The sequence below is a fragment of the Amblyomma americanum genome, chromosome 4, assembly GCF_052857255.1.
Source record: "Amblyomma americanum isolate KBUSLIRL-KWMA chromosome 4, ASM5285725v1, whole genome shotgun sequence".
Lineage (NCBI taxonomy): Eukaryota > Metazoa > Arthropoda > Arachnida > Ixodida > Ixodidae > Amblyomma > Amblyomma americanum.
Window position 1 is genome coordinate 43,104,355 of NC_135500.1, and position 288,358 is coordinate 43,392,712.

At 46.8% G+C, this 288,358-nt stretch overlaps 5 protein-coding genes and 1 long non-coding RNA gene across 27 annotated transcripts; 3 read left to right on the forward strand and 3 right to left on the reverse strand.

Moving 5' to 3' along the window:
* Nucleotides 1-4,249: 4,249 nt before the first annotated feature.
* LOC144127912 (uncharacterized) lies at nt 4,250-94,168 on the reverse strand. Of its 7 annotated transcripts, XR_013313616.1 has the most exons (5): nt 53,032-53,224; nt 44,665-44,915; nt 30,830-31,103; nt 5,890-8,145; nt 4,250-5,743 (listed from the first exon to the last, which is right to left on the reverse strand). XR_013313616.1 is itself a non-coding variant. In XM_077660900.1 (4 exons), the coding sequence occupies exons 3-4, from the start codon at nt 31,093-31,095 to the stop codon at nt 7,158-7,160; spliced, it is 1,254 nt and encodes a 417-aa protein (XP_077517026.1). In that variant the 5' UTR covers nt 31,096-31,103; nt 44,665-44,915; nt 53,032-53,242; the 3' UTR covers nt 4,250-7,157. The 7 variants fall into 7 exon arrangements, 5 of the variants coding, with proteins under 5 accessions (XP_077517026.1, XP_077517027.1, XP_077517029.1 ...); XR_013313615.1 differs by lacking the exon at nt 44,665-44,915; XM_077660900.1 differs by having other exon boundaries at nt 4,250-8,145; nt 53,032-53,242.
* A 192-nt stretch (nt 94,169-94,360) lies between these two features.
* Nucleotides 94,361-139,250, forward strand: LOC144127915 (uncharacterized). The gene is made up of 5 exons (XM_077660906.1): nt 94,361-95,114; nt 111,955-112,161; nt 129,371-129,451; nt 133,902-133,979; nt 138,751-139,250. Exons 1-5 carry the CDS (start codon nt 95,064-95,066, stop codon nt 138,826-138,828), a joined length of 495 nt encoding a protein of 164 aa, XP_077517032.1. The 5' UTR covers nt 94,361-95,063; the 3' UTR covers nt 138,829-139,250.
* On the reverse strand, nt 103,176-182,454 carry LOC144127916 (THAP domain-containing protein 11-like). 15 transcript variants are annotated; one of them, XR_013313622.1, is made up of 7 exons: nt 182,079-182,454; nt 168,779-169,090; nt 168,634-168,682; nt 160,853-160,977; nt 160,176-160,315; nt 149,430-149,523; nt 148,038-149,252 (listed from the first exon to the last, which is right to left on the reverse strand). XR_013313622.1 is itself a non-coding variant. In XM_077660907.1 (3 exons), the coding sequence occupies exons 1-3, from the start codon at nt 149,986-149,988 to the stop codon at nt 149,050-149,052; spliced, it is 450 nt and encodes a 149-aa protein (XP_077517033.1). In that variant the 5' UTR covers nt 149,989-150,038; the 3' UTR covers nt 148,038-149,049. The 15 variants fall into 15 exon arrangements, 1 of the variants encoding a protein (XP_077517033.1); XR_013313625.1 differs by having other exon boundaries at nt 168,775-169,090; XR_013313620.1 differs by lacking the exon at nt 160,853-160,977 and adding an exon at nt 181,599-181,712.
* A 521-nt stretch (nt 182,455-182,975) lies between these two features.
* On the forward strand, nt 182,976-212,243 carry LOC144127914 (CD9 antigen-like). 2 transcript variants are annotated; one of them, XM_077660904.1, is made up of 7 exons: nt 182,982-183,202; nt 192,702-192,899; nt 195,130-195,210; nt 198,516-198,611; nt 199,569-199,670; nt 204,654-204,737; nt 211,652-212,243. In XM_077660904.1, exons 1-7 carry the CDS (start codon nt 183,143-183,145, stop codon nt 211,709-211,711), a joined length of 681 nt encoding a protein of 226 aa, XP_077517030.1. In that variant the 5' UTR covers nt 182,982-183,142; the 3' UTR covers nt 211,712-212,243. The 2 variants fall into 2 exon arrangements, with proteins under 2 accessions (XP_077517031.1, XP_077517030.1); XM_077660905.1 differs by lacking the exon at nt 199,569-199,670 and having other exon boundaries at nt 182,976-183,202.
* A 25,147-nt stretch (nt 212,244-237,390) lies between these two features.
* On the forward strand, nt 237,391-242,085 carry LOC144130096 (uncharacterized). Its single transcript, XR_013313961.1, has 2 exons — nt 237,391-237,547; nt 241,791-242,085. It is a non-coding gene; the product is annotated as an uncharacterized LOC144130096 (long non-coding RNA).
* Nucleotides 242,086-251,716: 9,631 nt separating this feature from the next.
* Nucleotides 251,717-252,386, reverse strand: LOC144130098 (uncharacterized). Its single transcript, XM_077664120.1, has one exon. The coding sequence runs from the start codon at nt 252,272-252,274 to the stop codon at nt 251,717-251,719; it is 558 nt and encodes a 185-aa protein (XP_077520246.1). The 5' UTR covers nt 252,275-252,386.
* Nucleotides 252,387-288,358: the final 35,972 nt, after the last annotated feature.

Consider the following 288,358-nt stretch of genomic DNA (forward strand, 5'->3'; position numbering starts at 1 on the left):
CTGTCAGCAATAACAGTGCATTTAATCAAGATCATGACAAATGTGTCATGTGGTAGGCCTACAAGCAAAGCATTTACTATGTTTTGCTCACCACAAATAACGCACTACTTTTTGGTCACGGATGCAGGCAGCGCAAACAACAGCGCTAGCTTTGACAGCACTGCACATGATGTTTGAAACAGAGTATAGTTCCGCTTTAACCCAACATAACATGAACACTCTAGAGAAAAACCAAAAAATGCGCACTCTGATCTTTTTGTACTCAATGCCCACGAGTACCAAAGGCTGAACTGTTGAACAAATACAAGGCAGACGATGACGGCTGCGACAACTCGGCAGTCGAATAGGAATAATGGCAACTAAACAGGTGCCAGGTGGCATTTACAGTAGCTTGTGAGTGAAGCTGTCTTTTGTTTTGATTTTTAGTGTAAAAGTACTGCTACAGTAGCCGTTCCTGGAATCTGCTGTCAGGGTGAAGTGAAGCTTCCTACACCTTGCGTAGGCGATGAAGAGTAAGGCACAAAGGTAGGAGCATGATCGCGATGGGCAACAGACTTCTGGTGGCACTTGCTTCAGCGATAACATAACTCAAGAGCCCAGTGCAGCGTCTATAGCAAGGAGAAATAAGGAAAAAAGGAGCTGCGCATGTGAACAATTCATGTCTGACAGCGCTCACGTCATCGATAACGTTAATATAGAGGCATGGCGGCAACATGGTTCCTCTGCCGCTTGTGCTGTAAAGGCCTTGCTTGCTTGCAGAAGTGTCTCTTCGCTCTCGATAACTGTGCGCACATGTGCTGATCATAACACTCTGGTCCTGGCAATGAAGCCCAATCCTCCGTATAAAAGACTAATTGATGGACAAGCAAGAGTTCGTTAAATTTCATAAAGTGAAAGTATTCACGGAATGATCGATGAGTGTAAACAATTACATCAGCTTACAGAGGCGGGCGCAGGCCCCCATGTTCTCGCAGAAACGACAGTAGCACACATTACAGTTAGTCATTCATTGTAAACAACATTGAGACAAGCCTAGGCGAGCCTGCCAATCAAAGGCAAATGCATTATTACGGCAAGTTCAGGTAAATCAGCAAAAGGAAATACGGAATGGTCTGATGCAAGTTCAGGCATTTCGTTTGGCAAAAGTGGAAAACCACAAAAAGCAAACACATAATTCCGAACAGCTTTCATCACGAAAACATTCAGACAAAATAAGCACTGCTTACACACGTTGTTCATGTCAGATTGTCTGATCGTCCATACAAATTCGTTCGTCCACCTCATTTTAAAGGTTGGTGGCAAATGCCCGATTCATAGAATTTCAAAGTTAGCCACAAGTCCTTGTCAGACACAGCTCAGAGCAGTGTGGAAGGTGCAATCCAGCTGCTATTGACTGAACTGCTGCGTTACATTTCACACTAATGCAGCATGTCATGACTACCTTTACCTAATACCACTCCTTATGATGGTACTTCCCCGCTTCCTCCGAAATGATTGAAAAGAATCTCCACTGTACAGTGAGGCCTAACAAGTGAGAATTCCATGCACTGTACCCTCGATTTCTTTCGTTATGACTTAAGTGCTGTTTATCTCCACAGAGTACTGCCAATGCAGGGGGGGCCTGCGGCCCTGTCTGTTAAGCTGGCTTGTGGCAGCTTTTTCTACAGGCCTCCTACATTATGTACAGTGATGTAAATAAAATTCTATTCTATTCTAAAAATTTCACAGAGCAATGACAGTGCACCATTTCTAGATGAGAAGACATGGGCAATCCAGCATCACTGCTCTTTGCTCTGGACAACTGTCGTCTCCTATTGGGTCTACCCACACATTCTACATTTTACGCAACTGCTGCTGCTTCCCCTGGGCACATCTATTCAACAAAAGCAATGATATCACCAAGCGTGACACCAGATAAGAACCAGCTTCCAGTCCACTGTCGAGTCAAGTATAAGCACATACAGGGCAGCAGCTTACACAGGGGAAGCATCCACACGTCTGCATGCAACACTCAACACAAAAAATTGCACTCTGCCCATTCCTCGCACATGAGCATCACCGAAATGAAAGATGTCATTGGAATGTGTATTTACACATGTAAAAAGAAAGAAAAGGCCAAATTACTATCAAACATACCCGCATGAGCACAGCCTTGCCAATAGAATCGTGGGAGGTGCACAGCAGCTTGGAAAACCCAAAACCCTTCCCTAGTTTCTCACTATGGGCTGTGTTTACCAAAGTTATTTTCATCAGTTAACAAGGAGGTACAGTGCACAAATCTTCAAACAGCTTTGCACTGTAACGACGACAAGCACCAGACATCAACTATGCAAAAGATGCCCTGCGATCGCCTTCTCAGACACGCAGACACCAGGCTGGGAGGCCTTTGGCACTTCTACCGGCCACAGGCATAGAGGCATGTAGACAAACATATGAGCCCCCACTCACTTTCTGAACTGCGTTTTCTTCCAGTGCCTAGTAAGGTGGTATTGACCTCTTGTGTTTAAGCGCTTAGAGACAGACGTGATCACTAAAAAGGGAAAAAAAAAGTCAACAGATTTTTCAAGCGGGTCGCTATTGAAATTCAAAGCAGTATCATACTTTTGCCCCTGGGTGAACATGCCCTCCATTCCCTGTAGTCCGTTAACACCACCACATAATCTGTTTTCGCATTTACTGTGGCATTCAATACACCACAACACAGGAAGTGACAGTTACGCAGTGCTCCCTCTGCAAGCCACTGCTTAAAGCCCAATATTCTTTTGGCAGTGCAGATACCGACAGGTAGCTCACGTGTTTTTGCTCTCATGTGGTAGGCCCCGTACATCGACTGAGTGTGTGTTTGCCCGTATTCTGAGGCTGCACAGCTGCTGTAAAAAACAGTCGAGAACTGAACAGAGGACATGAACTGCAGAGTAGCTTTAACACAAAATTTTAATACTGTTAGCATGCTTGCTTAGGCAATTTATGCACCTTCCAAAGTCAAACATATCAAAATGGTTGAAAAAAAAGCTGCTTTTACAAAATTTGAGAACAACACTCAGCAAACATTTTCCCATACTAATCACAGACCTCTGACTCTTCATCCACTTTCATGCATGGTTTTCCCAGTATTTTAGGGGGAGAAAACAGCAGCCTAGCTTAGCGAAAAAAAAATCTTCAGATCGTGCAATTCAATGAGATTTGAGAAGCAAGCAGAGCAGCCGCTTGGAGTATTTGTGAAAGTCCCTTCCTCTTCTAAAGTTGATGAGTAATAATTTCACAACGCTTGAAAGCAGTTTCAGCACAAAAAGTACATTTAGATTTCACTTGGGTATCCAAATTGATGTGCGCACACCACCACATCACCTTGAGAGTGTGCCTCGTATGCATGCTTTCATGATTCGATTCTGTGCTTCGACAGTCTTCAAAACAGCCACTTCAACAGGCAGCAGGCTTTTACAGGTTCACGGACTATATAACCAGCTCACGTGGTCTTTGCAAAGCACCAGATTCCTATCCAAAAAATTATTTCTGTTGCTAGCAGCAGCAAATCTTGTCATCCAGTGGACCTCATGCAAAATCCTGCAAGCAAGCTCTTCAACAAATCTGAATTCATCCAAACAAGATACAAGATACCCAGTTATGTTTTAAGTGATTACAAAGCGAGAGTACACGAAGTCCGGTCCTTGCAATACCCATCTCATACTTCCTGTCCACACCACCTTATAGGCTTGCCTCCACATACATAGTTCTGCCACATTGGCTCAGTCAACTACGTAATATATGAAAGTCCATAAGTGAAATTTTGCACAATTTTCAGTAATTTTAATGAGAACACAGTGAAATCTGAGCAGCCATTCAGTGGCAGTCACTAATGCAGTAATGAAGGCAGTCTTCAAGGAACTCTTTGTAACAGCGTAACTCTGCCAAGACAACCCCATGCAGTTCATGAGTGAACCCTACAGCACAAGAGTGGCAAAATATTCCTTGGTTGTAAGCCAGCATCCTGCTACCACCGGACAGTGTGTTCCTTTACCAGTCACAGCATTAAGATAGAGAGAAATGTGTCCCTATTTCCGTCATTAGGCCTGACCACAGCTCCAACCTGGCATTTTAAACACTGTTCGTTGCCACTATCACTGTATTTAACACCCAAGGCGATGCTTTGGCTCAGCTTTTAAAAAGCTGGTTCAGAATACACCAGTGACAGTGCAACATGGCATCACAGGAATGGATAAGCTGGTGCACCAACTTGAAAAAACTGAGATCAAACAACTTCGCTCGTCTTTATTACCAATGAATATATGAAGTTCCAGACATTACAAGCAGAAACGTCTGACTATGAATAATGCTTTTTCATAGGCTCATACAAAAGGTCACTACGAGACCATTGTCCATTAGTTCCTACCGTAGGCAGTGCTTTTCCATACGACCTCTGGACAGTGACACCATACGACCTCCCTTGATCATTAAGTAGATGTTTTTCTGGTGGGCATTAAAGTAGGCTTTAATGTATCCCAATTAAATATGTCACAAGTTGGCTGCACCTCCTTTCATACTTTTCCAAGGGTTTAGGGCTAATGATGGGTTTCTCCACTAATACGTTATGCTTCTGCATAAGTGCAAGGCCTAGGACCACTCGTGCCAGCTTGACATGGAAATGAAAGTCACTGTGTTTTTGCAATTTGACACACAACCCATGATGCTACACTGCTCTCATGAAAGGGAAGTTACTGCATGGCTTGCCACGCAATGCATGCAAAGAAAGCAAAGCTAATTTTGCACTTGATGCAGGCAAGAGTTTCAGCCAGTATTGACCTCTCCTTTTTTCTTCTTTGCAATAACCTAAATGTGGAGATGGATGTCTCAACTCTGTAAAATGCAGCTGTTTCTCCTACTACTAGGCTGAGAGCACCAATAGCATGCAAACATCAAAATTATCGCCTTTTACAAAGGTTCCCAGGCTGCACAGTGGAGCCTTGGTAACATCCCTGGCAATTAAAAATTTAGCTGAAGGGGAAAGTTCTCCTCCAGAACTACGTAGTGACACCACAGCAGCCCAGAGGTACAGTAGAACCTCATTAAAATGTAGTTCATATGCTCAAAGCTATGAGTAACAAAGATGTCCCACAGAGTTATGCAGTTTTTCTTGGTAGTGTTCATAATTCTGTCAGATTCTGCTCGCAGGGTAAGTTTATTGAACAATAAAAGGTGCGCTAGCATACAAGAGGGGCCAAGTCCTGGGACACAGAGAGAAGCACAGCTGAGTGAGTAGCTTGTCCACAGTGTAAGAGTGCAATCAGCATCCAAAAAGCAACAACGGTGACAACAAATAGGTCCCAGCTGCTTTTACCCTTACCACCGTCGGACTGGATATGTTGCAAGATTCTTCTGCTCTTTTTGTACTAAGGACAACACAAATGTGCACAGAACCCTACAACCAGTAAAAAGAGCTCCTCAGAGCTCGCACCAATAAGTGCTGACTGACCTTTTAGATCAGTGAAAGTGTCAGCACCTGTATACTTCATCCGTGAGTAACATTTCTGAGAATCTCAAGTGGTTTTCGAAGATACATCTTCCCACATCGTATGGTGAATCTTTTTCCTGTGTTAAAAAAAAATGTCAGTAGATTTGGGTAATTAGGCCAAATGTGCTTATGTGCGCTAGCATGATGCGTTCCAGTGCTGCACTGCTCTGCTAGGTTAAGGCAGTTGGTGCGTGTGTTCTTTCATGCAGAAGTGGAAGGACGACATGGCAACACCTGCTATGGCACCTGCCTTGTGCCACTGTGCCATTGATCACTTGCCCACCGGCAACACCTTGGCAAGTAAGCCACCCGGTGGGCAGGTGAGCAGCAGCGCAATGGCGTAAGGCAGGTGCAATGGCAGGTGTTGCCATCAGCAGCACTTGGGTTGGGTTGCGACCCAGGTTGCTTTTCCCGAGCAGCCTCATGATTAAATGAGCTGCTGCCTGACATGGTGGGCAGGTAGCCCACCACCCAGTGGGCAGGTGAGCAGCTTGCCACAAATCCAGCTTCATTCAAACAAACAACGCCCAAATGCGGGGAATGGCCACTATAAGTGCTAGTGCACTAAAAAACTTATCAATAAGGTTCTATTGCAATCCTGGTGGCCTAGAATCATTTATAAAAGAATAGCCAATATATTAGTGGACTGAGCATTCTGCTTTCAATACTGATTAATGCATGTCACTTGAAACCGTACTACAGGCAAACTTTATTTTCACCTTCTCTCTGCACTAAAAGGAATGACTCTGTGTTCAGAGTTGATGCACAAGACCAATGACAGTGCACCATCTGATGAGGTAGTTCACATTTGTACTGTATGATGACAGAAACCTTATATAAGCACATAAAATGTCTGCGAGCCAAGTGTAACATGGAATGCATTCATTACATCTGCATACAGTACACATTCTCTGCAAAACAAATTGTAAGTAAAAAGTATGGTGACATTATCAAAGGGCATGTATGTTCCTAACAGCTGCTAAACAGAGCAGTGCAAATTCGTTCTTGTGGAGGTTAAACCTAAACACAACAAAATTTGCGGGACCTCACACGTGCATCAAATAAAAAAAAAAATGGAACAGATTTTGTGGGCGTCGACTTTGCACATGGTGCTCTGGCTGTGTGGCTTAGGACAAAACAGTAGACACTGGCAAAAAAAAAAAGAAAGTGTGGGGCTGGAGCAGCATACGCTCCCCAAACAAGTACAACAATTTCAATGCACACACAACTTTGGTCAAATAGTGACTGAACCTCCCAGGTTCTTCAACAGCAACCAAACTGGGCGCAATGTCTTTTCACAAAAAAGGATCATATTTATCATCGCCTAATGCAAACATGCTGTTGGTGGTTGAAAGAAATGTGATCAGGAGCCAACCACCCAGGGTTCATAGTGACGGATGAGGCTGACTTCAGCCCCGGCACAAATTAAGATTTGTCTGGCAAGACATATCATTATGAAGGGTAGCATCAGAATACTGCATAAAGCTGTGAATCACTGCACCAAGCTTCGACACACACATGAACTTTCTTTGTTGAAATTTGGCCATTTGCATAGACACCCGCACAGTTGCTTTGCTTGGCAGCTCCGGCAAAGAGACACTAAGCATATCATTCACATCACTGAGGTTGGGAGAAGACATTAACAGAATTAACAATGCCTTGCCAAAGTGGAGACAAAACTAAGAGCTGCAGACAGCCGCCTCCCGTGTCGACTCAGGCTTTCAGGAACAATTTGGCACACAGACAATGACTGCATGAGGTCGAGCTCGGCGCTTAGTTCTGCTCTGTCCTCTACTCGCGGGTTTTGGCTTCGAACCAGTGGAAATGCGAAGCTGAGCAGAGCTTCCGGTTTGACCTCAGACAAGCTGCAGCTGCCTGCCAGAATTTTGTTGTCACCCTGCGGATTGGAGAACTTGTTGCACACAGCTTCTGGCTGTGCTCCGCACAAGTGGTCGTCAGGAGGCAGATTCTCACCTTCCGTCGACAAAGACTCAGTGCTGAGCCCACCTTTCACTTCCACTTCAGAAGCCAACGAGCTATATTTGGACGGTGAATTCTCAACGGCCACAAGGGGATGCATGTTAGAGGGATGCACAGGGTGATCTCTGGGCAGCAGTGATGCAGACACCATGCAGGCCTCATTTCTCTGGCTTGAAGATGCAGTGGTGGCTTTAGCAGCAGCCGCCACCCTCTGTCGCCGTTGCCGCTCCTGTTCAGCCTTCTTGCAATTTTTTTCAGCGCGGATGCCGCAAAAGGCGACGGGCTGTGGATGGTCCTTCAAGTGCGCCTCGAGCAAGTATGGCCGTGTGAACGTATTTGGGCAGAGGTGGCACTCAAAGGGCCGCTTGCCTGTGTGGCGCACCATATGGCGCTCCAAGGCACCGTTGCGAGCGAATCCACGATTGCACACATTGCAGTGGTATGGGCGGTCGCCGTCGTGGGCACGTTCATGGCGCAGGAGGTCGCTGCGGCCTGCAAAACTGGCCTGGCACGAGCGGCACTGGAAGGGCCGTTCACCCGTGTGGCGCCGTAGGTGATTCACAAGGTCGCTGTGGAAGTAGAAGGCCTGGGGGCATCGGTCGCACTGCATGGTGCGCATGCCCTCGTGGCGGCGTAGGTGGTCCACGAGTGTTTGCCTGCGAGAGCAGAGAAGACCCAGCCACAAGAGGAAATCAAGGCAATGCATTTCAACATTGAGAGTTTATTGAAGGAGATTTTGGTGATGAATATTAATTTCTTTGCATCTGGGAATGCATTGCTCGAGATCTAACAGTGCAATGTGGAATTCGCATATGCATAATTAAGTTGCCTATACATATTCCAGGGTGTGTGCAAAGGCAGTGATTACATCCACTTTTTTCATTAACATTACCTTATGTACACTTTTGGCAACAGTGGTACAAGATTTTTGACTGCATCGTGAAGTTGACCCTGCCGTTGCCGATGGCTGTGCTATTTTTGCTGCCACTGCCAATTTGCCCTCTTTGTCTACTTATAGCTTTCCAAGTCATTTTTGTTCCCTGCAGTGCATTTCTTATTGATTTGTTTCCTTCTTACACTGTATTAATATCCCCTGCTGTGGTCTAGCAATAAGAACAGCAGTATAGTAAATAAATAAATAAAATTTCTTTTCAAATCTTAGTTCTTAGGTTTCTTATGCACTGAACACTAATATGCTTTGCACAACAGAGCCTGCAGCATGAAGCACAGCCTCCAAAGTGCTTGCGGGCAGACAGCAACTGCTCGAATGCAGGATGTTGGGAACGAAACCCCAGATGCCAGAGCATGCCAGTCTCTCAGCTGAATAAATCAGCATCTAATATGTATGCCCGCAGTACTCTACAACCATTTCCAAATGTATTCAAAAGCTTCAGCATTTACTCGCTGTATTGCTAAGGCGCTTCTGGCTTAAAGTTCTACACTCACTCGTTCGCACATTTTGAGTGCGTACAACGGCACTACAATGTCTGTTGTCACCGTATTCACACCAGATGGACACTGACACCAGCACGACCAACAGCCGCATATCACTGTAGTGTGATGTGCTTTTCCAACCAACAACACAGACAAATCCGGTCAGTGAATAGGCACACTTCACGTCTTTCGCACATCGGCGTGATACATCTGCACTTGTCTCTACCTTCTCTGTACTAGGTATAAATGGCAGGAGCAGATACATTTTACCTACCTTCACTTCAGCACTCACCAGCGATACATGCTTTCCAAATTAAATTTTAATTGACGACAACCCCATTCCCCGACGAATAGGCCTAGCAAGTACACAGAATTTGTGTGGGCGATTTCGGTGATTGTGGAGAGCAAATTCACAAGTTTTAGCGAATGGAAACGAGCATGGAGTGTAGTTTTGGTAAGTGACCTGAAATTGACAATTACTCATATCACAGGATGTACATACAATGAATGGGAAACGCCGGTTTGACTTAGACTGCCAAGCAATGTTTTTAGCGGCCAGCAGCAGTTGTCAAGTTGCTTAAGGATAACAAAATTACAGTCGAACCCCGCTGCAACGAATGCCGCTTCAACGAAATATTTTCGATTCCCCTTCAGCTCGCCATAGAAAGTAATGGAACAAATTTCTCTTCACCATTTTTGGGGCACGTTTCTGCTTCAACGAAATGTTTGCTATGCGAAGCTGGGTTTAAAAATTTATCTTACAATAAAAAAAGCATATTGCCGCCCATCTGTGTACTTCCGTACGTCCACACTGCTTTATTTCACTAAACTTTCGCTGGAACCACTTTGTCCACTCATTCAAACGCACATGAAGACTGCCATTGCTTGGTGGTGATTACAATTGGGCTGGCTGCTTGCGACAAGCCACGGGTGCAAGCTCCCGTTTTCTTCCATGCCAGAGCCGCAACCAATCCATCGCCAAAGGACGCAGCAGCCTGGCAACAGCAGCATGCTTTTGCCCTATTTTTTTTTCACTCGTGCTTGTGCGCTGCATTCGATACAAGCATGGTGACTTTGTCTAGGGAGCGGAAGTTCCTTTCTCTTGAAGAGAAGAAAGGAATTATCAGCGCGGCATCCATCGGCAGGAAAAGGGAGATGTTGCAGCGGACTTGGGCATCTCACAGAGCACGCTGTCAACGATGCCCACCAAACGCTGTTCACTAAAAGGACGCATGGCAAGATGAACAAATTTTTTGAAAATAAATTATATTTTTGAACAGTGCCGTAAGATCTTAGCTTTTAGGGCTGATTTCGAAACAACAAAATTTCCGCTTCAACTAAATTTTTTGCGCATCTCGTGAGTTTCGCTGTAGCGAGGTTCGAGTGTATACTCTATTTCACACGTAGCAGTCAATGCTGCCATAGCTACCGTATTATGTCATGCACATGAGCACTAGCTGTTTGCACCTAGGAATGCAAACAAGAGTACTGGAGTGCAGTTGTCCTCATCAGTGCATTCCTAGAGAAATTTCGTGCCTATGCGGTAAATGCCCAATGGTGTACTATTACCTTCAAACATTCGATTGGCAAGTACATGAGCTATTTGCTACACAAACAGGCACCAGAAAAAAGTGAGCACCTGATATCAAAATCAACAATCATAGATCTGGAGCAGTCGCACGGCACAGCTGTGGGTGGGGCAAAATGGTGGCGACACGTATTGGTCGGTGCAGGCTGTGACATTTCGAAGGCATTAGATACTTTAGCTGGGCGTATGCAGTAAGTTTGTATACGCATTGCTCATTGCGTTGAGTGTGCTGTAAACAGTGCTTATATGACAATTTTAGTTGGCTGTGCCGTTAAGCACACATGCACACAGTGGCGCCATCTAGTGACAGAAATCAAAGTACATCAAACTGGGTTGAAAAAACTTTTATCAGAATTACTGATGACAAGTGTGGGTGCATTGAAAGCCTTCTCTTGTTCCAAGAAAACCACGCAAATAGAAGAAAATGTAAAAGCTGACAAAAAGCTGGGAGAACGACTTTGCCAGATGTCACTTTTTGAAGAAAACGTATAGACAAGCATCAGGCAGTTACGTCAACGAGATGCGGCGGCGCTGGCGTCACCAGTGACTTTCGTTGTGTAGGCAAAAAGCCGGACCGTCCGCAGTGGGTGTGCCACGCTTGCGTGTTTTTTGGGCATAATTTGCGCCGTGCCGATAAATTGTGGTGCGGTTGGCTGAGCCACAATGCAGAAGAGAGCGAGCGGCCCAAGTTTCCACAAGTTTATTGCAACCAGCTAGGTGCTAAAGCCACGGGCAGGGGCCGATCAAGGAACAGGACAAGTTCGGCGACACATCGGCTTCGCGGCTGCCATTGTGTTCCTGCACTGAAATCTAAACAGTAAGTTCGCGTCTCTTAATCTGAGTGACGAACAATGCAAGAATCAAGTAACGCCTGCAGCCCATTCACTTTGTCGTGCTCTCAGCATAGGCTTAGGCGCGATATTCCGTGTGTTTGTGATCGCAAGTTGAACGGAAGGGGCCATTTTCAGATGGTAATCAACCGGACAACGTCCTGACCTGCGCTTCGCGCAATAAGACAAAAAAGTGCTGCCGGTCGCCTTCAGCGTGCAGCATGCCGCTAAGTGCGTGACGTTTGAAGCAGCACCGAACTCTGGTAGTAGCAAGCGCTACGTGTAGTTTCTCTCTACAGTCGCCGACTGATTTTTCGGACTCGAAGGGACCCGAAAAATGGTCTGAATAATCGAACAGTCCGTAAAATCCGTGAAGTAATAAAAATCAGTTTATTGAGACGAAATCAGCTTAAAAATGTCACTGATTTTACCTTGCAGCAAATTTCTCTTTCTGGCGACGAATTGCACCTGTATTTGTGCCAAAGTTGTGCTTTTACTGTACACGCTAGTTAGTTGGTATACTTCCCACGCTTCTTTGACGAACCCGGCGGGTTATGTTGTCCACAACCCAAGTGCGCACCACACCGCTCGTCAAACACACGCAAAGATAAGGCACTTTTCGTTCAAAGCGACGGAACCGCCAGACACAATCACAAAACGGCGAACGGATGTAACTTCGTGAAGACTGAGCGCCACTCGGTCAACGCGGTCAGAGAAACCCAAGTGACAAAACAGCGAACGTATGAGACCACCAGCCGCGGTGGCTCAGTGGTTAGCGCACTCGGCTACTGATCCGGAGTACCCGGGTTGGAACCCGACCGCAGTGGCCGCATTTCAATGGAAGCGAAACGCAAAGGCACCCGTGTGCTGTGCGATGTCAGTGCATGTTAAAGAACACAAGGTGGTCGAAACTATTCCGGAGCCCTCCATTACGGCACCTCTTTCTTCTCTCAGTCCCTTTTTCATCCCTTCCAGCCGGGATGTGAGATAGCTCCTGCACAATTTCCTTCCCCCTACAACCAATCTTCAACGTAGGGGACAAGTGATAACTGCCCACGATAACGTCGGCGACAAAAGCAAGTTGACGGCGATGACAATCCGGCTGCCACCTCGAAGTGTCAGAGATCGCAGGGACCTCTACTGGCAACAATGAGGTACCGAAAGTATGTCAATCCAACTGCAACTGCAGCGTAAATCTACATCAATCCAAGATGGCGCCTTTTGCGCCGGCGAAAAGACGATAAGATGGCCGATTTTGGTCCACAGGTGACTGAAATAAGTCTGAAGAATCGAACTTTCGGACTTTTGGAGCCCGAAATATCCGCCGCGGATATGTATGCGCTTCTATGGGGTGACTGATGGTGCCTCATCGAGGTCCGAAATATCCTACAAGTCCGAATTACCCATCGGCTACTGTATTTACATTTTCGCAACCTTCAATAAGTGTGATGTTTCAAAATCGTTACGACGACGCTAGGATCTCGGCAGAGTCTCAGTGTTATTTCTGAGATTATTTGAATTTTTCCATTGTAGATCGATCAGAACCGGGCGAACACAGCAAATACCACATTAAAAAACCACTGTAATCAAGAAGAATGCGTGTACATTAATATAAATTCTAAAATAAGAAGCAAAATGATTTATTTACACCTTAGCAGAGTGTTTGTAAATCTCGTCTGGAGTTCAAGGAAAACGTCTATGCATGCACTTGTACAACTGTCGGATCACATTGCCTTATTCGAAGCAGCTATGGGACTTAAGTGTTCAGTAATTTCCATGGTCTACGGAATGAAGCGGCTCGGCGAAAATAGGAAGCACATCAAAGGTTTGTCATGTGAATAGGCTACTTCGCATCATGCATCACGTCGGCCTATCTTCCACTAGCAATCGGGTATGCTGTATCGGCAGAAAAGTTGAGAACTGTGGACAACAAGTTTCTCCCCATACCTCGCGCTTTCACCAACCGTAGCCGCGCTGCTACTTACCACCAACTAGGAAAGGAGAAGCACCTGATGCTAGCGCTCTGACTACTAATTCCATCTGGAAAACAGGTTGAAAAAGGGCAGAAGCCAGAAGCGACGTGCACGCCTTCAAAAATCCGCATGGCGAGCTGGCTTCAAAGGCAGCATCACTTGGCGCAATGTAGGCATGCTGCATTTTTGCCTACACCCCGCATCGCTGCTGACCGCAGCGCCACCCTTGTTTACAAACATTACACTTGTCTATACTGCATATATAGTCTGCAGTGAAGCTCCACCCACATTCAGGACCACCGCACAGAATTCTTCCACGACAAAAAAGTAGTCGGTAATTAAAAATTTTCTTGTTACCTGCACAAAGAAACTAATCACAAGAAAAAAATTACAAGCTCTAGGATTTTGATACCTGCCTCGTTTAATAAAGTCAAACATTAGGCCAATTTCGATTACTGCTGTGATTGGCTAGCAGAATAATACAGGACGCCGTGGACCATGGCCCAGTGTTAGCAACTGCTGTTTTTAATGTTGTATCCTACTATAGTTAGGCTTAAGGGGGATGCAGGTCTTAAACTGGTTTTTTAATTTATCATAGAATTTTCATTAAAATCATATTTGGACGTAGAGTCCAAATAAGCTATTAGAATTTGAATAGCACAATTAGAATTTAAGTTGGAGCCAGTTTTGTAACTTTAACCAGGCGCTTCATTACAGGCAATTAGCCAAAAAATGTTTACAAATTATATGAAATATTTGCAGATATGTACCACCCTAGATAAGCCTTGTGCGGTGGTGCTAGTTTTACACTTGCCTGAGTGAAAACACATTGGTAAAAAATCTATGAATAGAACATACAAAATAAATTGGCTGGTAATTTAGGAAAGCAACTAATTAAATTTAAACCACAGTGTAAAAGCCAGTAACAATAGCATCCCCGAACAGCTCTACTCTTCCTGAATAAATTGATAGCAAACTCATTTCAATACCCAAATCAAACCAGAGAAAAAGCCCGCAAAGCAGAGACTATTTGTAAAATCATAAACACATGAACAGAAATCAAGTAGCTGGAAAACGGCTGTGGCATCATCTGTGCTGCTCTGATGCCATAATTGAAAGGTGTCATACAAAAGTGCGCAAAACGAGCTTTGAATCAGTGGCAAAACGGCGGCAGCTGGGGAGCAGTTTCAGTACAGAGATAGCGTGAATTGAAATGTCATTACAAAGCTCGCACTTCGTTTTTCAGCCACGAGACGCTCAAAACATAATTCTTTTCTTGTTCTTTGGGATTTTTTGAAACTGAATATTTTGCTGAGATATAATTGGAAGTATATTTAGTACAAAAAAAACTGTTTTTCGCAATCAGTTTTTCCGCGACTTTTTTTTCTTTATCTCAAACTCGCGACACCCTTAAAGGTGCGCTAACAAATGTTCTGGAAAAGTTCGTTCTAACCTTTAGTTTCCGTTTTCAGTTTCTGTGGATAAATTGTCTCAGTCACAAAAAAACACAGCCATAGGTTATAAAAATACGCATCGCCTATTTGATTTCGTGAAACTCAACCTCACCGCCCTGCAATGGCCAATGAAAATCCTATAATCTCTGAAGACGAAGAAATTTTTATTACACTTTTTGGACACGCCATAAGTAACAGTTTAAAAAACTGTTACATATTTGTGGTTCGGAAAACATCATCATAATCATCAGCCTGACTAAGCCCACTGCAGGGCAAAGGCCTTTCCCATATCTCTCCAAATAACCCTGTCTTTTGCTAGCTGCGTCCACCCTATGACTGCAAACTTCTTAATTTCATTTGCCCACTGAACTTTGTGCCACACTATGCTACGCTTACCTTCTCTTGGAATCCACTCCGTTACCCTTAAGGACCAGCGGTTATCATGCCTTTGCATTACATGCCTGCCCAAGCTCATTTCATCCTCTTGATTTCAAATAGGATGTCATTAACCTGCATTTGTTCCCTCACCCACCCTGCCCACCTCCTGTCTCTTAACGTTACACCTATCATTTTTCTTTCCAAGGCTCGTTGCATGGTCCTTAACTTAAGCTGAACCCTTTTTGTTAGCCTTTACGTTTTTGCACCAGAGGTGAGTACCAGTAAGATACAGCTGTTGTACGCTTTTCTCTTCAGGGATATTGGTAAACTGCCATTCATGATGTGAGCGAACCTGCCATGTGCGCTCCACCTCATTCTTTTCTTTCTAGTTATTTCCCTCTCATAATCTGGATCAGCTGTCATTACCTGCCCTTTACCACTTCCAGCACATTGCTGACAATTGTGAACTGTTGTTCCCTAGCTAGACTGTTCAACATTACTTTGGTTTTCTGCATAATAATTTTTAGACCAACCGTTCTGCTCTACCTGTCTAACTCATTCATCATGATTTGCAGTTCCCCTCCTGACTGACTCAGCAAGGCAATGTCATCAGCAAATCTCAGATTATTTAGGTATTCTCCATTAACTTTTATCTCCAACTGTTCCCAATTCAGGCCTCAGAATACCTCCTGTAAACAGGCGGTGAATAGCATTGGCGAGATCGTGCTTCCTTGCCTGACTCCCTTTCTTATTGAAATTTTATTGCTGACTTTATGGAGGACTATCGTAGCTTTGCAGTTGCTATAGACATCTTCCAGTATTTTGACATAAAGCTCTTCTACAGCGATTTCGCAATGCCTGTATGACTGCCGAGGTTTCCATTGAGTCAAATGCTTTCTCATAATCAATGCAGGCTATATATAGAGGCTGGTTATATTTCGCGCATTTCTCTATAACCTGATTGATAGCGTGCATATGATCTACTAATATCCTTTACGAAAGCCTGCCTGATCACTTGGTCGATTAAAGTTTTAGGTGCCCTGACTCTATTACCGATTACCGTAGTAAATACCTTGTAGGCAAAGGACAGTAAGCTGACCAGTCTGTAATTTTTCAAGGCCTTGGCATCTCCTTTCTTATGAATCAAGACAATGTTTGCATTTTCCAAACTTCTGGTACGGTCGAGGTCAAAAGGCATTGCATATACAAGGTGGCTAGTTTTTCTAGCACAATGTCCCCTCCATCCTTCAACAGAACTGCTGTCACCTGATCCTCACCAGTTGGTTTTCCCCTTTGCATTGCTCCTAAGGCTTTCTTTAATTTCTCTTTCGTTACTCGCGGGATGACGCATTGCTGAGCGCTAGTGTCTCTATGCGAAGGAATGCGCTAAAAGCAGCACAAGAAGACAACACTTCTTGTGCCGCTTTTATCGCATTCCTTCGCATAATGATCAACCAACTGGCCCTGGTAATAGCTTTGCTATCTACAGTCTCTCTCATGAACGTTCTGATTACAATGGCTATTGTATAGATTTGTGTTGAACTCCTTGGCTACCTTAACTATCTTATCTATATTGCCATTGACATTGCCCTCTTTGTCTCTTAACGCATACATCTGGTTTTTACCTTTGCCTGGTTTCCTCTTCGCCGCTTTTAGGCTACCTCCGTTCTTTAGAGCATGCTCGGTTCTCTCCATATTAAACTTCCTTATGTCGGCTACCTTGCACTTATTTCTTAACTTCGATAGGTCTGCTAGTTCTATTTTGTCTGTAGGGTTAGACGCCCTCAAGCTTTGCCGTTTCTTAAACAGATCTTTCGTCTCCTGAGATAGCTTGCCAGTAACCTGTTGAACCGTCCTACCACCTACTTCTACTGCGCACTCCGTAATGATAGCTATAAGATTATCGTCATTGTGTGAACATTAAAATCGTCTTACTCAGTTGAAGCTGAACATCTGTTCTGTAGCGATATCCTGAATTCCTGCATTTTCCTTCTTACCGCTAACTCATTAATGAACTTCCTCTTTGTGATGTGCACACGCAATCATCGGGTTATTTTCTAACGCGCCGCGTCCACAGTGGTGAGTCGATAGCGGAGCGCTGTGCGTGCCAGCCCTGCGTTGCGTGTGAGCGCGTGCGAATGGTGTGTGCGAGGCGACGGCGACAAAGAGCGTGGCGAGCGTGATGAGTGAAGAGTGACTTGTCAGAAAACTGAGGCGTGAAGGGAGACACAGCACAGTGGAGGCCGTGTCATTCAAGCGTGGAGGTGGCAGCCGTCGGACGCTGGGTCTGTGCTGCTGTGGACCTCCCTTGGATCACCGATGCAAGCCTCCTGCGTTCTTTGCAAGCATGGAGGTGGCAGCCGATGGACTGAGGGTCCGTGTTGCCAAAAGGAACTCTTGGATAGCCTGCTTTGAGCCTCTGGCGTTTCGTGATGCCGTCGACGGGACCTGGCTACGGTTTTCGTGCAGCTACCAAGTTCTTCGATCTGTTGACGGGAGACCAGTGGCGTCTCCCTGTGTTCCTCTCCGCTCCTACTACCACCTGGCTCCCTTCCGCCGCTTCCTTCTACACAATGCCAGCAATGCGTGGCACTACATCGACCTGTGCTCACCCTGTCTGCAAGGCATACCCGCTTCACCTGGGATGCTGAGCACCTGGTGAACTCTTTCCTTTTATTCTTTTGTTTTCTTTGATCTCTTTTGATTTCTTGTCCTCTTCACCTGCACGCGATAGCATTTGGAAAGTCGGGGACGCGCTACCAATTCGCGACAGTCTTCGCTAGCTTCTTCCGTTCCCTCTTCAAGTCTAAGCTAATTCGAGACCTTGTAGCAGCAGCGGCCTTACACAGCATGAGCGGCACCAGCCGCTGAAGATGATGATGCCAAATTGAGGTCCCTCCTCGTGCCAGTGTCACGTGCCGTTCGGTTCTCTCCGTCTGGATCAAAGCATCATATACTTTAACATTTGAGCCAATAAATCAACCATTGCCTTCATCGCGCCAGCCCCATACTTATTGTTGTGACAAATTGGTGACTTCGGACTTCTGCTGTAACACCCGCTGCCAACATGGCCAACGCCGACGACGACGACTCCACTATGCCCGGTGACGGACCCTTCAGCGCCATCTCTGCGCTGTCCCTTCGCCTTCCTCAGTTCTCGGCGGCCAATCCTCAGCTCTGGCTTGCCCAAGTGAACAGCCAGTTCCCTATTTGCCGCATCACCTCACAAATGTATAAGTTTCATCACGTCGCTACTGTCTGAGATTGCCGTCAAAGTCCGCGACCTCCTTATAACTCCGTCCACCTCAGCCCTGTTTGGCACGTTGAATGCTGAGCTCATTAAGCGAACAGCCGCCTTGGAAAATTGTCGCCTGCAGAAGCTCATCTCCTCCAAAGAAATGGGGGACCGCAAACCTCCACAGTTGCTGGGGCGACTCCAGAAGCTCCCAGGCGAAAAGGCTGCTACCTTCGACTAAGCTTTCCTGCATGAGTTTTTCCTTCAGCACTTAACGTCTTCGCTCCACACGGTGCTCGTGCCCGCCCAGGAATTGTCTTTGGAGAAGCTCGCTAAGCTGGCAGACTCCACCATGGACGTTTCCTACTCCGCAATTTCTCTCTGAGCAGTCTCGCAGCCTAACACCTCGCCATCATCTCTTCCCTCGTGTATATTCAGGGCCTCCATGACGAATTATACACCCAGATTACACGTCTCTTAGGCCAGATCACCGTACTGTCGACTTCCTGTGCTCACTCGCCTTCCCGTCGCCAAACCTCACCTCGCCGACGTAACGTTACACCACTCCTTCAGGCCAGCGAGTGCTGGTATCACTGCACTTTCAGCGAAGCAACGTGTCAGTGTACCCCTCCCTGTCGCTTCCAGGTAACTTCCCATGACACCACTAGAAGCAGCAAGTGGTGTCACCCCAGAGACCAGCTGCTTAATCTTCATTTGCGACCACATCTCGGGCGTCCGTTTTCTCGTCGACACCGAAGCAGAGGCGAGCATCCTCCCCTGCAGCATTACATCCCCTTCTCACCGCACTGGCCCATCGCTACAAGCCGCAAACCTCACCTCCATCGCTACGCACGGCGAACATGCTCTCACATTAAATTCGGGTCTCCGACGTGCTTTCCGATTGGTTTTCCTCGTCGCGGATGTATGCTACCCAATCCTTGGAGCTGATTTCTTGTGCCACTACAGTCTGCTGGTCAACATGCACAGCAAGTGTCTCGTGGACACCGCGACGAACCTCACTGTTCAGAACCTGTCTTCAAGAACCACTTGATAGTATGACCAACCCACACCAGTCGGCCTGCGAGATCCTCCTGGATGAATACCCTTCTCTGCCTCGAACCCATCGCCTTGTTCCAGACCGTTTACAGAATGCCGACAACGAGTTCGAACACATCATGGAGCTCGGCATTTCCGACCTTCATCTAGCCCATGGGCGTCCAAACTACACATGGTACCGAAGAAATCCCCGGGGACTGGCGGCTCTGTGGTGATTACCACGCCCTCAACAATGCTACCGTTCCCGACCGTTATCGCCTACCTCACATCGCGGATGTTACCACAGCGCTGCATGGTGCCACAATTTTCTCTGAAATTGATCTCGCCAACGCCCATTACCAAATCCCCGCAGAACCATCCGATGCGCCCAAAACTGCAATCATTACACCATTCGGCCTCTTTGAATACATCCGCATGCCATTTGGCCTTCGTAACTCCGGCTTGGCCAGACATTTCAACGCTTCGTGCATGGCCTACATCGATGACGTCCTCGTATTCATCCGCGATATGGAGCCGCACTTGCAACACCTCCGGCAGCATCTCCAACGTCTCCCTGATCACGCCTTGATTATCAAAAGAGCAAAATGTGAATTTGACAATTCGGAGCTCGGCTTCCTTGGTCACGGTGTCAACCACTCTGGCACCTGGCCTCTCCCATCAAAAGTCAGAGCCATTCAAGACTTTCCGCACCCTGCCTCAATCCGCAAGGTCTGTGAATTTCTAGGCCTTAATAATTTTTATCGCCATTTCATTCCCCACTGTGCGGCACTTCTCAAACCATTGACAGACATGCTTCAAGGCAAGAAAAAAATTTGCGGTGGTTTAGCTCTGGTTAAACCTGGAGTGACGTGATAGCTACAGCTGGCCGAGTGGCACTTGCTCAATTGAATTGCAAAGTCAGTCTTTCGCCGCTCCGTTTCGCTGGGCGCTCCATCTTTGTTCCACTTGACATAGCGCATGCGCACAGCTGAGGCAGCTCGGTTTTGCCGGCGCGCCGTGCTGCCAGCAGCAGCAGCTGCTCCGCACCACGTGGCTGGTCACGTGTCCAACCAGGTGACGAACGTGATCAGCCACAGTGCCGCGCCACCTGCAGCTGCTCCGCACCACGTGACCAACCACGCGACAGCGTGGTGGCACCGCCACGGTGAAGGCTCGAAATGCTACCGTAATGTAGCTATCACTACAAAAAACTCCGCACCACTGACATGGTCTTCAGATGCTCTGGATTTTTTTCAGGTTGCCAAAGCAAAATTCTCTGGCCTCACTCTCCTTGCCTATCCGCGTCGTGATGCACCCCTACGACTCATGACCGACGCCGCCGACTCCGGTGTTGGAGCCGTGCTACCACCAGTGCGTGGATGGTGCTTGGAGCCCACTATCTTTTTTTCTCAAACAAGTTTTCCGCTGCCAAAAGCCGCTAAAACTGTGGACTTCTTGCCATGTACATGTCGGTGCGGCATTTCAAGCACTTCCTAGAAGGTCGGCAGTTCCACATTTTCCCCGACCACAAACTACTCACTTTTGCCATTAAATTGGAGAGCGGTAAATTCCTTGCGAAATTCGTCACCTTACGTACGTGACGGAATTCACGACCGACATCAGACATGTGCAAGGCCTTGACAATGCCCCGGCGGATGCTCTGTCATGAGTTACAGCTTCTCGCGCCTCTGCTGCTCCATCACGGAATCTCGACTTTGCCGCCCTCGCACAAGCGCAGCAACATGAAGCGGAAGTTATGGACCTTCGCAAGGACCCTGGCTCGCTGGTTCTCTGTGGAATTCTCCCTCTGTGCCCCGTCCCCATCCTCTGCGACACTTCAGCAGGCACTCTGCACCCTTTTGTCCCCTCTGCCTTTCGTGTTCTTGTCTTCGACGCCCTCCACGGCCTGTCCCATCCCGGAATTCGCGCCACGCAGCATCTCCTCACAAAACGTTACATCTGGGCCAGCATCAACAAAGACATGCGTGCCTGGGCCCGTGCCTGCCTGGCTTACCAGCAGTCTAAAACTCAGCGATACAAGACATCTCCCTTCGGCTCGTTCCCGCCACCATCAGCCGCTTCAACAACGCCCACATCGATATCTTCGGTCCCTGGCCACCTTCCACTGGACATCCCCATCTTCTTACTTGCATCGATCGGTTTACTAGCTGGCCTGAAGCGTTCTCTCTGCCTGATACTACCAGTGACACCATTGCCAGAACCTTTGTTGCCAGCTGGGTCTCCCAGTACAGGTTTCCCTCGATCATCACCACTGACCATGGCATCCAGTTTGAATCTTCACTTTTTAATAACTCTATGACTATGCTTGGAACTTGCCGAATTAGAACTACTGCTTACCATCCTATTGCCAACGGCATGATCGAATGCTTCCATCGTTCGCTTAAGGCATCCCTTAAAGCCCAATTTGACACTACCCACTGGACTGCCTCCCTACCACTGGTTCTGCTCAGCCTTCGTGCTACACTGAAACAAGATCTTCATTGCACTTCACCAGAACTCGTCTTCGGCTCGCCCCTGCATCTTCCAAGTGAATTTTTCGAATCCATCGATTCGTCTACAAGTCCCGACTCTACCGATTACGTGACGAAGCTCCACAACCTTTACAGTCATCGATGAGCGCCACATCTCAAACACCAGTCTCGGCCACCTTTACACGTTCCATACGAACTAGCGACTTGCACACACGTCTTTTATCACTTAGACTCTGTCCACAAGCCACTTCAGCGCCCTTACATTGGCCTGTTCCGTGTACTCGAAGGAACATCCAAGTTCTTCATCGTCGACATTCATGGGCACACTGACGCCATTTCAACTGACCGCTTGAAGCCAGCCTTCACAGATGACGCACCGCCCACTGCACCTAAATGTGTGGTTTCTCTGCACCAACCGGTCGGCTGCCCTCCTCCGCCATCTTTCTCTGCCACTCCTCAGAAGCGGCACGTATCGTTCCGGCTTCAAGCTTCACTGGACTCCTTCACTAGTGGGGCGGGAGGGAGGGCTACTGTAGCAGCAGCAGCGGCCTTACGCAGCACGAGCGGCACCAGCCGCCGAAGATGATGACGCCAAAGTGCAACCGAAATTGAGCTCCCTACTCGTGTCAGTGTCGTTCGGTTCTCTCTGGATCAAGGCATCATATGCTCTAACAAACGAGCCAATAAATCAACCATTGTCTTTATATCACCGGCCTCATACTGATTGGTGCGACAACCTTGCCATTCTATGGTCGCTATGACGCACCTTTCCAAGGACATCCACATCTTGAACAATGCCAGGTTGAGCGCATAGCATGAAGTCGATTTCGTTTTTAGTCTTACCATTGGAGCTCTTCCAGGTCCACTTCCTGTTCTCTCATTTGCGGAAGAAGGTATTCACGATCCACAAATTATTTCTATCTGTGAACTCTACTAACAACTCTCCCTTGCTATTCCTAGAACCTATACCATAGTAGCCTACCGCCTTGTCGCCAGCCTGCTTGTTGCCCACCTTCACAATGAAGGCATCTATTAGTGCAGTGTACTGTGATTTTACTTTGTTCATTGCCAATTCCACATCTTCATAGAAGCTTTCCACGGGCTGATCATCATAGCTAGTCTCAATAGATAAGGTTCCAGCATTAGACGTCGCCAGGTTCAAATTCCAATGGTTGGTGTCCGGAGTAAGAGGTTCTTAGCATCCTCTGCTGCATCACAGCTCTGACCGCCACCTTGGCCTTGGCGCCTCATTATTGGGCACTAGACTGTGCTCGTAGTACAGGAAAGAGGTGATGACTTAGCTCCCCTACGTTCTCCCCACGGCCCAGAAAACTGGTGTTCCTGAGGTTCACTAAGGTCTGGGCATGTTGGTGATTCATGATGGAAATGTACAGCGCAAATAAAGACTAGGACACAAGGAAGACACATGGAACACAAGTTGGTTGCAAGTCAGCGCTCGTGTGTTCCATGTGTCTTCCTTGTGTCCTCATCTTTATTTGCGCTGTAGATTTCCATCATTTTCCTGAGGGTCGTGAAAAAGTCTACTGGCTGGGGGACTTCATTGAGAGGTGTATTGCCCTTTTGTTCTTGAGTTGCATACGACTACAGAGATGCAGGAGACCTGCTGAAAAATTCAGGAGACCTGCTGATCTATGCAAAAGCTAATGCTAACTACAAAAGAGGACAAAATTAATGCGATCGTCATGTTGCACTGCCAGGGGATGATGCCATTTTGAATTTTGCTCTTGGTTTATTCTATGTGCCTGCATTTTTACAAGCAGGTTTATCTTTCTTAGGTATTCGGATTTTACCAGAATTAGTGAATTTTAAATACTCTTAAATTATCTCATTCTTGATAAATCTCCCTCTTTTTTTTTTTACATCCCTGCAATGAAGAGACCACTGGTGACAATATCCTGCAAGCACGTAATATTTATGCAACGTTCTCAGTGCTGTTACATCCGGGCACCCGCCCGTCTGTGTTGGCAACGTGGTCAGCAAGGCTCACCTGCTGGAAACCAGCACTAAGCTTCTTCGGTATGGTTCCGAGCCACGCGATAAGAATCACTCCCACGTTCGAGACCCGCGTACCGAGAGTGTCACCCAGGTGAATTCCGGGAACCAAGTAAGGGGGGTGAGGGCCCGCAGAACGCCGCCGCAGCGAGCGTCGAGCACCTCACAGCACCGAGTGCGGCTACACTGGATGGACTCTTGGCGAAGCGGAGAGGCCGCCGCAGGGATCGAGTGGCAGTTAATCCCCAAGTTTTCTTCCTCCCATCATCCAACTCCTTTAACTCATCGGCAGTCCTGTCCTGGCGGTGGTGGCGGTCGGAGCAAGCGTCGTTCCTGACCTGAGGTCCCGTCGGGAGCGACTCCGAACCCCCATCCAACAACTGGTGCCAGCAGTGGGATAGAAGCGCCACATCCAACAACTCGTTGGCAGCGGTGCGATGAACCGGGTGACATGGTGCTGCATCTGCGGGTGAGTGCTTGGTTTTTGCTTTAGATCCTCCAGGCTTCAAAATTTGAACTGCTGATTGGTCGGGTGTATGACTGTAGCACAGGGGTAGTAGCTCAGAATCACCATGAGCGAGCAAAACCAATATTTAAAGGCAGCGACCGTGGACCTGACGAGGTTGTCGAGGGCAAAAATGTGGTTCTTGTGCGATGAGTTAGGAGTAGATGTGGTGGAAAGCGTGACAGATTCGGATATTATCCAGGCAATCAAACTTTTTGAAACAGAATTAGAAGATGATTTCGAAATTGCTTGGGACAACATGCAAAGGTGGGCCAAAAAACAAGAGCGTAAAAGAGCTCAGGAAGCTGAAATGCAGAAAGAAGAGGCAGAGCTGCAGAAGCGTAAAAGAACAGAGGAAACGGAGATGCAGAAACAAGAGGCAGAGCTGCAGGAGTGGAAACGAGTTCTCAAAGAGGATATGCAGAAACTGGCAGTGGAGCTAGAGCAGGTCGAACCCGAGGCTGACAACAGGCAGCTCTGTAAAGGCATCAAATGGGAAACAGAGTGGAACCCTTTTGGCATTGTAAATTTGGGCAACTTCGAGTTGTGGAGTCACTGCGGCGTCAGTGAACAAGTTGGGGCTAACACTGCGAAGCTGGAGTGTCAAGTGTGTGGAGCTGCAGACGGGTTAAAATGCAGTACGGAGAGCCAGGCTGCGGCAGAGGACGATAGCCTGGTTGTAGATGAGCAGTGCATTTCCGAGGAAAGCACCGAGAGTGATAAGCAGGCAGTGGAGGACTACTTTCTAGGAAGTGAACTGCCGAACTCGGGGGCAGAGGAAGGTCTGTCAGCTGTGTGGAGCTGACACCGCGATGCGACGAAGCCAGTTTAAACTTGGACGGGCCCAACTTGGGGGCAATGGAAGGTTCGCCTGTCAACTGTGTGGAGCTGACACCGCGCCGCGAAGGCGAACAAGCCAGTTTAGACTTGGAGGGAGGTTTCCGAGGAGCGATAGAAAAACTAGAAGAAGCTAGCTTCGATGAGGAGACGCGCAAGACACAGCCGAGACGAAAAAAAATGAAAAGGGCTAGGACCAAGACGAAAGAACGGTTCAAATGTCAGGACCTAAATTCGGGGCCGCAGACAGGTGCTAACTTTAGCACAGGAAATGTGGCAAAAGGGAAGGAAAAAGGGAAAGCAAAGCCTTCCCGCATTGAACCTTGTAAATCCGCGGCTAATGTTAGTCAAAATGTGCGGATGCTTCTGAACCTGACCGCAGTAACGGAAAGGGAAGACCGCATATTGGAAGCAAGACAGGAGCGAGGTTTTGCAGAAAGCATTGGCCTGCGGGAAGACCGAGACCACATCGAGCTGACAGAAAGGCACTAAGAAAAAAATCCAAGAGGCCCGAAATATCACAAGACGCTAAGTTGTGTGACATTCTGGGGAGGCAAGCGTGGGCCTCGAGAAAGAGACGTATGCAGTGGGGTTCCCCGCGTGCGCTTGAGAAGGAGGGGTCCGTCCATTTCCACACGGGTTTTCGGGAAGCGCGCAGGGCGAAAGCGTAGCCTAGCTTACTTGGGACAAGAAAAAATGGTGGCTTCTCGAGCTGGACGTGGTTCGCCGCCAGAAGTCGGTTCCTGACTTTGCATGCTTTCCCAAGGCCTTCTGGGCGCGTCGAGGGGGCGCGGACAGGGGCGGTCAAGAATGGCGGTTTTTAGCTGCCTTTTGTCACGAGTTGACAGCATTTCAATCAGTCAGAGCGTGACCCCGGCGGGCGCGTCTGAAAAGCTAATCCGTTCAACGCGGGGGTGGTGAGTCAAGCTTTCACCCCGCGTAGCCAATCGAAGTAGCTGTTTTTTTATTCCTCTTTTTCGGGGGCTTGTGAAATCGGGGAAGAATAGACTACTTGGTTTCAGGTTTACAATTAGAGTTGATTGAATATGGTTGTACTTTCTCATCATTTTGACAGAGGCTATTTTTCCATTGAGTTAGAAAGGAGTGTCAAAATTGCCGTGCTACCAAATGATAAGGACACTCACAAGAATACAGCGAAGACAGTTCCCGTGTAGATGATGAGCTCTTAGGTGGAACCGCTGAGAGCTAGGAATTTTCTTTATGTTTTAAATTTTGGAACTTGTTTCTTTTTGTATCTTTGACAGATATCGGAGGAAAAGTTTGGTTGAGGGGGCCATAGTTTAGGTACCCTTCGCTTGTCTCATTCAGGACATTGTAGCTAGAGTCGCATAGAGGAGACGTTGATTCCGTAATGGGAACTGTTCTCGACAGACGGTTTTTGTCTCTTAATTTTGGCACATATTTGCTTTTGTGTACTCGGTAGATTCGGGCGTGTCGGACTTGGTTGAGTTACCAAGGGCTTGTTGCTACATTAACGGAAATGTGGCTAGTGCATTGCGAAGGCAGTGAAAATAGGTGTATTTGTGCGCATTTGCACAATTGTGTTTAGCGGTGCACGATTAGCTAGCCGTTGGTGTTATTCGGAGAGTAACCGAAGGAAAGGAAACTGCAGAATTTTGTGGAGAACAGCTGTAGCAGCTTTGTGTATAGCTGAAGGTGACGAGGTGTCACACTGAAACAATGAGTTTAAGGGAAGCGTCTCGCTAGTACGAGAGTGAGTAAGGTTTGTGCTGCGCAGTCACATCTTTGAGAGTTCGACCAAAACGTTGATTCTCAGTCTCGAGCGATCAAGCTTCTTTGAGAAAAACTCGTAGATTAATCTGAGTGTGAGCCAAGATTTTAAGCAGACTTTCGATATTTGGATGGTTTAGGGGCATCAGAGCTTTGACTAATAAGGGATGAAGTTTCTATTCAAAATTTGTAGGCTTTGACACACCACCGCTTATTGTACAACGTGGCAGTCTGTCCTTGGCGACCTCAGATGTGACGCGGACGCTCGCTTTCACTCTAAATTCGGGCAAAACTGAGGGATCATTATTCGCGAGCAGGATTTGTTTTGGCATTAGAAGGAAGCTTGGTGGGTCTGGAGTGAATTCCGGGCGCTTACGCGTGGGACAGTGCTTTGTTGTTCGGAACTTCCCATCTATGCTTTCCTTTGTTGGTGGTTTTGGTGCCTTCGGTTTGTCTTTGGAGTTGAATCTTCAAGCCAGGAAATCAACGTGGACGCAAGCCCATCTCTTCATGCCCAGCGGTTGGGAGCGCTGGCCAGTCGAGATTTTCCAGGCCACGGAGGTGTTGTTACATTCGGGCGCCCGCCCGTCTGTGTTGGCAGCGTGGTCAGCAAGGCTCACCTGCTGGAAACCAGCACTAAGCTTCTTCGGTATGGTTCCGAGCCATGCGATAAGAATCGCTACCCCGTTCGAGACCCGCGTACCGAGAGCGTCGCCCAGGTGGGTTCCGGGAACCAAGTAAGGGTGGCGAGGGCCCGTGGAACGCCACCGCAGTGAGCGTCGAGCACCTGACAGCACCGAGTGCGGCTACACTGGATGGACTCTTGGCGAAGCAGAGAGGCCGCCGCAGGGATCGAGTGGCAGTTAATCCTTGAGTTTTCTTCCTTCCATCATCCAACTCCTTTAACTTGTCGGCAGCCTTGTCCTGGTGGTGGTGGCGGTCGGAGCAAGCGTCGTTCCTGACCTCTGGTCCCGTCGGGAGCGACTCCGAAACCCCATCCAACAGTGCCTAGGTGCCACCAGGTTAAGCACCTGGCAAGCTTGTGGAAGTCATGGCACCAGATAGTGTCTTTAAAGTCCTGAATATCGCAAACACTGCGGCCAGACACAAAAACTAAGCTTATCTAGAAATTGTCGACAAGCGAATTTTTCAAAGGGAAGTTGGTTATGAACACAATTTTTTCATATGTCATGTAAGATTCTACTATAACAATCAAATTATCCGCAGACCTCTCCTCGGCAGACTTACATTTTTTTCCTATTGACGTTTTTGCCATTGTCAAAAATGTTCACCACTGGTTTTCTAAAGCAATCTCTACTACTCGATGCAAGCTTTAAGAAAAAAATTTTGCTACACATAGGGTGAATGGACCATTACCTTAAATATTTCCACAACAGTACCTTACAATATTCTACAGTTGCCTCATAATTAAGCCTTTAACCTCTGACCCCGAGCTGTACTCGTCAAGGAAGTTTGTACCAATGTCACCAACGACGAGTCACACTTGTCCAGCCTGAATTTCCACTGTTTCCACCGTCAAAGACGAGTTACAATCGTCTGTTGCTTTGGTTGCAATTTTCATCCCCAGAGGGCCATAGTTGTCCATTAAAAACCGCATTTCAAGGATTTTGCTCGTGTTTTGCCTGGCAACTGTCTTTTCAGAATGGCGCTTCACATGAAGCATGCCAGTGACGGCGATGCTCGGACAAAAAGAAGTGCTTCTTGGAGTAGTACAGAAAGCAGCATTGCTGATGACGTAGAATCTGTATCAGACAGTCACTCGGACTCTGTGTTTGAACTGCATACTGCTTCAGGTGACAACCACAGCAACTACGGCGACCACAACAATGGTGACGTGCTGAGTAGTGCACATGTGTGGCAGCGTGTGAACACCAATAACCCTCCACCTGCGCCTCTGCGCTTTCCCTTTTTTCATTGCTCAGAATCTTGCGGCAGCCCTCTGACAATATAATATTCTCGGCTAGTTCCATGTATTTTTTTGACCGGGGCATCACTGACCTAATCGTGACAGAGACGAACCGGTACGCAGTAACGAATTGTACTGCTCACGGTTCTACATGGAGACCAGTATACCGCGATAAAATGGTGGTCTTCTTTGCACTAATAATAATGCAGGGTATTGTTGGCAAACCTCAAGTTGAGGTGTACTGGTCAACAAAGGAAGTTTTGGTGACACCAGTGTTCAGGAAGACCATGCCAGGAACTGCTTAAGCGCATTTATGAGCTGCCTGCATTTCACCACTTTGAAAACCGTGGATGAAGCTACCCATCCACACCCCAGGCTATGGAAGCTGTGGTTCATTATCACAAGATTGAACGAGGCCTTCCTTGCTGCCTATGTGCCAGAACAGGACGTGTCCGTTGATGAGAGCCTCTTGCTTTTCAAAGGAAGATAAGCCTGAAAGCATATCTTCTGGTGATATGTGCGAGATATGGCCTCTAATTCTTTCTATTGTATTAATCTCCAAGCAGCTACATTTGCAATTTGGTAGTCGACACTGGCAAGGGGGCAGAAGACATGGCCGGCGAGGAAGCAATGGGTACCAAGGTGGTGATGGACCTTATGGAACCCTTTCTTGAAAGGGGTACACGTTGACAGTTGACGAGTACTACAATTCCCCAGAACTAGCTGATATTCTTCTCAAGCGGAAATTCGATGCCTATGGAACAGCTCGTCCTAAAAGAACGGACATGCCTCCGTTCAAAAACATCACTTTGAAACAGGTGAGATAGCTGCCATTAAACGTGGGAAATGCCTCACCCTCCAACTGAGAGACAAGAAGCTTGTCACATTCCTAAGCACAATTCATTCACCTACAATGCAAGATGGTGTCAACCGCACGAACAAGTTGCTCAGCCCAAGATTGCTCTCGACTACAATAACACAACAGGTGGTGTCGACCAGTCAGACAAAACATTTCGTACTATCTATCGTTGCACAAGGGGCAGAAGGTTTACCACAAGAAACTATTTTGCCATTTTCTTGACATAGCTATTTTCAATGCCTTTTGCCTGTACAAGCAGTCAGGAGGAAGACTGAGCCATCTAGATTTCCGCGTACGACTTGGAGAGTTATTACTTGAGAAGCACCTCCACAACCTGGCCAGAACAGGAGCAGGTCAGAGATCCAACTGCTCTGTAAAGGCTCAAACCAATGCCGAAAAAGCTGGAGCCAACGCGGAGATGTGTTGTATGCACACATGCCCATTCCAAGGACACAGCAAAGAAGCCACGCAAAGAAACGCAAATATGGTGCAAGGACTGCCAAGCTGGGCTTTGTGTAACACTATGCTTCGTGGTCTACCACACAAAGAGTGACTATTAATATGAAAACTTGCCTGCCTTAGGACGAAGCAACGTCTGTGCAGTTTTCAGTGTGCTACGGTGGTTTGCATCAAACAAATACTTCAAATTTCAGTACGTTGTGACCCATTACCACGGCATACATTGAGAGAAAGCCGCCCTTAACAACAGCTTTTGTTTTTTAGATTTTGTGCTAATTGTAACCAGAAATCAATGATGTAATATATTTTCAGAATCAGAATTGCATGAAAAAAATTATGGCCACTTAAAAAAATTGGCGATTTTGGTACGTTTTTATTGGCAGTTAAAGGATTAAAATTAATGTCCAAGAATCCTGCACTTGAAGGAACAGGATGTCAAGAGATCAAAGCACTGCTCCAGCTCACCGGGATTACAATGTCAATCATGCCCTCAATACAAAGCCCGATTTCAGTAGCAACTTGCCATGTTGCTGCCAGACAGCAAGAAGAGCATGAGAGTGCAAGCTCACTTGTGCGTAAACGCTTTGCCACAGATGTCGCAGCGATGGGGCTTGCCGCCCTGGTGCACCCTTTGGTGTTCACGGAGCTTGTCGATGCGAAGGAAGGTGCGACAGCAGTCCGGACACTTGAGTGAGCGCTCAGGTCTCCCTCGGTGAACCTTGGCATGCACTGCCAGCCGCTCGGCTGTGGGGAAGATGCGCTCGCATCGGTCACAGGCATGTTCCTCGCCAGTGCCAGGCTGGTCAGACCACCGCTCCTGCTGCTGCCGTTCCATGTGTGCCCCTGCAGACATTGCGCTTTTGCTCAGACCACTCTCGTAACAAAAATTTTGGGGGACACTTAGGATCTACATTTAATAGTATGACATGATAGCGTAAATTGGTCCTGTTAGCAACTCCACTTGATCTCATTAACATATTACCCAGATCACGTGCTCTACTGATGTTATTAGGTCATATGTCACAATAATATCATGTGACAAAGGCATACAGTCATTCGCATACAGTAACAGCTCACCAACATGCACTTTGCTACTCGCTTAATCACTACTCCCTTAATTAGTACCTGTATAATCATACACACTCGTTAGCATACAGCTGTAAGCTGCCACATTATGTGAAACACCACAGCACATGCATATTTTTATTTATTTACAGAAGACTGCTGGCTTTATTGCAAAGCCTTAAGCAGGAGTGGGTGTAAAATACACTTTGACAAAAAGAAAACCTCCCTGAGGTACACGCAACTCAGCACACAATACCGAAAAAAATGAACGACGAAAAGAAACAACATTATACAATATTAGACGACGCCTGGCGTCAAAATGAGCACTGGGGAAAAAAAAAAAAAGGAAAATGTTGAATGCTGCAAAATTGTTACGAATTACTAAGCGACTCCGTAAATGACTCCACAGTAGAAGCCTCTACAATATTCGCTTTGAGGACATTCCATTCCCGCACAGTACGGGGGAAGAAAGAATTCTTGTATGTTTCAGTGCGGCATGAGTATTCCTTCACTTTTAAAGAATGGTAGGATCGTGTCGAACGACCCGGGACGAGCTCAATGTACTTGCTGCTGTTAATTCCTAATTTGTTGTGAACAATCATGAACATGTATTTAAGCCTCTCACGGTATCTCCTGAGCTGCAAAGAATCCAAATTTACTTTCTCAAGTAGCATGGTAGGGGACGTCTGCCAGCTGTATGAATTATAAATAAATCGCACTGACTTTCTTTGAATATTTTCGAGTGTTTTAATGTTTTCTTTAGTATAAGGGTCCCACACAACAGAGGCGTATTCTAAAACAGGTCGGATAAAAGTTTTGTAAGCTAGTAACCTAATTTCCTGCGTAGAGTACCGGAGAGATCTTCTTAAAAAGCCAAGTTTTTTCATAGCTTTATTTTTAATATTAGAAATGTGTTTGTTCCACCGTAGGTCAGAGCTAATCGTTAATCCCAAGTACTTGTAGCTGTCCACGGTAGACAGGGGATGGTTATTAATAGTATAGGCAAAACTTAATGGCCGCTTCTTCCGCGTAATAGACATTGAAACTGTTTTTTTAGTATTAATACTCATCTGCCACGTTGAGCACCAATCATGAATTTTAGCCAAGGCGTCATTAAGAAGAAGCTGGTCAGCAGGAGTTCGTATTTCATGATATAATACACAATCGTCGGCAAACAGCTTGATTTTGACAGGAATTTCTTTAACAATGTCATTTATAAAAATTAAAAAGAACAATGGCCCAAGTACTGAGCCTTGTGGGATACCGGAGCTTACCAAAGCTGGGCTCGAACATGCATTGCCGATTGATATGGACTGATATCGAGACGATAGATATGCTTGTACCCACGTCAACAGTAGATCGTTTTTAAAGATAGTATTTAGCTTTAGCAAGAACTTTCTGTGTGAGACGCGGTCAAATGCTTTTTCGAAATCTAAAAAAATGACATCAATTTGACACTGGTTATCAATGGCTGCGGCAAAATCCTGCATCGTCTCTAGAAGTTGGGTCACTGTAGAGAAGCCTTTGCGAAAACCGTGTTGCCGGTCGTCAATTACATGATTGGTTTCCAGGAAGGCTGATATATGCCCAAAAAGTATATGTTCAAGTATTTTTGAAGAAGTACACAGTAAAGATATTGGCCTATATGAGCTAAGTAGAGATGAATTTTCAGTTTTGGGAATAGGAATAATTTTTCCGTGCTTCCAGTCCTCCGGGAGCTCGGCGTTTAACAGAGACTTCTTAAATATGAGCGTTAAGTACTTGGAACACCATTCAGCATATCTCACAAGAAACGTATTTGGTATGTCATCAATTCCCGGCGTCTTTTTTGCGTAACAACTGAGAAGCAGAGAGAAAACACCTTCTTCAGTTACAGAAACATCAGTAATAGGCGGACAAGCTGAGCTAAAATGAGGCTTTCTACCATCATCGTGCGTAAACACAGTACAAAAGAAACGGTTGAAAGACGAAGCAATCTGTGTCGCATCAGTAATCAGTTCGCCGTCAACGACAACGCTGTACACAGGTTTCTTTTTCTTTGATAACCGCCGCCAGAAAAAATAAAATGTTGTTTTAACAAAACCTTGCCAACACGCAAGCGTGGCCTAGGGGTATCGCATCCGACCCTCAATCCAAGGGTCAGGGGTTAAATTACCCACAACTTACGAAAATTTTCTTTTCAACACAATTTATTTACTTTATATACATACATGTCGTAATGACATTTGAGTCATGCTGCAACCTTGTAATCCAAATTTCTGCGATGTTTCAATCACTTTTCAAAACCGCTGCTCCATGTGCGACATTAAATCTTTTCAACCAGTCCAGAGTTTCGCAACACGACAGCAGATGCTGATTGGATGACGCCGAGTTTACAACTGAACGACAGCCTTAAAACTGCCACTTTAAAATAGTTCCTCAGGTAGCTTTTGGTTGCATATTCAATGAGGTTAAAGCTGGCTGTATGAAGATAGTGTACCGAGCCCCTGCAATGCAGCATGCTTGCCACCAGCTGCTTAGTAGAAATGCCTTCTGCACTCATGCCCCTGAAAGACTCTTCTAAGCACCCACTCGCTACCACAAACAGAAATTCCTCTGTATAGTAAACCACTGAAAGTACGTTTATCTCGCCATCAAAACCAAGATCCTCTGCAGCGAATTTCTGCGAAAGCTAATATGCTTGAACATAGTCTTCTTTTCCTTGTACCATTTCTGATTAGCATTCTCATCCAAGACAATTTTTGATGCCAGTGTATTTGAATATGCCTTCGAAATGTAAGCTGTTATCCAGGCATGTTTCTGTTTATAGTTGTGTGTGTGCATAATGCGATGCTGTTCTTGTGCTTGCTTGAAAAAGGATTCTGTATTTAGTTCTTTTCCTTTCCTGCTTGGGCCTACTAAAGCTTTCAATGCTCTGAAAAAAAAAAATTAAACAAACTAACATAGATGGCCTACTTCTCCACATGGACGCATGCAACTAAGGCATAAAATGTCTGTTTTATGGAATGGATTGGCGGGGGCAACTTCAGGGGTAGTGGTCCCATATGCGCCATCGATTGTTTTAAACTTTACTTCCTTGAAGAACATTGAAGAAACACGATAGGCTGATTGCCCCCTCGTAGTTTGGCTTCATAAAATTCTTCATGTGGGTAAAATGTGTCAGTGCAAAGTAGATTTGCAAGTTCACTTCCTCAGCCGTGAACAGGCCGCATCTCTGTTGACCGTGAGGTACAACTCTTACACTTCGTTTAGAACTGCTCCAAAATTGCGGCTGAAGTCGCTGTAGCGTCATTAAATTCGCAGTGAGGGACCCTCTGTGCTCACCTATGCAGCACCAACTGTAGAAGAAAAGCACAGTATTAGGGAGATTTTCCCTTGGGTTCATTTAAAAGTAGCGTTAAGGAAAGAGATTGACCGAGTGGCATTTTCAGAAGTAATTCCAACACCTAATGAATCCCACAGCATCGACCTTTTTGCTAACTCCAATTTACTTCTAAAATCACTTCGTTAGAGATAAAGTCTGACTTTAAGAAGCCGCCAGAACCGGCTTCTAGGAGGCTAAAGAAACATATTTTCCCCAGCATGCAAGCATGCAGCTACTGCTAAAAAAGCCTGAATAAGCTTTTAAGTTTACATAACGGAACACAACATTCCCTCACTATATCAGCTCCATGAAAGTTTGCCTAGCTAGGAAGTCACGATAAGCTGTTTTGCGGTGTTTCAAACTCAAAGGCCGCCTTGAAATCTCAGGTTGTTTGGCATGCACGTCTTGCAAAGAAGAAAACCATGATTGTTAAGAGCCTAATATTAAAAGGGCTTAAGGGAAAGGTTTCTCACAAAAAAGATAAAAAGACACCTCTGGACACTAAGGCGTTAGCTTTCAAACAAGCTTCTTACTCTATTGTAGTTCCCCCGCCCATGCTCTTGCTCATGCGTGGCTTGCATAAAGGAAGACCTAAAGAAAAGATCTAAAGAAAAAAATTTTTATCGGAACACTTTATGAGTCATAATGGTTCATAGAAGTGTGCTATTAGGCATTCCAAGCCAGCTAATCTCGACCTGTTCACCATAAATCAATTTTCTGGTCAAATGTTTTAGGGGAATCCCCCAAGGTGGAATAGATTTGTAATAAGGGAGTAATTACTCACTGATATCCACCCAAGCGCAGCCATATGGCTACAAAGGAAAGCTATACAGTTTTCTCAGAAACTTCGTAGTAAAGAAAAATTCGTCCTGATCCTGGGTTCGAACCCGAAACTACTACTTCACCAGAGCAGTCGCTCTGCTTTCCTTTGTAGCCGTGTGGCTGTGCTTGGGTGGATGCCAATGACTAATTACTCTCCTATTACAAATCAATTTTGTGCAAATGAAACTTAGGAAAACGATTTGTAATAATGAAGACCAACTTGTGTCGTGATATTTTTGTTATTTTGCGGCCAATGCTGCCTTCAGTTCAGTAGCCCAAGATAGAAATAATAAGGGAATGTTGGCTGCAACAACCTGTTTAGGTAAAGCAACAGCATTTGTAAGCAGTCTATTTTCCTGAATGTGCATTTCATGTACATGTCAGCAGCCATTTGTCAACGCGCTTTAACGTGCCCGGTTAAGATCGTGGTTATAAATGCTACTAAACAGTAAACAGGGTTTGTTTCAGTGAGCCAACCGTGGCCTCCCTGGTAGCACCGAGAGCGATGAATGCCGACAGCCGCCACGTGGAGCGCTGCAAGTCGGGAGGGTATGGACCACGCCGTCTCACTCTCGCGACATCAGCAAAATGAGTGCTGCATCTTCGCTTTAGTTAAGCCGTAAGCGACCATAGCTCTCATGGAGGCAAGGTACAGTGTTTCTTTTGAGTCTCTGACTAGACGCTTTATATTTAGGGCTTGTGGCATGCTCGAAAGCTTCGAAGAAGTTCAACACATGTTTGAGCTTCGAACACCCGGTGCTTACGAAGGGAAAAGGCAAGATGTGTTCTAAAGCCGAAACAACATAAGCTTTTTATATAGAGTACTTTTTCGGCAACATTTTCTCTAACAGAGCAGGTGAAACATGTCAGTTAATTTTACTGGCTTTTATTCAGATGTTCTGCGTGCTTTGTTTTCAGCCAGAATTCTTTGGTACTTACAGAAAGCATATAGGACACTCCATCGGACCACATATAGGTAATAAACACTTAGCAAAAAAACATGCTTTTTTTGAAAGTGTGCTTTCCTGAGGCCGGCTTTATGCCACATCCACCACAAAGATTTGTCAAGGAAACCTACTTGATCAAGGATTCCGCCTCTTTGCAAGCTCATTGAGGTGGTATGTTTTGACTTCTCTCTTCCCCTCAAATACACTGCGGCTCCTGCTGATTGCCCATAAAGCAAAGTTGTTTTCTTCAGCTTCACAATAGGCGTAAGCTAACTAATCCACTGGCACAAATGGCACTTCCATCCACGTGATCAGAATAGAGACGTAGAATAGCTCTCACTTGTGGACGGCAGATGTTCACAATCATTTTGCGATTTGCCAATTCACCAGCACCTGCTTCTTTATAGAACCACAGCGTGTGGTGCCCTTTTGAATTACTAAAGCTCCGCTGTCGGCACCAGATCGTTCCAGGCTCACCGATTCAGCACTCTCAATGGCTGAGCACAATTAACTCGGAGGCTTCCGACGCAGGTCGCCTGTGACGCTTTGCTGGAGGCTTCCGCTTGCATAGATGTCTAGTTTTTATCTTAGCTGATATTTTAAGTACGATGTGTTTTAGATAATGAGTGAATATCAGAGGCATGGTGTCTGGTTTCATACGCAGTTTATCTCGAAGAAGCTCGCTGGTTACTAGTGATACTAAACATGCACTTGATAAAACTGCTCTCAAAATGTTTCTCGTCTCCGAGATTAAGTTCTTATTGTACGCTGATGACATAACAGTGTGGAGCACTCACAACGACCTGATGATTCAAGCAGCAGCCCTACAATCAACCATAGATATTACGTCAACTTATGCTTCTTCAATTGGTCTTCAGCTTTCAGAGAGCAAAACCACGTTCGTGTCAGTCGCCAACTGCTGGGGGCACCGTAAACTCACTGCAACACCAATTTGTCTCAATATAGCCGGAACTCCAACTCAAGAAAGTTCGACCGTAAAAATCTTGGGCTTGACAATACACGAGTCAGGAACAGAAACTGCTTGGCTTTCTCGGGCTAAAAAGCAAGCAATTCAGGCGTTGGGTATGATTTGACGCATTGCTCCTAAATCAGGCGGTGCCCGCTCTCATGTTGCACGACAGTTGTTGCGGGCAGGTGTGCAACCGCGCCTCGTTTACCAAGCCCAATTTCAGCATTTGACGAGGGCTCAACGAGATAGCCTTGAAGCTGTTAATCAAGAAGCAATAAGGGTCATCACTTGTCTTCCCCGCATCACCCTGATCGTGCCGGTCCAAGAATATGTGCAGCTGAATACACTAGATGAGCTGGCACAGCAACGACGCGATGCTCGCCGGCTGAACTCTAAACCTTACACACACAACATGTGCACTCAGGACATACAGGGCATATGCTTCATTGCACTCCATTCTACTGCCGCCCCCACCACTTCTCCCTCCCTGGCGTTTTGCGCAGCCAAGCGACAACAAACCAACTGATCAACATTGGCCATCAGCTACCCGTGCAGCATCGTTTCTCAACCGAATTAAAAAACAAGACACCAATCTGCCACATGGCTCCATTGTTATATACGTTGACACAAGCATCCAGGCTTGCGAAAAAACAAAGGCAGTTTACTGTCCTTGCAAACCTGCGCTGAACAAAACTGGACATCCAGGTTTCGCCTCTCAGAACCTCCGTCCTCTTTCTGTGCAGAGGTGCTTGCGGTTCAAGAGGCACTTTGCTCTGTGGTCACCGTTCCCCAACTACCTACGGCACATTGTCATTCGCACTGACGCCCTTCACGTCATACGCCTACTACGACGCGTCAGTCGCACCCCAGAAATCTGCCAAGACATCCATCGTCCAGCGGTACGGCATGCATCCCGCAGCAAATCCGTATTGAGTGGGTCCCGCGTGACCTCCTGAGTGCACAAAGCTGCGCAGATTCTGCGACGCACCTTTCGACCCCAACCTCGTCTTTGCTTCAAGTCCTTACTCTGGATGACACCACCCTCCTTTTAACAAGAAAGGAACACCCCTGGTGCCGCACGTGCTCTAATCCCTCCGTGTCCGGTAACCCTCCCCCGTGGTATTACCCGCGCAGAGAAGGTTGCGCTTCGAAGATACAGCTCGGGGTCGCCCTAACCCCAGCCGTGACATGCAAGTGGCTGCAATTCCAAGATTTATATCCCCGCCCCGGGATGTCCAGTCTGCAAGAACAGAGACTGTGAGGCGGATATCCACCACCTGTTGTGGCTTTTCCCGGCGCTGAAGCCGACGAGAATTCGGCACCTGGTGGCAGTGGGTCTCTCACCGAACAATTTGGATTCACATATCGCTTGGACAAAGGGACCGCATCATCGTTACCTTCTTGATTTTATTAGATCAGCCCTTTTTTCATTTATTTAAGCATCCTCATCATCCCTCATTTCATACCCTTTATGCCCTGAGGCAATAAACATTGCAGAAAAAAGAAAAAAAAAAGTTTCTCCAAAACCACAGCAGGTGGTGTCAGCCTACCATCTTCTCTTTTGAAGTTTAGTTCCCATTCTGCAAATAGTATCAGATGGTGCAGTCAACATGGAAACGCGCTCCTTGTTCGAGCGGTATACCGCTTTTACACTGTGGCACAAAGCAAGTCTTCTCTTTGCACAGTCAATTTGGCTTTGACATCTCTTAGTGCAGTTAAATGTAGCTCGTTTAGCGATGGGCACGGGGAAAAAAAATTGATGATGGCCTAGTTCTGTCAGGCCAGGATATACGCAGCGAAAGTGCAGCGAAATCTGGTTTGGAAGAGTTAACATGTGAAAGGCGCGCATTAACTACATGCGCCTTTATTTATGATTAAACCTTGAGCCGTCGTGGTGGAGTGGCAGCGTCTCCACCTCAAACGCCATGGTTCGATTCCCAATCTCAACACAGGGCTTTTTTTTTATTCACAGAGTGTGCGAGGGTTTCAGTGGCTCCTGGCAACGACCACGTGGTTGGTCACGTGGTGCGGAGCAGCTGCCGGCAGTGCGGCGCCGTGGCTGGTCATGTGGTTTGTCTTACGGTTGATCACATGACCAGTCACGTGGCTGGTCATGTGACCAGTTACGTGGTTAATCACATGGTGCGGTGCAACCACGGTGGGACTGCGAGCACAGCGAAACTGCGAGTTCGTGGCCAATGTAGCTTTCGCTACAAACACAAATGAGAGCTCAGTCCATGATTTGACTACACGGTGAAAGCACGCGCACAAAACCAATGAAATCACCACAGAACTACTCGAAAGAGCGGACGCGATGACTTGCATGTGCAAGTAGCTGCACAGGACAGCAAACACTACACCTCGCTCAACAAAAAATACACGCACAAACAGGTTAATCACGCACGCACAACAGGCTGCTGTCTTCCAAACCGAGAAAACCGCGTTGTCTGCTGCAGCAGCACCCTCCTGACAAGCAGTGCCTTCTGTAACCATCAGTGGGCTTTCTTTGCAAACGGTGCCACCATCTCCCCTTGCACACCGCTGGCACTCGGCACACTAGCCAGTATATTCTAGGCACTATATAGCAGTGCCACTGCCTAGGCGGCGGCTGTATGGGTCTGCTTCGCTCCCCGGCGTGCCAACAGCTTGCAAACTGACCCTACCTAAAAACGTTGGGCCTGACCTATCGCTCTACCACATTAACATTATAACTAAGGGTTGGACTTTTCAGTTTTTATTTTTAGAAAATACGGCAGACTTTTTTCGGTGCTTACTTCAGAACGACACTTTCGCTTTTTTTCGGCGATTATTATTTTACGTGTATGAATTTTCAGTTTTTATTGGTGAAATATGGTGGTGTCACGGTACGTTCAAAAGTGATGTGCAGCTTGCATTAACCTCATTTGATTTTTAAACCAAGTGTACATGAAGCTGTATGTGCCACATAAATGGAGTCTTAAAAGCTGTCTTTCCAGAAGAAAGTCCTACAGTCACAACAAAAAGTAAAAATGCCGAATTTAAATGATTGGGCCGTGAGGCAAAAACAAGTGGAAGTTTTGTTCTAAATATTTGATTGTCACATTCTGGTTGCACTCTGCTCTAAGAGAGAGAACCGCACACCTTATATGCTCCGCTTATATGCTGAGGCAGCAATGGAACTGCCGCAGAAGCCAGAACACGACATCTTCATACCGTTTACGCATGGCTTGTTATTGATAGTTGCTTGTTACGGATACAAAAGTTTCCAATGTCCTTAAAGGTAGTGGAAAACCTATTTAATGAAGCGAGCGATGGCCTCAAGTCGGTGACCAATCTGAGTAGACAGCGCTATGCTAGCCAATAACGCTCGGCTAAGTGATCAAGCCTTCCTATCTGCAACAGCCTGTCTGAGTTCGTGGACCAATGCTTCATAACTCACAGTCACTGTACTAAATTCCTATGATACCTTTGTCTTATCGCATTCCTGGTCCCAGCACTCTCTTAACTTTCTGCTCTGACATTGTAACTGGTACTATAGCCAGTTAGTTGTGACATGCGTGCCAGAAATACTGGCCTTTTTAGCTTAAACGGACACTGAGGAGAAATTGAAGTTGGCTTGTATCAATAGAATACTAGCTCCTGATCACAAAAATAAAATAGCTAGAACCAAAATACAGGTATTGCCGCCACAGGCCAATCTCGCAAGTACAAGCGTGATGACGTCATAGGACAATAGACGCCACCTTAGAGGAATTTTCCTTCCTACATGAAGGCCGCAAATCTCTGAGGCTGACAAAAGGAGGTAGCACGGTTCGATATTGAAGTAAGTTTTGTTTTAAAACTGATCGTGCACTTAAATCACACAGGGAAGACAGACAAAAGACAATCTGAATATTGGAAGCAAAGAAAATTGATGCTTGGCGGCGCCTCAGGCGGCCAGGAGAGTTTCGATTTGTTATGGCGCTTTGTGTTAATGAGCTTCGCGTGCCCCATGGTTTTGTTTTCGACGCGCCTCGATTTACAAGTGCCGTACAGCGGAGGAACTACAAGTACCGCTTCAAGTGCTAGTTAACCTTTGAAGGAGCCTGTTAAGACTGGTCAGATAATCGCCAGTTGATGAAAAACTATGACGGCACAATGGTCGCCCAGCGAAACATTCCCGGCTGTGCCTGTCAACTTCAAACTACTTAACGGAAATCGTTTGTTAGGGACGGGAGAAAAGGTACAAGGCAGTTAAGAAAAATTGCTGATGGCCTAGCTGTGTTAGGCCAGGATATATGTAGCGAAAGCGCGGAGACTTCTGCGTAGGAAGAGTGCATTCACTAGATGCGCCTTTATTCATGGTTAAATCTTCAGCCATCGTGACGGAGTGGTAGCGTCTCCGTCTCAAACGCCAAAGGCCCTGGTCTGATTCCGAGCCTCAGCACAGGCTTTTTTTTTATTCAGTGAGTGGGCGGGGGGTTTCAATGGCTCCCATAGATGCTGCCACCGAATACATTGGTTAGCGGTTAAGCGCAGGCTCTGTTAAGGTGCGTTTATACTCCGGCGTAACGCGCGCGTGCCGCACGGCGACATCACGTCGGCCGTCCAACTGCGCTTGACCGCCGACGCGTTCGGTGGCTTCGGCGCACTCTGACCGCACTGGCAGAGACTTGGAGCATGTCTCTATTTCGTGCCGAGTGTGCCAGCCGCCACCGGCCCGGCCAGATTGATTCGGCTCCACGGCGAGGTGCGCGTTGTGACGTCATTCAATAGCTTCGGCAGTTGGGCGGAGCTGTTCTTTTCGAGCTCTCGGCTAATTTAATCCATTCACAATACACATCTGAAGGTACATGCAAGTAGGCAAGAGAGCCCAATCCAGTGGACCCCGTACCTCCGGAAACACGCAGAAGCCGTTGAAGCGTCGTGCGTCGACTTTACTTTTAAGCCGCCAACTTTAAACGGGACCACCCTTGAGCGCCCATCTGTTTTTTGTGGCAAAAAATAAATAAATAACCTGGCCCTTGCAACCGTGGGAGACCTCGACGCCGCCTGCTGCCCCATGCAACCACACCGTTCAAGGAATCACAATCTGTTGGCCCCAAAGCCCCGGCCAGCCTCCGATTGGCGCGACGCGCCAACCTTGTCCTGGCGCCTCGCGACTCCCCGCACTGGGGTTATGATATTTAATTAGCAACGGCTGCTCATGGCAGAAGGGGGAAATGACCCGACGGCGCCTAACCTAACCGTGCTCCCTCAAAGGCATCGCACGCTCTGTGGGCCTGAGGTCGCTGAAATGCAGGCCGGAGTTTTTGCGAGAACTTCGTCGTCGGGTTCGGGAAAGGGATCTATCGTAACGCTGGCAAGACGCCGGTGCAAACGTAAAAGAAGCGATGGTTGCGACCCCCGATAGATGCCTTCAACGTGCGGGGGCAGTAGCTTTCATTTATGCTTCTGCTAGACCGCACCGCTAGCCGCCAAAAATCACGGAGTGTGCGCTTATGTCACGCTGCACGTCACTCTGTCCTATGACGCCATAAAGAGTGCGCCGTGATGTCATAAGAGTTTCCGAGTTTGAATCGGAGCGGCGGGAAAAACTTTTTCAACTTCGAATCCAAATTTCTTTGAAATAAATGCATCTTTTGCTTCCGGACAAGTGGCAACAAAGGCATGAAATGCCGAACTATCAGATTTTGCTAACAAAAAAAATTTGATAGAGTTCTCCTCACTGTCCCTTTAAAATAAATTTCAAAACAAGAATTTGGTGTACTTTTATTGGAGTTTTCAGTTTAAACAGAAAAGTCCAACCCTTAATTATAACCTGGCTTCTAGGTGTTAATTTCTACTTGCGTTTGAATGCGACAGCATTTAAGGCTGGCTCACATGCAAGTAAGTGAGCGATTGAGCGGCGTGTCGAAGCGAAAATTTCCAACTTGTTGGAACCTTGCTGCTCATCGCCGTGAGCCAGCGTTGTAGCTGTGGGCATTGGTGCTGTGTTGAGATAATCCAGATCGGCTGAGAGGGCCATGACGTCACAACCACATGGCCTCGCGTGTGTAATTCAAACCCCCCACATGATCAAACAGTACAACTGTGCATCACTACACAATTCCTCACTGGTCTACAGGGTCATGACATCATTCCCTCACCATTACACTGTGTCTCTGAAAAAAGAAAAGCAACTGCACTAAAAAGAGAAATCATCGAGCTGGGACTCGAACTGCCGCCCCTTGGGTCGTGGACCAGGCTTATTTAGCCAAATGCTAAGTATGTGCACTAGCACATCGCATTTCATTTAACTTTACATTCGAGGCTACACTCTCAAGGTCAGACTTAGGCAAAGTCAGTGATTGAGAACCTTAGCGTAGTGTATTAAAAAAAAGAAGAAAATGATTCACGATTTACAAAGTTAAACCAAAGCAACGAAGGTGCGCTTGCCCAACTGCACCTTTTTTGGCACACTACACCACCTACCTCCCACACATAATGTGGTTTTCCACTCTGCTGCAATCTGAACATGTGCCTAGAACTGCCATGATGCAGGTTTCCTCCTTTCCACTGAGTTGTAGCTATAATGTAGCCTGTTTCACCTTGGAAGGAACTAGTGAGACATGATTTCCTTCTGTTCACTTGGTTGCAGCTGCCACAAAATCAGTTTTTCCCTTTCCACTTTCCCACCTGCCCACCGGATTTTGCAACCTGTCCACAGGGTTGTGGGCAGCCTGACATCCTCAGGCTTCAACCACAGAAAGGAAGGCTTTTTTTTCTAGCGAGGCATACAGTACTAGCTCACTAAAAGAAAGTGTCTATGTTTGCAAAGTGGTATCAAAGAGGATCCCAGGCTGCTGAAGGGACTCAAGAATGCTATCAACGTCATACCCTTAAGGTGTCCCCACCAACTCTCTGCTTTTCTTCCTGTTTTGTTTTCTTTTCTCCTTTTGTATTGTTTTCCCTAAACCTGGTATCAGTATCCACATGCTGCTAATCTAGACCTCTGCCTTGTTTGCAACATGCCTGTTCACATTCTGAAAAGTGGTTCACTTGGAGCTGGTTAAATCATGCTCACCGGTTAAACCGGCTCACCCGCTAATAAGGTTAGTGCCTGTCGTGCTCACTTCACTGTCTTCATCAACATTCTTTCACACTGCTTTCATAGCTCAAAGTGGAAGCTCCTGCGAAAAGCCAGGTACAGCCACCTCTCTCACTTCTTTGCCTTGGAAAAGAACAAAAATCTAGTTTCGCACTGCCATTCAACAAGCTAATGTAAACGTTGCCCACCTAGCACAGACGCTGTTATGAACGGGATGCACTCCAGCCTAAGTGGATTCAGGTGCAGATTCCCTCGACTGGGATGACCATGGTAGCAGTGACAGCAGCGGTGCCTTCGACGGCGTCAAGTGGCTGATGACCCGAAAGAAGAGTGCGGAATTTTCTTATGCTTTACTCGGCGGGAATGACCTTCCCTTTGACTGCTTCCCGGAGAAGGACGCCTGGGGACAGCAACCGATGACGGACCGAATCAAGGGCACCTATTCGGGGGAATAAAGGGAGAGCGCCATGAAATAATTATCCCTTTCCGTCAGGAACCAGCCCTACTGTAGAGAGCTCGCCGCAGTTGAGGCCTGCGGCGTCGCAAGGACTACACGTGTATTCGGGGACACGAAGCCGCTTGCAGCACTTTTGCTGCAGCACAAGAAACACCAGCGGACTTCTGATTTCTCCTCGCCCATTCCCACGGGTTGACTCTGCAACGAGAGACTCCGCCTGGTACAGTGCTGTGCAACTTTTATCCTGGAGAAATGTGCCTCGTGATGGATTCGTCACTGCCTGATAAAAGGGCGGAAACTTAGGTGATTTAAGGAGCATGCTGAGTGCGAAAGGACGCTCTGGGCCCTGGCGACAAGGCTCTCTACTCTCTCTATTCTCTAGACGCTATGAACTCTTAAATTTTGACTCTTTGCTCTTTCTTCAATATGTAAATAAGTTCCGTAAAAGTGCTATTAAACCCGTTTGTTTTTGTTTTCCCAAACTTCAAGCTTCCATCTTTCCTCAGCCAGAAGACTCAGACACGCTACCAAATGGAGCTACGAAATAGCCTATGCGCCACGACAACTGGCTGCCAGCAGTGAGATGGACAGAAGCTGAGTCCCAAAATCTCGATGGAAACTGAGATGGACAAGTCAAGTCATCGGCTCCTACGGACCCCGACAACTATGGGACTGACGGTGTCAGCTGTATCTCGGCAGGGTGAGTGCCCAATGTTTGCCACTCATCTCATTGGACCTGCACTAGCACAGGCAGATGTTAGGTGTGGGATTTTGGTTATCTGGGAAATGAAATTTTGGCAGTTTTGTTTTGTTCGTTACAAGTTGAGATGTTTTAGCGGGAATGAGCGGCACTAGGTGTGTTCCGCAATGAAGAAGTTCAAGGCAGAGGACCTCCTTGAAATTTTGGAAGAACTGGGCATTTCAGTCGACCCCACTAAAACATGAGAAGCGATTTTGGACGTTACGCGGGCGGAGGAGGTGACAGTCGCGGACGCAGACGAGACGTGGGAAACGATTCTGGACCGAAGGCTTCGTGAGGAGAAAGAACAGGAATGGCGAAAACATTGCAAGGAATGAGAAAGGGAACGGCAGGCGAAGTGTCGCGAGAGCAGGGCTGAGCTAGAGAAACTATGCGAACAAGAGCAGCAGGAGCTAACATGTAAAGTTCAGTTGCAGAAATGGGAAAGAGTGAGAGCTCATTTGAAAAGTTTTCAGTGAGAGCTCATTTGAAAAGTTTTCTAAGAGGAGAAAGTTTCAGAACTTTCCTAGCAAATTTTAAGCAGGTTTGCGCTGAGGAGGAGCTACACAAGGGCTACTGGTCAGTGATGTTGGTAGCCATCCTCCCAGGTAATGTCGGTGGCGTATTAGCATGCCTGTCTGACGAGGAGGTCGATAACTATGAGACCGCGAAAAGCGCTCTTACGGGTATTTTGCCATTCGTTTAAAGGTGGACTCTGATGTCTGAAGTGATGGAAGCGGGCAGCGCGTCCATCTAAGTGTCAGTGACCAGCCTAGAAACTCCGCTTGGTCAGCTAGCGACACAGCCGTTGCTTAGGAGAGCAACGACAGGGCAGGTTTAAGCCCAGAAAAGAACAGAAGCTGCAGGGGCAGCATTTGTCGCTTTAGAGCTAGAGAAAAAGAGTAGCAGCAACTCCGCTGAAAACAAAGCCGAGCGGCCTGCTTCGTTAGCGAGCATTGATAATGTGAACAAAGGCAATGTGGCCGTCTCCAGCCCTGAAGCAGAGGCTACTTTGACAGGTGGGGCTGATGCTTTCTCTCAAAAAGAGAGCAGTGAACTCACAGGCCAGCGCAGTGATGGAATCAAAGGAGACCCTCCTTCGATGCGGCTGGTGAACAATAGTAGCCAAGTATTGGAGATGCTTTGCTGTAAAGAGAGTGCCCGCGAGCACCCGAGTACGCCGCTGAAACCCCAGGCCAGAATGCAACGTTAGTCAAAGAGCGTGGTTCATATCAAGTTGAGGGCCAGGGAGTTAGGATCGTGGAGTCAGATAGCAAGCCTCAGGAGAGCAAGTTGCTTGGCTCAGCAGAAAGTAAAGTGCACTTGGGACAATAAAGGGGTTACGACGTGCAGTCGAAAGCGTGAGATGATAGTTCGAATTCAAGTGGGAAATTCGGCTCGGTGCTGTGTGAAAGGACAGATGTGAAGGGTGAGGGCATCGTGAGAAAAGAAGAAGCACAAAACAGAACAGCTAGGGCAGTTTCCGGAAGGCGGCCGTGCGCAAGGAGAGCCAAGCCAGCCAAGCCAAACGGTAGTCTGGATTTAGTCTCCAAAGTACGGGCCCAAAGCATTGGAAGGGTGAAGGCCGGTCAACAGCGCAATCGTTCGAGATGTCACCGCGGCTCTCGAGATGCGATAGGCACCACATGAAGGCCAAACTGACTAGAAGAGTTCAGACAAAGCGAAAGCCACCTGCCCCATTGTGGTGACACTGCGGAAGTTCTTGCACGGCGAGTGAGCCTCCACCGTTTCCACCTTGCCGACCAATTACAGACCAATTATAATTTTACATCTGTCTTGAAGTGTCACGCATGATGACAATGATTTGGAGAGGTTTAAATACCTCAAACTTGCATCTGGTTTACCCTTTGTGTTCTTCGTGGAAATTTGGTTTAATTGCAGAGGGATTTTAGAGGCATCTCTACAGCGTAATCAGTTTTGCTTTGGTGATGGTCTGGCGGGACGAGTGGGCTTCAGACAACACTTCCTTTTATTGTGCGTGCCTTGGCATTTGTTGTCCCATTTGCCTCACCTTGCAAAGAAATTCCCAGAGCTGGACATAGAAACCACAATGAGGAGAGGCCTGGAGGACTATGGAACGAGAGCTCATACTCACACATCCAGTCAGCTGAGCTGCGAGGTGCAGCTCATCTTCCGGACTCATTGTCTGGCAGCGGGGGTGCTGTCACGAACGGGATGCACTCCAGCCTAAGTGCATTAACGTGTAGACTCCCTCGACTGGGGTGACCACGGTGGTAGTGACAGCAGCAGCGACTCTGACGGCGTCAAGTGGCTGACGACCCCAAAGATGGGTGCCGCACTGAGAAAGAGCCTGCGAAATTTTCTCACGCTTCTCTCGGTGCTAATGACCTTCCCTTTGACTGCTTCCCGGAGAAAGACGCCTGGGGACCGCGACCAACAACGGACTGAACCAAAGGCGCCATTCGGGGCAATAAAGGGACGGTGCTATGAAATAATTATTCGTTTCCGTCAGGAGCCGGCCCTACTATAGAGTGCTCACCGCGGTTGAGGCCCGCGGCGTCGCAAGGACTGCATGTGCTTTCGGGGACACGGAGCCACTTGCACCACTGTTGCTGCACTACAAGAAATAGTAGCGGACTTCTTATTTCTCCTCGCCCGTTCCCACGGGTTGACTCTGCAAAGAGTGACCCTGCCTGCTACAGTGCTGTGCAACTTTGATATTGGAGAAATGTGCCTCGCGTTGAATTGGCCATCGCCTGATGAAGGGGCGGAACCTTAGGGGATTTAAGGAACGTGCCAAGTGCTAAGGGATAATCCGGGCCCTGGCGACAAGGCTCATCTAGTCTCTCGAAACTATGAACTCTTAAATTTCGACTCTTTTTTTCTTTCTTCAATGTGTAAATAAGCTTCCTAAAAGTGCCATTAAACCTGCTTGTTTTTGTTTTCCCAAACTTCAAGCTTCCACCTTTTTTCAGCCTGATGATTCGGACACGCTACCAAATGGAGACCGGGTTCGAGGTAGCCATGCTGTACTGCTTGCTTTGTCAAAGCGAGCTTAAAGAGCAGCTCCTTAGGCTTTGACACGTTCACATATGAATCAAAATTTTGCCGCAGTTTGTCTTTTTAGTTTTAATTATTTATGCCAAAAGCTCCATTCTGCAAAAAATTCATGACATGAGCTTAGACAACTGTAACAGACAACAGTACATCTGCTACAATACCTAGGAGTCAATTCCCACCTTGGACTTGCGAAACAAATATGCTAGGCTTGTTTTTCAGTCATTTGAGACGTTTCATGAATGGGACCAGCCGTTAAAACTGTGCCCAAAAGTTTTGGAAGTAATGCCTCCAACCATACAGTGCAGTTTTGCATTGCTTCTTAATAGGGGACCTGCGAAGTAGATAAGGCATGATGTCTTTATTATTTGTATGCAGAGTAAGGGACATTGTGACGCTTAAACGCCCAAAGAGGTCATCGAAATCGTAATTTTTATATTTTAATCTTCTCCAGAAATGCTCGTTTCGAGCTGATTTTGCAGCAACGTAGCAGCCATTTTAGGCAGCAGAAATGAGGTGGCATCCAGATTGGGTGCTGCCTTTCCGATTGGTTGGACATCCAATTTGAATCTTGTTCCATTATATTCGCGACATGGATCCAAAGTACTATGTCTCTGAGTACTGTAAGCTTTTTGCATGTTACAAAAACTGGAAAGAAACAGTGAAAGCGAACCAAAACAAACAAGATCAACACGAGGGGCGACACTTTCCATTCCGCTTCAGACTTTCATTAACAGTGCCGTTGTTCAAACCACACCAAGAAGGCAGCAAAAGAAAAAAAAAAAGGAACGGTCGGCACACCTTGCCCTAAAATGTCAATAGAAAGGCTGGAAAGGTGACGGGAGGCGAGGTTGGGGGGGAGGGGGGGGGGGGGGGGGGGGGGGCGACAGCCTTTCAATCCTACCAACATCAGAGAGCTTCGTTTGGTGAGTTAGTCACCCCTAGACAGGGGGGATGACGTAGTCAAAATGTGCGGTTATGGGCATCCCCGTCAAAGCAACAATTGCATGCAAGCTTCCACTGCGGGTGTGCCAGGCATGGTTGCGATTGGTGACGCCCAATCTCAGTACTGGGTGAGTGAACTGGGCAAGTGAAATGCGTTTTCGTTCAGATCTTTTTAATTTGAACTTTCAAAGTGGAATAACTTTCGTTTGCATGCTCCCATTTCAGTAATTCTTTTTGCACTGGTCTCTGGAACTCAGATGAATCCAGCTAATGATATTAATCGGCACTAAGGAAAACTAATTATTAGACAGTTTTAAAAAGTCTTAAATATTAATAGTGAACAGAGGGTACTGAGGAATACAATGTGGTCATCAGCTCAAAATGTTCACAACACGTTCAGAACTCCTCTTCAAGAAAGAAAGTTCACTACTCACTTTAGATTGTGAAGATTGTGACAGCTTAGAGGTAAAGAAAGGAATGCGCCACAGACAGCCTAACAAGGAACCCTGCCCTTTTTAGAATCAATGATGCAGCAGTCATGTTATCACAATCTCGATGCCCTGATGCGCAATCCTCTGCAAATTACCGGGGCCTCTTTGTTGCGAGGGTGTCAGGCAAGGAGACACGATCTTGCCAATGCTATTCACCGCCTGTTTACAGGAGCTATTCTGAGGCCTGAATTGGGAACAGGTAGGGATAAGAGTTACTGGAGAATACCTAAATAATCTGCGGTTTGCTGATGACATTGCCATGCTGAGCCACTCAGGAGATTAACTGCAAAGCATGATTAATGAGTTGGACAGGCAGAGCAGAATGGTGGGTCTAAAAATTGACATGCAGAAAACCAAAGTTAGTTTATGGGTTTTAAAGTCCCAAAGCAACTCAAGCTGTGAGGGACGCCGTAGTGAAAGGCTCCGGAAATTCCGACCACCTGGGGCTCTTTAATGTGCGCCGACATCGCACGGTACACGGGCCTCTACCATTTCGTCTCCATCGAAATTCGGCCGCCGCGACCGGGATCGAACCCACTTCTTTCGAGTCAGCAGCCGAGCTTCATAACCACCAAGCCACCACGGCGGCTGCAGAAAACCAAAGTAATGTTCAACAGGCCAGCAAATAAACAGCAGTTCACATTTGTCAGTGAGGTGCTGGAAGTGGTAAAGGAATACGTCTACTCAGGGCAAGTAGTGACTGCTGATCCGGTTCATGAAAGGGAAATGGTTTATAGGGTTTAACGTCCCAAAGCTACTCAGGCTATGAGGGACGCCGTAGTGATGGGCTCCGGAAATTTCGACCATCTGGGGTTCTTTAACGTGCACTGACATCGCACAGTACACAAGCCTCTAGAATTTCGCCTCCATTGAAATTCAACCGCCGTGGCCGGGATTGAACCCGCGTCTTTCGGGCCAGCAGCCGAGCGCCGTAACCACTCAGCCACCGCGGCGGCACCATGAAAGGGAAATAACTCGAAGATTAACAATGAGGTGGAGCGCATATGGCAGGTTCTCTCACATCATGAATGGCAGTTTACCAATATCCCCGAGGAGAAAAGCATACTACAGGTGTATCTTACCAGTACCTACCTATGGGGCAGAAACGTGCAGGCTAACACAAAGGGTTAAGCTCAAGTTAAGGACAGCACAGCAAGCTATGGAAAGAAAAATAATAGGTGCAACGTTAAGAGACCACAAGTGAGCAAATGCGGGTTAGTGACGTCCTAGACGAAATCAAGAGGAAGAAATGGGCTCAGGCAAGACATGTAACCGTACGGTGAACGGAATGAATTACAAGAGAAGGCAAACATAGCAGGTGATGACAGAAAGATAGGTGGGCGGATGAGATTAAGAAGTTTGCGGGCATATGGTTTGAGCAGCTGACAAAGAACAGGGTTAATTGGAGAGACACGGGAGAGGCCTTTGCCCTGCAGTGGGCGTAGTCGGGCTGATGATGTTGATGATGCCGTCCCAAGGGAATAGCAACTCGCACGTACAGCATCACGTTCCATGAAGCAGACGCATTTTACGTGCACTACCGGGCTGGACTCAAATGAGAAAATGCCTGTGTGTTGCTGTTTGTGTGTGTAGGGATACTGGTGTGTGCAGGGCTCTGTGTGCGTGTCGATGACTAACCATAATAAGGACTTCACCGCGCAGTCCTCTGCGCAAAATATTAACCAGATTTAAACACCGAAGCATCATGTTCTGAACATCGCGGATGCTCAGTGAGATTCCGGTGATACAGTACGCTGAATTACTGGCAACCAGCTCCCACAATATTAAGTGTCAGATTTTACTACATAAAAAAAAAAAATTGATGGAAAGCTGAGCGCACTGCGACTTCAGGAAAACATGGGAGTGGTTTACTGCATACTTCAAAGTCGTTTAGCAACAAAGGAAGCCGAAACCAAGGAAGGCCAAAGATCAACATCATAAGTTGACAAAAATTTTAAAAAACAAACATTCCCTTATGATTTTCTTGGTTTCGATGACTGTTGGCTAGCTTCATTTGCATACCATAACAAGCCCCACATTACCCCTGCCCTTCTATGCTGAAAGCGAATTGGGCCATGCACTACGAAGAGTAAGCTGGATATGGATTTTTATGGCGCAAGGGCATCTATGGCCAAAGAGCGCCATGGCACAAGGTATTTTCGACTTCTCAATGTGGGGTCAAAGACCCATTTCCCAAGCATTTCACATTAAATAAGCCGAGCACCAGACCAGACGAAAGCTTGTACCCATTGTATCACCGGTGGGTACCCGGCGGCACTGGGGATCGAACCCCGCGCCTCCCACATGCGAGTCGGATGCTGAACCACTTGGCCACTGCTGCGGTCTAAGAGTAAGCTCCATTCACGCATTTGTATCCCTCAACTTGTTCAATGCTTAAGTTGTGCGTGGCGTCCAGTGAACAGGGGTGCCTGCTGCTTGAAACAGCTAGCGCCCGTTCGCAGAACAACGTGTGCGATTAAATGGAACGCCAGCAGCATTTCTAAGAACTTCTACGAAGAGAAAAGCGGGCCGTGAGTACGCTCGACAATGCACCATTGATCCACAACCCTGCTTCGGTGATATTCACATTTGCAGCGGCCCTACTTGGTCCCGCTCGGCGACATCGAATAAACAAACATTATCACCGCTAGAACTTGGCGACAGCGATAGTGACCGTTTCCGCGGAAAAAGCGGAAGGAACACTAGTAATGCGGTGTCATATTTCGAGGCTACTCAATTGATCTAGTGACAAGCCCCTGCGTGTGATCACGTAAACATGACCGCGGTCTACTTTCCCGCTTACACGTGACAAGGTGTCGTTCTGCCTTTTTGTCAGGCCCGCTTCCGCACAAATGCCCGTTGAAGGATGGGACACAGGTCTTACCTCGCATACTAGCGGGCATGCGGGTTGCATCGCTGCTGTCTGACCTTCTTTCTCTAAAAAGCCGCTTTCCAAGAGAAAAACAGTTGCAGGTTCAAGGGCAAAAATCTTAAATTGAACTTAAAACCATACCACAGCAGACGCGCCGAACACGAACGAGATGAAGAGCACAACCGCACAACGGCCCCCTCTCTGCCGCGCCAAAAACCCGTATAAATAAAAAAGTCGACAAATGGACTTGGATTAACTACGGGATCGCTCTTATCTAGATTATTTTTTCACTTATATTTTGGCGTAGTCGAAAGATACTGTGTAGTACGCATTTTTTATTGCATTCGAGTTAATACCTTCGCTGAAAATTGTTGTGAAGCACATAATGCTACGATTAGGGGCAACGTCAACCACTAGGGCGGCGGTTTGCAAGGCGGGTTGTTTGATTCCATGTTTGATTCCATGCATATTCCATGTGATGTTTGATTCTATGTGCGTCATGGTGTGCATGCTGCTGCAAACCAAAATGAATGCGTTTGTAACTGCTAGGACCGAAGGCTGGACGCTCTGCCGTCGACGAAGTCGTGTTTAATCTTCTTTGTCTTAGCCGCCGCGGTGGCTCGAGCTGCTCGGCTGCTGACCCGAAAGACGCGTGTTCGATCCCGGCCGCGGTGGTCGCATTTCCATGGAGGCGAAATGCTTAATTGAGACCCGTGTACTGTGCGATGTCAGTGCACGTTAAAGACCCCCCCCCCCCCACCCCCCCCCCCTCCATGTGCTTGAAATTATCCGGAGCACTATAGTACGGCGTCCCTTATAGCGTCAGTCGCTTTGGGACATTAAACCCAATAAATTTTCTTTGTCTAGTCATGGGCCCTGTCTAGCAGCGCGTTTTTTAGCGTTTAGCATTGTTTATATTGCTAGCACTACTTTATTTCAAGTGTTTTTGTTGGGTCAGTGCGGTGATTCGTTATTCAATACCGTCGGAGTCGTTTTTTTTTTTAGGCCTGATACTGCTCGAATTCGTATTTGCGCTATCGTCGCGATTGGCTGCGTTTAATAATTAAGCATTTCAACATTATTGTTCCTGTGCAGAATGGCCCCGTGGATTGTTTTGTTCCGTTCCGGAGCCTCACACTTGCTGAAGATGACCTTTGTGGCGCGAGTTGGTGCACGTTGTTCAAAGCAACGAGACACAAGTGCATCTACCCGGCTACTCTACTTTGTGTGCTCGACCTGCGCAGAGGGACTGCAGCCTAAGATTCGCCACTGCCTTGGGTTTGCCTACCATATATGGCCTGCCACTCCATTACACTGGCGACCGCTTGTGGCTGCAAGTAGCCTGGACGCGTGGAGTCGTTGGAACGACGATGTTCTGGTCCGCGGCTACAGTGCACGACTCTCGTGGTCTTGGTGGTGGTGTTTGTGCAGGCGGTGTTAGCCTCACTGGGGTCTGTCGACCGTTGCACCGCTTTCCTTGGCAACGTGTTTGGTCTGAGAGCGAAGTTGGCCTCGCAGCTGCTTCTGCATGTAACCGGGAAGGCCGTTTTGGCTGAATTTGTACCCGGAAAATCATTCCTTTCCTTCCTACTTTCTCTGCTCGGTAGGTACTAGCTAGGTTTCAGTTACCGGTCACACGTAAAATCAGCGCACCAGCGGCCTATTTACCAACGCTCCGTTGCCTGTCAGGAAGGCTGTGCATGAAGGCCCAGGTTTAAAGTCTTGGTTTAACTCCGTGGAAGTGCGCTGTCTGCTTGCTTTTTTGTTATCGCGCATGTTGGCGGAAACACCCCCGTTGAAATTCTTGCCATGTCCTTTGGAGTGCATCACAAACTAATTGCTTTGGGCTATATATCACAAACTTGCTTGCGGCTAATAGTTGAAGAGAATTTTTTGCAGTGCACAGCTTTTGCCTGCCTGCCACGCTACCACCTGTGGAATTATGCTCCTGTGAACTGATGCATCAATGGGGGAAGTGAAAGTTGCCTTGCTGTTGCGCAGTTATGAGCGAGGTTTTACTATCCCAGCAGGGTCATCTTGTAGTGCATGGTACCCCTGCACGAGCAGAGGAGAGGCTCATCTGAGGTGACAAGGCATCCATGCAGGTGCTGCTGGGCTGCCACACCTCAGAGCTTGTAGCTGGACAGCTTTGAGGAAATGTATCCAACAGAAGCTCTACAAAAACCAAGCATTTTCAAGGATTTGCTAAGCTCTACATGACAGCGACCATCGAACTCCCGTCAACTATCTCGTTTTACGCCGCAAGTGGACCGGCTGCAGCGTCTGCTCGTGTTTGGAGATTTGGCAGTGCACTTCGATGCTCGTTATTTGAGGGTTATTTCTTTGATGACCGGTCAGCGTCACTTTGATGATTGGTGCAACTGGGATCAAGCATGAACGAATCAATCTGCATCGACTTCTAACAGAGTGGGTGTTGTTATACTATGCTACTCTTATGTTACCTAACGGCAGCATGATCAAGCTCAGTTATGCGTACCCGATGAACATGTCCTGGGTTATTACATCTTGTCTTTTCATAATTTCCAATGGCCCTGAGAGTATCTGCTGACCATTCACACCTCCAACTGCGTTGCCATTTTGTGAAACCTGTATTGAATGGGCGGCTGCAACAGTGTCTCTAATAAAAGTTTTAAATCACGAATGTCTGCATCTTTTCTGCGGTCTCTCATATTCGCTCCAGTGCAGTGCTTTAAGATGCTTCCTTTTATACATTCGATAGAGTCATCCTTAGGATTAATTGCAGCCAGCGCTATCACAGGCCCTTGAAATCCTTGAATGCCCTTGATTTTCGAAGAAAAAAAAAGATTTTTGCAGGCCCTTGCAATGAAACACCTTAAATTTGGATGCAGATTTTGACTTTCTGGAAAATTTTGGACCTGCCTGACCTAACACTTGAAAGCAAATTTCTACTCAGTGAAGATGAGTTCAAAAACGAATATAAAGAAAATACATTTTGTGCCAGGTCACTGACAAGTTCAATCTTTGACAACGTTGGTGCAGTCTGGACCAGTCACGCAGTTCAATGAAAAATGGCTTCTCATCTCCATTTTGCCTTGTGCTTCACTCCATGTAGTGCGTGTTATAATGGTATGCTTTGTGAAAAACACGAGATGCAGCCTGGCTGCTTGAATTATTCGCGTTGAGGGAAGTGCGCGAATTATTCCCAAACAATATCCACATTACTACAATGGCAGTGATGTGAATGGTGCGCCAATTGCACCAACCTGAGCCTTTCTATTACACCTGATACATGCTGCTACAAATCGATGATTTTTTGATGAAATTGCGTCATTACTACGTCCCTGAGTCGCTTTGGGACGTTAAACCCCCATAAACCAAACATTACTACGTCAGATTGGCATTGCAAGAGCCGCGACTATTTCAAGGGTGCGCAGGCTACCGCTTAACGCGCATATAGTCACGACTCTGGTTTCTTTTCTGGCTGCATGGCGGGAAAGATTACTTCCGGAATCCACTTGCTAGCTTCTTACTGCCCGGCTTGCGTACGTTTTGCACGCCTTCCTTGACGATGCTGCCAACGCCGTCCGAAATCAACCCCGCGAATGCACAAGGGAAAAAAAAAAAGATGTGCTTCGGAAGAGGCTTACATAGCGTTAAATTTTAGTCCTGCTTGATTTATCAGTCTTTAGAGCAGCACCATCATGTGTCCCCCTAGAGTAAATGTTCATGCATAATTACAGCTAAAAGCTCAATTTCTAGAACCTCGATTTAACACCGTCTTCGAATCCGAGCTTCTGGCTTGTTTGTACAGTAGAACGACGTTAATAAGAACTTTCTGTGTAGAAAGATGGTTCGTGTCAATGCGAGTTCTATCTAAATTGAACCACTTACAAAGATGGGGGTGCATACACTGACCACATCGTGCACTTGTGATCTCGAAATTGTGTCGTTGCCGGACGTCCTCTGCCACGCGATATTGAATTATAAACACACCGCGGTGTCTCATGTGAGTCACGTCAGCGTTGAGCCGGAAGACCCGGGTTCAATCCCGGCTGCTGCGGCCGCGTTTGATAGGCGCCTGTGTGACGTGCGATGTCGGTGCACGTTAAAGAGCCCCAGGTGGTTAAACTAGTCCGGAGTCCTCCAGTGAGGCTTCTCTCATGATTCACGAGTGGTTTCAGGACCTTAAACCGCAAAACTTATAACCTACAATTTGAATTAGTCGCTGCTCGAGAAAATCATCCGAACTGAGTTTCTCCATAGAAAACACTTTAAATGGACACCGACGACCAACGCGTTCATTCTTTGTTTTCCAGCAAAATTCGATTCTATGGGGGCTCTCTTTATGTATGTCGATGCTCGTCCGACAGCAGAACACGTGTTTATTGCTGAGCAAATTGCGTCTAAAGTTTTTTCCGCCACTCGATTGGAACTCGTCACACATACGGCGAAATAACTTCGTTATCACCGTTTTGAAGCGAACGGTGATGCAACCTAACCTCTCGAATCTACCCCCAAGAAACTGTCGATGCACCAGTTTATTCCCAAAGTCGGCCAGCGTTGGCTTCACTTGTATTTAATCTTTCCTGTTTTGGCCTTTTCTAGCTTATAAAACTCTGCTCTCGGTGAAAGTAGCCTCTTTGTCGTTTAAACAAGGCAACCATTTTCGTTGTCACAAAATTCGGCGCACAATTGGAAGACCGGCGCAGCGTGGAAGCAATTCGACCGTGCGCGCTATGAAAATTTCTGGAGAAGTGGAGAACGCCTAGCCTTGTGTCTGTTGCTGCCCTTTCCACTTTACTCGCCGGCGCGGCGCCAGAGCGTGCTATGTGATGCCCTCTCCACTTCGTTTTCGCGCCGCTGGCGGTGGATCGGAAGAAAGAACTAGAACTTTCTGGAAAAAGGTCTCCATGCTTGGTCAATCGGGAGCGCGCCAGGAGCGAGAATGAGAAGCAAATTGTGCAGTTAATACTGTGCGTATGTGCGTGCCTGCCTTGGCGCGAAGAACGAAGACGTGGAGCGCACCTATATATGGAAGGCGTTGACTGCTGTCAGTCAGACCGGGGCGCCGTTTAATCTTCGGAGGTGCGCGCCCGCACGCCCGCACCGCTCGCCCAGACACGGACCAGCGAGAGCGTGCGTCAGCTTGCGGGACAGCTCCGTCGTAATCCTCCGATCGTCGGATTGTCGCAGTGCCCGGTGAACAAACTGTGTTTTGTATGCTTGTCTCTCTCTTGTGTTAGTACACTTTAGGTCAAAAGCTTTTTGTTGTTTTGTAGTCTCTCTCGAGCGTTACTTTGCACGAGTTGCATTGTATTGTGAATCACTTTGCGTGTGTCCGTGCGAGTGATTAGAAAATCCTCTGTATCGTCTCTTTGCTGTATAAAGTTTGTTCTGTTTTGTGAACCTTTGTTCACGTCGTAAACGAGCAGAGCTATATTGTTTTTACCGAGGTATTCACCGAGGTATATTGTTCACCATAGGTTCACCGAGCAGTGGTTATGTGCTGCATTTGAAGAGTTCAGGCTCGGAATGAAGCTCAACTGGATTGCTGAATTAGACCTTCAAAAAGACCTGAAGGGAACAGAACCTGTGCAGTGGGTGGACCAGAAATGTAAGGGACTCCAAGAAGAGGAAGAGAGAGTAAGACAGCGTGCTCGAGGAGCCGCTGAGAAACAGAAACAAAGAAAACGTGAAGAAGAGAGAGAATGGGAAAGGATAGAGGAAGAGACCGAAAGGGCTTATGAAAGAGAGAAAGCAATCCTTCTAAGGGAGCTTGCTGAAGTTGGGCGTTTGAGGAACGCCAGGGATCGAGCCAGTGGAGCTTACTCCGGAGAGGCCGGGTGGAAGAATAACGAGTCTGATTCGTTGGCAACCACAGAAGTGGTTGTAGCCAGCTCCCCAGGCCTGTGTTTGGTTGCGGAACAGCCCGTTCCTGCAAATGAGATCGCAGAGAGAGAATACCGGACCGGAGTGTCGCTTCCTCTGGAAAGTGAGTGCAGCTACTACCTAGGTATAGTAGGCACCGGGGAGAAGGCCAACCTGACGCTTCAGTCAGAGAGATGCCGACCGAAGACGACAAAAGAAGTTGGAGCTGCAGCGCCAAATCACAGTGCTGCACGTCTGAATGTTGCAGTAGTGACCGTGAGAAGGAGCGCTCAAATCTTAAAAATTGCGAAAGCTCCGACGTGGCTGTAGCTTAGGAGAGCGCACTCAGTGAAAGACAGGAAACTGTTCCGCGGGAACCCTCGAGCAGCGAGGAGGTATTTCCCGATGAAGAAGGCGAGGAAATTTTTGCCTGTGGGGAGCCTTTTTACGACTGCACAAAGGTGACTAGCTGACAGAGGGAAATGGGGAAGGAGTACTGAGCAGAAGCGATGAGAATGAGTCTCCAATGGCCAATGAGCCGTGTTTTGAGAACGGTGCACAAGGCAAGGTCAGGAAGAGAAAGAAGAAAACATTGGACAGAAGAGAAAGTTCAGTCCGTGAAAAACAAAAATAGACTTAAACAGTGGTTTCATCACGAGGGCGTAGGTCGGATGATGCATCTGGAAATGAGCCGGGCTTGCCCAGAGGAAGAATTTGGAAGAAAGCCAACATAAAGAGAAGCGAATCGAACACCTCCGATGCAGGTGTAGTCGAGCAAGACAGGCCTCGGAGAAAAGTCAAGAAGAGGCTGGAAAGAAAGAGAACCAAGCTGAAGACAACTGAGTCAGCTAGGTACAAGCGAGGTGCACGAGCATTTCAGCAAAGTGAGAAAGAAGACAAGACGAAAGAGCCCAGCGTTCAGTAAAGACTCAGTCTGGAGTCGAAAGCGCGAAATGAATAGCGCACACCGATAAGGAAGACGCGAGAGGTGGAGCCGTCATGAGCGAACTGGCGTTACTTTTGTTCGCAAGAGACGTGCTAGCCACTGGAAAAGGAGTCGAAGTCTGGGCAGAGAACACGACAGGAGTACGAGTGGGGAGCGGAGCCAAAACCGCGTAAGGAAGAGAAGCTTCAGCAGAAGGCGGAAGAAGAGCAGAGCTCGCGACAGAAGGAAAGGCCAGAGTCACGTACGAAAGAGAATCAAAAGCGCGACCGAAAGCTTGACGGAAATAGTCATGTTCAATACTTATCTAGCCCGAATGTGAAAGTATGCCTTGCAACTGAGTACTCCTTGTTAACTGTGTTGCCGAGTTGCGACGTGCTCTGAAGTGCATTGTGACCACTGTCAAGTGTCATATATATGAAAACATATCACACTTGACAGTGTCACATATGTCATATATATGACAGCGGTTTATACGCAAATTGTTATTATGTGGAAACATCACTGTACTGATGTAATCATCTTGGCATTTTTCATCATATTTTTTGAGTGCTTATGCATTTGCGTGCGCATTTTTGTGTTTTGTGATTATTGTTGTGCAATAGTCTTAAAGTGAGGGGCAGTGTCACAATATTCGGCGCACATTCGGAAGACCGGCGCAGCGTGGAAGCAATCTAGCCAGCGCGCGCCATAGAGATTTCTGGAACAGTGGAGAAAGAACCTCGTAGAGCGCCTAGCCTTCTGTGTGCTGCTTCCCTCTGCAGTTTTACTCAACGGCGCAAGCAAGCGCCACCCGCGCCGTCATCTTCATCTTGTGGTGCCGCCTTGGCCACAAGTGTGCAAAAGATGACATTCATGGAGTGTCCTCTAAACCAACGCCTAGTGTTCCAGCCCATGCTTTATGTTCTCAGGCTTATCATGATCTTGTGTCACAGCTTGGTATGTTTGGGATGATATTGAATCTGAAAACAAAATCGAGCAATGGCTCTGAAGAAATACCCAATGCTTTTTTTTACACCGCCATGCTGAAATGCTTTCTCACTTCCGTGCCCACATTCTTTGTTCTTCTCTTTTGTCCGGGAAACTACCATCCCATTGGAGGGTGCCATGCGTTTTGCCTGCCCACAAGAAAGGTAATACCACAATTCTTGATAACTGTCGCCCCATATCGATAACCTCATCCTGCTGCAAGCTTCTTGAACACATTATAGCCAATAACATAAAAAAATATTCATGATAACGTCATATTCCGGCTTTCAAGCATGGATTTTGGGAGCGTTTTTCGACACTCACTCAACTCATATGTGTTATTCATAATTTTGCTCAGGTTCTTGACAATTCAGGCTAGGTCGAGGCTATTTTCCTTTAGCAAAGCTTCTTATTTAGTTCCGCACTGTAAACACATTCACAAATTTCAAGCAATCGGTATTCATTCTTTCTGTTTTTTTTTATCTAACCGTCGTCGATATATAAGCATCGATGATAACTGTTCTAACAAAGTTCAAGTCACTTATGGCGTCCCACAACGGAGTGTGCTTGGCCCATCATTATTCTTTATGTATATTAACGGCCTTACTGACATCATTACTATTCCTGTTCTGATCAAGTTGTTTGCGGACGATTGCGTTTTGTTTAATAAAATTACGGCTCCAGAAGATCAGCTTTTACTTAATTCTAACCTACAGAATATCAGTGATTGGTGCCATAATTGGGCAATGAAACTTAGTTCTCACAAGACAGCATTGATGCGAATCCCTAACCGTCAGTCTTTCTCTCATAGCCTCCGTACAAGACACCTTTCAGAAGTTCACGACTACAAGTACCTTGAAGTAACAGTAACGAACAATCTTAGCTGGAACCAACATATTGATCCTGTGTGCACTTCTTACTGTAATGTTTGTTGTATAAGACAAACTAAAACAAGCACCTGCTAACGTTAGATTGTTGGCATATGCCATCATGATTAGACCGAAACTAGAGTACGAGTGCGCTGTCTGGGATCCTCACAAGCAATTATCATTACGACATAGAAAGAGCCCCACGTAAAGCTGTTCGGTCTATATATCCTAAATGCCGCGCTACTGACTCACTCACAGGTCTGATGCTTCAACATCACATACCGCCCCTCCAAACCCGGCGAAAAATCCAACGGCTTAAATTTATCCTTTCACCTAAAAATAATAAGCGGTCTGTCGCTTCTGATTTGTACCTTACACCGCTAACGTTCAAGTGAACAAGGAACAGGAATAGCGAGGTGCTGGAAGCGGTAAGGGAATACGTCTACTTAGGGCAGGTAGTGACCGCAGACCCGAATCATGACAGCGAAAAAAACTAGAAGATTAAGAATCGGGTTAAGCGCACTTGGTAGGTGTGGTGTTCTCAGGTGTATCTTTTTCTATGTTGCGCGTTGGCAACCTCTTGGAACTCATTCTGTGCAAACAACATTGTGTGCCCCCCTGGCGGAGGCTATATAAGACGCTTACCTAAAATGAACGCTCTCTGGTTTTGTTCGCCGTTACCGGAGGTTGGGCTCCCTACCCGGTGTCTTCTCTTATTTTCGCGCCCTTTTTCTTCGGGCCGCGATACAACATAAAATGGCGACGAGGTAAAACTGTGTACGGCACACGCCTGCCAGCATCGCCCCGAAGCTTAGTCAACCTCAAGGATGCGAGCTCGAACTGCGTCGTCCGCTCCAGCATTCTCCGTCGCTCGCGACTTTGCGCCGGCAAGTTAGGCCTCGCAGCGCTGCCATTGTCGCCCTGTTTTGTTGACGCCTGCGATTCACTCTACGCCGGCAGTCCATGGCTGCCTTGTTCAATTGCAACCCGCCGCCGCCTCCGTTTCTTGCTACGCCGGGTCCTGCATCAGTGCCATGGAAACAGTGGAAGCTAGCGTTCCTCAACTACTTAGAGGCAATCGGTGGTGAGGACCTCACGCATCGACGCAGAAAAGCTATCCTACTGAATGCACTGGGCTTGGAGGGGCAGCGAATATATTAGTTTGGCGCCACTTACCGCGTTGGAGCTCATCAACGTGAATGTCAAGACCGAGCCCGACACCGATGTTTTCGACGAGGCACTTGCACTGCTTGACAAGCATTTCGCTACAAGCGTCAACGAACTGATGGAGCGACACCGCCTTCGGCAGCGTCGCCAACTGCCGGGTGAGCCCTTGGAAGCGTATGCCGCTGCACCACGTGAGCTCGCCGCAAGCTGCGACTTCGGTGACCAAATCGAGAAGGCCGTACGAGATCAGCTACTCGAAGGGGCAACATCGCAACAAATACCTGAGCGTCTACTTTTGGAAGGACCCAAAAAGTGCATACTGAGAAAAATGAGTTTAAAGATTTCAGTACACGCTATTTTATTTTGGGGTAGAAAAAAATTATTCAAAGTGCCCTGCTTTATAGGTCGGGCCCTCCTCTTCAACCCGACGCTGCTGTGTGGCAAATGCTTGAAGCTTTGTTTTTTTTTTTCAGCTTTAGAGATGACCATCGCCCTTGCGTTCGCTAGGGAAATACTTTTATGGGTTGCTTGCTGGACGTGCTTCATCGTCTGGACTCCGTGTTCTAGTTCCAACTTGTCACTCTCTTGATGTCACGTGTACCCTCATTAAATTCTAGTAAAGCCAAAGCTGCCGTAGTCTCCACTGTTCTTAGTGATGCAGATTAGCCCTTCGGGTGATGAACCATCATCGCAGCTCGAAGGGTCCGCGTCGGCTTTCCGCGGCAGGCTTGGGCGTTGCGAACGCCCAAGCAGGCGCTCAATTGCTGGCGATAACCCGTGCTGTGTAGGCCTCTCGCTCTCGTGGTGCGTGTTCGCTCCTTGAAGCCTCTCCTTGTCGAAGCCTTCATTGCCAGCATCTTCCGGTCCCACCACCGGCCACCCGCTGATCGGAATAAACTCACAGAAGGAAGAAAATGGAACTGATAGCAAGCGTCGAACACAACCAAAGCGGGAATAACTCCGAATCGCGCGAAAAGAACGTTGGGTGGTCACGTGATATATTTCCGCCAATCCGAGCTCCTATTTCGGTATGCGATTCACTCTGCAGTCGTTGTAGCCAGAAATAGGCTTTTATTTGCAGTTTTTCGTTAGTGTCCTTGAGTATTCTCAATAAAGGTCTTCCGTGACTAAAAAGCGCGTGAAACAAACTTTCTAACAAACTTCCTAACATGCGTGCTTCATCATGAACTAATCACGCGCGGAACATGTACACATTTCTTATTGTGTAAATGGTTTGTGTATATTACCTCTCTCTTATCTTCTCTTCCTGTCCACTCACTTCTTTCATTTCATTTCTCCATTCTGCCTGCTACCCTTAATTCAGCTGGCCCAGCTCAGATGCTTCAGCATCGATGGCAGATGCCGGGGCTGGCAAAAATCTTATCGTTCCTTTTTATTATTATTTTAATAAACCACCAGTACTACTAATAACTTGGACATTCACTGCGCGTTCAGTTTTTTGCTCGCACTGTGGCCGCGTCTTGAGAAGCCCGTTCATAGACGCTTTCGATGGTAAATGCGTGCCACCGCTTCGTGAAAAGAAATAATTTCTTCTTTTCTACTGCTCAGATAACAACTAAACTTTGTCAGAATATTCTTCATTAAACCAGCAGTTCAGAAAACAACTAAAACTTAAAAACAATTTTTTTTCTGAAAATCGGTATTTCAGCCCGGCATCCCCCCTAAATGAGTTTACGGGGATAGGGTGGCCGCAGATGGCACAGGACAGGGTAATCAGAGAGACATGGCAGAGGCCTTTGCCCTGCAGTGGGCGTAGTCAGTATGATGCCCGGCAGTGCGCGTAGTTACTGCTGTTCTTTCGAACTTTTGAAATCATTTTGAACATGCATACTTACACTTCATTTTGTACTTGTACATTTCACGCAAATTGTCTTTGAGCATTTTTACTTTAGTGATGTAAAATAACCAACGAACCTGTTTTTTTGCGTGTGTGTGTGTGTGTGTGTGTGTGTGTGTGTGTGTGTGTGTGTGTGTGTGTGTGTGTGTGTGTGTGTGTGTGTGTGTGTGTGTGTGTGTGTGTGTGCGTGTGTGTGTGTGTGTGTGTGTGTGTGTGCGCGCGTGCGTGCATGCTTATCTGTATATGTAGGTTTTATGATCTGCTGTGCCTATGTAAAAAGGGGGTGAGAGCTTGTCAAGCTGCTGCTCAGCAGCATTTTTTCTTTCACCTCCCCATGTTTTGAAAAAGAAACATTAATTAAACCGTACTCGTATGATGATGATAAAAATTTTGAACGCGAGAGCGTTAAAGCTCCCGTTATTCAGGAAATCCCCCGTTGTCGATATCGTCGGCGCCGATGGCGTAGTGAACGGAAAAGCAGGTGCCCCAGTGACACCTAGGTCACGTGACGTTGTCATGTCATCAGAACCTGCCCATCGTAAAAAGTGGGAACCTGCACAATGGGGTGTGAGTAACCTGCCCGCCGTGACAGGTGGCAATTAAATTAATGATTGGTCGCAAGAGGTTGCTCGGCAAAAGCAACCGGGGTCTCACAAGCTCCTCCGGCGGCTGAGTTTGAAACAACCACCTGCAGGGTCACTTAACCGCTGCTGCACTATATGAATGTTAAATCGAGAATCACCAATCCTCTTTAAATGTTCATGTAGGCAGAACCTAGGCGACAGAAAAGCAGTACCTGCCCGGGAAGGGTCTCTAATGCTATCGCATTGTACCGTGAAGGCTGGGGTAAGTATCATGTGAAGCTGAAAGAAAAAGCAGTGTCCGTCTCTGCGAAGTGGTCCACAAAGAGGGCCCCAGGTCGCTGAAGGGCCCATTAACGCTATTGCATCACGCTCTTAAGGTGGAGCTTGTGTCCCCTCAAGTTATTCCTTTTTGGTCTTATTCATACAGGGCTTATGAGTGCGCAGGCATGTCGAAGTCGATCCACCTGCTTATACAATTATATATATATATATATATATATATATATATATATATATATATATATATATATATATATATATATATATATATATATATATATATATATATATAAAGTCATAAGTTAATTGGAATCCCCCAAGGTGGAGCGACATTTGTAATAAGGAAATAATTGCTCACTGACATCCACCTACCTGAGCGTAGCCACTCGGCTACAAAAGAAAGCTGTACAGCTTTCTCAGAAACTTCGTAAAGAAAAATTCGTCCTGGTCCGGGGTTCGAACCCGAGACCACCGCTACACCGGAGCAGTCGCTCTACCAACTGAGCTAAACGGGACGGCAAGCTTATGGTAGGGCGAGAGCGAATTGATCAATAACTCGAAGTGAGAGCGCTGTTGGTCAAATATTTAGGGGAATCCCCCGAGGTGGAGTAGATTTGTAATAAGGATTTACTCATTCACATCCAGCCGAGCGCAGCCATACGGCTACAAAAGAAAGCTATACAGAACTTCATAGCTAAAAAATTCGGCCTGGGCCGGGGTTCGAGCCCGTGACCACCGCTACACCGGAGCAGTCGCTCTACCAACTGAGCTAACCGGGATGACAAGCGGGTTCGATCCCGGCCGCGGTGGTCGAATTTCGATGGAGGCGAAATTCTAGAGGCCCGTGTACTGTGCGATGACAGTGCACGTTAAAGAACCCCAAGTGATCGAAATTTTCAGAGCCCTTCACTACGGTGTCCCTCATAGCCTGAGTCGCTTTGGGACGTTAAGCCTTATTAACTAAACTAAACTATATTGTTACGTGGTACAAGACGGGACCGACGCAAGAACGCCCCGGGCACAGCAGACAGGTCAAGAGCACAGGGCCCGCACAGAGCACAACACAGAGCACCCAAGCACGGAGCACGCGCACCTCCGAGACACTTCGTTCACCTCGCCTTCACCAAGAATATCCGTTGCACGGGCCCCGGTCGCAAAAAAACCGTCTCTGTGTAGATTAGGACGTGGCAACGGATGGCGAGAGGTAGAGCTTGATGCGAGAGACGTGAACAACGTCACGCTGAGGTGCATGGGAGGTGGTCTCCGGGAAGGCAGGGGTGATCTCGTAGGTGACAGCGGTGACCTGGCGGAGCACACGGTATGGGCCAACATACCGTGTGCTCCGCCCCCGGGACCCTTGAGGATGGCGTGCTCTGTCTCGTCCGCCTGGTAGAAGGAGAAGTCGCATAGACCGTCTTCGGGTAGCTCGGACACCAGCTTCTGGCTCATTTTGGCGTTGAGGACGCAGATCAGGGAGTCGTACGGCATGGGCTTCACTGGTATGGGCCAACATACCGGGACAGAAGTTTTTCGCAAAGCCCGACGCGGCCTGATGGCGACCAAAGCAAGATGAGGGCTCCAGGGGATGTTAAAACTGATACTGGAGTTAAATAACTTCGAGTTTAATGGCCAGCACTACGTGCAAAGAAGTGGAACGTCAATGGGAACCAAAATTGGACCAAATTACGCTAATATATTCATGGCTGTGCTTGAGACGAAATTCCTCAACAACTCTCCTTTTAAACCAATATTTTACAGAAGATTCATCGATGACATATTTATGGTCTGGACACATGCTGAAGAAAAACTCACTAAGTTTATTTCGGACTTCAACAGCACTCATCATAACATCTCGTTTTCCTCGTCGCATTCAGCCTCGACAATGAATTTTCTTGACGTTCAGGTGACCATCACGAAGAACAAACTTGAGACAGCAGTCTACAGAAAACCCACAGACCGACACCAGTACCTACACTACCAGAGCAGTCACACTCGCCATTGTAAAACATCCATCGCTTACAGTCAGTCCCTACGTTTCCGTAGGATTTGCTCTAAAGAAGGCGACTTTGAATCAAACTGTGAGCAACTCCGTGTGGACCTAGTACGACAGAGGCACCCATTGTCAGTCATCGACGATTCAGTCAAGAAAGCTTCAAAGCATGACCGGCGCGAGCTCATAAATGGCAAAAAGCAGCCACGCCCGGACTATCAAAACAATCTGGTCCTTACCCATTCGGCTTCAATGCCCAATGCCACAACATCCTTCAACAGAGTGAAAAGATGAAAGAAGTTATCCCTGATCCTCCACGTGTTGTGTATAGGCGCGCAAGGAACATCCGGGATATGATAACATCGCGCCATGCAATAAACCTAGGTGCAAACTTTGTCCGATGATGACAACAACAGCTAGTGCTAAAAGCACAGTGTCATCCTCCTCATTTCAGGTAAAAGGTAACTTTTCATGCGACAGCGCTAATGTTGTCTACCTCCTGGAATGTGGCACCTGTAAAGCTCAGTACGTAGGGCAAACAGTTACACCGTTCAGAATTCGCATCAACAACCACAGATCACATGTGCGGACACAGCCAAATCTCCCACTTGCAAAACACATCAACAACCTTGGGCACCCATTCGATAACTTTACAGCTATTGTACTCCAATCAGGGTTCAAAACAAGTTATGACCGCGAGAGCTGTGAATCGTACCTGATTCACAAATTTAACACAGTCTCGAGCGGCATTAACGAAACACTAGGCCGGCTATCATGCTTACACGCTCAATAGATTTAACAAATAGTTATCCCAGAGTCCTAGAATAATAATTATCCCAAACTATTCCAAATAATTATCCCAGACTCAAAGAACGGGCGGCAGCATGCATAACAAGCATAGCTTCCGACGTGTTTTCCTTTTTTCACTTGCATTGTCCCCATTTTTTTTCACTTGCATTGTCCCACATTTACTGCTATTTTCTTTCCCCTTTTTATTATTATTATTCTAATCTTGTATTGTGGCGCATTGTATTATATTTTCACCCATTTGCTGTTATCCCCCCTCATTTTTTTGCTGTCATGTCGGTCTTCGCTTCATATATTGATGAACTGCCGTGGTGACCATTACATTGTTTACTCTGAATGGTCATTTGTCTTGCGGTAGATTGTACTTGCGACTGATTGCAGTTCGTTGCTGGTGTTGGATTTATTGTTAGCCTCGTCTTTTTTCTGTGTCTGTATGTGTGTGTACCGAGTGCCCGTCTAAGGATTGATTGGGAACTTGTATTTTTTTGTATTTCTCTCGTGTTGCCACAACCCTGATCTGAATGGATATTTCCAAGTCTTGTGCAATGGCTCTTTTCTTTCCTAATTTTCATTCTTTTTTCTTATTCTTTTTCTCTTTGTTTTTCTCTTCTTTTTTATTTTTTAAGAGGCCTCGTTGACATTCCTCTTTATCCCCCTTCCTTTCCCTCCTTCCCCCCTAGCAGTTCCTCGGGAATGTTGCCTTCTGCATATACAGGGATCAAGTCCTTCACGCTTGTCACCAATATGCGCCCTTCACGCCTTGCCAAGGCAGCCCTGAGGTGGTGGAAAAGAATCCACCCCCCCCCCCCCCCCCCCTTTTTTATGTCCTATTTTGTATTCTCTCGTGTTGCCACCACCATTCTCTGAATGCATATTACCAAGCCTTGTACAATGGCTCTTCTTTCCTTTTTTCGCTACTTTCTTTCTTTTTTTCTTCTTTCGTCTTTTTTTTTATTAGAGGCCTCGTTTGCATTCCTCTTTACTCCCCCTCCTCCTCCCCCCCCCCCCCCCCCCCTTACCAGTTCCTCTGGAATGTAGCTTCCTCCTTGTACAGGGGTCGAGCCCGTCACGCTTGTCACCAAAATGCTGCGAGGAGCGACACCTCGAGGGCCTTTCCAAGGCAGCCCTGAGGTGGTGGGAAAGAATCTCCCCCTTTGTTATATTTTTATTTTCTTAATCTTTTTAGTTTTTATCTCAATCTTTTTTTCTGAACTCGTGCTTTGCTGTAAACTTTGTACCACGCGGACGCTCTCTAAAAGCTGCGTGTTTCAGACGCTGTACTACACTCGAAAAAGGCTGGTCCTCCAGCCGAAACGTCGTGAAATAAATCCTGCTGTTTCTTCAATTTTTGGTGATTATATATATATATATATATATATATATATATATATATATATATATATATATATATATATATATATATATATATATATATATATATATATATATATATATATATTGTCACGGAGTTCTCACGGAGAGACGCTTCAACAGCTGGAGTCGGCAAGAGGAGACGGTAATGGCGGCCGATCCACGATAGCACGATCGCAACCTCATCGTCTTCGCGGACAGCTTGCGCCACCTGGCAACACTAGGTGGCATTATTCCCCCCTCCGGAAAAGAAGGGCATCGCAGTGGGGCCGCCAGCAGCGTAGGCGCGCTAAGGTTCGAGGAAAACGGAGCACACACAGAGTCACAACGGAGGGCCGCTAAGCCGTTATCGGGCATAGTACGGCTTAAGCCGCACAACGTGCACAATGTCAGAGCTGTTGGGCTGTCGACGTCTCGGTTGCGCGGCACCGTCGGGAACCACTTCATAGGTAACATCACTGATACGCCGTAGCACTTTATAGGGGCCAAAGTACCGGCAGAGTAGTTTCTCGGACAAGCCCTGGCGGCGGACAGGTGTCCACACCCAAACTTGTTCACCGGGATTGTAGTCGACCTGTCGGTGTCGAAGGTTGTAACGGCGCGCATCAGTGCCCTGCTGCTGGCCGATGTGTACGCGGGCAAGCTGACGGGCTTCTTCAGCGCGTTGGGCAATTTCATGAACATCGGGTGCGAGTTGGTCGTCATCGAGGCATGGTAGCATCGCGTCAAGCATGCTCTGGACTTCACGTCCATATACAAGACGAAAGGGAGTAAAGCGTGTAGTCTCCTGGAGGGCCGTGTTGTACGCAAATGTGACGTACGGTAGCACCTCATCCCAAGTTTTGTGCTGAACGTCTACGTACATTGACAGCATGTCCGCAATGGTCTTGTTTAAGCGTTCGGTTAGCCCATTGCTCTGCGGATGATAAGCTGTGGTCTTGCGATGGCTAGTGCAGCTCAACGTAAATATATGGTCGATTAGCTGCGCTGTAAACGCTGTGCCTCTGTCGGTAATAACGCACGAAGGGGCTCCGTGCCGCAAGACGATGTTTTGCATGAAAAAGTCGGCGACCTCTGAAGCTGTGGCACAGGGTATCGCCTTGGTCTCGGCGTAGCGAGTCAAATAGTCAGTAGCGACTATGATCCACTTGTTTCCTGAGAGCGACAACGGAAAAGGACCGAGAAGGTCCATGCCTATTTGATCGAACGGAGAGCGGGGTGTAGTAACGGGCTTGAGAAAACCCGCCGGTTTAAGCGGTGGCGTCTTCCGGCGCTGGCATTCACGGCAGCTTTTTACGTACCTTTGGACATCGTCCGAGAGTCCGGGCCAGTAGTACATGTTGCGTATCCTGGCGAGCGTCCGGGAAAAACCCAGATGGCCTGAAGTGGGCTCGTCGTGGCATGCCAATAAAATGTCGGCGCGAAGATCGGCCGGAAGTACCAGAAGGTAAGCTCTTTCTTGGCCTCTCGAGTTCTTCTTGTATAAGATACCTTCGCGCAAACAGAAAGAGCCGAGACGTCGAGCGAAGTGTCGTGGTAGAGGCATGGCGTGACCTTCAAGGTTGTCAATCAGCGGTCGGAGGTCCGTGTCAGCCCGCTGCCGGGCTATTATGTCCGATGCATTAAGTATACCGAGGAAACCGCTGTCGTCGTCGATTTCGGGACCGGAAGAGTCGAGTGGTGCACGCGACAGCGTGTCGGCGTCTTCGTGTTTACGGCCCGACTTATATACGATGGTAATGTCGAATTCTTGGAGCCGTAAACTCCAGCGGGCCAATCGTCCAGACGGGTCTCGCAAATTAGCCAGCCAGCATAGGCAGTGGTGGTCGGTTACGACTTTGAATGCGCGGCCGTAAAGGTAAGGGCGAAATTTCATGGTGGCCCATACGACAGCAAGGCATTCCTTCTCTGACGTAGAGTAATTGCGTTCGGCGCGGGAGAGAGTACGGCTAGCATAGGCTATAACTCTCTCAATGCCCTCTTGGTGTTGGACAAGGACAGCTCCAAGACCGATATTGCTGGCGTCGGTGTGGATCTCGGTGTCGGCCTCTTCGTCGAAGTGTGCAAGAACGGGAGATGTCTGAAGGCGTTGGCGGAGCGAAGAGAAAGCCGTCTCTTGGTCTATTGTCCAAACGAAGGAGGTGTTGCTCCTGGTGAGGCGCGTCAACGGCTCTGCAATCTTTGCGAAGTCCGCAATAAACCGTCGGTAATATGCACAGAGACCCAGAAAACGCTGGACAGCTTTCTTGTCAGTCGGAGTAGGAAAATTGGCGACGGCGGCTGTCTTGTCGGGGTCGGGTCGAACTCCGTCGGCGCTCACAACGTGACCGAGGAACCTGAGCTCTGTGTAACCGAAGTGGCACTTCTGGGGCTTCAGCGTAAGGTCAGCGGAATGGAGGGCTCTGAGGACAGTTCGCAGGCGCACGAGATGCTGTTCAAAAGTTTCTGAAAAAACGACAACGTCGTCCAGGTATACAAGACAACTTTGCCACTTGAGGCCGGTGAGGACAGTGTCCATCATCCGTTGAAACGTCGCTGGCGCAGAGCACAAGCCAAAAGGCAGCACTTTGAATTCATAGAGGCCATCTGGTGTAACGAAGGCAGTTTTTTCGCGGTCCCGTTCGTCCACTTCAATTTGCCAATAACCGCTCTTCAGGTCAATGGATGAAAAGTACTTAGCACGCCGTAATCTGTCCAGGGAGTCATCAATGCGGGGCAACGGGTAGACGTCCTTTTTAGTCACATTGTTTAATTTACGGTAGTCCACGCAGAATCGAAGTGTTCCATCCTTCTTTTTAACAAGGACAACAGGCGAAGACCACGGGCTTTGGGAAGGTTGAACTACACCGTCGTCAATCATCTCCTGAACTTGCTTTTGGATTACTTCCCGTTCTTTGGCGGAAACACGATAAGGCTGCTGGCGGATAGGGCGAGCGTCGTCATACGTAATGATCCGGTGTTGCGTTAGGGGCGTTTGACGAACTTTCGACGAAGAAGCGAAACACTGTTTATGCTCCAATAGCAAGCGCTCTAAGGCCAGGCGCTTTCCTTCGGGGAGGTTGCAGTTGATGTCGACATTCGGAACAGATTGGTCGTCAGTAGCGCGCGATGATTGGTCGTCAGGGGCCGCTGCCGCGAACGCAAAGCAGACCGGAACATCCACAACCGCTTCAGCGGTAGCGATCGCAGTTCCAGAGAAAAGGTGCCGGTGCTCTGGAGAAAAATTTGTAACAAGGATCGCAGACCGGCCAGCGCGAATTGTTAGTAAGCTTCGAGCGGCGCAGATGCCTTGAGTCAGGAGGAGCGAATGATTAGCCTCGGCGACTGCTTCAGCGTCGTGCAACTCAGCACAGGCGACTTCAATCAAAACACTGCTACGGGGCGGAAGTGTGACGCTGTCGGCGAAAACGCGAAGTGCGGCACTGCGTTGGCAGGAGTTGTCGAGTTCGGCGGCTTGCTCTGTGGAAAACATGACGATTCGGTTGCGCAGATCGATAATTGCTCCATACTCCCGCAGAAAGTCGATGCCGAGGATTAGGTCCCGAGAACACTCGCCCAGGACGATGCAGCTGACGACGAACGTGGACTTGCTGATCTGAACGCGAGCAGTGCACATACCCTTGGGCGTAACCAGATGACCGCCGGCAGTTCGAAGGTGCGCGCCAGGCCAAGGGGTAATCACTTTTTTCAGAATGGTCGCCAGTTGTCCACTTAAGATCGAATAATCGGCCCCGGTATCAACTAATGCGCTTACTCTGCGACCATCGATAAGAACGGGTATTTCTAAAGAAACGCGGTTTTTTAACTCTGGTGATGGCGTCGGCGGGTTTTTGTCGGATTGTAGCGGCGACGACGGGAGGTCTTCAGCACAGCGCCCCCCAGCGACCTCGCCCCCGAAGGTCGCGGGTTTCAGTTTTCCCGACGAGGACTTGGCGATCGGCCCGGTGCCGCTCGCGAGAAGCCGGGAGGTGTCGGGGAAGAGCGCCTCGGTGAGGGTGAGCGCGACTGCCGCTGCACTCGGGATGGATTTCGCTGGTCCGCAAGGAATTCTTCAATTTCAGGGGGTCGTTCACCTTGACGGGGTCTCGGTGAGTCGGTGCGGAAGCCTTGGATGCCGATGCGTCGGTAATAACAATTTCGATAAAGATGACCTGGCTCTCCGCAGTGAAAACAGAGCGGTCGTCGGTTAGGTGTACGCCAAACGTCGGCCTTTCGGAGGGGTGCTCGACGATCCTCGAAGTACTGCACCGGTTGCACAGAGGGCCGCGGGGCTTGAGGCGTGGCGTGAATTGGTGGCGGCGAAGCGGGAGCCGGACGCCTTGCAACTTCGGCGTACGTCGGACGGTGGTAGTCCCCAGGCAGAGGTGGTACGTCGACCACAGGAACAGGGCCCCGGAACGCCTGTTGCACCTCCTCTCGTACAAGAGCGGAGATGGAACCGAGCGCAGGCTGCGACGGGCTACAAAATTTGTGAAGCTCCTCACGCACGATTGTGCGAATAAGTTCCCGCAAATCATCAGGATGCTGTCCGGTGGTGGCAAACGATGATGTGACTGCAGCAGCATGCACGGGCCGGTCGTAACTGGCGCAACGCTGTTGCAGGACCTTCTCCATCGTTGTGGCTTCCGAAAGAAATGCAGCAACTGTAGATGGTGGGCTGCGCACGAGGCCTGCGAACAGCTGCTCTTTGACGCCTCTCATTAAGTGCCGAAGTTTCTTCTCTTCAGGCATGGCAGGATCAGCTCTCCTGAAGAGCCGCGTCATGTCCTCGACGTACATTTGTACGCTTTCGTTCGGTAGCTGGACGCGGGACTGGATTGCCCGCTCCGCTCTTTCGCGGCGATCCGCGCTGGTGTAGGCCTCCAGCAGGCGACGGCGAAACTCTCGCCAGGAAGTTAGAACTTCCTCACGGTTCTCAAACCACGTGCGGGCGCCATCCTCTAGGCTAAAGTAGACGTTTCTTAGTTTCGCGGCGTCGTCCCACTGGTTATAAGCAGCCACACGCTCGAAGTGAAGGAACCAGTCCTCCACGTCTTCGAAAAGGTCCCCGTGGAAGGCCTTGGGAACCCGCGGGGTCTGCAAGGTATAGTGGGCAGGTGTAGCACCGGCAGCTTGCGTGAGAATACCGGTGGCTGGCATCATGACTGTCGCGAGTGGTCCAAGCTCCGGTGAAAGTCCCTGCAGCCTCCGGCTGAAGCGGTGTACCGGGGTGTCAATCGGCGCAGGGCTGGCGGCACGGCTCCCTGGAGGGGTTTCTTGCATGGGATACTCGTACCCAGCACCTCCACCAAATTGTCACGGAGTTCTCACGGAGAGACGCTTCAACAGCTGGAGTCGGCAAGAGGAGACGGTAATGGCGGCCGATCCACGATAGCACGATCGCAACCTCATCGTCTTCGCGGACAGCTTGCGCCACCTGGCAACACTAGGTGGCAATATATATATATATATATATATATATATATATATATATATATATATATATATATATATATATATATATATAAATTTATGAAGAGAGCCAACAGTCAGCGAAACCAAGGTGCATAGGGGAATGTTTAATTTTTTTTAAATGTGTAGTGCTAATCACAGGGTTAATAATACTTAAATTAGTCTATCGCTTAAAAGAAAGTTCTTTATAAAGCAGCAGAAAAAAACAACCATGCCGCCGGTGGGATCCGAACCCACGACCTCCGAATATCGCGTCCGGTGCTCTTGCCAACTGAGCTACGGCGACGGCTGTCCAATCTGCTGCTCTCGTGGGTATTTATGTTTAATGGGTGTAAGCGAACCTTGAGAGTGTTCACCAGTGCCACCCTCGTCCATAGCGGCGGACGTAGCACGTCCTGTGTTACCGCGAGTGTGACGTGGAACGTCATCTAACTACGTCATCTAACCTATAGACCTCCTGAATGTTTGTAAACAAACGAGGTGGCGCGGGTTTTCAAGGCTTGTAGGCGCGTTTCCAGTTTCTGCAAATCATAGCAATGGTCGATGCGTCCAACTTAGTAATTTGTTGAAGTACACGTGCTCGCGTTGGCCACATGCGGCCTATAAAGAGAAATAGTTTGCCACTGTATTGTATATATGGTTAGTAGTAAACATGTAGAAAGCATTCCTGCCGTTTATTTATGCGCTAGGCATTGAATAAAACAAGTTTCGACACTCTGCACTAGCCGGAATGATTTTACTTCGGGACAATAGTGAGGGGAAGTGCTAGCCTATGTTTCGTCGGAGCAGACGTGCGCTCATCGTCTGCTGACATACGTACGTGTTGCGCTGTGCGAAAACTGGAGACAGCGTCGTGTCCCTGATCTCCGGTCTCGCTTAGCGCTGTTTTTAGCCGCATGACCACGCACCAGCCAGGCCGACTTGTCCTCTTGTTAAGCTGGTCGATTTGGTGAAATTTTTTTATTTCTAGAATTATTTTCTTTCCTAGCCCTGAAGTCTAGTTTCGTGACGAAAAATTATAGCAAAATATTCAGTACAAATTTATCAATTACGCTTTTTAGAAGTGTGGTCGTCAAAAATTGTGAGGTAGTTTCTTTGATTTCAATGCCGCATTTCTTTGACCAAAGCGAAAGCGAAGATGCCATAAACGAGGGAATAAACTTTAAGATTCGTTTTGTGACCTCTCACATTTTCTGCGACTGGATCACTCACCTTCGTAATTCGCATGAAAATCAAGTGATTCCATTTGTCGCAAACTATTCCTGAGACGTTGAGGAGCGTAATAAACCTCTCGATTTTTTTCCCTACACGTGCAGTACTGTGTTAGTTATTTCTTTTAAGAAACGTTTTCATGTAACTATGCATGCATAAGTACTGATCATATAGAAAAAGAACTAATCGCGTCATCGTACAGAACAGGGCTCTTTATGTACATGCTGGCATAAAAAAACTGCGCACTATCTACTCAATTATTTGAGACCTTCGGGGGACTTGACGACGGTGTTAATTATAATTACCCAGAACTGCACCAGGTATAGCTATAAATAAAAGGAATTGCTGAAACTAGCGTAGGAATTTCATATTTGCACCAAGTTTAGTTACATATCGCATGCATGAATAACGAAAACACTTTTCATTGCCGCGTCCCCTCTCAATCTCTCCACGTGTCTGTTAGTAGCACGCCTGCGGCTGCTTCTTTCCAAACAAGCTTCGCGATCATGTACTACCTCATGAAACATGACACATGCATGATGCAATGAAAAAGCATATGGCGTTTAGCACACTTAAGGTACTCTATTCTAAGCACACCAACGCGACCGCGCAAGATTGACGCAACTTACCAAACTTCTTTCTACTCGAATGAAATAATTACGTCGTCATATCAAGAAACAGTTTCAAGTAAATATTAAATGTCATAAAACGCGCCATTAAAACATGGTGTGCTATTAAGAAAAAAACGCATTCCTTGGGGGCGAGTGAACTATAGCTGTCGGCGCCCCGTGCACTCCGGCTCAAGGTGATAAGTACGTGTGCAGCTGCATACGTCTTTTTTTTCCTTGAGCAATTATCAGCCTACTATCCTGAAGTTCAGGTGAATGAACGCAGTAACTTGCATGCTATTAAGTGCATTGAGTGGCAGTGCCTATCGACTCCCAGACTTCGCGCTTTACTACCGTGACCCAATGCCTGTTAGCCAGTTTCCGAATGCGGCATTTATTTAATATTTTTTTATGCTACTACGTGGATCCAGCAGTGACGCAGCTGTTCAATACACGCTGCTTCTGCAGTGCACAGGCTTGAAGCAGCCACCGGTAGCTGCGGCAGCTGCGGTAGGCACGGGCAAGCGGAACCTATTTTGCCTACCATGCGAAAGTCGCTGCTAACATCAGCGCCACCGCATCTTCGTGACGTTGCGGGGTGAAGGAGGTCCATATATATATATATATATATATATATATATATATATATATATATATATATATATATATATATATATATATATATATATATATTTATGAAGGGAGCCAACAGTCACCGAAACCAAGGTGCATAGGGGAACGTTAATTTCTTTTTTTTTTCTAATGTGTTATGCTTATAAATGGGATAATAATACTTAGATTAATAAATCGCTTAAAGAAAATTTCTTATAAAGCAGCAGAAAAAACAACCATGCCGCCGGTGGGATCCGAACCCACGACCTCCGAATATCGCGTCCGGTGCTCTTACCAACTGAGATACGGCGACGGCTGTCCAATCTGCTGCTCTCGTGGGTATTTATGTTTACTGGGTGTAAGCGAGCCTTGAGAGTGTTCACCAGCGCCACCCTCGACCATAGCGGCGGACGTAGCACGTCCTGTAATACCGCGAGCGTGACGTAGAACGTCATCTAACGGCGAGGGCGAAAACTGTGCGAGAGCCCTCTTATGCTACCTATGGCATCAAGACTGCCAGAACCAAGACCCTCGTTAAGCTATTAGCAGACAAGTTAAAGGAAATGAGGGGCCCGTTTGACAAATTTTTATGAAGGGAGCCAACAGTCACCGAAACCAAGGTGCATAGGGGAACGTTAATTTTTTTTTCTAATGTGTTATGCTTATAAGTGGGATAATAATACTTAGATTAATAAATCGCTTAAAGAAAATTACTTATAAAGCAGCAGAAAAAACAACCATGCCGCCGGTGGGATCCGAACCCACGACCTCCGAATATCGCGTCCGGTGCTCTTACCAACTGAGCTACGGCGACGGCTGTCCAATCTGCTGCTCTCGTGGGTATTTATGTTTACTGGGTGTGCGCGAGCCTTGAGAGTGTTCACCAGCGCCACCCTCGACCATAGCGGCGGACGTAGCACGTCCTGTAATACCGCGAGCGTGACGTAGAACGTCATCTAACGGCGAGGGCGGAAACTGTGCGAGAGCCCTCTTATGCTACCTATGGCATCAAGACTGCCAGAACCGAGACCCTCGTTAAGCTATTAGCAGACAAGTTAAAGGAAATGAGGGGCCCGTTTGACAAATTTTTATGAAGGGAGCCAACAGTCACCGAAACCAAGGTGCATAGGGGAACGTTAATTTTTTTTTCTAATGTGTTATGCTTATAAGTGGGATAATAATACTTAGATTAATAAATCGCTTAAAGAAAATTACTTATAAAGCAGCAGAAAAAACAACCATGCCGCCGGTGGGATCCGAACCCACGACCTCCGAATATCGCGTCCGGTGCTCTTACCAACTGAGCTACGGCGACGGCTGTCCAATCTGCTGCTCTCGTGGGTATTTATGTTTACTGGGTGTAAGCGAGCCTTGAGAGTGTTCACCAGCGCCACCCTCGACCATAGCGGCGGACGTAGCACGTCCTGTAATACCGCGAGCGTGACGTAGAACGTCATCTAACGGCGAGGGCGGAAACTGTGCGAGAGCCCTCTTATGCTACCTATGGCATCAAGACTGCCAGAACCGAGACCCTCGTTAAGCTATTAGCAGACAAGTTAAAGGAAATGAGGGGCCCGTTTGACAAATTTTTATGAAGGGAGCCAACAGTCACCGAAACCAAGGTGCATAGGGGAACGTTAATTTTTTTTTTCTAATGTGTTATGCTTATAAGTGGGATAATAATACTTAGATTAATAAATCGCTTAAAGAAAATTACTTATAAAGCAGCAGAAAAAACAACCATGCCGCCGGTGGGATCCGAACCCACGACCTCCGAATATCGCGTCCGGTGCTCTTACCAACTGAGCTACGGCGACGGCTGTCCAATCTGCTGCTCTCGTGGGTATTTATGTTTACTGGGTGTAAGCGAGCCTTGAGAGTGTTCACCAGCGCCACCCTCGACCATAGCGGCGGACGTAGCACGTCCTGTAATACCGCGAGCGTGACGTAGAACGTCATCTAACGGCGAGGGCGGAAACTGTGCGAGAGCCCTCTTATGCTACCTATGGCATCAAGACTGCCAGAACCGAGACCCTCGTTAAGCTATTAGCAGACAAGTTAAAGGAAATGAGGGGCCCGTTTGACCAATTTTTATGAAGGGAGCCAACAGTCACCGAAACCAAGGTGCATAGGGGAACGTTAATTTTTTTTTCTAATGTGTTATGCTTATAAGTGGGATAATAATGCTTAGATTAATAAATCGCTTAAAGAAAATTACTTATAAAGCAGCAGAAAAAACAACCATGCCGCCGGTGGGATCCGAACCCACGACCTCCGAATATCGCGTCCGGTGCTCTTACCAACTGAGCTACGGCGACGGCTGTCCAATCTGCTGCTCTCGTGGGTATTTATGTTTACTGGGTGTAAGCGAGCCTTGAGAGTGTTCACCAGCGCCACCCTCGACCATAGCGGCGGACGTAGCACGTCCTGTAATACCGCGAGCGTGACGTAGAACGTCATCTAACGGCGAGGGCGGAAACTGTGCGAGAGCCCTCTTATGCTACCTATGGCATCAAGACTGCCAAAACCGAGACCCTCGTTAAGCTATTAGCAGACAAGTTAAAGGAAATGAGGGGCCCGTTTGACAAATTTTTATGAAGGGAGCCAACAGTCACCGAAACCAAGGTGCATAGGGGAACGTTAATTTTTTTTTTCTAATGTGTTATGCTTATAAGTGGGATAATAATACTTAGATTAATAAATCGCTTAAAGAAAATTACTTATAAAGCAGCAGAAAAAACAACCATGCCGCCGGTGGGATCCGAACCCACGACCTCCGAATATCGCGTCCGGTGCTCTTACCAACTGAGCTACGGCGACGGCTGTCCAATCTGCTGCTCTCGTGGGTATTTATGTTTACTGGGTGTAAGCGAGCCTTGAGAGTGTTCACCAGCGCCACCCTCGACCACAGCGGCGGACGTAGCACGTCCTGTAATACCGCGAGCGTGACGTAGAACGTCATCTAACGGCGAGGGCGGAAACTGTGCGAGAGCCCTCTTATGCTACCTATGGCATCAAGACTGCCAGAACCGAGACCCTCGTTAAGCTATTAGCAGACAAGTTAAAGGAAATGAGGGGCCCGTTTGACAAATTTTTATGAAGGGAGCCAACAGTCACCGAAACCAAGGTGCATAGGGGAACGTTAATTTTTTTTTTTCTAATGTGTTATGCTTATAAGTGGGATAATAATACTTAGATTAATAAATCGCTTAAAGAAAATTACTTATAAAGCAGCAGAAAAAACAACCATGCCGCCGGTGGGATCCGAACCCACGACCTCCGAATATCGCGTCTGGTGCTCTTACCAACTGAGCTACGGCGACGGCTGTCCAATCTGCTGCTCTCGTGGGTATTTATGTTTACTGGGTGTAAGCGAGCCTTGAGAGTGTTCACCAGCGCCACCCTCGACCATAGCGGCGGGCGTAGCACGTCCTGTAATACCGCGAGCGTGACGTAGAACGTCATCTAACGGCGAGGGCGGAAACTGTGCGAGAGCCCTCTTATGCTACCTATGGCATCAAGACTGCCAGAACCGAGACCCTCGTTAAGCTATTAGCAGACAAGTTAAAGGAAATGAGGGGCCCGTTTGACAAATTTTTATGAAGGGAGCCAACAGTCACCGAAACCAAGGTGCATAGGGGAACGTTAATTTTTTTTTTCTAATGTGGTATGCTTATAAGTGGGATAATAATACTTAGATTAATAAATCGCTTAAAGAAAATTACTTATAAAGCAGCAGAAAAAACAACCATGCCGCCGGTGGGATCTGAACCCACGACCTCCGAATATCGCGTCCGGTGCTCTTACCAACTGAGCTACGGCGACGGCTGTCCAATCTGCTGCTCTCGTGGGTATTTATGTTTACTGGGTGTAAGCGAGCCTTGAGAGTGTTCACCAGCGCCACCCTCGACCATAGCGGCGGACGTAGCACGTCCTCTAATACCGCGAGCGTGACGTAGAACGTCATCTAACGGCGAGGGCGGAAACTGTGCGAGAGCCCTCTTATGCTACCTATGGCATCAAGACTGCCAGAACCGAGACCCTCGTTAAGCTCGCCGTTAGATGACGTTCTACGTCAAGCTCGCGGTATTACAGGACGTGCTACGTCCGCCGCTATGGTCGAGGGTGGCGCTGGGGAACACTCTCAAGGCTCGCTTACACCCAGTAAACATAAATACCCACGAGAGCAGCAGATTGGACAGCCGTCGCCGTAGCTCAGTTGGTAAGAGCACCGGACGCGATATTCGGAGGTCGTGGGTTCGGATCCCACCGGCGGCATGGTTGTTTTTTCTGCTGCTTTATAAGTAATTTTCTTTAAGCGATTTATTAATCTAAGTATTATTATCCCACTTATAAGCATAACACATTAGAAAAAAAAATTAACGTTCCCCTATGCACCTTGGTTTCGGTGACTGTTGGCTCCCTTCATAAAAATTTGTCAAACGGGCCCCTCATTTCCTTTAACTTGTCTGCTAATAGCTTAACGAGGGTCTCGGTTCTGGCAGTCTTGATGCCATAGGTAGCATAAGAGGGCTCTCGCACAGTTTCCGCCCTCGCCGTTAGATGACGTTCTACGTCACGCTCGCGGTATTACAGGACGTGCTACGTCCGCCGCTATGGTCGAGGGTGGCGCTGGTGAACACTCTCAAGGCTCGCTTACACCCAGTAAACATAAATACCCACGAGAGCAGCAGATTGGACAGCCGTCACCGTAGCTCAGTTGGTAAGAGCACCGGACGCGATATTCGGAGGTCGTGGGTTCGGATCCCACCGGCGGCATGGTTGTTTTTTCTGCTGCTTTATAAGTAATTTTCTTTAAGCGATTTATTAATCTAAGTATTATTATCCCACTTATAAGCATAACACATTAGAAAAAAAAAATTAACGTTCCCCTATGCACCTTGGTTTCGGTGACTGTTGGCTCCCTTCATAAAAATTTGTCAAACGGGCCCCTGATTTCCTTTAACTTGTCTGCTAATAGCTTAACGAGGGTCTCGGTTCTGGCAGTCTTGATGCCATAGGTAGCATAAGAGGGCTCTCGCACAGTTTCCGCCCTCGCCGTTAGATGACGTTCTACGTCACGCTCGCGGTATTACATGACGTGCTACGTCCACCGCTATGGTCGAGGGTGGCGCTGGTGAACACTCTCAAGGCTCGCTTACACCCAGTAAACATAAATACCCACGAGAGCAGCAAATTGGACAGCCGTCGCCGTAGCTCAGTTGGTAAGAGCACCGGACGCGATATTCGGAGGTCGTGGGTTCGGATCCCACCGGCGGCATAGTTGTTTTTTCTGCTGCTTTATAAGTAATTTTCTTTAAGCGATTTATTAATCTAAGTATTATTATCCCACTTATAAGCATAACACATTAGAAAAAAAAATTAACGTTCCCCTATGCACCTTGGTTTCGGTGACTGTTGGCTCCCTTCATAAAAATTTGTCAAACGGGCCCCTCATTTCCTTTAACTTGTCTGCTAATAGCTTAACGAGGGTCTCGGTTCTGGCAGTCTTGATGCCATAGGTAGCATAAGAGGGCTCTCGCACAGTTTCCGCCCTCGCCGTTAGATGACGTTCTACGTCACGCTCGCGGTATTACAGGACGTGCTACGTCCGCCGCTATGGTCGAGGGTGGCGCTGGTGAACACTCTCAAGGCTCGCTTACACCCAGTAAACATAAATACCCACGAGAGCAGCAGATTGGACAGCCGTCGCCGTAGCTCAGTTGGTAAGAGCACCGGACGCGATATTCGGAGGTCGTGGGTTCGGATCCCACCGGCGGCATGGTTGTTTTTTCTGCTGCTTTATAAGTAATTTTCTTTAAGCGATTTATTAATCTAAGTATTATTATCCCACTTATAAGCATAACACATTAGAAAAAAAAAAATTAACGTTCCCCTATGCACCTTGGTTTCGGTGACTGTTGGCTCCCTTCATAAAAATTTGTCAAACGGGCCCCTCATTTCCTTTAACTTGTCTGCTAATAGCTTAACGAGGGTCTCGGTTCTGGCAGTCTTGATGCCATAGGTACCATAAGAGGGCTCTCGCACAGTTTCCGCCCTCACCGTTAGATGACGTTCTACGTCACGCTCGCGGTATTACAGGACGTGCTACGTCCGCCGCTATGATCGAGGGTGGCGCTGGTGAACACTCTCAAGGCTCGCTTACACCCAGTAAACATAAATACCCACGAGAGCAGCAGATTGGACAGCCGTCGCCGTAGCTCAGTTGGTAAGAGCACCGGACGCGATATTCGGAGGTCGTGGGTTCGGATCCCACCGGCGGCATGGTTGTTTTTCTGCTGCTTTATAAGTAATTTTCTTTAAGCGATTTATTAATCTAAGTATTATTATCCCACTTATAAGCATAACACATTAGAAAAAAAAAATTAACGTTCCCCTATGCACCTTGGTTTCGGTGACTGTTGGCTCCCTTCATAAAAATTTGTCAAACGGGCCCCTCATTTCCTTTAACTTGTCTGCTAATATATATATATATATATATATATATATATATATATATATATATATATATATATATATATATATATATATATATGTTAGGAGATGTGACCCTTCACTCTTTAGTGGCACCGACGACTGGCTGGCCTCCTACGAGCGCGTCAGCACTTACAATCGGTGGATGATTCCGTTAAACTGAGCAACGTCCTCTGCTACCTCACGGACGTCGGCAACCTATGGTTTCGCTACCATGAAGCCGATCTTCCCACCTGGTCCTCCTTTAAGACGAGCTTCGCTGACGTTTTCGGCCGCCCCACCGTCCGCAAACTTCGCGCCATCGAGCTCGAGCTCAGCTCCCTGCCGAGACATTCACTAGTTATATCGAGGATATCGTGACTTATGTAAGCGTGTAAACCAGTCCATGACCGAAACTGATCAAGTCAACCACATCCTTAATGGGATAGCCGATGACGCTTTTCAGATGCTCCTTGCGAAGAACCCCGGTTAGCTCCGTCGCTACCGTCATACAGCTGTTCCAAAGCTATACGACCAACTATGGTGCGCCTGCGGAGGGTCTTGCTGGCTTGGCCCTTGATGTATCGTCTTCTGAGCAGTCTCTGTTCATGCAGCACGTCAAAGACTTCGTCCGCGAAGTAGTCGCTCGGCAGGTTTCTCTGCTACATCACATTCCCGATCCCGTCTGCCCTACTCCCGACCTGGCGCCATTCCACGCGTACACTGTCCGCCGTGCTATTCACGAGCAGGTCCCTGCAGTTCTGCCATCCAGCACCCCACTTCCCCATGTGGCAGCACCGCTCACCTATGCTGAAGCAGTCACCAGTACACGACGCTCGCCCACCCCTGCCGCCTACCGTAGCAGCTCAGCCTTTTATGCTCCACCGCCGTCCATGCCACCGCCGACAGCCCCGTTTTGTCGACCCCGCCGACATCCAACGAACTCTTGGCGTACCGACGACAATCGGCCAATATACTACGCTTGCGGCCTCCCTGCAGCCATGTCGCACGTCTTTGCCGTGAGCGATCCTGTCGTTCTGGGGATGCCGTGCGTACGCTCACAAAAGACTCCGAGCCGCCCTTGCCTATGGTGTCTCTTCTGGTTCATCTCGCTTCGCTCCCAGTACCCTACTCGCCGCTCGTCTTCACTTCGCCGACGTTCCATTTCTCCGATGCTCCGCCGCCCAGATCCCCTCTCAGAGGAAAACTGAATGCCGCAGTTATGGAGGCTAGAACTGCGTGTTTTGCGAACTCGTCAAGTCCTCCGTTCCCTCCTGCTAACGTAAATGCAGCGTTAATTGAAGGCGTCCCCGTTCTCGCGCTCATCGACACGACTGCTGCTGTGTCAGTAATTAGTGATGCCCTTCGCCGCAAACTTCGTAAGGTGACAACGCCGCTGTCTGACTTTTCACTACGCACGACCACCTCTCAGCGCAACCACCCCATCGCAGCCTGCACGGTCCGTGTTTCTATCAACGACGTCGCCTATACATCCGAGTTTGTTGTGCTGAGCGGCTGCTCCCACGATGTCATCCTCGGCTGCGACTTTTTCTGGACGCACCGCGCAGTGATTGGCAGTGCCCTTGCTGAACTTGAGCTTTCTCCCGTGTCTAATATTGCATTGTGTGACCTGCCTGTGAGCTCCGCTAAGCTTCTTTTAGCTGCCGACACCGACATACCTCCCTTCTCTTCTGCCCTCGTTCCGCTCCAACCTGACTCTTCCCTCAGCAGCCCTGTTCTTTTCACACCCACCGCAGCCGCCACCCGCCATCACCGCCTTCTGCTTCCTTTCGCCGTTGTCACGATTTCCGACGACCACTGCGCTATCTATGTCACCAACCAATTTTCTTGCCCGTCGTCTGTTCTTCGAGGTTAATGCCACGGCCATATTGAAGAACACGACCATGCTCTTGCCTAAGTTGTCTTATCACCGTGCCTGTCCCGAGGTTGCTGCTCTGGCTTGTTGTACAACCACGCCCGATCCGCTTCCCGTCGACGCTTCTCTCATCGCGCCATTGCTATCGATCTTCCGCCCTCTCAATGTTGCCAGATATTGACCCTTCTTCAACGCTTCAACACGTCGTTTGACCTTTCCCGACCTTCCTTGGGCCGTGTGTTGGCCGTCTCTCGCGAAATTGACACTGGTGTGCACGCCCCCTTGCGCCAGCGACCGTACCGCGTCTCGCCAACTGAGCGCTGCGTCATACACGACCGTGACAATATCAACGACATGCTTCACCGCGGCATTATACAGCCCTCTCGCAGCCCTTGGGCCTCTCCTGTATTCCTGATGACAAAAGCAAAAAACATGGCTCCATCGTGTGGACTACCGCCGTCTCAACAAGATCACTCGCAAGGATGTGTATCCTCTACCCCGAATCGACGATGTTTTTGATTGCTTGCAGGGAGCGTAATATTTTTCATCCCTAGGCTTACGCTCCGGATACTGGCAAGTCTTAATGGCTGCCGCTGACCGGCCTAAAACCGCTTTCGTCACCCCAGACGGCTTGTATGAATTCAATGGGAGGCCATTCGGCCTCTGCAATGCTCCAGCCACATTCGAGAGAATGACGAAAGAAGAAGGCGCCGACCAAAAGAAAAGATGGGATGACGTTTCGGCTCTCCCACGGGAGCCTTGTTCTCTCTCAGATTGTGAACAAGGCTCCCGTGGGGGAGCCGAAACGTCATCCCATCTTTTCTTTTGGTCGGCGCCTTCTTCTTTCGTCATGTACCATCCCGACCAGACGGGTTTCCGTCAGACTCTAGACTTCATTCGAGAGAATGATGGATAATATTCTCAGCGGGCTCAAATGGGAACCTTGTCTATGCTACCTGGATGACATTGTCATTTTTTCAAAAGATTTTTTTCCCATCTGCAGCGCCTTCAGCGCGTACTCACGTGCCTTACTGACGCCGGGCTCCATATCAACTTGAAAAACTGTTAATTCGGTGCTACGCAGATGACAATATTAGGCAGTGTCATCTCTAAGGATGGCGTTCTTCCTGACCCTGCCAAACTTCGCGCCGTTGCTGACTTCCTCCAAACCGAAAGCCTTAAAAGAACTTCGCAGTTTTATAGGCTTATGCTCATACTTTCGTTGCTTCATCCGCAATTTCGCTTGTATCATCGTCCCTTTAAAGCAGCTTCTTGCCGGCAGCCCGAACCTCTCGTCTTGGTCACCAGCCTGCGATACCGCGTTCAACACTTCACTTCGCCTGCTGGTCTCCCCCCCCCCCTCCCCCAATCCTTAACCATTTTGATCTCTCCTGTCCGATAGAAATTCACACTGACGCGAGTGGTGTGAGCTTGGGCACAGTTTTTTCCCAGCGAAAGTGTCGGTATCCGGAATATGTTGTTGCTCACGCCAGCCGCGCCCTCACCAAGGCAGAATAGAAATATTCTGTCACTGAAAAAGAATGTCTCGCAATCATTTGGGCGATTGCCAAGTTTCGACCTTACATTTACGGACGGCCCTTCTAAGTCGTCAAAGACCATCACGCCCTCTGCTGGCTGTCCGGCCTCAAAGATCCTTCTGGCCGACTCGCCCGCTGGGCTTTACGTCTCCATGAGTTTGATATTCACGTCATTTATCGCTCTGGCCGGAAGCACTCGGACGCCGACGCCCTTTCAAGTTACCTCTCCCATGCGATTCCACCTCTGCCCTAGTTTTCTCCTGCAATTTCTCGTCTTTCGAAGTCCCTGATATGCTTTCCGAACGACTGAAGGATCCTTGGATCACCTCGCTGCTCACCATTGGCCTCGTGATGGCCTCGTATAGCGCCGTAGCTACCTCTCCGAAGGGCGGAAGTGGCTGTTGGTGATCCCTCGACACCTCCGGGCTGCTATCTGCGCCTCTTTCCACGCAGATCCGCAATGCGTCCACGCCGGTGCACTGAAAACGTAGGCTCGCCTTCGCCTGTGATATTATTGGCGAGGTATGTACCGCTACATACGTCAGGACATTCGGTCATGCACCGCCTGCCAACGTCGCAAGAAACCTCCCCGCCCCGCCGCCGCTCCTTTGCAGCCGTTACCTAGCCCTGGCCCACCCTTTGACCGCATCGTCATTCATCTCTATGGCTCGCTTCCAACCACTTCGGCTAACAATCGCTGGGCCATCGTGGCCGTTGACCCCCTCACACGTTACGTCGAAACGACGGCTCTCAAATCTGCTACCGCAAACGATGTCGCTTGCTTCCTTCTAAACAGTCTTCTTCTTCGTCACGGCGCCCCGAAAGAATTGCTAAGTGACCGCAGCCATGTTTTTCTCTCTCACGCCGTCGAGCCCCTTAGAAATCAATGCCAAATCGTTCATCGCTGCCCCAGCGCTTATCACCCTCATACCAATGGCATGACTGAGCGGCTCAACCGCACACTCAGTGGCATATGCTCGCCATGTATGTTGACACCGCCCACTTCAACTGGGACGAAGTGCTCCCTTTCGCCTCGCACGAGTACTACGCAGAAAACGACGGGGTTTTCTCCCTTCTTTCTCTTATATAGCCGTGAGCCTACATCCACCATGGACACCATCCTTCCCTATCCCCCTGAGTCTTCCGAGACCACACCTCTTTCCGAAGCTCACTGTATGCCGAAAGAATGCCGGCAACTTGGCCGCTCTTTCACTACACAGCTCCAGTGACATGAGAAGCACCGTCGGGATTCCTCGGACGTACCCTCCCGCGTCATACCCCCCTGGCGCCCTCGTTTGGCTCAGGGTACCTTCCTCCACTCCCGGCCTCGCCACGAAACTGCTTTCTCGCTATCACGGACCTTACCGCGATGTGTAACAAAGTTCTCCTGTGAATTACATCATTGAGCCGCTTGCCCCCTCTTCGGACCACCGTCGCAGGGGACGCGAAACTGTGCACGTCGAGAGCCTCCAGCGTTATTATGATCCGCCCATGCTGTCCTCCCCGTTAGTCGCCAGGATGGCTCCTTTTTCGACGGGGAAGTAACTGTAATAGGACCGACCGGCAGCAGTTCAAGCAGCGCATTTTGAGTGACGCCTGTGAGTGTGTCTGTCGTGTTGCTGTTCGATCAACGCCCACCGACCTGCGCCGCTTCGAATAGACACCTTTACAATACACATGTGTGTGTGTGTGCGTGTGTGCGCGTGTGTGTGTGCGTGTGTGCGCGCGCGCGCTTGTGTGTGTGTGCGTGCGCGCGCGCGCGCGCGTGTGTGTGTGTGTGTGTGTGTGTGTGTGTGTGTGTGTGTAAGGCAGATAAGGTTTCTAGGGCTAGGTTGGCAATACCTTCCAAGAAGACAGACGTGGTGAAGAAACGCTTGCGCTTTTCTTGACGTTTCGATCGGGGACTGGCCTTCGTCTTAAGAGACTGAGCTGCTGGCAGTCTCTTAAATTTATATGGTGACGTTGTCATTATTTGCACCAATGACGATGAAAGTAAAAAGCTAAATTAGGGCTAAGTCATGCAATCGCAAAAGCGCTAAGTTATGTATTCAGGGGTCATCTAAGATACCAAGAGAACATAGACACGTGTCGAACTTACAAGGTGCAGACTAATGCAGAGCGCACACGTGAGAAAATGGTGCGATGAAAAATCAAAACAAATATATAAATAAAAGGGGGCACGATTCAAACCCACATTCCGGGTGATATCACACTAAAGGGCAATGCTTCAGAGTGGCATGCAATCACAATACAGGCATGTTGCCTAGTCACGTACAACTCGTAAAAGGAATAATAGTCCCGTCCCGGCTATTCTCAAGTTAGAAAAAATAGGGCGATTAAAACAGGCAAGTTAGCTTACCTACGGTTTGGTTTATACTTGACGAGACCCAGATTCCAAGATGGTGGCTTTCAATTTATCAAAATAGTGACCTGAAGCATTTACATGCCTAGACAAGGGCAGGTTGGGTAGACTTGCGCTGTGAGTCTTATGGCTTTTAAAGAGCAATTTGAAAGACGTCGAAGTTTGACCCATATAATGCAGCTGACAGACGGAACATTCTAGTAGATAAATTACGTTTTCACTGTCGCAGGTGAAGCAGTGCCAACAGCTACCTGTGCTGTCGTCATCTGTAGGTAAATTTCACAACGGGATTTGTTGCATGGTGCACAACCGGAAAACACCCGACGGGTGACTTTGGAAGAAGTTAAAAGATCTCGCAAGTTTTTAGCCCGTCGGAATACAGCTAGCGCAGGTTCTTTAAAGATGTCCTTTAGTCCGTCACTCTGCATCATGATATTAGACGTTTTTAGCATACCGGAGACCTACTAGCAGAGACGGATACCGGTCTTACGTACGGGAGCTGCGCACTCGCAGTGGCATTGTTGGGGTCAGGGGGAGACACTGCGCGTGGTGAGCAGGAGGGGTCCGGTAAACGGGTATATGTTCTTACTAGTACATCTCCTGTATGCTAAGAACGTCAATTATGATTTCTTCTTAGAAGGCCTGCTACGTTAAGGGCCGAGTAGGTTAAGACTACATTAGGTTGGTTTTTCAAGATAGCTTCTTTTCTTCTATGACTCGTGGTCACATATGTCTGCGCGTTTCACGGCGCCGTCGATTACCCTTGGCGGATACTTGTGTTTGCTAAGAACACGGGAAGTTCTACTCAATTCTTGCAAAACGCCGATGGCCCTGAGCATACGCTTTTAAAGCGGACGGCCTGACTGCAGGGAATGCTAGTTTTGCAATGTTTTACATGGCTGCAGTGAAAGTACTGTTGGCATACCGTAGGTTTCCGATAAAGGCAGGTTCTCAGTTTGTTATTGGTAACAGACACTGTACCATCGAGAAAATTAATAGTTGAAGCTGAGTACGCGCGCTAAAATGAAGTTGCGGGATGAAAATGATTAATTTTTGCAATAAACGTGAGGAGCTCTTTTTCACCATGGTGCCGTATTATAAAAATATTATCAATAAAGCTTCTATAAAAGAACGGTCTTAAAGGGCGGCTCTCAAGGAATCTAGTTTTTGGCAACCCGTGAAGGTATTAACACAACTAGGCCCTATTTTGGTGCCCATTGGAGTTCCGCTAATCAGAACATTGGGTTCCGTTAAATTCAAAATTGTTAGGCTCAGGTATGAGTTCCAAAAGAGTGGCTAAAGTGGAGCTATCGACGGATTCTTCACGGCAGTGCTCATCACAGGCGGTCGTTAGGGGCTGAACGCCATCCATATGAGGTGCATTTGTAAAAATCATGAATATGAGGGGCTTCATGTGAATGAAGCCACATCTAAGGTTATAAGCAAGGCGCCTGGAGGGATATTAAAGTCCTTGACATCAGAAAGGAAGTGAGTGGTATCCTTTATGAAAGAATAGAACTCAGGAGGAATATTGTTAATCAGGGAATCCACATAAAATGAAATATTTTCAGGAACCGTTCCCATACCGAAGACAATGCGTCAGCCTGGGTAGTAGTAGTAGTAGTAGTGGTTTATTTAAAATAACATAAAAGGAAGGTAAAAGATTTTTGCTAGCCCCGGCATCTGCCATCACGTGCGGCGGCACCTGAGCTGGGGCAGCGGAAAGAAAGGATAGCAGGCAGGTGGGAGAAATGAAATAAAAGAGGTGAGGGGACAGAAGAAAGACATGGGGGGAGGTAAATAGTACACTACATAAAATAAATATACACTGCATAAAAACATTAAAAGTGAACACTATAAATGCAAAATAAACATTCTATATACATTATTTACACAAAGAGTCAAGCTGGGTTATTAGCCATATGCATTTTCGGTAATAAGTAAAATCTACCTTGGACTCCAATAAGTGGAACCAGAGATTGGCGCATGTTATCTATAATTTTTCGAGCTGTCAAGAGGCTTTCTAGCATGTCAATGACTTCTGACTTATATTGCGCCGTGGGATCATAATCAAGGCGCTTATAAAAAGAGCCGGCGTCTGTAGTTGTATATATATACATATATTAGGACCGGCTTATAGCCAGCACCAGCGTAAGCTAACAGCCAAGGAGGGCCTCGATTTTAGCAGCCTTGATACCATAGGCATCACCAGAGGGTTCTCGCACAGTTTTCGCCCTCACTGTTCGATCACGTTCCTACGTGGCACTTACGGTAATACAGGACGTACTACGTAGGCCACTATGGACGAGGTGGCGCTGGTGAACACTCTCTAGGCTTGGCTACACATCACATAAATACCCCTGAAAACAGAAGCTTAGTTTGTAGAGCACCGGACGCGAATCTCGGTGGTCGTGGGTTCGGATCCAACCGGCGGCATTTGTTTTTCTTCTCCTTGATAATGACTTATCTTTTATACCCGCCGCAGTGGCTCAGTGGTTAGGGCGCTCGACTACTGATCCGGAGTTCCCGGGTTCGAACCCGACCGCGGCGGCTGCGTTTTTATGGAGGGAAAACGCTAAGGCGCCCGTGTGCTGTGCGATGTCAGTGCACGTTAAAGATCCCCAGGTGGTCGAAATTATTCCGGAGCCTTCCACTACTGTACCTCCTTCTTCCTTTCTTCTTTCACTCCCTTCCTTATCCCTTCCCTTACGGCGCAGTTCAGGTGTCCAACGATATATGAGACAGATACTGCGCCATTTCCTTTCCCCAAAAACCAATTATTATTATTAAAATAATAAAAATAATTACCATATTAATCTCCCACTGATGAACACCACAAATTAAGAGAAAAAACGTACCCTTTGCTTCTTGGTTTGAGCGACTGTTGGCTTCCATCATGTGTGTGTGTGTGCGTGTATACATACATACATACATACATACATACATACATACATACATACATACATACATACATACATACATACATACATACATACATACATACATACATACATACATACATACATACATACATACATACATACATACATACATACATACATACATACATACATACATACATATACATGACAACCTGTTCTCCAATGCAGGTGCCAGTTCAATAAATGTTGGTCGCGAGGGTTGAGGTTGCTCGGAAAGGGCAACCTAGGTCTCACAAGCCCCACCGGTGGCAGCACCTGCGATCGCCGGGCAGTGGTGCATTGCTTAACCGCTGCACCACTGCGCCAGGAGCGGTATGAGCACTTCCCGGGTTCTGTGAAGGTAAAGTGGAGAATGATCCGGACACCGGAACCGAAGTGAAAAATGAAGTGCTTGTGCGCTTAATTCGCATTTGGCCTAGCTATACGCACATCAACCACACATCAGCAATGGTTGTTGCTATTTCATTTTGTTAGAGGTATATTCTTGTTGTGATTGGTCGTCTCTTCTGGTTGTTTGCAGCCTAAAATTTACAGGATTACACCGAGGTCTGCTTACGAGCGGAAATGCGAAGCCTTTTCCTTTCTTCGCCTTCTTCCTCAATTTTTCTTTCTTTATTTATGTTCTACTACTTTTGTTCTCCTTTTATTTTCGTTTTTGTTTTTAGCTTCTTTTTTATTTTTCTGGCTTTTTATTTGATAACATATATGCTGCTTATCAAGTATTGCGTATCAAAATTTTACTTTTTATTTTCATTCTTGTAAACTTATGATTGACAGATGGCGCGGACAACTTCCGTCTCTAACTTCCGTCCACGCCACTCATAAGGCAAAGAAAGGCTTACGCCGTAAAATACTTTACCTGAGAGGCAACGCTCGTCCGTGCGCACTTTCTTTGTGTCCGGTTCTTGTCTGCGCTGTTCACCGCAGTTCTCATTCTAGGCGCCCCCACTATGGCGCTCGACGATAGTCTGCCTCTTCTCTGCAGCACTTCACGAATACGCTGGAGTAGAAGCGACAATGGGAATAGCTGCAGGTTTTTTATCGATGAGGCGAGCCTGCTCTCCCAAAAGGCGGATGGGTGCAAGTTTACTGGAATGTGGTGCAAGGGGTTGGGAGAGATCAGATACCGAGCGGGTGGCAGGCGGAGTGTTGAGGCCAGGAAATTCGCGGGCTTAAAGTGGCCGCAGCGGGCGGCCGACATCACTGATTGAATTTGCTGGCAGGGACGCGTGTCTTGCATTACATCCAATTTCTTATTATTATGGGCCTGAAAGAGAACGCGCCGCCCTTTTACACTGCTACTCTGCTCATCGGAAATGAGCGACGCCAAGAGCCGCGATGTACGGCTTTTTCCGACCAGTCACCCGAATAACAGCTCTGCGATACACGGCATATAAAAGCGATATGCGCCGGCCGTCACACGAGCCGTTGTCGCTGATAGGTGCCGGGCGCGAGCGTTGCGCTTGTGAGTGAAGGAGCCGCTGAGGTGCTATCTGTTTCCCTTGAGATAGCGACGGCACCGCCGGCGTTGAAGACGAGTAAACGGGGCCATCGTGGAAGCTGCGACTGATTGGGCCGGCCAGCGGCAACGTTTCTACATGCTCTCTGTAGCGCACGAGCAGGCAGGTCCCGTAGGCGCACTTAATGCGGAGTGTGTACGAGGTGTGAGTTTCCAAATAAAGCGCGGCCCTTGCAGACGCATAGGGTTTTAGTACGGCAACATTCTCCTTTTTTCACCTCTTTAGATTTGCTTGTATGCGCCTTCTGCCCTCGTTGCCAATCTGCGCTGTCTATTGTGCAGCGCTCCAAGATCTGCTCCGGACTGTCGAGCAACGTCACCGACAGAGCGCAGCGTCGTGGGTTGCTCCTATTCCCAGACGAAGCACATCAACGACAAAGCGGCCTAAACGCTGCTTGCCACTCCCCGATCAACCTCCCGTGACGTCGATATGCGGAACACGTGTGAAGTGACGACCAGGACGCAATTACTAGGGGCGTTCCGTGCGACAGCCGGCTCCGTGTAGTGGCCCTCTACTGGAGATCTCTCAACTACGCATTGTGGTGTTTCTCGGCTGAAAAGACAAACAATCGGAGACTGCAGCACCGCTTCTATAAGGCGATATAAATGAGGACCTCCGCTTATATTTGTGAAAGCCCTGGCATGTGTCGTACGCCCTTGGTTTCGGCAGAACGACGCAAGTGAACCGTTTGCAGTGCGAACTTCCGTCGCGGACGTTTGTCCGTCCTCACTTCTCGCAAGCAACGCGTCAAATAGCGCCGGTATGGCCCCTGTAGCCCGCTGCCTGCTCCTCACGACCAACGTCACCCTGTGGGTGAGTGCAGTCGCCAAGTTTTGGCACCCTAGGACTCTCTTGGCTTGGAATCTTATCTGATGTCTATTCGCATTTTGCTATGATATATTTTGCGATCCTGTCACCGTATCTGATGAGGGTGTAACGCGCAGGCGATGAACAATAACCGAGTTTTCCGATAACGGCTATTTGTGAAACAACAGTGTATGAAATAATTGCAGTCGGCGCGACACAAAACAAAAGCGGCGAGTACCTTTTCTAAAGAAATGTAAACAGGGGACAGAAATGGGTCGGAAGAATTTGTGGCCTTTTTTTTGTATAAGTTGCATTAATGATATTGTTCGTATACCGCATACACTTTATATTATACTGCAGACTGTGACTCTAGCTTGTTTTCTTTTTGTTCCTTGGAAACATCCGCTCTTTACACCACCGCGAACGAGGGGTTAAATGAAGTATAGTCTTGGCTCCGATCAAACCAGCTCGACCTAAACATACACAAAACTCAACTTGCAATGTTTTAAACATGCAACAAGCCTGATAATATTTTACCCAGATCATGTCCAAGACTATGCGCTTGAGGGCGTTTCTGTTTACGAAGTTCGAGTTGTTCTTTTTGAAGAAAACTTAACCTAGAGTCGCTATGTGGCACTTATAGAAATATCTCTAGAGATATTGACATTTTGTATAAAATTAGACATTTGGTTCCCAGCTGGCTTAAGCGTCTTAAACGTAGAATAACGCTTAAACTCTTAAAGGCTTAAACGTGGAATAAATGAAATGAAATATCTTGCTTAAGTTCATTTTCATTTACATTATTGCCTTTTATTTTGGCGCACTACCACGAAAACCAACTTTCAAATTCTTGGGATATTGCAAAAAAAGAGTACTGTGTTGCACAGTCAACGCATGTCCGATTTATCAGCATCATTATCATCGTCAGCTTGACTACGCCCACTGCAGGGCCAGCTGCGGACACTCTGTTCCCGCGAAATCCTTAATCTCATCCGCCCACCTAACTTTCTGCCGCCCCCTCCTATGCTTGCCTTCCTTTGGAATCCACTCAGTTAGCCTTAACGACCAGCTGCTATCTTGCATTCGCAGTACATGCCCTGCCCAAGCCCATTTCTTCCTCTTGATTTCGACTAGGATGCCATTAACCCGCGTTTGTTCCCTCACCCACTCTGCCCGCTTCCGGTCTCTTAACGTTACGCCTATCATATTTCTTCCCTTAGCTCGCCCCATGGTCCCACAATTAAAGTTCAACCGTTTTCGTTATCTTCCCACCCGTATTCACACCCATAATTGTTAAACCATGATTCGTTGAAAGCAAACTAAATATTTAAACTACAACTTCCAGACTCATAATGAAATTACCCGTGATAAGGATTCCCTTTTCCTTCATGCCTGCACAGTAATAAACCAATCGATTTAAGGCGTAGCCGTTTTCAAAAGCCTTTGTTGAAACTGGCTAAAATGCACAAAGAATCGCTTACTTAATACTGAATTACCAAACAAACACCCATGCATTATGGGAATTCTACAGCAGCCTCGTGCCTGTAACATTTCGAGAATAATGTAGAGAGTTACTTCCTCTCTTCCCCTCTCTTATTAACACTTTCCGCGTTCTTTTTCCTGTAAATTATGTTATTCCCCCCCCCCCTCGCTTTTTATTGAGTCACACTCTTCTTTTTCTTCCTTTCAATTTCTTGTAACTATCTATAAGTATACTTTGGTGTTGTTTTATGCATCATTGTTTAGTTTTTTATAGGTTGTACTAGTTGTATTAGCAGTCACCCTGCTTAGCAATGCTCTGGTTGCAGGTCTTCGACAGGAAAAAGTCATTTCCCTTTTCTCCCATCACCTCGGACCTTTAGTTTGTGAGAGTGAAATTTATAGTTTGCAACATAACCGCTATTCCTTCCTTTAAGTTTTGGTGCTTTCACACCCACGCTTTAACGAGCCTGGTCGCACTTTTCAACGCTTTGTAGCGCTAAACCTAATGGTTTACCGTAGTACCTTTTAAATTGCCTCGCGTGTTGAATATTCTTAGCTGTCCGCTTTCCTGAACTCCTGTTATCCTCTTTGTATTTCTACGCTAGCATAAACTTTCGCCCTTTCCACTTACGATGCCTTCAGTACTCCTCTTCTTCCTGACCCGGGGAATAAATACACGCGTCCTTGTTGTTTTTCGTTGTTGTTGTTGTTGTTGACCTCTGGTGGAGTGCAATATCCAAAGTGCGGGATTGGCAGAAACAGTTGGGCTCCGGATATTTCCAGAAACTCGCCATTCACGCTTTCTTTCTTAAAAAAATTAAGAAGAACGCAAGGTACCGTAAACAACCAAACAGCGACCAGTGATGTTAGAAAATGTACAATAACTCACCAGAGAACGTAGAAGCTGTCCTCACCTGGCCTTTTAAAAAATTCCTCATTGTTAATCGTACAACTGGCTTGGAACGGTGTGAAGCTTGGAAAGAGCCAGAAATAAGTATAAGGTTATCCACTTATTTCACCGTGATAAGTAAATGGTTTTTCTGCTAATTTCGCTGTATCAATTTTTTTACCGCAATTTGACGTTCGTAAATTCCGCTATATGGCAAGCAGCATATAAGTAAGCTTTTGCTGCGAGGATTCTTTGGCATACGCAGGTGAAACTTCCTAATCCGAAGCATTATCCTATCACGATATTATGGCGCTTTGGTTGTCTGATACCTGAGATCAGTTGTAGTGCTGAAATCTACCACATGAATTTAAACGGACACTGAAGACAAATAACTTTACTGAAAGCAATGTTAACTCCATTTATTTGATTTGTCAGGCGAAGAAGAAATCTTATTGTGATCGCCTGAACTTAATCCGCAACCTTTGTTTATTTCTCCAGTATTCTCAGTTCAGTTCAATTCACCTTTATTTTTCAACATTTCACAATGTTGACGGCCTGCCAGGCAAAAAGCTGTATCCACAGCTTGGCGAGGCCTGTGAACCGGCGGCAGGCAATTAACAGTGACAGTAGTACAAAAATTCTGTACATAATGTACATCCTATACCTAAAGAAACAGTCACATTTTATCATAAACTTACAAAAATAAAAGGTGAAGTATATGTATAAAAAGATATAACGACGTAATACACAGACTAGCGTTAAAATACCCATGATATTACTAGAAAACTAATAATTGCACACATGACAGATAAAACTAACATAGGCATGTTTTTATTGCACGCGCTACCATTTAACGCCAGAAACAGCAAACACGGGTTAGTCTAGAAACATTGAATGCAAAATTTTACAGCATTATTACAAGATTATTACAGCATTATTAAAACTAGATAGTCTGAGCTTATTTACCAACACTTGTACTGTGTAGCTTAATGACTGCAGACGTAATTGGTTCGGTGGTGTGGAATCAGTCATTTTTCAGGGGCACGTGTTTTAGAAATATTGCAGCGTAACGTTGCGCCCGAGAGTGTCATTAGGAATTCTTTATGCTTTGCATTAGCAACATGACTGTGGTAGAGGAGACGGTAACTATAAAGAGACTGGATATTGATAACATGATGCTGACAAAATAGCTCGGCTGAAGAATGTAAATATGGTGCAAATTGTTTATGCAACGCATGATTTTTTTTTCTTGACGCAGAAGTATAATGACGTTTTTTTTTTGGTAGTCGTCCCCCAAACTAGAGTAGAGTAGTTAAGGTGTGAACAGAAGAGGGCATGCTATAAACTTGTAGTCTAGCGGAAATCGGAAAGAGGTCACGCGTCCGAAATAAGTCACCGACAGCAGATGAGAGTTTTTTTAGCACTTGCTCAACATATGTAACACGTTTGTAACACATATGTATAGGGGAATAAGGTCAAGCTGCATTAGGGCGTTCTTACACCTTTACTCCCTCCAAGTGTATTTAAGGATTTGGTTTTTTTCAGCAGCGCAGAGGACAAAGGACGTGACAAGTGCACAGACACGTTCGTTGTTCCCTGCGCTGCTGAAAAAACCATGTCACACCAACTTGCCCGAGCTTCTACAGTATCTGTATTTAAGGAGCCCAAATGAATGAAATTAAACGAAACAGAATTGGATCCAAAATTTTTTTGTAGGAAATAATTGATTCCGAGCTTTTTTTCGGCTACGCCGATCTTTGTTCAGCAGCAATAGGCGCATTTATGGCCGAGAAAGTTATATTTAATTGCGGAAAATTTTTCGCGGCTACTAAATTCAAACTAGCGACGAAGAGACCGAAAGGACCCCAGGATCACTGGCTAAATGAAAGGTGGTTTAGCCAATGCTTAGTGATCCGCGTTGAAGTAACTTTGCTTGAAAAGCCGCGGGCTCTACCTGCGCTTTATTTCTTTTTTACCTCTTCTATTTCCATTTTCAGTTGAAGTAGCGTCTTTGTCACTAAAACACGGTAGTATTTTGAAAGAGGCCGATTTCAGTTTGTCTTCAGGTATTTCAGCTGTCAAGGAATAAAGAGACATGAAGCAAAAAATATTGCATGGCATATAATTAAAAGGGGCTCTGGAACACTTTCTAAGGAAGGTACATACGCTCGCTCAGTCACAATCCCTGTGTTGTCATGAACACCTGAGTCGAAGCATACACTTCTGCAAGCAGCAGAGAGCCCACAATCACGCGCGAAAGCTGGCGAGCTCTTTCCCGCCAGTTTTTCATACTCGCGCGCTCCTCCGTCTCACGGCTCAGCGTATGCGGTCCCACTCTGACGGTGAACGGAAAACATTTTTGGCGATATTTGTACGTCGATTGTACTTCGCTCGTTATCTTCATAAATATAGCTCAGATATTTACAAAACGTAAATTTTCTCTGCTTACATGAGATGCATGTGGTTTAAAGATAGCTGCAAATTTGTTTCAACTGTAAAAGAAAACGCAAAGATGAAAAATTGCAGTTGAGCTCAAATTGTCTCAGGAAATGCAAAGTTGAGAAAAACGTTTGGCACCTAGAGAAAAATCTTTCGAGATACTTTGAGATCTGATGATAATGAGCATGTTTAAGCATTTAGAAAAGTGTGTATAGGTTAGGTTATTAACAACGCATCTTTGAGAAACGTAGAAAACAGAACAATGCAATCTGCAATAAGTTTTGAGATATCCATTATCCTGCGGCGACTTGTTGCACAGTTTGAGATCGAAGAATCGTCCTTCCTTTCTGAAAATATCATTCATCTGCCTCATTTAGCTTAAAACTTATTCCTAATCAAATTTAGCGTTTTTTCGAAGTAGTTGAAAACAAAATGCTATACTGTTCAGGTAACAAGCGCTTGGCAATTCTGAGGTTTTGCGTGAAGAAACTTAATACTTCGCTCTACACGGCGAAGCATCGCTTTTACTCTACTGCTTTTGCTTTTACTCTACTGCTTTTTTTATAGTTGATTTTAGCTACCTTTTTAGTTGTGCTTATGAAGGGCACAATCTCTTGAAACGTTCCGCAGCTTCTTTTTTTCTGGTAAATACACTCTTAAAATAACAGGCTATCATTCTTTTAATCAACTTTTAACAATTATCAACTACAAAGTGCACAAAATGCAAACAATAATAGCAATAATGCAGCAACATGAGATAAATGTAGTAAGTAGTGCCATGTATATTAGTGCACGTGTGCTAAATGGTCACTGTTCAGAAAAATGACGCGTGTGGCGCTGCCAAGCAGCTAAAATTAGCTAAAATCGGGAGGTGTTCACGAGCGTACCGTAGACGTACTACCGGAGAAGTATACTGGTTTACCGGACCCCTCTTGCGCATGCGAAATGGCATTGTTGGGGTGAGGCGGAGCCACTGCGAGTGCGCAGCCAGCGTCCGGTAAACCGGTATACGTCTCCGGTAGTACGTCATTGGTATGCTAAAAACGTCCGATGTCTGATGTCTCTACGATGTTTGCACGTTGACCTCCATTTTGACCTCTGTACTGTGCGTTGAACATGTGTTGAACTTACTAGCAGATTTCCGCCATGTTGCTTTGCTGGATCGCTTTTTCACCTGACGCTACGAAACGCATTCAGGGCGTCGTCTTATTTTTCGAGGACAGCTTTGGCATTGCTAAAGAGACAGGAAAGGGAAGGAGACAGGCTTCTGCTTCGTGCCGGCGGTTACACGTTGTTCCGGCTAGCGGTGCGGAGGGGAAGTCGGAGCTTTGCGGCTGTGATGCGAGTGCGTAGCGCTAGTTCCGGAAGTTTGAGCGCAGTTTGGCACTGTCTGCTTCCGAAACGGATGGTCGAGTGCAGGCCTGGTCGTCTGCCAGCCTTGGCGAAACCAATGAATTGCAGCCAGCTGTTTACAGCCCACATCAGCGGCTGCCAACATCTCGTACCTCGTGAGGAAATGTTCAAACAGCCATCGCAATAAAATGTTGCCATGAACCAGCCTGGATGCGTGCATGTGCACATCGTGACGTCTTTCTCTTTACAGTGGTGTCAGTTACGCGTAGCCGTTTGTTTGGAGAGCTCGAGCAGCGTTGTAGCTTGTCGACAAGTGGAATTACTTGAGTCTCCGCCGTTTATCATAACGCGCAAACCATCATCTGCCTCCATGGCGGCTGCAGGTGCACTATTTCGGCACTTACCACCGAGAAGGTGCACAGTTTTTCTGAACTAGACTCGCACTTCTTTCAAACAAATACCGTGGTTCAGAGGGCGCCATGTTCCACCGCTGAAATGAATCCATGTGAGGTGCAGCGCCGCGAGAACCAGTTCATCTGTGCAGGTGAATCGAACGGACCTATAATTCGGGTGCAACTCAAGAACGAAGTAGCACATGCCCATCAAAGGAGGCCGCCCAGCCAAGCGCGTCTACCGAACAGTTTTCTCTTCGGTCTCCGCCGGTGCGCCGCGACAGCACCGGTGGAGACTGAAGCCGCTACGACCGACTGACGCCGAGCACGACCCCACCGAGAATATTCAGCGCTTTTGCGCAAGAGACGCTCTCGCGCGGACATGTGCGAAAGGTGAGTGCCTCCGCTACCTCCACCCCCCCTCCTGCAGTGGCCAGTGCCGCTGAGACAATAGACGGGGGAGCCACACCTACTTCTACCTTGGCCTTTCTTCCTGTCTTTTTCACATTTTTATTTCCCTGCTACCTGTCAGCTCGCTATCCCTTTCCTTCCTGCAGCCCCAGCTTAGGTGCTCCTTGAGACGATGGCAGATGTCCAGGCAGCAAAAGTCTTTTCCTTTCTTTTTGTGTTATTATTCTTTTAATAAACTACTACTGGCTATGCAGCAAATGCTGCGCGCAGACTTATCCCGAACAACGAGCATTCCACTCTCGACGCCCCGGGACAAAGCGTCGTCTCCTTCCCTCTCCTTCGCAGACTTGGCTGCATGCATAGCCACAGAAATCGACGTGATTGGCTGGAGGGCTCCCTCTGAGTTGCATGTGCTGCTTCGTTCTGTAGTTGTAACCGACTATAGTGCGGAGAAGTCTGCTCCTCCGGAACTGGCACAAAGAACCACCTCCTGCCTTTTCCAGCTTAGCCAAGAGCTGCGCGCCCCGTCTGCAGACGTTGTGGACTGGTAGCGCCAGGAACAAAAGGCACAGATTGGAAACGTCTTGCTTTTTGACGCCTGTTTCATCTCTATCGTGTAGCGACCGAAGAGGTCGTCAGGCGGGGCGTTTCGAGAATGTATCGGGCCCGTATCTCAACCAAGAACGGTTTCGTGCCATCCGGGTGCCAGATCCATCCGTCGTGTCCGCGCCCATTTTGTTCCGCTTTCATATGAAGCTTGCTCTAGCGTGTCCGCTTGCCGTGTTCTGAAAAGTGTCGTCTAACCATGCTAGCAAGGCTTGACATGCGAGAGCTTAGGCGGATGTTCGTTTGTATGTTTGTCCGCATACGGCATGCATAGCCGCTTTACTGCTATTGTGAGGACAAATTCATTGAAAAATTGGTGCACTTCAGATCCGACAGAATGCGATCTGGTTGATGCGTCTAATCGTTTAGTATTTATAGAAACAAATTGCTTCGCAAGCAGTCAACAGTGTTGTATGGAATAAAAATCGGAAGCCAATTATTTTGCTACGAATGTGTGAATGCATGGCTACTGCCTCATCTCAAAATGATTTGCTACCAACCCATGAAACCAAAGGGCGGTCTCAACACGAAAGTACACACGTTTATTGCGTGTTCCCAGAGCAATAAATGCGACAATACACTCTGCTTACATTCAAATAATGAACAGTAGTTCATTACCGCCCACGGCAGGCTACCGCCTGGGGGTACCGCCCACGGCAGGGGCAGTGCTGATGCTCTCTCAGCTCGTCCATGGAAAAGGTAAAAGACACGGTCACGCTGTCAACAAAGCTGCCAGGTGGGAGCGCAAGTGGGTCTGGAATGCGCCACGTGGCACAGGAATGTCAAGCCGTTTCCAAGCATGGGAAACCTTGCACTCCGAAAGACCTTGTTGTCCGAAACGTGGAACCTCTGCCGAAGTTGCAGCTGTCCGTCAATTGTGATCCGCAGCGTGGCTGATGAAAGCAACGCTCCGTCCTGCGACTCGATATGGCACACTCGGCCACGTGGTGCCGCCATTGTCGCCGCTGCTTCGGCCATTGCTTCCACGAAAGTCAGGTAGCAGCGTTTCTTCAGAAGTCTCAATCGCCTTCACGTTGGTTTTCTGGGAACTCTGGTCGAGGGAGCCCGCGTCTTTATCCCTTTAGGCTGGAAGGCACGCCAGGCATGACAGTTTGTAACAGCTATTTAAAGTTAAATACCAATAAGTTTAAAGCAGTTATACTTCACGCACGAAACACGAATATTGAACTGGCTCCCATGCTGCTCAACGAAAATGTACTGCAAGTTGTACCCTGTTATAAAACGTTAGGAGTTTACTTCACTGAAAACATGTCATGGGATAGGTACATTGAACATTTGTCCGGTAAGGTATCTAGCACCATTGTTCTTATACGTCGCTTTTGCCCGACTTTCCTCACATCCGTTAATACCCGCCTTATTAAATTGCTCGTCTTATCTTTGATTAACTATGACATCCTATAGTGTGGGTCACAGAAAACATGCACAAGTTGGTCGTCTTGCAAAAGCGTGCCATAGCATTTATAACTTAAGTGCCATACCAATATCCTACAGCTGATTACTCAAAAACTAAACGTTACTCACATGGACTCCATGTATGGCTTCAAGTTCTGCAAATGTTACAGGTCAAACGTCACAAACGTCATAAACAGCATCCGAACCCTGGCTGAATTAGCCGAATTAAATAGAAACATAGTTTCATACCCCACACGTCACACTGAATTCTGGAAAGTTGCCAAATGTCGTATCAATTATACGAGTTCACTTTGCCAAATACCATAAATAAGCTACTACAAAATGCCATAGATGTTACGAGATTGTCCATGAAAATGCTGCGCGATATCTTTGCTTAGATAACGCATGTGTTTTCCACTTTAACTTATTTTTATTAACTAGTCATGCTTGCTCTGCATTTTTTGCAAATACGACACTATGCGTTTTTTGTTTTGCTTTTTTTGCTCATGTATACATAGTGTCTACGAGTGGCTTATATATGCTGTGTAATCTTCCATTGCCCTCTCTCTGTTCGCATTTGTATCGATGTATGTATTCTTGTTGCGTAGAGTTATATATTTCCACCCCTGCTTTAAAAGATTGGATGCACTGGCCTAGTCACGCCTTTCTGGCTTCTTGCCTGTGCACTCAACATCAACATCACCTGATGTTGAATAAAGATCAAATCAAATCAAACCAATCGACATAAACTAGACATGTCCGTACTTGAGAGAACAATCGGCCACCCGAGAACGGCGCTCGTGCGTACACTGCTGTCTTCGCTCATGAGGGCCCACGTGCGCTTCTTTGAAGTCACTTCTTTGAAGGGAGTTCAGGATGTGGACACGGGTGCCGAAGTCTCAGATAACCTACATGTCAGCATGTCCTTACACTGCGAGGTCCTACAGCTTACAAGCGGCTGGTAGGATTTCAGTGTCTGTGTACAGCACGGGCCAGGCTTGTTCCGACTAGATGCACGAAAATATCTCCGAAGAGCACGCTTGACGAACGCTTAAAATCTTTTTTTCCAATTGTCATTCACTAATGGGACCGGGTACTGGACTGCCGCTTACTTTGGCTTTATTCAAACATAGTTAATCCACAATTTCAGGCAGAAAATACACCTCGTCGGGCAGTTCGCGAAGCTCCACGCAGCAGGCACACCGGACCAGAAAGGCCGCTTTTGCCAACCAAGCCTGCTTTCGTTCGGCGCGCCCCCTCACCCACTTGCCCCCCTGACATCACATTGTTTGCAGACAGGGAGAGGTCCATTCCTGCGCGCGTCATTAGCCAGTGTCGGGGCCGAATGGGTGGAGCCGGTGCAGTAGCGCCTACTTTTCGGTATGCAAAATGTAGCGGGAGAAGTGGGCAAGGCGAGAAGACGTTGATTTTCAGATTTCGACTACATGTAACAGAACTTCAACAAAGCGCATAAAAAATTCTTACTGGATGATTATCAAAGCGAGTGATCGACTTGCGATTCAGAAAAACGATACACAAAGTGTGGTTAGGGTAAACGTAAAGTAATTATGCTGATGCAGTGTAGACATTGTGCGCAGAAGGATATGTAGGTTGCTCATAATTATGCACAAGTCAGAGAAAAGTGTACAACAGCTGTATCTTATACCGGCACTCACCTACGGGGCAGAAACGTGGATGCTAACGCAAAGGGTTCAGTTAAGGACAACGCAGCGAGCCATGGAAAGAAAAATGAAAGGTGTAACGTTAAGAGACCGGAGGCGGGGAGAGTGGGTGAGGGAACAAACGCGGGTTGATGACATCCTAGTCGAAATCAAGAGGAAGAAATGGGCTTGGGAAGGGCATGTAATGCGAAGGCAAGATAACCCAATAGCGGGGCAGGCGAGTTGGTGATACATGCTCAAAAATAACAGCGCCAAATACGCGATTGTGTCTCTTCTTCGTTCATCAATTGTAGTTTGCATGGTTTGGCGCTAGTTTTTTCTCTAATTCAAAAAAACAAGGACGAAAGGGGAGAAAAAAAAAACAGGACAAGCGCTCACTGTCAAGTTAAGTTTATTCACAGTAAGCAAACAGAAATATAAGGGATGACAGGCAACAACCAAACAACAAAACCACATGGGTATAACGTAGTAGCACGTGCTTTGTGGTTTTGTTGTTTGTCAAATGTGGTTGTCAGAGGTGAAATGTAGCTATAGGCCTTACCAGTGGTCCACCGTGGTGTCGCACCACTTGACCGCCAGTAGAAGGCGCTAGAATAGGCCGCTGCGTTCATTGGGTGACCAACCTCTTGCGAGGAACCATTGATTTAACTGTCACCTGTCAGGGTGGAAGGGTGGGCGCGCTGCCTCCAGTGTGCGGAACGCATTCAACGTTACAGACGCCAAGCCACGTCTACTTGACCGATACAACACTGCTTTCACTCTATGACCAGCTTCAGCAGTAGTTAAACCACAGCTCATTTTTTCCAGTGCATTCCGAAAACAATTCATTTCATTTCTTCTTTTCATTATATATTTCAGTGTCCGGACCTGTAAGGCAACAGTGCCTTCTTGGTTCCATGTAAGAACGTCCACTCTTAATGATTATCGTCCTGCAATGTTAATTTAAGTTTAAGGAATTTCATGGAATGATGCTAGGAAGTTCATGGGTGAAGTTAAGATTGTATGACGAGGCTTTAAAACCACTTCGAATATTGCATGGAGCCACAGGGAAGGAGTCATTTTGTAAAAGATCTCAAGGTGTCAAAATTGGTCAGTGTACCTAAAAACTCTGCACGCACGCTTGCCTTGAAGGAAGCATTTGAGTGAGTTGTCAAATTTGGCTAAATAATCAGACACAACACCGGAGCAACGCTAGCGCTGATACATATCCACCATTGTGGAATTTAGGGGTTGTTCCTACAGAAAAAAGGACCATGTATGCAAGGAAAGGCGCATAACCCATTCTGCTATATGCCTGTCTCTTAACTTAGCGTATTATTTTTCTTTCCATATTTCGCTGCGTTCTGTCAATTTAAGTTCAGCTCTTTTCATTAGCATACATGTTTCTGCCCCATAGGTGAGTACCGCTAACATATATATGTTATAAACTTTCCTCTGAAGGAATACTAGTAAACTGCCATTCATGGCCTATGAGTGCCTGCCAAGTGCGCTTCATCCATCCCATTATTATTCTTCTTTCACTCCTTTCACTGTCATGGTCCGGATCTGCGGTCGCTACCTATTATAAACTGCCATTCCCTTCCGAGACTGTTCAACCGTATTTTAGTTTTCTGCGTATCAATTTTTAGACCCACGTACCCTCCTGCTTTACCTGTCTAAGTAATGGCCTTGCTTTGCAATTCATCAGCAAATCGCAGATTGCTTGGTCACAGAGTCGCTCGAAAACTCGCACTCTCAATTGGCTCCCGGTGTCAGTTGGCGTGCCTTAAGGGTTTCTCCTCTTGCACTATATTTATAGCCCACAGACACGGAATGTGCTCCCTTTGGTTTCATAAAGCGTCGTCACTAGCCCTGGGTCGTTCAGTCCGCACCATTGTAACTTATAGACCGTTTATCACACAGTTCTGTTTGAGACCAGATGGCGCCACAGGCGCTCTCTGAACACGGCGCCATTACGGGTCCCGTAAGTCGCAGGTGTGAACGCACCGGTGCAGCAGTGAAAATATCGTGGGTGGCTGCTGAATGTGTTCTGTTGGCGATGTGGAGGTCGGAGTCGACCGTTCCAAGAAGACGCCCGTTTCCACTGTTGACTGTTGACAAGTTAAAGGATTTGGGTGATGGGAGGAATATTACGAATGGGTTTATTTACATTTTTACGAGCGTAAAGATCGAAAGTGGGATTTCTCACTGCACTCGCTGTCGAGTTTTATCGCGTTCTTCATCCCTGAATTCCCCAGGTTGAGGACGCCCTTGCCAGGGTGGGAGTGGCCTGAAGCTTTCACTTGTTCGCACAAACTCACACCACCTCACATTGCAAGAATTGCAAAGGATTGCAGGAATTGCGGTAGAGAGTTAAAGGTGTGGGATGAGATCTTTTGCAAGCTTCATAACCGTACTGCACAAGGACGTACTGCCCCTGTTCGCGCCCGTTCGTTATGCACCCTTTCCGAACGGGTGAACGAAACAAACAGGCTGCCTGCGCTAGATAGCCAATCTAGAAAAAAAATGCTTCGATCTTGGAAATTCTGCGTCGGTAAGTACACAACATAGCCGCATGAACAAGCTGTAACGCCTCCGAAACCGTGACGGCGTGCTTTCAGTTGCCGTCAGTTGCATCTGCGTGTGTAGCGAGACCCCATTGCTCGTAAGGTGTGCGGCCATTATTAAAAGGAGCATCCGAGGCCGAATTAGAAGCGGAAGAGAAAGACGACTTGCATTCTTACATACTACTACCGAAGATAATGCAGTGCACAGCTGTGAGGGTGAACGCTTACCGCCAGTCCATGTATTGCATGCCGTCTTGGTGCTTCACTTAAACTTCGCTCCGAGAAGCGTGGCTTTGGTAGATCATATTTGGAATAAAGCATATGAGTTACTGCTGCTGTGCTTGGTGGTTGTCACTTCCTCGCGGTCCATACGAGACAGTAACTGAAAGTGACCTCGCCAGCCAGTGCTCACAGTGAAGCGGGTCTCCAGCAATGAGACCACAAGCACTTTCATGTCTGCATATCGAGCGTGAAGTCTACCACAATTTTATGTGTGAGGCTGACATAATTGTGAACTTCGTGTATTATAAACGCGTTGCCATCCGCGCGTTATTACAATTATATAGAAGAATCCTTCGAAACGATTGCACGCCAGCTCGTGAAGGCTGCTTGATGCATGGTGCTGCTGCCATGATAATTAAAATGTGTGTATATATTTATTCTTGTCGCATTTCTATGCATAACAGACCATTATAAAATATTTTAGGTTTTCGAAGCAGCGTAAATGGGTTGAAAACAAATGCGTACGATGTGCATGCGAATGTTTTAGAGCAGTGTCCGCACGCACGTGCACAGCACGACAACGACCTGTGCTGTCGCAGGAGCATTAAACATTGCTGCCGTTTTAGATAATAACAATAAAAAAAACATTCAGCAAAGCATTCAACGGAAGCTAAGACAAGCATTCATGTGATCCATTCTTCATTGGTTAGAAGAGGCGGAGAGCTGAACGGCTCCCCGTGACATAAAGCCCGATCACGTTTTCACGCCTCAATTGATCGAGTTAGGGTTCTCACATGTCCAATGAAGCTTTGACCAAACCCAAGTGTCTCTTCCCACTCATTTACAAGCGTTTCAGCCGAAGCACTGGCTGATCGGAACCGAACCACCAGACGCAGGAGCCGTCGCGACGATGTAGCCGCCGATCTATGCGCCGAGCAGTCAGGAGGCGTGAGATGAAATATGGCAGCCTCCATGATACGGCACTGTAAATCGTCTATAAAGAGAACTCATTGCCGAATGCGCACTTGAACGACAGCTGTGCTCCTAGAGTACATAAGTGTTTCAGCTTCCAACCGAAACACTCATGCAACCCTCGGCCGCAATAAGAGGGCAAACCTCATAACAAAAGATAGATAGATAAAGAGGAAGAGGGAAAGGCAGGGATGTTAACCAGAAAGGTGTTCCGGTTGGCTACCCTGAATTGGGAAGAGGGATTAGGGGATTAAAAGGAGGAAGAGAGAAGGGAAAAAAGGCATAACACACACTCACAAAACAAAACAAAAAAACATAAAAAACTACGGGGCGCTCTTGACCAGATTCCTCAGGAAAGAAATGAGGTAGCATTTGGATGTTGGCTCACCCGCCAAAATTCCACCTTAGGAAATTGATTAAGGTGAATTATTTGGTATTAGTGAGTAAATTAATGTGGATTAATGCGTTGGGTTAGTATAATCCCATTTAATTATTAATGGAAGGTGCTGAAACATTCTAGTTCTCAGATTACGAAATTTGGCGGCGCTCATGACGTCGCGACCCTCTCGACCAATCAGGAAGTATCATTGCGGAGAAACCCGGTGGCTTTTGCAAGACGACATCGTACATGTCATCGCATTTAAAAATAGCGAAAGCTTACCCGGACGTCGAGATGCCGTGGCATAATGAAGCCAAAAAATCAAATGCGCAGTACATAACTACGTCAGTTCACCTCATTACACGGCTTTTTCTCGTAATTCCTGCGTACGATTAACATTACTTGTTTTACTAGGCGAAAATCAGATGTACGCGTTAAGAGACAAAGAGGCCAACGTCCTTAGCAATGTGGATGAGGTAGTTAAAGTAGCCGACGAGTTCTACACAAATTTAAACTGCAGACAATGAAATCAGAACGTTCATGAGAGAGAGAGAGAGAGCAACGCACAGGAATGCGTCATCCCGCCAGTAACGAAAGAGGAAGTAAAGGGTGTCAATTCAATTTTTACAATTCCAATAAGGAAGACTGTCAGACAGGGAGACACGATCTCGCCAATGCTATTCACAAACTTTACAGGAAGTGTTCCGAGGCCTGGATTGGGGACAGTTGGTGATAAGAGAATGCCTAAGTAATCTGCGATTCACTGATGACATTGGTTTGCTAAGTCACTCGGGAGGCGAACTGCAAAGCAGGATCAACGAGCTATAGGGAGAGCAGTACGTTGGGTCTAAAAATTTATATGCACAAACCCAAAGTAGTGTTAAACAGTCTAGAAGGGAACAGTAGTTTACAATCTGTATTGAGGCGCTCGAAGTGGTAAGAGAATACGTCTGCTAAGGGCAGGTAGTGACCGCAGATTCGAGTCACGAGAGCGAAATAACAAGAAGAATAACAATGGGGTGGAGCGCGTTTGGTAGGTTTTCTAAGGTGATGAATGGCAGTTTACCAATATCCCCTCAAGAGAAAAGTATATAACAGCTGCATCTCACCGGTACTCACTTACTGGAAAGAAACTTGGAGGAAAACGAAAAGGGTTCAATCTAAATTGAGGATAACGCAATGAGCTAGGGAAAGAAAAATGATCGGTGCAACGTTAAGAGACAGGAAGAGGGCAGAGTGGATGAGGGAAAACGCGGGTTAATGACATTCCACTCCAAATCAAGAAGTTTAAATGAGCTTGGTCAGGGCATGTAATGCGACGGGAAGATAAAACTGATGTTCATTAAGAGTAATGGAATCGATTCCAAGAAAAGGCAAGCGTAGCAGGGAGTGGCAGAAAGTTAGGTGGGCGAATCAGATTAAAAGAAAGATTTTGCGCATAACACACACCACACACAGAAAGAAGACGACACCAAGTGCGCCCGTGGTGTCGTCTTCTTTCGGTGTGTGGTGTGTGTTAGGCGCAATATCTTTCTTTGAGTATGCAACACCAACTAGCCCAGCAGTTAACTCTCCTAAAGAATCAGATTAAGCAGTTTGCGGAGATAGGTTGGCCGCAGCTGGCACAGGACATGGTTAATTGGAGTGATATGGCAGAGGTCTTTTCCCTGCAGGAGGCGTAGTCAGGCTGATGAGTGTTTAGCAGAAAACTGTCCTTTTTCTTGATCAGCCGGAACAGAGTGAAGACATCATGTTTTGAGCGGCCCACTGAAGTTTTTAAAACCGGCTACAAACATAACCTTAGAAAAGTAGATGTGCCCAGAAAGGGCGTCTCCTTGATGTTATGAAGTAGAAAATACGTATTTCTTCTGGCGTCAGGACGCTGCAGCACAGTTAAGGTTTGTTTTAAAAGAAAACGATTATTCGCGTCCAGGGACTCTACGTATTTGGGCTATGTAACTATGGCCAGCACTGCGAAGCATTAGGATCTGGAGCGGGCACAAGGATGACCGTTGCAGGAGAGAGCTAAGGGACTGCGACGCTGTGCCTCTTCCCCGCAGGCGGTGGGGGCACTGCTGCTGTCGGCTGGCCTGTTGGCTCTGCTGAGGCCCGACCTGGAGCTGTCACAAGCCGTGCTGGATGACGACAGCGGTCGGCCGCCGGCGGAAGTCGCGGGCTTCTACGTCGTTTCCGGTTCCCTGCTGCTTTTGATCGCCATGCTGGGCTGCGGCGGATCGTGCGGCGAGAGATACGGCTGGCTAGTTGCGGTAGGTGAACCTGCATGTGCAGTTGCTTACGCTACGCTCACCCGGCACCGTGGGTGGTGGTGGTGGAAAGTTTATTACAGAAAAGAAAGCGTATGCGCACCCGAAGGGTACCTACACATTAGGTGACGTACTCAGTCCGAGACGTCATATAAGACGATACCGCTGCTTTTGATTCGAGCAATGAGGGCCTGTTCGGCCCCGAGATCGGACTAGCTGAGCAGGGTCGCCTACCAGTTCTCTGGGGGCTGCGTCCTTGGGCGCTCGGCTGCTTAACCAGAGGACGACATGGTAACTAGCGCTAAAAAAAAGACACGAACACAGAAAGACGCAACTGGACACACATAGTCCTGTGTAGCGTGTGTCGTGTCGCATCTTTGTGTGCTGCATGTTGTCTTTTTTTTAGCGCTAGTTACCATGTCGGCATCCGTAAACTAACTAGCCCTGTTAAGAGCCTTGGCGGAACCAGAGGAGCCGGGTTCCATCCTGTCCGCGGTGGCCGCGTTTGGCATACAAACAGGTACCGCATGCTGTGCGGTGTCAATGCACGTTGAAGATCCCTCGGTGGTAGAAATAATTCCGGAGACCTCCGCTGCTGCCCTTCATCATTCACTCCCTCCCTGACCGCTTCCCTCACAGCGCGGCTGAGCTGTCCACCGAGAACTGAGGCAGTTACTACTCATCTTCCTTTCCTCAAAGATCAATTTTCCTTACGCTCAGTGAAGTAAAAATTTCAAGCTTCGTATATGCCCTCAAACATGGCTGTAATTGGTGGCAAGTATTTTTGTACGTAGCTATAGTGGCACAAGCCGGGACCACTTTTTAATTGCATTAGAAAACCGAGAACGAAATCATTTGCTAGTATCCCCTTTCATTTGCTTCAGTGCTGGCTAGCACGCCAGACTTTCATTAATTAGCAGCACATTCCTTAATAGGTGCTCTCTCTGTATCGCTGTCAATAATTCTACGTTTAGCACCTAGAAGATCTTAAACAAGATTTTTTTTATGTCCGAGGTGCTTTCTGCTTTATATACGTATAGGGTCTGATTGCATTATAGGCACAAGCAAAGTAATTTCTACTTTTAGGAACTTACAATATAGCATACCTTCAGCGCAATTCCTGGGGCCACCTGCAACTTTACGTCGATAACTACACCTGTGGCTGCTTTGAATACACGAATTTAGGCAACGGAAACAATCACTGCGATAGGAAACTTGAACGCCGCTTGGAGCCTCTTCGCAACGCACTGCTCTCACTCGATGACCTCAGTTGACAGAATGCAATCTGTCGAAAAGCACGTTCAGGCAAACAACAGGATGGAGAACACAGTGGCGTGATGAGGATCGAGGTGATGGGGATCGAGCGTGCGAAAAAGCAATCGCTGCTAATGACAGTAAGAATGTTTTCTGTTGTGAATATTTCTTCAACTGGAGCGGCACCATTGTTTGCGAAAAACAGATGTTGTGCCTGTGCATTTGTGAGTAGCCCTGAAAAAGTATACCAACAATAACTGCACATCAGTGACAGCCATCCTAGACATTGTCACTGGATCATTAGCTCAGCATTATTACTGAGGAACCGCAGAGGCATATCCCTTCTCAAATCTCACTGCCTCTTCAAGAACAATACTCGTATTTAATCTAAAAATGTCATTACTTGCCGCCTTGCAATTTAGTGCTTCAAACGGCTTTAACTCTGGGGTCATTATCACCATCATCATGAGCCTGACTACGCCCAATGCAGGGCAAAAGTCTCTACAATTAACTCCAGGGTGAACGGGCTTTTTGTTTTTGTATCGCACACTTGACATAAAGTCATAACTTGGGTTCACTGTATATTAAAGGAAATCACGTAAGGTCTTTTCATGCACTAACCGGAGAAGGCTCCTGCTCTTATTGTTGTCGGTTAGCCGCTTGGGTAAACCCTCCTCCCTTGACTGGGGCTTTTTGTTCCAGGGAATTTTTTTCGCCGTACTCCCACACTGCCCGCTACTCTGCTGGCACCCCCATGAGGTCGTATCAGGTTAACTTCCACACGCCTAGCCTCGGTATAGGCAGGACCGCTTCTTCGTCTTCCGCTAGAGTGCCTGTTCTCTGAGTCTGCCGTGCCTAGTACAGCTCCTTCTCAAAAGCTGTACCGGTTGTCGGTGACAGTATTCAGTGCAGAAGGAAATGTCTGAACACGATTGTGTGCATAGATGGTGACTGCGGGAGAGAATGTGTGCTATTATAAGAGACTGTGTGCTTAGAGGGGTAGATGCGGCATTGTTAATATCGAAGGGACGCTGCGGTAGAGCAATTGCCGTCAGATAAAGCAAGGCTAACCCCACCTGTAGCATTAAACACCTCAACCTCAACCTAGCTCAGAATGTAGCACGCATTTTGAGGGACGTGCTGACCACCGTCCCCCTTCAACCATCTGGCGCCTTTTTAACGTGAATGTCCTTTTTAAGGGTCCTTTGAAGAGTGTTCCAAAAAGCATGGCATCACAGCGAATCACAAAGCAATGATTAATAGTCTGGCTGCAGTCTACAGGCGGCAGTTCACTGTGTACATGGCACAAATGTCCCCTTAGCACGAAGCCACGTTCTGACAGGTAAAATCGACTTGTGAAGTTTAAAAAACAATGACTTTGCGGCCGATTGAACACACATCCGTCACACCCGTTTTAATACACCGTTGTCTAGAAAGGCGGGGTAAGGCTGCCAGCCAGGACTTCTGCCATCTGTTTTCTGGAGAGACTACAGGCACTCCGAAGGAAATACATACACTGAAGAAATGAATGCGTCGGTAACTTTCTTAAGAAAAGCCCACAAAGTCCCCTCACGTCTATGTCCAGTGGGCACAAACAGAGCAGGCAAATGGGCACTTAGTCGTCTGTTGAGCACATCTACGATGATGGGATGGTCTGCTGTATTAAAAAATAAAAACATCGAAACAGGCTTAAGGAAAAACAGCTGCTAAAGACTTCACCAGACTTCAGAGATAGAAATGAATTGTATCGATGCACTGCCTCCCCCTCAGACCGCCCCACAAAACTCACAAAAATTCTATGGATTGGCTGTAGTTTTTCTTGAACATTGCAACGCTTGCATTACGTAGATCAGCATCGAAACCAAGGAGATAATGCATACTTGTGCTCGTGCATATCCAAAACCGTGTTTGCCGCCTGACGGCTGAGATTTGATTTCCAGTGAGGGCCACTATTGTGATACTGCGGCATGGTAACCCCCAAATACTTCATGCCTTAGGAGTGCCCATCTGATACCTCCAAAAAAGCTTGGTTTTGTACCTCAGCGTCCTAGCCAAGCCCCCCTTGTTTATCAAGGGTAAGAGCTGCGCCCGAAATCTTGCAGAACTGCATGCTCAGTTACATTCAAAATCTCGACCGAACTCTTTCTATCAGAGCAGAAAAGGCCGACGCACCAGCTAAGCCAAAATTTTCATTTCAAATTGCGATCGCGAGAGATAACTTTATGTCTCTGGTGATAAGAGGCATAGGGGCTCTGTAAAGTTAATAAAAAAGGCGATAGCGGGCAGCCATGACGGATCGATGACTTGAGTGGAGCAGCTTTGGTAAGCTTTTGATTAACTACCAGTCTTGTAGTGGACGCTTTATAACATAGTTTTATGCATTTAAGCATGATATCGCCAATGCTCGCACTCTCAAAGACTTGAAACAAAAAAAAAATCTTGACGCACTTTACCAAAAGCTTTCGCCAGATAAATCTAAACAAGAGGCACTTGACTCTAAACAAGAGGCACTTGACTAGCCTCATCTGACACTGTCTCCGACACCGAACGTGCAATATAGATATGGTTTTGGATATACAGCCTTTGATTCCACACATTTTATGCAGCCCTAATAATTCTAACGCCAGAAATTGCGGGCGACATCGTAGGAGGTAAAAAGCCTACGTCATTAGCAGCACTCAATACTTCCAACAAGGAAAGTGCCAGGCAAAGCATATACGTTATATAGAACTCACTACATTGACCACCCGGGCCAGCAGACTTCTGACCCTGTTTAAAAGAAATGGCCGATTTGTCCTCGACTAAAGTAATAAACCCCTCAAAGACTGCATGCTGCTCATCTCCAAGCCGGGGAAACGCAGTTTTGAAGTGGCTGAAATCTGACCTACTAATCCGGTTGCTACTGCCCCCAAATAGCCGAATATAATGTTCAGAAAGCTCCAAGAGTAGAAAGTGAAGACGCTTCAGTTATGACATCCATGATGAAGCTTCAATAGCCAAATTCTTACCTCCTAGTTAACTAGACCAGACCTTTTAAACGCATGTGGCCACGTATCTTTGAAGCAAGCAGCTACAACGCGCTGAAAGTTTTCATCTGAGAGCTCCCATCGTGTTTGGAGTAGACGCCGAGTGTACCTTCCTACAAACACTGCTGTGTTCGCTGAAAAATATTGCCCGAACACAATTAGACATGCACACTAATTATTTTTACAGCAGAAACGCGCAGCTTTTACGTGCAGCTCTATTCACCTCAAGGTCTCTAGGTCGACAAGCTTCTCTTTCGATACACTCCTCTCACAATTCACCATCCGAACATTGCTCATTTGATATTGGCGAAGGAAAACGATGTCACGAAGGTCCATAACACGGCAAGGGTATCCTTGAAGCGAGGAGCTCGGCATGGACGGCCATTTAAGTTACCATGTAAAAACACTCTGTTGAGCACAACATTACCTGTCGAGAGACAAGGCAGATGAATCTTGTGTCCGTGAGGATTTAAGAGGTAGCAAGACCTCGGCCAACGGCCGACCAGCTGTTTACAGCTAAGGGCATGATGAATATGTTGTTGTTGCTGCCTTAGTGACATTACACATACCTACGACGGGGGATCGGCCAGGTTTCAGTGAGGAGGGCCAAGAGAAGAGGGTAAACTGGTGCCAAGCTAATAGTTGTGCTTTGGGTAATAAGTCAAACATTAATTGACGAGGAAAGGAAAAAAAGAGAGACAAGCTAAGAGGACTGAATACATCAAAATTACTGAAATGGGACCATTCCGAACGACCTCTTCTTGTTCTAGGCAATTTAGGTACTTTCGTTCGGCTTGGTTAGAAAGAGAACTTGTGTGTTTTGTCGTAAAGGAAATAAATAAATAAAAATAAAAACAAAAAATGTCTGCGTCTGCAAAGTGATATGCAAAGAGGACCTCAGCCCGCTGAAGATACCCATTAACACTATCACATCACACCATTAAGGCCGCACTTGAGTGTCCCCCGGTTTTTTTTTCTGTAGCGCTTTTATAAGGGCCATGGAACAGGACCGATGCAACGTGCGCTAGACACTCACTTACTTTTACTTCAGCAAAGGCAGGGGCCGTATTGCGAGTTTGTGTCATAATAAAAAGAGTCATATTTTGCCGCAGCGGCCGCACGTGATTGGTCGAAACGCCGGAAGCGGGTGTCGGTTCGGTTGCGACTGTGAGCGGCGGCAGGATGTCACTGCGTTGCGGTTGCCGCAGGGAAACGTCCAGCGGCGCTTTTGCTCTTTGCCGACAAGTAGAACGCAACCAATGCGAGAGAAGAAACATTCAGCCACAAGTTTAGTTGCCCATCGGATTCCACTGTAAAAGGGTAATATGAAAGCTGCTTTATTTGCCCTATGGACTTCAACAAATATAAACAATAGTTTAGATACTCCTTTCGGCATTGTAAAGGCCGGAGGTATACTTAAAGGAGAAAATTTTGTACGCAATACGCATGCCTTTTCACTGACAGAAGGCGGCCGCTACAGCCTTCGATCGCCTATGGTAAACAAATGGCAGCTAGCTTGTTCGCACCACATGGAGTTTTACATTTATCTTGAAGGGAAAATGGAACGGAGAGGAACATTTGTGCCATGCACTCACTCACTGCACAATGCGCGCTCCGTGCCATGCTGAACCAAGACGACGTGACGAATTGCTGTCTGCAATATCGCTGAATGTAAGTTGGCGCTGTTATCGGACGGTTGTGCAGACGGTAATTTACGTATTTCATTCCTTTTATGCAGGCACTGCAAGAACCATGAGATGCCGCTGATAGGTTTTTAATTTTTTTAACGCAAATAAATGAAAGGGATGAGCTAAAAAAAACCTTGCTGCGTTTCTCTTCATATATGCGTTGGAAGACTTCGCAAAACTAAGTTTCAAGTTCGGCATGGTACGAAGCGCGGGCATGCCCACACTGACGCCTGAAAACTAACTTGCAAGCTAACTCGCGAGCTCAAGGCAGAGCCACACCACCGCGGCTATCGAGAGCCGTAAAGTACGCCGAAAAACCACCTCTGGCATTTCAAACGTGTCGGTGTAGCAGCGCGTCGCTGGCGACTGACCGTCCGTGCACATGAGTGGTTTCACGCTTGCAGACGCAGACATTACACACGATCATGATGCAGGACGCTGAAAGAGCTAATAGAGAGCTCTATTGAATAGGAAATGCACGTTCGGGCGCAGTAAACGCAAGTATTTTAAGGGTCATTATGCTTTATATTACACCATTCAAGATACGCAGGCGAGATAACTCCGGTGATAGTGGCACCATCCGGTTCGAATGAAGAGAACAATTTCTACTACAAACCGGTGCTCGTAGGCCTAGAAGCTACCGAATGGTCCAGCGAAATAAAAAGGGGGCTAAATTTACAGTTCATCCAATTTGTTAAAGACAAGATAAGACGAAGCGAAAGTCCCGTACCCAGTTTATAGCCAGCTGACGCGCCCAAATACGCATTAACTCCGACGAGTTCACTTCGAAGCGAGCGGCTCCGCTTAAGAGCGCGCCGCCATGTTGGCTGTCGTTGAGCATCTGCTGCTAGAGGAGCGTACGCCATGTGTCTGACGTCACCGTCCGATTTCTTTGGCCCTTTTCGCTACATCCGAACCACCACATCCGCTTCCGGCGTCTCGACTAATCAGGTGTAGCCGCTGCGGCAGATTATGACGCTTTTTATTATGACACAAACTCAGAATACGGACCCAGGTTTTTTTTTACGCAGCTTTCTTCGCGCATGCACTGGCGGATAGGTGCAATGAAAAAACAACAAAACAAGAATACGCTGACAAAAAAAATGTTGAAAGAATAGGAAAGGAGGATAAAAAATCTGACCCAACAGGTCATGCTAGCGAGCAGGCAAGTTTTAAAGCCTATCACATGGCACGTGTCTGAACAAAAAAAAAAAACAACTGCCTCCTTGCCCATTAAGGAAACTGACGGCTTGCCAATAAAAAAGGGCTACAATATCTCTCTCTCGGTCCTGGCCGTGGCCGTACCTGTATATGACCCCTGAAAAGCTGTAAAGCAATCCTTAAACCGCTTGCTAGATGGTTCGTTTATCGTTTATGGTTTATGCGGGTTTAACATCCCAAAGAGACTATGAGTCCCGCCGCGGTGGCTCAGTAGTTACGGCGCTCGGCTGCTGACCAGGAAGACGCGGGTTCGATCCCCGCCGCGGGGGCGGAATTTCTATGAAGGCGAAATTCTAGAGGCCCGTGTACTGTGCGATGTCAGTGCACGTTAAAGAACCCCAGGTGGTCGAAATTTCCGGAGCCCTTCACTACGGCGTCCCTCATAGCCTGAGTCGCTTTGGGACGTTAAACCACCATAAACCAAAACTAAACCAAAGAGACTATGAGGGCTTGCTAGATGGCCTGCCACTGCAATGATCTCAACTGAATAATAATAATAATAATAATAATAATAATAATAATAATAATAATAATAATAATAATAATAATAATAATAATAATAATAATAATAATAATAATAATAATAATAATAATAATAATAATAAAATACTTTAATTACCACTAACGCAAACAGTAAATATATTCAGGGGTTCGAAAGCCATTGTTGGCTTGAGCGGCAGCGCCTGGCAGGCATCAAAATCAAACACGGTACACGGTATCTCAAGCACGGTATGTCATCCCAATTACACTTCCATAACTATGAGCTGTTGCAAGAACAATGGGACCATCCGCAAATGATACCATTGTTCTGTTGTAATCCACAATATACGTGCATTCATAAGAAGGAAAAATAAAACATTAATCAAGCAGGCGTATTCCTTGCTAATTTATCTAGACTAAAATGCAAAGAACGTGCCTACAATACGTGAACTAGAGACAATTGGTTTTTACGTCGGACACGAACTAACTACGAAAGACAAACGATGTCTTATAATTTGCCGTCAATTTTCAACAATAGCGATGAACTGTAGAAGTGAATAGGCTTGGGCGCGTTGGGGATACACTTTAACTAAAGAAACATAGCGCAGGAACAAAAAGACGACGACGAGACAGGACAAGCGCTAACTTCAACGCTGAGTTTATTGCTGAAAGGTGCGTACATACCCATCTAAATAAGCGGAAGAGAAAAACAACAAAAACCACATAAAAGTTGCTGAAAAACAGCCAAGCCACGTGTTAAGCCAAGAAATGAAGCTCTTTCCTTGATGATGCCACAGATGGCCTACTCACACATTCATCCCCGGCCCGAGCTATCTCCAAAACTTCCACAATTTATCTTGTCAGTTCGTGGCGGTGTCGACACGAAGTGATCGTCTTATCGAACAAGAGATGGCAAGGTGGTTCCGCGTCCCATTTTTTACAATGCGCATCCAGATGGCCGTCTGTGGCAATGTTAGACTTTTTTATGTGGTCGTGAAGATGCACGTTCGAACATCATCCGGTTTTGGCCTATGTAGTGCCTTCCACATGAGAGTGGATTTTCGTAGACAGCGCCGCTCCTGGAGGGCACATAGGATTGTTTAATTGGGCAATCCGGTTTCCGCTTTCGTGTGGGGTAGCTCTTTATGCACGAACTGAAAAGCTTTCTTGGCGTTGTAAACAACATCTTGACGCCAGAACATCGCCCTACCTTCCTTGGATTATGAGAAAACTTGTGCAGGTAGGGAATCACAGCTACCCTTTCTTTCTTGCCTTTTCATCCTTCTTTCTTTTCTCTTCCGCTCTCTTTTCGTCACTCATGCGTGATGCAACGTTCTTTCTGCGATGCAGGCTTTCAGCGATTGAAACCATAGCATGTTTAGGGTAGCCCGCCACTCCCAAAAGCGCCACCTGCTTATTGACACTTTAATTCGTGGCATAACAGCATGACTTACCGAGAGCGCTTGACAAGGAAGACAGGACAGTGCTTCTCTTGCCCAGCTTTGAGTGTGCAGAGCTGTACGGTAAAGGTGGCTTGTTAGCTCTAGACTCATACAACCAACACGCGTGATCATGTTTAAGATGAAACCGCAAATCTAGAAATCATAGGAGGCGAAAAATAAATTCTATGTCGAGGTTCTTGAAGCACAGCGTTTCCATGGAACGCAATGAGAAATCGCACACACCGTCCACACGACCATTGCCGCATGGCTATCATTTAGCTCATGCGGACTGTGCGAAACTGACGATTGTTTTGTATCGTCACCTTTTTATGCTTAATACTCTGCTTGGTGTGCCACAAAATTTAAGCTAATAATTTTTAAATTTTGACATATTACTTTTATCACAGGTATAATCGCCGTGCCCAGTTTGCCCTATTATTGATAAAATACGATATGAACTTCAACTCGATGGCGGCGTACAGAATGACAGCCCGCTATATGCAACCACGGTCCGCACGGCTGTCACGGTAGTCGCGGTCTCAGAAATAGAAGTTCGTTTCGGTGGTTGCACTATTAAAAATAAATAAATAAATAAATAAATGAATGAATGAAGGACTGAATAAATAAATATGATGTTACCCTGCCCGAAACGCCAGTGTCACACCGGCTTGGAGGGCGGGCTTAATAAAAGGAAAAATATAGCTGTAATTCTAATTACGCGGGCACAGGAAATGCTCGCGCTGCAGCCCGACCATGCAAACACGCAATGCAGAGTTTTGAGGGTAGTGGGGCTAATCGTAAGGAGAGCGTCTACGGGCATTTTCGCATGCAGCGCACACAGTGTCATCGGACTGATGTTTGCCGACAAGCGAGCTTCCATCTAATTTCACAGTACGTTCACTTAATTCTGCGCCTGACTGTGCGATGTGCTGAGCCGCAGCAGCATTTATTTTTCTTGACATCCCTCGAAGCAGTAAAAAAACTTCCTATTTCGTTTTTAACCACGGTCAGTTCTGTCCAGTTGGCCCCCAATTGGGAATTTTAGCTTCCCACTTGAGCCCCAAATGGAACCACTTCCTTCCCAGTTGGTCACCAGTTCCTCCCATTTGGCTGTCGACTGGGAAATCATTATTCCCACTTGATGGCGAACAGGAACCATTTGCTCCACACTTGGCCCCCAACTGGGACCAGTTGGGCTCCAACTGGGTTTCAAAGAGTACCAGTTGACTTCCAACTGGAGCGTGTTATCCCAGTTCATTTTACAGTTGAAGATATTCTCCTCATGTCCTGCGCAGGCACTTCAGTGGTAAAAGTAAGAGGCCGAAAGAATGCATTAAAATAGTCTAAAATACGCGAGAAAAAAGGGTCAATAAAATAAGATTCATCTAAAACAATGAAAAAGTCATCAGCACACCGAAAAATGATTGGAATCCTAAGACCACAAAAAGAGCTTCGTCACGTTGAGCTAAAACAAATCCCCTAAAATTGGTGCCATACAGCACCCTATGCAAACACCCTGCTTTCCTTGTCGCTGAAAGCCTGCATCGCAGAAAGAAAGTTGCATCACGCATGAGTGACGAGCAGAGAGCAGACGAGAAGAGGAAGAAAGGAAAATCAAGAAAGAAAAGGTAGCTATGATTTCCTACCTGCATAAGGTTTCTCAAAATCTAAGGAACGTAGGGTAACGTTCTGGCGTGAAGGTGTTGTTTACAGCACAAAAAAGCTTTGGCACCATGAAAGAGCTGCCCCACACGAACGCGTAAACCGGAGAGTCCAATTGAACACAAAGATCCCTATGTGCCCTGGAGGAGGGGGTTGTCTACAATATTCCACTCTCATGTAGAAGGCACTATATAGAACAAACCGGCAGATGTTTGAGCGTGCGTGTTCAAGAGCACAATAAACAAAATTCCAGAGGTGCACTTAGGTCTGCTTAGGTGCAGTAATAGAGAGTTATAACATATCGTTACCGTGTTTGCGCTACTGTTTACCGTGTTACCGGACGCCGGATTTTCCGGTTAGCGCGGCGCACGCCAGAAGACGTTGTAGCGTACCGTCTCTCCCGTAACCAGTTACCGTAAGGCTAAAACGACTGATGATGATGGCAGATGCCCAGCTTTTATTGCAAACAAAAATACTGATGCATGGCAATCATTTCTATGAAGTGAGATGCTACACTTTAAAAATCTTTTTCTCTGCATATAAAAACGTACCGACTACACTTCAGCTAACGTCCGACTCAGCGGCTTTTCAAATGTGCCCGTGAAGCTGGACCCCTTTGCCTACCCTTGCCAGTAGACAATTTCACTACGTAGACCTCAGTAAGCTAGCATACGCAGCGCACGTTGCGTTGCGAGCGCTGTAAAAAAGCGTTACTACGACACCTGTTTGCCGTGCCGCATCGCCGCTTCTTTATGTGTTTGGTTGCAAACATAGTCTAGTGACAGTAACTTAAAGCGCGCCAGCTCCGGGCTGGAGAAACTTTTTATTTTCTGCAATTACTGATGAATATAGTCTTTTTTTTCAAAGAAAAAAATAATTGAAATATAGAAAAATGTTAACTCGGGCACAAAACTGAAGAGCTGCAGTGTAGTCGTTGCTATTTGGCAATGTACACGACATATAGTTAGGCTTAACTGCTCAAAATTAGGCAAATTATCTCGAAACCATGGCCTAGTTGCTATTCAAACCTCGACGTATGACTGAGAGTCTGCAAATTAAAAGCGAATGCCTTCATTTATAGCTAGAAATGGCGCCGAAGAACGCGGCAGTGGTGCCGTATTTGGTCCGAAGCGGCCGTGCAGTGCGCCGCCATGTTTGCTTACAAGCGAACGCTAACTCTCCTCAACGCTAAAAGAGGTTCCGTAAAGTGCTAGCGGACCGGTAAGCGGCGGCGCATGCGCAGATGTCGCTAGCCGGGCCCGGTAAACGGTAAAAACACGGTAACGATATGTTATAACTCTCTATTGCCTCCGTCATACGCAGCCGCTATCTCGCCTCCGTTATCTCACTTGGATGGATGGATGGAGCTTCCCCTTCGAAACGGGGTGTTGGCAGTTACCACCATGCTTGGCTTTTTTCTTTATTTTTGTTTAGCTGTGTTGTAAATTGTTAAGATTCGCGATTTTCTTTAAATACGTTTTACTACACCTCCAACCTTATGCCACCTCTCTGCTTTTGAGCCAAAAATCTTCCAATCGCTTTTTTGCTAGCTTCCACCGCAGATTTATGTACATGAGCATTTTTATTCCCAAACCCCTAAACCCTAGTGCCTCAGGGACAGTGGCTGTGCCTGCATCGACAGCCGGATGGATACCATCAGGTTTGAGTATGAGGTGTTCATTTGTTTCTACACGTTTACCACAAACAGCACATGTGTCATCTTCGTTAATTTTTTTTTCGAAGCTGCGCGCCCCAAGAAACCCTGACCTAGCTTCAAAGAGTACGGCACTGCCTCTTGAGTTACGACAGAACGCCTCCTTCCTGATCTGCATCTTCCAGTATCGATATACTTCGAAACTATGCTTCTTTGCCGTTGAATCTATCCAATTTTTACCTTCCGCGTTTTTAACCTGCCGTGCAATGCTCTGTCTTTCTCCGTCCTCTTGTCTGGCATACTTGCTGGTTAGTCTCTTAGTTCGTTTTCGGCACTGTGAGTCAGCGCTTTTTCTGTATAAGTATTTAAATACCATGGCTGCCAACCTGTTATCGCCCAATTTCCTCAGGCGTTCTTCGTATAGAATTCTACTCCGAGCTTCCCGTGCTTCGAACGATGCCCAGCCCATATCCCCCTGTGCTGCCTTGTTTGTCGTTTTTCCGTGTCTTTCTAGTGTTAATCTTTCAAACGCTCTCTGATTTACTTCTAATCTCGACTGACTTTCTGCCCTTTAGCACGGAACTGCATTCCCGAAAGTAAGCCCCGGCACCATTATTCCTTTCCAAATACCTCTCAGTACTTGATACCTGTTGTACCCCCACAATGCCCTATGTTTCATAATCCCGGCGTCCCTTCGCCCTTTTGCTATGAGAGACTGTTTGTGCGTTTTCGTGTACATCTGCCCTTCATTTACCCATACCCCGAGATATTTGTATTCGGCCACTCGGGGTATTTCATGGCCTTGTATTGTGAGCACGTGATAAGTTGTATCATTGAAGATCATCACACCTGAGTTAGTTGTGCTAAATGTGAAACCTAGACTGTCTCCTTCGTCTCCACAAGAATTAACCGGAGTTTGCAAATCTTCCTGACTATCTGCTAAAAGTACAATATCGTCCGCATACATTAAACCCGGTAGTCGTTGCTCAACAACCCTTCCGCCTAATGTGTACGACATATTATAACCTAAATTGCTTCCTTGTAGCCTTCGTTCCATACTTATCTTATAAAGCATGAACAGCAGCGGTGATAGAGGACAACCTTGCCTTAATCATTTGTGTACCTGGACGGTTGTCTTACTCTGAATTCCTTCCCATGTTATTTCAACTGTATTTTCTCAAAATATTTCCTGTAAAAAATCGATTACCTCATGACCGATACCTTCATATTTTAATATGTTCCACATGAGTTCCCCGTTCACGTTGTCGTATGCAGCGCTTATGTCCAGGAAGGCTAAATACAGAGGTCTGTTTTACACCTCAGCTATTTCTATGCATTGGGTAAGCATGAACAGGCTATCATCTAAGCGCCTACAACTTCTGAACCCGTTCTCAAGCTCTCCGCGTATTATATTATTTTCAACCCATCAATACATTTTTAATTTCACCGCCCGCATTGCCGGCCTCTATATAGAAGATGTTATCTTAATCTGTCTGAAGGATTTTATGTCCATCTTATCTCCTTTTCCTTTAGAAATCATTGATTTTACTGTGTCTCCAAATATGTGATTCCAGAATTTTCGTGGCCCCCCTCTAGTTGCATCGCGAACTTCAGCCATCCAGCGATCACAGGACTGCTTTATTTTAGCGGGGACGAGGACCTGCACTTGCTGTTTCTTTTGTGGATAAATTCCCATTTTTGGCCTATTTTCTGTTCAGATAACTGCGCCCTTCTTGCTTGTCTGTGTTCCCGTGATGCCAACCGTCGTTGTCCGAAGGCCTCCCTAATTTCCTTATTCGACCAGCTGCGTGGCTTCTCCTCTCCGCTCCAGCGGTCTAATCATTTCACTCGTTTCATTTACTTCTCTTACTTGCCCACAGCCTCCGGTGACGCCACTCATGTTTTCGCATTAAAAGTCTAACATTGCCACAGATAGCCATCTGGCTGCGCATTGTAAAAAATGGGACGAGGAACCACCTTGCCATCTCTTGTTCGATAAGACGATCACTTCGTGTCGAGACCGCAACGAACTGACAAGATAAATTGTGGAAGTTTTGGAGATAGCTCGGGCCGGGGATAAATGTGTGAGTAGGCCATCTGTGGCATCATCAAAAAAAAGAGCTTCATTTCTTGCCTTAACACGTGGCTTGGCTGTTTGTCAGAAACTTTTACGTGTTTTTTTGTTTTTCTGTTCCGCTTATTTAGATGGGTATGTATGCACCTTTCAGGAATAAACTCAGCGTTGAGAGTTAGCGCTTGTCCTGTCTCGTCGTCGTCTTTTTCATCATGCGCTGTTTTTTTTATTTGCGTGAACTGTAACTGGCATACAAATTCGATTCTCTTTCCATTTCTCCCGCAGAATTCATTGTATATCTATAGTCAACTTTTGCATTTTCTCATACTATCCTAATGTTTTTTTTTTGATGTGTAATGTTAAAAACATGTTCCATTTCTGTTATAAATATGTTAGGCATATGAGATGCTGGTGCCGTAGCGTTGAGTAATTTCAGGCTCGGTACTTAATGAAGCTGCTTGGAAGCGGGGACCCTACGTCAAGCCTATACCGAGGCTTTTGTAACCGTCCCTCACATCTCTGATGAGAAATAAACCCGATTGATTGATTTTTTTAACTAAAAGACGAGATGTAAAAAATTTGCAGTGTACCTGTCTGCCTTTCCGTTCTTTTGTTTCTCTCTCCCTCTCATCTAAAGTTCAGCAGAGACGTGCGAAAGCACGGTTTGGCTTGGTTCTTCAAATTGTGAAGCAGAGTCTTCAGCATCTCGCCAGTGTCCACCGGAACGTTGACGGTCATTTCCTTTATTCTGAATTGTCCGTGGCTCGAGTACAGTAATCGACGTATCTGCATAAACGGTATACAGGGGGAGAGCATGTGTTCTGCCGCGTCATTTAGCGCAGGCGAATCGGAAGGCGCCGGCGGATACTTGTTGCCGTTGCTCGCACTATACAGCGGTATCTTCTGTTTACGTAGCGAAGCTCTACGTGTTTTACACACCTTCATGTTGGGTACGTCTATCTAGGGGAAAGTAAGCAGCAATGTCGGACGCCTGGCTTCGCTTACCGTGTCCAGATCTTTCAGGTGACAAACTCAATCGCATACATGGCACGTATAGCTGAACAGAGTTTGCACAAGCTCTATTGATTTAATTATTAACAATATACGGCCAGCCTCAGTCTTAGGCCTTTGGCAGGAGTGGGCCGTGCGATAAACATGAAAAAATGAAGAGCATAGAAAGCACTACAAGAATTCAATTGAAGAACAGCAATACAAATTTAACAATAAATAATTTCGCTCAAAAAGGGGTGCAGAAAAAGTTACCAGTCTTACAGATAATCAAACATTCCTTGATGCGCATAGGTTGTGCAGAGCATTCCACCAATACGCAACCGAGAAAAAAAAAACATTGAGAGGGAGGGAGGAAACAAGGCAGTAACAATGCGAACGAAAAGGAAAACGCGGCACATATAACGAGGTACAGAAAAGGCACAATCGTACTGATATGCTGAAAGACACCCGCATGCTCGATCGCTTGAGAATATCAAAACACTCAATGCCTAGCGTATAATGACACAAAGGTAACAGTATCCCATCTAAATGCTGTTGAGCACGCTGCAGAACGACTGGACAGCCGGGCATTCACTGACCGGCGGTGAGCGCATTCCGCTCACTTGCTGTCCATGGAAAAAACGAGTGTTTAAAGAGGTTTCTCTCTGAAACTTGGCGGTAGCAGGCGCGGCAGTGGCCAACCACATTTCAGAGTTCACCTGGTGTTCGCTCAGTGTTGCGGTGAGACGGTGAGGTGGTGTTTCGGCCGGTAACGCTGCCTGACACTTCCGTCGTTTATTCGCAACCTCATTGCGTTTAGCAAAGTCTTCGGCATCTGTGCACTCACCTTGACGCCGCCTTCTTTCTCGCTACGCATCAATGCGGCATAGTTCGGCGCAACTCCTCCTCCGATGTGTTAGACGGACCCGGCAGGCTTTCCGTCATAACGTGCTGTGCTGCGTTGTCGGCATGTCTGGCGGCGATATCAGACTCAGGTGAAGTTGTGATCGAGGTTAAGCGATATTTTTTTTTATTCGTGCCGCAGGTGGAAGGTGATGAAGACGGCATTGTGCAATGCGCAGAGCGAGACGGGTCAATCTCTACAGAAACTCGATGAGCCGGTTGGACCTCGTGAAGCAGTGCTTTAGCACTGAAACTTTTTATCTTGGCGCGAAATTCAAACGAAATTTAACAAAATCAAATTTAACATGCACTCGATCCTTTTAGCTGTTTTTTGGTGTTTCAACCCTAAAAAGGGGTGAGTAAACTGAAAATGACGGTGACGTGCATGAAAAAGGGTAGAAATAAGCAACAGGAATTCAGAACTCAAAGTCCATGCAGTCACACAAATTCTTTATTTACGGACCACACACTCGCCCGATTAATACTCCTCATAAGGACCGCGGCGTAATGAATCTACACGATAGGCACCGCTCTCGACGAAATTTAAGGCTGAGTGAGTTTTCCTATAGAGTGTTAATTACATAAGCTGCATGACCAAAATTGGAAGTCATTATTCGTGAATAGGTGCTTAAGAACTCGCTACTCTGCACTTCAAGATGGCGCCGTAAAAGAGGATTGCACGGCCACCATGCGCTCCATATCCTCACCCTCGCTCCTACTGCATCTGGTTGGTGGTCGCTTGCTAGACGCGTAACCGCATAGACCAGTGGCGTGTTGTCTGACGCTACCTTCTCTCTTTCTGGTTGCCCTCTTTGCAGTATATGTGTGTGCTGTCGCTGGTCACCGGAGCCCTGATCGTCTACTTGGCCCTGCAGCTGAACGCCTGCATCAAAGAAAAGGTGCGTGCATGTTTCAGAACTCTATGGTGCCTCTACTTTCTCACAGGGCACTTCGTTCACAGAGCCAGCGGTCGACTAGCGGCGACAATATCCAAGCACGAAACACTATGAGGTTCGGCCAGGGTGGCTTTGATTGCAGAAGAAACAATGTATGCTATTAAGGAACAGTGCGAAAGATATGGACGTAAGGGTGAGAAACACAGTACGAGCGCTGTTCCCTAACGATGCAATGCAGAATGTTAGGGCGCGTTAGGGCACAACACTAAGGAGGATGCAGCGGGAAGGGAGCAGCGTGTTGCTTTCGCTCACTGCCAGGACTGCACGCTGGATGCTCTACAGTCCAGAACTTGCTGGTCAACAAGCGTGTGGGACATTAGACAGGGAACACAGCTGCGCGGTTGCAACCGCCGATATAACCAGGCAGAAAGGCTCGAAAACTGAACGAGTGCGGCCACATGCTCGAATATCTGCCAACCACTTGAGAAGGCAAGTCTCAACTTATATACCATGCTACTCCTAGATATGAAGCTATTAGCATGTCCATCCATGCATTGCATAATTTTTTCTCATTCTAGTTCCAGAGTTGGCAGATAGTAGCATCGTTAAAATATTACTAGTATGTGTGCATTTGTCGAAAAGTGCATGTAACACGAGCACATTCGTAGAGTGACTGACATGTGCAGTGCACATTTTCCAAGCCGCTCAGGATGGAGAGGGCTGCACCCTCCCGCGTCTGGCGCTCTAGGCGCTTAAGAACTCTGAAACAAGTCTTCTATTTTGTTTCTAGAGCGCCTGGAAGAATGAGAGCACGACAAGATTGCCATCGCTTCGTATCACAGGCCAAGAAACGTATGAGATCTCAAGAAAAAGCAGTTTACATATTAGTAGCTTCGTAAATTTTTTATGACGTGAGTGCTGCATCACTTGTGAGAAAACGTTTGAGTGAAAACGATATTCGAGGAGTATGTCTTGTGCTGGCGGTGTAACGGTGTCATTCAGAGAGGACAAGTCCACGTATACAGTGCTGTAAATACACAAACCCTGAAGGAACTACAATTTCAGCATACGTTTTGAAGACAGAAAGCGCAGGTAAGTTCCTTGTGACGCAAGTATAGGAATGTGTCCTTATTATAACTGGACTTGTTCCGCCGAGGCTGAATATCATTCCTTAAGCGACGGTGTTCTTTATTTCAAAACCGGACTGTAGCCATGCACGTTGTTGATTTTGTTGCCGGCTTCTACAAGACAAACTGGAGGTTACGCAAGCCAAAACGTGCAATGGTGGCTTATTTTAGTCGATCCTTAAACCAAGAGGTTGCCTGATGGTCAAAGCATCCACCTCGCCATCGTGAGGTTCTAGGATCCATGCCCTGAGCCATCGGGTATCCACCGGTGTTCTAATGCGCGGCATCGGGATTCGAGGCATTGCCGCACCCAGTAACGTAGGGGAACCTTTCCGTCTCTTGACACAACCGCCTCAGTATCACGAACTCGCAAGAAGTCTGGCAACGAACATTTGGAAGCGCAGAACGAAAGGATGACAGATTACGAAGATGAGGGTTTACAACGCGCAGCTTGACAGGATACACCAATCCCCCGCCATGGGTATGTGCCATTAAGCATCAGGACATCATCATTATCATCATAATCATCACCATCGCCGATTAGAACACATATAGAACGAGTGCTAGTGGCAACTCAACGTGATCACGAACCCTCTGCTATGGTCTTTCCAAGTGGGCTGCAGAGCCTGGGAAAACTCGCAAGTTGGACTGCAACACCGAACTTGTTATTTGTCTAAGATTGCAATTAAGTCATACGATGCTCCAACTCAAGGGCGTTTATGATAAAATGACTTACGGAATGGTGTTCATTGTTTTTATGTTGTACCTCGTTGATACCCTTGTAGTTGTTTTAGCTCTGCTGTCAAGGTAGTGGAGCGCATCAACTAGCTGGCTCATCTTTAAATAGTCTATGTACATAGCACGCTCCTGTGCATGAGCGCCTGTAATAAATTCCGTACAATAATAAACTATGGCGATGGTCGAGTGGTCTAAAGCACTCGAAAACGAAGCTGCTGCGTTTTAATAATAATAATTGGTTTTGGGGGGGAAAGGAAATGGTGCAGTATCTGTCTCATATATCGTTGGACACCTGAACCGCGCCGTAAGGGAAGGGATAAAGGAGGGAGTGAAAGAAGAAAGGAAGAAAGAGGTGCCGTAGTGGAGGGCTCCGGAATAATTTCGACCACCTGGGGATATTTAACGTGCACTGACATCGCACAGCACACGGGCGCCTTAGCGTTTTTCCTCCATAAAAACGGCGGCTGCGTTTTTATGGAGGAAAAACGCCAGTACCAATTTAGAAAACAAGAAAAGCGTCTTAGCAGGACAACCCGCGCCTGCCGATATGACTGGCGCGGCTCTTGTGAACACGGCCAAGGTTACGCTACACTTAACGTAAATGCTGTCGAAAGTAGAAGGCAAGACAGCAGCCGCCGTAGCCCAGTCGGCCGTACGAGGCATAAGGCCCGTTTCACATGCATGCGATTTTCGCCTGCGACAATGCGAATTCTGTCGGTCTGCGACTGGGGAGGGCCGTCGGTCTAGTCGCAGACGGCTTGCGATCGAGTTCCGTCCGGTTGGAATTCAGTCGCAGCGTCGGTGTGTTCGCTCTGCGACTGACCATTGGGAAGCGCCGAGACGGCGTGCGACGTGCAGTCACGTGGGAACTGTTACCGCGGTGGAAGCAAAACTGTTTATCCTAATCAAAACATACGGAATAATGCCCTGCATCTAAAAATACGCAGGTCATAAAATCATCAACACATTCCGTGTGACATTTCTGTCGCGTTTAATAATAGGTTGCCTATGCAAACACCAAGGAACCTTGCCAGTTCTTCCGACCGAATTCGTTGTGTCAGTGTCGCATGTGAAAGCAGTGACCGAAAATCGCACTGCGGCCTCACCGACTACAGCGGATATTTTCGGTCCAGTCGCAGCATGTGAAACGGGCCTAAGGTGGTCGCGGATTCGGGTCCCATCTCCAGCAAATGGCAGTCCTTTTTCTTTCTTTCTTCTAAATTGTCTTGTATCTGAAAGAGTTCTTTAAATAATTCTCTCTCATATACATCAGTCGCCATAAAAAAATAACACTTCGCTTTTCCTTCCGCGGCCTTAAAGACTGGTAACTTCTTTGTCGAAACTCCCTAGGTTTGACCAAACGTAGAATCTGAAAGGGGTTCTCAAAAAAGTGCGTTATGCCTGGGATGTTAGAGGACGCCGTTGCATGAATATCCTTCAGCAAGAATTTCTTCAATGCGCCTTGTGGCAGCTCAGTCATGAAATTGGTTTTGTAGGAAAAAAAGTCACGCAGTAGTTGTCTCACATATCTCGGTGGACACCCTAACCGCGCCGTAAGGGAAGGGATAAAGGAGGGAGTGAAAGAAGAAAGAGGCAAAGAGGTGCCGTAGTGGAGGGCTCCTGAGTAATTTAGACCACCAGGGGATATTTACCTGTAACTAGGTTTGAATTTCAGCGTATCCTCTAGTCAATTTTTGCGCGCTGAGAGGCCGGCGCTCGGACACCACCCTCTTCTTTTCTACCCTCTGCCTGTACTACAATAAATATTTTATCATCCTCCTCCGCCGGTCCCACCACCGACGCACGCGACAACTCACCGTTTGGGGGAGCGATGAGGCTGACTGGCGCTACCATTGAGTGATTGATTGAAACAACTTTTTTTTCCATCAGAAAAAAAGGCGCCTCCCTCTCCGCCCCCGGCACGCAGGCCTGGGAAGACGCGGAGTCATGCACCCGGGGATTAGAGCGATCATGTTGTCTGACGTCTGAAAGAATGTAACCAATAGCTACCTCTTGACCGGCATACGCAGAAACGTGCGACGGAGGAAGGTGCGAGCATGAAAAGTCGCCGGAAAGGGCTCTCCAACCTTTGCGTGAAATTGTGAGCTTGCTGCTGCGTATAGAAGTGTGTATTTGGCTCAGGTCTTCATGAGAACACAATCTAGAGATTGAGCGAGTTGATGTGCCCTTCTCGGAAGGTGTTTCAGAGCCCCTTTAAGCGTAGTCAGAGGGTATCGTGATATTCATATTCAGAGAATTTTCTTGCTTTCGCTTTGTGCGTCCTTGCGGGCATGTCAGGGTAACGGCCCTCCAACGCATTATTTTCAGGTATTCTTTGCCTTGCTCTGTAATGCGTAGAGGTGCGGGGCAGTCCTCCCCGGACGATGCGAATCGTCACGCCGCGGATAATGAGTGTGCTGGACTGACATTTCCGGTCTTGCGAGCTATATCCTCTGTATCGTTTCCATTTCGTTTTTTAACCATCCCGGAGGAATAGTTATACTTAGAGACAAAAATGAAGCGCGCTATCAATGACCTTTCCCAAAGCGCCGTTGACAGAAACGGCTTTCTCACCGTCCACCTTACAGGTGTGCACGAAGAGCTTCGACGTTCACAGCCGGCGCCACTGGAGCATCCTGGTGCAGTCGCTGGCTGTATTTGCCCTGGTGAGTGTTGTATCCCCGCGCTATGCGACTTGTGTATGCATGCTAGCTATGAGCAAGACACTCGACATGCTTCGTGCCAGAATGTATTTATTTGCATTTAAGCTCATCTCGCAATGCAACTTAAGGACGCCGTCTTTCTTGAAGCCATCATAAAGATGAGTGTTGCGAAGCACAGCTTCTAATGAACGGGGCTCTACAGCAGGCTTGCTCCGCTGACAGCCAGCAATATAAAGTGCGGCAGACACTCACTGAAAGAGCAGAAGGTAACGCTGCGGCAGGACATGAAACATTTGTATTGTTCGCTAGGCTCTTCTGTCGTCGGTTTCGGCGGCTCGGGAGCGCCACTAACGAACCGACAAGCGGATGCGGATTCAGAATCATTTCATGGAGTGCAATCACGACGGGGGTGGGAAAGCGAACTCATCCCTGCATATTCTCTCCGTGAATATTGGCGCTGAATCTTGTCTTCACGTGCAGCTGACTGGGTGCTTTTAATGTGTTAGTATTAGAAGGGTTTGTGCAAGCAGAAATGGCGACCGCCGTCACGCGTGACTCGGCGTGAACCTTGTGACGTCATCACAACCTGCCTACTGTGGCACGTGGAACTTAATGACCAGTCACAAGTGGTTACTCGAGAAGAGCAACCTCACAAGCTCCACTGGTGGTTGTGTTTGAAAAAGCCGCGTTTGGGGCAGCTGTGCATCGCATAACCACTGCAACACTCGCCGGTAGGGGTATGACTCAGCAATCAATGAATGTAGAGAAAACAATTCTGCATATATGGGCACTGGCTGCAACAGAATCAGCAGCAAATGATCACTAACGCATTAAAACGATGCACTGAAGATCGCCCAAGAGTTTTCCAGCGACAGCTGTTAAGCGCCCGTTTTTGGGTTTCGCGTCGTAGTCGTCATCGTCGTAGCAGTAACAGTTGAGGTAGTATGTCGCAGCCGTCGTCGTAACCGGTGAGTGCGCTGCCATGGAAACCGCTAGAGGGTGGTTACTATGGGAGGAGGAGGGTATGACGTGACGGGAGGAATGCGTCAACGGCAGGTTACAGCAAGAATCATCCAGAGGGTGCCTACAGTAGAGGCAGGAGGGTATAGCGAGAGCTAAGGTATCTCCAACCGGAGAAATGGCTGGCGGATCGGGCTTTATGTGAAGCTCAAGCCCGTGGACTCCTGGACCAGTAGGGGACAACTCTGGAAGATTTTTTTTGTCTAATAAAGTTGTTTCCATTCATCCATCCAACCGGAGGTTGATTACCTTGGAAGGAGGAGGGCATATCGGGAGCGTAAGAAGGTGCAACAGACGTACGGGTTGTTGCCACAGGAACCACCCGGAAAAAGGAGGAGGAAATGGCGAGTGTACGAAGGCGTAACCAGAGAGTGATTACCATAAATGGAGGAACTTATGGGCAGAGCGTAAGGCGCGAGGAGCGGTACGTGGTTGTCACGGGAGCCACACGGAGGGTGGCGCGACGCTCCTCCGAACTAACCCGACCTTACCAGATTACCTCCGGTAAGCTCGGCTTAGTTCGGAGCACGGGGCAGAACAAGACAAGATTTTTGCTCGTAATGGCACATCTGGAGTAGTGCTTTCGCAGCAATATATGTACTGTCACAGCTGTCGCTGAATCTCACGACACGCAGTGGTAGCTCTCCTGCCATTTCCTTTTTCTGAGCTCTCAATCATCTGAACCTTCGCCCCGAAATAGATTTTGTACCGTCCACACCGTCGCTGTCCGTCTGCGTGATTTCTGATCTTCAGTTGGTCGTTTCGGAAAGAGAAACAATTTAGCTGGCAGGTGCCTTATGCCTGCATGATATCCTGTGCAATACGCCGTACGTGCCTGAGAGTGAGTCTCATTTTTAACGGGACGGCGTTAATGCTCCCGTTCTGCAGAAAATCTGGCGTCATCCTCAGCGTTGCGAGCGAAAAGTCCCCGCAGAAGCAACCTAGGTGGGTCACCTCGGTCACGTGACCTTTTGGCGTCATCACGACCTGCCCCCGGATTGCGACCAAACTGACCACCTTGGCAGGTGGCAGTTAAATTAATGGTTGGTCGCGAGAAGTTGCTCGAGGAGGGAAACCTGGGTCACACAAGCCCCACCACTGGCACCACCCGACATCCCAGTGCAGTGGCGAATCGCTTAATCGCTGCACCATGAGTTTCATGTGGACTCCCAGCGGTCTATGAAAGTAAAGTCGAGAATGACCAATTTCGCATAAATGGACATTAATCCATTAAAGCTATCATGTCATACTTTTAACGTGGAGCTGCAGTGCCCCCCCCACCCCCCTCTCCGATTTTTAAAAATATAAGCTGAATCGCAAATCAATATACGTACAGCGCTGCTAAAGAAGAAAAATTAAAGCCACTTTGACGAAAAAAAAGTTCATTCTAAAACTAGGGCCTGCACCATGACGCCGGTTTGTACCAAGTGCCAAGCCAAGGAAATATGGACAAAGTCTTCGCGACTGTTACCACGTGTCGTGTACGTGATGCTCAGCGCTCAAAATCGCCGCGGGAGCTTCGAATGTTCGGCCCATCCCATTGATTTCTACGGCCGTCAGAAATGGTTGGTGTGAGCGTAAGGAGCATTCTACAAGTCAGATTTTGCACCGTAGAAGAAGAGTCGGCCATCTTAATCGCCAAGTTTGCGCAGAATCTCCCAGGACTGTCTTGACTACTTTTTGAGAAATCAGGTACAAAATATTCCCATTGATTTACATGGTGTTCGCTGGCAGTGGCCAAGAGATGGCGCTGGTAGCTGTTGCCCAGGAAAACTGAGAATGCTTGGAATGGCAGCAATCGATCAGGGCACTTGGTTCATAGGTGTCCTCAAGAACTGGCGCAAGAGGATGGTGTAGCAGTAGCGCGCGCTGCAATGCCCCGCATTGCGAGCTTTGTTGCGGAGTCTAAGAGGCGCTTTCGCTTGACATGGACGAGGAGACCACAATCAGCAAAAATAAATGAAGGCCAAATGTTAGCGACCAAACACACCCATCGGTCTTCGAAGCCCTCTTCGAACGCAACACACAGGAATGCGTGTTCTGTTGACCGCATGCAGGCAGAAAATTGCAGCCGAAGCACGATTGATTTTTTGGCTGGGGCGACGATTATTCCGGCTCCGGCGTCAGCGAGAAATTTCAGTGCGATTTACTATGCCTGCGGCGCACGTCAAATATGGTGTTTACGTGAGACAACCGAGACAGCCCCGCGCGTGCTCGCTGGGCGGGCGCGCACTTTCCTTCTCCTCCTCCTGTTCGCCCTCTCAGCGGCCCGCCGCAGTTCACTTCACAGACGGAGAATAAACAGTCTTACAGAAGAGGCGCCTCTTCCCGGGCGGCTGCTCTTGCATGCGCCCTACAAACTCTATCGTGCATGCTACATAACGGGGAAAAATGCTAGCCATCAGTTGTAAGCCCAACTGACAATCAACACATCTGCTGTGCCTTCTCTGTGGTGCGGCACTCCTCTTTGATTAACGAACGAAAGGACAGTAGTGCCAGGCAAGACAACGAGGGTTTCCCCATATTTCGTTAATTTCGGAACAAACGGCTGAGTAAGCACTGCCCCTCGGAAAGTCTGAAAGTCTGATGACTGGGCGAGTTCGTATTGATTGCTTTCAGAACCAGCCTAAAGGCGCAACACGGGAAAAAAGAAAGCAGGACAGAGGCAGGACTACCAGCTGAAAATTTAAAGAAGGAAAGACGTAAAAGAAGACTCGCACAAAGCTGCGCGAACCTGACCAGAGCCAGTGGAAGTGCGGATACCGCTTTGCTAAGAAGTCATCTAAAAAAACAGATTTTTTTTTAAGGTGAACATTGACCAAGGGCTTATCAATACACGTAACCTTTGCCTTAGAGATACAGTACGCCCAAACTATTTTTCTAACGACTTCCTTACCACGTCTGTACACCAATGAAGACTCACGAAAATCACGCGTGCAAAATTACGGGCCATCTTCAGATTTACGTTCGAGGGATTGGCAGTGAAATGCGAGTTTAAAAGTTGCCTTCCCCCAAACGAGTTAAAGTGCTCACTCAGGCCTGTCCTGTGTTGTCTTTTGGCTGGCTTCAAGGTTAAGTGTATTGCACAGTCTGTTCAGTTTGGAAACCCATCAGTATAGATTTAGGGATAAAACTATAGGATCTATATAATTTAACTGCATTTTCCAAGACCACCGCGCGTGCTGCTTTTTAAGCTGGAGAGAAATGAGTTACAGCAATTTACTCTACCGTACACATGACACGAGGAACCGCCAATCACGAGATAAAGAAGATGACGGAAAAAGCTGTGAGAGCGGTCACGGAACAGCACGCGTCTTCTCTTATAAAATGTTTAGCGTTGAACGTTCAAAACTGGCACGTAGTTCGGGTTATGGAATTCCGCCGATTAGAGATGCCGAATTTTTTCTTATATAGATACACCTCTAAAGGTATCCCTACAGGCGAACGGTGTTCTTTTCAACTGCCCTTTATTGTGTGCAACGTCTGCGAAGGCACGGACGTTCCAGCAACGCGAAATACTGGGCTAGTTTGCACTTGATCTCATTGTGAATTGAATGGGCTCAGTGTTGATGGAATGGACGCGGACATGCGGAAAGAGACAACTACGTCCATTTGTAGCCGCTCTATGTCCCGTTGTTGCCTCCTTCGGTACGTCGTCGCCCATTCAGTCAACACTGCGCTCATTCAATTTACAAAACTACGAGTGTTTCAGCACACTTGTTAAATCATATCTAATCCCTATCTCCCGTTCCAGATGGTGACTCTGTCCCTGGCTATGCTGGTGTGCTGCAAGGCCAGGGCGCGACGAGGCTACCTGGCAGTGCCCCTCTGAGAGATTGGGATCACTCAGCCTGTCACGCGACCACAGCTTGCAGCCCGCTCCTGACTGCTGTCGAAACCACATGCAACGCCGCATCTACTCCGCAGTGTACCCGCGCGGCTCTCTGCGCACTGCCCACTGCAAAGTGCGAGGTGTCGTGGCCAGCCTTCACTGGCATTTACTGGAAGACCCGCCTGCTTCGGTGGCAGACTGTTTTTGTGAATATCGTGATTCTTTAAAATTTTCAGTGCTATTAAAATAACTGCAGAGGTGTTTCACAGGCAGTGTTTCACAGCATACGTGACTATGAAGCCATCGGACATACGCCTGAGGCGAGCCCTTGACCGTCAGCCTCAAGTTGCTGCGAACTTTTGGTGTAATGATCGATGTAAAAGCCGCAGTTCCCGGTGTTAATAAAGTTTATTCACCTTTCACTCGATTGTCCTGATTTGCTTCATATATTAACCACTACACCGATATTTAGGGCGAAATGACCTACAGCTGCATCCCGCGTACGAATGAAACTACTAAACTTTTAGTACTTTTTCAAAGCGAAAAATCGACAGTAGTTCTAGTGCTCATTTCCTCAAACCCGCCCCAAGTGTTCATGTTTTAACTGGATCCATGGCTGAAAATGGCCACACCCTCTAGCATGCGCCAAACCATGGGTCCACTTGGACAACATTCGCATCGGCTAGAATGTGAACGCGCAACGTTCGCGACATTACCTGCCATGGCGCGGAAAGCTTCTCCTCCGGGAATAGTTTCCTTAACAGTTAATTATAATAACGGCCTTATATACGGCCAATTCATCTTCCATGCCTACGGCAAAGCTCGACGAATTGTGGACTACTGGCAGGAAAGGTCCACTGGAAACACATAGTGTGTGAGAAAACAACATTACATGCAACCTGATTTGTATTTCTGTGTTTCATTGGATTAGCCAGTGTTGCACCAAATAAGTGTGGAAAACATCGGTATACCACTATTCCACTTACAAGGGATGTGACCTTGCGACATACTACGCAGGCGACGATGTTTTCTATGGAGAAAATCGATCACACACATGCAGTTGCAAAATTGTGAGGAATACATGAACGGCGTTCTGGTGTAAACGAAAATAGATTCCTCAAGATTTTCAGGATTGGTAGGCACTCTATGCACTGTGTTCATGCAGTGACACCTGTCGAATCTTCCCAAACTTTAATGAACACTAGCCGGACTCTGTTGCGTTATATTTACCTGCGAAACCAGATTATTTTCATGGAGGGATCAGGAGCTGGGCAAGGCTACAGCCGTAGCATCAAGCTACAAGCCCACAATTACTCTGATATCAAGCAGCCAGTGTTAAGTTCAAGAAACATCGAGTCGATAGTTGACACATGGCAGGAGGTCTGCCACGTTCGCTATTACACCGAAGGGGCCGTGGTTGCATCGCCAGTGATCCCAGTACATGATTTTCTCAGCCAAACAAAAGCACGGAAAGACAGGCTATATAAATGCCTTGGGAGGCTCATGGAACTTCTGTTCAAAACTGGAAAGTTGTATGGGTTGTGGTCGCGCGTATGGGTTAATCAAGAAGTGCTCTCAATCTGTGCCAGTTTGTGCCACAGGGACACCAAAATCGTGGCGAATTTAAGTGCGGTCTGGGGAACAGGCATTCATTTCATTGCGTTTGTTTACTCTCAGGACCAAATGGCGTTCCACATAGTAGGTGAAAAGCAAAGTATTTATTTATATTTATTTACAATACCCTCAATCAACGAAGCACTGCAGAGGGAAGTGGGGTGAACATTTGGAGTGAACATTTGTGAGGATTCTTGGTTGACGAGTAGGAAATTGTATGTAGAAGATGTATGTTAGGAAGAAACAGTACTAATAACCAGACTGCAAAAACATTAAAGTAAACAGTAACAAACCATTGAAAACCCGACATAATATTAGCAACCAACACCTAATCAAAAATGTAGATAACAAAACGTACAGCTCAAATTGATTCTTTCACGAGTCCGAAAACATAAGGAAAAACAGCCATGGAAAAAGAGGAAAAAAATACAAAACCAACTACTTAAGCATATCATTTTTATGACGTAATAGTATTGCAAACAAGTTCAAAACGTCATGGCTTCCCTTGCGCAATATAAATTAAAAATTGTCACAACACTTATGCCACGTCATCAACAAACATAAAAACGGATAAAGTTTTTCTGAAAAGGGCATAATCATTGACGCATGCGATATCAGCCGGGAGGTGGTTCCAGTTGCCGAATGTACGTGGTAAAGATGAGTAAGAGAATGTGTATGTGTTACAACGAATATATCCAACGTTGTGTTTGTGGTCAACTCGTGACGAGCGATAAGCGGGTTATAGAATCAGCTGCTTTCTTAAAGTTGAATGATGGTGTGTTTTAAAAAAAAGAGGCATAAACGAAAGAAATTTCAACGCAGAGACAAACAGGGTAATGAAAGACTGTTCTCATACTTGCTACGCTTGATCTGCGATGATAGATATGTATAAAACTAGTCGCATTGTTCTGTACAAGTTCAAGGGACTGGCATAAGTTAGCTTGGTTACGGTCGCATATGGAAGCGACGCAATCTAGTTTGGATCGTACGTGTCTTATAAAGGAGTATTTTTATTGAAACTGAGGCCTTGCTGAAATTTCGACGTAGATACCCGAGCACGCGGTTAGCGTTGCAAATTATTCAATCAATGTGCGGTTGCCACGAAAATGTTGAGGTTATGAGCAGACCTAAGTACCGATACGATGATATGGCTTCCAGTTCAACGTTATTCAGGTGGTACTTTGGAGGATGAGTGGAGCGACGTGATACACGCATTAGCTTGCATTTTTTAGTGCTAAGGTTGATTTTACACATTTTACACCAATTTGCAATGCTGTAAATGTCCGACTGTAAAATTTATATGTTCGCTTCGTTGCAAACTTCCAGATAGCGTAAAGATGCATGGAAGACGTCACATAATTAGGAAGGTCATTAGCAAATATGAGGAAAAGCAACAGATCTAAAACAGAACACTGAGGGACACCAGATGCTACTTTAGTTAGGTTTGAATCGTAGCCGTCAAGTGTTACATATTGACAGCGGTTAGTAAGGAAGCACTCAACCCAAAAAAGAAGTTTATGGTCTAAATTCAAACGAAGACAGCTTAAAAATTAGTAGCTTATGGTTAACATTATCAAAGGCTTTGAAGAAGTCAAAGAAAATGATATCGATATCGAGTGTTTGTCAAGAATAGCATGCAAACGATGTGTAAAGACCAGCAACAGCGTTTCGCAGCAGAATGAACGTCGGAAGCCATGTTGCGCATGTGTGAAAAATGAGTTCGCTTCCAAGAAGTTGAAGATATGCGAATACAGCACATGCTCCAGCATTTTGCAAGGAAGGCTTGTTAATGATTTGGGTCTGTAATTTAGAGGTGAGTGTCTGTTACCTGATTTGTACAACGGAACCACCTTCCCGGTCTTCCATTGCAAGGCTAGTTTACCGCATTCAAGAGACTGTTGAAAAATTTTTGCCAAAGAACTTAGCTGACCACACGTCCCAAGTCCTTTGTTTGCTTCAGAAATTTTGAATTTATGTTATCAGGCACTGAATATGATGAGATTTTTAAGGAATCAATTGCTTTTTCGATGCCACCAGGATCAATGATTACTGGGAACATCGGAGAACACTTGAAATCTGGAAATTCATCCGGAACATATTCTGCAGACACGGACGAAAAAGCACACAGATGGCAGGATGCAGTTCATCGATGAACATTGCTACGGTGTTTGGAGGGGGATAACAGACACCTAGTCTTATTCTGCTATTTCTGAGAGTGATACCAACCCATACGGTTTCCAAGCTAGAACCCACCTCTATGGAAAACGAGGGGATTGATCTTGATACAGCAGTTCCACCACCGTGCCGGCTTTCTATATCACGGCGGTAGATGTCGAACTTCCTTTCAACGTCGAAATTTCACTACTGTGAAGTCTTGAATTCAGCCACGTTTCGGTTAAAATGTTCATATCGACGCCTGTAGCCGAAAAAACTGAGTCTAGTTGATCGCGTTTATTTGTTATGCTTCTTGTATTGCAAAATATTACAGAAACCGCCTTAGATGCCTGACGAACGCCACATCCCCTCACTAACTGCTAAATTCCGGTGCCCTGCGTTTCACTAGAAGACGATGATTTCAGTTCCTTAGTACACGTACGAGTGTGAGAAGCCGGTCCACATTTTGTATGGTTAGTCGGGTCACCATGCAGGTCTCCAGTTCGAGGGTGATTTTTGCTGGTTATCACTTGGATGCTATCAGCGCATTTATCGTAGGTATACGTGGTGTCATTCACAACAAGTTTATCATACCGAACTTAGGCGTCCCCGGTAAAGCCTTGGCAAAGTCAACCAATTTCTTTCGAGCGTGGCGAGTAGAAAGTGAAAAATTCTCTGAAACAGACACATCGCTGCTTTTCAATTTTAAACGCTTTGTTAACACCATTTGTTTGAACTTAAAGGTACAGAATTTGACAATCACAGGCCTGCATCGATCTTCTTCATAACGACTACCGAGACGATGCGCACGCTCAACCGCATCATGAGTAATATTGTCAATATGTTATTTTATTAGGTCAATGACCTTCTACTCACTCTCATGCCACGTTTCGTCGTTATCAGTGATGCCGAAGAACAACAAGCTGTCGCGACTACTTCTGTCTTCAAGTGCATCAAGACTCGAACATCGTTGTTTTTCCTCAACAATGGTTTGAATTGTCTGAATGGCAGCGTAGAAATCCTGCTTTATATCGTCGACATCATCATAACCGATTTCAACTGAAGATATCCTGTCATTCATAGCTTTGATTTTCACTTCAAGGGATTGCTGTGTCGTTCCCATTTCGTTAACGGACTTTATTAGTTCAGCTTGCGCCTGGACTAAAGTGCCTGTCTGCTCTTTCAACACGCGTAAATGCTGAAGCACCTCTTTCTGCCATTCACTTTCTGTGCGTGCAACAGGATTATCGCCTTTAGACCTGTTGGGATCAGAGTTGCTGTCGACGTCGTCACAAAACAAAAGCATTCGCAGTACATCAAAGCACTCATCTAAAATGTCGTAAAGGACGTGCGGAGACGGGAACAACAGCAACGAACGACTGCCTGAGCGTTTAGCGTATAACGAGTGTTGTTTACATACCTGAAGAAATCAAAGACATGAAACGTCAAGCATCGCCACTGTTGCGCCATTCCCTTGTGCACTGAGGTGCCGCCAGTTGACCACGTATTTATACGCTCCGAAGTTGGTGATGTTTCCCGCGATGTGGCTGTCCTCTTGTACCAGACGAATGTGTCATAGTAGAAAGCACTGAGGACATTTACAGCCGCCTGGTGCTACCTCCGGGTGCTGTTGCTGACTGGCACGGGCACAATGGGTGGCTGGTAGTTTGGTTCCGTGTCGTAGAAAGGGCAGCATGCAAGGCAGATCAGGACCTGAACAAATCTAAGATATGAAACGTCAAGCATCGTCACTGTTGGGCCGTTCCCATGTCCACTGAGGTGCCGCCAGTTGACCACGGTATTTATACGCTCCGAAGTTGGTGATGTTTCCCGCGATGTGGCTGTCCTCTCGTACCAGACGAATGTGTCATAGTAGAAAACACTGAAGACATTTACAGCCGCCTGGTGCTACCTCCGGGTGCTGTTGCTGACTGGCACGGGCACAATGGGTGGCTGGTAGTTTGGTTCCGTGTCGTAGAAAGGGCAGCATGCAAGGCAGATCAGGACCTGAACAAATCGAAGATATGAAACGTCAAGCATCGTCACTGTTGGGCCGTTCCCATGTCCACTGAGGTGCCGCCAGTTGACCACGTATTTATACGCTCCGAAGTTGGTGATGTTTCCCGCGATGTGGCGGTCCTCATGTGCCAAACAAATATGTCATAGTAGAAAGCACTGAAGCCGTTTACAGCCGCCTGGTGCTACGTCCGGATGCTGTTGCTGACTGGCACAGGAACAATAGGTGGCTGGTAGTTTGGTTCCGTGTCATAGAAAGGGCAGCATGCGAGGCAGATGAGAACCTGAACAAATCGAAGATATGAAACGTCAAGCATCGTCGCTGTTAAAAATTAACTAATTAATTAATTTATTATTCCTCAGTGGCCCAGAAGATACATCATATGAGGGGTGGCCGAACAAAATGGTATTATTTCAGTATCGAAGGTCTTCGACGGCAGATATGAAGTGAACGGGATTGACGATGGTGGCCACTTCGGATGGAAGGCCATTCCAATCGTTCATGGTTCTGAGGGAAACGACTGCTGATACGGTACAGTGCGAGATTGCTTGTGGTAGACGGCATTAGGGTGGGACTTACGGGATATCCGATGAGGGCATGTGATGCAGGAGGCATCGTGGTTACAAGTGCGATAAAATGTGATACAAGGAAAGACGGGGATTTTGCGACGGCAGGCTAGCGTGGTGAGATGAAGTTGAGATTTTAGTGCAGAAACGCTCATGTCATAAGATTATTCGGAATAGATGAATCCGGCAGCACGGTTCTGGACATAATCCAGCGTGGTGATAAGGTTATCATAGAAGGGATCATACGTGGCCCATGCAACATAAATCTTTGGACATGTGAAAGTTAGTTAAGAAGTTTTATGGAACAGGTGGCTAATTAAAGGTATTATAGTATTGTAAGGGCGCGTTCACACCCGTCCAAAAATCCGGCGAACGAAGCGGATTCGGCCACTTTTGACGCCGACGAAGGCGGAAAGGGGCGCGGCGAGGCCGTTCGGTCCGGGACCGATTTACGCCGCCGCCGCGGCGATAAACATGGCGGCGCCCTTCAACGCAGGACCCCTCGCCTCGGAATGAATTCGTCGTTGTTGCTGCCTTTTTCAGCGCGTTCAATGGCCATAAATGGGACGCCGGTCCATTGCTTCGTCTCACCTCACCTATTAGTAAACGTATAAGTGATAAACCTGCTTTAGTGTTTATTTAGAGTGACGATTTTGCCGCTACTAGGCTTAATTGGAGCGCCGGTTTTGTTGACAGCAATACTTCTCGTCCTGACAAGCAGATTGTACCGCTAGGCTGGGCGCTCTGCGGTGGAATAAATCTGCAGTAGAAATTAGCAAAAAGCGATTGGAAGATTGGTGGCTCAAAAGCAGAGAGGTGACATCCGGTTAAATGTGTAAGACGACGCATTTTAAAGAAAATGGCGAATTTTAATGGCTTACAAGACAGTTAAACAAAAATAAAGGAAAAAAAACTGAGCATGGTAACTGCCATAACCCTGTTTCAAAGGGGACGCTCCTTCCTTCCTTCCTTCCTTCCTGCCTTCCTTCCATCCATCCATCCATCCATCCATCCATCCATCCATCCATCCATCCATCCATCCATCCATCCATCCATCCATCCATCCATCCATCCATCCATCCATCCATCCATCCATCCATCCATCCATCCATCCATCCATCCATCCATCCATCCATCCATCCATCCATCCATCCATCCATCCATCCATCCATCCATCCATCCATCCATCCATCCATCCATCCATCCATCCATCCATCCATCCATCCATCCATCCATCCATCCATCCATCCATCCATCCATCCATCCATCCATCCATCCATCCATCCATCCATCCATCCATCCATCCATCCATCCATCCATCCATCCATCCATCCATCCATCCATCCATCCATCCATCCATCCATCCATCCATCCATCCATCCATCCATCCATCCATCCATCCAGCCAGCCAGCCAGCCAGCCAGCCAGTAAGCCAGCCAGCCAGCCGGCCAGCCATTTTGTTGCGAGTCTGCATATGCTGAGCTAAAAATGGGAATATGCCTGCGTTTACATACGTAAGCGTGCATACGGTTATGGTACACAGACCGCATCGATTTATGCTCTTTTCTAACCATATCTGTGTATGCCGCGAGCGGTGACGTGGTGGCCGGGAAGCATGTGGAAAAGTGAGAAAGTGCAGAGGCGCGGCGGTTTCGCCTCGTCCGGGCGTCAACAGTTGAGAACAGGTCCTAGTTTTCCCGGCGAGCGAATCCGCTTCGCTCGCCGGATTTTTGGACAAGTGTGAACGCGCCCTAAAGGCGGAACCGCATGGCGCGATTCAGGCGCGATTGACGCGCGGATACTGGGACGCGCGCGTCGTTTTGACGCGTGCCCAGCACGAAATCGCGCCGCCGCGTGCTGCTGCTCGGAGTAGAAAAAAACGCCTCGCGCGGCGCGTCCGGGGCGCCTCCGCCAATCAGATTTCAAGTAAGTCACGTGGTATTTGGTCACGTGGCATTTTTGGTTTTTGGTTTTGCCACTAGATGGCCCTACTCTCTGCGCATCTCTAGGGTGCCTGGATGCGCGCCCTCGCCCCCGCTCCGTTCAGGGTGAGGACAACCGCGTCGTCTGCTACGGCGTCCGCCATTGCATAGCCCTCTCTCAGGGAGCGCGCTGCAAGCATACGACTATGCCCCTAGTTTCTCGCCCGCGTGCACGTTTCGTGCTGATAAAATTACTTGAAGAGGGGGCAGGACAAAACAATAGACCAAGGAAGCTAACTTTTTCATGGTACAGTTTTGCTCAACCCATGCTGCGTCATGATATCGTTCACGAATGCAGCGTGTTTTGCTTCGAAACACAGTGCAGTAGTTGTTCGCTTAGAAAGTATGCGATGTGAATCGCTCGGTTCTCGCGGTATGGCTGATGCTGTAGTTCACTGATTTTTACTGGCGTGGTGTTAGCTTCTCTTTAGCCTATGCGAGCTCTAGGTCTAGGTGTTGCACCTTCCCAAGGCAAGGCGGGCTGACAAAATTTTATTTTTGCTAAGCTGTCATTATGGGACATTAATTAAGATATGAACTTCAATTGCTGAAAGAATGAATGGAAGTAACCTAATGAACGAAAACTCTGGCATTTATGTAAGACTTGGGGAATAAATTTAAGCAGCGAATTTCACACTAGCTTAGAATACACAGTTTAAAACAGACACATTGAACACACCGAGCAAACTTTTGAAGGATTTTATTCGGATGCTGTTGTATTATGAAGGGGAAAATGAGCTCTGCAGCGTAAAAATACAAGGTAATACACTACAGAAAACAATTAAAAATGCAGGTCGAGATGGTATTGAAGAAAGGAGCAAAAAAAATACCACTGTTACTAAGGTAATATGAAAGGGGATATGTTGCAAGGATGTACAGGGCACTGCAGGGCAATTTCAGAGTTCACGGCAGGCTTGCTCCTGCACATGTCTTACTTGCGTTTCCACTGACTGTTCTTGCTCCAACCTTACGAAGGTGTATGCGCAGCCGCAGCCGTGCGTAGCTTGAGATCAGCATCTTCTGGACGGCTTCCTTGTGCTGCTCGCAAGTTTCGAGATTGGGTCGCAACATTTTGTTCAGATATGCAGTTACGACCTGCACTGGCGATTTCATGGTGAGCGCGTTATCCGTCCAAGTGGTGATTCCCCTGAAATGCTCCTCACAAGACTGTAGAGTGCTCATGACTGCATTGCTCGGATAGTGAAGGTTGTTGCCATCGCAAACATATTTCTTGAGCGCAGTTAAATATACATGCTCGCTGCTGCTGGACCCCAAGACTGCGGCCTTGCACTGGCCACACGAGTTAACCGCTTTGATGATGCTTTTTACCAGAAAGCCACCAATGTGAAACAGGATGGCACAATCAGCTGATGATAGCGCCTCAATGAAAGGTATTTCCGCGTCGTCAATGTCTTCCACTTCGGCTTCGGTGTGCTCCTTCAGGCCTTTCGACAGCATGTCAACAAGGCCATCGTCGACTTCATAGTTCGTTGTCGTTGGTGTGTGCAAAAACTGACTCACGCAAATAAGCTTCAACGCACACTTCATATCATACGCATTCGGAACCGGCTTCCTTATGCGTACGACAGAAAAGAGGTTTTCGAGGCAGTCCTGCAGAATCCTGCTAGTTAAAAAAAACTTATAGCCTTCGCTCTTTAGGAGAGTATCGTGAAGTCGAACAACGACTGTTGTTGATATTACGAGGCCTGCTTGAGACGGTTTCCACTGAGGCGTACTTCCTCTTCATATCTGCGAGTTGCTTATTTAGCTCTGCGTGCGAGATATTAGCAGATTGTAGATCATCTTCTCCAGACAGTGCAGCAGGGGACCAACCTTGCATTCGTTGCGCATTGCTTCCATCACTTGGCGAATGGCTGAGGCTGCCTGCTTATGGGCAGCAGTCCTGTTCTAGAGGCAGATCGATGTTGCTGGTCAGTAACCCCGAGGCTGGATCCTTGCTTTTATCCCATGAGACTCCAGCTGTTACAGAAGCATCATCTTCACACGGCGGCACGCTTTCTCCTTCACATGCCCCAGATGGCACCGGAGGTCCCATCCTTTCTTTTGGTGGCTTCCTTTTCTGGAGCAAAGCTGCAATAACAAAACAAAATAAGTTGGTGGTACAAACAAGAATGGCCGTTGTCGTAATTAGATCTATGCAAGCGATTGCAAGCTCGAATGCATTAGTGCCGATGAAGTTCTTCAAAATAATGCAGAGGCGAGTATTTGGTGCATGCAACGATGATACGAATTATTGGCGGTACTTACCGCGAAAGGGAAACACAGTTGGTACAGCATTTGGTTTCAGCTTTTTCCAGCCGTCGGCACGATTTTGCTCGAAGTTGTTCTCTTCAAAGTGGCCCTGCAGGCAATGGCAGAACCACAAAAAAAAAGCGTGAAGCTTGTAATACCTTTATAAAGGAGCGAAACCGGGAGCATCAACGCATAATTTTTTCAGCGCTGGGCTCACGTCTAATGTGTTTTAGAACCATATAAAAATGCTGGCATCGTACAGTTTGATGATGCAGGCACGGAACACTGGCTCGTGTCACATGGCAGTATTTCTACTGCTTCTGAGCACACTTTTGCACACTACAAAATGATGGACTCCGAGCACGGTTATTACGTGCACGGCAGTAAGTTTTAAATACAAATCGAAGCTCATAATGCTCACATTGCACACGCATGATCCCTTCGTCGGCTGCCACTTATCACGCTTGACTTTTGCGATCCACAGAAGTCTTCTCTTCGGCTCTGTCGGAAAGTGATACATCTTCCAGCCATTTCTAGAATGGTTGGTGCACAACGGCACACAGCAGCCAGGCATTCCGTGCCGAAAACCACGGCCAGGCGGACGCGCGAAGTTCACACGTGCTGGCTCCGCGGAGAGTGGGCTAGGCAATGGCGGGCAGCGGCTACGAAAACCGGTCGAGGCGGCAACAGGTCCTTCAAAGAATGTCCCCACCCTGAACGGAGCGGGGGCGAGGGCGCGCATCCAGGCACCCTACGCATCTCGACGGAGCCTCTTCGGCGCATTTTTTTTTCGCTCTGCAGAACCGGCGCGCACGTGAAAAACACGTGCTACTGTTTCGTGCTCGCATCGTGTTCATCGAAAATGGAGAAAGCAGTCTTGCTTCAGAATCAGCATCCCTCTTAACAGTAGCAATCACCTCTTCTGCTCTGTAGTAAGCGCCCGACACTCCATTTTCTATGTCGAGTTGTAAACAAGCAGCGGCCTCTTGGCATGCAGAAAGTACATAGTCGCAGTTTCGCACACACTCTGCTTGAAATTAAGCTTGATAAATATACTTCGGAAAAAAAATGTCGTTATGTAATTACACTAAGATTATTTCTATTGCAGTGTTGTGTAAGTTTAAGTGCATATTACATATGCGGTAGCAGGGACAGTAGCTCTATGGCAGGGACAATTCATGTCGTTGGGAGTTACGTTGTCTGGCAACCCGGAAAACGCGCCGCGAAGGCACCGCTTCCCTTTTCTCGTGCGGGTGCTCGCGCGTTGACGGCAACGCGGGCGTCCACCGCGCGTCGCGTTTTTCGCTCGCGGAAAACGCGCCATGCGGTTCCAGCTTAAGGGGGCGAGCTTGGAAGCAAACGCCGAAACGGGTCACCGACGTGCCCTAAGGAGGGCGCGGCAAGAGGCGCCCCGCACACCGACAGTACACGTTGTTGGCGGGAGTCAGACTGGCTCCTCTCCTTGAAAAGTGGGGGAGCGTTTATCTTTTGAATTTCCCTCTTTTCCCGTACTGCCTTGGGGAATCGTCACACTCCTCCCTTTGTTATGAAGCCTGCTGCACGGCACTGGGGAGAAGCGGTGCCTTGTTTATGCCTCTATAGTTCGTAGTAGATAACCGGCTTCGGGACCCCGGAAGACCGACGAAGCTGGGGGTGCAAACGGGCCGTACTTGGCTGTTGTTGCCGCACCGAAGTTGCCGTAGACGGCTCGGTGCGGCAAAGTGGGAACAGCTGCTCCGTGTCCGTTGTCGCTGCTAGTGCAGGAAAAGGCTCCTCGTCGTCTGAGAGAACGCCAGGCGTACTTCGCGGCCGCACGTGGTCCGCGTGCCTGTTCCACAGCGTTCCGTCTTCGATTTGTATCTGAAGCGAAGAAGGACTTGTGGGAAAGTGCACCGTCCCGGCAATCCAAGCTGGGCCTGGTCGGAAGTTTCGAACAAGGACAGGCCACGGATTATATTGTGCTTTCCGTCCCATTATCTGATGTTATTTGCAGATTTTACAAAGTTGCACTTTCTTTGCGATGCTGGTGTCGAGTCCTTCCCACAAAATGTGACTCCGTGCACTGCTTTCATCTCTTCCACACCTGGGTGAGTTTCATGAAGCAGATCAAGAACTTCTGCTTGCAGTTCGTTCGGAACGATGACCCGTGTTCGTCACAGGACGCAGTTCTCATGAGCTCTGTACGGTTCTTCTGAAATAGTGTCCAATCACTTTCTCTTGGCAGCTTTTAACCAGTAAATATCGTCAGCCCCAGGCGTAACATAACAGGATCACGATTTGTAGCTTTGGCAATGGCGGATGGTGAAAGAAGTCGAGGATATGAACTTTCAAGCATGAAGACATCAGTAGGCTTGGGTGCTGTGCCTGGCTATGTAGAAAGCGTTAGCCGGCTCAGCGCGTCGCCGTTGCTGATGCTGGTTCCAGGGCGGTACACAAGCTTATATTGTACGCTGACAGGGTAATTGCCCAACGTATCATTCTCGGTGATGATCTGTCGGGAATAGGCTTGTCCTGCCCGAGAAATCCCAGAAGTGGTTTGTGATCAGTTAATACTTCAAAATTTTGGCCCCAGAGATACCGATGAAACTTCGATACGCCGAAAATTAAGGCAAGAGCTTCTTTGTCCAGCTGAATTTAATTATTTTCTGCTGGAAGAAGGCTTCTCGATGCGAAGGCAATGGGGTTTCATCTCGGTGTGCGAGAACGGCTCCGATTCCGTATGGTGAAGCGTCGAAACTGAGAACGATTCGCTTGGAAAAATCGAAATGATGGAGTACTGGTGCAGAAGTCAGGATATCTTTATTTTATCTGAAAGCTTGTTCCCCTACGCTTGTCCACTTACATGGAGTTTGTTGTAAGTAGCCTATTCAAGTGCTGGAGAACTGTCGAAAGGTTAGGGAGAAAACGCCTGTAGAAATTAATGAGTCCAAGGTAGCTTTTAAGTTGCTTGACGTCCTTGGGACTTGAAGCATTCACGACAGCTTCTGATTTCTTTGGTGTTGGCCTCAGCCCGTCTGCGTTTATGACGTGGCCCAGGTACTCAACTTCTGTCTCTAGAAACAAACACTGTTCTAGCTTGAGCTTGAGGCCTGCTTCCTGTAGACGCTGTAGCACACTGGCTACGTTATTCAAGTGATCTGCGTCGTCCAGTACCGTTATGAAGATGTTATCAAAGTACACGGTGACATGGCGCATGTCTTGTAGCAAGTTTTCCATTTCTCTCTGGAAAATGCCTGGCGCTGAAGCTACTCCGAAAGGTAGTCAAGTGCACTGGAAGGGGCACTGAGGCGTGTTGATGGTCAGTAGCCTCTGTGAGCTAGTTTCAAGTTCTACCTGCTGGTAAACGTCTTTCAGCTTCAGCCTCGTAAACTTTTTGCCATCTGAAAGTTTTGCCCAGAGGTCCTCGACTCACGGCACGGGGTATTTTTCCCGCACTGTGACACTGTTAATTGTGACCTCGAAGTCGCGACATATGCGCACGCGGCCGTCTTGCTTGAGCACAGGAACAATTGCGGCTGCCCACTAAGACGTTCTGCCGGGTGTAAGTACCCCTTCTCGGTGCATTCTTTGCAATTCTTCTGCAACTTTATCTTGCAGTTTGAAAGAAATTGTTCGCGGTTTGAAGAATTTATGAGCTGAATATTCCTTGACAACAATTTAGGCTTTCGCACCTTCCAATACTCCTAGTCCTTCTGAAAATACTTCTTTGTAGCAAATCAGCAGGTCGTCAACGCTTGTAAGTGAGTCAGTGGATCTGACGTCATTTAGGTCGAGCTGAAGCGCACTGATCCAATTTCGTCCGAGAAGGGTTGGACGCTGGTCTGGAGCTACAAACAAAGGCAGTGTTGCCTCTCTTCGTCCGAACTGGACTGAAAAGGAAACCTTGCCCCTAACGGGTGTCAGTATTCCGCAATAACTCTTCAGAATTACGTCTGATGGGTCTACTGAGAGCTCGGTAAACCGCTGTTGCAATGCGGTCTCCCCCATTACGGAGACACTGGCCCCCATGTCTAGCTTCATTGTAAGCGGCCTGCCTGCGACTTTTAAAACTGCTACAAATGGAGGAATTGTTTGCTCGCTGTTCATCTGCCACGTCTCGTAGACCTGTGACTGGATTTCAGGAAGATTTCCACTGCCCTCAAGGCTGTGAACTGACTGCTTTGTTTGCCTGTGTGTATTGTGCTTCCTTGACGCGTTCTTTTGCTTCGTGTCGGTAGCCTTCGAGCGGCGTACTTTAGGCAGATGCCCGGTCTTGCTGCATGCGTTGCACCGGGATTTAGCGTGCTGGAATACTGTTGCGTAGTGCGGTTCGCCACAGCGATAACAACTTATCGTCTGTTTCATATGCGCTCGAATCGCACTGTGAACTGTCTGCGCTTCGGGCATGCCCTGAGCTTGCATCAATATGCTTGAGTCTTTTTTGGCCGTATCCATTGCAACTAAGAGCTTGACTGCTAATTCGAACGTCAGTTTTAGCTCTTCAAGCAGGCGTCGTTGCATTTACCGCAAATTAATGCCGCAAATGAGTCCGTCCCGCAGCATGTCAGGAAGGAAGGTGCCGCACTCACAGTTTGCTGAAATATTTTTCGGTGGTGCGGTCTAGTCGCTGACAGATTCCTCCGGCTGGTGAGAGCGGCAATTGAGTCTGAAGCGACAGACCACCACGAAAGGCTTCAGAATGTAGTGGCCCGAAAGCACTTAGAATATCGCGTCGATGGAGACTTGATCTGGAGTTTTAGGCGTCAGCAGGCTCCGTAGTAAGGAGTAGGTGCTGGACACGCAGCATGTCCGAAACACGGACCTTTTCTTCTTCTCTGGAACGCTGTTGGCGTCGAAAAAAAGCTTAACTCTCTCCAAGTACTCCGTCGAGCCTCCTCCTTCCCCGTGGAATGGCTCCAATGCTCCGTAGGTCGGCATGGTTGTTGCTGTTGTTGCCTTGGTGACATGGCACATACCCACGAAAGGGGATTGGCCAGGATCGGCATGGTTGCAGGAAATGCGATGCCGGAAATCTTTTACCTCGTCGCCAGAATTGTTATAGTATTTTAAAGAGGCGAGCTTCGAAGCGAATGCCGAAACGGGTCACCGACGTGCCCTGAGGAGGGCGCGGGAAGAGGCGCCTCGTAAACGGACAGTGCGCGTTGCTGGCGGGAGTCAGACGGCTACTTTCCTTGAAAAGCGGGGGGAATGTTTATTATCTTTTCCCTTGCCGTCTCTCCCTCTTGCAGCTGGGTGCCGCTACGAAGGCGCCTGCTGTGTCCTTCACGTCTGCTGCCTTGGGGAATCGTCACAAAAGGTTATGCCATAAATATTCTAGAACTTCATTGGCTGAATTAGTAACATGATGAATGTGGTGAGACCAGGTTAAAGCTTTACTTAAGTGGATGCCAAGACACTTGTAGCAGTCAACTGACTTGATAGGAACAGTGTTAATTATCTAAGTATTATCTCGGTGGTTGCGCTGGCGATGGGAAGAAAGAAGGGACGTTTTAGTACTATTGCCACTCCTTGGTTACAAAAACAAAGATTGTGTTTCGCCAGAGCGATAAGACGACCAGGGAAATAACGGAAGCTTATTTCATCAGAAAGAAGCAGTCACAGCGTGTCAGCCAGCCTTCCTTGTTCTTGGTTGATAAAGAGGGCTCATTTCTAGATAATTCATGACTTTTTTCGGCTTGGGGTAATCAGGTGGGGTGGGAGGGGGGGAGGGTTAGGCTTATTATTCTATTATTCGACTTCGCCAAACGTCAGGTGAGTGGCGATAGTTGTACTTTCTTGAATTTGCTTGCCAAAGTTCTCGATGCTCTGTCATGTCACGTTGGTTTCATGTGTAAATGTTTGATTTTCTCAGTAAAAAAATTGTTGCGAGTGAGCGCTCGTCTGCGTTGTCTTCATGCTTTTGTCCTCGTGTAGTTCGCGCTGTACCACCCACAATGAGTTATTAGCGACTCGACCAGCTGTCCATCCTTCTTCTTCTTTATTGAGATGAGCCAAGTGCTGTCCTAGCCAGCCTGATTATTTATTGGTCGGTAAATCATTCATGTAGATAAGAAATATAAGCGGTCCTAAAATGGTACTCTGTGGAACGCCAGACAAGACAGGAGAGAACGATGACGAATGTGAATTAGCGTGGATGTACTGATAGCGATCAATTAGAAAAGCTCGAATACAATCCAGAGGCTAGGGATGCAGATTTAGGCGTTAAAGTTTGTGTTAGGCGCCTATGGGGACTTTATTAATTGTTTCTTTTTTCAAATCTAGGAACATTGAATCTGCGAGAATGCATGTATATCATGTATATTCTTGTATATGTAATGCATGTATATCATGTATATACCGATGCATGCATGTATATCATGAAGAAAGAGAACAAGTTGGGTGTCTCAGGAACGACTTTTACGGAAGCCGTGCTGTTTTAGGACGAAAGAAGTTATTTGATGACAAAAACGGAGAAGTATGCAAATATTGCCGACTTGAAGGCGTTGGGTGGGGTGATGAAAACGACCTGGGCGGGAAGGTGGTTCCTGCCAGTGCTAGTTTTTTTGGGGGGGGGGAAAAGTCTCAAAATAACAATTAGTTTGGCAACCGCGGTATGCCATCTTTGAATCGGTGATCCATGCGTGTTGACCGGTAAGTGTGGGTAATAAAAAGCGAATGTTTTAGTGTTTTATCCGTGCATTAAGTTTTGAGAAAAAGGTATAAATTAGAAATACGACGCCATAAGGAGAGTTCAGGAAGATATAATGTTTTCTTCAGAAAAGTTACCCGGATAAACGAGAATAATTGGAAAGAATAAAACCAGAAGGAGCACTCCTGTTTCAAGCGATCAAAAGTGTTGTATATAAATATTGTAGGTTTATGGGGGTTTAACGTCCAAAGCGACTCAGGCTATGAGAGACGCCGTAGTGAAGGGCTCCGGAAATTTCGACCACCTGGAGTTCTTCAACGCGCACTGACATCGCACAGTACACGAGCCTCTAGAATTTCGCCTTCATTGAAATTCGAGCGCCGCGGCCGGGATCGAACCCGCGTCTTTCAGGCCAGCAGCCGAGCGCCATAACCACTGAGCCACCGCGGCGGCGCTATAGAAATATTGTAAGTACACACGAGGAACGAATGAAATCATTTACTTTGCATAATTGGTGATATGTTCTTGACGATACCTTCTTGAGTAATGTACTGACACGGTGCATTGTGCGCGTCTCCTCTAGGTGGGGGAGCTTTAGTAAACGATTGAGCAGCTGACGTTCGCCTCACTATGTTCTGTGGTCATGCGTATTTTTCTGGTCTTCTGGTCCTTCAGTGGTTCCTTGATAATATACTTGAGCGCTTGTTCTGACGTTGTTTTGAGAGGGCCTTGAGAAACTGAACTAATATTAAGATCCGAGGAAATGGTATGTGAACTTCGGCGTGAGGTTCCTACTTGACTAAACGTTCGAAAAGTGGTTCTGTTAAGGGTTTTTGGTTAGAGGCTAAAAGCATTTACGAGGCCCTTATAGTAGCACAAAACTTCACGCAGTCTAGAGAAGAGGCGAGGAACAACATTAGGCGTCGTACTCCCAACTGCACCACCGCGACTGCGCCCTCAGACGCCTCGTCAGCGGGGAGCACTCCCCACAGGGGCTCGGGGGTGTAAGAAACGACTACAGCCCAACAACCACCATCACGACGGCCACCCCCAACTCCGCAGCTGCCAACTTGGGCAGCAACGGCCGAGCACTCAGATTCAGTCGCCAGGAACAGCCACTCCCACCCAGGAAGAGCTGGTTCAGCTCCGGCCGCGACTCGTCCAGGAGCTTTTTCCGGCCCGATCACAGTACAGAGCGGCCTTTAGGGACCCTCCCCGGCCAACCATCTCGCCTACCACGAAGACAAGGAAGAAGAAGCCAAACAAGTCTACTTAAAACTCCTAGGTGAGCTGGTCGCAGGTTATATCCTCTCCTTAATCGTCAGCAACACATGGCACGCTTGGGAACTTAAAACAAGAAGTTTAGAGCTCAAGTACATGCTCTGGAAGTCCGCCTTACCAAAGGCCAAACATCACAAACCCTTAGAACATCACAAAATCAATCCACCCGAAACACCACAGCAAAGACATCCCTCGAGTATAGAACAGATGCTCCAACAAATTTTAGCACAACATAAATATCGGAATCGCACCTCAGAATAACTCAAACACTCCCATACGAGCTTCGAATACGGCACTCGCAAACGTCTTGATTAATTCTCCGATACGAGGGACCGGGCCTTGCGCCGCGTTAGCCCGATGGGGGATATTAGTGACGCAAACAGTCAAGATTCCCTAACTCCGGCACCCTCGGCACGAATAATTGCAAACCTGGCACTGGAACGGTCGTTCGTTCAAACATAAAGCCAGCCCTCTCTAACTCTGCAAGACACCCGTGTGCCCCCGGATGTCATCTGCCTAGAAGAAATCAGCCCACCGCCCATAAAATTTAGAGGCTATAGACGACCCAACGCCGATGGGCACCCCGAGTAATCGTTCTTGTATCCTGCGGCGTAACAGCTAACAAAGGAACCTATAGGTGGCCTACCTAGGCATCGTGTGCTTGTGGGCACTATCACCTACCCACCGGATTATGAGCAAACTAACCACCCAGCAGGCGGCAGTTAAATTAATGGTTTATCACGAGAGGTTGCTCGGGAATAGCAACTTGGGCGCACAAAATCCATCGGTGGCAGCACCGTTCATTGCAGGGCAGTGGCGCATCCCTTAATCGCTGCATCATAGCTACTGGCAGATTCCTTTGCCAATCGAATGAAAAATTTCCGCATTTAGAAGATCGGTTACTAATTTTCATGTATTAAATTCTCTGATCTTCTCTGCCGTTTTCTTTCTTTATTTTTCTTTCCTCTTTAATTATTCTGATATGTTACCCAAAGCACAACAGTGAGCTTGGCACCAGTTGACCCTCTTCATTTGGCTGCCCTCACTGAACCCTGGCCTATCTCCAGTCGTGGGTATGTGCCATATGTCATTAAAGCAACAACAACATCAACCATGGCACAAGGAGTGGTATGAGGACTCCCAGGGACCTATGAATGGAAAGAGAACGGCCATTTCTGTATATATGGGCATTAACTTATTAATGCTATCACGCCGTACTCTTAAGGCGGAGTTTAAGTGTCCCCTATATTTTTTAGCTCGCAAGCTTATCAACCGAGCAGAGCTGCCTACCCCACGCCTTGTCCCCCTACCACCCATGTATTCAGAACGCCTCGAGACCCAGCGGCTCGACCGCCAGATTTATTGGCCACCACACATGCGCCTCACCTCAAAGGAATCCTACGCCTGGCGTCAAATGCACATAGATAATTTTCCAAACCTTTCTAGATTCCACACAATTCATCCCACCTAATACCAAACACACTGACCCTTGGTGCAGCGTCAATCCGACAATCTTTCATATATCATGGGGGTGCCAGGCTGAATGGAACTTTTACAGACATAGGACACGCCACGCGATGAGTGGGAGGTACAACTGACCAGCGTCTCCTTAGAGAGCCAACGAGTGTTCATCCAACTGGTGCGCTCGTCGGCCAAGGTCACGAGGGTCCTGGACTCAGGACTCGAACCACCAGCTCAGCCAACACCGTTTTTTGGTCGTTAAACATTTTCCCCCTCCTCCTCCCACCTGAAGGTTCGTTCAGTTATCGGAAAAAATGATGAGCACCCTTTGTTTACTTTTCTCGCCAGACCAAGGTTGACTGACTTCCTAGATATGTGTCGCTTTCGTGGTGGGGAGGAGCTTCTGATTCACCCCTTGCCGTGTGTGTGTTCAAGTAATGCTATGAAGAGAGACACATTCATATTACAGTATTGAGCTCGTAAAACAGCGAGAAATTGTTTTTCTTCCGCCGCCGAAGGGAGTGTTCTCAAAGGGCGGAGAGGATGGCAGCAGAACCGTCTTTGGACTACTCGCTTGTGCTGGAAGCTTCACTTCAACAAGCGCCAGATTTCCGGGAGAGGTGGCTGCCGCTAGCACTGCTGTCGCACTAAACAAGAAAAATAGACTTCGCATGCACTACTTTCCAGTTTCACAAGTCCAGTCCTTAAATCTCGTCGAATTCTAAAGCTCCCTCAATTTCACTTTAGACAACTATCCATCAATTAAAACTTAATGCCCAATATTGCGATTTCGCGACAGATCGTTTGCACACAGTTTACTCAATTCTAAATGGAGCTTGCGTACTGTCAGACGTCTGCACGCCATCAGGTCAAATTGTTTGGCACCACTCAGAGAGTGCTGTGTGAAGATAAAGGTGGCGCATGTATACGACATCCAGCCAGCGTTCAACAGTTCCTCACCTCTCATTTCCTCACAGCTGCCACGGGTAAAAATAGGAACACATTAATTGGATCAACAACTGTTTACTGTCCGTGGGCCTTTGAGTGGGTCTAAATGGGTTTAGGTGCACAGAACAGACCAAATGCTCATCCGCATTTTCCCCACTGATGGTCCATGCATGCGCATCTTTCTTCTAGCGCCCTTTCCCGAGCTCCACTTACTGAAAAAAAGCCGCCGGGTTCAAGTGCGCATGCGCAGTTCTTGTCGGTGACAGCTGCAAGCAACAGACGTTGGCACCTTTAAGTACGCACCTGCTATTTGGCATGCGCATTTGGCGCCCGGCCGAAGCGAATAGTGCCAGCGTCGCTCACGTGCCTTTGCTTTCAACCAGTTTTCTGGATTTTCTGAGCGGGTTTTCAACCACAAAAGTTTCCAAACCCACCCAGATTACCTCGGAATCTAAGCGGTGGCCTTGGGGTAGAGCATCCGCCGCGAAGTCGGGAAGAGCTGGATTCGATCCGCAGTGCCGCCACGTATACCCTCCGTCTTTCTATTGGTACAAGGTTTCACCTGGCCTGGAGCTTGGCTCTTCTGGGGCGAAATGCACAAGAAAAGAGTCTTGGTCCAAATCATTGCGTTGACATGCAGTGATTCGTTTCACCGTAAAACAACTTAAACCCCCCCCCCCCCCCCGCCCCCCTCGTGCGATAAAGCCCATCACCATCATTATCATCATCAGCCTGACTACACCCACTGCAGGGCAAATGCCTCTCCCGTGTCCCTCCAATTAATCCTTTTCTTAGCAGGCTGCAGCCACCGCGTCCCCGCAAACTTCTTATTGTCATCCGCCTAACTAACCTTCTGCCGCCCCCTGCTACGCTTGCCTTCTCTTGGAATCCACTCCGTTACCCTTAAGGACAAGCAGTTATCTTGACCTCACATTGTTGGTCCTTAAGGGTAACGGAGTGGATTCCAAGTTATCTTGACTTCACATTGGAAGAAGACGAAATCGTTCCGGACTTGAAAGCTATCTCTTTGCCTCTGAAGTTTTTGGTTTTTTTCGCACAATCAGAGAGGCGCCGCTCCCTCTTCATGGCGGCGATGGAAGTGGAGGACATTAGACCTCACCTGGAAACCGGTGGGTCGGTGACAGCCGCCCAGAGGAAGCGCTTCTACCAATCGAGAGAGGCAAGCAGCCAGGCCACCGTGCTGTACTCAGCTACAAGCGAAGACTCCTCGGCAGACGACGGGCTCTTCGCAGTGAAGAGCAAGAAAGGCAAGAGGAGACTGCATAAGAATGAGGACTCGTCCTCATTAAGTAAATCTACCGTCATCACGACGCGTGGTGCATCGCTACATACAGTCCTGTTTGCGCCTGAAACTCCAACCGAAAACCTCAACCTGCTGAACCGACAAGGCACGTCGGTGTTCCTAGAGGCTCGCGTCCCGGGAGTGATCAAGGACGTCAGGATCAAGTGCCGAAGGAACCTCCTTGCCGTTGATGTAACGGAGCGGAGCGCCTTGGAAAGTCTAGTCACCGTCAAGAAGATCGGGGACATCCCCGTCCGCTCTCTTGTTGTTGAAAACAATGGCTTAACCGCTGGCGTCATTAAGACGTCGATGTGGCCATCTCTGACTTCGACGTGCCAATACTCTTTAAACCAGCAACGAACAGCATCGAAATAACAAAGGTTAAACGCCTGGGTGAGTAAAGGTGCTTCAAGTTCACTTTTAAGGGCGACTGTATTCTCATGTGAAGGCTGGCCACTTTCGACATGCAGTTCGCCCATTCGTCGCGAATCCGCTTCAGTGTCAGAAGTGCATGAAAATTGGGCATGTCAGTTGTGTTTGTAATAACACCATAGCGTGCCCGCGCTGCTCTGAACCACAAAACCGTGGCCATCATGACGCTTCTTAAAAAGTCTGTCCCCGCCAAAGAAAGAACGGGTGGTGTTGAAGCAAATAGTGCGAGACCATTCAACGCACAGAAGGACCGCAGCCGCGGTGCGTCGGCGTGGTTCTCGTTGCCGACAATCTACTAGACAATCGGCTGACAGCGGCAGAGAAGCTCCCATCGCTCCTGCTACTTTTCCTCCACCACCACCGAGTAATGTAAGCCCGGTGGCTGGTGACGCCGGAACGAGTGCTTCAGAGGTGACATGGCCACAACTGCAGCAGCCAGGCTCGACCTCGGTGCCTGAGCAGGCACCACGCCTCCACTGTCCTACGCCTACAGCTGAGCGAACCCAAGGCAGAGATCCAGCCCTAGGTGAGGAAGCGTAGGTGATCGCCATCTTGAGGTTCCTTATGAACGCCATGCGTGTGATGCTGTCTAGCCTTCACTCGCCAGCAGCACGGAATGCATTGCAGGTACTGGACGCGCTAAATCCGATCCACTCAGCTTTCCAGTAGAGGACACAATGGCTCTACTAGCATTACTATTTCAAAGCCAAGTCACAGAAGCATCCATTTTTCAGCAGAACGACTGTGGAGTCAATTCCGCATTTCGGACATTCGCTAATATGTCTATATATACATATTTCCAAACCTTGTGATTTGTGAGGCTCATTTACAACAGAGCATACGAATCTCTGGCTATGAAGCGTTTGTATCCTCCACGCACAGGGGAAACAGCAAGGTCATCGTATACATTCGAAGGTAGCTTACTTGTGTGCACCATATGGTTTCCCCTCACAACCATAACCAGTACGTCTGTCTAACGGTGAAGAGGCGCATCCTGACGTTTACGCTTGTGGGCGCGTATACTTATCTCTAACAACATGGTTTGACGGCGACAGACTGAGGGACTTGCTGGCTTTAACACCTGGGACTTGGATCGTCTCTGGTGACTTTATTGTGCATCACGCCATGTGGGGAAGCATCCAAACGAATTTCGAAGGGAAGAAGTCTTGTCTGTTTCGCCTCTGACCACGATCTACGTGCCTTAACGACGGTTCTCCAACGTACATTCGCGGGCTGTCTTACAGCAGCTGTCTGGACGTGACGGTTGTGTCTCGGTGCCTTGCGAGGCACCTCCCATGGTTTGGCGATGTAGAATCGCATGGAAGGCACATAGGTATATTATCGTTCCTGGTTCTCCCTGGATGTAGATCTGCCAAACGTTTGCAACACATAGAGTGGTCTATGTTTAAACTTGGTGACATGATGCATAACGTAGTATTAGCCACAGCTCGAGGACAAAACAATAAACTCTGCTGGGTCCCCAGTCATGTCGAAATAAAAGGCAATGAGAGAGAAGAATTCTGTGCTGGTCAAGCTTGTGGCAACGAAATAAAAAAAGTAAATATACCCTTTAATGACTGCATGAAATCAGTACAACATAAATTCAAGGAAATAATGGCTCTCGATCAGCTTGGAACAGCGAAGTGAATAATAAACTACACTTAGTAAAGACGGTTTTAGGTGAATTTAAGTCATGTGTGCACCAGGAACGTTTTGAGGAGGTGATTTTAAGCCGTATTCGAAAAGGCCACACGCACCTTAGTTGAGTTGAGGTGTTGAATGCTACAGGTGGGGTTAGCCTTGGTTATTCTGCCGGCAATTTCTCCACCGTAGCGTCCCTTCTACATTAATAATATCATAAAGCCTGTCTCATCTACCCCGCTATGTGCACAGTCTCTTATAATAGCACACATTCCTCTCCCGCAGTCACCATCTATGCACATAATCACTCCGCACAGTCCACATCACAGTCCACACCAGAAGTCACCATTTATGTACATATTCAGTCACAGTAGAACATAGGCCATTTTGGCGGTGAATTCAGCGCGAAGGGAAGAAAGACACAGAAAAGGGACAAAACAAGCGCTGTGTCCTTCGTTCCTTCGCGCTGAATTTACCGCCAAAATGAACTACATCCAACTCGCCCAACTCGCCATTCTTCTGGAACGCAGGCCATTGTAGTGCCACAATCCATACACACATTCACTCACAGTAAAACGTAGTCCACTGCAGAAGACACTATCTACGCACACATTCAATCACAGTAGGCCACAGTCCGTTCCTGCTGTCACCATTGGGAAAGAAGAGCCGTGTCCTGCAGAAATGTTAAAAGAAGGCGTGCTGCCTCCCTTCTGCACGTCTGGTTTCCACCCGGGTAGACAATATCCTGAACTGTACGGTGAAGGGCTTCTGTCTTCTCGAAGGAAGCGAACATCACATACCTTTCCGCGTTGTACTCTGGGCAGTACATAATATAATGTTCTATATCCCCGGACACACCACATTAAGAACAGAGGGGAGACGATGCCGTGCCCGTCTTATGCATCCAGGCAGGAGTGCGAGCACAGGCCGTGCGAATTCGATGTAGTAGAGTCGCCTGGGATCTTCTCAGTCCCTTGGTCACACATGGCTTGTGGGACGCCACTCCACAGGGTACTGATATGATCGAGCGCCGTTTTCTGTAGAGAATTTTTCCATCTTGAGATACTTTTCTTGATTGATTCCTTGAGGGAGCTTTATGGGCGAGATTGCCACCTCATTACCTTTGACTCCTGTGTGAGAGGGCACCCATTGGAAATATAGTGTAAAGCCCCCACTGTGCAGATTCTGCACCAAGCGCAGAGAGGTTATAGACAAGGCATCAGTAGGGAATCCGCGCTCTAACCTCTGAAGGGCAGATTTTGAATCAGGATGACAACAGGTTGCGCCGGACAAGACCCTAACTTCCGTAAAGCCGCCTCAATAGCAACACTTTCGGGTCATTGTGGTGGATACTACAGCAGTAAACCGTAAGAGCCACTTACAGTTAGAGGAAATAATGTAAAAAGCCGCTGCGCTAGCTTGTTTGACCTTGTCCACAGAACCATCCGTGAAAATTTGAAGATGGCAGGCATACTCTGTTTCCAAATGTTCAAGTACGAGCGAACGCGTTGCTGACAAAAGAGAGCTGCGCTTTGCGCTCACATGGGGAATTGCGACCTCATTGTCGAGGGTCGGAAAAGGCCAGGGGGGTTTCAACCGTTTCCTTTGCCTTAGGACATTAATGCCTAAAGAACTAAGAGTATTGAGAGCCAAGTAAGCCTTCGACTCATATCTCTTGCAGAGCCGCTGGAGAAGGGATCGTTTAGATACCGTCTCTCCTAGGCGGCCAAGATGCATTAGTAGTCTCTGAGAAGCGACAAGGCTAAGAAGTTTTGTTATAGACTCACGAAGTACTGCCTTATTCGCAGCCGCCTGATGAACTCCAATGGCTCTTCTTAGGCTCTTTCTCTAGCCAGCTTCGAGACGTTCAAGCTGTGATGCCGAGGGGGAAATTAAAGGTAATTGATACATTATGCCACTGACCACCAGCACTTCATGAAGTTTGACCATTGAATAAGGACGGTTTCCCCATTGCTCACGTGCAAATCTATGGATCATATTGAGACGCGAAGATATAGATGAAACGATCGCGACTACAGCTTTTCGCCACTGTAGACGGGAGTCAATAATGATGCCCAGGAAACGCGTGTGGTTGAATTGACGGATGGAAGAGTGACCGAGGTCTATCTTCAACCGCGCTTGACGTCTTCCTACACCTGGAAACAGAACAAAGCCGGATTTTCCCACTGACAGACAATCCTACACCTTGAAGGTAAACTTGTTCCGAAAGTAGAGCCTGCCGAGCTATCAGGGCTAATCACTTGTGTTGGTAGACATTAAACCAAATACAGATGTCGTCAGCATATATTGTCATACGCATTTGCCTGCAATTTTTTTGCAACGAATCGGGAAAGCCAGCCATTACGACGTTAAAGAGCGTGGGGGAAAGAACACTTCCATGAGGCACACCTCGTGATAGAACCGTTTCGGTGTTTAAGGTACTCCTTAACCGTACATGAACCACGCGATCTCTTATAAACTTGTAAATGAATCTTAGCTTGTGGCCATGTATGCGCATGCCTTGCAAACTGTTTAGAATTGAGCTGTGAAGCACGTTGTCATAAGCTTTCGCAACGTCAAGAAAAATGGCTAAGGTGGAAGGCCGAAAGCTCTCTGGTGTTCAATGTGACACCAAGTATAAGACGCTATCTTGGGCACTAAGACCTCGGCAGAATCCTGTCATACATATTGGCAGTGCCTTGCTGTCCTCAAGCCACCACGATAGGTGTTCATTTACCAGCTTCTCCATCAACTTAGCTACACAGGATGTCAATGACACAGGGCGATACGAAGCAAGGTCCGTCATGTCTTTGCCAGGCTTCAGTACTGGAACTAAGTGTACCACCTTTTATGACGGAGGAACATAGCCAGTCTCTCAAACTCGATTGCGGAGATGAACTTACGGTTAACTACATTTTATTCTCATGTGTGAAACAAAGTGAGAAAAAAGTACTTCGTTCAATATTATCATGAATGCATTCATGATAAAATGAACCACTCAAGCTATGAACCAACTTGCCCAAGAACGTGTTCTACTACAATGAATGCATTCCTTTCCACTAACATTGCTCTTAGATGATAATGCCAGTGTTAACATACCTTCCGTTTTTAGCTTTTTAAAAGGAGCAGGCGTACTTGAACAACTAATTTTAGAACCACTGGTTTGCTTTATTACAAGGTACACCTCATCCACTTTCTCATTCCTGAGAAGTAGGCTGAGGGTTTTTATTTGATTGGTTAGGACCCTCAGGATCCTTGCCCAGCCAAGGATAGCCGCTAAGGCTGCCTGACCTTCTTTAAGACTTTTACCATTTGCCATTTCCAAATTTCTTCCCCGCTGTTGTTACTAGGCAGTACAATCATTTGAGGCCATCTACATCATTGACGGTTTTTCATATTATTAAACATTCTACAGAAAACCAATTTTATACCTTGAGCTTGGCGCACGATTGCCTTAGCTGCCTATGTGCCATAAAACACAACACAACACGCAGATGGTAGTCCACTTGGTAGCACCGCTGTAAGGTGCGGAATCGACCCTTTCAGGCGTCGTAGAAAACAGCTGTAAAATTCAAAGGTATGCTCAGGTGATTTGTCCGTAGCCCGCTACCGCTGCTGCCAAATTAGGAGTACACCCCTCGCTGATTTCCGGTGGTCGTATGGTGTCGCTCGCTCGTTGATGTACTTGACAATTTAGGATCTGCCGAGCACTCGAGGGAAGCGCTCTGCGTTTCAAGTCACTTGAAAGAAAAACAGGTGGTGGTCCCCTTGGTAGTACCGCTGGCGGGTCCGGAAGCCATCCTTTCAGGCGTCGTAGAAAGCAGCTGTAAAATCCAGAGGAATGCTCAGGTGATATGCCTCCATAGCGCGCTGCTACTGCGGCCAAATGAGGAGTACGCTCCCTATTGATTTCCGGTGGCCGTATGATGTCGATCGCTCGTTGATGGCCTTGACAATTTAGGCTCTCCGAGCACTTGAGCGAAGCGCTCTGCGTTGCAAGTCACTTGAAGTAAAACGCAGGTCGTGGTCCGCTTGGTAGTACCTCTGGTAGATCCGGAACCGATCCTTCCAGGCGTCGTTGAATGCAGCTGTACAATTCAGAGGAATTATCAGGTGATGCGTCCGTAGCGCACTGCCGCTGCTGCAAACTGAGGAGTACGCCCCCCCCCACCCCCGTAGATTGCCGGTGACGGTACGGTGTCTGTCGCTCGTAGATGCCGTTGACAATTTATGCTCTGCCGATCACTTGAGGGAAGCGCTCTGCGTTGCAAGTCACTTGATTGAAAACGCAGGTGGCGGTTTGTTTGGTAGTACCGCTGGTAGGTCTGGAACCTGCCATTTCAGGCCTCGTAGAAACCAGCTGTAAAATTCAGAGGAATGCTTAGGTGATGCGTCCGTACCGCGCGGCTGCTGCTGCCTTAGAAGGAGTACGCCCCCCGTTGATTTACGATGAGAGCATGGTGTCGCTCGCTCGTGGATACCCCTGACAATTTATGCTCTGCCGATCACTTGAGGGAAGCGCTCTGCGTTGCAAGTCACTTTATTGAAAACGCAGGTGGTGGTCTCCCCGCAGGGTGTCGTCTGCAGCTGACAGACGTTGGTGAGTGGTAACACCACGGGTTCTCGTGCCTCCGCTGGGACATCCCCGCAGGGGGATGGTGGTGAATAGTGCATCAACACGCACCCGAGCACCCGCACCTAGCCGTGCGTGGCATCGCCGTGTGCGGTGAAAAGGGGATCCTGGTGGTAGAGCGATGCCGAGCGTTTTGACCCTTAAGGCCCCTCGGCGGAGGCAACAGACCACTTTGGCCCCAGCTTCCTGTAGATCGCACCTCCGGCCTGACCCGACCGGAGGAAATCGGCAGTCGCCTTTTCCTGCCCTTCCCTTTATCTTCGCTTTCCTACCCCTTTTTTACAACTCTCCTGTCTCCTACTCACTTCTCGGTTCTTCCTTTTTTCCTGGCGGCGAGGGTTAACCGTGTGTGGCTGACCAACCTTTGTTACGCCATATTCGGTTATAGTGGTGGTGTACAGCTGGCGGCGGGAGGGCTTTTTAAAGGCACCTGTCCCATTCCCATGTTGGGCTTCGTGGTGGGTCGCTGGCACCATTGCCGTAGAAGTGAAGTTATTTGGAGATATTCCGGTCACAATCAGCACACACCGATCTTTGAATACACTTAGGGAATTATCTCAGATGATGATCTCAAATATGTAACTGATGAAGAACTTGTGGAAGGTTTAAAGGAGCAAAACGCGACCAATGCCTACAAGATAAAAATGAGATGAGATAATAAAGAAATCCCCAGAAAGCACATTGTCCTGACATTTGCATCTAGTATCTTTCCTGACTCCGCAGAAATAGGCTACATAAAGCTCCAACTTCGGCAATACATACCAAATCCACGACGCTGCTTCAAATTCCAACGTTACGGTCACAGCTCTGAGTTGCCGGGGCCAACTCTCATGTGCTAAATGTTCTTCCCATGAACACAACTCTGAAAACTGTACAGTTGAACAACACCTACCTGTAAATTGTGAGGGCAGCCATTCTGCACACCCACGTGCATGTCCAGTCTGGAAACAAGAAAAGGAGATCGTTACTATCAAAGTCAAAGAAAATATAACATTCAGGGAAGCGCGCAAGAGAGTATCTTTGATACACAAACCTACATTCTCCGATGTGGTGCAACAGGGCACGGCACCACAGCAGCTTTCGGCTCCCGCTCAGACCACACGCAGTGAGCCTACAGCAGGGCCACCCGTGCTCCAGGTGGCAGCAGCTAGCGCTGCCCCACCAGCCAAAAAGCAGGCCGCGCGGACCTCAAAGTCAGCGGGCCCCAAGGCTCCTCTTCACACGGAGAGGCCGAACACGAAAACAACTCTGCGTCTCGCACGTTCGTCCAGCGTATCGGAAAATGCGATGGACACAAGTCAAGGCAGTCCTGTTGTGCCGACGTCAGAAGGACGGCGAGGCTCCATAGACTGAAGAAAAAAAGAGAAGCCCCGAATCAGGGCGCCCTAAAACCCAACCTAATTCTCTCACTAACTGCATAATACAATATAGCATTCATGCACTAGAACTGTAGGGTACTCTTACATAACATAAACGACATAAAAGACATATTAGCCACACATTCACCTGTAGCCTTGTGTTTCCAAGAGACAAATCTAGGCTCTGGACATGAAAACATCCTAAACCCCTATAAGTTCTTACGCCGCGACCGAGAGCAGGCGAGCTGGCTTTCGGGTCGCGTAGCCATCATACTTAACAATGAAATCGCAGCCCGAGAACACAAGCTTAAAATCAGATTAGAAGCTGTGGCGACCATCCTGCACACTTTTGAAACAATCACAGCGTGCTGCGTGTATATATAGACCCACATCTTAAAATAACACTTCAATGCTTGGAAGGCCTTCTAGTGCAACTACCAGAACCGTTTTTGATGGTCGGAGATTTTAACGCCCACTCCAGTTTTTGGGGCAGTGAGAAAACCGACACCAGAGGCCATCTGATTGAGGATTCTATACTCTACAGTAATCTTTGCCTCCTGAACACTGGAAAACAAACCTATTTTTCTCCTAGCTCAGGAAAATTGAGGTGTATAGATTTGTCTTTTAGTTCGTCCACTGTTTTTGCAGATTTTAATTGGTATGTCTTAGATAACCTATATAGAAGTGAACATCTACCCATACTAATTACCTTAGCACATTCACCCGAAGTAATCCCAACTAAACCACAACTATGAAAACTGCATTTAGCCGACTGGGCACTGTTTCGTGAAAAAGCCAGCCTAGATAAAATAGTTTCTGAAGACCTGAGTGTAGACGAACTTAAAGAATTTTTCACAAACTATTATTGCCGCTGCACGTCAAGCTATTCCTCAATCTTCTGTAATAGTAAAACAAAATCTCAAATACTGGTACACAAAAGAATGTAAAGAAGCAAAAAAGGAACAAAACAAAGCCCGGGGCATTTTTTACAGATACCCTACACAGGGGTATTTTATAAAATTTAAAACGTTGAGAGCGAAAGCTCGATATATTCGTCGTAGTGCCGCAAAAAATCTTGGAAAAATTACGTGTCGTCGATAAACAGCTCAACCACATCAAAACAAATGTGGGAGAAGGTCAGAAAGCTAAATGGCAACTACACTCCGTTCACAGTCCCCCTTCTTACACTCCCGGTGTACAGACGAGCCTAGAGGAACAGGTGGATATTTTAGGCAAATATTTTTCCGCAGTTTCCAGCTCATCCGACTACACCAATTCATTTCTAAAATACAAAAACACAGCCGAGAAGGAAATACTGCCGACAGGTCACGGTACAAATGAACCACAGAAAAGTTAATTACAATACAAGAAATACAAACCGTACTTTCTGCCGGTAAACATATTGCGCCCGGCCCAGGCCAAATACATTACCAAATGATAGCCCATCTTTCTGAATCTGCCATAGAGGCAATTCTGAATTTTTTTAACAATGTTTGGGTGTCAGGAAAAATACCCAAAGCTTGGAAAGAAGCGATTATTGTATCGTTTCTTAAACCCTCTTAAAGTTTCTTAAAGTTACCAACCTCCCCTAGCAGTTATATACCCGTAGCCCTTACCAGTTGCCTCGCCAAGTCCCTTGAAAGTGTCTTAAATATAAGATTAAATTTTGTCCTTCAATCCTGTGAGCTTCTCGACAGCCATCAATATGGTTTTAAAAAATGCTCCACTAGAGATCACCTAGTCCGGCTTGAAAATACTGTCATAGATGCTTTCATACCCAAACAACATTGTCTTGCAGTCTTTATTGACTTAGAAAAGACATATGGCACAACCTGGAGGTTTAGGATTCTTCAAGACCTTGCCGAGCTTGGAATCTGCGGCAGGACGTTAAATTGCGTAAAAGACTTCTTGCCCCACCGCTCGGTTAATGTACGCCTAGGGTCAACCATTTCAAAGAATTTTATCCAGGAGAATGGGGTGCCTCATGCATGTATTTTAAGTACAACTGTGTCGTAAAAATGAATTCTATTAGAAAAATAATTCCAAGGTCCATTATATATTCTGTCTATGTTAACGATCTTCAAATATCGTCTACATCCTCCAACATATCCACGTGGGAAAGACAAATACAGCTAACAATAAATAAACTAGCAACATGGGCAGACAGGAATGGTTTCCAGTCCTCTCCACAGGAAACAGTGGCTTTACGTTTTTCACTGAAACGGGGCCTACAGAGAGATCCCACTCTACACCTAAATGAAACCCATTTACCTTTGAAAACTGAACACAAATTCTTAGGCATAACATCTGACCGAAAACTAACTTTCCTGCCTCACATAAATGCGCTGAAAAAGAAAGCTTCTCGATCACTGAATGTATTCAAAAGTCCTTCCACACAAACACTGTGGTTCTGACAGGGCAAGCCTTCTACAGATTTATCGCTCCGTGGTACGATCCTGCTTAGACTATGGTTGCGTGGGGTATGGTTCAGCAAGGCCATCCTACTTGAAACGACTAGATCCAGTGCATACTTTGGGTTTGCGTCTTTCTACTGGCGCATACAGGACGTCACCTATGCAGTCTTTATGTTGAAACAAACGAACCATCAATTACAGATAGAAGACGCATGCTTACATGCTCATACCAAGAAATATGGATCCAAATCTACATAAGGCAAGAAGGGAGGCTAGGGCCGAACACATGCAAAAAAGATTAGAGGAGAAAAGCAACGTTTCATACACCGACGCTGCGAGATACGACCACAACAACGGCGCAGTAGCCACAATTGTAAACGAAAACATACAAGTGGCAAGCGCGTTACTAAAGGACTGCACGGTAGTGGAAGCGGAAGAGACGGCGATAACTCTAGCAATCTCAGAAGGCAACCGTACCGGCAGATCCCTGACAATCATTCGCAAACGGCAAGTCGAAATTACATGAATGGTAGAATAGGGAGCAGAGCGCTACGCATTATAGACACCCACCCAGCCGAGAAAAACATTAAACACACGATGATCTGGATACCAGGGCATACAGCGGTAAAGGGAAACCAAGTGGCTGATAGAGTGGCTCGAAGGCATACAAGCCGAGCACCCTATGCATACAGCCACGTGGAACCCGAACCAGTAACCCTAAAATATTCATACATACTGAATTACTACAAAGGTGTAAGAAAAAGATATCCACCACCCAACGCAAGACTAAGCAGGGAAGGCGCAGCTGCAGGGAGATTAATCCACACAAACACGTTCCCCAACCCAAATATCTTAAGCAAAATGTTTCCTATACAGTACGGGGCTAGATTCCCATGGTGTGGTGACAAACCAACACTCTATCATACGTCATGGGCCTGTCAAAAGATAGAGCCGCCGATCATTATGAAAGTCAGTAACCCAAATATGGAACAGTGGGAGGGTATGCTGACCAGCACACACCTGAAGACTCAAAAGGGTCTGATAAAGAGAGTGCGAGGCGCAGCCATACTCAGTGGAGCCTTAGACTAAGGCCCCAACCCTGTAACCAGATGGAGTGTCAACCGGAGAAGGAAGACACCATCTGAAGCCATCAAAAACGAATTTGAGAGCTCAATAAATGTTCTTTCCTCCTCCATACGTTCTAAAAAATTCGTTCGCTACCAAAACATAATTGTTACTAAATAGTTACAAAGTGTTCATATAGAACACTCTTTAACAACAAACCGCAAACCACTAGGCCACTGCTCGTGCGTTTTGAAGAGATTTGCCGGAATCTCGGCGTGCTGAACACATTGCCCGACATTGCGCTAGGACGAGATCCGCTGCCACCACGGTGCGATTTCCTGCAGTGTGCGATCTCACTCTCACCAAGTTCCGCACAAAGTCAACTCCACAACGGCATATAGTAGAGGAATTTCTTTCACTTGAGGAAAAATACAATGGTTTCCCGAACTTTTATACTGATGGTTCAAACACGAATACCTACGCAGGAAGCGCAGTAGTGCGATGGATTTCGGAGAAAACTATGCGACTTCCACAGTGCGCATCCATCTTTACTGCAGAATGTTACAAAGATTGGGCATAGAAAAAATACTACGCGAGAACCTCAAAAACGCTATTATTTACAGAATCCTTAAGTGCATGTACTTACAGCCCTCGACTCTAGAAACGGACTCACTCTTAAAACCCTTATGGAAGATGCCTGCAGAGAAGGTATTTCAAGACGTATTGAAGAGCGCATCAAGGAGGCTACGGAAAGCGCGAGATGCTTCTTCACTCCAATGCCAAAGTTCACAGACTTCGATATGGAGTAGCGGAGCCTCCGATCACTTCGACTAAGAGCCGAGAGAAGATACAGGCACACAAAGTCACAGCTCGGCTTAAGGGATGCAAAGCGAACGCAAAAGAAAATCCAGCGCTGAATTCAAATCTTGCAGGTTGATCATTGAAAGGCATTCTGTGAATCGCTGGATCCTCGGAAACCTGTCTAACGCATGTGGAGTGTGGTGCGTGGTTTACGAACATCTCTTCAGTAGCTACAACCATTCAAGTCTCTAGCACTCACCAAGGACGTAGCGAAGCGGAGATTGGTGAAGACTTTTCCGCAAGAATAGCCGGCCCCAGGTGCCCATCCACAAATCTGAATTGCTACGAAGTGCCTAGATATAGGGATTCGCGAATGGACCTTCTTTTTTCTATGGAAGAACTTGACGCCGCCATGGCTGGTTGCAGACGGTCTTAATTGCCGGGGCGCAATGGAGTAACAAACTCTGCACTTGCAAGCCTTGGTCAGGAAGCTCGACGTGCTTTTTTAGACCACTTCAACTCATCATGGTGTACGGGTACAGTTCCGGACGTGTGGAAGTCAAGTCGCCTGATTCCAGTCCTTAAACCCGGAAAATCGTCGCTTGACCTAGCATCGTATCGTCCAATTGCATTGGCTAGTTTCGTGGGAAAACTCATGGAAAGGATGGTACTTACGCGAATTGAGTCGTATTTTGGAAAGCAACCAAATATACCCAGATGTAATGTCCGGGCTTCGGCGTGCACGTTCGTCTAATGATAGCGTGATTTACGTGGTGTCACGAGTCAACATCAGAAGCATCTAACACGCTTGACCGCAGCGTTGTTTCTGGATGTTAAAGAGACGTATGATAACGTCACCCATCAAGTTATTGTGGGCTCTCTGGAATGTGCAGAACTTGATGGTCGTATGTTCTGCTGGATACGCAGCTATTTATCCAACAGATCACTATTTATGCACACTGAGGACGGACTAACGTCTTCACATTTCACTACCCGTGGTGTCCCACAAGGTGGAGTACTTAGCACAATGCTTTTCAATCTTACGCTTGTCGGTCTTATCGATGTACTACCACAGTAGGCGCAACTCTGTCTATCCGGACGATATTTATTTCTGGGCATCAGGAGTTACGCGACCACAAGTTCGAGCAAGGCTTCAAAATGCGGCAAGCATTCTTACGGTCTACCTCCGCCTGCAAGGCCTGGAGATTCCAACTGAAGAATGTTCCCTTGTTGCCTTTACACGCAAGCGCATGGCCCATTAGCCCGCGTGCATAAATAGCTCAACAGTACTCTACGAAAGAAGCCATTGCTTCCTTGGAGTAATCATCGATCGTAATCTAACGTGGAGCCCACATGTCTCGTGCGTGAAAAGGCGATTGACATCGATCGTTCACGTTCTTTCCTGTCTCGGAGGGAAGTCGTGGGGAGCATCTGTGCAGGCGATGGCCCGGCTGTACACCGCATTATTCTTGGGATTCCTTCGGTACAGTATCCCTGCACTAGGAAATTAAGGAAAACGAACATATGGTGTCTACAAAGTGTACAAGCTTATGCTTTCCGGGCGTGCCTAGTGAAGCCGCAACAGTACTCATCGCCCAGGAGAATCCAGTGACCTCCTATGTAACAATCTAAGCCCTGAGAACACATATTCGTCACCTCTCTCGGATTCCTGCACATCACCTTGCCAGTCTTCCTGCTAACCGGCCGCGTATATCCTGTGAAAAATTTATTGATGCCAATTGCGACTTTATACCAGTCCAATTTACACTAGCCTCGAGACCGTCTTCTCTATTATGGAGCCTGCACCAACCTCGTGTGCTGCTTTCCATACCCGGCATCAAAAAGAAGGCTGATTTATCGTCGACAGTTCCTCGGGCTCCGTGGTCATCCCCGTAAGGACCATAGTTAAGAAAGTGAAAACATCACACCGGACTTCATCGACTGGTGCGGAAGTTCCTGCTATTCGCGTCGCCGTCGTGCATATTCGTGAAGAAACCACCCGGCAATGGTCTGTTTTCACTGATTCAAAGGCAGACCTCCAAGCCTTACAATCTGCTCTTCGTCGTGGGCTCAACTGGTCGCAGAAATCCGAGAGCTCCGCCACACCTCCATCAATAAAGTATACGATATGGTTTACCAATGGCAGCCAGGACACAGCGGTATCGCAGGCAGCCACCGCGCGGACGAGGCCGCGCCAACTGCTCACCATGAGGGCGATTGTGTGTCCATCCCCATCTCGAGAGCCATCTGCGGGTGTGAACGCCCTGCCTACAGCGCCCAAAAGGCAGTCTCTCTGCCGTGCGCTGGAACGTCTAGATCCACGGAGCCCACTGACAGAAATGAAGATTCTCGGCCACTGGCCGCGGCGATCTTCGGCGTTGAAGTCCTCGAAGGCACCGCTCCGCTTCTTGAGTACTTCTGGCCTGCCCGATAGGTTGTGGCCTTTCCGAATGCTGTGACTTTGCATAGTGACTTCTTTTTCCTGCTACTCTCTTTCCTCCGTCATCATTTTATCCCCTCACCCCTTTCTCCCCGTGCAGGCTAGCAAACCGGTTATTCTTCCGGTTAACCTCCCTGCCTTTTCTCCTCCTCCTCCTTCCTTGGCTTTGCATTACATGGCCTGCCCAAGCCCATTTCTTCCTCTTGATTTTGACTAGGATGTGATTAACCCGCGTTTGTTGCCTCACCCACTGTGCCCTCTTCCTGTCTCTTAACGTTACACCTATCATTTTTCTTTTCATAGCTGGCTGTGTTGCCCTTAACTTGAGCTGAACCCTTTTCGTTATCCTCTACGTTCTTGCCCTGTACGTGAGTACCGATAAGATACAGTAGTTGTGTACTTTCCTCTTGAGGAATATCGGTAACCTGCCATTTATGATCTGAGAGATGAGAACCTCTCATATGCGTAATTAACCAACCCTATTAGCCCTGTCCTTTGTCAGCTACGGCCGCCGTATCCTTGCAAACTTTTTAATCTCATCCGCCTACCTAACTTTCTGCCGCCCCCTTCTGCAGGCATTCCTAAAGTGTATTCTACAATAGACCATATTCACACTACCAATCAGGTGATAGAGAAATGCGCAGAATATAACCAACACCAATATATATAGTGTTCATTGATCACGGGAAAGTATTTGACTCAGTGAAAACCTCAGCAGTCATGCAGTAATTGCGGAATAAGGGCGTAGGAGGGTCTTATGCAAAAATACTTCCAGACAGCTATAACGACGATACAACCAATATATTCACTCGTAAAGTCCGCAATAACGTTTCATTAAATAAGGATGTCAAACAGCGAGACACGTTCTCGCAAATGCTATTCATCGCCTGTTTACAGGAGGTGTTCCGCGGTCTGGATTGGGAACAGTTCGGGATAAGAAGATATGAAGAATACTTAAGTAATCTGCGATTGGCTGAAGACATTGCCTCGCTAAGTCACTCAGGAGATGAGATGCAGAGGAGAACAATATGTCTTAAAGTTAACATGCAGGAAGCGTAAGTAATGTTCAACAGTCTCGCAAGAGAACAGCAGTTCACAGTTGGTAGCAAGGTGCTGGAAGTGGTAATGGAATACGTTCACTTAGGGCAGGTAGTGGTCGCTGATTCGGATCATGAGAGGAAAAAAAATGAGGTCACTGCGGTAACCCGCACTGGAGGAATACGAAAGCATTGGTGCCTTCTCGTTTCACTTTGCCCCTATTTTCCTCTCTTTGCTTCACTCGTCGCCTCTCTTTGCTTCAGTTGTCCCTTACTGAGGAATTCGCGCTAAGTGGTACGGGACGACGTGAACACAGACATATGCGCTTCGTCTGTCTTTGTTCACGTAATCCTGTACCATGCTTCCTAAGCAAAAAATCGAGCTCGGCAGACGACTGGCCCAGCATAAGCTGCCAAGCTATAAATGACTGGCCTTGACAGCCTTTTTCCGGACCGTGGTCGGTTTTGGTTCGTGGTCGTTCATTTTTCTATGACTCTGAGCTTCCTGTAAAGGGGCATCGGACTTGGCCGTGCCTGGACCGATCATGGCCAATGGCGGGGTAGAGACGGCCCGCCCTCTGGCGCGTTCTTTGTTCTGGCATTCAGTACTGTAGCATACGGTAACTGATTGGTAACAAGTAACAAGGAGATGGTAACAAGATGAGTATAGGAGGTTTTATTCATGAAAAAGGGAAATCATATTATCAGTGCTACCTGAGTAATTCCACTCTGGTTAGCAACGCTTCAAATCACAACAAAATTCGTATCTTCGGTACGTCTTATTTCCAAATGAATGAATAGATCTGGACCATATGCGTCATAAGACTATCTATTCAAGTTTTCTTCATAAAATATACAACGACGTTGGTTAAACAGTACATGTTACACTAGGAGGCTCAAAGGTAAAAACTGTCGGGTGCGGCAAACAGTGATAACACAAGTATATCATCAAAATTTTAAACTGGCCATAGCAAGCAAAGAGCAAAACGCCGTGAAGGAAAAGCATTTTCATTAGTTCAGTAGGCATCAGTAAATGCGAGTCCGAAATGAATGTAAAGCAGATGATGATTTGGGGATTTTATTTAAGAGAGAAACGTGTTCCACAGTGATATGCCAGCCAGTGTAGTGGTAAATTTGCCATAGTTGTAATCTTAGGAAGAAAGAAATTATAGCTCTCGGAAAATATTGTGTTATTTAATTATTTAGTTTGCCCATAGTAAATGTTTCAACCGGAATATGGCGGTTTACTTATCGGTACATCATGACCGATAGCTTGAAAGGGAAAAGTTGGCTGAAAGGTAAAATATTTAGCTGACGGTAAAATCGGGCTGAGAAAGAGAATAATGGGCTAAATGTCATTAATCTAACTGCTTGTCATTGAAGGCGCTGAAAGTGATCTATATATGTTTAGTATGTATTACACCACGAGGACAAGCAGTATGGGAGATGACTATGTATTGAGTGTAGTACAGTGATTAAATAATATGCAGTTGGAAATAGTGGCTTCTTTTAATAATAATTTGAAGGCCAAACGAAATCTTCTTCGGCGAAGAATGAGCGTGCAGAATAAATTTTATATTTTTATCTAGAACTACAATAAGAACAGTGGCTGCGTCAGAAGGTGGTAGAACGTGCCCATTAAGGTGCACGATGCATATACGCGAAGTGCAATCTGAGGTGAATGGAATATAATGAACTTGGTTTTTGCAGGATTATATGTAGAACGTGGTGTACCATAAAAAATGCTATTGAGATCAGCGTTAAGTTTGTGTTGCGGTATGGTCACAGATTTTTCAGGTGTGAAAATCAAGGTGTCGTATACGAGTACGGTTCATTTGATTCAACGATTTAGGTAAACTATTAATATATAACAGAAAAAAAGGGCCAAGAACAGATCCTTGAGGAACTCCCATGGTTACAGACCTTAAAGATGACATGTAATCTTTTATTTGAACAATTTGGGATTGGTTAGGTAAATAGCTCTGAAGAAGCTGTAAAGGTGGACCACGAGTTCCTAAGCAGGTTAGTTGATGCAGAAGGGTGCAGTGATCAGTTTTATCAAAATCTTTAGTTAGATCGATAAATACTGCTCCAACGATAAGGCCATTGTGAATGGCATCCTTAATTTTGTCAGTAAAAGATAGGGGAGCAAGTTCTGTGGAAAATCCTCGATGGAAACCAAATTGGTGAGGTGAACGTAAATTTAATTTCGATAAGTATGCCATGAGTCACATAGAGATCAGTTTTTAGATAATTTTACCCCCCAAAAATGCAAATTGGATAGTAGTTTGTCATTAGTTCGCGATCAGCTTTCTTTGTTAAAGAACAAAATATTTCGTTAATTATAGATGCTAAAATAGGTGAAAGCTCTCTTCTGCCACAAATTTAATTTTAAAGTAGGGAAGGAATTAAAACTGGCCCCGTTGTTTTGATAACAAAAATTACCCTTTGCACTTCTTCTAGACGCAAGCAAAAGAAAAATTCACAACGGGCCAGGTTAGGCAACGGTGGCTGCTCATGGAGGTCTGCAGTTGAAGCAAAGTGGTCGATGAAGGCAATAGAAATGTCAATGGGTTAGTTTGTGGGCACTTGTCGTTTTTAATTTCAATTGCTTGGGGGTAAAAGCGCTTATTAAGTAATTCGTTAATGAGCTGACAGCGGCGGCGGGTGTCAATAGCATAGTTCAATATTTGGCTTTGATAACAGTCCAGTGTAGCGTATTTTAAAATGGCTGAAAGCGTGTTATAATGCTCTCTGAAAGGTAGTGTTAAATGGCTGTCACTTGAACTTTTTGTGCAGTCTATTTTTTTTATGGCTTGCAGTAAGCCTCTGGTGATCCAAGGATTCCGGAAGGATCCGAATGGACGTTCAGTGGGGACGTGTCACGTGCAGTTGTTAACGAAGTCAGCAAATCTTGATTAAAATATGCTTAAGGTATTGTTAGGACAGGTTTCACTAGCAATGAAAGACCAGTCAACAGCTCGAATCATTTGAAAAAATTCATCTCAGTGAAATAACGATTTAGTAAGTGGTTTACGATTATAAGCCTTTGCAGGACCAATACACATTAAAATAGAGTAGGGATCGGTGGCATAGTGCTCAGTTATATCAACAGTATGATCTAAGTTAATATTAGAAAGGATATGGCCAATTAACGTGCTAGGCCCGGAAGGACCAGGACTGCGCGTGCGCCGTTCGGGCTGCAGGACAGTGCGTAGGGTCTTTCGCGCCGCTCACTGGATTCGCCCACTGAGAGACTAAAAGCTCGTTCACACTTCAGAATTCGGCGGCGAGAGCGAGCGACACCCGCAGCTGCCGAAACTCTGCCTTGTTCACACTTCCCTGCCACCACGTCGCCGCTCGCGATCTGTGTGTCGTCTGCTCACGGTGTACGCAGATATGCCAAGAGGTTAATCGATGCTGTCTACGTACAATAATATTATACACGCTTACGTACGCTAATTGTAGCTATCTTTGCGGACGTTACGCCATTTCTCACTATTAAGACATGGATGGATGGATGGATGGATGGATAAATGGATAAGGCTGAACCCTTTAAATCGGGCGGTGGTTCAAGCCAACTAGCCATGACTTGCGAAATTTTACTCTTGTCTTGATTTTAGCCACAAATCAGATAACATTCGCTTGGTTACTTCTACCCGCTTAAAATCTACTTTCCCTTCACTGCCCTTAAACAGCAATGCCTTGGATAAATCAGCCCCGCTGCTTTCCACTGTAGGGTGAAGCCCTTTACAGAAAAGTATCAAGTGTTCAGCCATTTCCTCCTCCTCTCCGCACGCAACGCACAACGTGTCTATCTCGTGGTACCTGACTCTATATGTCTTAGTCCGCAAAACTCCCGTTCTCGCCTCAAACAACAAAGAGCTTCCTGTACAGTTACCATAGATATTTTCTTTGGCAATTTCCTGCTTAAACATCCTGTATGTTATCAGCGCGGATTTCGTCAGAACCCCTGTTTTCCACAGAGCTCTCTCTCTTTCTTGAACCTTTTTCTTAAGCGATAATTGCTGATTTGCCCCTCTACTGCTGTCCAGATATTTGCTTGTCAATTTTCTAGTTCGCTTTCTCCATTTCGTGTCAACATTCTTTATATACAGGTATCTAAAAACTTTCCTAGCCCACTGATTTCCCCCCATTTTTCTCAATCGCTGCTCAAATGCTATCTTACTGCTAGCTTCTCTGCTCTTGAACGACGCCCATCTCATATCACCCTGTACCCCCTGATTTGGGGTATTGCCATGTGCTCCCAAAGCTAGCCTTCCTATGCCCCGTTGTTTGATTTCTAACCTTGCTTGGATATCTGGTCTCATGCACAGGACCGCATTGCCGAAAGTTAGGCTAGGAACCATCACCCCTTCTCCTTACCTTCTTACCACTTCATACCTATTGTAATTCCACAGTGCCCTATTTTTCATGACAGCTGCATTCCTACTAGCTTTATTCATTACATATTTTTCATGCTCTGTCAGATACTGAGCACCGTTATTTATCCACACCCCAAGATACTTGTACTCATCCACTACTTCTAGCGTTAACTCCTGTATTCTTGGGTTTGCGTCTTTCCTCTTTTGGCTTGACTCGCACCTTCTAGCTCTAGCTCAAGTTTAGTTTAGTGGCGCTATCTGGTGGTTAGCAGGGGAAGCATTGTTGTCAACAAACAAGCGTAAAAAGGGCAGAGTCGTGACCCACAATAAAAAATCAAAAAAGTTTATCACTCCTACGTTTTCTTATGGGCGAGAGCTTCGTCTCATCTCGGACCGGAGGGCCCATTCATGGCCACTGAACTCGCTGAAAAGGCCAGTAGCAACGACGAATCCAGTCCGAAGCGAGGCGTCCTGCATCGAAGGGCGCCGCCATGTTTGTCGCCGTGGGAATGCAACTTCGTACTCGCCGCCCTATTGGCCGATGAGAATCGGCGGAAATTTCCTGGACAGGTCGGGCTTTTCCCTGTCGCGGCAGCGGATTCCGCTCGCTCTCGTCGGCGAATGGAATCTCCAAGCGTGAACGCGCGTGATGGCGCTGTTTTAACGCATGCGCTGCTGCGGTTGCAGCGCAGGCAAGTGAGGGCAGACGGCAAGTTTTGCAAAGTTCATTTAGGTTCACCTCTTCTCTGGCGCCAAGATCACCTCAGCTGCGTCGACAAAGGAAGTTATAAGTGTTTCTTGCTTAAGATCAAGCATCTGCGCTGCCAGGATACGTACCACCGCGAAAGCCGCTGTGGCAGAGAAGGCGCGCCATCGCAGCCAAGACTCCGCCGTTCGAGCCACCGAAATTGACGCGCAGCGCCCACGTCTGGCAGATAGGTGAAATATCAGAACACGTAAAATAGGTAGATGTCAACATAGCCGCGCTGCAATTACGCTCTATAGACTATCGTAATCAGCTCCAGTTTTTTTCAAGCACTATCTCGGAAATTTTAAACAAGCCCCAAATAGCCTGACGTTTTTCTCTGTTGGTCACGAACGTTACGACGACTTCATTCCTCTGAGGGAAGGTGTGTGAGTCACGCCGCGTCGGCCGCACTCGTTCGTCTCAGACACTGGCCATGAGACAGATCCAAGCGCAAGCCAAGGACACTGCCCAAACGGCCCACGAGATCCGAGTGTCTCACGCAGCAGTCCGCAGCTCGGAAGTCACCGCGGGCGAATAACCAATGCGTCACAGTCTTCGCTGTTGTTTTGGCGCTCCATAGAGTTTGCAGCCCCGTTCTACCTATTCTCTCCCCAACGCTTTGTGTTTCCCCCTCTCCGCGTAGAGAAGCAAACATGCATAAGCCCACAGCAGATACCGCCACACTGGCATGCACACACGCCCTCGTGCGTGTAGGAGACGTTGCAGCGCGAAGCGTCCACGGCGGACTTCGTCCCAGGCGTCGAGATAGCGGTGCGCCGAGAGTAAGGGTCGCTGCCGGCGTCGCCTCGCAATAAACTCTGCCTGAGATCGCGTGGAGGCGGAGAGAACGCGCTCTCTTCAGCTCCTGTCTTCTCTCCTCCACCTGTTTCCCTCGCCTGACGCCCACGCTCGCACGGCCGAGCGGACCCAGTGCGTTCCGCAGCGCGCGATAACGGCCCCGTCCAAACGGGAAACAATCTGGACGTTGGGGCTTGCTCACCTGGAGGTGACGACGCACCGGCCGCCGCCCTTGTGTAATCGACATTCTTCGCCCGTGTATGCTCTCGCGCCGGCTTGGGAGAACAGTGCGGCCGTTTTCTCGACTTCGGAGTGCACGATCTGAGGGCTACGCGGGCCGCGACGCTAAGAAGCCATGGACGAAGGAGTAGCCTGCGTAAAATACATCCTCATCACATGCAACCTGTTCGTATGGGTGAGTCCGCACGGCGCTTCACGACGCCCGCCGCTTGTGCTCCTGCATGACCGTCGTTGACAAGCCGCCGGCCACGTTAGGCGTAAGCTCTAAAGTCCGGTTGACTTTTCCGTTTTTGTTTTTTCTAACCAAACGCTAATAACTTACGAAGGTATCATGCAGGGCTAGTAGCGCAAATGAGAGCCGTACACGTGCTGCAGATAGATATTAAAAATGGTAATTTGTGTACTACGTGCAAATATTAAAGCATGTTCGAAATGCCTGCTTGCCATTAAATCTAGTGGTTTGCTTCTAGGAGTATCAGCTGGACGAAATAACTCGTTCGGAGACATATCGGCGCTTCATTACTACGAAAATGAGAGTGCCGCCCATAAACCACATAGCATCTTTGCCTAAAAGATGGATTGCTCATCGCTCGTACAGTAGAAGATTTACGCCACCCCTGCAGCTCTAAATCTATGTACGGTAACAAGAACCCTTGTCCTCACCATCCAACACCTCGTTAGCTTCATAGAAGCCGAAACGGTTCTGCTATAAAAGAAGCAAACCATGCAGCCCGGTTACTTTTGGTGAACACAGTACATTGGGAGTAGGCGTTGTGATGACGCCAATGGCTCGCTGATGGGTTCCTGGCGAACACTTGCAATTTGCGAAAAACATGGAAGGAACAACAACGTCGAGACTACATGTGCAACGTTTCCAGTGAAGGACCTTAGCGGTACAAGCCCGTATATGAGATTTCTGTACTGTATGGCTTGCTGGCCTTGAAATTTATGAGGAAGTTTATGCTAGCTTAAAAAGCTTATTCTGTCTTAAGTTTACGGTACTTAACGAAATCTTTCATCCGCTGCACGTCCGCAGAACCAAAAACAGTTGTACTTCCAAAGACTACGCTAAGAGGAATTAGGTGGGCACAAGTACGATATTAGCTTTCACTGCACCGCTAACTGGAAATGTCCCACTGTGATTTGTTATGTGTTAAAACCTTTGTGATGTCCATTGGTGCCTGCAATAGAAAACATTGCGTTTTACCTGTCTGGGGTGCAACTCCGTTGATGCACTGCAACGCTAGAATGCACAACAAGCAGTAGGCCAAAGCCTTCTATATCATTTTTGTACAACGGAGCAGATTTATGTGCACAAATTCTTCCTCCATGTCAGATGCCTGTCACATACAAAATAATAATTTCAGAAGCAGGGAAATAGTGACAGCAGCAGAGGCTGACCACTCCATCTGCAGCGGGCTTGTAAGAGAGTTGAAACTACCTAATCGTCTCAACTTATTTTTTGTAGGGAGGTCCTTGTGAAAAATATGCGTTAGAAACTAAAATAGTTGAAAACAAAATAGGGAAGATAAGTGGGGATAATATTTCGCCGCTAATTAAAAGAGTAAATGCAATTAAGGATGTATCCGCCGCTGAAATCATCAGCTATTCTTGTCAGTACAGAAGGTAAACGTGAGGTGTATGAGATATAACCATCGGTAAGCTGCAATCCAGAAGTCTTCAGTTCCTTTTAAAAAGGTTTTCAGTGGGTTCACTACCGGTTTGCGTAATAAAAAGGCCCTATTTTGCTCCGCTCTGCATTCGCTACTTTTTTTCCTCGCTTCACGTCCAGCGAAGTGAGTGCCACTGTCGTGTGGGCGAATGGTTAGTTAATGGGACGCCGGCTGTTAGTTGTGCTTCAAAGGTGCTCTTACGGCTTCAGCAGTTGCATGAACTTTCAAAGCGGCAAAGCGAAAAAAGGCGGAATCTAATATGGGAAATGCTTGGAGGAGTATCAGGGTCAAGTGCTGAGGTGTATCGATTGGTTTTGCGAAATCATCGCTCCTGAAACACCGCACCGTAGCTCAGCAGGCTAACACGCGATCTAGAATGGGCTGCGTATGGTCAGTGAAGACGCAGCGCGTATGTAGCTTTCGTTATACCGGGTATTTCTTTTTAACCTTTACATATTTTTATTTTAAAAATTGAGAGATACATCGGTGTGGTCTGTTGAGCAGATTTCTACAGCAAGGCGGACATTGTGCACCCCATGCGGATCAATAATTGAGCGATTAGTCAGCTAAAATAACGATCAAACTATTTTTTTTTATTTTAGGGGGCTCGTTTATATGGAAAAATTGGTGACCGTCAGTGTCGAAAGTGAGCTCTGCTTTTAAATTTTCTTAATCGTCATTTTGTTTCGAAAAATCGAACGCAAAAAAATATGCGTTTGAAAGCTCCTTGGGCTGGCTTTCCCACACTGCATATTTTTATAGGAAGGCTCTCTTGAACTTTTTATGCATCAAATGCAAGCGCAGTTGCAGTAGGTGATGATGTACAAGAAGTTAACTTGATTTCGACGACACGTTTTTTGTTGTACTTTGGAGCCTTGGTGCAACTTCGCCAAATATAATGGAGTCGATGCATTACATCGGTGCACTAGGATAATTTCAAGTAGCGGTTGAATTTATTTGTTTTAAACCAAAAATACAACGAGAAACCTCAGGCTAATTATTTTTTAATGCGTTTTTACCGAAAAAGCTCACTCTTCTCAATGAGTTTGCCACGTACAGCTTGCTGGCTATCGAGAATAAGTGACAGTCGGTCACAAGAAAGCATTAAAAAGTAGTGCAGTTGTCTGCGTTGGGGCATTGTTCCGCTCCGTTAGACAAACGCCGGGTGCAGACCGTGAGTCTTCACTATCACGTTAAGCTTCGTCTTCCAGCGTAGCGCCTTCTGATCGCAGGTTGTAATCAGCTTATCAAAGCTGTTACTCGACTCAGATACTTGCGGACGACACGCAAGGGCACCGACAACGTTTGTAACCGTAACAGGCCGCCGACCACAGGAAACCATGCGCAAGCGTCACGAAAAAGTGTTACGCTCTGGCTTCTGGAGCACTTGAGCTGCATTTCCACTGCTGCTCTCGTCATGCCGACTACGTACTTCAATCGGAAACTTAACTCCCGTGGAGCGGCTGCAGCTTTGAATGTTCATACCGTGACTGAAGGAGTGCGTCACAAACATTACATATGCTAACATGCACCACAACGAGATGAAGACATTCCGACAAGAAAGCGACTCGACAGAAAAGCCTCGCGCCACTTGCCTTGGTGAGCCATGTGTGTATAGCAGGTGTTTCAGGGAAGACGCCCAAAAAATTTCAAAAATTGGTTTTTGCGGTAAAAATATGGCTTTTTTTAGCATAGTATTACCAGTGTTGGTGGACACCAGAAAACCGGTGAATCGTCTTAGGTAGTAAGCTGGTTAAGTAATTTTTAATAATTAGCTTTTAACTAGTAGAGTTATGCACCTAGTTGCCGTTAGAGATTTGCAGCCGGTTGTTAGTAATAGCGATATAAGTTTTTAAAATTTCGAAAACGCGATTATCCTCGGGGCTGTAGCTCGACGAAATTTGGCTACATCGTGCCAAAAAACATGCGCTATCCATTTATTTATTTATTTATATATTTATTTTTATTTCTTTATTTCAGTACCCTCAGGGCCCGAGGGCATTACAGAGGGGAGTGGGGTACAATAGACAAAATAACAAAGGAACAGCAGTCACAAGTAACACAAAAATGTGAACAAGAATATGGCTCGCGCAAATCAGTAGGTTACAGCAAATACAATCAAACAAATTAACAGTCATTTAACACGAAATTATGAGCAAAGAATAAAAGTAAGCATACCACGCAAACAAGCATACCACGCAGACCAGGTCTGTTTTAACTACCACATAAGCTGAAATGAATAAACGGCAGGGCGCAAGAATTACATGCACTATGTTACCATCAAGTTAGTTAAAGCCGATTTAAACACAGAATGGTCACTTATTTCGACGACCGATTGGGGAAGGTGATTCCATTGTGCCGATGTGCTGGGGATGAATGAGTTGTAAAAGTGGTTTGTTTGGCATGAAAGAATACCAAATTTATGACGATGATCGATCCGAGCTGAAACGTAGCAAGGTGGCGTTATAAATTTTCTTTTAAGGATGGGGTTATCGTAGTAAATCTTATGGAATAGACAAAGGCGGGATATATTTCTACGTTGCGACAGTAGTGGGAGTGATAAGCTTGATTTCATGGCACTGACACTAGAGTTACGGTGATAATTAGAGAGAATGAAACGGGCCGCATGGTTCTGTATAGATTCGAGTTGGTATATTAGTGTCTCTTGATAGGGGTCCCAGATAGATGCAGCATATTCTAGTTTACTACGAACCAACGACTTGTAGAGAAGCAGTTTTACGGAGCTAGAAGAAAGATTAAAGTTACGGCGTATGTAGCCCAGCATGCGGTTAGCGTTATTGCTTACATAGTCTATGTGTACTTTCCAAGAAAGATTATGGGAAATGAAGACACCTAAATATTTGTAAAAAGGCACAGACTCAAGGCTGCAATTATTAAGACGGTATGAACGCAATGTGGTGTTACGACGAGAAACCCGCATGTACTTGCACTTTTTTATGTTTAGTTCCATGTTCCATTTGTTAGTCCATTCAAGAGCATGATCAATATCCGATTGAAGAAGAGCTATATCAGAGTCACTGTTAATTTCGCGGTATATGACGCAGTCATCAGCAAAAAGATTTATTGTTGAACATAGATTGTCAGGTAAGTCATTGATATATATATAAGAAAAAGCAGAGGCCCTAGAACAGAGCCTTATGGTACTGCAGATCCAACTGGAGAAGTGAAGGAAGAAACATTATTAGTGGTGACAAATTGTGAACGATTAGTGAGAAACGAATGCAGCCACCTACGAACGTTAGGGTCGAGGTTAAGTTTACTAAGTTTAAAAAAAAGCAGTTGATGAGAGACCTTGGTGGCATGTAGGCAAAGCACCCTTTTTAGTGCACGCAACTAGTCAAAAGCCAAAGTCTGTCGAGCCACATTGTCGAGCCTCCTCAGTCATTGGGCGTCCTTTGTACTCGCAGGGAACAGAATCAGATGGTGACACATGGAGTGCGTCACAGAAAGCAAAACATGATAACACGACACGGGCAAAACATGGTGGTGCCAGCAGGCTGGTCGCGCGATTTCTCCCGGGTACCGCGTTCCTGCTGAGCACTTTTTAACGCGAGGAAACGGATTTTACTGTTCACTTGGATCCGCATACCGTTCCGACGAGAGGCTGCATGTCCTGCTTTCGGAATACTTCATTCCCTCGACGAAAGGCAGTGGACGTGTCGGCACTCGCTTATCAGTGCCCGTGCCATGAGTCACACGTGAAGGAGAAGCGAAGGGCGTAGGCTCCACTTACTACGCTGGCCGTATTTCGACCGAGGAAAAAAATACAGAAACGTGCGCCTGCTTTAACACCACGGTGCACTTTAGAGCACTCCGAATGGTGGGGAAAAATGAGGAGCCATCACCTGCGGCGTGTCCCGCAGGTGCCCGCCTAGGTTTAAAGAGGGAACTGGAATATTATTATGGGCACTCTTATGCTAGCGTTTGGAGTACCAAGAGAGACAAAAAAACAAAAGGTTATCTTGGGATTACTGCTTAGGGCTCGATTAAACTTCATAATGAACTTGACAGGACCGAACATCGCAAAATGTTTTCTTTGTTGACGTACACCTCGCCTGTACATTGTAGCCATGACGAACAGATGAACCCAATTAAACAGGTGAATATATTGGCGAATAAATTGATGAAGTTTAAAAGGAAAATTTTTAGTAAGCTTAAATAACGCGCAAAAGTTGCCTAAACTACTGGTGGTTTGTGTTGTTAAGTAGTATAAACGCAAAGTTTCGGTTGCGTGTTTTCTGTGTTGTAGTTGTGCGTAAGGCTTTAGTGCACACGAGTGGCCGTGTTGAATTCTCGTACTTACCATAGATTATTTAGCACTGATCTTTCTTTCTCTCATATTGTTTCGGTTTCAACAGCCGAGGGGTGGCTGTCCCGTGAATGCTCAATATAAGTCACGTGAAGCATGGAAACTCTCTGACCTAATCGTTCTTTCTTCATTTGTTATTCCTAATAATGAGGAAGACTCTGGCTTAAGCACTGTAATAAATAAAGACGGCTAAGCAACGATTATATTGCGATTTTTGTTGATTCACGCCACCTTTATGGAACCTAGACGTCACAGTTTTTGAAACAGTTGATGTCAGAGCTGTTGAAACCACAGCAACATGGCGGCAAAAATTAATTATGAAATATTTGCCTGTCGCCGGCGAATACCACGTGGTGATCGATGCATATAACATCTTACGCGTCACAGCACAGAAGGAAACATTCAAGAAAAATTTTGGTCCCCATACGCCTGTGAGCTTGTGTACTGCTCTTTGTACACATCTCATGAGAAATCAGTTGTGTGATCTGCAGGCAGAGCGCTTATTTTTTTTCCGACGGATATGAAAAGATGCCAGCTGTTTTTATGTTACCTTTCTGGTTTCTGATATACTATACAGCTAACGTTTCTGATATACTATACAGCTAATTTCTTTTTGTAAGCATGCTCTATATTAAGAAGTTTGTGTTTAAGGAAGAGCTCTGCAGTACTACCGTGGTAGGATAAGTACCGCTATTCCCTGCAAATTTAGTATTCTTTCTTTATTGATCTCAGTGGTCGTGCCCCGTACAAGTGAGCACTACTGTGTGCTCTGTACAATACAATACATGAGCTGCAGAGGCCTTTGTACCACATAGTTAGGCGGATGGTGATGTTACAAAACTGAAAAGCTGCAGTGCTACTTTTTTACAGCGATAGCAGTTAGGCGCTCTTTCCAGGCTTTTTCGTCGCCGTCGTCATAGGCGTAACCGGTGGATGCGTTAATGACATCCGCCACCGGGTGGGTGTCATTAACGCGCCCACCGATCATTAACGCATTCACCTCATATCAACGTCAACCTGGGTCGCATAAGCCCACGGGTGGCTCTGTTTGGAACAGCCGCCTGCCAGCGCAGCTGGGTGCATCACGTGACCACTGCACCAGTGGTCACGTGACTAAACGTCTAAATAGCTATCGTTGAATCTTGCATTACACAGTCGTAACCGTCCGGTGAGTTTTTTTCATTGTTCTTCTTTCTCTTTTCCCATTCATAGTGGCCTCTAAAGTAATTTTATGGAGCTTGCTAAGTGGACACGTGTAAGCTGTTTTGATGATTTGTGGCTTGCTGCCCACCTTAGAACGCAATTCCTACAACGTAAGTCGCTCTCATTTAGAGAGAATTGTCACTTTCTACTTCAGCTTCAAACGTCAAGGCATGTGCCTAGGCATGTGTTTCTCGCTGGCTTACATGAAAAGTACTTGCATCGCCTGTCTCCACTGGTTGTCAAATGAAAACAAAAAGATGCCTCTTTTACCAGTGCTTGTAAACGCAGCAGAAATTCGCGGTGTGCAGAATTATACTTAAGCGTAGAATTTCTCAATGTTACCTAGTGCGAAGGTTTCTTGAAGAGCGCTTCATCCCCCGTGGGAATGCCAGGAAGGCGAGCTTCCTTCCTTGGCTAGTGTTTGGACAGAAACTTGGATTCTGTATCGAAATCGGCAGCTGCGCCGTGATTCTCTCATAGTGCGCTTTCACTCCAATAAATTTAACACAACTGTTAGCCTTGCATGAAAAGTTACCCAGGATTTCATTGAGGTCTACCGCGAGAAGAGTTGCATTATTATGGCTGAATCCACACTTCATGCCTAACAAGCTGAGTGCGCAACCTCATCTTCCCGGCATTTCTGCGCCCCTCCGTGCATGCTGCACTAAGTGTAGCGACTCCATGCTAAGGACCAAGGCGCCCGTCACCGCGTTTTACTAGAAGATCATTGTGCGTTCAAAAACTGCATTTTTGTCTGACGTATGGGACGATTCCATTTCCGCCCCTTTTGTAGCCAACTGCTTCCTTCTGACGCGGTCTATCAATTTCTGCAAGCCAGTTCTGGCCACCGACTTTCCTGACTCGGCATCAGCTGTTTTGATTGCGTTCTGAGTGTTCTGCCAAGTTGAGACGAGCTTGGTTTATTGTTACAAATAACCTCAGAGAGCCCATTTATATGAGACATGTCAGCAGATGTACACTGAAATCCAAATATTTCATGAAAAGGCCCCTCTGAGAAGATCCTTAGCGTGCAAAAAAGTCGAGAATTTTCACTCTTCTTTGCGCCTAAACACTGGCAGCTATTGCTGGGCTGTCCCTTCTACGAGAGCGCCCGTTACATGAACCTCTCGGACCAGGCTACCTTAATTCACATCAGAGAGGTTACATTTGTAAAGCCAAACATCTGACCTTCCTAAATGACACGCTCGCTGCTTAAGAAGTAAAGCCGCGAGTTTTCATTCGGGATAGCATGCCAACGCGGGCCCCAATTAGCCCCCAGAATTTAAAATTAATGTTAAATGTACCTTGAATTTATTTTGTTACAATTTTACTATCAATTTACCTACTTTGCATATAGAGATTTAAAGAGGAACATTCCATACACCTTACGCACCCTATCTTTCGCTTGATCTAAGGCGCACAGTACGGCGCGCGCGCGCGCGCACGCACTCACGCACGCACACACACACACACACACACACACACACACACACACACACACACACACACACACACACACACACACACACACACACACACACACACACACACACACGCGCGCGCGCGCGCGCGCGCGCGCACACACACACACACGCACGCACACACACACACACACACACACACACACACACACACACACACACACACACACACACACACACACACACACACACACACACACACACACACACACACACACACACACACACACACACACACACACACACACACACACGCGCGCGCGCGCACACACGCACGCACACACACACACACACACACACACACACACACACACACACACACACACACACACACACACACACACACACACACACACACACACACACACACACACACACACACACACACACACACACACACACACACACACACACACACACACACACACACACACACACACGCGCGCGCGCGCGCGCGCGCTCCATTTTTTTCTTTTTGTATTATAATATGGCAAACTCTCTGATGTGACTGTCCCGTAAAGTTAATGATTGTACTTTGCGTAGCTTTCATTATGCGGTAAAAAAACATGTATTTTGGTATATGGCCACCAATATACCCCGCTCTCCCGTTGCCTCAGTGCGGAATTTATGCAAAATCATGCTTTATGTTCGCAGAGTCCGAGCGCGTTGTCACATGGCTTGTAATCGCGAGGCGAAGTCCTTGTCAAGATACAGGGGGCCTCCTTTACTGTGTATCTTTGTCCCAGTATACATGAAAGTTTAATTTATAAGAAATGCAGAGCTGATATTTAAGGGCGTGATGCCGGGATTGACGCGGGACTCCCGGCATTGACGCCTGTATGCTTCACTGTCGGACAGCCGATTTCGCCGCATTTCTACATCTTGCTTCCGTACCTTTGGATGATTTGCACAACACTGCGCCTGCTCTTAGCACCCACGTCGACATGTGTGCCCTGGAAATGCGTGACCGGAGATGTGCGGGCGCAGATTCTGGGTCTGGGCGTCCTCTCGGTGGGCATCTGGATCCGGTCCGACCCGGACTTCTGGGTCTACCAGGACAACCTCCCGCTGTCCAACTACTACAGCGCCTGCTATGTGGTCATGGCCGTCGGCGTCCTGCTGCTCGTGCTGGGCTTCATGGGCTGCTGCGCCGCCGCCATCGACAGCCCCTGCATGCTACTCACGGTGAGCGCAAGTCGGTGCCAGCATGGCTGCCCGTCTTGTCCTTCATTCTCTCACAAACGAAGCTCGCACTTACTATGTGGTTCATCGGCGGTCAGAATAGCGGTCAGAATAGAATACTGCTAAGAGGGCACTGATGACAGGTGCACGAAACTTTTGTTCTAAAGGAAAATCGACGATACGTGGCTCAAGTCCAGCTTTCTCGGGCAAAAAGTTTCAAAAATCACAGAAGTGTAAGACAGTGCTATAGAAATATTGAAGGTAATGGTCCATTATTCTGATATGCAGCAAAATCTCTCATTTCCAGTGTTTCCAGCGATCGCATCGAACAGTTAAGGCTTGCATCTAAAACCAGTGGTCAACGCTTTGGACGAGGGCAAAAGCGTGAACAGAAAAAAAACTAAAAGACTGCTGCCGGGTAATCTGCGGATATATTGATTATTATAGTGAAATCGTCCATTATATGAAAAAAAACTGCGTTCATTAACGGTGTCCCGCTCAAAAATGCTTTTGTACAGAATTGCTGAGTATGTTCTGCCTATGTTAGTGGTTGCTCAATTGCGAAAGACGCATTTTTTTGTGGTGAAAATTAATTCAAAAACGAAATATTTTGCAGTAGTTTTATTGGAAAATTCTGCATCCCCTAAAAATGAAATAGCAGAAAGTTGAGGTTAGCCTACAGTCAAGAAACCGCGTCTTGACATCCGGGAAAACGGCTGGTGGCATTGATGCCTGTACTTCACTTTGATTAACCTTTTCTAGTTTTTAAAAATCAACGTTAAGCTATGGTAGTCCTCTTTGCCTGTAGAACCTGTTAATTTATCGATGTAGACCAAATTACATTTTTCTTCAAGTTCCTTTAAAAGAAAGTCTAGAAGTGGTGACCCCTATGCTGTATATGTCGCGCTAATTGTGGAATTATGCGCAGCATAAATTTGCCTCGCAGAAGTGATATAGTATCAGTGCTAATGTAATGTGCTCGAGAATACGTTAGCACATCAATGAAGGAAAGGCAGGCGACAACGAGTAACAAACACATGTATTGCGCGAAGGCTCGAGTTCAGCTGATGTGAACAGGACCATTTCAATTTATGCTGTGGCTCAATTATTGCTTCCACCTGGAAAACCATTCAGCACTAAACCAGTTAAAGGGACTCTGAAATGGTTTCCATAGGCGTATTCTAGTGCGACAGATCTGTAGGGGCAGTCTTTGCGGGTATTCGAGTGAAGTGGAATCTATAACTTAGAAATAAATTCCAAAAATTGCTGCTCTCAGTAGCACGCAACCGATTAAGGCGACACACACCATCTCGCGTCCCCTACTTCAATGACGCCAGTGTGGGCAGACGGGGCGAGCTTCAATCTCGTTCCGTATGTTAGTGTTTCACTCAACTGCTATTCTGGCGGAAACAGGCTTACCCTTGGTCATAAGCTGAAATTAAATTAAAAAATAAAAATCTAAAATAAATGAATAAGTTAAATTGTCCTACTCATTCGCAAAATTAGCAGATCAAGTCACGAATTAGTTTTGTATGCGTGTCTGCTCTTCGCTCTTTGCCCCTTTTTCATTCGCTCAAATGTCCATAAGCTGTAGTTACGGGTTACCATGCCTTTCTGTCTTAATAAATGAAGGAGGCAGCAGGAGAGCACGGAGAAAAGGATTACGACAGTATAGACACCCATTGCATCGAAAGAAATGCTTGGACGTAGGGCTTACAGTACTAAAGGAGGCAACACGAGAATTACACTACTGCCTTTACATCAGGGAGGAGGGGTAATAGAAAAGCGAACTCCCTCTGTTTTAATTCTGAATATCAAAAATATCACAGGGCACGAAGAGCGATCAGCATTTACGAGCGGCGCCATAGATGACTGCGACGCCTGAAGGCCACCAGCACTGGACCGCCTGTGAAGAGACAGCCGCAGTAGCTTCTGAATGATTGGGCGTATTAATGCCTGCTGTATTCGCCTCCGATGAGAATTCGGTTACGCACGCTGGCCTTCACCGGAGGAAGGAGGCCAGGGTAGAGCTACTCTGCCTCCGAACCGGCACTTTTCTATACATGTATGTAGTTGTGTATCTTTTTATTGGGCAATGGGACACGTGCACGGGACTACAAGAAGGACAACGCGAAACAGAGGAACTATAGGGTTATACAGCTAGCGCTGTAGAAAGAAGCGTTTACGCTTTTGGTTTGCTACCTTGATGACAAGGCATCTCTTTCCCTCGCAGTACTTCATCGCCATGTTTGTGCTGCTCATCATGGAGTGCGCTGTGGCAGGCCTCGTCTGGAAGGTGGCTGACGGAGACCAGGTGAACGAACTTTCTAATCCCAACAGAGGAGGAGCTCTGAACCACTTTTAGTTGAAACTGCAGTTTCATTTACACTGCCGCAATTACCAGCCCACTGTACCAAACGAAAGCAACAAAATAAGAATGGTGCGGTGTGAACGAGACGATGGGGGAAGTGGTGGCTGTGGTTCAGCAGAAGTTGAGCAAACGAAAGAAGGTTGAGCAAACGAAACGAAACAGAGGTGTTTGGATTGCTTTGAAAAGCAGCCAAGTAGTAGCTAGCGTGGTCAGCTGCTTGCTAGCGCATTCAAACCTTCTTCTTGCAGAACATTATTTTTTTTTTTTTTTGCAGAGCGTCTGTTGAATCCCAATGACGCTGGATCGAATTCCAGCCGCGGCGCCCATATTTCGATGGAGGCGCAATTTAAAAACGCACGACTGCTGTGAGGTGTCGGTGCACGCTAAAGAGCGCCAGGTGACCGGAATTAGTCCGGAACCCTCCACTCCGCCGCGTGGCGAGGGGGGCAGCGCGAAGATTACGAGGCAGAGCACAAAAGAATGCGTTAGGCAGGCTGAAACTGCCAACAAATTTATTGCGATCGAAGAGCAGCAGTTATACGCCAGTCGTTAGCCATGGGCAAAAAGAACCAAGAGTAAACATTAAAAAACAGATGAAAGAAAAATGCCCAAATCAAAATGTCATCCTTCCAGTAGATCTAAACATTCATCTACGAGCACATCAATACATCAAAGCACAATGCATTGAAAAAACGCTTGGGCGATCCTTGGTGGATTGTTTGAATGCGTGAGCAGGCAAACGTTCATTCTATCCGGGTTGGTACCCGTAGGTTCTTGTAATGTAAGGTCAAACACATTGATTTCGTTACTTCTGAGGTCTGGACAAGAAAGCTCGTTATATCAGGTTTACAAGTTGGTGAGATTGATGGGCGTGTTTATCCACCCGCGCGGTAGATAAAACTTCAGTACGGAACAAACGCTTTAGCTTGCCTTCGGCATCTGAGTATACGAGACCATTTTAAAAATTTCATTCCGGAAACTTTAAAGCGCCAAATAACGACCAACGGCAACCGGAGGCTGGACATCGCCTCAGGGTCTCAGTCCCATCCTCGGCATCACCACTTCGATACAAATAGGGTGTACTCGAATTTTAGTTCACGACAAATAGTTCAAGCTGTCGAATACGTCTCGAAGCTTTCCATTGCGGTGTTCCACGCAGTCAAGAGTGTTTCTGTGGCGCTTGCTTCATGAGATATATTAATGGGGCGGGGCCAAAGCACGCGTTAGCAGTGACTAGTGCGCATTGCAAAAACAATTAAGAATAAGGAATTGCTCAGACATCATTCGATTGATGCGCACAATTTAATTAAATACGTCTGGCATTAACGTGCATTAACTTTCATTTCGGCATTCCTGAATAAAAAAATTCCAACTGAAAAACTATATTTAGAGGTATTAATAGCCACCTCAAATGGGCCAATAACACTTCATGAAAAAAGTTCAGCCATTCCATATGTGGTACGAGCGCTTCGTAGACGTGTCTTATGAGGCACAGTTTTCGCCTAAGTGTTGAGCTGTTTCACGCACGCACAGCTCTCATACATACAGTCTCTCATCTGTACTTCCGCGCCACTTTTCAAGCCGTCTGGTTATTTGTGACAATTGTGATTTTATAGACAAAAGCCGCTTAATACGACCCACTCTCTTAGCACGCTGATGCAGGGACGTACGGCACGGCAGCTGCACTGCGTAAATCAGTTGTCAGGCCCAACAGTGCCTGGCGTGAACTTCTGCACCCCGGGATAAAGGCCTAGCAACGGTAGGGTGGCCAGCCTCGCCGCTGGCTGCAAGAGCACCCGCTATTGTGTCCCACATTGCGGAACGCGGTACAGTACGCAACATGTGACTATATCGATCACATCGGCCCAGCCCGCACTGACTACGGTGGATCCGTAAGCCAGGTGCAAAGCTCATCTAGATGGCGTACAATAAAAAACGCCTTTAAATCATTCGCTTCGATGAGCCTCTGCAAAGTAGCGTAAATAAGTTTTCTTACCCAGCAATTGCATCAAAGGTATGCAGCTGCTTCGCAATATGTGGCGCTGCGATGGAGTGCTTGGCTCCGATGGGGAAATATAGCCGTGCGTTAAACATGCGAGCCAGCCTGTGTTGCACTGCTGGCGCTTGCCTCTGCGGCCGAGACGGCGTGCGCGTCGCGTACTCCCTATGTTTTCGATGCATATGAAGTCATTTATGTTGTAAATATGAAGCAAGCCAATAGTCGCTGTAACCAGCAAAGCATATAGAGATTTTACTAACAGCAGACAAAAAATTACATGCTTTTCTTGGCGGCAGCGACCATTGGCCTCCTTCATATGTACGTAAGAAGGGCTTTTCAGTTCTGTGTAAAACCCGACTTCCCCAAATTCTTGCACCCTGAAAAGATTACCTAAAAATCGCTTTAATCTCGATTAATATAATTCTAGAGAAGTTAACTTTCCAGTGCTCAAGGCTGAATACTTCGCGAAAAAAAAAAGGTCTCTATGTTGTGCTTGTTTGCGAGGAGTGATTTCAGTCGACTGGTGCTCTCGAACCTCTTGTAATGCCTATTATTGATGTCGCAGCTTAATTCTAGAAAAAGTTCGAACAGCAAGTTTTCGAAGCGGGAGGCTAAACCAAACGACTTCCTGCTTCAGTGCTCTTGAGTGTTTGAAATCGCCACTGTGATGCTGAGCGAGTGAATAAAGACTGATGAGCCGTGCACAGACGCGGAATTCCTGCGTACGATATTGGTAATATATATATTGGTAATATATCATATTCCTTATGATGTAAATCGTCTTCAGCTGCAAAAAAAGAAAGCTAACCAGAGAAAAAAAAACGAATTACGGAAATTGTTGATGAATAACTTTACTTGCACTAGAAATAGCATTTGTACAAGCCCAATTAGTGCTTCCCGAGTTTCGGAAAGAAAAACGAAAACGAAGGGCCCAGTGTGTTCGCTGTAACGAGCCCCTATTTTCCCTGCTCTTGCCTCCTCAATATACGTATATGCTATGCTATTCTGTGTTATTAGACGATGCGAATAGATGTTATTGGTCAACGTCAAATTTAATTGGCCATTTGTTCAATACTTGTGAAAAAGGTATCTACAAAAATGTGGTGGCTATCAGCGGGCCTTCATACTAAAGGCGAGAAATTTTCTCGTGCAAGCCTACGGTACATTTCCTGCGTAACGTTCGAAACAAGACGTGCAATGTTTTCTCTTCTTTTGCTTCTTGTTGATTCGATTCTTCCCACTTCTACAGTTGCAACACCACCTGGCGGTGGCAATCGAACAAAAGCTAGACACCATCGTCGATGACTCAAAGGCGCGGCGTTTCATGGATCTCATGCAAGTTCACGTAAGTTTTGTCCGGCGCTTTCTCGACATTTTTTTTTTCTAATTTCAGATTTTAATCAAAGATAGGGCTCATGTGCCATTTTGAAACGTCAAAAGAGGCACAAATTGGCTTACACAATTGGCTTTCGTTGCGTCAAGTACTACTTGTTTGCAAGTTCCTTCAGATCATTTGAGTGCCAGTCGGGATCCTATAAACGCAGACTGTGCACGGCGAGGCCGAGTTAGAAGGAAGCCTCTTTATGCACCAGTGGTGTGTCGCAGAAGAGGAAGAAGCTAATTATACTTCTAAATATTAGGGCTTTGTGGGAAAATGACTTTGAAAAAGGAAAAGAATCACGAGATGGTTACGATCCGTAACCCGAATGTTTGAGTCAGCTGTCGTGTACCGCAAGAAACCCGAGACCACAAGGGTGAAAAATGTACCTCAGCTGCTGCATAGAGGACTACCACACTCCACTCCATGCAGTCTTGTAACTCAGGCGTATCACAAATTAGCCACAAGGTTTTGCCGTTTTTCAACTCATGCCCTTCTTTCCTGGAGATCAGGAACCAGAGTCCTGTGCAGACTACCAGTAGAGAACACCGGGTAACTCAACCAGGATATTTTACGCTTCTGTATAATAACAAAATTACAAGTACAGAAATTGTAACTTTGAGGAGGTGGGCGGAGGAGATAAAGAAGTTTGCGTGGATACGGTGGCTGCAGCTGGCACATGACAGGGTTAATGAGAGAGATATGGGAGAGACCTTTGTCCTGCACTGGGCGCCGTCATGTTGTTGATGATGATGATGCTGGTTAAGGGCCCATGTAGACTAACTTCCATGGAAGGCTCGGAAAATGACAGCAGAGGACGGCTCTGGCAAAATCATGACTTTCAGAGAAGGGAGATTCTTCGCATAAGTGACATCTCCAAATAGCCTATGCCACACATAGCCGCAATCGCCTTACTTCTCGCAGTTGGAGTGCTGTGGCGCCATTTCGAAGCACGACTACGAGGTCCGCGACCTGACCATACCGCAGTCCTGCAGCAGCTCCCGAACGAACAACATATTCATATATGTGAGTGCACTGCTTCAACGCTTGCATTAACAGCGGCCATGACTTTTGACCTTCGACGTTAATGAATCGGTTGTGCTCATGCAAAAATTGGATCAGCTTCTGAAAATTACACACACAATCTAAAATCGGGAATCGCATTCGGTAGCAATTAACCTAATGCTCTTCGTTTCTTAGTTCATCAAATGCTGCCCTGCTTTACTGAAGTATAGCGTGATTTAAATAGACATTGTGGGGCGCATATAAACAGACACATACGCAGCATAACTTTTGTTCCACTACCACAATAAAATTTGGCGTTAAACTGCAAACACTCAGCTAAGAATAAACAATTAAATATCACTACAATTTGTCTTGTCTCTTCATTGTATTCTTTAGTACTGTAATTAAATAACACTCGTATTGCATTTCACTGCAACCATGCAGTGAAAATGTACTATAATTCGTGTAATGCCCCATTCGCACATTTGAGCAGGAAACCTTTCTCTATACTGAAATAGAAAAAAAGTGAATTTTTGTTGACTCAAGTGAAACTAACAAAAAGGAGAGAGTGCAACGAGGGACAGGAGGCTAAGAAGTGAAGGCCTATCTAGAGCTGAGATGGACATCTTCACGAGGGCTTGCCCTCATAAGGGCGTCCTCACCCTCACCTCATGAGTATTTCATTCGGTGAAGTGAGGGTAGGGAAGATGGGGGCATGAAAATTCATGAGGACGAGGGAGAGGGAGGAAAGACATGTTGAGGTGAGGGCGTGGGAGGGAACACATGAAGAGACATGATGCATGCAGACATGAGACATGATGAAGACATGAAGATGCTCGGTCATAGGGTGAGGTTGATGGCTCAAACCGTACTCCGACTAACGCTTTTTTTTTTGTGCAGACCGTTAAGAATTCCCGTTTTAGAGCGGCAGTACTTCGTGAAGGTTTCCGGGGAAGACGTAGTTTCTGCAGTCTGGAGGTACACGAGGCGAACACGAAAGGCAGGGAGCCGCACGCCTTCTCTTTCGCCGGGATGCACTGCACCGCTGGCAATGCTATGCCGGAAAATGCGATCTTGTAAATTACGAAGCCTCTTTTTTAAAGTTTTATGTGAAAAACCCTGTATAGTGTGCTGACAAGGGGGCACTGGTCGGGCCGCGTGGGTGGTGGCCGGTCCAACGAAAATCGTGGTACCGCAGTTAGCATTTTTATTATCAGCCATGAGTCTGATAGATGATCAGAATGTAGAGTAAAGCATGTAGAAATTATACCTAGCAAGGCTGTTTAACGCCCTAGTTCTAAGCCTTGTTTCTTGGAACGAAGTGCGACTTCAGCTTAGTGAGGTTTCAAATAACTCGCTGCAGCGCAAAAATACTTCTACGAAATTCCACCGTCAAATCGAAGCCTGTTGACGGCGTTGGTGTGGACGTTTTTCATTCACACTGTGAGTAGTTCAGTACAGTCGTATCTTTCTATTTTAAGCGGAGCCGCAATGTGTTGGGCAAAGCCAACCGCTGTAGTCTTACCATGGAAATGAAGCAGAAGCTTAACCACCTTTGTCTGAATTATCGCTCGCTCCTCCTTGCATTGCACGATGTGCTAAAAAGAAAAAATAGCACTGCTCTCTAAATAACAGGAACATCTCTTTGTTTAATTCTATCCCTGGTGAGACGTGTGGCCAAGTAATCGCGCACTTGATTTTATGAACCAAATTTCTTGCAGGCACGGTAGGGAATTGACACTCAGAGTTTGGGCAATGCGTAGACGTGCAAACAAAAAATCACGGGCGGCTTAGCTTGGGGTTAACCATGAATTATCGTGCGCTAGCACCATTGGCCCTGGTTTTGCATGATTTATATTGAATTTATATGGTTTTGCTTGGCCTGAACTGGCTTACTTCAGTTGATTTATTATATTAATTAAATTTGCGTGATATTGCATCATTTTAGACTTGTATTGCGGTAGAAATGGTCAATTCTCGACAGACATTGACAGATCCATGGGAGTCCTGATTCCGCTCCTGGCGCAGAGGTACAGCAGTTAAGCTACGCGCGTCTGTCTTGCGATGGCAGGTGTTGGCATCGGTGGGGATTATGAGAATCATGTTGTACCTGAGGAATCTCTCGCGACTAATCAATAATTGAACTGCCACGGTGGGCTCTTTGCTCGCAATCCGGTGGGCAGCTTGTGATGACGTCACAACGTCACATGGCCAAAGTGGCTCACGTGCTAAAAGCAGGCTTCGGGCAGACAGACAACCGCTTTTCGGCGGAGTGGAAGCGTTAAGGCACTAAAATGGCAATCACAGGATTCGTTCACTCCAGGCCTGAGGAATTAGTGATCATCATTATTCAGCCCAAATGCTGCATTTTAGCGACCCGTTTCATTTTCAAGTGGCCTGAATAATGCTTTATTTTAAGCGACGGCATAAGAGCCTCATTGCAGAGCAAAGTCAGCATCGCACTAGGGGAAGACACTAAATAAATAATAAGCTTCATAGCAGAGACAGCGAGATTTGAAGCCGCGGCGGCGCTAAGAAATCAATTCCGCTGGCCGCAGTTTCAGACCAGTACGCCATCACCACGGTTTTATTCAAGCATGGTATATATGACTTAAGAAAGGTATTTTTTTGCATTAACTAAATTACAAAGATTTTAGGAAACGCTACGAAACATATCGCAAAAAGACAGAGCAGCTGAGTTCTAGACGCGAGGTAAGCCAGGGCACATCACCAAAAGAGAATACCACTTCGATTTAATGTCGGTCGGTTCATACACTCCCTTCAGATGAACGATCAGTTGGGAGAAATCTTGCACATCCTGCCTGTATGAAGATGAACTGCCAAGCTCTCGAACTGTACTCGCAATGTCGTCGTCTTTGTCACGTACCCGCGATCACGCGTGTTAGACTGTCAGTCTGTAGTTTCAAAGCTGTAGTCTGAAAGCGTGGTCATCATCTCTTCATCCGTGCGCGTGGAAGCGTCATCAGACGAGCATGCAGCAAACCAGACAAAAAAGCGGAAGATTAGAACCAGTGAAATTCAGAAGTCCCAGTGCTGAGGCAATGTCGTCAGGTAATGATAATTCAGAGAACTACACACTTACCTTATCATGAGCCTATTGTGTGCTTAGCACTTATTGTAATTGTCGTGGCAAACACTAATTCATTGTTTTCTATATATTGTTGGCGTACATTAGTTGTTGTACAGAGACACAATAACACGCTGATTCATTTTAGCATTGAATATAGTTAACAAAGAAATGTTATGAGTGCAGGGCACATGTACGCACGCAGTGCGTGCCAGTAGTAAAGGCAGAGTGATACTTTTTGCGCTCAACTCGTAGCTGTCCCGGCTTTTTCACATGTATTAGCTCAAACAACACACACACATGTACCTGGACACACGCAACAATATAAGCATCTAGCCTCTTGTCCAATGGTATCTTGCGGGCTTGTCTTTTATGTTTATCACTCAGTGATATCGCCAGAAGTTGTCGACTACAAAAAATAACTGGAGTTTTAAAATGAGGGAGGGCCAGCAAAATTTTCGAATTGAGGGCGAGGGTGAGAGAGGGCCGGGTAATTTTCAAAATGAGGGCGATGGTGAGGGAGGGGCATGGATTGAAAAGTGAGGGTGAGTGAGGAAAGGTAAAAATTGGGGCATTTGCCCAACTCTGATTTCTAGATTATATGTTCTTTCCAGAAATGAAAAGCCTAGTTTTCCTCCCCTTGCATCCTAATCCCACTTGTCGAGAGCTGGTCCTGGCTTTGGTCTTCCCTTGTGAAACTGCACAGCGTAGATGAGTTAATTAGCCCACACGGGGGGGTGCCCGCCATTTTTTGCTCGTTGAACGTGTGGTGTTCCCATCTGAGTGACCGTCAGGCGAGAGAACCATGCGCTAGGTAAAAAAAAAAATGAAAAATTCGAACAAAATATTGGCAGCGCACTCGGCACTTTCCCTGTTGTAATGAAGGCATTAAGCGCTACGCTGCGAATGCTTTAAGTTGCGCAACAGTTGTTAGTACAGGCTTAAATTTCCTCTAAAAAATTTGATCCTTGAAGCAGGCCATGAGAATCAGAACAACATGCAGCTCCTTATATGGGGTGTAGAGAGACACCCGTGCCTTTGCCTCGGGTTTTTTTTTTTTCAGAAATCACCCACGTAGCACACAAGGAGTACAAGGCTATTTTTATTCTTTTTAATCAGCGACTTGGCTCTTCATACAGCGTGGTTTCATCAGGAGTGAATTCATGAGGAGTTTGTCAACGGACACGTGCTATTTGAAGCGGGGAATTCCTTGAATTGGGGCTTTCACAATTTAAAGTTAACAAGTTAGCTCAACTGTCAAAAGTCAGCGACTCATGGAACTCGAATATCCTGGTGTTTCAGAGAAATAATTCAATAATTTAAAAAAAATAGACTTTCCGAAGTGTAAAGATGGCTCTTGTGGCATAGGCGCACTAGTGTCGCTGAATATTAAAAAAACAAGTGAAGCATGTCAACTAGTAACCAGGTGAAGGAATTTGGAAAAGATAACTTTTTAACAATTGTCATCAGGTTCTTGGTTGCAATTGATCTGCAGCTGGTCATTCTATTGTTAATAGGTATATGAGTTTTTTTAATTTCGAAAATGTGATTTCGCAAGAAGCAGTAGCAAAGAGAAATACGGCAACTTATGCCACAAATGCTTCGCAAGTGTTTTTCCAGTTGAGGTGAGTTGTGGCAAAAGCAGCTACAACTATTTCATGGCTAACAGCGCCGCATGAGATGGTCGACCTACATTAAATGAATGCGGCAGCGCAAGTTGTTACAGTGCATTTTAAAGCAACTTTAATATCATCGCTCAAACGACTGATTAAACCATGATTATAAGACACAAATCTCAGCAAATATGTAAGTCATGTTCACGGGTCTCTATCATTTAATTTATTCTTGAAAAAGACAAAATGAGCATGCAAGCAGTGGCCGAAATTTTTGCAATACTCCTGTATAAACTTCTTCAGGGATGTAGCGAAAACCTGCGCGTCCTGCTGGAGCGGACAGGAGCCGTGGTTGGAGGCTTGGGTCTCGCCCTCGGCTTTGTTCAGGTAAGAAGTCATTTGATTTTTTGACACTCTGCTCAAACCAGAGCATGTGGACCTCTGCGACAGAGATAGAAACAAAAAATAGAGAAAACATGGCGAGGTTACTCTGTTAAATTGTCCGTCCGACTGCCCTCCTGCGAATTCTAAAAACTAGATGCGGTGCTTTGGTGCAGTTGTCGATATGCTTAGTGGGCGACCCGTACAGAGCGCCCTGAAAGGCGTGTCGCTCATACGAGTTAAACATTACAATAAAAATGCAGCGAAGGCGTAAAGGTATGGTTTCCGCCTCGCATAGAGGATCGCGTTTCGAATGCCGGTACCTTGAGACTCTCCGCCGGATAAAAATTCAACGAGTCGATGAATTGCATAACCAGGACAAGAGAGCTGTCAGATCCCGATGACCACAGCCGACGACGCACTCCCGCACCAGAACAGGATTTGGCCATCCTGGTGTAGTAATACGCGACCACCTAGTATATCAAAGCACCAAATAACCCCAGGCCCTGACCAAGGCGGGGATCAGATCAGGGACGCAACGGTAAGAATCTCTGGCTCCGGGAAGCAGCCATTGAGAAATCAACCTGGCAACGTTTAACACTAGAACCTTATCCAGTGAGGCTAGTATAGCACTGCTGTTCAAGGAACCAGTGGGCACTAAATGAGATATCATACGGCTAAGTGAAGTTAGGAGTACAGTTGAGGCGTATACACTACTAAGGGGCGGGCACATACTGTGCTATCGTGATTTATCACATGGACGAGACCTGGTGTGGGATTCGTCATTAATCAGGGTGTAGCTGGAAACATAGAGGAGTTCTACAGTATTAACGAAAATCTGGCATTTATCGTAATTAGGCGCAAGTGCACATCCAGATCATATCAATGAAACCTTATAATAAGTTATGTTTTCTGCTCAGAAACCTAAAACATGCACCCTTCATCGTTAGGATCGAGGCTCATCTTAGCATAGATCGCCCTACCCTCGAGTATGCGGCCATTGTGAGGCACCGTGCTATGCAAAAAATATTTCCGTGCTGGAGCGGATCTAGTGCCTGGCACACGGGTTTATCTACAGGCCTACGTCATCGATATCTAATAAGCTGACGTGGCTTGGGCTGGAGCCGCTTCAGGTACGACGAGCTGTAGCGAAGCTAAAATTACTGTATTTAATTTACCATAACAAAGTAGGTTTGCCAAGAGGTAAATATTTGCTTCCCCACCAAAACGATTGTCATCACGCCTGAACCATTGTTCAATATATTGTGCACGCCTGAACCATTCAAGAATCAAGCTCTTTTTAAAATTATTTTTTCCCCATACCATTGAGCAAAGGAACTGTCTGCCGTTATCTGTTGTTGAATGCGCTGATATGGCCCCATTTGAGGGCTCTGCTAAGACACTCCTCCAGTGACCTCTCCTGCTTGGGCAGCTGAGCTGCCTGCAGTATTCTGGAATAAATAAACAACTAAAATAAAATATCAAGAAGCACAAACTGAAGGTGGTACAGGCCTACGCGCCTACATTCAGCCATAAACACCAGATTGTCGAAAGCTTCTCAGAAGTCATGGAACCGGAAATGAGCAAAGTGAGAACACAGTATTCACTACACTGAGGGACGGCTTCAATGCCAAGTAGCAAAGAAACAGGCTGTAGGCCAGGTATAGGCGACTATGGCATAGTACCTAAGAATAGCGAGGGGGGGGGGGGAGAGTTATTAGCGCAGTTCGCAGACGGAAATAATTCACTGATCATGAATACCTTCTTCCGAACGATACAATAAGAAGTGGACGTCGAAGAGCCGTAATGGCGAGACCAAAACCAAGTAGGCTTCATTCTATGCGCTCATCCTGGCATCGTGAAGGATGTGGACGTTCCTCGGAAAGGTGCGCTGTAGCACACACAGGATAGTGAGGTCTCGAACTAGCCTAGGTTTGAAGAGGGAAAGGAAGAAACTGGTGGGGCAGACGCCTATCAACGAGTTAGCGGTAAGAGGGAAGGTAGAGTAATTAACGATGTCACTGAAGAACAGATCTTCGGCTTTAACTGAGGACGATGATCTTAATGTTCAAGAAATGAACGATAATCTCACAGCTATCATTACAGAGTGCGCAGTAGAAGGAGGCGGTCGGGTGGTAGGCAGGATACTGGCAAGCTCTCTCAGGAAACGAAAGATGTGATTATGAAACGCCTAAGCATGAAAACATCTGAGCCCACAAACAAAATAGAACTGTCAGAACTTTCAAAGCTAATCAGTAAGCTTAAGGCAACCGACATAAGGAAGTTTAATTCTGAGAAAATAGAGCATGCTCGAAGGAACGCAGGTAGCCTAATAGCAGTAAAATGGAAACTAGGCTTAGGCAAAATTTAGATGTATGCGTTAAAGTACGAAGAGGGTAATTTCATTAGCAATATGGATAAAATAGTTAAATCAGCAGAAGTGTTTTATGCGAATCTACATGGTATAGCCACTCATGCTCAAAAATTCTGTACAAAGGCATTTTTGAATTGGAAAGAGTTTATGATCGCATTTTTTATATATATTGTAAGATTTGAGCACAACAATCAATATATCTGCTGGTCTCCGGTTGGCAGGCTTGCATTTTTTTGCTGTAAAAGTTTTTGCTGTCATAAAAACCGTTCCAATTGGTTTTCTTAGGCAGTCTTAAATGCTCGATGCGAGGAATGCAAACACTCTAAACGAAAGATTTTTCTGCATATCGGAAGAATGGACCATTACTTTCAATATATTTATATATTGAATTATATAGCATGTATTGAAACCTTGCAGTTTTTCAATTTTCAAGATTTTTGTCCATGAATGCTGGACATGAGTCACAATGACAATGAAAGAGAAAGAGGCAGCATCGCACAGCGATGGGACATTCCGTCAGTAAGAAAACAGGAAGTAAAGAAAGCCTTAGGAGCAATGCAAAAGGGAAAAGCAGCTGGTGAGGATCAGGTAACAGCAGATCTGTTGAAGAACGGAGGGAAGATTGTGCTTGAAAAAATAGCTGCCCCGTATACCCAATGCCGTATGACCGCGAGCGTGCTGGAAGCTTGGACGAACGCTATTCGCTTAATCCAGACGAAAGGACATGCCAAGGAGCTGAAAAATTACAGACCGATCAGCTTACTGTCCATTGCCTGTAGGGTATTTAATGAAGCAATGACTATTACAGCAAGGTCAGCCTAAGTCTAAATCAACCAAATGATCAGGCAGGCATCCGCAAACAATATTCCACAATAGACGATATTTATGCTGATAATAATGATAGTGGAATGCGCAGAATACAAAGAACCCCTATATATTGTCTGTGGATTATGATAAAGCATTTTATTTAGTCAAAGCCTGAGCACTCATGCAGGCATTGCGGAATCAGGGTGTAAAAGATGCTTATGTAAAAATACTAGAAGATAGTCATAAAGACTGCAAACTACGTTAGTCCTTCATAAAGTCAGCAATAAAATTCAAATAAGGAAAGGTGTCAGACAGGGAGACAAGATCTCGCCAATGCTTTTAACCGCCTATTTATAGGAGGTATTCAAAGCCCTGGATTGGGAAAGTTGGAGATAAGAGTTAATGGAGCATACCTTAGTAATATGGGATTCGCTAATGACATTGCCTTGCTTAGTCACACGGGAGATGAATTGCAAAGCGTAATTAATGAGCTAGACTGGCTGAGCAGAAAGGTGAATCTAAAAATTAATATGCAGAAACCAAAGTAATGTTATACAGTATCGTAAGAGAACAGCAGTTCACAATAAAGCTCATGCGGCAGGTTCTCTCAGTTCATGAATGGCAGTTTGCCAATATCCCTCAAAAGAAAAATATATAACAGCCATATCTTACCGGCGCTCTCCTATGGTGCACAAACGGGAAGATCAGGAGAGTGGCAGATCGGGCTAGGTGGTGTACGTTTGTCATTTTTCGCAAGCGCTAAAAGGACACGGACAAAGAGGGAATAGACACGGACGAGCGCTTGTCCATGTTTGTTCCCTCTTTGTCCGTGTTCTTTTAGCGCTTGCGAAAAATGACAGACGCGAAGACTAACGGAAAGAGTTAAGTTAAGGACAACGCAGTGAGCTATGGAAAGAAAAATGATAGGTGTAAAGTTGAGAGACAGGAAGAGAGCCCAGTCGGTGAGAGAACAAACACGGGTTAATTACATCTTAGTTGAAATCAAGAGGAAGAAATATGCTTGGGCAGGGCATGTAACGCAAAGGCAAGGCAATCGATGGTCGTTAAGGGTAAGGGAATGGATTCCAAGAGAAGACAAGCGGAGTAGGGGGCGGCAGAAATGGGTGGGTGAGATCAAGAAAGAAGCTAGCGCGGATAGGGTGGTCGCAGCTGGCCCTGGACAGGTTTAATTGGACAGGTTTAACCAGACATCGCGTGAAACATTAGACGCCTTCTACATCAAGAAAGCGGGTCCGAACTGTGTAAGTGACACAACGGTTTTCCTTCACTGGTCTGAGCTGAAGTTTCTATCGCGCCTACTCTGATAAGTCTTTTACTTCCATGTTCCCTTATGGGCGTGCGCATGCGCGGGGGTTTTCGAGGGCTATATATGTCGAGTGCTTTCACCATCGTTAGGCAGCTGAAGTGAGCGCCCGTGGTGTCGTCGTCTTCCTTGTGTGTCTGCTGTTTTTGGCGCAGAGAGAGAGAGAAAAAAACTTTATTTGGTCCATTAAGTGTATAGCGTTCGGTCTTCGTCTGCATCGCTGCAGACGCTTGACCTTCAAAGCAGGGTTGGGCCCCTAGTCTAGGGCTCCAATGAGTCGCGCTGCTTCGCTTGCGTGATCCACTATTGCCCTTTGTTTTGGCGCAAATATCTTTTTATTATGTATGATCACCAACTAGCCCAGCAGTTAACTCTTCTCAACTGGGGAGATATGAGAGAGGCCTTTTTCTTGCAGTAGTTAGGCTGTTGGTGATGACCGACGTAAGGGAATATAATACTAAGAGAATCAAGCATGCTTTAAATAAAGAAGGTAGCCGGGAAGCAGTAAAGAGGAAACTAGGCATAGGTACAAATTCGATGCATGTTGTGAGGAGCAGGGCAGCTAGGCTACAGCCGGTCTTCTTTTCTCCTTTCTCTCATGGGAGTTACCGCTCTGAACACTTTTAAGCAGCTTTCCTGAAGCCCTAGAGATGACAGGATCTTGGAAACCTTTAGCGCGTAGCCTGCACACTTGTGCAGTAATGCTCTCAGCAATTGTTTCATGACACGACTTATTCAGAGTAGATTTCTGGCACGGTAGCGCTATGCCTTCTTTCATTAGCTTGGTGTGACTCGATGAAAAGTTGAACAACGGTTTTGCAGACCTCGGTCGATAACTCCAGCAAACATGTTGACGTTCGATAAACCAAGTCACATCTAAAAACTGAAGCTCACTATCACTGGGAATCTCGATTGTGAACTTGAGGCCGCGTCCATATTTGTTGAAAACCTTCAAAACATCAACCAGCCTTTTAGGGAAGCTGCCTGCATGGATGATAACCAAGTAGTCATCTATGTACCTAAAAATACGAGTGATCAAGTCTTTTTGACGCACTGTTTACGCCAGTGTCAACACCGCTAAGAAACATATCATCCAGAATCGTTGCAACTCTAGATCCGATGCAAACACCGGCTGCTTGTACAAATGGTTTGGTTTAAGTGGGTTTAACGTCCCAAAGCTACTCAGGCTATGAGAGACGCCATAGTGAAGGGCTCCGGAAATATCGACCACCTGGGGTTCTTTAACGTGCACTGATATCGCACAGTACACGGGCCTCTAGAATTGTACAAATGATCTTTCTTACCATTCTGCCACGGTCGCAGACAAATAACAGGACAAAATTTCTAAAAAGGTTTCAATGGACACTCCGCATTGGTCAATAAAGGCACATTCATCGTTATCCTGGGTAATTCCCTTCTTCACGCCCTTATGTTTACGCGCAAATGGTTACCCACATTGTATCATCTCCAGGGCTTCAGAAAAGCAGAAAAGCTGCTTAAAAGTGTTAAGAGCGGTGACTCTCATGAGAGAAAAGAGAAAAGAAGACTGGCTGTAGTTCCTTACAAGCATTGCATGTCGCACGGCCTCAAGAAGGTTGCAGGCAGCTACGACGTCGATGTCGCATTTTCTGCCCATAGCAAACTGAGTGCCATGTGCAAACAAGTTTCGCAGGCACAACCAACAAAGAACGTCGGTTGCCAGGTACGACATGTGTCGCCCTCCAGTGACTGCAAAGAAAATGGTGTATACAGATACCCTTCAAGTGCGGTGCCGCTTATGTTGGACAAACAGGCAGATGCCTGAATAAGAAGATAATAAAGCATGAATGCGCAAGAGAAAATGACCCTCCTTGCCATGTTGCCGTTGATTCCGCTAGGTGCAAGTGCAAGCACGAAAAAGAAAAAAAAAACATAAAAAAACCCAGAAAAAGATGGCCCAGTTCCTGGGACAAAGTTTCGCTGCGAAAAATGCAAATGAGAACCGCTGTACAAGAAAACAGCAGTGCGGTTCTATCACAAGGACAAGGTGACGCGCGGAATCATGGAAACATATCGCATCCATAATCTTGAAGAGAAGTGCATCAGCAGTCCTTCCACGACATTAAGCGACAAGGAAATTCAATATCTTGACTTGCACGTGGCGTAGGTTGTTTACCCTTTTGTCGTTTTTTCTCTCTTTATATTTTATTGTTTACATTGACTATATATCACCACTTTTCGTTCTTCAATAAATTCAGTTGCTAGTCAGCTCTTGTCTTTGTTGCGCTGTTCGCCCGCTATGAGTGTATCTGGATCCCTGCAATAATGCCTCATTGGCGATCAAGGTATGCGTAATAAATAAATGAAGGAATAGCATGGAATGCACTTCTAGGTACCAAAACTTAGTTTAATATATTTTGCTTTTTTGTTTTACAGATCATCGTCATGATCATCTCCCTCTGCCTGTTCTGCACAATCCGGCAGGACGCGAAGTAACTGCTAAAACAGCCATACGCAGTATTTGCTGTGAGAGGTCCTCCATTCACATCATCAAAAGAACAAACGAAATTTTGTAAAACGTGAAAACAGGGAAGATATCTTTTGGAGCACATTTTGAAAGCCTGCTGACTTAGCAAGCGTTGTTGGCAGAACTGAGAGAGAAAGCCATCGAACCAGGCACTGAAGGGCGCCAACATACGAGTAGTTGTGTCCTCCCCTACCCTCCTCTCCTAGTGGTCGGAAGGCGTCTACCCCGTTATTATTCCTGTGTAGTGTAGATGCTGTATAGGGCATCGGGAGGTACATGAAGTGTCATCTTGCTTCGAGACATTTTTGTACATTTTACATTTATCACTTGTTCATTCGCTACAAACTGTTTCTCGCGTCATGCTGCTTATATCTGCGCTTTTCAGGCTTCAAGTCACCCCACTGAAAACCTGTTCAAACTTTTGTCTTCACTGTGAAGACATTGAAATCTATGACTTCGCGACATATATCGACATTTAATAAGATAATTCTCTAGAACACAGTTTTTGCTCCAACACACAACGCGGCAGAAGTCTAATGCACACCACCCTTGTTCTTATGGTGGATTTACTTGGATAACAGTTTTGCGGCAATGCCTGGTCATCTAGAACGCCCATACATATTGTGTATGTGTGTTGTATGTATGTCATTGTGAAAGTGCTCGTCGGCCTACAAGGAACACGAGTTATTTCAGTGGCATGTGGAAATGGAAAGGGCTTTCATAAATCTACAGAGACTATTGTTGCTCATTTTTATCTCAGCAGCAAAGTCCGCAAACCTCCGTGCGTGTGTCGGCCACTGCGTTGCACTGCGTACTAAATTTTGGGCTGTTTACTGAGTAGTATCCAGTCGTGCGACCTCGTACCATTGAAGTGGGCGTTACTAAATTGGCTAATACGCCCCATCGTGTAGGCACGACGGAGCCTAAACTCCAAACCTTGTAATGAACACCGGCTTGAATCTGCACGATGTCTTTCTGCTGTAGTGTTTTCGTTTGGTGAAGCAACGGATTGCTGCCTGCATCTGCCATTTTCAGTCTTGACATAGTGCGCTGGCATTAGTCACATTCAATGGCACGAAGACTGCACTATCTGGCCAACGTTTTGCTTGCGGCGGTTGTCTTCTACGTAAAATCATTTAGAAGCCTTCGTAGTTTTGAAGAAGCGTAGCTTGTTGGGCCAGTTGGTGCATGGTATGTGGAAAACCAGCGAAAAGGACGCATTCACAAGGAGAAGTACACAGGACAACGCTGGAAACACAACTGAAAATTCTTTACTTCGCCAACATCAGAACAGGGCGCACATGCGCGTGAGCACCACAAACGCTATCAAAACAGCAAACACAAAACTGATTAAGCGAGCGAAGAAACATGTGGCAACCTATGTCCCATTCATGAAAGTGTATTCTTTTGCCGTGAACCTGACAGAGCTGTCGCTGACGCATTCAGTTCCTAACTGCTTGATTTTAAAAGCTTCTAAGATTTCTCGTTCTATCTGTGTTTTGCCGCGGCCGATGATGTTGACATTATGGAACAGAGGGGTGCAGTCTTTGCAGTGGTTGCAATGTCTTGGAAGATTTGCTGTGTTGCCTGGCTGCAGCGAAGTGCGGTGCTGCCTCATACGGTCGTTGACGCATTGGCCCGTTTGACCTATGTAGGCCTTGCCACAGGACAGTGGGAGCGAGTAAACAACATCGGTTGTGCATTTGGTGAACATGCTCTGGTGTTTAACATTACATTTCTTTTTTGTGCTGATTTTTGAGATACGTGAACAAAGCGACGACAGTTTGGTGGGCGCAGAAAAGACTACCTTAACATCGTATTTCATGGCTACCTTTTTAACGTTATGTGAGATTTTATGCAGGTATGGCATTACAGCAGGTCTGGATTCCTCACTAGGCGTTTCATCTCTTTTGTACTGTGACTTAAATTTACTGGTCAAGGTCCCAGCAATAGAAACGAGGACGTCCTCAGGGTAGCCCGCTGACCTCAAGCGGTCAAGTTGCGCTAAGAAACTCTTTTGCATATTGTGTGAACAAGACCTGCGCAGAGCATTACCAAGGCAAAGGTTGGCAATGCCTCTGTTCATAAGTTTGGAATGTGAGGAGGAGAAGGGCAGCAGGCAGCTACTCTCCACGGACCAAGAAAAGCCTGCTGCCCTTCTCCTCCTCACATTCCAAACTTGTGAAGAGAGGCATTGCCAACCTTTGCCTTGGTAATGCTCTGCGCAGGTCTTGTTCACACAATATGCAAAAGAGTTTCTTAGCGCAACTTGACCGCTTGAGGACAGCGGGCTACCCTGAGGACGTCCTCGTTTCTATTGCTGAGACCTTGACCAATAAATTTAAGTCACAGTACAAAAGAGATGAAACGCCTAGTGAGGAATCCAGACCTGCTGTAATGCCATACCTGCATAAAATCTCACATAACGTTAAAAAGGTAGCCATGAAATACGGTGTTAAGGTAGTCTTTTCTGCACCCACCAAACTGTCGTCGCTTTGTTCACGTATCTCAAAAATCAGCACAAAAAATAAATGTAATGTTAAACACCAGAGCATGTTCACCAAATGCACAACCGATGTTGTTTACTCGCTCCCACTGTCCTGTGGCAAGGCCTACATAGGTCAAACGGGTCAATGGGTCAACGACCGTATGAGGCAGCACCGCACTTCGCTGCAGCCAGGCAACACAGCAAATCTTCCAAGACATTGCAACCACTGCAAAGACTGCACCCCTCTGTTCCATAATGTCAACATCATCGGCCGCGGCAAAACACAGATAGAACGAGAAATCTTAGAAGCTTTTAAAATCAAGCAGTTAGGAACTGAATGCGTCAGCGACAGCTCTGTCAGGTTCACGGCAAAAGAATACACTTTCATGAATGGGACATAGGTTGCCACATGTTTCTTCGCTCGCTTAATCAGTTTTGTGTTTGCTGCTTTGATAGCGTTTGTGGTGCTCACGCGCATGTGCGCCCTGTTCTGATGTTGGCGAAGTAAAGAATTTTCAGTTGTGTTTCCAGCGTTGTCCTGTGTACTTCTCCTCCTTGTGAATGCGTCCTTTTCGCTGGTTTTCCACATACCTTCGTAGTTGAAGCGTCTAATATACAGGAAGAGAAAAGCTGGTGTCTAAATTTTCCCTCGTTAGTGAGTTCTAGTCTAAATCAATAAAGATACACTTGAAGTACACGGGTGATTTGTAACATTAGAGACAGGGAAACAATGCCTCCAGAAAATTCATTCAGCATTGGCTTGGTTCGTTCACTTGCCGCATAGAATATGTGAAATAGCTCACGAATGTAGTGATGATGCATGCTTCACACACGAGTTAGGCATGCAGTCTGGCCTATGCTATCCCCCCTTCCTCACCCGCACACACACAACTGTTCGCTCAGAGTCGCAGGGGCGCTTGACCGCTTACATTTATTTACCTTAGGCGGAATACTGCCGTTATTTCCGGGCATTCGTTTTATATGAATGCTTTGTAATTAATCCACGCAGGCGTAGCCAGTGTGGACGTTGTAAACACTTCACGCGTGAATAAACGTTTTCGAGTTTCTGTGAAGCTCTTGTGCCCGTGTACTCGCAACGCAATGTTGGGGACAGAAATCTTCAGGACGTGTGAGCCGCGAAAGAGGTCGATATTCTTACAATTAGCCGGTGGCTCGAGATCAGAATTGTGGGAGTGAAATTGAGACTGAAAAGCTATATTCTTTGATATCTAAATGAGGTTACGCTGCGAAAAATGCCACCTAAGTACCTAAACCTCTTTCCGCGCGTCCTGGAGATTTTGATCCCCGTTGGCATTTTCTGGACTCAGAATCATCAGAGTTGGTAAGGCTAAGCTTACCACCCCTGTTAAGGACCACACTTACAGTTTCGGTCCCATGCACTCCACAGAATGTAGAATAATTAGGCCTGTGTATAAAAATAAAATACGTTGAATTACGAGATGAAAATTTAGTCTTTGCCTGCGCCAATCTCCTCAAGAGGCAGGTATATTCGTAGTTATTTCTTTTACTTTAGTTACACAATATGAAAATTTGTAGGTGCAGTGTTGTATACAAACCCAATAACATCCCAGTTGCAGGAAGCTAAAAGGACGTCATTAATTCATTGTGCATTTTTATTGGTTGTTTCCATCCAGAGCATCACGTGAAGAGCCGGACACTGAAAGGCGCTTTGCGCTAATGGGACTGCGTAAAATTCAATCAGTCAGTCTTTCAGTCAGTCAGTCAGTCAGTCAGTCAGTCGGTCGGTCGGTCGGTCGGTCGGTCGGTCGGTCGGTCGGTCGGTCGGTCGGTCTGTCGGTCTGTCGGTCGGTCGGTCGGTCGGTCGGTCAGTCAGTCAGTCAGTCAGTCAGTCGGGCAGTCAGCTCGATCGATCGATCGATCAATCCAAAGTGTTTATTTGCGCATCTAAGCTTCCTACATAAGTGAAAATACAGAAGGAAGTGCCTTAGTTCATGGCTGCATCGGGACGTCCTGTTAGTGTGTCACAGATCTCCCCGGAGAACACTCGGACCTAAAGAATGGTTTAGGCAACAGGTGTACCCACGCAGACGCACATTTAATACACCCTACGTGACACACACTCTAGCACAAAAACTAACAAAACTAACACAACACACGAAGCCTATAAATACACACGACCAGGGAACACTGCTACCAGCGTCTACTACTAGCGTTCTACTGTTAGTGGTGGGCGTTTGTGCTCACGGTTGGTTCGGTGCGGCTGCGGCGTTGTATGGATCCAGTAGCCGGCGTCGAGGCGACGTTCGACGTGCTCGGGCTGGCGTCGCTGGCTGCGTCGTATAAGCTCCCGATCCAAGCGCCCGTGGAGGTGATGCCGGTGTTGTTGGCATTGGGGGCACCACCCGGATGGGTGGCAACAGCGCTGGAGACACCCTTGGCCGTAGCAGGTGGCAGCGTCCTTCGTTGACTCCTCGGAACGCGCACGGCAGGAAGTCCACGATGCGAAGCCGTAGAACGCGAGCTCACCGGAGCAGTAGCCGGCGTCGCTCTTTTCCAGCCGAAGCGTCCCTGACCCGCCGGAGCCTCTGCTTCTCTGTTCTCCCCCCCCCCCCCCCCCCCCGGCCGTGCCTCGCTCTCCCTCGCCCTTTTATAGCCTTGGCGTTAGTCCACGTAAGCCTTGTCGTCGTCTTCTTCCTCTTCTCTTCTCCACCAGTCATCTCTCTCCACCTCACCAAATGCTTCTTCACCAATCATCTCTCTCCACCTCACCGAATGCTTCTTCTTCTTCTTTATTCTTAGGTTAATCCACGTCGTCTTCTTCACGTCTCTTTCCTTCATAATTTTATTTTACTCTTTTTTTTATGTGACATAGTGCGAGCGTGAAAAAAAATTATCGACCCCATTTATAACGGTTACAGATATAACGAACGCTCGCTTGTTACGAGACAAGTGCGTTGCTACCATCAGATTATGCATAAAGGCATTGGCAACCCATCTCAGATACTACGAACAACTGTCGCCGAGCCACTCGGCTATAGCTAACGGGGAGGCGCCGTAAACTCGCCCCAGTGACTGAAAAACTCGCGCTTCCCGCTTAGCGCATAAACCGAATAGCGCTCTCCGAACTACCAGGACAGCGCCCAGAAAGGACATGTTGACCCAGAAAAGCAAGAAAAAGGCGGCATTGAAACTGCAGGTAACCGCCGGCGAAACGCGCGCCAATGGCCTATAGGGTTAGTCAGTGCCTGCGGGTGCGTCGGCTGGGAGGAGCATCTAAAATGGAAGAAGTGCGTTGGGCGTGAGACATTGGCAGCGTCGAAAGTGAAGCTAAGGCGCATGGCCATGGATTAACTAGCGGCCGAAATTTGGAAAATTTAAATGCCTTTTGTGCTTCATCTTTTGTGATACTACCACGTGCAGGCAGAGTCAGATAGCAGAGAGTTCAGCTGATACATTCTTTGCGCACGTGCGCTACGCTATTTTCGTCTCTGCATGGGACCAGGAACGACTGATGACGGTGTCGAAGACACACATTATCAGACGCAGTAGATTTGTGCCAGCGCGTCGTTGATGCATAGTTGGCCTTTTGTTGTCACGGATAATTACGTTGCGGATAACATCGCAGAGCCATGGTCTGTAGAAGCCTTTGTACGCCAAATATGAGCACTCCTCTACCATTAGGAATCTGATTAATGTGGCCCACTTGCTACCAGATGCATCGGATGCTTCAACCACGGTTACTTACTATATCCTGTCCCTATAGAGCATATTTTTCGCAGCAAGTATCTCGGCGAGGAGGACATGACCGCCTTGGAGAGCCGGCGAAACGTCGCGGTAGGGCCTGCTTTGAAGAAATAGACCTGCCTAATTCAGTTTTTAAAGAGTGAACTTCACTTTTGCAGAGTTACTATTTTTGGCTGCAGTGCAAGCAGTCCATTTGTTGCGAACAGCGGAAAAAACGAACGCAACCCGCATAGCCGTCAAGTTCGTTAAAAGTGGGCTCGATTGTAAAGCATCAGTAGCTAATCTGCGCTGTAAATCATAATCGTACAAAACTTGCAGTTACGCACAAAGTGGAAATGATGTTATATATGTTTCAGATAAGTTTCTCAAAAGTTTATTCGCCAAGCTTACAGCTTGGCGATTACAGTTTGCAGTTACAGATTACAGATTACAAGCTTAGAGTTTTATCGCTAAGATTACAACTTGGCGGTAAAACTTGATAAGTGTTGATCAATTTATGTACTTTAGGTAGGCAAATGAACACATTTCCACACAACAACGTTATCACTGGCTCTTTGAGTACTGACAGCCATACCCAGCATTTCGGAACAAAAGCATTTTGAGCGGGAAACCGCTCATGAACGCTATTTTTTTTCAGATAATGTACGATTTCACTATAACGATCACCATATCCGCAGATCACCCTATGGCAGTCTTGCATTTTTCTATTAATGTTTCTTATATGGTAAAAAGCGTTCTCCAAGGTTTTCTATGGAACCCTCAACTCTTCGATAAAATCAATGGAAACACAATAAAAGAAAGATTTTGCTGCATATAAGAAAAATCGACTATTAACTTAAATATTTCCAAAACAGTACCTTGCAACTTTCCAATTTTCAAAATTCTCGTCCAAGAATGTTGGACATGGAAGGGAACTGAATATTAAACGTGGCTATTTCGCATTCGTGGAGCTGGACGTCCGGACGCGAACAACCGTAGGTCCGTCATAGTTAAATCCTTTGAAGGCAGATATAGGACTATATTTTTAGGAACTCCAAAAAACTAAAGGGGACAGAATATAGTATATTAGAAGTCTTCTCTCAGCGCGTACAAACAGTCTGAAAGAAGATTTGGGCTGCGCGCCAGTGCACACAGGCAAGGGTGACGAAGTCGTGCAGTCGTGCGACAAACTTTTGATCAGGACTAGACTGTTCAGATGGGATGACGCTAAAAATGAAATGTGCCCACTAACGTCTCAACGACAGGTTCACTGTGAACGCAAAAGAGAAAAAATGGACGAAAGAGCCCGGAAAACCGATGAAGAGACCTTAGTTAGATGAAAATTTCCTGTTTTGAATATGAATGCCCGGAACAATGTTGAATGTTTTGAATATGAATGCCCGGAACAAAGTTGAATGTTTTGAATATGAATGCCGGATCTTGGCTGCTTGAAAGAACTCCTGATATAGATGTGTTATCTAATTCGCACGAAATTATTTGCCATGACCGCAGTTATAGAGGGGGGTGGGGTAGCATTATGATAAAGAAAGGAACAGATTACGGACTAGTACGCCATTACAGTCGCAGAGAAATGATCTGTATCCTACTTTCTCTTTGCAGAAGAAGCATTTTTATTGGCGCTATTTAGCGGCCACCAAATGTTGATCTTTCTATACTTGAAACCCGCACGACGTTTTGGACGAGCATAATAAACTGAAGAACGGCTTTCTTACGGGCTAGTTGATACATGACATTTCAGAAATGCCGTGCGCTAAATGGACGTTCACACGAAAAAGGAGAGATGACAGGAGAGAAGCGCAGCTTTTAAATTTAATAACCGACAATGAAGCCAGGCGCGCTTATATATAGGAGCAATCACCCAGATGAGGGCTGTTTGAGAGAGCGCGAACCAGACAAACAAGCAAGAGCAAAAGGGCATTTGTAAGCAAAGCTAAAGAAATCAGGAAGGGATCATATCAAAACGTGCGGAGGTTTGATAAAAACTTGGTAAGATGCCCATTCAGATGGGCTGAATATATGCATAAGAACATGAAAAAACAAAAAAAAGGTGCATGAAATGTAACAACGACATCAGAAGAATGGGTGTTCCAATCACGTTCAGATCGCAAGTTACTCGAGGCAACAAGTATGAGGTCGGTACGAGGGAAACATCGGCCGATTTACTGCCAGCAGTGCCATTGCTCGATGCGCTGCCTTGAGCCAGACGGAACAGACTCGTGCAAGGAGGAGACCCAACCAAGATGCTCCTTTGTGTCTTCTTCACCGGCGTCCGCTGCCATCTGTGCTGCGTGGGACCGGCGCTGCCGCAGCAGCAGCAGCATCTATCCTCACGCCTACTTCTCGAATCACTGAACATTCAAACGACGACATACGTTTTAAACCGGACGCGCGGCAATGTTCCAGATATTTACGCACGCTCATAAAGCCGTCGATGCCAGACATAAGTCACCCCTTTTGTCTGTCGCTGCCGTTGTGCACAAGCGACCCGTGCGGGCCCCGAAACGTCAACGTTTTTTCTTTTGCCTAATTTGGCTAGTCCTCATTTACTGCTATTAAAGAGCCTTGCGGTACCCGGTCTCATTAAAAGTGAAGAAGGATTTTTTTCGGCCCTGCTTAAGCTGAACATAAATCTAACATGCCCGATGAAATTCCAAATACATTTATCCTTAGGGATGCAGAATTGTGCGAAATTCTTTATTATTTTCTTTGATAGTCTGTGTAAAGGTGAGGTCGCCAGCGATTGGAAAGTGGCAAAAGCTATACATATTCAGAAGTCTGGCGATAAGCTGCATGTGACTAATTACAGCTTGTCGCTAAGTTTATTGTGCCCGTCCAGTAAAACCACACAAGACTCGGGGTTGGATTTCTGATCATAAACATTAAACTTTAAGTGTGCGCCCTCGGTCCGCTTGTCATAGTGGCCGATGGACAGTGAAAAACTAATTTCATTGCCGCTCTTTCTTCCCCCTTTTCTCCCTTTGTTGCCCTTCCCACGTGTAGGGTAGCCTACTGGGCATCGCCTGGTTAACCTCCCTGGCTTTCCGTTCTTCTTTTTCTCTCTCTCTCTCCAGTGAAATCATATAACACTTCATTTTTAATGACATCATCCCATACTTGGAGGGCACTAACATATTTCTTGCAGCCAACGTTGATTTCACTGAGGCCTATCGACGGTGTCGCAGTGAACACACTACCAACTTCTCAACCCTTGACGAAGCAAGACCTATACATACAATTTTTCTAGATATTGAAAAGGCGTACGAACGAGTGCTATACTGTAATCTTCTACTAACGCTTAAATGCCTTTTATAGAAACAATAAATTCTTTAGTGGCTTGATTCCTGTCTGTCGCATCGAGATTAATATGGCCAGATCTCCAGTCCAAGCACACCGATTGCCCCGGGGCTCAGTCATCGGGCCATTTCTCTTTCTTTTCTGCTGAAATGACACCAAATTTGATTTGCCTGTGCATGTTTATTTGTGTGCAGGCAGCTGCTTCGTTTAACAGACGGCTCAATCGGTCAATGTTCAGCTCACTTAAATAACTAGTTATGTATTGTTAGTAATTTGTGTTGCGCCGGAAAAATGTCACTACACATCGTCAACTGCGGCCAAATGACAGTGACTCGAAAACAAATTGCCCTACAGTACTTTTAGAAAATTATCAGAGCCGCATTAGAACCAGCGAACAAATTAAAATAACTTGGCATAATGGTGTGCTCTAATCTAAGTCGGAGCCTCCACATTAAAAACTCAGTGCCAGCGGCATCCAGAATACTATGGCTTCTGGACACAGTGTAAAAAATTGGAGGAGATACTTAAGCTCCGCCTCAATGGTATGACGCGATAGCTTATGGGTTAATCCCGTATATGCAGAATTAGTCATTCTCTACTTTGCAATAATATATCCCTGGGAGTCCTAAAACCACTCCTGGCGGGCAGCAGCGGCGGTTAAGCGATGCGCCACTGCCCTGGGATGGCAGGTGCTGCCACTGGTGGCACTTGTGTGACCCAGGTTGCTCTTGCCGAAAGACCAATCATTAATTTAACTGCCACCTGTCACTGCGGTCAGTTTTCTCACAATAAGTTGGGCAGGTTGGGATGATGCCACAAGGTCACGTTACTTAGGTGGCCCGACGCCAACGACGCCGGTTTTTCTGCACAACGGGAGCTTTAACGATTTCGCGTTAAAAGCAGAAGTAAGCATATATCAGGGGTGCAAAAGACAGCACTAATGGTATATGCGGTTGGTCGCTTCAGAGCACTCTGGAGCGCTCTGAGAGGTGAACATTTGGCTGGTAGAAATCGGGTGACCGGCCACGTTCGGGTGGTTCTTGCGAAGCGCTCGCCTCTCGCTCAGAGCGGCATGAGACGCTCCGGATTTTTTCTCGGAGCGACCGAGCGCTCTCGCAGTTATTGTCACGTGACAGATCCGCTCGCGCTGTTTCGACGCCGACTGGTAATTCTACGCCGGTGAATGCGGATTCGCAGTAGTTTCGGTCCGAAGGCTGTACCGTTATCCTACTTGAGTTATGTTTTAAGGTCGCCTTGTGTCCTGCGTTTTAATCATCACCGAAAAGCAGAAGCAGATTGCCACACTTGTAGCACCATCAAAGCTTCTTTTGGACTTAGGAGACAGGAGTGACTGCAGCAGTTAAGGTGAAGACGAGAGCGATGCTTACGATCTGATGATTGTCAGGCTCTTCGTTGTTCCGTAGAAAGTACCGCAGGTGGCAAAGTACGTTGGACACAGTAGTGCGGCTTTACTCCGAGAAGGAGGTAAGAAAAATACTTAAAGATTGCGAAAGCGACTGTCTATAATGACCTTTTCTAAACCAGTTTCACAGGCATCTCCGTCTCCCTCAAAAGGCATGCCGTGGGCTCATCGAGAGATTCGATGTGTCTAGGTTTTACCCTTCGGACACAACCCACGGCGGCTCTGCAGTAAAAGCTGCAGAAGAGCATATTCTCTGCTTTCTCTGGTGAGGAGTATTTTTTTTTTCTGCCAGGAAATATTGTTTTGGATACGTTTTGCGTGTTGCTTTGTATATACGCCATGAAGCCATGTAGACCAGTTGAATGAAAATTGCTCAAAACTGTCAAAAGTGAGCTAGGAGCGCGGAAAAAAAAAGCCAAGAAAAATCGCAGGCTTGACGGGAACCGCGCCCCCGTTACAGACAATGGCGGCGGCAGCGGTGGTGCATTTTGTTACACTGAACAGAAACTCACCACTTCGAGAAAAATAACAGTTAAAGACATACAGAATGAACAAGGAATTTTATCATGTATCTATACAAAGCATATATACAATCACCTTTAAACACTCGTTTTCTAACTGGAAAAAAAATTGATGTGAAGTGACATGCAGGAACACAAACAGCAAGAAAAACTGTGGTCACAAAAAATACGAGTTAAGGAAAAACACAAGCAAATGCATGAAAGGAATTTGACATGAAAAAATGAAATTTATTTGAGGCATTGCAGTTTTCATTTTTTAGCCGTTAAGGAATGGGGCTGGATGTTTAAGGAGAGCATTTTGTTCAGAATATATGGTAGCTGAAGTTTGATCCTTTGCTGTTCATAATTCGTACGGCTGAAAAGAATGCACCAGGGCGGGATGTGGCGAAGTGGTCTTGTTTTTGCATTAGGCCTCAGATTTGCAATGTCTTGTAGTATTGTGGTGTGTCTTTCTTTCTTTTATATACTGAAGCACGTGCATCTATTCACACATCCATTCGCTGGCGCAATTTTGAGTTCAGCGAATAGATGTGTAGCATGCGAGTCATATGAAAGGTTAGTTATAATCCGAAGTGCCTTCTTTTGCAGCATTTGTATCTCATTGATATTCGCATCTGTTGTGGTTCCCCATGCTAAATGAGCGTAGGTTACATGACTAGTGAAAACTGAGTTATATATATATCAGTAGTTTTATATTCTGAGGCAAGACGTGTCTAAACTTGTTTAGAACTCCGCATGCTTTTGAGAGCTTGACCTTTAGCTGGTCAATATGAGTGTCCCAGAAAAGGCATTCATTTAAGGTTACTCCAAGAGATATGATGTTTTCCATAGGGAAAGTTTGTGTTACCTAGAAACAATTCTGCTACAGACTGCACAGCCTTAGTTTTAGTCCTAAACACAATTGCGTTTGTCTTCTCTGCATTTATGATTAATGAGTTATTTGGGCTCCATTCATGCAACGTTTTTAATATGAAGTTGCCACCTTCGGACAGCTGGTGAGTAATGGATGCAGTGACAAAGACGGTAGTGTCATCGGCGTATATGACAAATTTTGTGTCTGAGTTTATCAAGGGAATGTCGTTGATGTATAGGTTAAAAAGTAATGGCCCAAGTACGATGCCTTGCGGAACACCTGCCTTGATTGTAAGAAATGCTGATTGTGTGTTATTTATTGCTACGGATTGGAGGCGGTATTTAAGATGACCTTTTACTAGGATGAGGGCGGTTCCTCGGATACCGTATCGCTCTAGTTTTGTTAACAATGTCGCATGATTTATCCTATCGAACGCCTTAGAAAAATTGACGAACATCCGAAGTGTTAGTAATTTAGCCTGGAAACCTTGTAGCAATATTTCCTTTTGCTGAAGCAATGCATGCACTGTTGATCTTCCATGGCGAAATCCATACTGTGTGTCGGACATAACGAAATACTTTTCGCAAAATGAGGTAATTCTTGAATGAATTATCTTTTCTGTACCTTTAGAAAAGTTAATTTAGAAAAGAATTTGGAAAAGATAACTTTAGGAAGTATAATACTCGCTTCGTTACCCTCTTAACGTAGCTTGGCAGCCAAGCAATAAGGAGCAGTTACATGGTGTCTGCCGCATTTCTGCTTTTCTTTGCATGTCCTGCTCAGAACTGCACACACATTTTTACACTGATGCTCTGCAAACAGACGCCGTTCTTATGGGATGATAATTTCCAGGCATGCTGGCATTAAAGCAACAATGCACGAAGTTGCCAATGTTCTCGACATGGCAGACTCAGTAGTGCAGGCGATAACAAGAGTGATAGGATTTTTGTGCGACATTGCCCCAAAAGTCATCTACTTTGCAAGCGACAAAGACGTTGTGGCTCAAGATTTTGAGAAGGTGACCAACTTGCATGCTTGGCATTACGGATTTTTTAGGCATTATTTTTTCTAGGCCTACCCAACAGTTGTGGGCAGGTACAAGGCGTAATTCTCGATTGGGTTAAAATGAGGCTGTCTTAAACTTCAGTGACAGAAAAGAACAAGAATCTAAGCACGAAGAAGCAATGCATATAGTGCCACTAGGGAATGTCACCTTACGCGTCTAATGCAACTATTGTGTTTCAGACTACTGGCTTTCCTAATGTAATGGCTGCATTGACGGCACCTATGTTTGTATGAGATGTCCAGACAACAAAGTCAAGTCTACCTATGTGAGCAGACGTGATCAGGCGTCAGTGACGATATAAGAAATTTGTGACTCAATATGCCGATTCCAAGACGTTTTCACTGGGACGCCCAGCAAATTACACGATGTAAGGACCCTCAGATTGTCTACATTGCATGAAGTATTATTGCATTTGGTTCGCGAGAACAAGTACCATACCTTGGGAGATGCAGAGTATTCAATAGCGGAACATCTAATATCTGATCAATCCATTCAAGAACTGCGGCACCCTGACTCAAGCAGAGATTTCTTACAGCTACTGCCATGCTGCAACACGAATGAAAATCGAAAATGCATTTAGCATGCTGCAGCAACAATTACGGCAGCTGCGGTTTGTGGAGTTTCACACTGTGGACAAGATAACCCAGCTCATCTTCAGCTGCTGTGTCCTTCATAAAATATGTCTGGAAGCCGGCGACTCGGATGTCGGTGAGCTGCTGAGTGATGACAACGAGGCAGAAGGAGGGCATGACAAGCTCAAGCAAGGAGACGCAACATCAGACCAGCAGAAACGGCCAACTGCTCATGATAGTGCCCTTCGCAGGCTCGGTGAACTGAAACGAGATGCTTTGGCTCAACTCTTTTGAAGCTGTATTGATGTTGAGGAGACAGCTGATTGCATTGTTCAAACTTTTATTCCACATTTTTTTATGAACACGTGTTGTGACTTCTATCAGTTGCAAACGCAACAACATTCTTGAATAATGTTTGATATGTCCTTTCAATCATGAAGTCACAAAAAATATTTTATGTTAAAAATCTCTTTCAGTGTTGCGATTTGCTCGGCATGAGCTTTGCGCACTGCCTGGCTGTCTACTTTTCTCTGTTCTTTTTCTTTTCGTCGAGCTCCTTTTTGATTGTTGACCGTCCTCTTCTCCTGAAAAAAAAACAAAAAAAACTGTCATCTCTTGCATACTTGAGTGCTGGGGCTCATCTTCCTGTCTGTCCGGCTCCTTATATTCTCTTTCCCTTCAAATGTATAGGGTTCTACCGCAGGGTGATCGGATGATACATGACTTACAGTGACCTCACTGCCGTCGAAACAGCTGACACTTGAAATCCCTTCAGTGCCTAGAATTTCAACTGCGCTAGCAATGTTTGACACAGCCTTTTTGAAGGACACTTTTTCCACACCTCGCAAAACTTCAGGCTCGATGCTGTCATCAGTAGCTCTGATTGCAGCAAATACCTCTGTATATTACTGTGCACGGAAAGGATGTCCCGAGGTAGCAATTTTCCGGTCCTCATTGCTCTTTCTTTTTACCAATGTCTTTAACAATGGCTTGCGCTGCACTTCCGTGCGAATGATTCAAGCACTCTTCGTCGCACTCTGCTCGTACATCATCTTCTAGCCCCAAAACCTTCTTTGAGGCCCCACCTGTGGTGAGTAGCGTACAGAACAATCAAGGAGCAGCTTTGTTTCAAAGCCTGCAGTCCACGATCCTGTAAGAAAAAAAAGATGCAAAAAAACTTAGCACACTCATACCAATTTATGCTTGGAATTTGCTCTGTCATAGGCGGAAAATACACATAAACGTAGGAAACGCCACTGACTTTCTTGTATTTTTAATGTGGTCATGCTACTGCATGACAAACATTGGACTTGCAGGAACACCATACTTGCAAGAAAGTCAATGCTTTCAATATCGAAGATGTGGGATGTGCACCTGTGAGATGCGCACATATGTACTATTTCGTGAAGTGATGGCAATGCTAGACTGCTGATCTTCCGCCACTTTATGCAGCTGTACCTGAGTTTCGATTCTTTGGCTTCCCGTTGCGGAACATAAAAATTGAAATGTTTTCTTTAGTTACTCACACAGGGATGATAGATTATACCCACTCAGTTCGCCCCAGAAAACAACGAAAAAAACCTTGACAGTACGAAAGGCCTGTTGACTCCTACAGCTGTCAAGAAGAAAATAACCGAAGTTCACAGCCCCGTGAGGAAATTTTCAAACCGTTTACATTTACCTATGAGCTCACAGCACCAACAGGACGTTTTGAATGATTCCATGGCAAGGAAACGCATTAATTTTCTATATAAGCGCATGAAATTTCCGTATTAAGCCTTCACTGACTATTCCATTGCTTATCGGGGAGTTCCACTGTACACGGATTGCTCTATACTAATCCGAAAAAAAAAGACAGGCGATTGCTCAGTCGAGTTGAAGCGTATGTTTTATGCCAGTAGGCAATCCGCATATTCGTGCAACGACAGTGCGTAGAGGTTCAAACCGCTGAGCGGGCTCAGTGCCCATTCCAAGTCGTGTACATACGCAAGAGCCGACGCTGCATGGGCAAGCCACAGCAGATTTCATAAATGTACCTAGCAAACGAAAGTTGTTTCACACACAAGCGACAATGCTCACAATTTCTGCCGTCGCGGTGCGAACGCCTGTCTCCAGCGGCCGCGGCGCCTCGAGCTGTCAGAGCTGCCAAAGCGAGGACGTTCAAACAAGCAGAGATTTTAATGCGAAAGCTTTTCTTCTTTCATGAGTGGCATGTACAGGACATGTCGGCAGAGCGTGCCATCAGAGCTGGTCCGCACGCGCTGTCAATCATCCATTAAAGGGGTAATTAATGAAAGAGTTGAATAAATAATTATGCAGTCAGCATGAATGAATACTTAGGTTACCGCATCATCATCATCGTCAGTCTGATAACGCCCACTGCAAGGCAAAGGCCTCTCCCATGTCTCTCCAATTAAACCTCTTCTTTGTCAGCTGTGCCCACCGTATCCCTGCAAACTTCTCAATCTCATCCACACGCCTAACCTTCTGCCACCCCCTGTTACACTTGCCTTCTCTTGGAATCCACACCGTTACCCTTAAGGACCAGCGGTTATCTTGCCTTCACATTACTTGTCCTGCCCAAGCCCGTATCTTCCTCTTGATTTCGACTAAGATGTTATTAACCCGCGTTTGCTTCCTCGCCCTCTCTGCCCTCTTCCGTTCTCTTAACGTTAAACCATTCACTTTTCTTTCCATGGCTCAACGCCTTTAACTTAAGCTGAGCCCTTTCCGTAAGCCTCCACGTTTCTGCCTAGTAGGTGAGTACAGGTAAGATACAGCTGGTGTACACTTTTCTCTTGAAGGATATTGGTAAACTGCCATTCATAACTGAGAGAACCTGTCATATGCGCTCCACCACATTCTTATCCTTCAAGTTATTTCCCTCTCAAGATCCGGATCAGCAGTCACTACGTGCCCTAAGTATTCATTTACCCCTTCCAGCACCTCGGTGCCAATTGTGAACTGCTGTTCCCTTGCTAGATTGTTCAACGTTACCTTGGATTTTGCTTGTTGTTTTTAGACCCACCGTTCTGCCCTGCCTGTCTAGATGATTGATCATGCTTTGCAGTTGATCTCCTGAATGACTCAGCAAGGCAATGTCATCAGCGAATTGTACATTATTTAGGTATTCTCCATTAACTCTTATCCCCAACTGTTCCAATTTCAGGCCTCGGAATACCTCCTGTAAGCAGGCGCTGAATAGCATTGGTGAGATCGTCTCTCTTCGCCAGACGCCTTTTCTTATAAGAATTTTTTGTTGACTTTATGGAGGGCTATGATAGCCGGGAAGTTGCTATGCATATCTTCCAGTATTTCGACATAAGGCTCTTCTACACCCTTATAGCGCTATACCTGTGTGACTGCTGACGTTTTCACTAAGTCAAATGCTTTGTCGCAATCAATAAAGGCTTTATATAGGGGTTGGTTATATTCTGCGCATTTCTCTATCACCTGACTGGCAGTGTGTATGTAATCTATTTTGAAATATCCTTTACGAAAGCCTGCCTGATCATTTGGTTGATTGAAGTCTAAGGTCACCCTGACTCTAGTAGCGATTACCTTAGTAAATACCTTGTAGGCAACGGACAGTAAGTTGATTGGTCGGTAATTTTTGAAGTCCTTGGCGCCTCCATTCTTATGAATTAAGATTCATAATTTATAATTAAGATTGTCTCTCTCTCTCACTCTCTGCCTCTTTCTCTCTGTAATGTTAACGTTCTTCCAAGCTTCTCGTACGGTCGAGGACATAAGGCATTGCGAATACAGCGTGGCTAGCTTTTCTAGCACGATCTCCCCTCCGTCCTTCAACAAATCTCCTGTTGCTGATCCTCACTAGCTGCTGTTCCCCTTTGCATTGCTCCCAAGGCTTTCTTTACTTCTTTTTTTCGTTACTCACGGGATAGAGCACGGTTGTGGGCTACTGTCTCTCTCATTGACGTTCTGATTACATTCTGAGGTGAGCAGCAATGCTGTAGAGGTAGAGAATCCGCCTCGCATGCTAGAGGACCGGGGTTTGAATCCCGATGCTGCACAAGCCTCCACGGGCTTTGAAAAAAAACGTGTGTCGATAGAATTTCATAAGCAGGCCTGGGGTGCGGCCTGATCTCGGTGACCAGAACCGACTACGCGCTCCCTCACCAGAACAGGATTTGGCCACCCTGCTGTAGTTCTTAGCCGAAACCTTCTATGAACAAACCAATTATGTTATTTATATAATATTCATTTGGCATTCAACAATGTTACACATTCTTAACAACCGAATTATGTGCACAGATAAGGCAGCGCAGGGAATTCAACACAGCAGAGAATACAGCCCTATACATCAAGCGTGAAAAAATAAACTCCGTAAAGTAATAAAAACCAACCAATCAAGTCAGCTGAACATTAATTCTGTCCAAAGCCTTCAGGGAGGACGCATGGTCAAGTATGGAGGCGACATCTGCACGCAAACTGTTCCATTGAAAGATGGAAAGTAGTAGAGGTGAATACTTAAACAAATTTATGCGCCCAAATATGAGTATAATTTTGTATCGATGGTCTAAATGAGAAGATACAACCTTTGGTCCGAAGTTACGAGAGTGAATGCATTAAAAAAATGCGTTTAACATTTAAATGACTAGTGCACCCCTTCAAAACAGTCTCCCTTGTAGTCTATACAAAGCTTCCAATGCTTCTTGACGTCTTGGAAAAAATGGAAAACGCTTCTTTTGGCAGGGCTGTCAGCTCCTTTGTCGTGGCGTCTTGAATGGCCTCCACGCTCCCCATCCAGCGACCATTTAGGGCTCTCTTGACACGGGGAACATGAAAGAATCGCATGGGGAGAGGTCAGGGGAGTATGGTGGATAGGGAAGTACAGTAACGTTGTGCTTGGCGAGAAATTTTGTCACGCTGAGAGCAGTGTGCGGCCTTGCGTTATCACAGTAGAATGCGCAGACGACTAGTGACAACGTGGATGGATGAATGGATGGATGAATGGATGGATGGATGGATGGATGGATGGATGGATGGATGGATGGATGGATGGATGGATGGATGGATGGATGGATGGACGGATGGACGGATGGACGGATGGACGGATGGACGGATGGACGGACGGACGGACGGAAGGACGGACGGACGGACGGCTGGTTGGATGGTCGGTTGGTTGGTTGGATGGATGGATGGATGGATACGGCTGAACCCTTTAATTCGGGCGGCGGCTCAAGCCACATAGCCATGAGATTTTACTCTTCTCTTGATTTTAACCAATCAGATAACCTTCGCTTGGTTACCCGCTTAAAATCTACTTTCCCTTCACTGTCCTTAAACCCCAATGCCTTGGATAAATCAGCCCCGCTGCTTTCCACTGTAGGATGAAGCCCTTTAGAGAAAAGTAGCAAATGTTCAGCCGTTTCCTCCTCCTCTCTACACGCAGCGCACAACGTGTCTATCTCGTGGTACATGACTCCATATGTCTTAGTCCGCAAAACTCCCGTCCTGGCCTCAAACAACAAAGAGCTTCCCCTACAATTATCCTAGATATTTTCTTTGGCAATTTCCTGCTTAAAAATCCTGTATGTTCCCAGTGCTCATTTCGTCAGCGTTCTTGCACGCATTTTCTGCATGTAGTGCCATCTGGCGGCTGCCACAGCAAATAACGTAAATAGCTCAGGTTAGCCCGAAAAGATGGCGCTGCACATACGCACCAACATTTCTTTTGGGGAAACATTTCAAGAGGAGAAAATAAGTCAGTCTCGAAACTTAACGGACAAAGGTTGTATATGGGGAGCAGGGCAAAGAAACGTATCTCGAAAGTCTGATAAACCATGAAATAGTTTATGCGTGAAAGGTAGACGGGAATTTCGTCTTCCAGTTTGAAGGGGCAATTCGCTAAACCGTTGTTTAAGATTATTTACACTAGTTATGTGGGAATAACCTTGGGTAATAAACCTGGCTGCTTTACTCTGAGGAGATTCACTGGCGTTTTCTAAGTAAATTTGATGAAGGTGCCACATGATGGGAGCATATTCAAGTTGACATCTCATATGAAAAGTATAGGGTAGAAGTTTTGCTTGTTGATTCTCTTGATAGAGGGTGCGCTTGACGAATCCTGATGTTTTAGCGGTCTTGTTAATAATGCGCTCAATGTGAATATTTCAAGTGAGGTCAGAGCATAAATCTACTCTTGGGTATATGATCTACTCTTAGGTATAGGACGGCTTGTCTCCCATATAAGAGATATAACGGAGAGTAACCAGCTATGTCATGCCTGGAGGTGTTGTAAGCGAACGTCACATAGGGCAAGGCGAGATCCCAGTCTTTGTGGTCGGGTGAGACGTACACAGACAACATGTCTGTTAATGTCCGGTTCAAACGCTCGGTTAGCCCGTTCGCCTGCGGGTGGTATGCTGTGGCAATCTTGTGCTTGGTTGAACATGAGCGCAGGATGCCGTCAACAACTCGAGACATGAAATAGCGTCCGCGGTCCGTGAGTAATTGACGAGGGGCACCATGTTACAGAATAAGATTGTGCAAAAGGAAGTCAGCGACATCGGTTGCGCAGATCGAAGGCAATGCACGGGTGACAGCGTACCGAGTGGCATAGTCGGTGGCTACTGCGACCCACCTATTTACGGATTCAGAGGTCGGGAATGGTCCAAGGAGGTCGAGCCCTACATGGTGGAACGGCTCCACGGGCAGGTCTATAGGGTGCAGAAGACCAGGAGGTGGTGCCGAAGGCTTCTTCCTGCGTTGACAGGGGTCGCAAGTGGTGACGTAACGCTGGACTGTACGGTGTAAACCAGGCCAAAAGAAGTGGTGTCTTACCCGGTCGTAGGTCCTTGCCACACAAAGGTGTATAGCCGCAGGCAGGTCATGAAGTTCTGCGATATAGAAGAGCAAGGCTGCTGGGGAATGACTAGAAGGGAGGGCAGGTAAGGACGGAAGTTACAGCGATAGAGGATGCCATTTTTGGTATCGAAGAGCTGCAGCGAGCGCTTCGAGCTTTTAGAGCTGAGGACCTCGATGATGGCTTGCAAATATGGGTCCTTGCGCTGCTCCTCGGCGATGTTGTGTAGATCAGAAATGCCGAACAGGGAACGGATATCGTCAGTGTCACTGAGATCAGGTGGCTCGAGAGGGTACGGAGACCGGCAGTCAGCGTCTTGATGAAGACATCCAGACTTGTACACAACAGTGTACGAATACTAATGAAGGCGTAGCGCCCAGCGGCCAAGACGCCCGGGAGGGTATTTCATCGAGGACAGCCAGCAAGTACATGGTAGTCCGTGACAACAGAAAAAGCACGTCCGAACAAGTATGGCAGGAATTTAGCTACAGCCCAAACCAGGGCGAGGCACTCCTGTTCGGTAATCGAGTAATTTCGCTCGGCAGGTGAAAGCAGGCGGCTAGCATACGCAACGACGCGGTCTCGACCACAGGAGCGTTGTGCGAGCACTGCTCCGATCCCGTAGCCCCAGGCGTCTGTGCGGAGTTCAGTGGGGGCCGCGGGATCAAAATGTGTGCCAGAATCGGTGATGACGTCAGCAGGCGGACAAGCGCAGAAAACACATTTTGTTGATCAGGGCCCCACGTAAAGTCGGTGTCGGTCTACTGTAGGTCAGTAAGGGGACGAGCGATAAAGGCAGCATCTTGAATAAAACGGCGAAAGTAGAAAAACTGCCCAAGAAAACTGCGCACGTCCTTCTGGGACTGTGGGCGAGGAAAGTGTTGCACCGCTTCAATTTTAGCGGGATCAGGACGTACCGCAGAGGCGTCGACGAGGTGTCCAAGAATGGTATGTTACCGGCGGCCGAATTGGCAATTGGACGAGTAGAGCTGTAGCCCAGCCGTACGAAGTACAGTAAGGATACTCCTAATACGTTCAAGGTGTGAGGCAAAGGTGGGTGAGAAGACAACATCGTCGAGGTAACACATACACGTAGTCGACTTAAATCCGCGAAGGAGCGAGTCTATTATCCTTTCTAAGGTAGCTGATGCCCAACAAAGTCCGAACGGCATGACTTTGAACTGGTATAAACCGTCAGGTGTGACAAAAGCTGTTTTTTCGCGGTCCTGCTCATCAACGGCAATTTGCCAATAACCGGAACAAAGATCAATGGAAGAAAGGTATTGAGGTTCGTAGAGGCAGTCGAGAGCGTCATCGATCCTTGGGAGTGGGTGCACGTCTCTTCTTGTGATGCGGTTCAGGTGGCGGTAATCAACGCAGAAACGCCAACTGCCGTCTTTCTTTTTAACAAGGACGACGGGAGAGGCCCAGGGACTGGACAGCGGTTCGATGATGTCCTTAGCGAGCATCTTTTCGACTTACTTTTGCATCACTTGGCGTTTGGAACTGGACACCCTGTAAGGCCAGCGGTGCAGAGTAGCGCGTCACCGGTGCTGACACGGTACTGCACAATAGTCGTACGAGCTAAAGGGCTGTCATTGAAACCAAGTATGTCCTGAAAGGATGGCAGCAAATGGCTAACCGCCTGTGCTTGGTCTGCGGAGAGATCGGAAGCGATCATATTGGCATAGTGGTCAGGTCTCAAAATAGCTGTGAAATGACCGTCCGAAGAGGGCGATACACAGTTTGTGACTGCGGAGATCACGTATTCGTCGGTCGGGGACAGCGTAGTGAGGCACATGGCTTGAGGAAGCATCTGGACGTGCGTGCTGAAGTTGAGAACAAGTAGACATGCGCTGTTTGCCTATACTATGACAACCGTGTGTGCAAGGGCAGCATTCTTTGTGACTAGCAAATCGAGATCAGGAGTGATGACATTCTGGCTGTTGGGAAGAGGTGGAACCGATTTAAACAATACGTAAGTAGCGGCTGCAGTTGGTAAGCGGGTGAACTCGGTTACAGAGACGGTGCACAACTGGGGCAGGTGCTTTTAAGAGGAACAGTAGGTCCAACTCAACAACACTTGTAACACAATCAATAAGGGCTGCGTGCTCACTAAAGAAATCAAGCCCGAGAATGATTTAATGAGGGCAATGGTAGAGAACGGTAAATAGCACGGTGGCTTGGCGATCAGAAATCGTCACACGAGCAGCGCACAGGCCGAGAACAGGGGACGTTGTGCCATCGGCAACTCGAACAACGCCTGTAGGACCAGGCGTCAGTATTTTTCGGAGGCGGCGACGTAGGTCGGAACTCATCACAGAAATGTGGGCGCCCGTGTCAACCAGAGCAGAGACGGCAACTCCATCGACTTGTATCGTCAGTAAATTCAGCGGGGCACGAAGAACAAAATGAGGATCTTGGGGCCGGGTCGTCACTGCAGCATCACCTCAAGACGCTGCAGAAGCCAGTTTTCCGCATGTGATCGTCCGTAGGGGTTAGGAGAGGAGCGCGTCGTCGTTGCGGCGAACGGGACTGGCGGCGCTGTGGGGATGGTGAGCGGCTGAAGCGAGGCGGCGAGACGTCGGTGGTGGGGCTTGATGGGTCCAAGGATCGGGAGAAAGAGCTTGAGCGGGCAGCGTCGGGGCGATAAGGGGGAATCGAGAAACGTGTCCGCTGGGAGGAGTACCATCGACTACGGTAATGAGGGGCGATGTGGCCTACACGGGAACAATTAAAACATATGGGCCTGTCGTCAGGCGTACGGTCGAGGAGTGGCGTAAACAGGCCGGACAGGATAAAGAGGAGGGACCTCGGGTACTTGGGGGGATGAATAGCGGCGACTGAGGTGAAACCCAAGTAAGAAATTTCCTGTCGCACGACGGCTTGAATAAGTGGAGGGGTCAAGAGCTGGTCGGCCACAGGAGTTGCTAAGAGAGCCGGACCAATTGCTTCAGGCTAACGGCGCACAATACGGGTCGCGTTCTCAGGTGAGGTCGGCTGGTTCCGAGAACAAAGATCTTGGCAGGAGGAAGACGCAGCCGTGTTGGGCAGGCGTGCGATATGTTAGGTGATCCGCCGGCTTTTGGCGTCTTCGAAGCGGCGGCATTCTTTTATGGCGTCGGCAATCTTGTCGCAGTTTTTGTAGATGACCAGATCGAAAGCGTCGTCCGCGATGCCCTTGAGCACATGTCTGACTTTGTCAGCCTCGCTCATCTTTGTATCCACTGTGTAGCACAGATACAACACATCTTGAATATAAGAGACGCAGGACTCCGTGGATGACTGGGCGCGACTGGCAAGATCTCTTTTAGCGGAAAGCTGCCGGCCGAGTGGTTTGCCGAAAAGGTCGATAAGCTTCTGCTTACAGTCAGCCCAACTGGTCAGTGCCTCTTCGTTGGTATCATACCACTTGAACGCCGTGCCCTTAAGGTAAGGAACTATGTTCGCAAGCATGAAAGTTTGGTCCCAGCAGTTGCTAGCGCTGCACCGTTCATACCTGCGAAGCCGTCTCGACGTCGGTGTCATCGTCCCCAGAGAAGGGTCTAGGATCACGAGGGTGAGGACGACGGAGGACACCGATGCTGCCGAATCTTGGGGGATGCTTCCGCCATTGTCGGCCGTGGTAGGTATCATCCACTACATAGTTACATCTTGCCGCATCTCCACCAAGGATGTTACGGGGAAATACTATTTACATTAATTTACAAGCGTTGGGGTTAGAATGAAGAGTTCCTAGCAGGGAGCACCAAGACGAACAGGGAGCCACATTAACCTCCTCTTCTTCGCCCGTCCTTTCACGCGAGAGGCCACTCCGTCTTCCACTGTCACTTCATCGTAACAATATCATTCATGGAATGACCAGCAGACTCCAGAATGCCCGTGTCGAAAAGGGAGTCATCAGTAAAAACAGTACTAAAAACTTTGTTACGTGACGGCATGCAGGTGAAGACAGGACTACATGACACATAACGAAGGAAGGATTTAATGGCGGTGGGCCTAGCGAGAGCGCTCCGTGCTATGCCACTGCCCACTTTGCCGTTTTCTAGTCCGTGACAATATTTAACTGATTCGCCAAGACTGGTTTCATCGATCGGCATTTCATCTATACCCAACCCGGCCAAACATTATAACTGAGGTTGACAACCTTCCAAAAGTTCTTTGGGTCATTCCGCATCATGTTTAGAAATTTCAGTATTAAATAAAGTATCTTTAGCTTGCTTTATTGGTTTTTTCAAAAGAAGAGACTGTTCATGTAAAGTCTTCTAGCGCTACTCCTAGTCTGAGCTGGCTGCATATTGGTATAAGCGCTTCTTTTACCGTATACTGCTCTTAATTTTTGTTGTGAACCAGCGATTACGATGACCAGGGGCAATTTATAACCCGGTACGCATGCTCTTCGACATTTCAACAGTTGGTCACGAAGCAGTACCCAGCTGTCGCAGATCGACCAATCCTCAAAGCCATCGAGATAAATAGGCGAGAAATCGGCCAACATTGACATGAGGCTTTCCATAGCTGCCCTTCTGTAATCATGTATATGTGTCTTTCGCGATCGCATTTCTCGACTTCGAGAAAAAGATTAACATGAACAGCAAAATACTCACTTATTTTGCCAGCAACCGTTGTTGTGGAATATTTAGGGTGGATCGTCTAAGGTCCAAGACTGCAGAGTCACGAGTTGGGAAGTCTATGTGCTATGTGCAACGCTTATTGCAACCACGACGTGCCGAGCTCGACTCTTCAATTACTGCCTACGGAAACACTGGTGTCCTCCTGATGTCGCCGGCATGTTCGGTGTGGTTGGTCCTTCCACAGGCCACTGGAAGCGGATAGCAAAAATCATAAAAGCAGAGTGTTGGAGACAAGTTGGTCTTCTTCAGGACTGGCTCCGGTTGCTGTGCCTGAACTCGCGAGGAGGTGGTTCGGCAGGCTTCAAGATGCTCCGAGACTTTCAAGGCAATGCAACCATATTGACGGAGTGGTTGTGGCAGAAGCAACTTCAAGACCTTCCGAAGAAGTCCAAGAAGCAGGTAGGCAAGGTTCCAGTTACGTTCTTGGGGGATAGTTCTGTACCAAGCGAAGTTCAGCGGGTTCTAGAAAAATGCCCGAAGTTTGGCCTTGAGGTAACTGTTCCCAAGCATGAAATCCTTGCTTCAGTTCACAGAATTGCCGACAAGGCGAGCCGTGATGAGAGAGCACATTGCATTTCGGAGGCTATTGACACAGTTGACAAGACGTACAAGCTGGGAAAAAAGAGCCTCACAAAGGTGAAGAGTGTTGTTGGGCACTTCCGTGATTCAAAGTTGGCTTTGATGCTCGCAGATAAAGATGGAGGCTTTGTAGTTCTTCCTCGTGAGATGTATGAAGCAAAGGCGGCCAACACTATTGAGAAGAACTTCAGGCGCTCGCTTCTTAAGCCGGCTAAGGCTAGGACCAGAGCGCTGAAGTTGCTGCAAGAGTGTAAGCTGGACTAACTGGAGAGGGAAGTGAGAAACTGAAAGGGCAATGCTTTGAAAGTTTTTTTCAACGCAAAAACGCACAAGCCGGACTGTCCCTTCAGAGCCATCATCACAGAGAGGCACAGCTGGCAAGCTCGACTAGCCAAGTTCTTCCAGGGTCACTTGAGCAGGCTTGTTACTGTGGACCCTTTCAAAGTCGCCAGCTCGGCTGTGCTAGTTGACATCCTGCGGGGTGATTTGTGCGGTGCTAATTCGGCTTTTTCTGTGGACATTGAGGAACTTTTTTACTCGGTGCCGCACGACGAACTGTTTATTGCGGTAAGGGAGTGCATTGAAGAGGCGGGACCGGTGTCCATTCAGAATTCTTGCGGTGTCAGCATTGATTCTTTTTTGGAACTCCTGTCTATGTACCTAAATTCCACGATTGTTAACCATAGACAGCATTTCTACATTCAGAAACGTGGCATTTGTATTGGGTCAAGTGTCGCCCCTGTGCTTTGCGAAATTTTTCTGGCTAAGTTTGGACGATTGCTTCAGTCTCAGTTGAGTGACGAGCACATTGTGCGTATTTTTAGATATGTCGATGATTTTCTTGTTGTCCTCAAACTTTCTCTTAGAGATGACTTGGTTTTAGTAGAAGACTCGATCCTAGCTCGTTTCAAAGGAATCATGAATTCATTGAACTTCTCCATTGAACTGCCGGCTCATGATTCCATTCAGTTTTTAGATATTCACCTGTATTTTAATACTGCTGGGCAAATTTGCTGGGCTTACGAACCTCGATCCAAAAAAGCGCTTCTACCTTACGACTCTTCCCATTCGAAGCTCATAAAGCGAGGCATAGCAGCTACATGTTTTAGGTCAGCACTTATAAAGTCATGCCCTCCTAGAGTGGGAAGAAGTTTTGACATTCAGGTCGAGAGACTTAAGGAAGCAGGCTTCCCTGCCGATGTTCTTGTGGCAGTTGCAGATGGTCTCAGAAAGAAACTGCTAAAAGAAAAACAAGAGCTTCTGTTACGTCGTATCACACCAGGTGACCAAAAGAATAGGAAGTTTGAAGTTATGCCCTATGTACACATACTCTCCCACAACTTGAAGAGAGTGGCAGCAAAATTTGGGGTTGACGTCGTGTTTTCTACGCCCCTCAAGCTGGCAATGCTATGTGCTTTAGCAGATCGAGAGAGGGAAAGAGAACCAGGTTGTGGCATAAAACATAGAAAACCGTACGTCTCATGCGCAACAGATATTGTTTATGAGTTCCCACTCCGACGTGGGTCTGTGTACGTTGGGCAGACGGGCAGGTGTCTAAACGTGAGTGGGTGAACATGCTTCTTCACTTCGCCAACAAACTGGAGAACACGTACCAGTGCATTGCAAGAAGTGCAATGGTTGTTTTCCCCTGCTTAATAGTACTAAGATTGTAGGGCATGGTAAAACCCATTTGGCTAGGGAAATCTTGGAAGCCCAGGAAATTTCAAAATGTAGTGAAGGTACGTGCATTAGTACCCCATCTGTGTATCTGATGGAGATGGAATTGAAGTTTTTAAAACGCACTTGAGTTTTCTTAGCACCTTTTATTATCTATCGCTCTTTCTCTTTTCTCCTTTGTTATCTTTTTCCACACGTTTTAAGATTATCAGTTTGTTTTTACCTTGTTTTATGTTATGCGCATGCGTGTTGTTGCTCTGCGATGGGGTGTGGTTTACTGTCGCATTTCATTCATTTCAGTTGTAAGTGTAGCAATCGTCCTGTCTTCACCCTTCTACGTCCCGTCCATATGCTACGTTTTCGGTTATAATAGCCACAAGCTGTAAACAAAAAAAAATTGAGCTAAGTCAAGCATTTGTATGAATACACCTTTATTTGTACACTCGCTGTGTGCAGTCTGTAGTCCAGTTGATGCCTGGATAATTAAAATCGCCCGCTAGAACTAAAGCAGCACTTGGAAACAGTGACTGAACTCAAGCGACAATATTGTGAAGACTATCAATAAAGTCAGGATGACAGTTAGGAGGCTTGTTGCTGACGCCACCGAAGATTTTTTGAAAGCCCGGCCCTATATTAACCCATAACATTTCCAGTTCTAAATTTACGTCCAAAAATGAAGACTAAACCGAATTTGTCACAGCAGTCATAGATATTGATGGCGGGCAAAGTGAAGCTGTGTGCAAAGAAATTAGACTACGCAATGGAAAATCATTCTCAGTACGCTCATTTTACCTTACCTTTAGAAGCCAACGTCAAGCTCTGGTCGTTCGTAATATACGGCGATTTTAATCTCCCCGTGATAGATTGTTCCAACAAAGACGGTGCGTCAAGTGCGAATCATATGACAATCAGAGAAATGGGTCAAATATGCAGTTATTTTGCTCTATCACAGCCGATAATGCAGCCCACTGGGGGCTACCAATTTGCCGTCGACGGTACAATTCATCCTTGTATTACCGAGCATAGCCAATGAAAATATTGTTTTGTGTGAGATGAATTAGAGACATGAGCAGAAAATTACAAGCAGCAGACTCCGGCGCATTTATAGCTAAAAAAGCCCGTGTAAACGACGTAACATCTGAATTAGCACATGCTTTGGTGTATTCTTGACGCTTTCATAATCAGAAGGTGTGAATGAATTACGGGGCATATTCAGAAAACAAATCCCAAATTTCTAGTGCAAAAAAGCGAGGACACAAGAAACGAAGCGGAAAGGACACAAGTGGACAGGAGCGCTGTGTCCTCTGACCTAGCGTGGGCGAACATTCGCTCGTAACCTTGCCGGTGAGTCGGACGACCTCGATTCCTTAGCGTGTTTTGTTGCTTGCTGACGTTATTGTTGCTGCAGCAATAAATGCCTTGTTTGTGTTTGCCAGACTGTCGTTCTTTTGTTTCCCTCAGAGTAAGGCCCCCGTGGTCGGCGTGCACTCGGTAGCGTATACGATCACGGGTTGTGGTGCAGTGGCTTTGAACTGCGTCAGCCGCGATTAAATGGGGAAAAGGTATATATACCCCTCCCCCCCCCCCCCCCCCCCTCGATATTACAAACCCACGCACTATTTTACGCTAGAAATTCAGCAAAATAAACAATTTCTGCTTTCATGGTTGTTGACATCAAGGCGTAGTAAAAGCAAACTGCGGTTCTTGAAGACAGTACGTGAAATTGCTCGGCGAAGGCAGCAAACATAGAAAGCTTTTAAAAAGAACACCATCAGCCTCCAAGATAGAACTACGTAGATCAGCAAGCGAATCACAGGCTGCTACGAAACAATCAAAGCATGCTTATTTTAACTCTTTAATTTGCGATTGAAACATCGGCCTAAACAAGTTTGGAATAATGTCAAAATAAATTGTAGAGATTGTCAGACCAGTCAGACAGACGCTCGTGATGGTGACCAAGAAATGGCCCCTTTCAATGTTCCGTCGCGCAATATATACAGCCAGAACGTGACTTACGTGAGAACTGGGTGATGGAAAGGAAGGCATAGCGCACATCTCAGTGTGTATAAGTGGGACGGCGACGCGCACAGTCTTATCAGGATGGCTGTCACATCTTCCCTTGTTTTACAAGCACTGCGTGTGCCCACAAAAAACACATACACTTCAGCATTAAGTCATAGATACCGAGTATTTTCGGCGTTCGTACGATGCTCCTATACCGCGTCGTTCTTTGAACTCGTGTTGAAGTTGCATTTTCAGGCACGTTCGCTTGGGTTTTGTTGGATGACTAATTCGGCACGATGGTCTTGCCAAGCGAATCAGAAGCAGTTCGTGTCATCACGTCGTTGGTGCTTGTTTCTGTAAGCTGGCTGCTTTGTTGACGCAGGTCGACCTGTGCAGGGCTGGTTTCTTCGTCAGGGAGCAGCACCAGATGACGTCTGTTTCGGCGTATGGCTCCCCCTTCAGTCTGGGCCCGCAGTAAGACCTTGGTGTCGAAGATGGGCGAATGACTTTGCCTCGGGCGCACCTGTCCCGCAGCAACACCTGGTTATTTGCAGACAAACTGGGAAGAACTCTAGCAGCATGACGTCTGTCAAAATACAACTTTTGTTTCTGTCGGCAGTTTTCGTCTTGCTTTTTCCAAGAAGCGCGACTAGTCGAGGCTTTAGCGCGGATAGCATGCATGACACTCTTGAGCGTAAGTGACGGCTCATTAGCAGTTGCGCTGGACTATAGCCGGTCGGGCTCGGGGAATTTCTATAGTTCTGCATGGCAATGTATTGTTATTGCGCTTTCTTTAGCAGCCTTTTGAGAGTCCCTACTATGAGCTCAGCTTCCACGTTAGCCTGCGGGTAACGAGGGCTCGTCGTAACATGCTTGAAGTCGTAGAAGCTTGCAAGCTCAATGCAAGCAAATGAGATGAAGTGTTGACCATTTGTCCAATATCAACATTTTCGGGATCCCGTGCCTGGCCAAGATCCTTTTCAGATGCTGGATGACCACCTCTGACGATCCAGAAGGGCCAGCTCAGGATACCTCGAGTGGTAATCGACAACAGCAAGACAAACAGCTCCTTTCATATCGAATAGACCCACTCCGATTATTTTCCTTGGAAGCTCCGTTGTTTCAGAGCGGATCGTCGGTTCAAAACATTGGGTGTGCTCTTGCGCATAGGTTGGGCAGCTGGCTATGGTTCATGCGATTTGTTGGCTTATGCCTGGCCACCAGGCCGATCCTTTAGCATTTGCGCGAGAGCGGAGGGCGCGCTCGTGGAATTACTAGTCTGGAGTCTTTCTGAAGTAGCTTCTTGCACACCCTGATGTAGCCGCGATATGCCTAAAACGGTTTTAGAACTAGTGGTACCCGGCCCTTCTCAGGCCAACCATGGACGAACGCTTCGAGCAAAGAGGCGCACTCTGGATCATTTGTCTGTTCTGAGCGTATGCGGTCTAATATGGTATTTGAGAGCGCATATCTGACAACTCCGTCCACGTATGCTGAGACGTCAGCTTCAAACAGTACTCCAATGACTAGTCCCATGTTCATCCCTCTAGCCCGAGGAAGAGTGTCCGCCGTAGCGATGCTTTTGTCCGGGACGCGTGAACGAGTATCTCGTGAGGCGCATCTTGAACCTTTGAATAGATCATTTAGAAAATTCAGTCTCGCAACTTGGCAGGCATCATCTTCATCAACTTCCGTCGGCGACGTCGCCATATTTTGGGCACCTAGAAGACGCACAGGTGCTCTGCACAGCCTTTGCACCAGTTTCCACCTTGTGGCGTCTACAATACTTTGGTTGCATTTGTGAAAGCGATGGCGGAAAATTTGCAGTGGTCGATGAACCTGACCATCATCCCGGACGGATTTTCGGAAATGCTTTTGGACTCCTATTGTGATGCCCACGGTGTGCGCGGTCCGTCCGGCCGCACATCTCAGCGAAGCTACAAGCTGGTATGCGATACTTACTGTGATCCGTCGACAGTGCGCGTGGCCGCGTCATCCTGCAGGTACAGTATTAGTGCCTCTCTTGCGGACTTGCAAAGATTCGCGTTCTCGGTGCTTCTGCTGCGTCCGTGCATACCACTGAAGTGCGTCCGCGCTGCACGTCAGTGGCAGTGAACGCGTTTATATTTAGTTGCTAACCGCAGCATATATGTCTCCTCACTAGGAACAATATAAGCGTAGCGTGTTTAACAAATTTTAATGCACAAACTTGAACTCGGGCGTCATGTTGGGCGAAAATGCGATACGAACGCGACCTCGTACTTAATGTTGTCTGAAGTCGTGCTGATGTGTGCACGCTGGTCTAGAGAGCTCAGGATCGATGTGCTACACAAGTAACCAGAAATCTTACCGCAGCTGCTTTGTGTGAGAACTGCTCGTTTGTTTTTATGCTTTGTTTGGCTATGCTGCGGCGATTGCGTGCTGAGATTACCCGTGAAAACGCCTGTTTTTAAATTTCTCATCTCTTGCTTCGCGGGTCTCAGTTCAGGCGCTCTAGACAAGCCTGCGTCTGTACAGTGTTCTGAGCCAATGACTGAAGCGTTTTGCGTGGGCTGCTCTTTGTTCTCTTGGAACAAGCGTGTAGAGGAAGCAAGGGGGAAGCGACTCGAGCCCGCCGGTGCCGTGTGTTCGGTAACTCAAGACACCTCGCCCATCAGCGCCGCTCGTCGGTCACGGGAGGCGCGCTGCAGCATAAACCTCTAGCCGCTTTGCCCTTCGAGATATATATATATATATATATATATATATATATATATATATATATATATATATATATATATATATATATATATATATATATATCATCATCATCAGCCTTACTACACCCACTGCAGGGCAAAGGCCTCTCCCATGTCTCTCCAATTAACCCTATCCTTATATAAGCATATCTTTGACTCCGCACATCCTTTAGAATTAGTTTTCCTTGGCCGAGAATCAAGTCTGTTGTGAACGTGCACGCTCAGAGCATGTTTCATGCTTTCTGGCGAACGAGGCTCTCGCCACAAACGTATTATCATGTTTCTGCCATACAAGAGTAGCAGAAGCACCATAGGATACTAGTACGTGAAAAAATAAAAACAACAACAATATATTGTGAGCTCCACGTGTCATCGTAATGCAGTTTCAAGCGAATGTAATTGATTGGCATGTCTATATTTCACTAAATAGGTTGCATGGAGCTATAATGGAAAGTGTAAAAAAAAAATGATATCTGTATGCAGTGGTCCAAAATTCCTCTAAATGGCTGACATGAAATTTTTCCATTTTTTTGCAGGCCTGATGAGGTGCATGTCAAGTGCACTTGTTTTCGGAGCCAGAAGGCATTAAAGCCCTAGGTGGTGTGCCTTACTTTGAAAAGCTGTGGATTAGTGGCGTCTGCAAGATGCGATTGCCCAGCTGGTGCCTGTGGAGTGTGTAGCCACAGTGTAGCCGCATTAAAGCTAGTGTTGCTACTAAAGAGCAACGGCTATAAGGAACCTCCACCAGAGGTAGCGTGCACCGAGCTGCCACAGCAGCGGAGGCGCCCTCGTAGCAGCCCACTTGCACCGCTACCTTTGCAATTTGTGGACTGGAGGAGTGTGCGACAAGGTGGCCTCTCAAAGCCGATCAGCACCAGGTTTTATGATGCAAGACAGCACGCCCAGCCATTTGAGGACCTTTCTTCAAGAATAAGAACACTTGGGGCAAGCATTGGTGAACTGTGTCCTCCACCATTTTCAAGACACCTTGAAAGCATTCAACTCGTTGAAACGGCTTCAAAAATTGGGCCGACACCAGTCGGCAGTCCTTTGCAGTATTTGATGCTTCTCGTGCCACATGGATTTCAAGTTCATGTGGCACCAGAAAAAGTGTGCACAAATGTTGGCACTGCAGAAATGCCGACTCCACCACGACTGTTTGAGTCGTGTCAGAAGTGGCATCTACAAGATGGGGATTTCTCTGCCGCTGAGGCAGCCATCCATAAGGTATGTGCACGTTTTACCTGGAGACTGAAGATACCGAGTAAATGGCCTGCTGATCCACCTCGTATATGACTCAATGAGGCCGAAGACGCTCTAAGGGGCATTCCCTCAATGTCATCGCAAGAGGTGGCGGATGGAAGGCAGTTAACAATGATTTAATCGGATTGGCCGCGGCGCAATGAAAATTGGTCGACACCATTGGCTTGTGTGTGTGTGCGTGTGTGGGGGTGTCATTTGAGGGGAAGTGCCGCATTTTTTCTTGAGTTATATCCAACTATAGTGTGGCTTCTGTGTCGTGCTCTTTGTTTCATATCTTTCATGTTGAAATCCTAGCTGCCCCAAACCGCATAGCAGTCTGTCTCGGAACTGCTGAAAGAAATAAAAATAGGTGGTCACCCATGAATGACAAAAGAACACAAAAAGCAACAACTACCAGCTGGTAGTTTAAGTAGCAGGTGTCCATTATAACGATTTCATTATTTCAGTTGCAGAGCAGTAACCTTGACTTCAAGCATCATTATTCTCACTCAGATATTGAACGAATTGTTTATACAGGCTACTGCCTCGGTGGTGAGGAAAAGTTTCGTGTGTGATTGCAAGACCACTTTGCGTAATACGGGCCTTAAAAAGTTGTCTCTTTTTTTAGAGACATTTTTAAGCTATCTACACTAAATGGTAGAGCCATAGCAAACAGCACTACCAATATAATATATTTTAAAAGAGTTACATGTTGGGCAAGTTGGATTTGTGACAAATTATACATATTTTCAGCGCAATCAGGACAGGGACACAAAGAAAAGAGACAAACACGAGCGGTCGTGTTTGTCACTATTCTTTGCGTCCCTTTCCTGGTTGCACTAAAAATATGCATAATTTGGCAATATAAGTAGTCTGAGGCAAGAGGATACACAGGGGAACAGCTGTCATATCAGTAACTACCTAAAATATGTTTTCTTTCCAGGGTTTGCAAGTATCCAACCAGGAGGCCATCAACCTCGAAAAGAACACGAGGCAGCAGTCTGGCAGCGAGATGTGGAAGAGAGCCCGCGTCCATTGATTGAATGCTTCATCATTTGGTGTTGTGGTCAAGCGCTCTACGTGGACAGAGAAAGGCCTGCAGAACCTGACTGCAGACAAAGACCTCTCCCGCGTCAGGGCTGTTCAGTAAGTGAGGTCTTACTTTACTAAGTACGGAAAATGAATTTCATACAACACATGGCGTCATGGGTAGTGCTGTGAAGCCTCCTATGTGGACGTCGAATAGCTCAACAGGTGATCACAAGCGGTAAATTTAATCACTATTTGAAAGACCAAGGGTCAAAATGTTTCCCTTCAAAAAATGAAGAATGAATATCAACAAGTGTGGAGCATATGCCATGGCATGCAGAACGTTGCCTGGAGAGCTCACCATAATTTCAGCAAAATATGTGGACCTCTGAAAAAGAAAACGTAGCCTTTATAGACCTTTTCAAAAAGAGGTCAAATGGTGTCACCACATTTGCTTCTTTGCTGTGGATATGCACCAAGTCAGGTTAAGAACAGCATGTGTTCTTTCCTTTATCTTCATTTTTTGATTAGTTGACTGCCATACAATACAATGCGAACTGTTCTTTATTTTCTGTAGACCAGGCGAGCACACCCAACTCTGCTCTAGGTTAAAGTTCCTCTTGAGATGAAAGTTCCTGCCCTTCTTATGCTGTTATTGCAGGTACGGCATTACGAATAAGCAGCCGGCTGTGCAGCGGTACGTGGCTGTGACGAAAGCCAGTGGCCATGATGTCGAGGCCTTTCGGAGCGGATTGGTCGTGGACCCTTCGTGTCCGTGGCTGGGAGCTTCACCAGACAGGCTACTCTTTGATCCGTGCGAAATTCGTTCACATGGCCTTCTTGAGGTGAAGTGCCCATACAGTTTGAAGGGAAAAACTCCCGACGATATGGGGGATGGGCACTGCCTCAAGAAGGACAGAATGGGTGCGTTTAGGCTGGACCGTGGCCATGATTACTGCATCAGTTCCTTGGCCAGATGGCTTTATCTGGTTTATCCTGGAATTGTTTTTGTTGTTTTTCTTATCAGTTTCTCATCATTGACTGTGTCAAGTTTTCTGCTGAGGATTGGGCTGTTGCAAGACAGAAAGTTGACAATTTCTTTTTTTCTGTGCTGTTGCCATATAAGGCCTCGAAACGCCCTTAAGGATGCACTAAAGAGAAATCTGAGCTTGTCTTTTTACCACGGGAACTCTATCTACACGTTCCGCGCATCCTTAGAAAATTTGAATTGTTATCCTGTGCGGCTGATTGCCATAATTAAATCGGATGAAACGTCCCGGCTCCCGCCTTTTTTTGAACTGAATGCAGTAGGTAAACGGAGTCAACCAACTGGTGGAGTGCCTTTAAGCCAGTCCAGTGGAGGCTTCGCTTTCATTTAGTTTTTTAGGTTTCTGTGAATAAACAGTTTCCGTCGCAGGCAATATGTCCACAAATTAGACCCACGGAAATACAAATACACGTGGGCTCTTTGAATCACGTATCACTCCACCGATGGCAGAGCGGCTAGCCGGCAGGGGACTGGCTGACGCGTTGGTTGACTCCTCCTACCTACCGCGTTGAGTTAAAAAAAGAAAAGGCGGGAGCTGGGACGTTTATTCCGATTTATTCAGGGCAATCAGCCGCCCAGGACCATAATTCGAAGCTTCTAAGAATGCCCGGAACGTGTAGAGTTCCCACGGTAAAAAGACGAGTTCAGATTCCTCTTTAGTGGACCTTTAAAAAGACAACAACGAAAAAGTGGGCAGTGGCACGGGACTGACCGATGGGACTTGGCCCACAGCCATTAAAATTGTAGTTCGCCTGCCATCATGTTGTACTGTTATTTGGCTTGCCTGCCCGTATCAATATCTTTAAAGGAATGTAGACTCCAAATTTTTGTATTTTTACCCCTCTGTCATGTGTGAGTTAAGTATAGCTTTTGTGAGACATGGAAACTTCAGCATAATTTCTTTGCCATCTTCATTCTCTATAGCACTAAAGGCAGCCTACCTCAACAGCCAGAAATAGTTTGCGAATACCGCATGGTCTGTATTTACTAGTGTGGTACGAACCATGAAGAAAACCTAGAAACTAAAGTTTGGTGTCTGTACTCTTTTGGGGCATGTCTTATGTGACAGGGAATAGAATAGTTTTTGTTATGTAAAGGAGATGACAAGCATGTCACAATATTTAAGGAACACTGGAAAATACATACAAATATTTAATAAACTCTGGACAATACACGGGAATCACTACAAATATTCAATGGTGCCCCGTGCGTGCACAAATACTGGTTCTGTCGGTTCGATGGATATCCAGCAACAAGTTTGGAGTGTCCAAGTCACTGCTGACATTCATGCCCCTCTTTATGGCAGTTGTGACTTGCACCTTCATATGCCTGTCTTTACAACTTTATCCTTCCATTTGTTCTTGCTTATTGTTGTGCTGTTATGTCGTAAAGCTGCTAGTGTGCCAAATTGGGTTTTTCATACCCGACTTCCTTAATGTGCTTCTCTGGTAACCAAGAAACAAGGGATGAAGGAGACCACTCACACCTTGTTGTTTTACCTGAGAGAATAACGAAGTCGAGCACTGACATTTATATTGCTCAGTTCTTGTGTCAAGTCGTAAAGGGTATTGGGTGCATGGTGCATTTGCTGATAACTCAGATTTTCTGGCATGCACATTGTATTCTGTATGTTGCACCCTGTAGCCTTTGTCTTCCTCTTTCATGTCTGTGGAAATAAAGAATGTCATGGTTGTGCGGAAACGGGTAATGGGCTGTACAGCTACCCTATTCACAAAGTCCATTGTCAGTTTTGAAGAATCACGTATTTGCTGTCACATACTACATAACATCAAGGCTCAGAAAAGGGAGAGCAAAGCTTGCCTTTTATCTTGAACAAACAGAGCGAACAAAGACGAGCACAAAAGACAAGAAAGCGAACGACACGGCGCTGACTAACAACTGAGGGTTTATTGCTGATCACACAAGTATAAATACATGGATGTCGGCAATGAGGGAAAGGTTTACAAAGTGCAAAAACCAAAAACAAAACGTAAATGTGACAACAGCAACATAAGCACGCTAGAAATCAGCAGAGATTATCAACCCCCAGGAGTGACAGCTCTTTTTGCAGAAGTGTTAGCGAAGGGGTACTTATACATGCATTTCCCTGCTTGAATATGTTGTATGCCTCGATAATTTCCCTCGCAGTTTTTTCCCGATTTTTGGCAATGACCTTGGTTTCATGATAAAGCGGTACGCACTGTTTTTTCTCTTTCTTTGCCCATTCACAATCCCGGCAATGAATGCCGAGATGACCTGAAACTACTTTTGACACTTTATGGCTGTGTTCGCTCAGCCTTTTATTTATGCAACGTCCCGTCTGTCCAACGTACTGCCCTCCACAAGGCAGAGGGATGTTATAAACAACCCCCTTATCACAAGGAACGAAGCGTGACTGGTGCTTAGTTGTGCACTTCGCCACTTTTCCTTTGAACTCATTAACAGATCGGCACAAACCGGCCAGACGATCAGGCGCGGAAAACACAACATCAACACCTGCTTTTTTCCCCACTTTTTTCAGGGAGTGTGAAATTCCATGTAGATATGGAATCACAGCGACACGTTTGCGGTTGTTGTCCGATCCCTGGCCGTCTCGTGTAGCTGGTTCTGACTTGCTCTTCTTTAGGGCCGACTCAGCTACTGACGTGATAAGTTCTAGTGGGTACCCTACCGAAAGCAAACTTTTTACCTGGTGTGATACGCTGGAATGCATTCTGTGGTGGCAGGATTTTGTTAATGAGCTGTTCAAACAGGATCCTATGATACCCTTCTTAATGAGCTTGGAATGGCAAGAACCATAGGGAAGAAGGGGCTTGTTACCTCGGGGTTCGAAAGCCCAGCAAACGTGGCTAGGAGTGAAGTACAGGCCAAGGTCTAGAAACTTGATGTGGTTGTGAACAGGGGTTTCATAAGTGATCTCAAGGGGGGAGAGAGTGTCAGAAAAAATGGACAGACTACGAGACACCTCCGTTTCAAACTCCAGTCCAGAGCACTTGACAATAACAAGGTAGTCGTCGACAAATCTAAATGTTTTTACGACCTTGGTTTTCCCAAGGCGTCCGTTGAGAGCACGGTCGCATCTGGCGAGATAAATGTCACTGAGTATGGGAGCGATACAGGAGCCTATGCATATGCCGTTTTTTTGAATGAAGATGGAAGAGTTCCACTCAGTGAAAGTTGATTGCAGGTACAAGGAAAGCAGATGCAGAAATCTTGCTACGGAGATACCGGACGCGTTTTGAAAGGCAACCACGCCATGTCGGTCAATGCATTCACTGACACTAGTTAGCAGTTCGTCATGGGGAATCGAATAGTACAAGTCTTTCACGTCAATAGAAAAAGCTAAAAGTTCATCAGCATTGTGCGTCGTCAGGAAATCAGTTACTTGGTTCGAATTTTTTACCTGGAAAGGATCGTCAACAGAGATTACGGCGAGTTGCCGCTTAATGAATTCAGCGAGGCACTTCTGCCAAGTACCCCTCTCTGAGACAATCACACGAAGCGGGCATTCAGGCTTGTGCGTTTTGGCGGAAAAGAACATATTAAGACTTGGTTTATCGCTATTCGCAATGTCCTGAGCAAGCTTAGTGAGGTTGTAATCGTTGCAAAGTTTTTTTGCACGGCCCCTTGCCTTCTGTAAAGATGCCGTACTGCATTCCCTGAACACGGCACACACAGCTTCGCCTGCTTTTGACAGGAAACGATCGTTGGGCAATACAACAAACCCCCCTTCCTTATCCGACTGTAACAGAGTTAGAGACTTGCCCCTCAGAAAATCAACAGTCTCTCTTACGGGCAAGCGCCTGGGATCCTTCCTTGGTCTTGACAGGACGTCCACGCCATCCAGAGTGCACCTGTCCCGATCAGCTGGGCTGGCTCTGGAGGAAACCGCTCGGACCATGGAAAGCAGCTCAGGGATGTTCTTCCGTGGTTCTACGGCGAACTTGGGTCCGCACCCGAGTACACAGCGGACGTTGTCAGGAAGTTCAACATCACCAAGAACATGGACGGTGCTCTCCGGCTGGGGCCGCCTATTGTTCTCCATTTGCAGAAGCCGGGGAAGCAGCAGATGCCATAGCCATTCGGTGGTCGTGTCAGCAATCCGGAGGTACTGCCGCCACTGGTGTTGGAGCGTAGGCCGAGCGAGCAAACTGCGTAGCAGTTCTCGATACAGGCGAGCTTGGCGCCTTTTATTATGACAGGAGCAGATTTCTCAAACATTCACTCATCAGATAGTTGCACCAGCCGAGACTAGAAGTTAGTTAGTATAGCACATACAATCCACATTTCATTTATGATGGGGCCCAGAGAAAACAGTACCAGCCTATCAAAGATATGAGAACTTTTGATGCGCTGCGTGCGTCGCCCAACATGTATCCGCAGGGATGCTATTTCTTCCGTTTTTTTTATCTCCTCTTCACTGAACTGACCTCTTCTGAGGAAAGGCGGGTTGTTCAAAGCCACGTTGATTGTCTCGAGCATTTCTTCAATCCTGAAATCTTTGTCAGCCATGACAACATCACCATCATTGAAAGGAAGGGCCAAGAAACCACTCTTGCTCACACATTCTTTGTCAGAAATAGATCCTAAAAACAAATCGGAGACAAAGGTCACTGTACCAACGGGCGAGATGCCAATCAGTCCTTTGAAGGTGTTCGCTGATTTGCACGATGAGAATGTTGCCGACTGCAGTGCAAGTGAGCTGGCTGCCTGACATTTAATTTCTGTTGCATACAGTATGACTCGAGTTGCAGAATACTTCCCTTGGAAGGAAAGTGGCATTTCCTTTTGAAGATGTTCCTTTGACATCCACAGAGGTATCTGTGTTAGTTTATAGAAAGCAACTGGCCCAGGTAGTACATATTCTTGATACTGTGGCAGTTGACACACAGAACCTGTAAGCAAGGTCCTTTTCAAAAAGTTCAAGGCGCATTCTTACAAGAAAAAGGAAAAAACTATTTTTCCACTGTCAGGCTTCTTGGCCTACCTGCCTGCGATGGGCGTGCTTGTGATGAAGATTTGAGTCTGATGTTTTCTTCCCGTTTCCCTTGATTACAGAAAACTAAAATTGTTTTAAACATTCCATACAATGGCAGACCGGTATAAAATCTCATGCCATCATTACTGTGCTTTAATCGGTAAATAGAAAACTCTCTTCCAACTTTCTTTTCAAGCTTCTCTGCTGTTGCTTTGGTGAGTTCCAGTTCTCTGCTGGTACGAAACAGCACTTCTTTTACTGATTTTATTTCTTCTTTCTTTTCTTTTGCTTCGTGTTTAGCTCTTTGAAGTTCGACATGAGCCTGTCGGAGTTGTTCTTCGATAACTTTCAGCTCATTCTTCACTGTTGTGATTGCCTCAGATCTTGTGCTTCTTTTTCTCCGGTTCAGTCCCGTGTACATTGAGGCGGCTGTGATTTCAAGGAGCTGAAGTTCATTTCAGCATCCAGACATGCTGTTGGTACATGAGGCGTTCCAGAAAGTTCATCACAAATGTCGTCGGCTCGCATTCCACTGGCTGTTGTTACTTCTCCATTCACAGCAACATTCTGCACGCAACGGTCTTTCGGTGGCTACCTTTTCACTTTACTTTGCTTGTGTGCGAAACTAAATATGCTTGGCACTGCATCATCCTTGAGGCGCCTTGTGCCGGTAGCATAGTTTGCATAAAAGTCACCATCGGCGAAGTGCTTTGAGCACACCTTTGTGTGCTTGTTTAAGCGGAACTCCTTGCCCTCGTCTCTCCTTATTGCGGCAACTCATTTTTTTTTCAAACCAAGATTTGTGGAGAACCCTAGAAAAGAGACCTGCAAAAGTACAGCCCACTTAGTAATTGGTCAAGGTGCAGGTGTAAAAGCATCAATAAACATGCACTTTGAAAAATGGTATCAGATGTCTTCTTGTGTATTCATAAAGGTGAAGAAATGAAAAATGAACATTTTCTTCACCTCTTCAGTACATACAGTTGAAGATATAATAATGTGGACCATGCTTGTGCGATCAAGCTCATCTAAGCACCATCTAGCAATACTAATATAGTGTCTCACTCTTCTGCTAGTGTCACGTGCACTTGCTCATAGATGAAGAAAACCTTCGTATGTTCATTAATAAATGCGAGGCAGGAGTTGAAGCCACAGAGTATGCCCGATAATATTTTGTCTGCGAATGTGCTTTAGTCTGGCAGAGAGCTCCGGGGATGCGTATGCACAGGAAAAGTTTATCCGTCGCGCGGTAGCAGAGCTAAGTGTCTAAGCGCACCCGTGTACCGTTAGTTACTGCTAATATAGTGGGACGACTTTGAACACACTAATAAGGCTGCTAAAGGCTGAGCTCTATGCACACAAAATTTCGAGCGAAGGCGCTAGCGATGAACGGCGCTGTCGCGCTATTTTGCCTGGGTCGCTTTAGGTTATGAATTCACAAAAAATGTGGCCCGTAGCCCGGAAATGTATGCCGCTTAGCTTTGTTTTAGGCTTCCAGTTTGTGTGCTCCTCCCCATGATCTGTCGTTACCTCAGCAAGCGGACCGGCCTGGGTCAGCGCCGTTGCCGTAGAGAAAATATTCCTTTTGCCGTGATTGTGAGGCAGAGCTGCAAAACTTACCTTAACTTAGTAAATCAATGTACTGTCGTTAAAGGAGGGCTAACCACTCTTGGAGCGGACTCGACTACGAGCAGGCGCACTGCAGTGCGAAATGCGCGTCGATCCGGGTATGGGCGCTCGATCAGCAGAGGCGGTGCGCATAGCCGTCGGTGCAAAATCACTCGCGGTTTGCTCACTTCAGATCAAGGCGACAAATTACGGGAGTGTTTGCTAAGCCGGAGTGCGCAGGCACTGACCCAACGAAAACACCGCTGCTGCTGCGGCACTTCGCTTATGTCGGCGTCGTTTGCTGCATGTTTGCAACGGAGAGAACGACAGCGCTCCTCGTCGCGCCGCATCGTCGTGCTTTTTTTCGTGCACACAGAACTCACTATGAATGGTTGAGACGCGGATGCTAGCAAATGCAAAAGGGGTGCGCACGAGCAACGTTTTGATTTTCTGTCGGGCCGAAATAGTCGCCAGCATCGGAAACAATGCATCTGCTCGAGTGCACCGAAGGTAGCGCCTTTATATTTGGGCTCACTATACAGCGGAAAGACTACACGGTAAAAGGAACTTTTCGCTGCTCTTGCAATACTTATACCATTTATTTTAACGTGAAAACGAACAGGTCACGGACGAGAAGGAGCAAGCATGCAGCTGTTTCATGCGCTCCGTGCTCTGGATACACACCTTGTTTCCGTGCGCGTCTCTTACGCCGAGCTGGCTGCAGAAGGGCACACAGCAGCATGCCGGCATCGCGACTGTAGCTTGGAACAGAGAGCCAATGTTAAGGAAGATGTCTAGGATACAGAAACAAGAAAATTGCGCTTCTTGTGGCTGCGCTGGGCGCCGTACCTTTCAATGCGGCCCGAGCGCAGTCCAGCAGGCGTATGCCCAAGCAATGGCGGAGGCACCGCAGTTCGCCCGCCACATACCAGATGGCGCTAAATTTTCTAAAGGGTCTATTCTATGTGGACGAGAGTCAAGGGGATCACGACCTAGCAACGGAAGAAGGGGATTTTCATCTGTCTCAAACATAAACGTGTAATCTCTCAGGAATTCTTCGAAGCGCTCCGCTGCCCAAGTCTAAGCCGACGCTTCCTTCTCGATCTGCAAATACCTCTGCTCAGTTGTAGTGAGCGCTCTAGAGGCATATGCTACAGGACGTCTTTCGCCTGAGGGCTGATCTTGGAATAGAACTGCACCAAGTCCTTGCGAAGACGCGTCCGCCGACACGATTGTCGGGTACCGGTGGTTGTAACTTGCAAGGCACCTGTTCGAGTTGAGAGTAGTCTTAATCTTCTCAAAGGCGTCCTCTTGTTGGGTTTCCCATGACCAATCGCTGTCTTTGCTGAGGAGGCAGCGTAGAGGCGCCGACATAGACGCAGCGTCAGGAAGGAACCTTGCGAAGTGTTTCATCATGCCTAGCAAAGAACGAACTTCAGCGACGTTTGCAAGTCAGGGCAACTCCTTTATGGCCCTAACCTTTTCAGGATCTGGGCGCACACAGCTGCCGTCGAAGTTCGTACCAAGAAAGGTTACCTGCTTGACAGAGAAACAACATTTTTCTTTGTTCAGGGTCATGCCCGTCGGTTGCAGCCGGTTATTCACTTCACGAAGGCGGCTGTCGTGTTCCATTTTGTTCTTGCCGTACATCAAAATGTCGTCCATATAGTTCAGCGCACCGACTAGGCCTTCGAAGACTTGAGATAACTTTTTTTTGAAAATTTCTGGTGCGGATGTGATCCCGAACGGTAACCTTCAGTTGCAGTGCCGTCTACACGGCGTAATGAAAGTGGTCAACTTTTAACAGTCTTTCGAAAGCAGTATTTGGCAGAATCCAGAATTCGCGTCCTGTTCAGAGAAGACCTTAGCTTCCGGAAAGCTTCCCATGACTTCCTCCACCGTTGGCAGCTGATGGCGCTCCCGCCTTACAAAGTGGTTCAGTTGCGTTAAGTCAAAGCAGATTCTTACTGCTCCAGACGGCTTCATTACGGGAACATTGGGCGTGCACCATTCTGTCGGCTCTTTAACCTTTTTTATCATTCCTTCTCGCTCTAGCCTGCCCAGGTCTTCCTTGACCCTTTCTTTCATGGTTACAGGAATCCGCCGGGGTGTAGACACCGCGTATGGGACTGCATTCGGCACGACGCGTATCGTACATTCCCCAGATATGGACCGTGTCACTTAAGATACCTGTTGACTATGTCGTCAGCAATTCATCAAGAAAGTGTACGATTCCTAGGGCTTAGATAGCTGACGTGCGCAAGTTGTGCACGACGTAAATAGTTTGCATAGCGCATATCTCAGGGCGTATCAGTGGGACGGCTGCGCGCACAGTGCTTATCAGGAGGAGTGTCGAAAAGATAAGAGTTCAATGCCATCTCTGGATCATGACGACACAGCCTTTCGTGACAATGTGGCTAAAGCATAAGAATCACCCTCATTTTGCGTTCGTTTTTGCACTAGGTTGCATCCTTGAACGTCGGCAGAATGTGTACTGAGAATCCGGACGATATAGACGTATTGTAATTGAGTCTAGCTGGAATTGAACTGGTATTAAAACACCTCAATAACTCAAAACCTGCCAGACCTGAGGATTTACCTGCTGTTTTACTGTTTTTATGTGCTTCTCCTGTCTCTCGATATCTATGCGTTACTTTTACAAAATCTTTAGAACAAAGCATTGTGCCTGATGGCTGGAAAGTGGTCAACTTTTTACCTGTACAGAATTGACGTCCTCATGGTATTGCTTGCAATTACCTGCCTACTTATTTGAGAAGTTGTGTTTGTAAAGTATTTGAGCATGTCCTGCTGACTAGCATTATGAAACATATAGATGCCTATGCATTGCTAGGTCGCGGTCAGCATGGATTGCGCAGTGGCTTTACTGCTATAACCCAAGTCACTTAATTAATACATGATTTAGCTAACACAATGGATATGGGATGCTATGTTGTTGCCACTTTTTTAAAGAGCGTTGGCTCTTATTCATCACGTTTTCGATTTCTTGGGGTCTGCTACCACCTCCCTCCGGCGTGAAATTTTTCAAGTCCGCGGCATTCACGACATCGGCCCCCATAGTAAATCGATATAGCAATCCAATTGGTGATTGATTGGTGACGTATATATCGAGTTGGTGATTGGTTGGTGAGGTCACTGATTCTGTGACGTCATAATTAACTTGTAACGTGACTGTTTAATCGCTTATAACTCAGTGATTTATGAGGTCAACCTATAACTAATTTGATATTTGCAATCTTCTAGATGAGTAAAACACATTAAACACCAATATTAACCAATAATGAAGTTAATATTTAGTGAAGGTTAAGCTTAAATTTAATTGCTTATATTTACCCGATGACGTCATGATCTAATCAAAGGCATATTCATAACGGACTCGATGAGTAAAACATGTTAGAAACCAATATCGCCTAATTAGGTTAGTATTTATTTATGGTTAGGCTTAATATGGCGGTCGTGATGTCAGCAGTCGGCAGCTCACAATTTCGTACCTCATGGCGACCGGGCACATACCGCCTTGAGGAAAAGCAAAATGACCCTCGAAAGAGTCGAAATACTTTTTCGGCCAAAACTTGTCAAAAATATCCCACCTCAAGGCGGTACGCGCTCGCTCGCCGTTAGGTATGAAAAAGTCGCCTAATCACGTGGTAATGCATCGCATGGACAATAGATTGCGCTTGCAAACAGATAACGCTAGTTGCTTCGTCTACTAGACGGTGGCGGCATATTGTTAGATTTAAAAAGGCGTCCGGTATTGTGCCACACACTTACACAAAGAAAAGCTCTCCGGTAACATTAACCTCCTAGTGATTTCCTGGATCAAAGAAAGCCTAAGTTGTCCGCGTGTAGACATTAGCAATAGAAACTGCCACCAGGCTGCAGCCACATTAGGAGTGCCGGAGGGGTCCGTCCTTGGTCCACTGTTGTTTCTAATTTATAGTGTCACGAATACAGGGGCTTAAAATGTAAGATGCAGAGTCGCCAGCTGCTTTTACTGCGTGGCACAGGTCATGAGAACGCGCGAGAGTCTCTATCTTCATCATCTTTCAGGCGCCACCTAAAGCCATCAGGTGGCATTATTCCCCCTCTCAAAAACAGTAAAAACACACATGTCCACAGAAAGTAATTTCCAGATGTGAAGTAATCTCTTCATCGGGTGAAGTAGGGCTTCATGCGAAGTACATGCATAAAGTCACATGGGAGCTGACGACTGGAACTACGCGCAGTACCATTTGGAACATCGTAGGCAACATCTGATATGCGGCGCAACCCTCGGTAGGGACCAAAGTATCGGTTCATAAGTTTTTCGGATAAGCCTGGACGGCGGACCGGTGTCCACACCCAGACTTGGTCACCAGGCTGGAACGCGACGTAGCGGAGCCAGGCGTTGTACCGGCGTGCATCTGTGGCTTGCTGTTGAGTAATGTGGGTACTGGAGAGTTGGCGAGCTTCCTCAGCGTAGCTGGCAACATCTTCTGCATCAGGTGTAAGCACCTCGTCGTCAGCCGCAAAGGGCAGCATAGCGTCGAGCATGGTCTGCACATCGCGTCCATATACTAGGCGAAAAGGAGTGAATTGAGTCGTTTTCTGGGCGACCGTATTGTATGCGAATATGATATAAGGCGAACCTCGTCCCACGTTTTATGCCGTACATGGCGAGCATGTCCGCTATTGTTTTGTTTAGGTTCAGGGTAAGGCCATTAGACTGGGGATGGCAGGATGCAGTCTTGCGGTGACGTGTGTGGCTTATCTGGAAAACTTCTAGAAGCCGCGCTGTAGATGCCTTGCCACGATCAATGATCATGCATGAAGGAGCACCGTGCCGTTGAACAATCTGGTTCAGAAAGAATTGCGCCAACTCTGGGGACGTTGCACGCGGCACCACCATGGTTTCGGCGTAACGGGTCAGATAGTCAGTGGCCACAATAATCCACTTATTGCAGCTGACGATAGAGGAAAAGGGCCGAGAAAGCCCATACCGATTTGGTCCAAAGGTACTAACGGTGGTGGGATTGGCTAAAGGAAACCCGCTTTGCTTGAAGGGGGTGTCTTCCGTCGCTGGCACTCGTGGCATCGATGGAAGGCGGCAACAAGTTTGGGCCAGTAGTATGCCTGGCGCACTCTGTGTAGAGTGCGTGCAGAACTCAGGTGACCAGAAATGGGCTCATCGTGTCAAGCCAGAAGAATTTGGTCGCGGAGATCGGCAGGGACAACCAGAAGATAGGCTCTGTCGCTGTTGCCGGAGCTTTTCTTGTAGAGTATGCCGTCCCGCGTACAGGAGGAGGAGAGGTTCTTAGCGAAAAGGCGAAGCACGGTAGAATCGAGGCCGTCCAGACGCTCGATTACAGGTTTGAGGTCTGCATCGGCACGTTGCCCGGCCTTTAAATCAGAGGTACTGATGATGCCAAGAAAATGGCTGTCGTCGTCCGTGCAGACTCCACAGGTGCACGCGACAGTGTGTCAGCGTCTTCGTGCTTCTGGCCAGTTTTATAAACAATGAAGTAATCAAATTCCTGCATACGGAGGCTCCACCGTGCAAGACGTCCCAATTGGTCGCGGAGACTAGCCAGCCAACAAAACGAATGATCGTCCGTGACAACTTTAAATGCGCGGCCGTAGAGGTAGGGCTAAAATTTCATCGTTGCCGAAACGAGCGCGAGGCGCTCCTTTTAGGAAGTTTCGTACTTCTCTTCAGCCCGAGAAAGGGTACGGCTTGCATAAGCGATCACTTTTCCCTCGCCTTGCTGGTTTTGGACGAGAACAGCACCGAGCCAGACGTTGCTGGCAACGGTGTGAATTTCGGTGGCGGCGTCTTTATCAATAGAGGGGTTGTGCAGACGTTGGCGCAGCTCGGTGAATTCCTCTTGCTGCTCGGTAGACCAGACGAACAGGACGTCATCACGAGTCAGATGCGTCAGGGTTGAGGCAAGCTTAGAAGAATCCGCAATGAAACGGTGATAGCAGGCGCAAAGGCCCAAAAAACGTCGGGCTGCTTGCTTCTTGGTAAGAATGGGGAAGCTGGCTACAGCGGCGGTCTTGTCAGGATCGGGTCGAACACCGTCAGCGCCAGCAATGTGGCCGAGAAATTTCAGCTGCTGATAACCGAAGTGGCATTTCGCTCCCGTAAGTGTCAAATCCACAGAACGGTGAGCATCCAATACTGTTCGCAGCCGATCAAGATGCTGGCCAAATGTTTCTGAAAACACGGTGACGTCGTCCAAATAAACCAAACAGGTTTGCCATTTCAGGCGGACAAGTACGATGTCCATCATTCGCTAAAACGTTGCAGGCGCTGAACACAGACCGAAAGGCTACACGTACCTTAAATTCATATAAGCCATCGGGCGTGAAGAAGGCAGTTTTCTCCCGGTCTCACTCGTCGACCTTGATCTGCCAGCAACCGCTACTTAAATCGATAGAGGAAAAGAACCTGGCGTTGCGAAGCCGGTCGAGTGAGTCGTCAATACGGGGTAGTGAATATACATCTTTTTTTTTGTGGTCATTTAGTTTCTTGTAATCAACGCAAAACCGTAGCGTGCCGTCCTTCTTAACCAGCACCACCGGCGACGACCATGGACTCTTAGACGGCTGAATAACATCACCATTAAGTATTTTTTGGACCTGTGTGCGGATTGCCTCACGTTCTTTGGCTGAAATGCGGTACGTACGGCAGCTCTCAAACAGGCCGAGCATCGTCAGACGTTAAGATGCGATGCTTGGTGACATGTTTGCCGGACTTTCGATGATGAGGCGAAGCACTGGGCCTACTCCAGAAGTAACCCACGCAGGTCACGTTGTTGACAGGCCGAAAGGTCAGAGCTAACATCGATGCGATATAGGGAAACAGCCGGCGCAGCAATAAATTCGGACGCGGAGCATTCGGAGACGTCGTTGAACTGTTCAGCGAACGCGATGACAGTAGAGCGATAGAAATTGCGAATTTCGCTGGTGATGCTCGTGAGAAGAAGCTCAGCGTAACTGTTTCGGAGAATAATTAAACTTCGAGCCGCGCAGACGCGCCACTACCGGCCCGTGAAGTAGCCCGTCACACACAACACTGACAAAAACGCTGGAGCAGGGGGCATCGAAACGCACTCGGGTGAAATTCGCAGGACGTATGTACGTGGGCCGTCAGTCAGGCTGGTAACTGCATTATTCGTTGAGAACGTGGCCTTGAGCTTCCGGAGATGGATGATTGCACACATCCTCACTGGAAATCCACACTGAGAATCAAATCACGAGAACATTCCTGGAGAACGACGCAACTGACAACAAACGTAGACGCACGAATTTTGATTCTAGCCGTTTACTGTCCGATAGGGGTAATTGCATGCCCACCAGCCATGAGTATTTGTGTACTAGTCTATGACGTCACCACCTTCTTAAGAGGCGCAGCTAGTCTGCCACTTAAAATCGACAATTCTGCTCCGGTGTCTCCCAGGGCGGTGACGTCATGACCATCGAGACGCTGTACAGGGATGGCAAGCAATAGGCGGTCTCGTGAATCAGAAGCTGTCGTTGTTGCTCCGAAATCCCTGTGTCCTCTCATTGGGGGTACTTCATCGCATCGATCTGAAGCCCCGCCCCTGGAGGTCGCTCTGCTCAATTTTTCCGGCGGGGGCTCCAAGCGGTTCTCGTGGGAAGTCACCGGTTGTTGAAGGGGAAGCTCGACGTTGGGATGGCGACCTGGACTGCCGGCGAGTCATGGGAAGTCGCTATTGTGCGTTGTAATCTTCAATCGTACGGGGTCGCTGACCGAGCACCGGTCTAGGTGCATGGGCGGAAAAACCCTCTAGTCCGAGTTCTGGATACGGACCTCACCGAAAAATGTGACCAGAATCATTAGATTGGTAGCAAAGGCGCCGGTTGTCAGGGGTCCGCCAGATGTCCGTTCTTTGTAGGGGTGTTCGCGGTGGCCGTACGCACTGCGTTGGCGGTGCACTGGGGCATACGACGTTTGTTGCTGGAGGGGAACGTACTGCGCTGGCTGCTGGACGGGCATGTACTGCATTGGCGGTGCCTGGGTAAAGCAGACAACGGAGCTCGAACTGCAGCTGGGAGTCGGAGGACGTCGGCGTAAGTCGGACGAGGGTAGTCAGGGGCAGAGAAACTTTGCGCTTCAGCATCACGTATAGATGGCCGCACGACTTGCTGAACCTCTTCGCGGATGACATGTGCGAGAGGGTTCTGAAGTTCTTCGCGTACAATTGTGCGAATAAGATCTTGCAAGAAGTCCGTGTTGTCTGCGACAGCTGGAAGAGGCTCGGTAGCTGTTGCGGCGAGGTCTGGCCTTTCATAGACAGCCGAGCGTTGGTGCCGAACCTTTTCCATCGTGGCCGCCTCCGTTAAGAGCACGGCAACAGTAGTGGGTAGGCCACGCACAAGGCCAGCAAAAAGTTGTTCCTTAACCCCACGCATCAGGTGGCGCAGCTTTGTATCTTCAGTCATGGCTGGATCAGCACGTCGAACTAGTTTGGTCATGTCCTCGACTTACATGGTGACCGACTCGTTCGACATCTGTATTAAGAACTAGAGAGCGCGCTCTGCTCGTTCGCCCCGGTCCGGGCTGGCATACGCCTCGAGGATACGACGGCGGAATTCAGGCCAAGATGTCAGTATGCCTTCTCGGTTCTCATACCAGGTGAAAGCCCGGTTTTAGAGGCAAAAGATGACGCTCCGTAGCTTTAAGTGGTAGTCCCATTGATTATAGGACGCGACTCGTTCGAACTGAGTGAGCCAGTCCTCGACGCCTTCGTGCGGAGTGCCAAGGAACGACTTCGGCACTCGGGGATTCTGAAGTGTGTAAATCGGCGTACCTTGCAATGCTGGAGTTGTGCTGTGCGCGGTTGGCCGGAGGTTCGCTGTCGAGATGGACGATGGACTCTAAGGATCCGTGCTCGGGAGGAACGCTCAGGTTTCTCCGGTTTACGCGATGCACTGGCGTGTCCACAAGCACAAACTCGGTGTCGTTGGTGCGCGGAGGGGTGTCCGACATCGAGAGACCGAATAACCAGCGGCTCCACCTAAACTGTCACGAACACAGGGAAGAAAGACGCAATGTCGCCAGCTGCTTTTACAGCGTGGCACAGGTCAAGAGAGCGCGCGCGCGAGGCTCTGCGTTCATTGTCTTTCAGGCGCCACTTGAAACCATCAGGTGGTAATATGAACGTTATATGTACTGGACTCTCCTTGCCTGTACGCTTCTTCGCAGATGATTGCGTCGTTTTTCGGGTTGCTGATAATTAAGACAATTGTGCTGACTTACAGCACAACTTTGATTTGATTTGAATAACAATGTTTACAGTTGCAGTGCTTGGTGTGTGCACATCACTTTGCAAAAAAACAGTTCAAACGTATTTAAAAAAAGCGGTACGAAAATAAATACTTCATTAAAAACCACCAAGCTAGTTCCGGTGTGCAAGTGTAAATATCTAGACGTGGTTTTGCCCCTTGTTTGTCAAGGCATCGTCATATTGAATACATCACAGCCCAAGCATATCGGACAGTAGGCTTTCTGCGTCGTAACACTAAACTTTTTGCAGATGAAATTAAACAACTCTTGTAAATAGCATATATCAGGTCTGTAATTGAGTAGGCACGTACCGTGTGGGATCCATGGCACCAAACTGGCATTAAACGGGGGAAAAAAGCAAAGTTAGGGCTTATGCTTTATTTTTTTAACATTACACACGACTGTTCAGTGCATCAGGGGCTAAGAAAAGCCTAGACTGGAATTCGTTAGAAAGCGCAAGAAAGCACTAAGGTTGAAGTGTTTTCACAATGTTTTTCTCTCCCAAGCAAGCAGGAGTACAACAGGACGAATATTTCCTTCGTTCAGATTATGTTTCTTCACTACGTTTTTTAGCAACACCTGCTGACGGGCTAGATGGTGCATTGCAGATTGACGGAATAATAAGCGCACAGGACAACACACATAAGAGCAGAGGAAGACACGGACTGGCGCTGGTTAGCGGCAGTCCTCGACGCCGCACGATATTGCCACCACTATAGTTAATGACAACTTTTTCTCTTTATTGCTGTAATTTATCTAGCAATGGTATTTATCTATGTGATATATGTATATCTGTAGTAACGAGGCCCTGTGGCGTACAGTTAACTTCTTTGAGTCTTGGCTTATTGCTATCACTTATTTTGCGACTCGTTGAAGTGTATTGTAATTTTTCTACAAAGGAAAGTTACCTCTTGTTTTCAGTCTTCATATGCACATATCGACAATGCAGCCAGCCATGGAAAGAAAAATGATAGGTGCAACGTTAAAAGACCGGAAGCGGGCAGAGTGGGTTAGGGAACAAACGCGGGTTAATGACATCCTAGTCAAAATCAAGAGGAAGAAATGGGCTTAGGATGGGCATGTAATGCGAAGGCAAGATAACCGCTGGTCCTTAAGGTTAACGGACTGGATTCCGAGAGAATGTAAGCGTAGCAGGGGGCGGCAGAAAGTTAGGTGGGCGGATGAGATTAAGAAGTTTGCAGGCAAAGGATGGATGCAGCTGGCAAGGGACCGGGTTAATTGGCGAGACATGGGAGAGGCCTTTGCCCTGCAGTGGGCGTAGTAAGGCTTGTTATGATGATGATGATGGTGATGCACATAAAAATCTTCATCCGAAATGTTCTTTGTAATGCACCCCCCCCCCACACACACACACTGTAATTTCATGCAAAATTTTCTCTGTTAGTAATGTGATAAATAAATTCGCTACATTTTTGTAAGTTAAAACCAATGCAAACACCATTCTATTTATTGATATTAAAAATGCTTTAGTTCTGTACCTAAGTTGGAAAGTACAATGCCTGTTCAATAAACGATATTTATGTATAAAAATTTTTACGTATAAGGTATGAGGAATTTCTTTCGGGCTATGTGTACTTTTAAAAATAAATTTTTGACCTTGAGTCACATCGAGTAGATCCAGGTCCTCCTGAGCATGAAATATTAATAAAGCTTCTTTCGGGCCAGAGCGACATGAAAGCTTCCATAAACAACACTTTGGATACGCTTGGAAAGATTGAAGCATATATCAAAGAATGAAATGAAGAGAAATCAATAGAAGTTCGAAATGTCATTCCTTAATGCATTAAAAGTGAGAATTCGTCACTTACAATCGACAGTGGCTGAGGTTGAAAACAAAAGAGCACACCTGCAGGACAATGTTGATCTTCTGGAAATAGATGCAGGACGAATAGCTTGAATTTGTTCTGAACAAAAGAAAATTGCGCTGGGACTGCTGAAACTCTTACCAAGAAGATAAAAGAAGCGGTGTTCTTAGAAAAATTAGGTGTAACTGTTAACGACATACACGGATATCACAGACTGGGAAGGAACACAGAAAATAGTCGCCCAGTGATAACTAAATTCTTAGACTACTGCGAGGAAAATTCCCGCTTTAAAGCATGCACTATGCTCAATGGAACAAACATTCCCATTATGGAAGACCTTCCTTTTGCCTTTCATTATATAGAAAAAGTTCTTAGCAAGAAACATCGCAATGAGCTAAGGCTAAGCTATTTTTGTTAAACTATGAGTAGATGGATGGTAGAATGTTTGCTTGGGTTACCGTGGTACAACACTCGCTATAAGATTTCTGACAATAAGAAATGACCACAACAAGAAAACAGGTGGGATTCTCTATCATCAATATTGTCACAGCGTTCTAAATAACGTCGCCCATCACGAAGGTATGCTATTTTCACATGACCCAAGCATAACTCTCATCACAGAGGCATTGCTAGACGAAAGCACACTTTATTCAGAATTTGTGAGAAAAATTACAACGTGTATCGGAAAGATCATGACTGAAGGGTTGGCTAAGTTGCTATGTCTATGTTGTCAAAAAGTTCATTTCTGATTTTAAAAATTCCTGATGTTCTGGCCTTGCACCTGTGTTTTGTAATGTTTACGCTAGCAGTCTTCGATATGCCCTTGGACCCATTCACAGACCTCCTAACTCCTTTGTCACTGTTCTGGATGAACTTAAAGAATAACTTTATCGCTACACGAAAGCAGATGGCAAGTTAATTTTAGTTAGAGATTTCAACTTAAAAAGCATGAACTTGACCACGTTTGCTGTTCAAGCTCCACAAGCAATGGGAGAAGTTACAAATCGTCGGTTACAAATCAAGCTGCTGCAAATCGCCAAACATCATACTAGAGTTCAACAAGGTTCTGCGTCAATTCTCAATTTATTGTTGGTGCGCGGCACTATCAAAGAAAACATTTCATGCTATGTCGTGACAGGCGGGAGCGGAATGGTGGTATTCAGTGCTTCGCTAACTTTAGCCGCGCTGATAATGAATCGATAATCGACATCTTAGATCTTCAATATGATAGCTATAAAAGAGCACTTGTAACGCAAATGACCTATAACTTTCTTGAAAAGCATTGTTTTCGATTAGATTCAGTATTTTCTACGAATTATAAACAAGTAGTCAGCTAAACCAAATTCCTGGATTACAATAGAACGTCTGCAATTGCAGCTGAAGTTGAAGCGGCAAAAGAAAAGAGTAAAAAAGTCCCGTTTTCATAATTTAAAGTCAACAAATCATGAGCCATCAGAAAAATTGCAACAGTGCACCCTAAAGGATAAAGAAAATACTACAATATGCAAATTCCGGCCTTTACAAAAACTTAATCTGGAAAATTTTGGTTGCACCGGTATCTCGTTCTACCGATCTTTTCATTATGGATTGGCATCCTGTAAATGACAATGGCTGGGCTTTCTCAGCTTTTAACATATAATTTAAAAACGTTTTTCACAACATGACGGAAGTCTTTCTCTCCTTAGCCTGATGTTTTATTTTCAGAAGTGCTTGCTGTTGGGCAAGTTGGTTCATCATAATGTTGAATGCCTCAAGGGAACGAACGCAGGAAGACACAGAGACAGAAAGAGTGCCTACTACCAATTGAGTTTATTGCGGAAAACACCACCTTTATACGCCTGTACATTATCACCACCAGTGCAACTTCAGAGATTAAACAACGCTGGTTATCCCTGCCTTGTCATAACCGCAGTTTGTGAAGCCTTGCTGCAGAAGACTAAGCTCTCTTTGAGCGGTGCTTTATCAAGCAAGCAGCGAGGTAAGAGACCTGAAGCGGTGATTCCGTATTTGCACAAAATAGCGCACAACATCAAGAAGATAAAGGGTCGCTATGGTGTGAATGTGGTGTTTTCAGCACCATGTAAGCTTGGAAAAATATGCTCCATGATGGACAAACAACCCCTGAAGTGCGCTATCAAGCATAGGCAGCGTTATACGGATTGCAGTTCTAAAGTCATCTACGAGATACCGCTTAAGTGCGGGCGGGTCTACATTGGGCAAACCGTCCGTTGTTTCAATTAGAGAGCGATTGAGCATAAACGGACAATAAAAAAACAATAAAAGGGGAAACCGAGGCCCGTTTACTGTGCGATGTCAGTGCACGTTAAAGAACCCCAGGTGGTCGAAATTTCTGGAGCCCTTCACTACGGCGTCTCTCATAGCCTGAATCGCTTTGGGACGTTAAACCCCCCTAAACCACAAACCACAAAAGGGGAAACCTTCCTGATCATTGCAGAGATTGCCAAGATTGCGGACCGGTGCTGGAAGAGGAAAAATTTATCGGCAGAGGCAGATAGCGAGTTGAAAGGGAAGTTATAGAAGATTTTCACATACAGAAAGGTGGGCCCACGTGCATAAGCACTTCGTCGGTCAAACTCAGCGGGCAGGAACTGGATTTTTTAGATGGTCATGTGTAGATCCTGTCATTTAGTCTTGCAATCATGTTCCTAAATTTTTCATGCCTTGTTCCGTGAGTGTGTGTCTCTGACACATCTGAAAATCGAATTCTCTGGGTTTCATGCATAACTGTAATCTTTTTCTGTACATATATTTTTTCTCGTTAGCTTGTCCTGGCTATGATAACGCACTGGTGGTGGTAATGTAAAGGTGTATAAAGGTGGTGTTTTCAGCAATAAACTCAGTTGGTAGTAGGCGCTCTTTCTGTATTTGTGTCTTCCTGTGTTCGTTCCCTTGCGCCATTCAACATTAGGTTTAGTTCCTGAGGACAGTGTTTCACATTTATTGTTAAAAGTTGATGTAAAAAATCTCTTGAATCGGATGGGATTTCCATTGCCTTTCTGAAGCTATACGCAGTGTGGTGTTCAAACTATTTGCGTGTTCTATTTACTCAATCATTGGAAGAAGCTCTTTTACCATGTGATGGGAAAACTGCTTGAATTAAGCTTTCACATAAAGGTGGAGACAAGGCGTGTATTGAAAACTATCAGCCTATTCCATGACTTCTACGACATGCAAATTATTAGAGAATATCCTTCATAAACATCCAATTTCTTCGAAGAGCGTAAGGTTCTGCAAGATGCGAGATAAATACAATTGAAAATAAACAAACTAGAGACATGGGCACACAAAAAAGAGATTCCAGCTCTCCACACAGAATACAGCAGGTGTGCTGTTCTCGCTCAAACGAAGCTTACAGACATATCCCGCAATACACCTAAAAAAAGCCGAATTACCAATAACAAACGAACACAAATTTCTTGGTATAAATTATGACAAAAACTCACTTTCTTGCCTCACATAAACGCATTGAAAAGGAATGCTTCACGATCTCTCAGCATACTTTCCTCTCACGAAAACACTGATGTTCTGAAAGGGCATGGCTTTTGAAAATTTATCGCTCTGTTGCATGCTCCAGCTTAGACTATATTTGCATAGTGTATGGTTCTGCAAGGCCGCACTACTTGAAACGACTGGACCCAGTACACAGTGTAGGTTCGGCCGCCGCGGTGGCTCAGTGGCTACGGAATTCGGCTGCTGACCCGAAAAACGCGGGTTCGATCCCGGCCGCGGCGGCCGAATTTCGATGGAGGAGAAATTCTAGAGGTCCGTGTACTGTGCGATGCCAGTGCGCGTTAAGGAACTCCCGGTGATCGAAATTTCAGGAGCCCTTCACTACGGCGTCCCTCTTAGCATGAGTCGCTTTGGGACGTTAAACCCCCATAAACTATAAACAATTTTGGTTTGCGTCTTTCAACTGGTGCACGCAGAACGTCACCCACAAACAGCCTTTACGTAGAAGTCAATGACCCACCACCACAGAAGAACATACATTCTAAAAAATCTGTTCATTGCCGAAAAATATTCGTTACCCAGTGGCTACAAAGGGCCCATCTCGAACACTATCTACCAACAAGCCGCAATCAGACCACTCTTCCTCCGCTTTGTAAAGAAAAGCCAAGAATTACATGCAATTGACGCATTGCCTAATATTGCCCGGCAACCTGATCCACTCCCGCCTTGGCACTGCCTGCCCTCTGTATGCGACTACACATTAACACCGTTTCAAAAAAAGCAAATTCCACATGAATATATAACAAGAATATTTAGCATTCAGTAAAATTGCAACGAATACACGGCATTTTATACAGCCCGTTCAAAATCAACCGACTACGTTGGAAGTGCACTAATACAAAACAAATGGCAGAACAAAGTAAGGCTACCACAGTGTGCATCCATTTTCATGGCCGAGTGTTATGCAGTCTCTGTGACTGAAGAAAAAATAATAATTCTGAACATTATAAACGGCATAATTTACACTGATTCTTTAAGCATACTCACTGCACTTCACTCTGGGAATAGAGTTATGCCAATAATCGGGGATATCAAACACAACGTAACAAGAGCCACAACATAGGGACAAGACAAAATTTTGCAGGATTCCGAGCCACGTCGTAATCAGTGGAAATGAGAAAGAAGATGTATTTTCTTCTCAAGCCGGGCACAAAGAAATCAAGAAAATAAGCATTCCCTACAGAGATTGCGTGAACTTGGCACAATATCAGCTGAAGTATAAATGGTAGTCCAAACCGAATAGTGAAGCAAATAAGCTACAACTAGTAATACCCATTATAGGAGAATGGCAGTCATGCTCACATCAAGAACGATTCATTGAAGTCATTTTATGTCGCCTCCGTATTAGACACACACACACACACCTTGCACAGTTTTACTCTTGCAAAACAGGAAAGAACTACACGTGAGCTATGTGGACAAGAGACCACCATAACCACATTTTATGTTCGTGTGCACAGCTCGAGAACTTAAGGAAAAACATATCCCAAAATTTTTCATGAACACATCCCGTTCCATCGTTGAATTTTCTTAGGAGAGAATTCCTTCATATAAATTTCCTGCGTTGTTGTTCTTAAAAGACACAAAACTTCTAAACCAGTGGTACATGGCGAAAGCCGAAGCAGATTTCTTTTTAAAATTTACGCCGTTAATTAACGGGAGATTAAAAGTGTGAATATTCAATCACAGACATATAATTTGTTAGAAAGCACAAGACAAAACAACCACAATCCGCCGGTGCAATCCAAACCCACGATAGCCGAATTTCGCGTCCGGTGCTCTACTAACTGAGCTACGGCGACGGCTGTCCAATCATCGGGTTTCGGTGCTGTTTCTGTGTATTGTAACCGAACCTCGAGAGTGTTTACGAGCGCCACCCTAGTTCATAGCAGCGGACGTAGTACGCCCTTTATTGCGGCGAGTGCCACGTAGGAAAGGGGTCCAGCGCTGAGGGCGGAAGTTGTACGAGAACCCTCTTACGCTACCCTTTTATGCTACATCAAGGCTGCCAGATTCGAGGCCCTCGTTAAAGTACTAAGCGTGCAGGTGAAGGGAAAAGACATCGTAACGGCGGCATGTGGTTGTTTTTCTTCTGCTTTCTTTGCAGTTATTTCAAGTAATTGAATATTTACAGTATCAGTCTCTAAATAAATAACACCACAAATATGAAAAAAAATCTGCTATGCTCCTTGGTTTAGGTGGCTGTTGGCTTCAGTCATGTATGTCATAACGAGCATCCCTTTTCCCATCACTTATTGCTAAACCAGTCATACCAATTCAAAAACTTTTAACTCCATCTCACCAAACAAACAAATTGGACCTTACGTTTGGCACAAGATGGCCTTATTTATTTATTTATTTATTTATTTTGTCATACTGTTCACCCTGCAATAAGGGTCGTTGCAGAGAGGGAACAAAAACAAATACATTTCATTAGCCCTTCAATGAGAAATCATGAATCAGAATTCAAAATTTGTACACCATTTCTCAAATGAAAACAATATCGGCACCTAGCTCAAACTATTGCACGTTCGCAGTCTCCACAACAACACATGGCAGATTGTTCCATAGTTCAATTACATAAGAAAGAGGAATACCGGTTACATCCCTACGTGTGTTACTAGGTTGTAGTACCCTGCTGTGGTTTTTTCGGGAACCACGTTTTAGAGGCTCTTTCACATAATGTTCTTTATTTTTAATGCCCCTTGCATTATGTGGAAGAAAGTTTGAGTAGATTTTTTAATCTTCTCATTTCCAGCGTTCCCAATTCACGCTGGTGAATCATTTCTGTAACCGTGTCAGTACGGCGATACTTGGAGCATAGAAAACGTGCTGAAATCCGCTGTATTCTTTCCACCTTCTTTTTTAAGCAATTTTGTTGGGGGCTCCACATAGCATTCACATATTCCAAAACTGGTCGTATAAGCCTTTTGTAGGCGTCCAGTTTAATTTCTTTAGTAGCATTTGGAAGCTTTCTCCGGGAGAGAGCAGAGCTCTCAATGTGAATACGCCAGCGTAAATTATGCGTCACTGTCACCCCAAGTATCGGAAACTCTGTGCCTCTACCAAGGCATTTTCTCCTATACTATATTCAAATCTGATAAGGTTCTGTTTTTGCTTACGCGAGTTTATGTAGATTTTTTGTAGTTAATTACCATGCCCCAACTTTGGCACCACGAGTTTAAGGATTGAAGGCATCTAATTAGTTTAATCTAACATTTCGCGCAGGCTACACGCGTGTAAATTAAACAATCATCGGCGTATAGTTTAATTTTTACAGGCCGATTAACATTCGAACGAACATCATTATTATACAATAAAAACAATAACGGGCATAAAACAGACACCTGTGGCACTCCAGACACAACTTCGCACTCCCCCGATTCTTTTTTCCCGATTCGGACCCTTTAATAACGGTTTAATAAATATGCTTAAATCCACAATACTATATATTCAAAAATTCCTAGGCTTCTCAATTTGGAAAGTAGCTTATGATGTGCAAATTTATCAAATGCCTTCGCAAAGTCTATACATACAACCTCTATCTGTTGGTATTCATCTGCAGCTTTAGAAAGGTCCTGTACTGTTTCCATTAACTGTGTCACTGCCGAAAGGCCATATCGGAAACCGTGCTGAACGGGGATAATAAATCGTTTTTTCTAAAAAATACAGAATATGTTTTCTATTGCATGCTCTAGGACTCTACAGCACACCGAAGTGAGTGAGGTATGTCAAGGTATGTCTGCCCTACTTCATGTTTTGTTTGGGGCCCTGCGTTCACATGTTCCAGCGATGGCGCCTGGTAACCTGAAGAACTTCCTACAGCTGGTGCTTTCTTTTGAGTCCCTAATTTCCACCTTCGCAGCAATCTTCCTTGCGAACTAAAATGGATGGGGCTAAACATCGTGGATCTCATATTCACCAAAAAGTGCCGTTTATATTGCAGTGGAACTGCGCTGGGATTTTAAGTCAGTTAGCTGAACTCAAACTATTCTTGAAAGAGACTTGTGTTCCAGTATTGGCCCTGTCAGAAGCTGGCCTTCCAAGCGGGAGATGTTTGACTTGATATGTCGCCCATAAAAACTGCAGCATAAAGTCATTTCCTGCAGCAAGTGCTGCGCTTTACATAAGAAAAGAAATTCCACATGTTCCTCTAAGCGTTGCCGATCTTTGCACGGATGACATTGAGGTAGCGGCTGTGCGAATACAGCTCGGCTCTCGAACCCTTTCTATTGCATCCGTGTACGTGCCTCCGCGGAAGACGGTAGCATTATATTTGTTTCTACAGCAACTCTGCGACCGCTGCCCAGCACCTAGAATCATCTGCGGTGATTTCAATGCCCGTCATGCCGTTTGGGGTGACAGGAACACGGATTCCCGTGGACGCAAACTTGTAGAGGTTATTGATAGTTTGGACCTGTGTGTTGCCAATGACAGAAGCCCCACTTTTTTCCGGCCTCCAGCCTCAGCGACAGCTATAGACCTGACACTGCATTCACCTGACGTCCGCGTGAGCTGGTCAACAGCGCCTGACCGCATGGGAAGTGATCACTATCCGATTTTTGTGTTTACTGCCGACTTTCGTATGCATGGTCCTAAAATTAGCAACGTGGTCAACTGGGACAAGTACAGAAAGCATCTAGAACCTGTTTCTGGTGATGTTATTGACAAAGTGATTTCTAGTAAGCTAGCAGCAACTACGGCGGTGAAGTTACCTGATCATTTTCCGGCCCCGGATTTAATACTCAGGAACCATTGCGCAGCGAGACGGGCGGAGCGCCAACTCGTGCGGAAGAAGGACGACAGGCAACTGAAGACGACCTTCAATAGGCTGAATTCTGCTATTAGACGGCACACGAACAAGCTGTACAGGTCACAATGGGCCTCATTCTGTGCTAGTTTGACTGTGTTCTCACCGATAACGAGAATATGGCGAGTTATTGGCAGCCTTGCTGGAGAATCTCGCCCTTCGAAGCCTTTTGAAGCTCTTGAAATACGCAAGGAAAAACCTATTGCGTGCTAGGCAGAAGAATTTGCAGACGCATTCGTACGCGCTGACTCTGGAATAGATATATATTCACCACCTGCTTCCTCCAGGTCTATCATGGACGTCCCGTTCACGCTTCGTGAGCTTCAGACTGCGCTCAGTGGCCTGCGGCGCCGGTGTTCACCAGGTCCTGACTGCATCACCGATCAAATGCTGAATAATCTGCCCTTGCAACTAAGAAAGGAGCTCCTCAACTTCATCAATCGAGTTTGGGAGACTGGCGATGTTCCTCCGTCATGGAAGGTGGCACATGTAGTTCCGGTACTGAAGCCTGGCAAAGACGTGACAGACCTTGCCTCGTATCGCCCAGTGTCATTCACCTCCTGTGTAGCTAAGTTGATGAAGAAGCTGGTAAATGAACGCTTATCATGGTGGCTTGAGGACAGCAAGGCACTGCCATCATGTATGACAGGATTCCGCCGAGGTCTTAGTGCCTAAGATAGCATCTTAGACTTGATCAGTCACATTGAACAGCAGAGAGCTTTCGGCCTTTCCACCTTAGCCATTTTTCTTGATGTTGCGAAAGCTTACGACAGCGTGCTTCAGAGCTCAATTCTAAACAGTTTGCAAGGAATGGGCATACAGGGTCATATGATAAGATTCATTTACAAGTTTATAAGTGATCGCGCGGTTCGTGTACGGTTAGGGAGTACGTTAAGCACCGAAAGGGTTCTATCACGAGGTGTGCCTCAAGGAAGTGTTCTTTCCCCCACGTTCTTTAACGCCGTAATGGCTGGCCTACCCGATTCGTTGAAAAAAAGTTGCAGGCAAGTGCGTATGTCACTTTATGCTGACGACATCAGTATTTGGATTACTGGCTACCAACACAAGCGATTAGCCCTGATAGCTCGACAGGCTATACTTTCGGCACAAGCTTACCTTCAAGGTGTGGGGTTGTCTCTGTCAGCGGACAAATCCGGCTTTATTCTATTTCCAGGTGTAGGAAGACGTCAAGCGCGGTTGAAGATAGACCTCGGTCACTCTTGCATCCGTCAATTCAACCACGCGCGTTTCCTGGGCGTCATTATTGACTCCCGTCTACAGTGGCGAAAAGCTGTAGACGCGATTGTTTCATCTATATCTTCTCGTCTCAATGTGATCCGTAGAATTGAAGGTGAGCAATGAGGAAACCATCCTTTTTCAATGGTCAAACTTCATGAAGCGCTGGTGGTCAGCCGGATAATGTATCAATTATCTTTAATTTCCCCCTCGGCCTCACAACTTGAGCGTCTCGAAGTTGTCCACAGAAAGGGCCTAAGAAGAGCCATTGGAGTCCCCCGGGCGGCTGCGAATAAGGCAGTACTTCATGAGTCCCTATCGAAACCTCTTAGCCTTATCGCTTCTCAGAGACTATTAATGCATCTTGACCGCTTAGGAGAGATGGTAGCTGGGCGATCCCTTCTCCAGCGGATCTGCAAGAGATATGAGTCGAAGGCTTACTTGGCACTCAATACTCTTAGTTCTTTAGGCATTAATGTCCTAAGGCAAAGGAAACGGTTGAAACCCCCCTGGTCTTTTCCGACCCTCGACTCTAAGGTCACAATTCCCCATGTGAGCGCAAAGCGCAGCTCTCCTTTGGCAGCAACTCGTTCGCTTGTACTGGAATACTTGGAAACAGAGTATGCCTGCCATCTTCAAATTTTCACGGATGGTTCTGTGGACAAGGTCAAACAAACTACCGCAGCGGCTTTTTACATTCTTTCTGTGGACTGTAAGTGGTCCGTACGCTGTACTGCTGTCGTATCCTCCACAACGGCTGAAAGTGTTGCTATTGAGGCGGCTTTACGGAAGTTAGGGTCTTGTCCGGCTCAACCTGTCGTCATCCTAACTGATTCAAAATCTGCCCTTCAGAGGTTAGAGCGCGGATTCCCTACTAACGTCTTGTCTCTAAGCTCTCTGCGCTTGGTGCAGAATCTGCACAGCAGAGGCTTTACTCTACATTTCCAGTGGGTGCCCTCTCACATACGAGTCAACGGTAATGAGGTGGCAGACAGCCTCGCCCATAAAGCTCTCTCAAGGATTCCATCAAAAAAGTACCTCAAGATGGGAAAAGTCTCTGCAGGAAAACAGTGCTCGATCACTTCAGTACCCTGTGGAGTGCGTCCCACAAGCCATGTGTGACCAAGGGACTGAGAAGATCTCAGGCGACCCTTCTACATCGAATTCGCACGGCCTCTGCTCGCACTCCTGCATGGATGCATAAGACCGGCATAGCATCGTCTCCGCTCTGCTCTTTATGTGGTGTGTGCGGAGATATCGAACATTATATTATGTACTGCCCAGAGTACAACGCGGAAAGGCATGTGATGTTCGCTTCCTTCAAGAAGACAGGAACATGTCACAGCACAGTGCAGGACATTGTCTACCCGAGTGGAAACCAGTCATGCAGAAGGGAGGCTGCACGCCTTCTTTGAACATTTCTGCAGAACACGGATCTTGTTTTTAAATGGTGACAGCAGGAACGGACTATGGCCTACTGTGATTGAATGTGTGCGTAGATGGTGCCTTCCGGAGTGGACTACTTTATACTGTGAGCGAATGTGTGTATGGAGTGTGGCACTACAATGGCCTATGTTCTACTGTGACTGAATATGTGCATAGATGGTGACTTCTGGAGTGGACTGTGATGTGGACTGTGTGGATTGATTGTGTGCATAGATGGTGACTGTGGGAGAGAATGTGTGCTATTATAAGAGACTGTGCGCTTAGGGGGTAGATGCGGCATTGTTAATATCGAAGGGACGCTGCGTTGGAGCAATTGCCGGCAGACAAAGCAAGGCTAACCCCACCTGTAGCATTCAACACCTCAACCTCAACCTCGAGACTTGTCTATAGTTGTTTACAAATAGAATATTTCCACCTTTAAATATCGGAATGACGGTGGCCTCGCGCCAGTCCTGAGGTGCTGAATGATGCCAAAAAGATTTTTCGAATAAAAGCTGCAAATAACTCGACATACATTCAGCGTACCGTTGAAGTAATGCCGTCGGTATTTCATCTTTCAATAACAGAACTTTCAATAACCAAACGAATGCTAAAATCTGCCTTGGTGGAGTCGAAGAAAACGTTCTTCAATAAAATACTTACAAACTTCCTCAAATGCTCGCCACAAAGGTTTTGGCGATATGTCACAGATAGAAAGAATGCAACAGGACAGACAGTGGATGGCGACGCAGTCGTGACCGAAAAAAAGATATAAAAACGCTAAGGCGCCCGTGTGCTGTGCGATGTCAGTGCACGTTAAAGATCCCCAGGTGGTCGAAATTATTCCGGAGCCCTCCACTACGGCACCTCTCTCTTCCTTTCTTCTTTCATTCCCTCCTTTACCCTTCCCTTACGGCGCGGTTCAGGTGTCCAACGATATATGAGACAGATACTGCGCCATTTTCTTTCCCCCCAAAACCAATTATTAATATTAACGTATTTAATCATTTCATCCAGTCAGTTTTCACCAAGGATAGACGTGATAGGGACGGTGGTCCTTTAGTCGGCACAATACAATACCCAATGGAAGACCTACGCCGCCGCCGCCTCGGTTCCCGTGTTCGAATCCCACTGCGGCTGCTGCGTTTTTATGGAGGCAAAACGCTAAGGCGCCCATGTGCTGTGCGATGTCAGTGCACGCTAACGATCCCCGGGTGGTCGAAATTATTCCGGAGCCCTCCACTACGGCACCTCTTTCTTCCTTTCTTGTTTCACTCCCTCCTTTATCCTTTCCCTTACGGCGCGATTCAGGCGTCCAACGACATATGAGACAGATACTGCGCCATTTTCTCTCCTCAACAACCAATTCATTCTCTCTATTTCATCTCGGCCACACGATTTTTCTGCGTGCAACGTAAGCAAATGCTGAAACACGCACTCCCTTGTAATGCGTAGGTCTTCCATCGGGTATTGTATTGCGCAGACTAAAGGATCACCGTTCCTATCACATCTATCCTTGGCGAACTCTGACTGGAAGAAATGAAGAAATGCGTTTGCAATCTTTTTTTTTTCTGTCTCGACTGCGTGGCCATCCACCGGCTGTTCTACTGCATTCTTTTTATCTGTGAAATATCGCCAAAAGTTTTGTGGCGAGCATTTGAGGAAGTTTGTAAGCGTTTTATTGAAGAACGTTTTCTTCGACTCCACCAATGCAGATTTTAGCATTCGTTTGGTTATGGTGGTTTTTTATTTTCGCCAAAATTCATTCAAAGGTGCACTTTCGTAGATCGAGTGGGGTCTCCATTGCGCTTTTCTTCTTTCCCTGCTTCACTGCTGGTCGCGTGATGTGGCCAGGAGCCCTTGGCGCTCGGCGACTTCCAAAGCTCGGCTCACGGCCCGGAATAGGGTCTTCGGGTCGGAGCTGAGCACCGGAACCTCCCACTCTTTGCGGTTCGAGAGCTGCAGGTCCATCGGCGGTGTGTCCCGTGGATATTCATGCAGTATATGAGCTAAGTCGGCCCTATCTTGACCGCGTAGCTTACACTGGGGCGAGAATACTCCCGATTACATAATGGAGTTTTTATAAGGGCTGGCGAATGTGTTTGTCTGGAGTTGTCTCCAAGTCACTTGCTGGGGTTTGGTCAAAGACTTATCGGGGGGTGGGTATTTAAGTCTATTATTACGATAGTGCATACTTATGTAGTGATACGTGACCCTGCGCTCCCTGGCCGACCTCAGGTTTGGGCAGGCCACAGCCCGGTTGTCGAATCGTCGGGCAAAATCGTAGGCTGCTTTGTTCCCCGGGTGGGACGAGTGCGCAGGCACCCAGATAATTTGAATCTTGCGGCTAGGTGCTAGATTGGGCTGTCTCTCAGGAATAGATATGGTGGCAGCGTGGACTATGCCTTTCGCAAAATTTCGCATGGCTGTCTTGGAATCGCTGAGAATATATTCAGCTTTCGTTGAGGCGATGGCCAGGGAAATAGCCGCTTCCTCGGCCTCCTCCGCGTGCTTCACCTTAACAGTGGCCGCTGCAAGGGGGTCGCCCGAGTTGCCGACTATCCGTATCGCGAAAGCCGCTTCCTGGTCAGGATACTCCGCGACATCGACGTAGACTGTCTCCTGAAGCTGAGAATAGTTCTTGTGTAGTGCTTTTGCACGCGCTTTCCGCCTTGCGGCGTGGTGTTCAGGGTGCATGTTTTTGGGGATGGGATTTATATAGAGGTGTTTGTGTATATCGGTGAAGAGCTGGCCTACGGGAATGTCTGTGGAGTTGTATTCAATCTGCGATTCTCGCAGTATACTTCTCCCCTCTGGGCTTTTTGGTAGGCGCTCGTACTGAGCCACACGATGAGCTTCCATCGTTTCTGTAGTCGTATTCTGTATCTCTAGCTGTAGAAGTCTCTCAGTGGGTGTACACTTGGGGAGATGAAGGGTGGATTTGTAGGTTTGCCTGATGAGGCACTCTACTTTGTCCTTTTCTGATTGATGGAGATGTAAGGTATAGAGTACACGATACGACTCAGGACGAAGGCTGAAGAAACCTCCTGGGGGCCGCTTCCTTCATACCCTTGCGCTTGTTCGCAATATGCCTGATTAATCTGTTCGTCTGGCTGACGCAGCCAATGAGTTTGTTTAGAGTGACAGTATTCCTACCGTTGTTTTGAATGTGCATGCCTAGAACACGAAGGGTAGCAACCTCAGGAACCGGGACCTTGTCTACATGCACTAAAAAGGGTTGGGGAGTGCTTTTGGGCAAAAGGCGACCCCTGCTCACCGAGAGCTCCGATTACTGAGGGGAACATGAAAAGCCAACGCTGCCGGCGCAGCGGACGACGGTGTCAGCCGCCGCCTGCAACGTCTCCATTTGGCCATCCCTACCCGTCGTCACCCATAGAGTGACATCGTCGGCATAGAGAGAGTGTGAGAGGTTGGGGATGGCCGAGAGACCTCTAGCCATCGGGATTATGGTGATGTTGAAGAGGAAAGGCGAGAGTACTGACCCTTTCGGGGTTCCTCTACTACCTTGGAAGAAGGTGTCAGATTGCGGAGACCCTATCTGTATCTGTGTCAGACAGGAAGGCTTTGATATAGCTATGGACTCGTTCACCTACATTGAGCCTGGAGAGAGAGGTTAGTACTGCCTCGTGGTCGACACTGTAGAATGCCTTGGTGAGGTCAAGAACCAGGATGGCCCTAGTTCTCTTCTTATGGATTGGGCTAAGCACTTCTTCCGAAATGCGAAACATAATGTCCTGGGTCGCGAGATGAGGTCTAAAGCCTAGCATGGTGTCTGGGAAGAGACTGTTCGCGTCCATGTGGTTCTGGAGGCGGTAGGGCACCACATGCTCCATGAGCTTACCCATGCACGATGTAAGCGAGATGGATCTGAAACTCTGTAATGCTAGCTTCTTGCCGGGTTTCGGAATGAAGACAACCTTCGCGTGCTTCCAGGATTGAGGGAGTTCCCCTTTCCGCCAGCTCTTGCTCATGAAGTCGGTGAGCGCCCTCACTGACTACCCGTCGAGGTTGCGCAGGGTGCGGTTTGTGACTACATCCTTGCCAGGAGCGGAAGAAGTACGGAGTCTGAAGGGCTGCTCGCACTTCTAACTCCGCAATTTCCTCGCCCAGTCCAGGATTGGCGATACCGTCAGAGCTCGGGAGGGGTTCCTGAGGGGACATGTCTAAGTATCTGTTTCTCAGCTCCTCCAGAAGATCGTCATCCGGAAGGGGTTCTCGTGAAGGATAGGTATTATGTCCTTCCTGTGGGCGGACTTGCAGTTTTCTGGGTCTAAAAGATAGCGCAGCAATTTCCACTTGTACTTCAGTCCCAGTTTACCTCTAATTTGATCGCAAACCTGGCCCCATTGCTGCTTGGCCAAATTCCGTGCATGGCTTTCGATGTCCTTAGCTAGTCACCTATTCTTAGGCATAGCTTGCGATTGTGTTTTTGAGTGAGCCATTTCCTATGAAGGCTCTGGTATGCTTGCCACATATGAAGGAGACGACTATCCACCGACGAGGTCTCCTCCAGGGAGGGAATCTCGTCGGTGGCAGTCTCCACATCCTGTATGTGACACGAGGCCCAATCATCCAGGTTGTCGACAGTGTCAGAAGAAGAACCCTTAAGGTTCTGAACGTATCCCAGTCCGCGTTGCGGACCGGTCTCTTGTTCTTTCCCTTCACAGAACCCTGCGTAACGATGGACATGACGATGTAGTGGTCACTCCCGAAATTTTCCAGAATGTTGATCCACTCTACGTTCGAGATATTCTTGCCTAGAGTGAGATCCGGGCAAGTGTTCGCTCCTACACTCTTTCCTGTTCGTGCAGGCATCGTGGGGTCTGCGTACAGGGTGAAACCGGTGTCCTGTATGTGGTTCCATAAATGCTTGCCCTTCTTATTCCTCTTGTATCCCCAAGCTGTGTTATGTGCGTTGAAATCCCGCACCACCAGGAGTGGAGAGGATCCAGCCTGCATGACCGCCTTATTTAGGGCAGCGATGATTGGGGGGTGGACAGCTTTTGGATTACTGCACAGGTTAAGGATGTATAAGGAGCTGAGGCCTCTCTTTTGGGGGAGGAGCTCAATCAAGAGGCAGTCCAAGTCGATGCCGTCGAGCGGGTGTGTTATTACGGTCAGATTCCTGTGAACGAGGACAGCCGTGTATGGTTTAACTATATCTGGAGGGGAAAATGACTTACAACCCGACAGTTATAACCCGTTTGGTTATTGAAAGTTCTGTTGCCCAACTTTTTTTCTTCCTTAATCGTTTTATCTTACGCTTAAGGTGTATGATGTTCCTAGTTATCCATGAATTTTCTTGCTTTGATTTCTTTATACTTGTGGAGGTAAAATGATTTATGCAGTATTTGATTATGCCTTTAAGGCGGTCCCATAGTTCTACACTTTCGCGGTTGGATGCTATTTCAAATTCATTAAAGTTTTCTTCCCAAACGTCTAGGACAGACGTGCCATTCGCACTGCCATAATCCTTAACATGCATCACTACATATGGTTGCTTAAAGATTCTTGTGTGCAGTGGTACATTCAAGCAAACCTTCTTATGATATGATAAACCATTGTCAACTGATACAGTATAGTCTGGTATTCTACCGGATGTGAAAACCAAGTCCAACAATGACTGGGACTTTGGTGCAACTCTTGTGAAGTCTTCAACTATTTGGTTAAGGTTATGTGAAATCGTGATCTGAATCATTATATTGGCGCTGCTTATTTCTACATTACCCATTGATAGGCTTTCCCATTTACCATGCGGCAAATTAAAGTCACCAGCCATTATTAGTCTTGTGTTTTAATTTACATAGGAGTTAAGAAGTTCATTCAAGCGATCCAAGAACTCTAGTGGAGTGACTGGTGGTCTGTACACAGTCCCTAATATATACCACATGTTTGCACAGGTGATCTTGCACCAGACTGTTTCTGGGAGACTGCAGTCAAGAGCGACTGCGTTTATAGTGCTTTTGACAACAATAGCCACGCCACCACCTCTGGAATCCCTGTCGCATCTAAACGCCTTGTAGTCAGGAGGAAAAATACTGTCACTAATTGCACTATGTAACCATGTCTCAGTCAACATCAATACATCAGGGTTCTAAGAAATTAGTAGATACTCTAAATCGGTTACTTTATTTGCTATACTGCGGGCGTTTGCAAGTAGAATTCTGAGCTATGACCGAGAAGAACCGTTTTCCGTGTCTGAAGCCTTATCTGAAGTTTGCAACTGAAGCAATGCCTGGCTAGCAGTTCTTCCCCTCTTTTTGAATCAAAGAACCTTATCTTGCCCAGTGCGGTACAGACACCGTTCATTACTTTCACGATCCCAGACGTAGATGCGATTGTTAATCTAAAGCTTGTCATGTACCAGTTTTAAGTTGTTGCCGTTTTCTCGTTGCTTTTCACTGCTTTGCCATAGTTTTTTCGTACTTCTACAGTTTCTTTTGCGTAGTCTTGAGGTATGCTTATAGAGCTGCATTTCAGCTTGCCGCAGTTCTACATCACAAACTGTTTTTCTCGCGAATCATAAAAAGGCAGGATTACCTGCCGATTACTACAGTCTTCTTTCTTGCCAAGACAATGAATTTTGTCGATCGTGTTCACTTGTACTCCCAAGGTTCCTTTAAACACATTTTCAATACAGCTTGTTTCAGATCGCTTTCTGGTTCACTCTTGTCCTTATGGATACCAAAAACCAAGAGATTATTTGATCGGTTTCTATTTTCATACTCTACCAACTTATCCGCCTCATGACGAACATGGGATTCTAGGATTTGTACTCGCTTGTTCAATTCTGCAATCACGTTAAGTGTAGCGGTCATTTTTTCGCTTTTCTCATGAATTTTGGTCATTTCAGCTCTTAATGCATCTATTTTAGCATCTGATGAAGCCTGATTATTAATGATTAATTGCAACATTTCTGCGATTTTGGGACAAGGGTTTTCTTCAATATCTCCTGAAACCAGGCCGCCGCGGAGGCTCAGTGGTTATGGCGCTTGGTTGCTGGCCCGAAAGACGCGGGTTCAATCCCGGCCGAGGCGGTCTAATTTCAATGAAGGCGAAACTCTAGAGGCCCGTGTACTGTGCGATGTCAGTGCACGATACAGAACCCCAGTTGGTCGAAATTTCCGGAGCCCTTCACTACGGCGTCTCTCATAGCCTGAGTCGCTTTGGGCCGTTAAACCCCCTTAAACTAAGCTAAACGATCTCCTGAAACCAACAGTGTGAACACTATAGACCAAGGTCAACCCAAAAATTCAGGTAATTGCGAGCGCATGGCAGGGCTAATAAAAAGCGGTTGTCACCTCTAAAAGTTGTAGCATTAGTCAAATAACGAACCTGCCACCGCAGTAACGCCCGCTTAGGCATGTGGTCGCTAGGCCAGGTGCCTTGCCATCTGAAGCTTCCTTCGCTGCTTGGCTCCTTTTGTAGCCGGTCCACTGATCACGTCACCGTCATCGATGAAATGCGATCCACGAGCCGGAGGCCATCAATCCCAAAGTCTCGATAAGGCGTGAAGAAAAGCGGTGCCTCGTCCGTACCGCAGATCGCTGTAGCTTTCACGAAAATCCATGGCAAACCGGCAACAGCAGTAACGTCCGCTTAGGTCTATTGTCGCTAGGCCAGGTGCCGTGCCCTCTTATAGTTGCCTATGTGTCATAAAACCCGACAAAGCTCAAGAGTAATTTGCGGAAGAAGATAATCACGATACGTAGAGTATTATACTAATAACGCCCCTTGCTATTCCTAGAGCCTATGCCATAGTCGCCTTCAGCCTGCTTCTTCCCTACCCTGGCATTGAAGTCACCCATCAGTACACTGTAGTGTGATTTTACTTTGTTCATTGCCAATTTTACGTCTTCATAGAAGCTTTAAACTATCTGGTTACCATGCATGGATGTAGGCGCGTAGGCCTGTACCACCTTCAGTTTCTACCTATTATTAAGTCTAAATAACGTACCTGCCACCATCTTGTCAATACCAGAGAATTCCTCTATGTTTCCAGCTATATCCTGATTGATGAGGAATCCAACACTTAGTTCTCGTCTGCCTACTATTCCACGATAACATAGTATGCTCCCGCCCTTTAACAGTGTATACGCTTCATCTGTCCTCCTAACATCACTAAGCCGTATGATATCCTATTTAATATCCTCTAGTTCCTCAAACGGCACTGCTCGACTAACTTCAATTGGTAAGGTTATAGAGTTAAACATTGGCAGGTTCAGTTTCTAGAAGGCAGGCGGAGAAAGCACCAGCATGAATAAAGAATGTGAGCATAGTTTTCTCGGGGGTGGCTGCAGAGCGTGCATTCCGGTGAGGAGCCACCGCGGTGAATAAGGGCAGAAACTTGGGCGAGCCGGTAACGGTGATCCATGGTACATGAGTGTAGCGGAAAACGAGAAAAGGGACAAAGAAAGCGCGTGTGTTGAGTGTGTCTTTCTTTGTCCCTGGTCTCGTTTTGCGCTACACTCACATACCAAGAATAAGGGCAAGGCGGGCGGAGGAGAGGAAAGTGTGGGCCTGTAAATGGCGCCACGTGCTCTGTTGGAGCTTACATAGAGGGGACTTGTGAAGGGGGAGAGATAGGCAGGAGTTTGCGATGATGACGGGTGATGTCATGGAATGTGAGGAGGGAGTCTCGGGTGTCCATCCCGGAGCGTAGGGGGCCAGCTCGGTCTATCATTTCGCAAGCGATGAAATTTTCCGCCTCATTTCCAGGGTGCCCCGCGTGAGCCGGAACCCAAAAGAGTTGAATAGGACAGGAAGGGGGAGAGGAGTGCTTACGGGAACGGGGAGAGGAATGCTTAAGGATGCTGAGCGCAGAGGAGGAGATTCTATCCTTCGCAAAGTTACGGACTGGAGTCTTGGAGTCGCTGAATATGAAACGGGCCGGGATGTCAGCAATTGCGAGGGCAATGGCTGCCTCCTCGGCGGCCGTGGGGGTGAGATCATGGATAGTGGCGGTGTAGAGAGGGTAAAGTGTATGGGAGACGGTGGCGAGGGCGTAAACAACGTGGGAAAGGTATGGTGCCGCATCAACATACACAGCTTCGGACTTTGAGTCGTAATGGCGCCAGAGGGTGGAGGCCTGGGCATATTGGCGGGAGGCGTGATGCTCAGGGTGCATGTTCTTGGAAAGGGGTTGACTGTGAGCATGGAGAAATACAGGAGGGTGAGGGGGAGGGTGACACAGGCAGGGGACGTAGGGGTCAAGCGGAGTTCGGAAGAGAGTAGGGCTCTTCCAGGGGGATACGAGATAGGCGGTCGAGTTGTGCTGTGCGATGGGCCTCCACAAGTTTTGAAAGAGTGTTGTGAGTGCCCATCGTTAGCAGAAGAGAAGTGGGGGCGGAGGTGGGGAGCGCGAGGGCCAACTTGTTGGCTTGGCGGATGAGACAGTTCACGTTGTCTTCCTCAGCATGGCTCAGTGGTCAGGGCGCTCGGCTACTGATCTGGAGTACCCAGGTTAGAGCCCGACCGCAGCGGCCACATTTCGATGCAGACGAAATGCTAAGGCGCCCGTATGCTGTGCTATGTCAGCGCACGTTCAAGGTCCCCAGGTGGTCGAAATTATTCCGGAGCCCTCCACAATGGCACTTCTTTCTTCCTTGATTCTTTCGCTCCCTCCTTTATTCCTTCCCTTACGGCGCGGTTCACGTCTCCAACAATATATGAGACTGATACTGCGCCATTTCCTTTCCCCCAAAACTAATTATTATTATTATTATTATTATTTTTCTTTTTTCGACCCGGTGGACAATTGCGGCACCGGGATTCAAACCCCGCTCTTCTTGCATGCGAGGTGGATGCTCTATCTTTACGCTATCGCACCCCTTATGCGCGACACTTGTGTACACCCATCTGCACAAAATTTAGGACCTACACATATTTAGACTAAAAGCTTCTGGATTGTTTCGAACTCGTCCGCGGTGGCAGCGTTTAGATGGAGGCAAAATGCAAATGGCGTCCTTGTGCAGTGCGATGTTACTGAGCGTAAATGATCCCCAGGCAGCCGAAATTATTCCGGAACCCTCCACTATTGCACCTCTTTCTCTATTTCTCCTTTCACTCCCACTTTCCTTTCTTCCCTTACGCCACGGTTCGGGCGTCCATCGAGATGCGAGACAATTACTGCGTCATTTCTTTTCGACAAAAACGATGTTAATAACGCAAAGGCACCCATGTGCTGGGCGATGTAAGTGCACGTTAAAGATCTCCAGGCGGTCGAAACTATTCCGGAGCCCTCCACAACGGCCCCTCTTTCTTCCTGACTGACAGAGCACTTGGGGCGCGAGGAACTTTTCCCGGACACCATGTTCGGCTTCTGGAAGCATGTCTCTGCACAGGACATAATGCTCCAACTCAAGAAGGATATCCTGGACCACATCTCATCCAAAATTTAGAGAATTAGCCTAGCCGCAGACGTCAAAGAAACTTTTGATAACATAAGTCACGAGGCTGTCCTCACCAGCCTCGGAGACCTGCGATGAGGACAGGAAATGTTCCCTACGTGCGGAATTTCCTCACTGTCCGAAAAGCCACCATCACCGTGGGGGGGGACTAAAGTCTGATGAATGGCCCTCCCTGCGCAAAGACACCCCGCATGGTTCGATAATCTCGCTACTGCTGTTCAGCGTTGCCAAGATCTCCCTCGCACGCAAGCTCGCCGATCAGTCTGACATCCGTCATGCTCTCTACGCCGATGATGTCACGGTCTGGACAACTACCGGTTCGGCAGAAGAGAAGGAAGCGCGATTACAACAAGACATGGACACCATCAAGGAATTTGGCCAACGCTGCGGGATGAGTTGCGCACCTGAATAATCAGAATACAATCGCGTCCGTAAAAAGCCCTTCAAAAGGAGCAAATTTGCCTTCACCTGCAAGACCAGGAACTCTGAGAGGTCCAGCATCCTTGGCATGTGGATGCAGAGCCATGGGGGACGCCAGTATACCATCACAGGGCTCACCCGCGCCACAGACCAGATCTGCGGGATGATCCGTTGCATCACCAACCAGCGGGGCGGTCTTAAGGAACGGTACGCATTACGCGTTATGAAAGCGCTCATCATTCCCCTGTGAACACACAGCCTACTCTTCCACAATGGCATTAAGACGGAAGAGGAGAAAATAGGAGCCCAAATCCGCAAGGCCTATAAAATGATACTCGGTCTTCCTAACTATGCGCCCACCCAGCAAACAACGTACCTCCCCAGGAGTGCCCAGAAAGGATGGAATGTCCCTGTCCCAGTACAACATTTATCGAACATTTCCAGGCTGTAGAGGCAGGACATAGAAACACAAGCAAAAGGGAAGTGCGCCCACTAATGCTCTAGAAACGTTTTTTCGAGGGTGTTAAACAGAAACAAAAACAAATCATAGCATTTTGGCCCCAGAAAGGTAAGTGGGAGAACGTTTTTGGGACTAATGCTTTTCAACAAAAAATACAAATTGACTCCTCGCTTCCGACCGCGGCGGCTGCGTTTTTATGGAGGAAAAACGCTAAGGCGCCCGTGTGCTGTGCGATGTCAGTGCACGTTAAAGATCCCCAGGTGGTCGAAATTATTCCGGAGCCCTCCACTACGGCACCTCTTCTTCCTTTCTTCTTTCACTCCCTCCTTTATCCCTTCCCTTACGGCGCGGTTCAGGTGTCCAACGATATATGAGACAGATACTGCGTCATTTCCTTTCCCCCAAACCAATTATTATTATTATTATTATTATCCTCGCTCCCTTTTCTCTCTCCCTCGCTCCAAAATCTACGGGGAGGGAAGGTTTTGCGCTTGCACTCGCCGTTTTGATAGATTAGACAGATTTGTTCGAACAGCCGAAGGAAGCGCATTTCGCCCCGCATCTCTCTCGTGGGCCGTCGGCTCCATGCTGCAAGCAGGCAGGCGACGGTGGTCTGCCTTTTCATCGCATCGCCGGGAGCGGCGGTCACCAACGTGCCCGTCTTCAATAGTTTTTCCAACTTCAGCACGGTGCGGCGGTCCCTGCAGGCATCTCCAACTACCAGCAGACCTCGTTGCGCCGCTGTCTAGCAGAGGCGCAGTAATGGGCCTCCCGTCGCTCGTCCGGCTTCCTCGCTGGACGGAAGCCATCTTGCGCACACGTATTCGCGCAGCCCCTAGCCGCTCACTCCCAAGCCCCA

Bases quoted from the DNA above. Each gene is read 5' to 3' on its own strand.
- LOC144127916 (XM_077660907.1), bottom strand. From the start codon at position 149,988: ATGCCTGGCTGCTGTGTGCCGTTGTGCACCAACCATTCTAGAAATGGC. The intron at 149,524-149,835 runs GTGAGCATTATG...CATTGCCTGCAG, and splicing joins AGGGATCATGCGTGTGCAAT to GGCCACTTTGAAGAGAACAA. The intron at 149,253-149,429 runs GTAAGTACCGCC...TTGTTATTGCAG, and splicing joins AACTGTGTTTCCCTTTCGCG to CTTTGCTCCAGAAAAGGAAG.
- LOC144127914 (XM_077660904.1), top strand. From the start codon at position 183,143: ATGGACGAAGGAGTAGCCTGCGTAAAATACATCCTCATCACATGCAAC. The intron at 183,203-192,701 runs GTGAGTCCGCAC...GTGCGGGCGCAG, and splicing joins CATGCAACCTGTTCGTATGG to ATTCTGGGTCTGGGCGTCCT. The intron at 204,738-211,651 runs GTAAGAAGTCAT...TTTGTTTTACAG, and splicing joins TCGCCCTCGGCTTTGTTCAG to ATCATCGTCATGATCATCTC.
- LOC144127915 (XM_077660906.1), top strand. From the start codon at position 95,064: ATGGCCCCTGTAGCCCGCTGCCTGCTCCTCACGACCAACGTCACCCTG. The intron at 112,162-129,370 runs GTAGGTGAACCT...CCCTCTTTGCAG, and splicing joins GATACGGCTGGCTAGTTGCG to TATATGTGTGTGCTGTCGCT. The intron at 133,980-138,750 runs GTGAGTGTTGTA...CTCCCGTTCCAG, and splicing joins CGCTGGCTGTATTTGCCCTG to ATGGTGACTCTGTCCCTGGC.
- LOC144130098 (XM_077664120.1), bottom strand. From the start codon at position 252,274: ATGTCAAAGGAACATCTTCAAAAGGAAATGCCACTTTCCTTCCAAGGG.
- LOC144127912 (XM_077660899.1), bottom strand. The intron at 8,146-30,829 runs GTGAGCTTGCAC...CTGCTCTCGCAG, and splicing joins GGCAAAGCGTTTACGCACAA to GCAAACACTCGTGGACCACC.